At 36.6% G+C, this 219,632-nt stretch overlaps 9 protein-coding genes and 1 long non-coding RNA gene across 32 annotated transcripts; 6 read left to right on the forward strand and 4 right to left on the reverse strand.

Moving 5' to 3' along the window:
- The first annotated feature begins 261 nt into the window (after positions 1-261).
- Positions 262-72,249, forward strand: LOC127968924 (calcium/calmodulin-dependent protein kinase type II subunit gamma). Of its 17 annotated transcripts, none has more exons than XM_052570374.1 (23): positions 262-512; positions 1,648-1,742; positions 32,849-32,908; positions 37,227-37,281; positions 40,402-40,467; positions 42,643-42,715; positions 47,021-47,123; positions 47,988-48,071; positions 49,503-49,597; positions 52,846-52,968; positions 54,008-54,091; positions 54,210-54,252; positions 54,696-54,758; positions 59,233-59,273; positions 59,739-59,825; positions 62,305-62,349; positions 62,720-62,774; positions 64,099-64,203; positions 66,057-66,200; positions 67,519-67,594; positions 67,906-68,000; positions 68,129-68,375; positions 69,595-72,249. In XM_052570374.1, the coding sequence occupies exons 1-22, from the start codon at positions 448-450 to the stop codon at positions 68,359-68,361; spliced, it is 1,890 nt and encodes a 629-aa protein (XP_052426334.1). In that variant the 5' UTR covers positions 262-447; the 3' UTR covers positions 68,362-68,375; positions 69,595-72,249. The 17 variants fall into 17 exon arrangements, with proteins under 17 accessions (XP_052426334.1, XP_052426338.1, XP_052426339.1 ...); XM_052570375.1 differs by having other exon boundaries at positions 263-512; positions 62,720-62,765; XM_052570378.1 differs by lacking the exon at positions 59,739-59,825.
- Positions 72,250-78,158: 5,909 nt separating this feature from the next.
- ndst2b (N-deacetylase/N-sulfotransferase (heparan glucosaminyl) 2b) lies at positions 78,159-141,240 on the reverse strand. Of its 2 annotated transcripts, none has more exons than XM_052570372.1 (14): positions 141,099-141,240; positions 92,461-93,856; positions 88,104-88,191; positions 87,861-88,015; positions 87,573-87,758; positions 86,216-86,344; positions 85,914-86,096; positions 85,343-85,439; positions 84,942-85,065; positions 83,844-84,018; positions 82,928-83,098; positions 81,508-81,617; positions 81,148-81,250; positions 78,159-80,033 (listed from the first exon to the last, which is right to left on the reverse strand). In XM_052570372.1, exons 2-14 carry the CDS (start codon positions 93,493-93,495, stop codon positions 79,908-79,910), a joined length of 2,682 nt encoding a protein of 893 aa, XP_052426332.1. In that variant the 5' UTR covers positions 93,496-93,856; positions 141,099-141,240; the 3' UTR covers positions 78,159-79,907. The 2 variants fall into 2 exon arrangements, with proteins under 2 accessions (XP_052426332.1, XP_052426333.1); XM_052570373.1 differs by lacking the exon at positions 141,099-141,240 and adding an exon at positions 140,873-141,002.
- A 938-nt stretch (positions 141,241-142,178) lies between these two features.
- On the reverse strand, positions 142,179-175,790 carry si:ch73-127m5.1 (neurotrypsin). The gene is made up of 14 exons (XM_052570417.1): positions 175,439-175,790; positions 171,968-172,010; positions 165,205-165,447; positions 163,249-163,387; positions 162,647-162,825; positions 160,244-160,391; positions 156,953-157,131; positions 155,023-155,164; positions 154,337-154,548; positions 148,553-148,694; positions 148,116-148,397; positions 147,007-147,121; positions 145,909-146,197; positions 142,179-144,884 (listed from the first exon to the last, which is right to left on the reverse strand). Exons 1-14 carry the CDS (start codon positions 175,496-175,498, stop codon positions 144,550-144,552), a joined length of 2,508 nt encoding a protein of 835 aa, XP_052426377.1. The 5' UTR covers positions 175,499-175,790; the 3' UTR covers positions 142,179-144,549.
- LOC127968931 (cannabinoid receptor 2-like) lies at positions 151,465-152,816 on the forward strand. Its single transcript, XM_052570412.1, has one exon. It carries the CDS (start codon positions 151,555-151,557, stop codon positions 152,497-152,499), a length of 945 nt encoding a protein of 314 aa, XP_052426372.1. The 5' UTR covers positions 151,465-151,554; the 3' UTR covers positions 152,500-152,816.
- Positions 175,791-180,932: 5,142 nt separating the features above from the next.
- si:ch73-127m5.2 (uncharacterized protein LOC561202 homolog) lies at positions 180,933-184,557 on the forward strand. The gene is made up of 4 exons (XM_052570092.1): positions 180,933-181,090; positions 182,239-182,947; positions 183,282-183,411; positions 183,502-184,557. The coding sequence occupies exons 2-4, from the start codon at positions 182,308-182,310 to the stop codon at positions 183,911-183,913; spliced, it is 1,182 nt and encodes a 393-aa protein (XP_052426052.1). The 5' UTR covers positions 180,933-181,090; positions 182,239-182,307; the 3' UTR covers positions 183,914-184,557.
- Positions 184,558-185,318: 761 nt separating this feature from the next.
- si:dkey-21e13.3 (uncharacterized protein LOC100150043 homolog) lies at positions 185,319-190,979 on the forward strand. The gene is made up of 5 exons (XM_052571384.1): positions 185,319-185,625; positions 185,698-185,802; positions 187,599-187,721; positions 187,992-188,117; positions 189,527-190,979. Exons 1-5 carry the CDS (start codon positions 185,580-185,582, stop codon positions 190,000-190,002), a joined length of 876 nt encoding a protein of 291 aa, XP_052427344.1. The 5' UTR covers positions 185,319-185,579; the 3' UTR covers positions 190,003-190,979.
- A 1,514-nt stretch (positions 190,980-192,493) lies between these two features.
- LOC127968695 (uncharacterized) lies at positions 192,494-197,109 on the reverse strand. Its single transcript, XR_008156055.1, has 4 exons — positions 196,962-197,109; positions 195,643-195,830; positions 194,496-194,918; positions 192,494-194,426 (listed from the first exon to the last, which is right to left on the reverse strand). It is a non-coding gene; the product is annotated as an uncharacterized LOC127968695 (long non-coding RNA).
- LOC127968693 (GRIN2-like protein) lies at positions 197,065-204,441 on the forward strand. Of its 6 annotated transcripts, none has more exons than XM_052570032.1 (3): positions 197,065-197,213; positions 199,676-199,772; positions 201,279-204,441. In XM_052570032.1, exon 3 carries the CDS (start codon positions 201,292-201,294, stop codon positions 202,678-202,680), a length of 1,389 nt encoding a protein of 462 aa, XP_052425992.1. In that variant the 5' UTR covers positions 197,065-197,213; positions 199,676-199,772; positions 201,279-201,291; the 3' UTR covers positions 202,681-204,441. The 6 variants fall into 6 exon arrangements, with proteins under 6 accessions (XP_052425992.1, XP_052425993.1, XP_052425988.1 ...); XM_052570033.1 differs by having other exon boundaries at positions 201,282-204,441; XM_052570028.1 differs by having other exon boundaries at positions 197,170-199,772.
- Positions 204,442-206,317: 1,876 nt separating this feature from the next.
- Positions 206,318-209,236, forward strand: zgc:112285 (uncharacterized protein LOC561476 homolog). The gene is made up of 6 exons (XM_052571471.1): positions 206,318-206,508; positions 206,750-206,859; positions 206,942-207,036; positions 207,174-207,454; positions 207,729-207,892; positions 207,991-209,236. The coding sequence occupies exons 1-6, from the start codon at positions 206,388-206,390 to the stop codon at positions 208,168-208,170; spliced, it is 951 nt and encodes a 316-aa protein (XP_052427431.1). The 5' UTR covers positions 206,318-206,387; the 3' UTR covers positions 208,171-209,236.
- A 1,924-nt stretch (positions 209,237-211,160) lies between these two features.
- Positions 211,161-214,317, reverse strand: timm23a (translocase of inner mitochondrial membrane 23 homolog a (yeast)). Its single transcript, XM_052571473.1, has 7 exons — positions 213,938-214,317; positions 213,747-213,805; positions 212,748-212,841; positions 212,581-212,665; positions 211,966-212,024; positions 211,743-211,853; positions 211,161-211,643 (listed from the first exon to the last, which is right to left on the reverse strand). Exons 1-7 carry the CDS (start codon positions 214,041-214,043, stop codon positions 211,531-211,533), a joined length of 627 nt encoding a protein of 208 aa, XP_052427433.1. The 5' UTR covers positions 214,044-214,317; the 3' UTR covers positions 211,161-211,530.
- Between the last annotated feature and the right edge of the window lie 5,315 nt (positions 214,318-219,632).

Below are 219,632 nucleotides of genomic sequence, written 5' to 3' on the forward strand. Positions count from 1 at the left end.
ACATATTACAGATAGATAAGTTAATTTATTTATTTTTTATTTTTATTTTTTTATTTAATTTTTTATGTTGTGTTGTGTTGCTTTATTCTACTCTAACGTGTATTATATTCTGACACCTTTTTATTTTTATATTTACATAATTTAACCAGTTAAATGTTTTTCGTTGCATTTTATGAATAAAAATGACTTTTGCCATTGTTAGAATGCATATATAAATGAAAAAGATCTGTCGGTCTGTCACTCTACCCGTGACTTTGCTGATTGCAGGGAAGTCTCGCGTTTGGAGTCTCGCGTGATTTTCTCTCCACCCCCACCATCCAGTCCCTCCCCTCTGCTCTTTCCGTCAGTATCTCCCTTCTTTCTCTCTCTGGAACATGAGATTCTCCTTCCGAAACCTGAACCGCAGCAGCAGAGGCATCGACCCCCCTCCCCACACGCACACACAACATGGCTACAATTGTAACCTCGACCAGGTTCACGGACGAGTATCAGCTTTACGAAGAGCTGGGAAAGTAAGTGCGCGCAACATTGTAGCGCTGTGACGTCAGCGGCGCAAGTTACTCTTGTTTGTTTCGTTGCATTCTTTTATTTGGAGGTTGACAGCGGGGGAAATGACTTGCAAAGAGACTCCTAAACCCCTCAGAGATCCACGCACAGGGAGCTTGATCGAAACAAGACCAGAACTGCACTCGCGAGACCTGGTCTGGATCCGATCAAGCCCCCCGCGCGGATCTAAGCTCTAAACGTTGTTAATGTCAGGTTTAAATGGCTGTATTGGTTCTGAGTAACGAATCTGCGGTGTAGAATGTTGAATACAGTAAACACTTGTGTTTTGTGTTCACGCCTTGTTTTATTTTAAGGGCTTGCTGATGGACGGGAAGGTTTTCTCGGTTACTTTGGGTATTTGGCTTGTCACTTTTCCTGACATTAACAACATGTAATGTGTTATGCTCGTAACCCAAGGTTAAATCGTATTGTTCTGCAGCTACTTAAAATTATAGCAGCGTAGTGTACTATGTAGTGCAGTAAAGAATGTGTAGCCGTGTACTTGATATCACAGTGAAATATTGAGTATGTCGCCCACACAGTTAATCACACTTTAATATCTTAGGAAGGGAGCGATAAAGAGGGATTATAAAATCAATAAATGAGCAGTGACGCCTTTCTGAGAATTCAATCTCACTTTTGGGAAGAGCATTACTATCATGCAGATGCGAAATGCTGTGCAATCCACCCATTTTTGGAGGCTAATGTCCAAAATGTAGCAGACAGTGTTGTGTTAAGTCTAATTGTGTGCAGACATGAGAGAATTTTCTTATTTAAACTTCTTTTTGTCATACTTAAATGTCTCGCGATGTTTTGTGGACGAATCCGTCTTTTGTGTCGAATCTTGTCAATGAATCGGAATGATTCGTTCTCAATCGGAATAATTCGGACTGAATCAATACAAGGATTCTTTTCTCGCTTTAACTTATATTTGAGTTGTACGCAATGAACATGTTAAATTTAATTAAATTAATTACATAAAATTACAATAAACATCTTGATTTACGTCTTCAAAGACTGACAGCTCTTCCAAGTTTGCGAGAGTCAGGTGCATCTTTTACTTTTGAGGGAAATAATTTTTTTTGTGTTCTTCATTCGCAGGGGTGCCTTCTCCGTGGTGCGGAGATGTGTGAAAAAATCCACTGGCCAGGAATATGCTGCTAAAATTATTAACACAAAGAAACTGTCAGCAAGAGGTAAGGCGTTCGATTCAGCACTCTTTCAGTGTGCGTAGTGCAGTGGGATGAAGTGCTTTGTGTTTTATTTCGCTCAGCGTTCACAGAAAAGGCATTGTCTCTTGAAGTTGTTATAATCCCAAAAAATGTATTTTTGTTGCTTTAAGTCCATGTCTGTTCATTTGAGGCCATCTGTATGTGAGTGATTACCTTGTAGCAGGTATATGCTTATTTAAGTCATTCGGGAAAACGGACCAAAATATTGGCGATTCAGTTTGCACTCACAGGCATTTATTTGTCCAATAAAATAATCTCCCCATAACACCTCACCTACTTGTGACTATCACTATAGACAAATATAGTGATCAGGCCAATATATCAGCTTGTATTTGTACATTTTTGCATTTATTACATCATGGTTGAGAGAAGTAGATGTTTGTCGGGTGCCAAATCTACTGAAAGCCTTGTCAATGGACAGTTTTTAATGAAATTTTAGAAAATATTTGAGTAAAGGTATATGTATATATTGGTTTTCAGGTATATGCATCATCTTTTAACCACAGATTCAACCACTACTTCTGACTTGCAGCACATTATATGTGTGTGTATGTATATATGTATATGTAATTCATTTTTTATACATTTATATTTAGCTTTAATTTTATTTTATTTCAGGTAGCATGTCTAATTGAATTTTCTTTTTAAGTTTTTTTTTTATTTTTTTTTTAGGTTTTTATTTAATATTTATATTTTGCTCTATTTCAGCTTTATTTCAGTTACCAAAAATGATTTTTAATAGTTTTGGTTTTAGTAACTACACAGTAGCATTAACAAGCAGTAAGCCAGAATTCATGGCTGTGACTTGGACTAAATGCTGTCGGCTTTTTAAAAATGGGACAAGTCCATTGATACGCACGTCTCCAGCTTCCTGTCTTAAATGGGAAACAGACCTGTTTAGCTCAGTAGCTGTGTATAGAAACCTTGCCTGCCGGTATGGTCGCAGTCCTTCAGATTGAGCCCAGTGTGTTCATGTTTAAAAGCATGCAGAAGTGTTTGCCTCTGTCCAGCCCTGTTTTTCCTCAGAACTTGAAGAGACGTATGAGAATACGTGCTGTTGTCTGCAGCACAAATCTGGCAAATAGTCCCACCTGCAGTTTGGCAATAATTTTGTGAACATTTTTGCACAAGCATGTGTTTATCAGTACCATGTGGTGTCGCAGAACTTACATGTTTTGTTGCGCAGCTCCTGAAGAAGAAAGCTGCTTTTGATTAGAGAAAAAAAAGATGGCGCTTAAAAATGGAAAAAATCTTTTTAAGTCATTTCAGTTGAAGAATGAAAAATGGATTTTTCCAGGAACAGACAGGTTTAAGGTGTGTTTAGAGGCTCTGCGGAACTTGTTAAAGGTTGGATATATTCATTGGAATGTGTTCATTTCTCTCATTTTAATATTTTGCCCTGAATAAATGGGTAAAGTTGCGGTATTATGGGAATGTCAGAAAGAGCGATAAGCTGAGTCATACACAGAGGAGGATTCTGGGTCAGTTCAGCTGATCGTAAACTTTTTTTTTTTTTTATTGCTGTGTGTAATTCTGACAGTGTTGGATCCTGGGTGAAGCTGCTCTGAGCCACTGATGATCGGTTGACTTGGAAGTGAATCGTGTTCAATGATTTGGATTTTTTTTTTTTTGCGCATTATTCCTTTTTAGCTTGTTGTAGTTTTGTTTTATTGTACCTGCCTCAGCAGGTCGGAGAAGCTTGTTTGTCATAACAGCAGAAGGTTAGTAAGTGAAGTGGCTGGTGCAGTACATCTTTCTGCCTTCCTCGAATTGCTGATTTGCAGTTTTCCATGCAGCTAATGTGAAATTAAGTGGGGCGCATGGACAGTGAGGGTCTTGTTTATGGCACAGCCATTTTCTTTGTTGAGTGCTCGTCTCCAGCAGGCCGGCCAATTAAGAGCCGGGACTGTGCTTCAGCCGTCCTGTTAGCAGAGCGAGAAGAGCATGACGGAATCCGCTAATACAGAGGTTCTGGAAGGAACGGTGTCATCCTGGTGTGTAACACTATATTCAATTCATCCCTGTCTTGTTTAAGATGGATGCTTGGTTTAATGTTCCCTCAACTTTCGCTGATGTGTGGGCATTTAATTCTAGTTCAGCTCAAATTGATTAATTCGCAGGGGATGGGAATCTAATGATTTGATTTAATGCAATGATTCAGATATCGCTAAATGAATTTTGTTCCTTCTGTTGATGATTCTTAGTGCTTCTAAGGAAATGGCAATAATTGATCCTAAATATAACATAACAGTTACTACATTTGTTTATATATTTATGGACAGAAATAAGTATGTAATCCTCTATTCTCTGTCATTTGAATATTTTCTGAAGGACTTTCTTAAGACTGGAAAAATAGCTGGTTAGCCTTCACAGGAATAAAAGACATTAAAAAAAAAAATGTAAACAGCAAATTTAGAATTTTGCTTTGTAATATTATTTTATGATATTACAGTTTTTACTGTATTTTTAGCCTTGGTCTATATAAGAGACTATTATACAATTTTTTATATATATTTTACGATATTAAATTAATATTAAAATATGAAAAACATTTTTTATTAAATTTTATTTAAAATATAATTTTCATGAAGTCATAAAACAATTTTAAAATAAAAAATTACCATATCCATAGGTAGGACTAATTACCAGATGATTATAAAGCAGTATTATATATTTACTTGCACCTAGCTTGTCTTTCTAAACACATTTCATTCAGACTAAGCTTACTACAGCGAAAGCTTCATTCACATTGATAGAAGAATGTAATGCATACGTTTAAAAAAAAAATTAATAGTACCAAACATCATTAAATTATCTGACTCAAGTATTAAAAAAGTGGAAACACATTTTTTGAGGCCATTTATTTATTAAAAAACATCTACATGGGTAGATTAAAGTGGTGTTTCTGAAATGCTTCACTCATTGGTGGTTTTGACTTAGAGCTTGATGCAGTAGCTAGGCAACCGTTCACTTGGGCTGTATTTGATTGGTTGCCACAAACGAGGAGACTTGAGTTGATAGACTGAGTTGTGGATGAGAACAGACAAAAATCTCCTATAATCCGTTACTGCCTGGTCCCCTTACGCGCACCACACGTCTGCAGAAAAGCAACACGTGAGCCTGACAGGGGCTTAGAGTAGATGAGTCTCACTGCGTCTGCACACCTACTGCCCAGATCTGTCAAACAAGCCCACTGCTTTTCAAACACTGAGTCCTGTTTATGACACAGACCCCGCGCCGTATGCAGGAATCTCCGATAAACATTTGTGTGATTAGTGCTCCGGGCCGGTCATATGACGGACTTATTAGCAGGTGGGGGAGGGGTTTTCTGAGCCAAGGAGATGTATGGCGTAATGACAGCAGCTGTGTGCATAACGCTTGCAGCTTGGCTTATTTTCTGTCGTTTGGAAACACGAAGGCTGAATAGCTGTAGAAATAGCCGCAGAGGTCTGGTAGACACGTGTCCCCCCGACTGGGGTGCAAACGCTTTCCAAAGGGTCTTTGCTGACTCATGTTCTATAAAGAGGCATCATGGGGCACAAATTAATTAGCCAAATTAAATCTGTTCATTTGAGAAATCACAAAAGAAAAGAATGCACTGGTTTTATTTATTTCAAAAGAAAATATTATTATTATTGGGAGAAAAAATAAAGAGACATCTTTATATATTTAATTAAAAACTTTATATATTATGATAAATACCATTTACAGGTTTATTTGATTTTTTCTTTTTTTCGTTTTTTTTTTTTTTTTCTTATTTTAAAATGTAATTCTTTAAAATTCAATAAACCTATAATAAAATGAAATGCTTTTTTTCTTTAATAATCCCTGGACTGATGGTAAATTTATCACCTATAAATCTAAAATAAATAATCTACAAGATACATATACAATGTGTGCTATTCTATCTCAATCAAAAAAACAACAAAAAAAAAAAATCAACATCCGCTTAAAAATGATGCTATACATAGAACCAACAGATCAATACCAGCTCACTCATACACACATAGTCCGACTGTCAGAAAAAATGACAAGCAATGTACCATATGATATCAATATAGAGGCAAGGATAGTGTAAGCATACAGCCTTTATCATCCAATCAGTACTAAACCAAACAACCTCATGTACATAGCATAAAAATCTCAAACCAGTAGAGCAGAAAAAGACAAGAAGAACTTAGCAGCCTATGTAAAATTAATTTACCGCTTATTTAAGTGAAACTTAAACTAATACATCTTTAAAAAAACATACCCCTAGCATTTATGAAATTATACAGTACAAAGATGACTGTATCCAATAAAATTCAGTGTTGTAGGGATTTTCAGTTTGTAGTGTGCTTTCTGTTGATGAATCTTATAAAAAAAAAAAAAAAAGTTTAGTCTACGAAAATTAGTCTCCCCCCCCCCCCCCCATGCAGTGTCTAGCTCTCACATGATCTATGTATCTGTCCTCTTCTCTCTTACCTTGCGAGGTGGATTACTTTTGTATTGAGGTTAATCCACTTATTTAATTGTATTTCACAGGCTCAGACCAGAGGGGGATGTCATAAAACCATCTCTTACACTCCACTTGTTTGTTTGTCTTTGGCCGTGTGGTCATCCTTTCTCTCTTTGCAGACATATGTTGTGTAAAGTTCACCTTAAATGGTTACGAAAGCTGCAGAGGAGATTCAAGCGGCTCCTCGGATCGAGTGGATTCAGTTTAAGCCACTATCGAGAGCACTTAACCTCCCCGAAGCTGACTTGAGCTCCAGTCTCCTTAATGCTTTTTTGTTTGACAAAACCGGCACAGAGTCTGAATTACCTCAGAATTTCTGTTGTGATACTCTGGGACTGTAACAGCACAGTTCAACTGGCAGATGTCCAAATAGCTTTCTACGAATTCTAGCCTTGTGTTTGCACACACAAACATACACCCACAATGCATATATGTTGTGTGTACACTTGCATTATTCCTCTGAAATGGCTTAAAAGGGTGTGACTCCTGCAGTAAAATGATCAAATAGTGCTGTCTGAAGACTTGTCCTCTACTATGTGAATTGCTTTGCCTGTCCTACAACTTCATGCTCTCCCTCTGACTGATCTGACCAGAAGCGTTATAACGCATTTTCATGTCGTGGGTCATTAAGATCACTGTCAGTTCTCCTGCATGCATCTTCCCGACTGCTCGCTTCCCAGCGCTTCGTCATTGGCGTAGTCATTTCCAGCTGCCCGGTTCACATTTTTGCCGTGCCGCTAGTTCCACTGGATGAGATTGCAAAAAAACACAAAGGAGGCTTGTGAAGTTGTGCATTGCAGATGAAGTCTCTTTCACAATGTTCCTGTATGTCTCAAGCGTTTTTGGTGTAAATTTCATTAGTGAAATGAGAGAAATAAATTGTTTAATATTTTTGAGATGTTAAGCCAGTTTAAAATATAATGTGAAAAATGTTTATTTCAGTAGTCATGTCATAGTATTGTTTATTGGATCAAGAATCAATAATCTACTCCTTTTCCATAAAAGACTGCAATACTGTTTAGAAATGAATCTGTGAATCAGAAACTTGAATGAGAGATTCTGAGTCAGTTCTTCTAAGTGAATCACTAGTTGTTCATTACATGTAGTTAAAGATGTACATTGTTTTTTGTCAGAAGTTTTTCATAAATCAGTATATTGTTTTTTTATGTTATGAATATATTTATTCAGCGTGAAATTGATCAAAAGTGACACTAAAAGCATTTATAGTTTTACTTTTTAAATAGAAATGCTGTTCTTTTCATGAAATAATCCTTAAAAAATATTTTTTCCACAACTGTTTTTAACATTGGTAAGAAGAAATGCTTCTTGAGCACCATTTTAAAATGTATTAAAATAGAAAGCAATTCTTTTAAACTTTAATAATATTTTCCAATATTACTGTTTTCACTTCTCCTTTCAGCAAATAAAAGCAGCCTTGGTGATTTAATTTTTTTATTTTTACATTTAAAAAAAATCTACCGACCACAGACTTTTTTTTTTTATTATTCGTTTATTATTAGAATTTAATAAGACATTTATAGGATTGCATATATGCTGTTTAAAAATCTGTGTAAATTGCAATTGTTTTAAATTTGTCACATTTGGAGTTGCATTTCATTTTTTTTTATTGTTATTATTATTATAATTTTTTTTTTTTTCAGATTGATTCCTTAATAGTTCTATAAGAATCATTCATGGAACTGGAGTTTGAACGAGATCCAGAAATAAATTCTTTACGATTCCCATCCCAAATTGTGTATACCTGCATTATATCAGCCATCTGCCTCTCTGTTCTCTAGATATCAGCATCAGCCATAGATGTTGGTCTTCCACTAGTGGAAACACACAAAGCATATTCAACAATTGGTTGTTATCAGGCAGTGTAGTACATGATAGGAATGAATCAGAGGAACACACACTGCGTGTTTGAATTCATTTTTCTAGTGTGTTGAGCATGTATAGGACCACTCAAATCTTAATCCCCCTTCCTCTGGGATCGGCCCCTTTGTTCTGCCTCATTCAGAACTCCATTGTGTGAAAGTAGAGGTGCTACAAGGACTGATAGAAAGAGGGAACGGAGCGGCATTGTTCTGCTCTTCTCTTCCATCCCTCTCTCTCTGTGACGGGAGCCGCGAGTGTTCCAGCTTCACTCGTTTGGCACTCTTTGTTCTGAGCTGCGTACTGTGCCTTTAGTAGAACTTCCATCGATTGCTCTCCTTCTCGTTCCTTCCTGCTTTATTTCCCATTTTGTTTCGCACTACGTCCCTTCTGTTCCTCATTTCTTCGGCTGTGATAGCCTTATTAAAATCAGGTTATTGTGCAATCGCTTTGCTGTTTTCCCAACAAAATGAGCTCTGCTCAATTTTCACACACTGCGTTTATGAAAAACAGGGGCAGTAAAATGATTCAGAATCGAGGCTTTAGGAGGTAGAGCTGGAGTAATGTGTTTACTCACCTGTTGGATGTAGGAGTAATTCTTTCTGGTTCCTACTAATGTCAGAAATGAACTTTATTAAGAAGCAAATTTCAATTCCTGGAATTGATTTCCAGAGTCTTTTTTTTTATTTTTTTTACTTTTTATGAGGGTACTTTTAATTTGATAACCATATTATGTTAAAATAATTAAATGTCCATCATTTTAAAACCTAATGGAACCCCTGGAACTGCTGTCTGAGAGCCACTCAGTTTAATCATAGTTTAGTTTCATTCAAATAATGAAATAAATATGAGTGAATGTGTGCTACTTGCTAATTATTTAAATATAATAAAAAAAAAATGTGTTCACAATATGTATCATTTTACTAAATGTATTTATTTCTATAATCAGTGTTAAATAATAGCTGTGATGATTAAGCAGAAGATATCCAAACCTAACCCTATATCCTATTATCTCGAATTACTGTACTGAGCTATATTCAACTGAAATATTTAATATAAATGGACCCCCAATTTAACTTTATTTTGGTTAACTATATTTTAATTAATTTATGCATTTAGCAGACGCTTTTATCCAAAGTGACTTACAGTGCATTCAGGCTAACATTTTTTTTTTACCTAACATGTGTTCCCTGGGAATCGAACACACAACCTTGCACTACAAATGCAATGCTCTACCACTTGAGCCACAGGAATGTTATATTAAAAATGTAGCGTATGTAACTGTTATTATAATTGTAAACTGCCTAGCTCTTTTTTTGTGCTGTGTTTGAGTCTAACAGACAATGGCGGTAAACTGCAGTGGAACTATGTTTTCAGTGTTTAGGAACTTTTTTGAACAGTCATTCTTTTTTGCGCATTGCACTTTTAAGCATTAAAAAATGTCAGGGTTGTTTTTCGCCTTTCCCAGTGTAAATATTTAGGACATTTTTGTCATTTTTGGTAGTGTTTGCGCCCCGGGCACTGGTTAATTTCTGACCCTCGTCTGGTACCTACTGCATAAATCCTTCTAGGGAGAGAGACAGGAAAGAGGGAATGAGACGGAAAGAGCAAGAGAGCGATTACAGGCAGAAACCTTTGCCAAGTTGTACTGAAAGTGAATGGAACCTGCTAGAATGACTCAGGAAACTTAAAGCGAGTCAATTTATCTTTTGAAATGTTGACTGCCATGCAAATGACCCTTTCTAATCAGCTGAAAACGTGGGCTGTAATAAAATGTTAATGGACGGTGTAGCTGCCAAGCTGAATGCATGCGATTGTTGCTAAGTGTGATATGATTCCTCTCTAATGAGAAGTGTTCAATCCACAATTAACGGATGACGTGCTCTGTCCCACAGCCATGAGGAACCAAAACCGAGAAGGTAACTTCCTGTCTAGATAGTGGTCGGAATAGTTAAATTACCTAAAGATGACCACGTACACATTAACGTATTATGTGTTATTATGTTTCTTACAGTTTTGGAAATGTGAGAAAGCCTTCGTTCAGAGGTGAGGCTGGGATAGGAGTGGGCGCTATGACAAAATATTACATCACTGGATGAGTAATTTTATATTCCAGTGATGGTATTTATCATGAAATAGTTGTTTTTGTTGAAAATTCAACCCCCAGATGTTTTGTTACATAACTATGTCTATTTTTCAGTAATTTAATGAAAAATACTTCAACGTAAGGTCAAAGTACAATTCTTAATAGCAAATGAACATGTTTCTAAAACATTGCAAATATGACAGGATATGTAAAATAGCCACTGTATGTACAGTGATGCTTTATAATACTTAAAATACTTAAACAATTTTTTGGGTTTTGTAACATTTGGAAGCAAAATGTAAGATTATTTATAAGTTATGAACAATATGTTTGTAAAATATTACAAATGTGACTAGATATGTAAAATAGCCGCTGTATGTGCAATGACCACATATCATTTGAATTATCATAACAGTAATTTTATATTACGTAATTTATCAAGCTGTAACTTCAACACTAAGGTGTTTTATATGCAACATAAATATATTATTCAATGATTCAATGATTCATTGAAAAATATCTTTAAAATATATTAGTTTTTTGTATCTTTTGAAACCAAAATGTAAGATTGTTTAATGAAAAATATGTTTGTTAACATTACAACTATGACTAGATGTGTGTGCAGTGACCACATATACGTTTATTTCATATCCCAAACATGTAGTTATTTTTGCTGAAAATCCAACAATAAAATATATTATCTTATAAGCAGGATTTTTTATTTATTGTTTTGTTGACGGTTGTGTTATCTGGCTAAAACTGTAGCTAGTGAGTTGGCACTCTGGGTGGCATTGAGTCATCGATCTTTTCTTACAGCGCGGTTGAGTTAAGCCAGGGTCCTCGGAGATCTGCACAGGCCCTGGCACGCCGCATCGGAGAGCTCTGCCTACCCACACACTCAGACGCAATGGAAATGCTAAATTAGTCAGCTTGCTAGTTCAGCAGAGAGCGAGGGACCCAGTAGAGAATGACTCGTGACACTTTTTAGCTCTTTGAAACCAACTTGGAATAAAAGAAATGACAGCGCCGCTGAGGGAATATGAGAATCCATCTTGTAAAGTTGAATCTGGAGTGTGATCCAGTGCCTCAAAGTCTTTTGGGACTGTGAAGACTGCTGTTACACTTCTCCAGATTAATGTTAGGTTTATTTCTTTCTCAAGTGTTTGTAAAGGAATCCTTACATACTCCTCTGACACTTCAACCTCCTGTGGATAAATATTTGCTCTGTTGTATTTACTTGTAATGGGCCCTTACGTTTCACTGTGTGTGTACTGAAGTGTATGTCATGTGAGCTGAGTTACTGTTCATCACGTGTAACTCGCTTGTTGTTTTAATCACTGTTTTGCCTTTTTCTCTCTTCGTCTTTCTCTCTTTGTATTGCAGATTTATAAAACCGTTGGTCTGGGTGCTGTTATGATGTATATCATGTGATGGTAGAATCTGTACCATTTGTTTTTCTCTTTTCTCTTTTTTGTCTTTACTGTCACTTTTGGTCAATTAAATGCATCCTTACTGAATAACAGTTATAAAATAAAATAAAAATAATAATAATTTTGGGGGGGAAAGTATATATACGTTTTAAAGTATTTAAATTTCAGAAATGCTTATTTTTGGATAATGTAAATTAAGATTTTTATACATTGATAAATATATTTTACATCAAAGTATTAAAAAAATATAATTTTATATGTTTGCATCAAACAATATCTACTTTTACCATGATATCAAATTATCAAATTTTGACATGCTGCCCACGTATTTCTTTCTTGATTTAATGTTATTTGTGCTTTTAAACATTTTTTTTACCGTTACACCTATTTTACCAAAATCTGAAACTCTCTAATTGTGTTTTTACACATCTGTATATCTTTTTTAGTGTGTTGGTTGTGTTGTTGATCAGTTTAAGACAGTTTTGTTTCTGTACACACACCGTTCTGAAACATGCAATGTCATTGGGTGCTCCTCTTTCTCTGGATCGAACTGCTGACTAGGGCTGTACTAGAATAATCGAATATTCGAATATTCGTTCGGTGGGGTGGCATTCGAATTTTCAGTTTTGAGATTCGAATATTCTTTTTTTTTTTCAACACGTGACTTCCATCGCGGATTCATTCTCACTCATGCTTGAACCGCCCGTTGGCGAACGTAGTGATTTATTTAATCTCATACTGAATAGGTACAAAATGCCCAAGACCTCAGCTGTTTGGGAGCACTTTAAATTAAGTGAGGATGACAAGACAAAGGCAGTGTGTCAAATATGCGATTTGAAACTGGCCTACCACAACAGCACCACAAGTTTGAAAAATAACCTGAGTTCTGTAAGTAGCACGCGGCAAAAAACAAACAAACTGCTTTTATGCGCTTAATTTGCTATGATAAATAGGGTAATTGCAACATGCTTTCAATAAAAGCATCGCGCATTTTAAAGATTTAAATTAACAAAAAGTCAGAATAAGACAAAATAAATCCCTTATATAGAATAAAACTAATTGTAATAGATATTACATTTTGTGTCATTTTAAAAACAATTCATTTATTCTTATTCAACTGTTTATAAGCATGCTACCGTGTTCTTTATTCATTACAGTTCATTGAAATCACTGTGTGTTACTAATTTAATTTCTGTTTTGGGATTCGTTTTAAAGAAATGTTCGTTATTAATACCTTATTAAAGTTCTTGCTCTCAACAGACTTTGTGTTTTGTATCACTTGTGCACTGTCCGTGTTCGGAGCATAAACCTGCCCGTGTAATGCGTACCGGAAACTGTTCTAATTAAAAGATTATTAAATGTTTATTAATATTTAAAGAATGTGTGCCACTTGATCATATTGCACCAAATGCAACAATGAACTCCACTGGGTCTGCCGCAACACATTTACAATGCCGAAGAGTGAAACGTGAAGTCGTGAAAGATGATACAAATGCAAACCGACACTATTATTATATATTTAGCCCCACCAACCGAAGCTTCGAATATTTGATATTGATTGCCACCTAAGCTTCGAAGCTCAAAAAATGGCATTCGAAACAGCCCTACTGCTGACCCAAAACACACACATTTCTCTCACTCTATTTTTTTGTATCCTGTGAAGCTGTCCTCTATCTGTCCCTTAATCACTCTGTCTGAGTCCTTCACAGTTCACACAGCACAAAGCTCGAGATCCATCCTGCCTCTAGAGACAGAACTGCCTCAGAACAGAACACAGAGTCCCATTTCTAGCCAGCGGTGATACCATTCAGAACTGAAATAAGGTTTCCAAAAAAAAAACCTCTAGTTCACTTCCTGAATTGGATTGATGTTTGAATCAAACAATATGCAGAAATGCAATACAAACATATTAGGAAGTGTAATTAAAAATGACTGAAATGCCAAGAAAGTTTATTGAGACTGAAGTTCGAAGATATTATCAGTCCTAAACAGATTTTTAAAAAGCACACTGTCATAAAAAGTAATATATTTTAAAATGTCATTTATTCCTGTGATGACTCCAGTCTTCAGTGTCACATGATCCTTCAGAAAGCATTCGTATCTGCGGATTTGCTGCTCAAAACATTCCTTATAATTATAAATGTTGAAAATAGTTGAGCTGCACACAGAAACCATTTTTGCTGAATTTTCTTTGATCAATAAAACGAAAACAAAATGGCCTTTATTTGAAATAGAAATCATTATAACATTATAAATGTCTATACGGTTACCTTTGATTAATTCAATATGTCCTTGCAGAATAAAAGTATTATTGCTATTTGCTAATACTTAAAAATTGTTTAATTGGACCAAAGTGGAGGAAGGGCAAGAATGCCATTACTATTAAAACGTATTCCTGAATTTAGCTGAATTCAGCTCCCAGTGATAACCACCTCACAGTCAGAAACAATACTGCATTATACTCTGATACAGTGGATTACTGCAAGACTTAAGGGCATTGGATACTTAATAACAGTGAGTCTTAGACTGATTGATAAGCTGAAATCTGTATTGATCTCTTTCAGCAAAGCGGTTTTAATGGCTTCATTTGTGTAGTGTTGTGCCGAGAGTTACTCCAAACGTCTTCCTGCTGAACTGTGAAAGTCTTCCTGTGCTGTTTTGTGCTATGCAAGGAAAGAGGGTTGTTCTGAGTAATTGAACGAGCAGCCGTTTCTCACCCCTTTGCTTCTGAAAGTGGAGTATCTGGAAGCATATATTATATTATGTAACTTATTTTTTCCCAGCTAATGAAAGCTTGTTTGCAGCAGTAAAGGCAGTTTCAGAGGAACTTTAATGAAACCATCTTTTTTTCACTCGTACAGTAATGAGCATTAATGGATTCCCAGGAATAAAACATTGAATGCAATGTAAAGCATTTTTTATAAAATCTTCTGCCCAATGCATAAATGTGAATGTAATGTAAATGAATCGTGCACAGTAAATCCAGGAACATTAATTGAAATAAATGAGGTTCGTTTAATTGAACTGATATGTTGGACAGGGAATCCATCAAGAACAAGTCGCTGTCTTGTATTGAAAGGGTTAGTTAAACTAGTGCTTGTAGAAGCAAGGCGGTGTGAGTCCTTGTTTGGCTCTTATTGCTCCCCCACACCGTCTCTGAGGGTTTGAGAGGAGAAAACCCGCTGTCGGCTGTTTTAATGAGATGTATCTGTGGACATCTCGGCTTCTGCCTTCAGAGGAATGTCAGAGGAGAGGAGCAGAGTGAATTGTTTCTTGTTGAGTGTCATTTGTAGTATCCATCTCAGTCATTCTTGTGAATTCCTTTTACAGCATTATCTTGATGAAGAACCAGGAGCTGAAGTTTCTGTGAAATGGGGTATGTTGGCTTGATTAGATGAGCTTGTTGTGCTTGTGTGTTCTTCTGAGCGACTGCAGAAGCAGCTCTGCAGAGAATGGACCCGCAGGATTGTGGGATTGAAATGTTTGGAAGGGGCCCTCGCATAATCAGTAGGTCATCATACCATAATTTTGGTATATATTTATTTATTTTTACATATTTTTTAAATACATTTTAATATTATTATATTACAATTAATAAAAAAATTATATATATAAAATATTATTATTATTATATTAAAATTAATAAAAAAAATATATATAATTATATAAAAAAAATTTTTTTTTTGAGTACAGATTTTGGTTAAATATAGGAATAAATAAGTGTGCGTTGACCTAATGCTATGATATGCGCTAGTGGTTTAGTTTTTTTTTGCCTTTTAAATATTCATAAATTAAGAAAAATTTGAATCTAAGTCACAAGATGAAATAAAACAATAGCCTACTTGGAAAAATTGTTTTTCTTGCGCATTACGCACAGGATTATTAGGGCTGGGGTGGATTATTATTTTTATTATTATCAGAGCTGGATTATTCAAAATCAATTTAGTAAGAGTCAGGAGTAAAACAAAGGACTTCATCTTTAACAAACAAGATAAGGTGCGCTCTCATGGATATTTTCACATTTTTGCTGTCACACCTAATAGGACTTGGTACGTGTTTGGGTTCTGCCTGTCGTATTAGCGGTGATCTTATCTCATATGTAGTTATTTATCAGAAGAAAGTGTGTATGAAGTATGGCAGAGAAGCTCTCAGCAGGGGAGAGTGTACACAGACTCTCTGAAATGTGTTTTGAAATGAACATTCTGCCTTGAGAGATGAAAAACTGCGAAACGTGTTGCAGATCTCTTTAGGATTAAGTAAAGGAAAATCGACAGCATTCATATATACAGAGCAAAATGTGCAGCTCTACCAGGTTACATCACTTTTTTTTTTTTATGTGTATAGCAAAAGGCAAAACTGTTGATGCACTATTTAGTAAAAAGTCTTTGTAGTTTCCTAAATTGCCCGAGACAAAACACCATGAGATTCAAATATGACTCTTTTTGTAGTGAACAATGGGTGTTTTCCTCTGGTGTTTACATTATATAATCCCTCTGCTGTAATGAACGCTTCTTGCAGCATCACACGAGGCTTGCTCTTCTTGCATCCGCCTTGCTTTTGTTGTGCTGCCTCATTAAACACGGAGTGAGCTTTTCCTCTATGGTTCTCCTGCACAGTCATGATTCTTCAAATATGGCTCTGCTGGTTACTGAGAACAGCTGTTCACCGGTTCCTGATGGAACATCTAATTTGCTGAAGATCGGAAAGCCCATATGCTGCACTCCAACGGACTTGTGTTGTTGCCCTGTCTGGATTTATTAAAAAAGCAATTTCTCCCCCCATAGGAAAGCCTGCTGCAGGTATGAATGGCCGCGTAGGAGGGAAAAACGGTGGACTAAACAGTTTGTGTGCGTGTGCGTGTGCTTGTCTGTGTTTGTGCTTTAGTTCACTCCCAGAGGGCCTCATCTCTCCAAATATATCTATGCTCACCTCTGAGGGGACACACACCTTCTCCCTGGGCTATTCTTAGGCCCTCTTTCTCTCTCTCTCTTTCTCAGGTCCTGTCGTTGGTTCATCCCATCACGGAAATGTCAGGCACACACACAAGGCTCCATAAATTCTGATGCAGGCTACTGCTAAATGACACAATAATTTCTCAAAAATGTATAAAATATAATAAAAATGCAACTATTTTTGAATTAATTAAATAATGAGTGTAGTTTGCTAACAATAGATTTTAGAACAGTTGGAAGACACACACACACACACACACACACAACATATACATAATTTTTCTTTAATTTAAATAATTAACTTTTTTATATAATACAAAAATGAGTGTAGTGTGCTAACAATAGATTTTAGAACAGTCAGCAGACACAAAAAATAGAAGTGTGTGTGTTCTCATTTAGTCTGAGCAAATATAAATACATGTATATATTTTGAATGAATGAATAATGCATTTATATAGCTTTTTTGTGAATTGCTGTACCCAAAGCGCTTTTACAATCATGTTGGGGTTCTCTGTTTATATTTTAAATATATTAAAATAAAATAAATTATTATTATTTATTATATTTTATTTTATTGTAAAAAATACAATAATTACAATTTAGTAATTATTATTTTTTTATTTAGACACACACATATTACATTTGTATTTTTTTTTAATCCGAGCAAATATGTATAATATACATATATATTTTAAATATAAAAATACAATTATATATTTTTATATATTTTTTTATATATTCATTATTTTATTAATTATATTTTATATTATTGTATATAAATAATACTTCAGTAATTTCATTATTATTTTTTTTTATTATTATTAAATAGCAGCAGTGTGTTTAGGGTCTTGTTCTCTTCCTTTTCACTCACCCTTGCTTCTTTAAAATATTGGTTCCAAAAGGTTGTTTTTGCACCAGTGCCATAGAAGAATTATTTTGGGTTCTTAGAAGAACCTTGAACCTTGAATAGTTCCTAAAAGAAGCATTTTTTTTTGTCATAGTATAAAAACATAACCAACCGCTGGGGCTAAACAACCCAATTGCTGGGTTTGTCCATATTTTACCCAGCACTGGGTTGTATTGAACCCAGCATTTCTTAGTGAACTGTTCCAGAGGTTTTACTGTTTGTCTCACCTTGAGAGTTCCTCACAGCCCTGACGGCACCTCTTCCTGTTCTTCGAGCTTGACACTCCCACTCTTCTTCCTGCGTGTCCCACATTCTCTCTGTCCTGCGTCTCTCTCTCCTTTCTTCTCTTTCTTCCTCCAGAGGGCTGCATGTGAATAATTCAGTCTTGTTACATTACAGAACGGGTCGGCGTTTTCTCAGGAAGGGAAAGTGACTCGCTCCGTCTCTTTTATTACAGCGTGAGCAAACAAACGCTGTGCCTCCTTCACAACTGCTGGAGCCAGTCGTTTAGGTGTAATCAGATGCTATACGGGATGCGTCTCCGCACGCCTCTCTGATGCACTTAAAATGCAGATGAAATGAGCTGAATTGGATTAAGCGCATTTGAAACATGATACAAGTTATGTCTGGCGGTGTGTTCAACAGCTCGGTGCGCCTTACAGATTGTTTGAGGAAAGATGATGCACTCGGGTTATAAAAAGATGATAAATCACACAGATTTGCATGTGTCTCTGTGAAGACATTAAAGTTGTCGGCTCAAGTCATTAGATTGCTTGCTAGCCAGTTTTGTACTGAATCACCCTCAGTATTACACTTCTCCAATTAATATTTATTTGCTTCAATCTTGTTTTTTAGATATATAAAAAATTTGAATGTTTGCCGTGGTCTTGTCTACATTTCTCAGAATAAAAAATGTTGAATATGTTCTACAAAAGAACAAGTCATACAGGTTAAAATTTGATGTTCAGTAAGTAAACACTGACAGAATTTTCATTTTTAGGTGAATTTTAATTCTCCATTGACTGACATTGATAGACTGCTCAGTAATCAAATTGTAACTGTCAGTGTTGGTGTCATATATGTGTGATATATTTTCATGCCGAATTGGTATTCTATTTGCATATCGAATATGATTGGTATTCTTTGCATATGTTTGACCTCTTTAACCATTTATAACCAGCTTTACCTCACCTGACTTGACTATACCATGCATCAGAAAATGAGCACGTTTTTTACTATATAGTTAGTGTGTAAGAAGCACTAAAGCAAGTGAGTTGGATGTCCAAATATTCAGTATTCAGATTAAAAATAGGCAAATATCCAGAGAAAGTATGCTGAGAATCTGAAGTGGACACTGTACTATCCCATGAGGCTACAGGAGGTGAGGAACAGTCAGGTTTAAAGATGAGAATAGCAAAGTATTGTGCACTGGTAGTTCTTTATGTATCAAAAAGTGTTGAATTATACGTTTGGCAGTACTTATAATTTTGAGGTTGTTGCAGTTAGTAGGTCAAAGAACTTATGGGTCAAGCATTGCAACAATGGCAGATGTAGTATATATGTATTTATAATATTTAAGAAACATGCTTTATTAATGGTTGAAAAGTAAGTTGAGATTTATTACTGAGCACTATTCTTCTGCTGCCATACTGGTATTTCCTTTAGGAACTGCAGATCTAGTTATCAGTGTGGTTTCTTCTTTATGACTGCTGGGTGTTCCTGAGGACAAATGAGTTTTCTTAAATCTAATTGTCATAGATAATATAATGAAATGTTCAAATTAATTTCATTATAGGTCAGGGGCTAGGTTGACTCCATTAACTGTAGCTTCGCCAAGTTTGTTGTCGAAGCTTGTATTTCCTCTCTCTCTCTCTCTCTCTCTCTTGTGTCGTTGTGAGTTAGCATGATGTTCTTTGGATCCCTCTCTCCTTGACCCATTTCACAGCCGTGGTCTCCGAGCCTCTGGGCTCTGGTCTTTCCTCTGGTTCCCTCTCTCTATCACTCACTCCTGCGTGTGGACATGAGTGCTGTTTTGTCTTTCATCTGACACTGTGCATTCATCCATTCTTACAGCTGGGACGTGTGTGTGACGTGTGTCCCTCATTTTCACAGTCACAAGATTATCTCTATGCCTAAATGTATTTTTTTTTCTTCTAGAACGCCATGTGGTGACACATGCAGATAATTTTTTTCAAATTAAGCCACCAAAAATGCAATATGATAAGCAGAATTGCAGTGTTTTTTCTTGTCTGTATTTGTGACATCTGTAGTTTCTCTGAGTGTTGGAGAGTGGCACACCTCAGCTCATTTTCACTGTGTATGATACTTCAGGGTAGCATTATTCATTCATAAACAAGAGATTTACTACAAATTGTATGATATGTTATACTTTATGACACTGATGGTTTAAAGAAACTAGATGTCTGTTCTGCATCCTACTATGGGTGAAATCAAACTTCTAAAAAGGTGTGTATTTTTAGGTTAGTTTTTAATGTGAAATATTTTTTTAAATATTTTTTTGTTATTCATTCTTTTTTGTTTCAGTTGTTGCATTGTTTTATTGCATTGCATTTGAATTATTTTCATCAGTTGCTTGTATTATATATTTGAAAATCGCTTTTTTTATGTACCATTTAATACTGAAAGGTACTGTACAAGTGAATTAATATTATTATTTTTATTAGATTTTTTCTTTCTAAATTAGATTTTTATTTATTATTTTAATTAATACTTCTGTTCAACAGTGTTAAACTGATCAAAAATGACAGTAAAGAAATTTCTAATAAATTCTGTTCTTTTGAATTTTCTATTCATCCAAAAATCCCCAAAAATATTTCCCACACAAGTATTAAGTGTCAATTATTTATTTTAAAATGTATAAAAATAGAAAGTTATTTTACAGTGTTATAAAATCTCACAGAATTACAGTTTTTATGATATTTTGATAAAAGTAATGCTGTATCCACCTCTGTTCCCCAGGTTAAAGTCATCAGTATGTACTATGTAGTGATACTCATCTGTAATAGTGCACTACTTGTGCTGCACGCACAAATGAACATTTAGATGCATCCAAATATGTTTTTCTAATGAAGTGGATGCACATTTACTGTAACTCTGAAATTGAAAGGGCTAAGTGGTTTTGTTGCATCGATGGCCTTTATCACATTAAAAGAGCTCGACCAGATACATCCTTTCATTCAGTCATTGGTTTGTTAATCAGAGCTGTGGTTTGAGACTTGTGTGAAAGGCTGTCCTGCATGGCCTGCCCTGTTTACTGAGACTCTAATAACAGCAGCATTTGGAAAAAAGAAGATCTGTCATAAACGTCAGAGAGAAAGGCTTAAATGGCCTGTGAGAGATGGCCGGGGTTATAGAACGTCACGCAGAGGGGAGGGAGATGCGCAGCTAAAAGCTATTACATGATGCACACCACCTTTACCCACAGCCTGAAATATTCGTCGAGAGGCTCTTTCTGATGAGCCGTAGCTTTCAGTATCTATCTGAAACGAATAATGTGCTCTAATTTGCCCCCTCAGGCCATTGCGGGGGATGAGGTGTATATTGGGAATGTATTGTTTGCATCCATACCTCCTGGGGCTTGGTTACCGTTGTTTTGCACCACAGGTGCACTGAGGATTGGGCCCAGTTCTGCATTACCCAGAATCCCTTTCTCTGATGATTTCGCTAGCCCCTGTGGAAAGTATGAATGCAGTGCTGCTGTCTGGAGATTCGGATTCCTGTTGCGGATTGCGTAATGGTCCAAATGCTGTTTCTAGGGAAACACTTCCAAACCATGTCCACTAACTGCTGAATCACTTAGACTGGTGATGTAATGTGTTCAGTGTTGAAATACTTTTTCTTATTTCAGCTTAATGTGCAAAAACAACCATGTTTGGAGTAACACATAAAAATAGCATATATATATGTATGTATGGATGGATGTATGGATGTATGGTCTTGTGAAAGCAATTAACCCCACTAGCAGTGTTGAGTAGTATTAGTATTTTAGCCAGTATTTATGTGCTATAGAAGCATTTTTTTTTTATATTAGCTTTTATTAAATAATATTTTTTAATATTAGCATGTATTTAAGGGTTTCAGTTTTAATTAAAAAAAAATGTTTTACTCATTTTTATTATGTTCCTTTTCATTTGTATTAGTTTTTACAGAAGTGGGCTTTGAGTGATAGAAGTACATTGTGTTTAATGAACTGCAATGTAGTTTAACACCATGACAGTTGCTCAGCTGATGAAACGTATATAAAAAAAACTATCATGCAAAAAACTCCTTAAATATTGAAATTATGTGATCTAGGACATTTATACAGTATATGCCATTTACTCTAGTCCATTTCACACAGCCTCGTTTTCATCTTTCATCTTTGTTTTCATCAAATTTAAAATGACGTCTGCCCTAAGGTCTATAACAACACTGACGATGAATAAAGGTGGATTCAATGTTCTTTCTATTTATACTCGTCCAGTGTGCATCTTTGTCTGTCCCTTGAGGAGGCATCTGTTGCTTCTCATGCATATTTGGCTGAATCAAGCATATTTACAAGCTTTGCTGTGACTCCAACTGTAACATATTTCAGGCCCACAGACCTGAACCAGATCAGAACATTGTCAGTTGTCTTGGCCTAGCGTATCAGGGCTAATTCAACACAACCGCAGCAAATCATATTCCTACAGCAATTACGCCAGGAGTCTAATACAGTTTGAGTAGTGGGAAGAGATCAGGAAAGTCTTTGTAACCACTAACCAGCCATTTTTGTTATTGTGGTGCCAGCACTAGATTTCTAGGTTGTAGCAATGTTGAGCTTGAATCGCAGTTTCCAGTCAATGGCCTTGCTTGAAGACATATTTTGTCCTCTAGCTTGTCTTAATTTTGTCTTTAATACTCAAGGGTCAGATAATTAGTTTAAAGTGTTTAATTGCAGATTCATTTTAAGTTAAACTAATAAATGTTAGCGTAATTTCTTGATCCTTGAGCTTTTCAAAGTTCAATATTATTTTCCATGGTTGTCAGATATTAATCTAAAAGTGTGTCAGTCTTTGATTTGAATGTTTTCTGTGTGCATTCATGCTGCATGTTTATTGACATTCTCCTACTGAAGACTTTTTTATTTTTGTATGAAATACCATTTTAACTTTTATATTTCCCTCAGGACAGCAGCATTGTGGTGTTGTTATCATGGGCAGAACAGAGAAACTGCGCCGTAGGGGCATCTGTTGATAATATCAGTTCAGAATAGTCAAAGAGGGGCATTTTGAAACCAAAAAGGGCAGAATAGAAGCGGCGGAGGACATAGCAGTGGAGATTTGAGATGCAGACACTGTGGCCTTGCTGGCCAGTGCCTAGGGACAGCTCTGTCTGGGTCAAATACATTCTGATAGTCTGCTGCTCAGGGCTTATGATGTATTTTGTGATGTCACATTGCAAAAAACATGGCTTTTCTCATGAATATTAATAAGGGAATGCTGATGTTGCTAGCTGTCATTCAGCTTATGGGCGAGGTTTTCTTTCAAAGATGCACTCAACCGAGTCTTTTTTATTAAATTAAATTGAATCCATTATATGGATATACAGTCTGTAGTACCAGATGATGCTAGAAGAAAAGCACAGAAAAAAAAGAAAGCTTGCTTGAGGTTTCTGCCAGATGCATTGTTACTAAATATTAACCAGCCTTTTCCATAGTTTAGTCTTTGACTTTGTATATTCTTCTTTGCTCATGTTATTTATACATGAATATAATCTGATAAACACATACATCATACCCTTTTGTGTGGCACTTATTCACTCTTTCACTCAGTCTGGGGACTTGGCATATGTGTCTGTGTGGTTCTGGTTGGTATGGTGAGTGTTGTGAAGACTGGCAGTTTGCCCAGCATGGATTGGGCCAGTGTTTTTTTTTTTTCTTTAAAGTAAACCCGTCTGACCTTAGCCTCACCCTCTACCAGTGAAGAAAGTCTTTCTCAGAGCACAAAGTAGTAAATGACTAGAGTTTTATATATATCTCTCTACCGGTCAAAAGTTTGGGATCATTGAGACTTGTAATATTTTTTAAAGAAGTCGCTTATGCTCATCATGGCTGCATTTATTTGATCAAAGATACAGAAAGAAAAAACCCTGAAACCTTGCAAAATGTTATTACAATATTAAATAATGGTTTCTATTTTAATATCCTTTGAAATATAACTTATTTCTGTGATGCAAAGCTGAATTTCCACCAGCCACTACTCTAGTCTTTAGTGTCTTTAAAAAAATAAAAAGTGATGAAATACGTCAGCTAACTTGTCTGCCTCCAATATTAAATTTTAAGTGAATGAAATAGGAGTGTAAGAAAATATAGATACACGTATTGATTCTCAATAATGTAAATATATATTAGGGCTCGGCAAGTAAACGTGTTATCGCGTTGATGCATGAAATGTTTTACGCCGACATTTAAGTCCGTTTCTCACTGACTCTGAATACACATACAGACAAATCATGGGTCACACTCACTGATATTTATATAATTGAACCGTGCTCTTGCCTGCCTCTTCCAACCAAGCCAGGGACTGCTGAACGGAGTTCTCACACTTGTCAAACGAACCAGGCTTTGGGAGTCAAACGCCTCCTCCTTCCTGACTTACATACTGCGTTACAACACTAATTTTGAACACATTATTAGTTTTGTGCATAACAATTAATTGTGATTAATCGCAGATAATAATGTGATTAATCGCAATAAAACATTTAGATTGTTGCCCAGCACTATATATATATATATATATATATATATATATATATATATATATATATATATATATATATATATATATATATATATATATATATATATATATATATATATATATATAGTGCTGGGCAACAATCTAAATTTTTTATTATATGTATATATTTATATTATAGGTGGGCATAGATTAATTTTTTTAATCTAGATTAATCTCACTGTGATCTTGAAATTAATCTAGATTAAAAGGCATTCAGAATATTGTTTCCCAAATAAAATTGACAAACAGTAAGTCTTTGAGAAGGGGTTTTTCAAGCTAGGTGGTGCATTAGAAAAGGGGCTCATCTCTTGTTTCCAAAATGCATCACAAAGTGTTTGAAAAAGCTGTAAACTAATTCCACATTTCACAAGGTGCAAACAACCTTACGCCTGTTTCACACATAATCCGTCTGCAGTGCGTATGCGTTGCATATTTTTTTACGCACCCATGTTAACGGATTCCAGTAGCGTTCCAGGAGCGTTGTTGTATGCAGCAGTGCAGCGATCGTTTACGTACGGAGTAGCGGACTGCAAACGCGTCCTGTGTTAAAGCACATCGAGTCCATATTGACCACATACGTAATGCACACGGACTGCATACACACTACAAGTTTTTTTCAAGTTTGTAGGTGTCAAGGTACAGAAACCAAATAATTAAATGTAAAATAGCACTGGTTAGTCTTCAATGTAAAAATGAAATATACAATCAAACCTACATTTATTCAGACACCTTCAACATTTCTCATATTATTACAGTTTTGCTATATATATATTGATATACTGAATAATATTTGGTTTGACTGTTAAAACTACAAAGTAATTCAATCAAGAGCAGTGAGTGATTTTCATTTTCATTTTCTTGGATTAACATTACAGCAGCCAGTAGCTAAATTAGGCGCCGCCACTTTAAGAGACGACGAATGCATCCAATATAATACACATCCCATTTTTTTCCTCAACTGTTTACTTTCACTTAAGAAATAACTGACAGTTTTTTCTAGCATAATTTCCAAGGTGGATATTTTGACACATTTTGTATGTATTTGTCGGCACAAGAGCAAAAATAAGCAAATTTGGTGTTCAAGTGTTTTGAGACGCCTTTCTCTGCATGAGCCCTGAACACCATAACACCGCGAGTACAATTGGAATTGGGCTCTTTCACATCTTTTTGTTTGTTCAAACTGCGATTTGTATTTGTTCGTTCAGGTGCAGGAGGGACTTCGAGGAGAACAGTTCGGTTCAGTGTCGCTGTCCATGATACGCGGCTCTCCCTCTCGTGCTCACCGAACACAGCGCGCGAGTTACCAGCTACTATGTTCAGCTTTTCCGCATCTTGTGTTTGGATGCTTTAATGTTTAAATCAACAAGCGGTAAGTCTTAAAAACACGTGAAAAATATAAGCTTTCGTGACGATGCGCAGCAGTGGCCCGTCAACTGACCTGAGCATCTTTTTAGGCTGTCCTCAGCGAGTCGGTTATATAAAATATCAAGGTGAAAGTCACCATAGCTTGCTAAGTATAGACCCCGCTCCCAACACAACTTTGAGAATAGATTAACGGCGACATTTTTTTTTATCGGCCGATAAGAGTCTCGCGTTAACGCAGCATGATAACGCCGATAACGGCCCACCACTAATATATATATATATATATATATATATATATATATATATATATATATATATTATTCTCTTTTAGCTCAAATGTAACTCCAAATATCCTAAGTTTAATATTATAATTCAGTGTTTCCTGTAATTCTAAACTCTAAGTCTGCATAATTTTATTTGCTTGGAGCTGCTCCTTCAACATAATAGTCTCTTGTCATATTTAACATTAGTCTTTGGAAAAATTGTGTCATTTCATCATTTGAAAATGGAAGCGCCTCAGTGACCAGCTGCTTCTAGCAGATATTGACAGGCTATTAATTGTCCAGGCTCTTACTGATTTGTGCTCGGGGTCCAGACCCGTGTCCCTGTGGGTCTGTGCTCCTCTGCGCTTGCTCTTTTCTGTTGGCCACTGCAGTTTTGTTGATTGCGACAAACACACAAGTGCCTGTGGGCCAGTAATTGAGCCCACGGATCTCTGAGCTTCAGCACAATAAAGCAAAACACTGACACCGACACTAAAACACACACATAAGCACACCCACTGTCTCTAAATGGCACGGGTGATGAAGCAATTAAACACTGCACCATCTGTATCCATATTAGGAATGAGCATTTTCTTTTAGGGATGGGTTACCTGTGTGTGTGTGTGTGTGTGTGTGTGTGTGTGTGTGTGTGTGTGTGTGTGTGTGTTGCAGTCGCTCCAGTCGACTGCCTCTCCTCCTCCTTCCCTCTGGCATCCTAATGAAGGCATTATCTCGACAAGTCACGGAACATGAAACTGCTGTAATTTAGCTTTTATCAGTGTGTTTGCTGGTTGGGAAACATCCTTGCCAGCTTAAATCAAACCAAAACGCTTTTTGATGCTTTTTTTAGATTATTATTTTTCTGAGATTAATTGGAAAGGGCATTATGACATTAGGGCTTGATTTGTCTCACATAATCAGACCTTTGACTAGACCTCATAAGATGTAGTTCACTAAAATTCTATCATCATTTACTCTTCCTCATGTTGTTCCGAATCTGTATGAGTTTCTTTTTTCTGTTAAACACAAAAGAAAGTATTTTAAAGAAAGTTGAGAACCAAACAGTTGGTGGTAACCATTGACTTCCATAGCATGGAAAAAAATACTGTGGATGTCAATGGCTACCATAATTTGTGTTTGCAGTTAATAATTTGATAAAAGTTAAAACAGTTTTTTATGTATCTTTTAATACTATTGTTTTTTTGTCTTTTAATACTGTCAACACAAAATCGTTATAAAGAATTTAAATATTGTAATATATAAATATGTAAATTGTACTTAATAATATATAAATATGTTTACATACGTGTATGTACTGTATATGTATTGCATTTTTATTTTTCTGAAATATGTGTGCATCTGTGTGTATTTATATAAAACAGTACACACATTATGTAAACAAAACATTTTCTTTTTGATGTGATTAATCGTGATTAATCGTTTGACAGCACTAATATATATATATATATAGCATTGGATTAATGTGTAAGATCCAAAGTCACGACAGTGGCTCATTTATTTCTCCGAGGATGAGAGGACCCGGAGATTGTTGCTATCCACACAGAGTCCTCAGCACAGGATGTGCAAATAATGTATTTTTACAGGATAGCACTTCATTGTAATGGAGCAGGTGTGCACGTCTTTACTTGGACACTGATCGTGCATGTGCATAAGTGATTCTCAGATGAACAGGTGAGGATATGGATAAAATAATTCAGCAAGTTTTACTTTTTGAATTTCCTGTTTATTTAAATACATCACAATGTGGAAGTACAATGGGTTTTTATGTTGACTAAGTCAGTGGATGATGTCAACAGGAAGTGGCATTAGTAAGAGGAGATTTCTGCTCTACCCAGGATTATTCATATTCATAGAGTAAATGAATAAGTGAAGGAACAAAGGAAGAAAGGCATCCTACCATCTGAGCTGATGAGGTGACACACACGCACATGCACAGGCTTACAGTGCAGAGGCTCACGCAAGGGAGCTGGGATTTTGCTTCGAGTACATGTCTCATGTAATCCTTTCTCTTACACACACACACACACACACACACACACACACACACACTTCCTCTAGTGATTAGTGGTGCTTTTGCATCAGTGTACTAATTCATATTCTTTCTATCCCATTCCTTCCAATTCATTTTCAAATCCAGTTAATTCACTTTCAGTTCAGTTTCAACTATTTGCTTTATTAATGCCTTCTCTTTCAGTTACAATGTAATTTTATTCATATTCAAATCTAGTTCCAGTTAATTCACTTTCAGTCGTGTTTCAATGTCTAATTCCAATTTCACCTGTTTTGCACTTCTCTTTTTCTAAACTTTATTTTCAAATGACTCTTTATGTACTGTCTGTTCAGTTCATATTCGATTCCAGTTGATTCATATTTGATTCAGATTAATTTTCAAACTATAGGCCTAATCAATTTTTCCTACACCTTTTCTTATTCAGTATTCATTCAAATTATATTTTCAATTCTAGTTTAAATTTTCTTTCCCCATTATTAATGGAAACAATTAATTTGGTAATGAATTAAGTTCTGATTCCAGTAAAATCATTACAATTTTGGGTCATTTACATTTTTGATTCCGATTTGGATCTTAATGAACTTACATTTCCATTTCACACATAATTTAAATCTATTTTGAAAGTTAGAGCTGATTTAAATGCATATATGTGCACATTATCTATAAACATTATAACAGAAGAGTTGTTTCTCATTCAGTGCAGGTTCAGTGTCTGGCCGTCTCTCTGTAACCTTTCAGTGGCTCCCTTTCCCCCCCGTTGTCTTCCTGTCTGTCCTGCTCTTACTCACCGTTTACACAGAATGTCAGGACAGAGGGCCCATCCTATCTCTACCCTGCGTTTAATTATGCATCAGATTAGAGAGCTGTGTGTGTCTGTAATACAATTACTGCAGCATGAGAGTGTGTTATCTTCCGTAGTTTTGATAGCACCACATTGATGTTTGTCTGTGTAATATAGAAGGGAGTTTCCTTTCCAGTTACTTTTGGGACCGTGAAACTTCCGAGATATTTGCCACTGACATATTCAGCTTCGTGTCTTTGACATATTTTCTTTAGTGGAGCTTAATCAGTCGCATGTAAATGAGGCTGTGAGGAATAGTAGAACAGTCCATTCGGTGGATCGCACTTTTAGTCAGTGTGAAACGTTTTACAGTTTCTAAATTAATGTATTTAGAAGATACTTATGTCGAAAGGTATAATTTGTGCATTAGCTGGGAGTCAAACCCATGACACTGGTGTATGTGAATTCACAACTTATTTTACTTTACAAGACTGGTTTTCTTTTACTCTGAAAGCAAAATGATTGCAATTGAATTGATGCTGTATAAGCTCTTGGAATACCTGGTGCAAATGTTTTTTTTTTCAATGCAGTGCATTATCTTGTATATTTTATGTATGGAGCTGTGAACGTAAACATAAATATCACGAGGAAGGATCTAGAGTTTAAAGCTTTCATTTTGATGCTAAACCAGCTCATACAGACAGTAGTCATACATTTTGTAAGTGTGGGGGTGATGTAGATATTCTGAAGCCCTGAAATATCCTCACGTTATGGCTGTTTTTCGAGATAAGCAGAAATGGAGAACTGAAAAGAGGAACATCATCATGTATATTATGTTTTTTGCTTAATATAAAATCTAACATACATTTAGCTATACTGTCCTGCCATACTCTCTACCATGTGCTCTTCCCATATACATGTTTGTTTTCCTAGTTTTTTTTTTTTTTTTTTGCTGCTACATTGTAGGATCACATGGGTTCATTGTGTCTCTTTGCTGATCCAGTAAAAGGGATTTGGTGCCATCTTGGCACTCTTCTGCTTCTGCGGTTGGAGTGTGTGTGGTCAGTGTTGGCCAGCAGTGAAAGGGCTGTGGAGGAAAACAGTATTTGTGCCAGCAGCATGCTAAGGGTTAATCTTCCACTGGGTCACAGGGCAAGATGGAAGAGGATGTAATCCTGTTAGTTTGGAGCATGTCTGCTGTTTGTGTGTGTGTGTGTGTGTGTGAGTATTTGCATGTGTGAAAGGCTAACACATAATCTAGCTCAGAGAGAAAGTAAGTCAACAAGACAGAACTGGCTAGTGATAAAGATATAAAAAAAGAAAAAAAGCAGGAGTTCTGGACCATGGACAGCACAATACGTGGGAAATTATAATGGATGCATGCGTGCGCAATCAAATAACACATTCAATCAAACCAACGACCGAATCAAAAAAGGGCACTTAGCTTCCAGGAGATGTGCTTAAGTTGATTAGACGGGGTGTTTTGTATTACAGGTCCTTTCAAAAGTGCCATTTTATAAACGTAATAATCAGACAGAATCGTGGTTTCATAGTGTTTTTACAAAAGCACAACATTTACATAAAAAAATAAAATTATGTATTTGTTTCTATAATTCTATTCCCAAAACCTTATTTACCTTCTAAGGTAGCATTTTGACTGAAATTAAACCTCATAAGCGAACGATTTGAAACACATTACATAGACAATTTTTGTATTATTATTATTAATTTCAACAGACCTGGATGTTATCATTCTTCTATCATAATAAACATACACTAATATTTGTTAATTTTTGATCGGTACTTTTTTTGTATTTATACATTTTCTCCATCCACCCTCTTGGATGATTTTTTTATTAACTTTCTTATCTTGCGATTGTTTTAACTATGCACTGCATGATATTCTGTGAATGATACATGTGATTAGCCTTTAGAGTTTGACAGAAAGGTGGTTTTATACTGCCTACATTTTGGAGCAGTCTTGATGTCAAGAGCACACCTTAAAATGATACCTTCGTAGGCAACCCACTAGCTTTTGGACCAGAGGCATTTAGTAGGTTAGCTAGACTCTTGCTTAAGCACGTCAGATTAGACCGTATTAATATTTGTAGGCTGACTCAAGCTGATGTGTTTGTGGAGATCTGGGCGGATGAAAGCTGTCAGTATTACACGGTCCATGCCGATTGCACAACATGCAAGTAGAGATGTGGTAATATTCGTCTCACTCTTCTCTTCATATTGGCAGTTGTCAGTCCACTTCTGATTGCTCAAGTAATGACACAGATTCTAGGGACAAAGTTCAGAAGTGGCAGGTTTGGATGTGATGATGTTTCATGTACGAGGTTGGTAATGCAAACCAAGATAACACAATAGTTTCAGCCGATGCAAGTTAACTTAAGGAAATGACTTGTCTGAGACCTTTGAGACAGCCCTGATATATACTTGATATTTAACTGATTACATTTTCCAACTTGGCAAAGGTATGTTTATCTTGTTGTTAAGATCAGTTTAAAGCAGATTAGTGTACACTAATAATTAATAAAAAATTTGTGTAACACTTTTCACAATACATATTGTTTGAAAGCAGCTTTAGCACATTTCTACATTAAAACAAAGGCAAAATGTCTTGAATCAACTGCATTTTTTTACTTGTATTTATTAAAAGTTTGATACATTTTATTCAAGAAACAAGCAAAAGCTGTTTGCCAATAAGGTAATTTGTAAATGTAAAAGTAAATTGATCAAGTTTTAAGGATGTTTAGATCTTGCAAAGCTGGAAACCCTGATACAATTACTGATTAAAAATGAATATTATTTTATGCAGTTATGTTTAAAGCAGGTTTAATATTTGATCTGCAAGGATCTAGTAAGCTGGCATTGCCTGTCTGAGTATAATCTGTCAAAAAAATTTAGATTTACATTAAAGCCTATTATTTTATTCTAAAATATGAATCACATCCAGTTTCACTGGCCTCCAGCAGTGCATAGTGGGTAATTTTTACATTGAGAAGATGAATAAACCCCAGTCAAGACATCGAGCTGCTATTTAGACTCCTGCGCTTGTGGTGTGTGTGTGTTGCAAGTGTGAAGAAATGAGGCCTCTGGGTTTTTTTTTTTTTTTTTTTTTTACACAACATTCATCCTTCAAGCTCACACAACCGTATTACATGTTTCAGTAATAAGCCCTAGATTAGCTTGAACCTCACCCCCACACATGATTTACCGGATCTTACCATGACGCGACCATAGTCACAGACCGTGAATAACTTGGGATATATTTCTGCAGTCTTTTTAGGAATTTGCCGATACAATCCTATATTGATATTAGGATTACGCTTCTGCATGTAGATTGCATTTTTACTTTATTTTAGTGTTACTTTATTTTAGTGTTGCATTATTATGCATTAATTGATTAACACCATTAATTATTTTATCTCGCATTTATGCAGGTTTTTTATTTATTATTATGAAGTCTGTTGCTCACTGACTCTGAATATACACACAGACAAATCATGGGTCACAGGAGGGGATGCTCCCGATCAAATTATTTAGGCTAAGCATCAGTGTTCACAAACCACTGTCCACTGTTATTTTTAACAGAAAAGAATGCAACGAGCTCGTAATCACGACTTCATAAATAGGGAAATAGGAAGTTTCGGATACCACATGATGACAGCTTTGCAAACCAAATGTTATTCAACTTTTGTTCAAATAGCAGTACTTTTAAATGAAAAAAGTGCACAATACACATCTTTTGAATACATTATTAGTTTTGTGCATAACAATGCAATTAATTGTGATTAATCGCAGAAAATCATGTGATTGATTGCGATTTAAAAAAATGTCATCATTGCCCAGCACTACTTTATTTAATTTAATTTTATTTACAGGTATATCATCTCTCTGAATTGTTTATTCCCTCTTAACTCCCCAGCATTGTGGTTCACATTTATGACACCTATAGAAACATGTTCTCTCTTCTCGGAGGAGAGGACAGAGCTGCTCGCACCTCAGCTGAGGTGTCCTTTTTATTTTATAGCTGAGAACAAGCCATCAGCCACCTCAAATATCTAACCTGTTTTCTCCTTCTCCCCTACAGATCATCAGAAACTGGAACGTGAGGCCCGAATCTGTCGTCTACTCAAACACCCCAATATTGGTGAGTTTCATCTTCTTTATGATTCTTTTGATTTAAGTGTAACAATTAAGCCATTAAAACTATAAATGACAATATTTAAAGTATGGGATCATTTATGAGTTCTAAAAAATTTGAACAATTTAAAAGCTGTATTTTATCTTTGAGCTTCAATATCATGAGCCTTTGTCTAGTTTGAGGCTATTTTTATTTTTTTATATTTATACAGTGTTTGTTTACAAACCTTTATTCATTTTCATATCATCATACAAACTCCTTATATCATTTTGCAACATATACAGTATGATTCAAAAGTCTGGGGTAAGGTTGAAAGAAATGAATTCTTTTATTTGTCAACGATGAATTGAACTGATCAACAGTAAAGTATGCGATGACTCCTAAAAATAGAAAACAGCTACTTGAAATTGTAATAATCTTTCACAATATTACTGTTTTTACTGCATTTTTAGTGAAGTAAATGCAGCGTTGGAGACTTTAAATTTAGTCCAAACTTTCAAATGGCAGTGTACATGTGAGTTTGTCGCAGTGAGCATCTGCAGCTTTGTGAGAATGTGCGTGTGTGTGTGTGTGTGTGTGTGTGTGTAAGCTGGTGCCAGTGATGACTGGGACTGAATTAGGTTGAAGTATTTTTGCAGCAAAACATACCATGTCCTGCAGAACAGCCTCGCTTAAAGCTCTTTGTCTTACAGAACAAAATGAGGACTGTGAGGGGAAAAATGAGCTAATAGAGAGTAGAATTTAGTAGGCGGCAATAGAAGAATGAATAAGAAAGCTAAGAGGGAATCAGAAGGAGGTGTGGAGACAGAAAGTGGGAGAGATTGATCGATAGAATGAGGAGAAGATCTAAGTGGGCAGAACAACTGAGAAAAAAACAAAAAAACTGAGCCGAGCCATCGAGATGGGGGCGATGGCGACAAAGAAAGAGGTGAAGGTAGAGGGATGGAGAGAGCAGCAGAGAGAGATGGAGAGGAATAGAAGAGGAGTGGAGCTCTATAAATAACTGTGCTGAGGTGGGAGATGCTGGTGGGCAGCAGTTCAGCCCGAATACCGTCATTATCTCCAGCGAGAGAGTGCAGGAAAACCACAAAAAGATGAAGGAAGAGATCAGGGTGTATTAGATGTTCAGTAATTATTAGTAATCTTATCTTTCGGTTTGTGTTCATCAAGTATCAAATGATAAGAGAGAAGGATTAAATGGAAGGGTCTCACTGGAATATTTACTTGGATCATGGGTAGTAAAATATAAGCCATTTTTCTTTGACATTTTCAATAAAAAGGACTCCATTGTGGTATATTCTGTTATGTTACTGTGATAATTACTCCGAGTACCGTGTTATATATTTACACCCCTGGGGCTGTATTACAGAAACATCCAACACTAGTCTGGTCTGTTTGGTAACCATGGCGATTTCAGTAAGACTCTCATTTAGGATAGAAGACTTGAGACAGGGAGTTTCTGGAACGTAAGCCCTAATTTAGATTTTGAGATTATTGCTTTTGCATGCTGATTACATTTTAAAATGCACATTTCACAATTTATACCATTTATTGTTTATTTTGCAGTATTTTTTTTTTTAAGTGTTGAAATAGTGTTAAATTATTTCAGACAATATTTGGCAGCATTAGTTGAATGCAGATTTGCTGAAGATAAATATTAAACAACACTTACTCGAACTCTTGAAAATTGATATTGTATGTCTCATGCTATCAATTTATAGGCAATAATCTTAAAATAAACCTTAAAGATCTTTTAATGATTTTGAAAGGATCTCCTACGTTCATCAACACTGCGTTTATTTGATTTATTGTCAGAAAGTATAATTGAAAACAACTTTTGTATTTTTATATATATTACTCCAGTTTCTTCTTCTTGTTGAAAAATAGTTGTGCTGCATAATACTTTTGTGGAAAACAGGACCAAATGCTTTCAGGATTCTTTGATGAATAGAAAGTTCAAAAGAGTAGTATTGGAACTTTTTATTGTGTTGATTGAATATTCTATAACTCTCAACCTCTGCTGTTGTTTACTCATCTGTAATTCTGCTGTCTGGCATCTTCCACACCACTTTGAGTCGTATCGCACCCTTGACCTCAGCTTCACACTCTATCCAGAGTCTTCCTCCATTCTCTGTGTCTCACTCCTTCCTCTCTTTTTCCCACTATCTCACCATCTTTCCATCGGATGTGTTTTCTTATTCACATCTCTGTTCCCCCTCAGGCGATGCCTTCCCTTTCTCCTGCTCCATCACTTGTATCGCTGTCTCTCTCCTTCACTTTCTCTTCTGTCGTCTCTCCTCAAGTGGACAGCTTGTCATGTTTTCTGCTTGGGCTGCACATAAGTGCTGAACAATAGAGCCAGCGAAGGAAGAGAGAGAGAGCGAGAGAGAGAGACTCTGTCTGAAAGGTTAAAGAGGAGAGAGGACTGAGTGCTCATTGCTACTGGCGCAGTTGACACTAATGTGTGTCTCTTTCACTCAGCTAGTTATGTTTATACAAGTTTGTGTGTTTGTGTGTGTGTGTGTGTGTGTGTATGTATGTATGTATGTATGTGTATATGTGTATATGTGTATATATATATATATATATATATATATATATATATATATATATATATATATATATATATATATATATATATATATATATATAATATGTGTGTGTGTATATATATATATATATATATATATATATATATATATATATATATATATATATATATATATATATATATATATATATATATATGTGTATATATATGTATATATGTGTATATGTATATGTGTGTATGTGTGTATGTTGTGTGTGTTAGGCACAGTAATTGAACACTAATAATAATAGTAATTGTTGTTATTGAACTCAAAGTATATTAACAAAGTTACATATGTAATGATAATGTTGATAAATACCATAATTGTTTATTATCAATGCTATAATAATAATAATAATAATAATAATAATTATTATTATTATTATTGTTATAATTATTATTATTATTGTTATTAGTATTATTATATAAATTGGAGAAAAAAATTAGAGGTGAAATTAGCCGTTTCTACACAAACAAAAATGCAAAAATAATGACTATTTTCAAACAGGTTTCCTGAACACTTCTCCTTTCTTGGTTGCAAGAATTTATATATTGTTACTATATTCATTATTTAATTAAATTCAATTATTTTGATGCAGAAGTTCCAGACTTCAAATTATTATTATTATTATTATTATTATTATTATTATTATTATTATTACTAACAAGAAGGTGTTGTTTAATATTGTAAAAGTAAAGGCAATAATTTTAAACCGATCCCTCTTTTCCTTTGGATGAAAGAAACTGATAGTCCCGCCTCAAACTAATGCCATTGGTCAAACCCATGTTGCTGGTTGTGATGCTCAGACAAACAGAGCAGTGTTTTGAAAGCACTACAGTGTTTACACTTTCTGAGAAACCTGAAGTGGACCGGTGTAGTATTTTAACAGAAAAATCGCTTAAAATGACCTTGAGCCAGGTCATATGGCCAATAATATTAAATGGCTTCCATTCTGGTCATTCATTGTTTCTTGCTAAATATCAATATACCTCACTTTACAGAGTACACTCTGAATGTTTAGGACTTTATTAAACCCGAGCTTCTGTAATTACTGGCGTGATGGCAGCTCGTGTTTGCAGTCCCAGTGTCAACATACTCGGGCCTTGCTTGTCAAACAGTCATTCTGAGGACTATTGACTTGCTGCATTAATCTAATAATGTAGATGTAATTTATCTAATATATGTACTTTCCAGCATCAGATTTGCTTCAATCCCTTTGTTATTTACCCTCTGTCTCTTTCTCTCCCTCCTTCAACTAGTTGCTATGTTGCTCTTTCTCTCTGCGCTCTCATAAGGCTCATGCTATTCTGGGCAGTGTTTACTCAACTCTCTCTCTCCTTCTTTCTTTCACTCTCTTTTTCTTCATCCAACCCTCAACCCAATCCACTCGGTGTGTGTCACTGTCTACGTGACACACTGCTTGTGTACATAAGTGAGCTTGTCATCCATCCTCTCTCTCTCTCTTTTTGATGGATCCTCTTTTTGTTATTCCATTTGGCAATGTGCTCATTATGGTTAAGCCCATAAACGTTCTTCGTAATTGTAAGCGCCACTATAATAGTGTGTAATTGGCCGTATGCCGCATGTTCTCATCAGATGTTGTTGTGAATGCTGTGTGATAGAGCAAAGAATGCTCAAGATTTCCCTCTCATTAAAAACATTTACTTTCATAATGCATTATCTCTATGTCGATGTTTAATGCTGATTCTCCTGTTGTGTCCTTTCAACCCCAGTTCGGCTCCATGACAGTATCTCAGAAGAAGGTTTCCATTACCTGGTCTTTGACCTGTGAGTATGACGAAACAAACACACACATACACGTAATAAATAAAGAAATAAGAAAATGTCAGAATCATAGAAGTACTAAAATGATTAAACATTAATAATAATGAATTAAAGCTATATGTATATATGTATATATGTATGTATGTATATATATATATATATATATATATATATATATATATATATATATATATATATATATATATATATATATATACACACACATATATGTATATATACATGTATACATATATACATATATATATATATATATATATATATATATATATATATATATATATATATATATATATATATATATATATATACATATATATATTAGGGGTGTAACGATACGCGTATTCGTATTGAACCGTTCGGTACGACGCTTTCGGTTCGGTACGCGGTACGCATTATGTATACCGAACGGTTCGTTGGACTAATTAATTATATTTGGAAAAAAAAAAGAGAAATATAATGATATGCGTTCAACAAGGTAGCCCAATAACCCAAACGACGTAACAGGCAACGCCCCTGACACTCCCGAAGAAGAAAAAAACACCAACTTATGTTTATGTTATGTTATGACTCAGTCAGGCGCTCGCTCACTCAGTACGCGCTGAAGGCTCGTTGCAAAATGGCCAATGCGTTTAACAGACTAGAAAAAGAAGATGACTCTCAAACATATTGTTTGAGATGCATGATTCCATCTATGAGCTGCTCGATCAGAGTGACATGAGAGCCCCTCCTTAGAACATTATTTGTAAATCCATGTTATGGTAAGTGTGCACGTGAAGTCTTTGCACACTTTCTGAAATCCACACTGTGGTAAGTTTGCACACTACACTAGTGCTCTGCATTCTTTCTAAAATCCTATATAGTGAGGGCTTCGCGCGGTTGCTTCATTGCTTTAAAAAAAAAAAAAACACCAGCGTGAATACTTGAAACATGTCAACTCATTTACGCCGACATCACCTTATTGTGTCAGTATCTGGGAAAAGACGAAAAAAAGGAGAAACATGCACGCAACAAACTATGCCTGCAGCATTAGACACCAGTATTATAGCTTACAGGGAATCCAAAGTGCACCCAAAACACCAGACCTGTTGGTTATTTTAGGATCTTATATTTCTGGTCTGTTAAATGCATTAGACATTTTGCAATGAGCCTTCAGCGCGTGCTGAGTGAGCGAGCGCCTTAGGGTCCGTTCACATATCGCTCCTAAAAACGCGTGGAAAACGCTAAGCGCGTCTTTCTCCTCCTTTCCAAAGCGCTCGGGCAGAAGCGCTCATGAGGCGTCTGTCTTTGCTAAGCAACTTTGTGACGTGCTCTCTCCATGAGACGCGGAAATTTCAGCAAAGGATAAATGGATTTGCAGCTCTAAAAATCGCTTGCAGTAGCTCTGCTACTAAATTTATTTCAAAATTGCAATCCATATACAACTATGATCAGCTGTTCCTTCATCTTGGCTGAGTTTTCAACGTTGTTATGGGAAAGGATGAAGCTGATTGGTTAGTTCTTGTCACATGACCCGCGGTGCGCTTGCGGCATTCTGAAAAGTTGAGATGTTTTTGCATTTTGCTGTATCTAAAACGTACCGAACCGAACCGAACCGAACCGTGACATCAGTGTATCGTATCGAACCGAACCGTGAATTTTGTGAACCGTTACACCCCTAATATATATACATATATATATATATACATATATATACATTTCAATATAAAATTGCCGAAGAAATTACAGCTAATTAAAATTATTAATAAATACTATAATAGTATATCAAATTAAAATAACATTGTTTGAAATGGAGCTAGTTTCTGTATTCAGATCAATGACTGGCTTTTTGCATCAGGATGGGGAAGTTATCAAACTCAAGATATTTTGTTTCTGGTAAATCATGTCAAAAGCCGCATTCCTGCAGGCAGATAAATGCATGCTGAAATTTGTTCGACAAAACACCTTGTACGCACATTCCCGGTTGTCAAAAATATATCCTTCAATTTGATGGGATCTGCCAGCAAATCTGATGGGTAGACATTTCTGGGTGGCCCTATAAATGCGATATAGTGCTGTCAAGATTGTTGTTTCTTTGATTGTGTCCTGGTTTTAACCAGTCCAGTGCACTTTGATTTTTCCAGGCGTCATTGTGGAACTCAATTTATGTGGAACAAAGGCTGAGCTACTAATGTTCCTGTTGTGTGTCTCATGCACACCTCAGTGCAAACTGCACTCCACCCTCACAATATATTGTGCAATATCATTACTGTTTAAAAGAACTGTTTGCTGTTTTAATAAATTAGAAAATTATACTTATACCTGTAATGCAAAGGAAACATTTTAGCAGTTATTACTTCTGTCCTCGGTGTCAAATGATCCTTCAGAAATCATTCTTATATGCTGATTTGATGTCCATTAAACTTTTTTTATTATCAGTTTTAGAAACCGTTGTGCTGCTTAAAACACACACACACACACACACACACACACACACATATATATATATATATATATTAGTGAAATAATTTTTTATTATCTAACATTTAATTTCTTACTTTTAATGTAAAATCTAAATCAAATTGTAATATTATAAATTAATTTAAAGTATGTTTTATTATTTTTTAATTATTATTATTATTATTATTCATATTTGTTGTACAATTATTGCAAATATTATTGCTGTAATTTTTTTAGTAATTTATATTTATTTCTTAATGTAGTCGTTGACATGATTTTCTTTATTTCCTTCTGCGTTTTGCACAACCAAAAGCCAGTTTTTGGCTAAAATACCACAGGTTACTACAGTAAAACTCTGGTAATAATAAGAGCCACCACTGTCTTGTATTACCACTTGAATTTAGTTTCAAACTATGGTTACTGTAGTTAGATTAAAGCTGCAACCCTGCATCTGATTATATACACAGTGTGTGTATATATATATATATATAGTATAATCAGGCCACACTGTTTTACTGCAGCATCACATATATTTGCAATCATGTTTATGTAATTGTAAAATGTCGGCTCTACCTCTTGCTTCTGGCCAAATTAGCCCAAACCCCAGCACTCTCCCCACTCTCTCATCCCTTGTTTCACTGCCCCCCCCCCCCTCTCTTTCCGCAGTGTGACTGGGGGGGAGTTGTTTGAGGACATCGTCGCCAGAGAGTATTACAGTGAAGCTGATGCAAGGTGGGCTCTCCAATTTACTGTTGCTGTGGTTACTGTGCTGCAGCCTGCAGTGAGCAGGTCACACTTACACATGCACACACACACTTACATCTGATTCAAAAGCACAGGGAGAGGACGATCCCTTTTGTGAGAAAAACTGAAAGCCTTTAATGATGATGGAGTTGGCAATCAACAGGTGCCACACAAAAGCGCATCCATTTGGCCTCCGTTGGCCCCTCCTCTCGAGTGCATCACTTCTGCAGCACTAACAGCACAGTCACTAAACAGCAAACATGAAGATTCTTCCTAAACCGCTTTCTCAAAGTGGAAAATCTGGTTACACAGAAGTCACACACAGCGTCTTTGGGAACCAGCAGCGAGTGTGTAAGTCTCTCAGGGACTCTGATTCTAAGTTAAAGCCCCAGGCATCCAACACAAACACCCTTCAGCAGTTAGCTGTGTTTTAATGCGCTCATACGGAAGTTTGTGGTAAATTTGGTTTACAAGAGTTGCATGATGCCAGTTTAGAGCTTTGATATCACATCAGTAAAGACCGATAAAAAGAGAGTGAGTGGGAAGAGAGGTGTTTTATAAAGAGATCAGCTGTCTTATTTGTGTGTGTATGTACATCTATGAGAGAGAGAGAGACAGGTCTTTTGTGTCCAGTGGGATTTGTGCTGTCCTGGAAATGGAATGCTGGGCTTGAAATGTAACCAAATTTGGGCAAATAGCTTCTGTGTTTTTTTGTAATATACTCTACAGTCTCTGTCAGTCTACTTTCTTATCTCATATACTTCATTTTCACTCACTTGTTCCTTGTGGCATGTCCTAACAAGGCATTGTAAAATGACAAGTTGCTTGTCACTGGAATTAATATAATTCTCATTATAATAATAATATAATATAATATAATATTAAATTCAAGTTTTTGTATTGTGCTTTTTACAATACAGATCATTACAAAGCAACTTTACAGAATATTTAGTAGTAGCTTATAAGTGGTGACTGTCAGTTTGTGCGCGTATGACAGGATTTTTCAGAAAAAAAGAATACAAGACGCAGTCAGCCAGACAATGAACATTATTAACAGCAATTATTATGATTTAGTCACACTTGTAGCAATATTTGTTAGTTCTGTTTGTTGATTCAGGATTCAACTGATGTACGCATTCATGTCCCAACTGTCATCTGTGCCATTTCCTCAGAATAAATCCAATAAGGATCTAAAGGAAGTCATGCATAATTTCACATTATCTATAAAGTAGCATGACACCCCAGCAACACTCATTCACAGACACAAACACACACTCATTCTGGTTCATCTGTCCTGGTTAGGCCTCTATAACATTCTGTTATAGGATTACAGCTTTAAGAGGGATGAGCTGATGCGTGTGCATCTGTGTCTACCTGTCTGAGGGTGAGAGTAACGCCCACCCCATCTATCCCACAATCCCCTGCTCAGCTCACCTTATGTGCCTCAGTCACATTACACTTGACCCCTGTCTGTCTGATAAAGTAGCAGTGGTACATTTCGAATGTAGCGTCAATTATCCAGTCATGGTGTTTAATTTAATTGCTTAATTGAATTGTCCAGCCGATGCTGTTGATTAACTTTACAGTAATCAATTCATTTTAATCAATCCTTTATTTTAATTAAAGAATTAGAATTACAGACTTTATAAAATTACTGCATAATATAAGACTGTATAACTGATTTTCGGTAATATACTTTAATATGATTTTCTCATTTGGCATTTTTACTTAATGGCTGTTTTATTATGCACTGTATTATATCTGGTATCTACTGCAGAATACTGCAGAATTAAATATAGTGTATTTTCAGAGGTGTTGTTCACCCAAAAATATATGGCTTTTTTCCCTGGCATAAAGGAGAGGGGTAATTTATTTATTTATTTATTTATTTATTTTTTTTTTTTTATACATATGAAGAGAGCATAAACAAGGGGCTGTCAGGTTCTCAGAAGAACACACACACAAACTATTAAATTACTCCATGTAACTTGTGGAAAACAGCACCTTTCAGAAATGGCAAAATTAAGTATAAAGAGGGTAAATATAAGGAAACTGACTTTTGTGTACAGTACAAATAAATGGTTAAAATCAATATTTAGCCTGATCTCATTTATCCTTACGATCTTTCTCTGCCACTGATTGATTTATTATTCTGTTTTTCAGCCAGTGCATCAATCAGATCCTGGAGAGTGTCAATCATATTCACCAGCATGACATCGTGCACAGAGACCTGAAGGTGAGAGCCTGTCACAACCACTACACACATGGCAGCCGGCCTGCCATCATGGGTGTAATTTGTGGGTGGGATGGGTGGGACATGTCCCCACCACTTTTTGCCAGGGTCGATATTGTCCCTACCACATCATTGAAAAATGTCTTGCGGGTATGTTTTAAAGGAAAAATAAGATCAACAAATCATTCTTCATAATCTAATTAGGGTGATGACTGCTATCCCATTTGACTCCTTACGCATGCATAACTCGTGCAGTGCATTAACGGCGTGATTTGCAGCTGTCGCACTTTTCGTAATATCATTAGGCCTATAGCATTTTATTTAAAAAATGGATCGCTTACTTGTGCTAAGTAGGCCAGGTCTCAACTTAAGATTTTTCTAGTCAATTAAATTTTTTTCTAGCAAGTTATATTAGATTGATTTATATAATAATATATTAACCATACTTTAAGCACTTTTAGGCATTCTGCACTTCCGCATAAAGCAATTGCCTCAAAGCACTGGCAAAGTGATTATGAACATGTTGGGGGGAAAAGAAGACACTTTCATTATTTATTAATAAACTAGTGCTTTCGCCATCTCCACTTGGACGTGTCTTTAAACCAGAGAACCAGAGAAGGTGAACATTGGTATTCCTGTGGGGAAAAAACAACAACAGCATGGAAGCACAGACACTGGCATAGATAAAGCTTATAATTTATCAAAAGTGGAACTCCCATTCACAAAATTGTAATCATAAATAATACTACTGATGAAAAAGAATGGGGTGAATGTTAACCACTTTTGTTTCCATACAACTATAAACTATGATAAAAGTTAATCAACATCCATTGATTAACAGCATGTTGTAGCAAAAAAAAAACCTTGGTCATGCGACCAACTGAGAAAGTTAGTCACAAAAGAGCGACCGGTGGGAAGAATTACCCAGCAGCACCCCTGTCAATGATCTAGCACCCCCCCAGCACCTGCGGTCAAAATTCTGTGGCACCATCCCTGGTACGGTACAACAATGGTTTTTTTGAAAAGCAAAAATTAAGTTTTTCCAACTCTAAACCCAGTTCCCTAGTAAATTAGGTTATTAAATAAAAAAAACTAGCAAAACAAGTCTGTGTCCCCATCACTTTTCAAAGCAGTTACGCCACTGTAGTACATACTTCTCAATTTCATTTCCGTTTAATTTCATACTTGCTACAAAGGCTTTTGGGTCACTACATGTCAAATCAACCCAATTTGAGATACTTCCCCAGCTCAATTTCTTTCTTTTTTTCAAGAAAGGAAAAATATTAAATGTCATGGATCTATATTTATTAAGTAATCATTTTTTTTTGTATACACTCACAGAAATAAAGGTACAAAAGCTGTCATTGGGGCAGTACCTTTTCAAAAGATGCATTGATTGTACCTAAAGGGTCACTTTTGATAGGTTCATAGTAGCACTTAAAATTTACATATTTAAACCTAATCGGTACAAAAGTGTAGCTTATGAAAAAGTACCGCCTTGGTGACCGCAACTATACTTTTATTTCTGAACATGTAGGGTGTCAAAAATAAAAATTTTTCAACATTATTTTTACTTTTCTATAAAAAAAAAAAAAAAAAAAAAAAAAAAAATATATATATATATATATATATATATATATATATAAGCTGAATGCAAAGTGACTCAAATTTGGTTTTTGATCACTGAAAATGTGAACGGTTTACTAAAAGGAGCCATACTGAAAACCCTCTGTCTCTGGAAATGAACAGTGTAGGGCCTTAAAAATAAAGATGCCAAAAGATAACTTAAAGAACCACAAAATTTAAATGGATATTAAAAAATCTCAATGAGTTATAGGCATATAAACACATGATGTGCTTTTTCCCGTTTTTGAATGGTCTCCGTTGGCATATAATGCAATTAAGACTGCAGAAGCTTCTGTAATCCCTGTAATTTTACTCCTAATCTCAGGTGAAAGTTGTCATTTTGACCCCCCTCTACAAAATAGTGGATTACTCCGTAAATATACATCCATGACTTTAAATTTTTTGGCCATCATCTTCATTTATACCTCTTATTTATGTGTTTCACCAGAAAAAATAACAGGGACCTCAGTAATTCATTATATTACCATATGAATTAAGTACATGCATAAACATCAAACACTTTGTCTTTGTGTCTTAGTGCATGTGAATGTATGAAATGAATGTAGTTGTTGTCTTGACTGTGGCATGTCTTTGATAATGCATAGACACAGTTTTATCATGTCCTCTTATTGTGCGTTAGTCACATCCACTGCCCTCCCCCATGTGTATGTGAGCCCAATGCTGAGCAGCAGAGATGTGCCCGGGCTGGTTGCCATAGCAAGGAACGTGATACGACAACTGTTGCTGGTATAGCCTGAGAGACGGAGAGATGTGGGAGGGGTCACGGCCAGTCTCACCATTCCTCATTTGTAGTCTGTGCATTTAACGAGGGAGAGTGAGAGATGAACACCTATGGGCAGAAATTTCCCAGCATCCTCATATAGGATTGCATTTTAATTCTGTGCTTGAATGTAGAATGATGAACAATGAACTCTGTGCATTGAGAAGATATATGTGCGACAGCTAATAAATCAAGCTTATTGAGTTGTGTATTCGAGAAAGGAGGGGAAATCGACTTTTCCAGCCCATATTTTAGTGTGAAAGTCCTCCATTGTGCCTAATATATCTTTCTGTTTCTCTATATCTTGGTTTCGTACTTGAAGCTCTTGGATATTAATGCATGTTTGTGTTTGATTTAAAATTTGGAGCACTGATAAAACCGCAGGAAATCCACCCTAATATTTGCTCAGCGTAAATGTGGTAGTAAAGCAAACACAATTCAGTTGTGCTTAACCTTTAAGCCATGTATGAACTCAATTACCTCTGGAGCGATCTTTGACTCTCAAAATCTGTCATAACCTACTGAGCAGGTCTGGCCAGTTTAGAGAAATCACATGTTCATCTGCTTTTTAAAAAGAGGGTTCACACTGACAGTGTTGCTAAGTGTCTGTATTGTTGATTTTGTAGGTGTTACTTCTTCTGTCTTAATGTCTCAGTCATATTCCAAATAAATAAATAAAAAATAAGAAGAAAAATGAAAATAAAATTAGAATGTATCATGGTTTCTACAAAATGAAGCAGCACAACTGTTTTTAAATTAATTACATTTCTTGAGCACCAAAGCAGCATATTTCAGTGATTTCTGAAGGATCATGTGACACTGAGTGATGATGCTGAAAATTCTTTACATTTTTAACTGTAATAATATTTAAACAATATCACAGTATTACTGTTTTACTGATCAAATAAATGCAGTCTTGGTAAGCATAAGAGACTTCTTTCAAAAACATAAACTGTACCAATGCCAGTGTTCTATGAACATTTGTGTGTATTATTTCTAGGGATGTCCCGATCCGATCCACGATATCGGTATCGTGCAGATACAGGCTAATGCGAGATCGGAGAGAAGAAAAATATATGATCCAATACCTATCCAACACAAACCATGGGAAACCCCTGCCACTTTGTAGTCTGACGCTAAAGTGCCCTTGCCCTTCGGTCTGCCCTCGGTCTGTGTTTTCTTCCGTGTGCGACATTAATATTTTTCATTGTGGATGATAAAAATGTCTCCATGATCTGCTTTTGATGAAATATCTTAATTAATATATTTATAAATTAATATACTTAATATACTTGCAACAGCCGACATATCCAGTACCATAGACATAGGTATTTATGTGTATGTCCAGTAGCGCCGCTCCCACATAGAGTACGCAGTAGGGCACCAACTCCCAGGGGGCACCATCCCAGTTGCTCAAAAAAAAAAAAAAAAAAAAAAATTGTTTTATATGTACATCAATGTATACATAAATAAACATTTAAACGATTATAAAAAAGCGTTTCACTTAATATCCCCTCTAAGAGGATATTAACAACTTTTTTTTAATGAACACAAATTAGTATTCGTTTTTTTTATGATAATGAAAACCTTTATTAGACAAGTAAATTGGTAGTCGCCATACCATGTAGCTACACACTGCATAAACCTAAATTTATCAACTTTTTTGGGGATATTGCTAGATTTTATTTGTTAATAGCTTAAAAAGTGGTGTTTAGTTGCTTTGATGCTACAAATTGCTGTCAATGTAAACGTTTCATTGGAGTTAACATTCACTGCCAGTAAAATATCCAGCTTTGCACCACACGCTGGGCAATGTCATTCTAAAGGATCTTTTAACCTCTGTTTTCAGTCCATTTGAAATGTTTGTGATTGTTAAAGGCTTCCTCTGTTTTCCTCCTCAGCCCGAGAACTTGCTGTTGGCCAGTAAGATGAAAGGAGCGGCAGTGAAACTGGCTGATTTTGGGCTGGCCATCGAGGTGCAGGGAGATCAGCAGGCCTGGTTTGGTAAAGAACAACAAGTTTTAAATGTGGTGCTTGTCCCCATTATGCTAGGATGTTGTGGGTGGTTTTGACCATTTGCGAATACTTTTTCAACTTTCCACACATTTCTGCATTTTTACTACTGTTGCTTTAGAATTGACAGGATTTTCCCCCTCACAACTGTACTGATTCCCTCTTGTAATGTGCTTTAAGTTTATCTTAAAAGGATGTTGCTGCATTTCCCACTCCATTACCTCTGGTCTGAAATGCATTGGGATGGCCGTAAAGGCTTATTTTCAGGCTCTGCCAAATACCAATCTTAGCCCATTTCATGTTTAGCTTTAACAGTCATTCCTGTCCGTGTGTGAAAGACAGTTGAGCTGTCTCTACTGGATAAAACCGTCAGGCAGGGTTTTCTCGGGCCTTGTGACCCCCTACTGGCGGCTGCTTATTTCTGCTGCCATGAGATAACTGTTGCTTTAGTGCTAATCAAGTATCCGTACAGCTTTCTTTAGTTTTAAATAGGTAATTTTGTTTTGACAGAAGTATGCTGAGTTTTGTGAAGAGCAAAGACTTGAGAGTAGGAATAATTTTTGTATACAAGCTACAGTATGTTACCACAGCTTTTTAAAATCCATGTTTCCAGCCCGCTTCAGTCTTGCCAGTGCTGGAGGGAGGCAGCCATCTTGGCACGTCACCATTTTGGCTCTAAATGGTTCTGGCCTATGGAAAAATCCATTTATCATACTATCCACCTGCTTGGAATTATTAGCATTGCAGTGAATATTAATTGGCTGAGCTACTTTGCCTACAGGCGCCTGCGGTTTGAATCCACTTAATCTTATTCTCAGAGTACAGAATGGTCACTTCAACCTGTTTTTGTTACAGGTTTTGCTGGCACACCTGGCTACCTGTCTCCAGAGGTGTTGAGGAAGGATCCCTACGGCAAACCTGTGGACATCTGGGCCTGTGGTGAGTTTTCAACAGGGTCTTTAATCATTAGACCTCTTGCATATTCATTCTGCTTGCTGTATTAACAGGTTGCAGTATTCATACTGCTGAAGTTGGCAGTGCAGTGCTGAGTAGAGTTTCGGCACCAAGCCTGTCTTTACTGCTGAACTGGGTAGAAAATAGGGTTTAAATGTACAGCAGACCTGTTTGTCAACACAGTCTTTTGGAAAACATGCTTTTTGAAGCAAATATTGAGTGAAGCACTTAACTATCGCTTGAAACAAGGACGTCAGTCAGGTTAAGGCTGCAAGTTTGACATGAACAAGAAGATGATTAGGTATGGTACTAGTTAACAGGGTTGGGGTTTTATGTAAAACATTATTACAAAACAAATTAATATTTGGACCTAAATATATGCTTCTTTATGAAGCATAATTTATTTTAATTACACACACACACAACTAGACTAGTGTTGGTATTCAGTAATTGGAGAAATCACGATAATGAATATGCACGTTATGGTGGGTACTTCAAAATACCATGAATAATTATTTACAAATTATTCAGATTATAAAAATAATTTTCCCATCACCTGGTCACAATGCACAACACTCCGTCAATGCTCCTTCAAAAAATGATGTAAAGCACAGGAGAAGCGCACGGCGGAACGCGTGAAGGAGAGCCACTGAATGAAAGCGAATATTTACTCTCTGACAGCAGATGGCGCTCAACAGCAGAAATGCAGACTTTCCCCAGAAACCCCTGAAACAAAGCAGCTGCACTTTTGTATTCGCTACAGTGTTCTTCACAGACACTTAATAGGCTATTTATTTTCAGACTTTTTGTAAATTTTATTCTGGACAACAACATGCCCTTGTCTAATTGATACTAATTGAAAAGGTTTTGATTCTTTGTTGGGTCCCACTTTACATTAAGGCTCCATTGGTTAATTCATTAGTTAAACTGGCAATGAAAAATTCTTCCAAACATTAGAATATTTAATAACATGCTGTGAAAATCAAAAGTTATTTAATGAACCCGAGATGACATCAACTTGAGATTGCATTATAAAGTGTAACCTATTTGTCTGTATAATTATTTTGCACTCCAATATGTGCGAAATGTTTTACTTTATTTTTTGTGTATTGTTTCATTGTATTTAAATCTTCAGTTCTTTTTGTTTTAAGAAAAATGTTATTAAACCGGTTATACTTTTACAACATTTTTGCAACTAAATCTCAATATCGTGATAATACCGTATACCGAGATAAAAGCATTCAAAATGAATCGCAACATGAAAATGTAATAACGTCACAATATTTTACTGTAATGCTATCAACATGGAACTTTGTACATGTGGAAAAAAATAACAAATAATAAACACTTTCTATCAGTCAAGTATATTCTTTTTGTCAGCCAATCAGAATACTTTTCTCATTCTTTCCTTCACAGGTGTAATCTTGTACATTCTATTAGTGGGCTATCCTCCATTTTGGGATGAAGATCAACACAAGTTATACCAGCAGATCAAGGCTGGAGCTTATGATGTAAGTACAGCTGTCCTCTGATGGAGCTACTCTCTCTAACGAGTTCTGTCCAGCTACTCTAAAACCACCTTCATCTGATTGGTCTTTGAATGCATCAAGTCTTTCAGCTGAGGAATTCACTAGGAGTGGAAAAATGATTTGCTCCCTACATTTCCTCTGGTCACATTTGCATAGATTTCTGAAGCGAAGTTTTACTTTTAAATCATAATTTTCGGTGTTTCTAATTAGTCCAGTCCATGTGATTTCATCAAGCCATTTCGTAAATGATACCATGGAACACAAAACCAGTCATAAGTGTCAGTTTTTCCAATTTTAGATTTGTACATCATCTGAAAGCTAAATAATGAAGTTTTCTCTTGATCCATAATGTTAGGATAGGAAAATATTTGGCTGAGGCCGATTGGATCTGAGGGTGCAAAAATATCTAAATACTGAGTAAATCACCTTTAAAGTTGTCCAAATGAAGTTCTTAGCAATGGATATTACCGTATTTTCCGGACTATAAGTCACACTTTTTTTCATAGTTTGGCTGGTCCTGCGACTTTCGGACTATATCGGACTATAGTCAGGTGCGACTTATTTATCAAAATTAATTTGACATGAACCGAGAGAAATGAACTATGTTCTTGGTTCTAAATGAATGCGACTTATAGTCCAGTGCGACTTATAGTCCAGTTTTTTTCCTCATCATGATGTATTTTTGGACTGATGCGACTTATACTCGGGTGCGACTTATAGTCCGAAAAATACGGTACTTATCAAAACTTAAGTTTTAATATATTTTTGGTAGGAAATTTACAAAATATCTTAATGGAACATGAGCTTTACTTAATATCCTGATGATTTTTGGCATAAAAGATACATTTATTATTTTTACCCATACAATGTATTTTTGGCTATTGTAAATTTGATATGATTTCGTAAAGTATAATTATTTATTTATTTTTTCAGTTAAAATTCCAGCTTATTGCTCAATTTTTCCTGCAGGATTTGATTACAACAGACGTCGCAAGGTCTCTTCAACACACACTGTGATCCAACTGCCTGTTTAATTTCTGATTGGGTGCGATTTATAGCTACTGGTACTTTTATTGATTATGTCAGGCCCTCCCTGACGCATTGCAGAGAGATGAGCTTTGCTTAGAAACAACTTCCTCTTGTCCCGGAGTGTAAGTGCTTGTTTGCTTGCGTACGTGGGTGCGTATTTAGGAATTGTCCATCTCTTGCATCACAGTATCACACCCGATGTATGTGGCAGGACATGGAGTGAGTGACTGACCCGGAGAGACACTCATTCCATTCAAATTAATGGACAGATAAAAGGGACGAGATGATGTAACTGTGAGTGCATGCATGTTACACTGTTAGATGGATTTGGTGGTCACAGGGTTGGGTAGGCCAGCTCAGTTCACTTCAGATGGAGAATATGATCAATCCTTTATCACAATGTAGTTGGTTTTGCTGAAAATTCAACCACAAAATGGTTCACAGGTCAAGGACCCTTCTGTGGAAGGAGTGTCGTAACGGGGACCACTCAAAACGTTTATAGGTCCATATTAATGTATTTTCATACTTTCTTATGATGCAAAGGCATTAAAAGGATTAATATTCATGCTCAGAATCATAAAGTTGGACAGTGTATGTTTATTATACTTAATATGGTTTAATTTAGGAAAGAAATGGTTAACTGAACCAGGAACTGTTTAAGATCCCCGGTTTAGACCGTATATTAAATGTAATGGGGAATAATAATGATGAAAAATGGGGTTTTTCATCTCATTTGATTATTTTCTCTTAATATTTGGAAATTAAAGAAAAATGAAATATGATGAATCATGAATAATAAGCAGCACAAAAAACATTAAATACACTACCATTCAAATGTTTGGGCTCAGTACGATTTTATTTTTTCTGTAGTTGTAGTTTTTAGCTAATCGAAAACAGTAAGTAATATTATTAAAATTTAAAATAGCTGCCTTCCATTTTAATACATTTAAAATATAATTTATTCTTGGTATGGCAAAGCTGAATTTTTTTTGCAGTCATAATATTAGAGTTGTCAATTTCAAATGTGTTATAAACAGTTGTTCTGCTTATTATTTGGTAAAAAAAACAAAACAAAAAAAAACACTAACATCTTTTCAAATTTCTTTGATGAATACAAAGTTCAGAAGAACAACATTTATTTGAAATAGAAGTCTTTGGTAACATAAAAAATGTTTTAACCGTCCCTTAGGGAGGTAAAATTGATTAATTGCAATTAAGCACTTCCAAAATAAAAGTCTGTGTGGATATTGTGTGTACTAATTACTAAGTATTAATTACTTAATTACTAATTTTTAATTGGATGAATCCTTCTTGTTGACTTTTTTTCCTAATTTTTTTTTTTTATATTTCTACCAAAGCATAAATCTTATTCCAAATCTCGACAGGCTGGCACATTGCTATTGACGCACAATATATACTTTAAGAATCAACTTGGGAAACCTCGCGGTGAACTCGCTTCTTTGTTTTGTACCCTAGTAACCTTCCGTCATGTGACAGCAATCAATGAGGTGTAGAGTTGTGTTTCATCATCCGTTACCAGCGTCTGTCACTGCGCCTTCTGGTCATGTTCACGTTTGGATGTGCCATCCGCAATCCTGAGTGGCCTTTCTTGCTGAAGAATCCCACAGCGGTGCAAATGCTTCACCCATGGCATGTATTAACAGTGCCCTGAGCCAAAAGCGCTGCTGAATCAGTGTGTGTAAGGACTTACGAGCACATGCGGTGTTTCTAAGTACAATCCACACGCTCGTTTTAGCTGATGCAACACAGCTTGATGCGCAAAACAAATTATACTTCCTGGAACCTGCCCAAGGTTTTCTTGGAACAGACAGAGAATTTGTAACGGCCACATAAAGATCTGGTACAATGAGGAGGTGTGACACACATTCAACACGGATACAGACACAGCTTTTTATTGGCTAATTACAACTGCAATTTTCTCTAGTTATGGGCTACAATGAAGCTATGAGGTGTGAAATGCGCAAGCAACATGTTTCAAGCACCAGCCGTGCCGAATAGGCCGACAATAGGAGGACTGACTGCCGTGACTCATTGGATCCTGTACGCTGCCTTGTGATGTGTTTAATTTCATTAGGCCCCGGTGCTGACCGCTCTGTATGTGTGGTGTGAAAAGCTCTCTAGGCTTGCTCCTGCATTTAGATTGCATATCTAACGCTCGCTCATGATTCTTGCCCTCACAGTTTCCTTCTCCGGAGTGGGACACGGTCACCCCTGAGGCCAAGAACCTCATCAACCAAATGCTGACCATCAACCCAGCTAAGAGGATCACCGCAGAGCAGGCCCTCAAGCACCCATGGGTCTGCGTAAGTTATCTCTGCCGAGTTATCTCTACATTTTCCACAAGCTCCAAGCAAGAAAAATCTACTGGGGGAATCTGAGCGCTCTTAGAGTTTAATATAAAATGAAGCTTTCACATAATTTGTGCCCTCAGAATCGGTTCTAAATAAGGAATAGTGCATTCAGTATGAAAATTGTTGTTATTTACTTAGACTTCTGAGTAAAGTGCCGGATGCTCCTTATTTTACAACTGCAGTGAATTGGGACCGGAGATTTCAAGTTTCAAAAATAGTGCAGAAGCACTGGGGCTACACGATTGATGACATTTTATGCATTATTATTTCTGCTTTTCTTGGTTAATTAAGCATCATCATCTGCAAGATGTGCCAAATAGTTATTTATCCTAAAAACATTTTAATTTTTTTCATTTGACATTTCCAGTAACTTGCATTGATAACTAGACTCCAGGGGTTGCCAGATTACAAGAGTTGAAATCCCCCACTCGGGGTGAAATGTAAAACAAAAAATTTCTAAAATGAAAACAATTGTCACGGTTAGAATATTTGATCAAAGTAATCATAATTATCAGTTTAACTATTATTGTGCAGCCATAATAATACACCATAAATATGGTCCATACATCTTGTGTTCTGTTGTCTGAATTTTAAAGAATTAGTGAAGTATGATTTATTCATTAAAAAAAATAATATTTTGAATGCACTGGTTGAATGATTTGTTCATGAATCAATGGATAGATTATGAATGAATAACTTAAATACCTATTTTAGCTTGCATAAGACTATTGTATGACATCAGAAAATTGGACTAACTTGTGTAGACTACTTTTATGATATTATTGCATCCTTCTTAAAAACGGCAAACTCACAATTCATTTAATGGTGTACAAGTACATTATTAAGTGTTATTTAGTGTTCCATACAAGAAAGAAAGTTATACAGGACCAGTTGAGGATGGATAAATAATGAAAGACCCCTTTAATTGGATCAAATATTAAATAATGCTGATGTGCAATATTTTTCTCTGTCTTGCATTTGCTCATTTCAGCAACGGTCCACAGTGGCATCCATGATGCATCGCCAAGAGACCGTGGAGTGCTTGCGCAAGTTCAACGCTCGCAGGAAACTCAAGGTACAGCAAGGGTTTGAAGGGTCCTTAAACTAACTCCAGTCTCCTTCCCTTGGGTAATTAGTGCTGAAAGTCCTGTTGCCATGGACTAAACCCTCTATTTTACTCTGTCTTTGTTCAGGGAGCCATTCTCACTACTATGCTGGTTTCTAGAAACTTCTCAGGTGAGTTCCCTCATTCTCCTGGGATCAGGTAGGAAAATGCAAAGTCATGGATGAACTTTGCCAACCTCTTGCTCCAGTTTTCACTATATAAAAAGATCTCGAATGGCTGGCTTAGTAATTAAATGGAAAGAGATTTCACTTGGGATCTAGAGCTCTGGATTACAGGAGTATACATTTCTGGATTTTTCTGCTTCAAATCTCGATTTCTTTGTGCTGTTTTGGCAGTAAAGGAATATGTGTAACTATCTTTACAGTTTAATATCAGTTTACTTTCTGAACAGAAGATGTTTAGGGTTTGTGCAGGTGATACAGCAGGTTTGAAAGCTTTAGTTTGTCGTTTTTTTTTTTCTGATTCCTTATAATAAACCAAGGTAATTTGTTCAGTAGAGGGTTTGAATACAGTTCCATAGCTTCTCCCAACTCAACGCCTCTCTGTCCAATAGTGGGCCGGCAGCATACCAGCCCTGCTGCTCCCACCACAAGCACTGCCGCCCTTGCACAGGAAGGTATGTGAGAGTGCATCTCCTCACCTCGCCACCCGGGGGACCAGCGAGCCCCCTCCACTATGCCTCCAAATCCCCGCCCTCCCTCCGCTCTACCCAATCAGCATGCAGCCAATGAGAAACCTGCCTTTCTTGCCATCACTTGCATAAATTATTTGGACGTATGCTATATAGTCTTGGAGAAGTTCTCACTTTTAAACGGATAACGGCCTGCTGAATTTCCATCTCTCACATGCACGTCATGCATTTGAGCGATGTTTTAGACTAGAGTACATGTTATTTTTTTCAGCCATGTTTTTATACTGCTTTGCTTTTACATGACCATGTAACTTTAACAATCATCTAGCTAGCTTTTAACCCTGGTTCAGTACTCTAACATGGGTCGAATCAATGAAAGAAATGTTAATGGTACAGGACAGATATTGGTCATTCTCAAAAATGTTGTATTTTCATATTATATTATATTACGTTGTTTAAATAATTTCTCTCAGCTCACGTATTATTAAAATAATATATGTAATCCAATGTAAATTATACTTAGGAAATCTTTAATAAAAAATTACTGTAATTTTTAAATTTTATAGAAGTGGTGTACTAGGCATCTGCTTTTTCAGCTTTAAGAAAAATACTCAAAAGTGATACTATTTTACATTATTTCATAAAGTCTTCAGTTATCTAGAATTATATGAGTGGGATTTCCCAATTATTTAAAAAAATAATAATAATCTTGACTGATCAGTGTTCATGACCATGTTTTTTTGAGAGTGACTCTTAAAGTGACATTTGAAGTATTCTAGCTTTTGTTCAGCTTTCAAATGGTCTATTTATTAATCCGTCGTTATGATATGCTATGCAAACAGTGTCCCCAGTTCAATTTACTCACAGCAGCTCTTGGTGAAACAGTCCAATCAAATCGCAGCACTGCATTCATGTTAACGATTGCCACCATTAGACCCACCATCGGCCGGCATGCATTATCGTCTGCATGGAGTAAAAAATTCACATTTTGCTGCTCCTTCTTTGATTAGACTTTCTCTTTTTTTCTCTCTTTCTCTCTCTCGCTCTGTCCCTCTCGGTTGAATTGCTTCAGCCCTCTTTGGCTCCCTCCTTCCCTGCTGATCAGCTTACTGGTGTTTTGTGCTATTGGGTTAAATGGCATTTAAGTGAAGTCTGCTTTAGCTGCAGATATAGGACCCCGGTCACATGTCTGTGCTCTCCGCCTCAGACAGAATAAAGGGGTTCGGAGGGGATAGAGGTTTTTTGATCGGTGTGCTGTGTCGTCAACTAAAGCAGACCCTTGCAGCCTAGCCAAGCCACCATTGCCCTACCACTCTCCTTTCAATCTTCCTTCTCCCCTCGCCAAGAGCGCAGGGGCTTAACCACATGGACGGGCAGGAGCGGGGTTGGCTTGCTGCCAGTCGTAGACCCCATGTAGCCGGTGCAAGGGTCCACTGAGCGCCAGGTGGTCTGCGGGGAAGGAGGCCCTCTGGAGGGCAGATGGACAACACTGTTGACAGTGTCTCTGAGTCAGGAGAAAGTGGAGAGGAGATCTCTGGTTAAAGTTATGCTGTCTGATCAAATCGAATTGTCTGACTCATTCCAAAGTGTTAGACATGTGTCTGTCAGTTTTAGTAAATGTCAGCCAGCTGCCATTTTCAACAAGCTGCGTCTGAGCAGCTGTCAGTGTTGGGAGAATACTTCATATGTAATGGTCAAAGGAGAACAATTAAGAAAAATTGCAGCATCTGTTCAGTCCCTCCAGGATTATGGAAACCTAACAAGAGTCCTCCGCTGTATTACTGATACTGTGAAAATGTACCGTTTCAGTTGTTGTGGTTATTAGTTAGTATAGAGTCTTCTCTTTCTATTTCTGCAGTATGTATAAATACATGATTGAGGAGCACTAAAATAACTTTCCGTTTGCATTCCTATTAAAGTATGAATCCTTGATGCTGCTGGGAAAATGCACTCTTGACTTACTGTTTGAACAAAATTGAAAGTTTTGAGGTTCTGACATTAAGATTTTGCTAAAAATTCAAACATTTCTGGATTCTAAACTGGTGGCCTCATTTATTACAGAAAATCCCATTGGAAGCGCATTACTGTAGACATTTGTATTCTTTTTTTACTAATTGAAGGACAAGTCATAGAGTTGAAAGTTGTATTTAACCTGGAATATTCCTTTAATGTTCTTTTGAGCCGTCCAATCAATGCTCTCCATCGGTTCTTGGCTTCAACTAGTACTGTAAGTGTTTATAACTCTTTATATTCTGCTATTGTTAAAACCAGTCCTCCAGTAGATGTATGATGTTAACCAATAACCAGTAATGACATTTCATCAATCTTTCTTCATTCTTTAAGAGCTTTTCATTGAATTACCAAGATAAGATTTACTGTCCAATCGGTTATGGAGATAAGGCATGTTATTATGTTTGTAAATCTCTAATATATCATTTGTTGCTTGCACACGTCTGATTTAAAGGTGTATTGAATCTTTTAATGGCTGTCGTAATGGATTTTACTAGTTCAATATGTGGTCTCAAAGACCTTTTCACCTTCTGAAGCCTAGAGCATTATTTAATAGGGGTGTGAATATTTGATCTGGCTTTGAGTCCATTATTATTCTTTACATATTCATTCAGCACATCATAACATTTGAGATTTGAAAATCAAGATTGAATTATTTGACGAAAAAAACATGATAAAGTGTTTAGATTTCTGATTTGGATTAAGTGGATATTTATAATGGAAAATAGCTCAAGAATTGTCCATTTAATGCATTATGCAGTTATTAATTTACATAATCATAGCATTGAATTTGATTTATCTGTTCACCCCTGTTATTTAAACTGCAATAGGATGCCACATGATCTTTTTGAATATTATTGTGTAATCTTTAAATCGCTGAAGGCTACTGTAACTGTTTTGCACTTTGTTTGAAAATGAATTCTTCCTCCCTCTATAATTTATTTCCTCTCAGCATCAGTATGACTGCAGTGTCCTGGGGTCCCAAATCCATCTGATTATTACGCTGTATAACGGAAGACTGCTGACTAAGCTTTCCCAGTCCCAGTCTGTGAATCCTATGAGACATAGTTAGATATGTGAGAGACAGTGAAATGGTAATGAGTCGAGGTCTAGCTTCATCAGTGCATTGCATTATGGGACTCGTGGTTTAATCCCGTTGGCACTGCATGGCTGACTGTAAGGTGAATTGCATCCACCACCAGCACCTCTCACCTCATCATTAGTGAAGCATGAAAGCAGGCCTGCAATGCAAACAATGCCTGCTATCGTCCAGCTTGTCCTCTCTGCTACTTAACGGTTTTTGTTTTCTTCTTAACCTTGCCATCTTTTTTCCCATTTGTTTATGGAAGGTAAGGCGCTAAATGGGAATATCGAATGTGAAAGCTGAGTTTTTAGGGGGTTTTTTTTCGGTTTTACAGGCTTTACACAAGTCATTTCATTGTTCTCTGAGGGATTCTGAAGTGTATCGGGGGCCATTTCCCATACACTGACTCAAGACCTCTCCAATATGCCCTCTGGGAAATAACAGTTGCAGTTAAATGAAAAATCAATTGCATACATTAGGGATGATTTTCCCTCATTACACCTGTAGCTGCATATTGAGAATTAATGTGTTCTCTTTATCTGCTCTCCGATTGGTGAAAAATGGAATAAAATGGGCAATTTATTCCAAGTTTTGCAATTTGTTAATTTTAAAGGGGTTATATTATGCATTATCTTCTTCCGCACTGGGGTTATCTTATGTTAGTAAAATTCTAGTAAACCTTTTTTCCCCTTTTTTGTCATAATTTAGGCGATATCTATAATTTCATAATTTTCCACACTTTCTGAGCATTACAATTAAGCAGGAATTGATTTGTGCTGCTGTTGCTTTAATAAAAGCAGTTGTGCTCCTCAGTTTTTTTGTAGAGATCTTTTTTTTTCTTTGAATAGAAAGAACAGCAATTACTTAAAATAGGAATCTTGTTTAAAATCTCACTTTTTGTGACTTTTGCCACTTTTGACATCTGAAGCTTCTTGTTTCTACTTGTTTGTTTCTTGAGTTTGAAATTACAATGTTTTTACACTGTACGCTATTCTATATCTCTCTTAAAGATCAAGGAAAATTTGATTTAAGATATGACCCCTTTAAAGTATATTTCCTTATTTTTTTATTTCCAGTAAATTATTTATTTATACAATACTATTACCTTCATCACACAAAGCTTTATATGTCTTTGGATTAAACTGATATATATTGATCTGTGAGAAATATCTCCTGTGGTGAAAAATGATGCTAGTCAGCATTACCTCCCAAACCCCATATGCTAATGAATGATGGAATGCAAGCCAGCATTTAGTTAATTGTTTTTTATTGGGATTTATTTGAAATATGTGCAGGTGTGAGAATTCTGTCAGTTTTGCCACTCACGCTGTATGTAGTAATTTAGTCTTTCTCTGTTCCCTACAGCATGCAAAAGTTTACTCAACAAAAAGGCAGATGGAGTCAAGGTAAGACCACAGATGTTCCTTATATACCTCATTTCTCCTGGAGATTGAGACGTTTTAATCTTTCCAGCAGCCTTTTGAGGTTCCCATCTCTATCAGAGCTTTTCATTAATGGGTTTTAAACTAAACACTTTTTTAATAAAACCATATTGCTGCATTAAGGCAGTACTTTGTGTCTTGCACTCTGAAGTTATTAAAAAAAATGTGTAGTAGTACAACCCATGTGTTCCCTGAGTGGATCTAGTTATCAGACTATTCTAATAATTTTGACACTATTTTATGAAATGTTCATTAGTAATCGTCGCTTTCTCTCTGAATGATGGATGACTTTGTAGAGTCATCTTCCTGGCGTATGCTATTCATCTGTTTTCTAATTACCATGACTGACATAAGAGGATCGGCTCCGATCTTGTCCCTAGTAATGTCTTCTCTCTGAAAAGGAAGTTGTATCTGTCCTCTCTATTTCAGCCCCAGACAAACAACACTAAAAACAGTGTAGTGAGCGCTGTAGTGAATGCCATGAAAGAAAGCAACACGACCGCTTCTACACCGATGGTACCTATTCTACATTTAACTCTTTTTGTAACCCATCTGCTCATTTGAACATATCCCATAGTACATGATCAAGTGTTTGCAATAGTGTTTGGCGCATGTCAGATGTTTTTGAAACCATTTTGCATGTACTAAAAATAGCTCAGACCTATAGTTTGCTGTGCACTACGTTTTTTTTTTTTTTTTTTTTTTTTTGAGGGCTCTTCTCCTCTTGAAGCATGACTGATACACTTTGTGGTATTTTATAAATGTTATTAGAAGTGATTTGTTCTTGCTCGTAAGCTACTGGTTTATGTCCTTCCTCACTCTTTTTTTCTTTAGTTTGCCTTTGTAGGTGTATTCAAACCTCTATTTCAAGTAAAAACTAAATATAGTCATCGAATGAGACTGTCTATGAGACTAAACAGTTAACTGTACATACATCGTGCTTAAAAATAACCAGGAAGACAAGAATTTGAGCCAAGTCAACACACAGAATAGAATGAATATATGGATTTCGGAAAATAACATGGTAATTTGTGTCGTAGTGCATAAACCAGTCATAGTAAAGATGCAGTATCCCACACAGAAAGCTGTCAGCTGTTTGGCTGTGTTAGAAACTAGCAGTGTCCCCTGGAGGTTTATAAAAAAGGAAAGTGGATTGACACTTCACATGGGCCTTGTTTGCTTGACTGCCCAAATAGCTGAGCAAAGAGCATCCTGGGACCTCCAAAATGATCCATTAAGAGCAGAAGTTAACCCTCGACCCCTCCTGAGGCCTCAAAATGCCCCCACAGTGCTGATGGACAGCTAACAACCACTGACACATACAAGGCAACATAAGCGGCAATTGGAATAATATGTGCAATGTACACTTTTTTGCAGTGTTAATTTTGGCAGGCATTTTTTATTTAGTCTTAGTCTTGAGACGAAAATGCTTAATAGTCTTAGTCACATTTTAGTCATTTGAGTCTTTCATAGTTTTAGTCGATGAAAAGTCATTGCATTTTTGTCAATTTTTATTCACTACTTTAAGTCAATAGTTTTAGCCAAACTGTTGTTACTTAAATTTATTTTGGTAGTTATTTTATATGTAGTTTTCAAATTCTTCTCTCTTTAGACCAAATCAATTAAGCTAATGAGAAATTTGAATCAAGGACTGAATTTGGAGAATCTTGAATAAATTATGACAATTTTCATTTTTGGGTGAACTATCCCTTTAACAGAAGTGAAAAAGGAGCAACTTTTGGACTGTTGTCTGCGTATCTGAGCGCTGAGAACTGTATATGAGAACTGGCGCGCACAAGAGAGAACACTTCTATCAGCATGATTCTTCCTATCTATCTATCACTAACTTTGTTAATTGACAACGAATTGTGACTCCCGGGAAAACGGGACGTCTGGTTGCCTTATGTTTCAGATCGCTAGTTCACATTTTATTGGCCTATCCATCCACTGCGGCTGCCATACTGACTAGGGTTGCTGTGATTTTGCCAAGTAAGACATGTTCCTGGATCAACATCTTTTGATGATCCTGGATCAACATTATTGTCCGAAAATATAGACTTAACCCAATCCCTACCCCTAAACCTATCCTTACCAATACTTTATTATTTAAATCAGTGGGAAATGATAGCTGATTAACAAGAGTGTACAGTAGAAGCACCTAACCCTGATTGTAAGCCTAAAATAGATATTTTCCAGAAAAGTTATACCTGTTCTGATTGTTTGATTGGAATGTTGATCCAGGAACATGTTGCACTTGGTGAAATCACGCTCACCTACTGACTAGATATTGGCCCTTATCCGATTGCAATCCAATGACAGGGACGGACATTTTGAAGGACAATAGCCTATAGGATGCATTTTGAATGTCCGGTAGTTCTCAAATAACATCATAGTCCACTCTTGTCTAGTTAACAAAGACGCGGCATAAATTTTGTCATAATTTCGTCATCAGATATTATTTTTAGCTTGTCAACGTCTCGTCTTTTTTTTTTTCGTTAACAAATATTTTTCGTCTTCGTTAACGAAATTAACACTGCTTTTTTGAGGGTTCAGTTGGGTCACAACATTCGTGAGAATAACTGGAAGTTAATCTGAGGAAAAATATAGTGCATATAATCCAGAGATTGCTTGACTTCAAGGTGGTCCTCCGTTCCTGTGGTTTCATCAGAATTTCAGTTGAATTTGAGAAACTGCATCTTTAAATCATCATGACGCATGCCATTTATTATTTTTATAAATGTATGTGTGTGGTCGGTTTGTTCTTCAAGCTCATCATGAACCCCCTATCTTGTGTGCATTTTCTTTTTAAGTAATTTAGATCATTATTTCTTTATTTGATCTCAGAATCCTCCATTTGTGTCTTACCCAAGACAGTTACAGCAGCTTTAAAAGTGTGTGTATGTGTGTATTACTGCAGGATGTTGTGTTTAACCTGATTGTTGTGGACGAGTCTTGCTGCTTTAATCATGATGTAAAATCTTGTTACGTTTTACAGGAGCCACAAACTACAGTTGTGCACAACCCTGTCGATGGACCCAAGGTACATTTTTCAAGAGCATCTGGAAGTCGGATGGAGAATCGATTCACACACTGCACTTTTGCAAGATATTAAAAATGAAGATGTATCAATCATTATTCTCTTTGAATGAAAAACAAGTTGAATTGTGGGTGGTGGCGTTATAATTATTATAATAACTCCATTTATATTAATGTAACACATTATGAAAAATGAATGTTTAAATTAAGAGTATCAAGAATCATTCTTAGAATCCAAAACATGTTGAATCATGAGGGTCCTAACTCTAGAAATATTATTGATACCATAACCTAATGCTGCTATTACTTTTCTTTCACGTCTCATGTTTCGTTTGTCTTGTATGTTCTTTGTCTGTCTCTATTTCTGTCCCCAGGGCTCCACAGAGAGCTGTAACACCAACGAGGAAGAGGATATGAAAGGTAGGAAAGGTACACAGATCTTCTCTCCTCTTCTCTGCATGCCTCCAGCACTGTGGTGTTGCAGCTCCCAGTGCTCGTGTCAGAAGAGTAATCCCTCTCCTGTCCGATCACAGTACCGAAACACACCAAAAAGCCTTTGATTAAACAAAATACATGTCACGTCAGTCAGTATCTGTTTGAAATATAAAACCCTGAGGCTGCAGTGACACCCGAGGCTTTGTGATTTGAAGAAAGGGCCATATATGCACATTGGCAGACGGATAGGAGGGGAATTATGGTAGAGGGCATTGAGACGGGGTTAGATGGATTGTGATTTACATGTTTAACATGCATGATGGCACAACCCTTTGTTTCCAGCTAAATTGCTAGCTAAGAGATAGCGAAGGTGCACCAGAGAGATTTAGAGTTTACAGTATTCAACAAAGTATATGAGGGCAAACTCTCAAAGAAATAAGTGTATTCTCAAACATTCCTGTTGGGATGGGATTAGATTTCTTTAAATATCAAGAAAGACAAACAGAGACATGATCAATTCAAACCGAAATAAATTAAGTATAAAATCATATTCAATGTCCTCAGGGAAAACTAGTCCCATCTGAATAGCATCTCACTCACAGTTTGTCCATTTCACACAAATAAGCCAAGTTCAGATGAATTGATACTGTATATACATGCACACATCTGTGTTAAAACCGTCGGTGTCTCAGTAGGTTTCCTTGTAGATTTTGTGCGTGTTTGTGTGTGTGTCCTGTGTTTTTCACCGCACTTATTTTGATATTTGTTGATGTGTTGTGTCTTGTAAATGTATTAGCATGTTGTAAACAGGCGTGTTCTTCCCGAAGGACTCTCGCTGAGACCGTTTTCTGTCACGAAAAGGGCCAGGCTCGAATTCATTTCCTCTCCTTATTCACTCTGGGCCTGGACGGACAATAGCAGCTTAAAGAGCCTTATCATTAGCTCCTTCACGTCTGAGGTTAGGTGATGAGGACAGGAAATTGGCACAGAGCCTGGAGGAAAAAAAATCTCTGAGCGCGCTGTTGTCCGCTTCACCACACCCATAGATACAGACCAGAGTCACGCCATCTCTCATAACACCACTGGAAAATCCAGGATCATCACCTGTAGTCCTGCTCCCATAAACACAGTGCTTCTTTTATTGAGAACAGCTCATCTAAACACATCCCATCCAGCATCTTCGTGCCCGTTAAGTTATTTAGTCATGATGAAGTGCCAGCATTGGTGTGGTGTTTGTTAGTGTGTTTCGGCTGGTGAAGGACATGAGAGATGTGTGTGTTTTTCCTTCTGGTGGCGTGTGGTTTTGGGGCTGTGCCAGCTGAGAGTGCGCAGGGAACGAGCAGTGACAGTGCCGTGATGAGTCAGTGCAGTGCCGGGGAAGAGCTGCCCGCTCTGCTGGCTTCGCCACAGGGCTCTCCTGCCAGTAAGTCAAGATCCTCTCGTACCCCCTGCCCTGGGCACCTCCCTCCTCAAACCTTCAAGTTGAGACCTTTTTGTCCCCCCACAACTCCAGCCTTTCTGCCCTTTAGCGTACTATCATAAGGGTCACTTGCTTTCCGTGTAGAATCCAGTACTGTTTTCTTCTCACAGATGTATTCATCCCCTTAAGCATGCTGCTCAACTATACCATTTCCAGGTCTATTTTGTTGTAAAATGGCCCTTTAGTAACTAGATTGAACTTTAAGATGTTCTGCTGCAGATTTTTCCTACATCCTCCTTCCCAACTTGTGACTGAAGTCTCGAACCTTTCCCTTTCAGAAGTTGAAATATGCTTTTTTTTTTCACATGCACACATTTTAATATCCCAAATCAAAGCTACATACCTTGCGGGTTAACAGTACTCCATATAGTTTCTGATGTATTGTTTGTAATTCTGTTTAATTATAATGCTTGTTTTAATTGTAATGAATTGCATTCTATTTCTTTAACTGGGTTTTTAATATGACCAAAACCATTTACATATACTACCATTCAAAAGTTTGGGGTCAGCAAGATAATATAATTTCTTCGAATTAATTTATTACCATAATACATAAATACTCAATCAGCAAGGAGCATTAAACTTTTACATTGTTACAAAAGATTTCAATTTCAATTAAATGCTTTTCTTTTGAACTTCATATTCATAAATCCAGAAACAATATTACCACAAAAATATCAAGTTGCACAACTAATGTCAGCATGAAGAAATCTTTGCTGAGCATCAAATCAGAATATTAGAAGGATATAAAATTTATGAAGGATCATGCGACACTGAAGACTGGAGTAATGATCAGTAATTGCCACTACAAGAATAAATTTGATACATTGAAAATAGAACACTTTGCAATAGAGACTTAAATAACCCCCCCCCCCCCCCCCCCATTTTTATGGTGCTTTTGAAATAATGGTTTTAGTGATTTTAAAAACCCAAATAAAATAGATATAACACAAATACAGCATATGCATAATACAAATTCATGTCAGCAAATGGGATGTTTATAAAATAGCTGAAAAGCACACTTATTGTAACTTAACACTTCTTTTTAGCTTACAGTTGGAACTGACGCAAATTAGGCTTTTGTTAATTGGCTGACCATAGCCATGAGTAATGGAGAAAATAACATAGCGATGGTATAAGAAAATGATTCTGTGTCCAAGCCAGAAAACGCTCATATAGGACCTCATCCACACCTGCTCTCTTTTCATTTAACATCTGTCAGCATCTGTCTTTCACGATTTCCTCCTGTTCCCTACTTCATACATTGATAAATTCATTGTCTTTAGGACTTTAGATTCTTGCTAATCTTTTCTTTATCTTTTCCATTCTTTTTCATTTAGTCTCTTTGTGTACATGGTTACACTGTTTATGAAGTACAACAAAAGGACTATATTGTTGAATCTTTTATCCAAAAATGTCAGTTCTATCATGTTGTTCTAAACCCATTTGAACACTTAAGGAGAAATTTAGCCGAATGTTCACGCTGCTCATTTTCATTAAAAAAGTGACTGTAAGGCTGCAAAACATTTTTAGAAGGCTGTTAAATATATGCGTTTTAAGTCATATAAACCACTTCTATGATACATTTTGGAGCTCTAACATCCATCATGTAATTTCATAGTATGAAAAAGAGCTGCATAAATATTCTCCTTCTGTCTTCTGTGGAGGTTTGGAACATGAGGTTGAGTTTTCATTTCGGGTTCTGATGTTGTTCTTCATACTCTGTGTTCATGGGTTCCTCTGTCTTTCTGCATGCATCATCACCTGTGTTGCTTGTGCTGCGTTGTGTGTTGCAGCCGTCCCCGTGCATGACGTTAAACGCTTGGCATGGAACAGTTCAGAGCATGCCTCATGTCCAGAGTTAGAGCCCACTCATTCTGGCCCCTGTGCCTCAGCCCACGGGGTTGGCGGTCTCACGGCGAGTGTGTCCGCAGCTCAGTGTAAGTGTGTGGGGTAGACCAGGACACACACACAGAGGATGTCAACAGGAAATCAAATTCTTCATACTAACAGAACGTCACAGTGGGCAGTTGATATTGTGTTAGTCAAGGTTGTGACTTTAGCCCCTTTCACACTGCCATTCCGGCAAATACAGGGGTAAAGTGTTCCTGTAATTGTTCCCTGGTCGCTAGATTTGGCACTTTCACACTGCCAGTGATGACCCGGTATATGTGCGTGCTTTCACACACAACCCTTGAAGATCCCGTAACGACACGTGACATCAGCGCGTGACGTGTAATGTACGAGTCGACAAAGCTTGGCACGTTATACTTTAACTGAAGCAAGCAAACGATCTCTGCGTCAGCGCGGAAAGTGAGGAACTAACTGATCTCTGCTTCATTACAGTTTGCACATATGTTTTCGTCGCGAATGTTGATCTTCCTTCAAAACAACCGGTAAAAAAGTCGCGCGATAACGCGCGTCATCACTTCGATACCGAATTAGATCTGGCTTTTGTTCACACAGCGCTCGTTCCGGATCGATTACCGCAATGTTACTATGTCCCCGACCCGGGTTCGATTCGGTAATCAATTCCGGGACGTGGTTGCTTTCACACAGAAGGCGACCAGGCAATGTTACGGGAATATTGCGGGTCCGACGTGCAGTGTGAAAGGGGCTTATGATTGTCGGGTTGATTTTTAGTTGATTTGTAATGGAGGACGTTAATCCAAATGCATATTTACACACACGCTTACAAAGGCCTATTCATATAAACATTTTAGCATCTCACCACTGTAATGTCAATGCAGAAAATGGCAGCAGATTTAGCAGTAAAATATAGTCAAGTAGTTCTTTCCCTAAAATTTCTGTTCAATGACTAATGTCCTGCTAAATAACTTTAAAGTTGATTAATAATGATTTTTTATTTTTTTATAATTACACACATTCCTCTTGGCATTATTAGTGTCATAGAAATGCATAATAAATGCCTCAGAGTAGAAAGTAATACCTGTAAGCTAGTAATTGAAGTAAATACGGAATGCTTTGAATGCATCAAAACTCACCAGCTAATAAGGGTCATGTGCCAAGAACTGGCATCATCAGCACTTTTTATTTTTATTTTTTTCTGGTTTATGGTCTGTTACATTTTTTTGGCACTTTTCCTCTTGGTATCAGAAGGCCTTGATATGACATTCTCACAGGTATCTGCTCTGTAAGCAGTGCATGTCATGCTTATTAACTTTGCTTTTCTTTTTTTATCATTTCATTTCCTCTCCCTCCATCATCCCTCATCTTTCCCACCTCTTGTTCGAGTAGCTCGTAAGCAGGAGATAATAAAGATCACGGAGCAGTTGATCGAGGCTGTCAACAATGGAGACTTTGAAGCATACACGTAAGTACAGCGCACCTGCACTTGCTTCAGCTTGTTTGTAATAAAGACACGAAGAAAGCTGTAGGTCATTCTGTGAATATTTAAGGCTTTGAGTGTAGTTTGTATTCAAATGAACAAACAGTCCTGATCAAACTGAAGTCCCAAAATGACCCATAGTCTGTGAAACGATAGAGATAATATTGTATAAAGCCATGAAATGATGGCGATATCCGCTCATATATGTTCACTCTTATATATCACTTTTATTTTTTTATGCTGTATGATTATCTTTTGTTATGTGAAAACTGTTTTCATATTTTTGTGTACCACAGAAGAATCTGTGATCCTTGTCTGACCTCTTTTGAGCCCGAAGCTCTGGGAAACCTGGTCGAGGGCATGGACTTCCACAAGTTCTACTTTGAGCACTGTGAGTCATGTTTAACTATGCGTATAGTTGTTTTACCTTACAGATATTATAAATATTCATAGAAGTTACACACTTTGACCATATGTATATCTGGATTCAGATGCAGTCCATGTGTTTGACTTTTTCAGTGTTGAGTAAGAACAACAAGCCTGTGCACACCACTATCCTCAATCCTCATGTTCATCTCATCGGGGAGGATGCTGCCTGCATTGCGTATATCCGGCTGACACAGTACATCGACAGCCAGGGCCGCCCACGTAGCTGCCAGTCGGAGGAGACGCGTGTGTGGCACCGCCGTGATGCCAAGTGGCTTAACGTCCACTTCCACTGCTCAGGGGCTCCAGCCGCCCCCTTACAGTGAACCGCACAGGATGGGTAAAAACTCCATTTGCACGCCTACGTTTTTCTGTCATTTAATATCTTTACTTAACCCTCTCAGGTTTAAATTAAGTTTTAGTAACTTAGTAACTTTAGTAACCTTTAGTAAAGTTTTTAGTACTCCAGATACATTGAATATGTATCTGGAGTAATAAGGTTTTTAGTTACTATACTGTTGCAAATCTGCAACGCCTGCCTTGAGAGGGGTTATTGTATGTATGACTTTATTTACCTCAGAGTTAAAAAAAAAAACTTCTGTTGCGTTATATCCTAAACTGGCATTTTATGCGTTTTAATCACGACTTAATTTTGTGACTTAAAACTGCAGTAGGGAACTTTTGTAAAAAAATATTTTTTACATATTTATTAAACCTGTCATTATGTCCTGACAGTAGAATATGAGACAGATAATCTGTGAAAAAAATCAAGCTCCTCCCAGTGGTCCTATTGCCATTTGCAGAAACTCCCTATCAGAGCTGCGGTCCGTAACTTTGTTTGTGTTCAAAATGTAGAAAAATGTACATAATAAGCGAGTACATCATGAATCCATTTTCCAAACCTTGTTTTTAGCTTGTCCTGAATCACTAGGGTACACCTATAATAACGGTTTATATTCGGACTATTTTAGATTTCTTCGGGGGTACCGCGGCGGAGTAACTTCATTGACAGAGCGAAGTAGTTCCGGCTATGATGTTCTTCCGCAACACGCAAGCAGTTCTGTTTATTAACCGCTAGAGCGTCAAAAGTTCCCTACTGCAGCTTTAATATATAGTTATATCAATTGCAACTTTATTTTTAAACTTTTTTTGTGTACTTTGTTTTTTGTTTTTGTTTTTTCTAAAGGAACAATCTCTAGAATTTCATGTATGGGTTGCGTGACAATTACGTAATGATTTCCCCTTGTAGATTTCGTAATGTAATCCGTTTGATCACATATATTTGCTGCGTTGACAAACAGAAAGCTGATTGGTTTGAAAGTGACTTTTATGTGAGCTGGGCTTCCTACATCACTCCACTATTTAGATAAATCACTTTTTTGCCAGCAAAATTTTGCAGAAATTTCGGTGGTGTTACTAAACATTAAACCGTAAAAAGTCATCATAGAAATGTGCCCAGCTAAGGGAGGAAAAGCAATTTGTGATGACTGTATGCAGTAAGACTGACGTTGCACATTTCCATTCACAGAAATGTTATTTTTTTGCGCAATTTTTTCCAGCTTACCAGGATTCTCAAGATTATGGGAATGTTTCTTCTTTGTGGCTGGACGGGCACGTGAAGGCCAGCTGGATGAAAGCTCTTAAAGTTACAGACACACCAGTGAGGAACTCTGACAACATCCAGTTCAACTGTCAACACCACTTATCCTGTCCAATCTTTGACCAACGGGAGCTGGCCGCGGCTGTGGCCCCGCCCAAGGGACGGTGCATGTATCTGACGCCCACATTGGGGTGCTGTTTTGTCCTTTTCCCACAGAACCATCTTCTTTTGCCCGTTAAAGATGTTCAGAAGGTGTTGTAAATACTGATCTATGAATTCATAAATATGCTGTATATTGTAAAAATCACTTAGCTGAACCAGAAAACTACAATCAAGTTTGAAAAGCATTTATGTAAGGTAAACCAAGGCGGGAGTTGTGAGGGTGGGGGGCTTCAACTTAAAAAAAACAACAACAAAAAAATCACAAAATTGACTTGTGCCCAAAGAATGCTAAAGTTTACAGGTTTGTCATCAGTCATTCTTGTATACTTTGCAAATTTTGGGACACAAAATTGAATTATGGGAAGGGGTTGACTAATCCAAAAGCAAGGCAGTGAAATGTTCACAAGTTCTTCATATCAAAAAAAGAACCAAAGTGTAGTTTTTAGTCTTTTTAAGGAGTGTTGCTGTTTGGTGTTGGCTTTTTATGTAACCTGGGTCTAAGAGAAGGTTTGTGCAACCCAGGTTTTAGTAATCTCTTGTGTTAATGTGGAACTCTTCCTTTTTCATTTATTTTTCTTGTACTGACATGACACGAGTATTTTGTGTTCAGTTGGAATTTTTAAGGCTATTTTATTTTTTTAAGTTAATCTGAATAAACACGTTAAGATATACAGAGATATTTAAAGGAGACATAAACTCTCACCATCCAGATTTAAAGGAAGTTGTCGTACCTGACCATGCTCGACTGTATAAACTGTATCCCTCATTTAGATTTAGCCTAATATAAGGAAAGCATAAAGTGAACAGCACACAACTGAACACCGACCAGTAGGTTAGCTCTTACTGTTTTGTTAGGACAAGTTAGCGACATAGACAAACCACTGCAGGACGTACTGTGATAGACATGAACTTCACTCAGTTTTCAAACTCAGTGACTAAATCTAGTCATTTTTACAAACTACATCTTAGTGAAAATAGCTTCAGTAGTCTGGTATGTTGTGATGAACTCTCTTTCTTACACCCACGCAGCTGCATTGTTAAAGTACTCCGTTGTTTTAGTAACGTTGGACGTGTCTAACTCACCCTGTCCTCAGTGTTGTCGTAGTCGTGGTTCATGTCGGTGACGGGGGTGAACTTGCTCTGTAAATACATGTCGTTTAGTTAGTCCGATCACAAGGAGCGCTTGGGGGAAATCCAAACACATCCAGTTGCCGTAGTTCTGTTGTTAAAAATCACGGTTTTAATGTTTGTACGATTACAAGTCACAGTGGTTTGTTAGATTCACCACCAACTATATTACGCAGGTTTTATGGCACTATTTAGATTCAAGTTTTAATGTTACTTAGAAGTGAGGGTTTGATTGTCACGAGTGAATAATCTCTTGAATTCATCTGTAGGCTAGTTGCACGAATGCTTTTGGTCACTGCTATGGTTTTGTCTTCAGATAGATTTAAGTATAGTTTCATTTGAGGCAATATATTATGTGTGGGAAAATACACCCAGTCTCCTTGAAACACATCAGTCTTTTGTATGGGTCTGTTAATACATGTAGTGTCGGCACATCCTCACCATGGACATATCAGGACTAAACCTCCGCACGTGTGTTTATCTCCTTTACAACAATGGTAGTGATGCTGTCAGGTTATATGTGACGATGCTGTTTTCATGTCCGTTTTGCGTCTCGTGCTTGTGGCGTTTTTTTTTTATCGCCGTTTTCTTTTTCCTTTGTGCTATGGGGAACTGCTGCCTTGCCTGGCCAAACTAGATTACACTTTTTATTATTTTTATTTTTACTTAAATGCATCCTTTTACATGATTGACATCTTCAGCTCCATGAAAACGAAAAGATGGCAATGAGGAGTCACTAGCTGGTAGATTTAGATTTAGCGAAATAAATATCCAACCCCTGAAAGCTGGGTCTGAATCCTGGGCCAGACGGCGAGTATGAGTCTTCTGGCCCACCCGTCCAATGACAGGAGAAATCAAACGCGCAGTTTAAATAAACTGGCGAATATGCATGTATACTTTTCTTGGTAAATATTTTTTTTTTCCACTGTCTGTGTTTACTTAATAAAAAAGGGGGAGAAAAAAAATCTCAAAGTATTTGCATCTCGACATGAAAATCACTCCATTTGGAATTATAAGTGATGTACCATATAAAAATAAAAAAAATAAAATAGAAAAAAATATATATATTTAAAACAAAAGCCTCTGCTTGGTATGCTCCCCTCATTCTAAGTAAATCTATTGCATTGTAATGGTATACTATTGGGCTTCGTATATACTTGGAGTTTAAACATGGATGCTGGATTTTTGCATGATCATACATTTAATAAAACCATGAAATGACAACTATCAAGTGTTTGTCTGAATGTTAGTAGGTCTTCATCCTAGCTTTGTTATTATTGAAACTTGATCTGGAAAGTATTTAATAAAAAGAGCATTTCTGCAACTGATTCTGGGTTTTCTTTGTGCAAATGTAAAATGATCACTGATCTTATTGTGAAAGATTAATCTGTGCACATTTTTACAGTGGAAAATGTAATTTCATTCACATCTCATATCTCGTAAATTGAGATGCTGATTTAAAATGTTGTATGTATTAAGGTCAAATTGTCCTGATTTAAAAAAAACAATCATATTTGTACTCCTGGTAATTTGTACTCCTAAAATATGACTGCAGTGGAAACAAATAGTAAATTAATTTCACCTAATTGGAAATATATGGTTGGTACTGCGCCCAAACAAAATCTAAGATCATAAAATCTAATTTTTTGAGATTGGAAAATAAGATGTTTAGATTTATAAAGTATGAATAAGAGTAAAGCATGCTGTAGAAAACAGAATAGTTATTTTAATACTTTGTTTTAACAATATGAAAAGTTTTCAATTGCAATGCTGCTTTGTCCACGGAGGTTACAGTGAACAGCTGTAATTCTGCTGTTCCATAAGTGCCACCTAGTGTAAGAGAGTGGATTTAGAGACCGCTACATTTACATTTAGAGTGTGTACAGTGTTCCATTTTGTCTGGCTAAAAAATTTAATTAATTTGAATGCCCTGCTGTAAATTTTGACCAGCTGATGAAAAACAAGCTTAGTCTGGAAGTTTTATATTTAGATTCTAGTAGGCTATCTAGAATTATTTATGGAGCAGATAAATACATATGATCATTTATAAATCAATTATAATTTAAAGGCTAAAATATGTTAACCATGTTATGAAACTTTTTTTTTTTTTTTTTAAATAACTTTATTTGAAAATTCCGCAGATGTTATTAGATAAATGGTTGTCAGTCATGATATCATTTAAAAAAAAAATTATTTCTAGCCTTTTACCGCATGCAGTGTGAACGCTCCGATCCGTTAACATGGGTTCGGAAAAAAGGCGCATCACAAACAGTGTGTGAACCTGGAGTTAGGTATATGCCCAGTCTGTTCTTAAACCAATCAGCGAGCTCGAATAGTGGAAGCATAGTAACAGTTTAATAATTTTTTTTGTTATTTAATTATATGAAATTTATGTTATGACTTAGACATTTTTACATATATTAACAATATTATTATTTATTTTAATAGTAACTGGAGGCCCACTTTCAATACCACCGCCACCCACTAGGGGGCCGCGGACCACATGTTGAAAACCAATGTACTAGGAAACGGCCCCAAAGTAATAGTTTAAAGGGGGGGTGAAATGCTATTTCATGCATACTGAGTTTTTTACACTGTTAAAGAGTTGGATTCCCATGCTAAACATGGACAAAGTTTAAAAAATTAAGTTGTACGTTTGAAGGAGCATTTCTGTTCCAAAAATACTCCTTCCGGTTTGTCACAAGTTTCGAAAGTTTTTTTCGAGTATGGCTCTGTGTGACGTTAGATGAAGTGGAATTTAAATATACATTATATATATTATACTTATATGGGTCCTAAGGGCACGTCTGCCGGAAGAGCGCGCGCTCCCGTATAGCAGAGCACTGAGAGCACAACAGACGTTCACTGTTCAGAGCGAGAGCGTTGCGAAATGTCACAAAAGGAGTGTGTTTTTGGTTGCCAGGGCAAGACAACCCTGCACAGATTACCAAAAGAGAAACAGCATTAAGGGACCAGTGGATGGAGTTTATTTTTACAGAGCATCAACAGAGTTGTGCAAGTGTTTTTGTTTGTTCCCTGCATTTCGAAGATGCTTGTTTTACAAACAAGGCCCAGTTTGACGCCGGATTTGCACATAGTTTATTTCTTAAGGATAATGCAGTCCCAACGAAAAAGGGTCACGATCGTGTGTTGGAACCGCATGCGGTGAGTAAAACTGCTTCAAATATCTCTGTTATTAACTTAGCTATCTGGGCATAAGCACATCAAGTAAACAACATGCGATGTTGTCATCAAACTGCACTTTCCACATGTACAGTTTAAAAAAAAAAAAAAAAAAAAAGATGACAAAGTTTAACTTAGTCATTTTCCAAAACCGCTAAGCAAATATATACAGTTTCAGTACATACCACATAGAGACGTTGTTGCTGATGTTGCTCTTGTTAAATTTCAGCCACTGGATCTGATTCTGGATCATAAATATACGCTGAATCTGACTGTTAGCCATGGTTTGTTTGGGATGATGGTTTTTTCCTCAAGGTAATGTCACAGCTTTCAAATGCTCTCAATGCAAAAGCCTACTGGCACTGTGATTCTTTAGCTCCGCCCACACATCATGCCTCCAGCCGGTCGTGTTTTTCCGGGAAAAATCGGTACAGACTATCAGCATTTGCTGCATCAATAGCGTGAGTCTGCATTTATATACATAGGCACTTTATAGCAGTGCACAGTAGAGGCTCCAGACAATTATGATTGGGGGGACAATGGGGGGTCCTGGTCATTTCAAGGGGGTATCATGAAAACCAACAAAAAATACAGTGGACACGGCTAAGAACTGCATATTACTGCTAAACAACAAAAACAACACAGTCTATCAACTAACTGTTACTTTGTTTTTAATTAATTTATAATTAATTTATCAATTGCAGTTTGCAAACAATATGCTCAAACTTTAAAGGAAAATTAATAACTCACCCTCATGTCGTTCCAAACCCGTGAGACCTCCGTTTATCTTTGGAACACAGTTTAAGATATTTTAGATTTAGTCGAGAGCTCTCAGCCCCTCCATTGAAGCTGTGTGAACCATGTGTCCATGTCCAGAAAGGTAAGAAAAAATCATCAAAGTAGTCCATGTGGCATCAGAGGGTCAGTTAGAATTTGTTGAAGCATCGAAAATACATTTTGTTCCAAAAAACTACGACTTTATTCAGAATTGTCTTCTCTTGCGGGCAGTGGCGTAGCCAGGGGAGGGGCCATGGGGGCACTGGCCCCTCCTGAAAACTGATTGGCCCCCCAGTGTGCCCCCACATTTCTACTTGTCTGTCACTCACAAATTCAAATTATAATCTTTCAGTTTAGTAAATAACTCATCTGTACTTTTACTTCGTTACTGTGGGCGACGCCCCTCTCGTTACTTTATCTTCATGCAATAAATGTTATAAATGCTTCAGTTTATTCCAAACGCGCCGTCTACTTTTCTCTGGGCAATGAGCGATGCCCATTCGCCAATGATTCATTCTTTTGAGTCAATTCTGTTCAAAGGCTTGATCAAACCAATTGGCAAACGAGTGAATTGGTTCATGAATCAGTTTGAATGATTCGTTCAGTTCCCTGCCTCACGCACTGAGCGTCTGAAGCGGTTCACTCAGAGTTGTAACGTTTAGCATCAACAGCGTTGAAAACGGGACTATGGAACTGCACTGAATTGAAAGCAAATCTGCAAAGGCTATTATTTGCTTGCGGTGGAGATCCTTATTAGATGAACACCGCGTGTGCTGTCTACTGTTTAACAGGTAATAACTTGGGCTACATTCGATTACAGTACACGATACCACTATGACAGTAGTTTGTTGTACGTGTGTGGCTTATAACAGAGGGGAGTCAAGTTGAATGCAGCTTCCAAAAGACAAAAAATAGCCGATTAAGATTGTATTAATTTTAATTCAATCACACCGGTGCGAGTACGTTCAGCAAGTCATATCATCAGCTGTTAAATTCAGATCTGTGATCGCTTGCTGGCGCTGAGCCAGAGATAGATGCGTTTTACAGCGTTGCGCATTATAACCAATCACACACGGTTCGTTTGAATGCATTGGCCAATCAGAGGTGTTCCGATGAGTCATCGCTGAAATGCCGGTGCTTCCTTCACTCGCTCACTGACTGACTACCTCTTTCTGGCGAATTCTCTCGTCAGAAACAACAAAGTGCAGATGTGTGTACGAATCTATAATTAAGATATTGATTTCACAGTGTTAACAGTTTCAGTGATTTTAATGGGAGTTTCTGAGAGTGATTGAAATCTAGACTGTCAGTGAAAATGATCTTTAATAATGTTAATGTTATTTGCTCTCTTTCTGAATCTGAACAATGAAAGATTAGTAGCAATATTTATATCACATTAACTTTCAATGTTAAATTCACATTTAATATAAAGTCAGTCGTATTAAAAATATGTTATGGCATGAAACCTATATCTGTTACTTAAGTAAACAGACAGGGTTTTATAATAAATTGCAGTAAAGGCTGATGAAATATATACATTTACACACGCACACACACATTACATACATTTATCTATATATCTAAATAAAAATAGGCTCCGTATATATGACCCAAAGTAACTAACTACTTGAGTAGATTTTTTATCCGATACTCTTTTACTCTTACTCAAGTAACTATTCAAGACTAGTACTTTTACTTTTACTTGAGTAAATATTTCTAGAATTACTTTTACTTGAGTAAAGTTTTTGGGTACTCTACCCACCTCTGGACACATGCAAAAACATCGTTTTTTTTACTGGTCAATTTTGAGATTTGGGCCTGTTTGTCTTCAGTAACATATCTTCTTTCAGACTTGTGGTGAAAAAAAAGTCCAAAATACACATATAGGTCTTTATTTTTCTACACCTTTAGTCTATTTGCGTCTGTAGATTCCTAATAAATTCAGTTGGCGTTCTAAATCACCATGGTGCTCCGCGATTGCTGTTTTATAGGATCCACATATTTTACATGTTAAACTAAAGCTACCTTTTTGAACAAGTAGCTTTCTAACAAAGTATGGATATATGATATTTTTAAATCAATATGCTCAAGATTAATTAGCCTTGACATAAGTAGATTTTGTTTATTCGTCAATGCAAATTTACTGCAACTGCTGCTATGCAAATTGAATGGGACGTGGATAATAAACAAAAACATATTATGAAATTATATTAAATTTATAGTAGTTATATTAATTAATTAATTGTGTATTTATTTCTATGAATTATTAATGTTATTCTGATTATTATTATTTGTGAGTTGTACACTATTCATACATTGGATTATTTTATTTATTACAGTTTTTCTTTCACTTTTGTAAAGTGAAAAGTTAATACAATTTGTATTTGATTTTTTTTTTTTTTAAGAGCAGTGAATAACTGCTATTAAAATATAATAGGGTATCACTGTTTATTACTGATTTAAAAGGTTACTGAACTCTTGAAATGATTTGGATATACAGTTCAAACAACACAAGATTGGCCCCTCTGTATTAATCGTGGCCCCTCTTGTGCCCCCCAGTTGAAAAAATCCTAGAATCGCCCCTGCTTGCGGGTCTGTTGTGAGAGCGTTCATTGTTGTAGTGATGGGAAGTTCGGTTCTTTTCGGCGAACCGGTTCTTTCGGATAGTTCGATTCAATAAACCAGTTGCCCTCGATGTAATGGACGTCATTGGCGATGCTTGCCCGTCATTTAAGCCTTCTGTTTACCCGCGTTCATAACATTAGCACAGAATCAGTTCAGAATCATTAAAAGAATCAGTTTGGTTCAGACGCGCTGTGTCTGCTTCACGCTGAATCACACATGCGCAGTATCATCAGCTCCTCGGTTCTTGAATCGGACGCGTCCGACAGAAACTGTTCTCGGTTCAGTGTACGAATAAATGTCAAATATTAATTATTATTGCTCTGCGTAGTTTGAAGAGACATTTTTTAAATCTTCATCCCGGATATATATATATATATATATATAGTGGCAGTGCACACCATTTATTTTTCCTTCTCTCACGTCCTGCACACAGCGTACTGTCTGTGGTGTCTCCCAGTGGAACTGAGCGAGTCTTATTTAAGGGCTTTGTTTCCTGCATTCGAGCGGCTGGGCCCCAAAGCTCTCAAATGGAGGGCGGTTCTCTTGTTTCTGTGTGGAGATTAATCAAACTCTCTCTCTACGCTTCCTCTCAGCTGATAAAGTAGACTGCAGGAGCACAGATAAGATACTCACCCCTCTAGTTCACTACACTTTGAAGAAGAGACAAATTAGATGCCTGTCTCCATTCTGTGCCTTTATTTCCCAATATATGCGTGTACTTAAACTGAACACCAGACATGACTAGAGATCACATTAACTGTTGATTCATTTTTATGTACCTGTATCCAACTGTTGCTACACATACACAATGCACATTCACTCAATACAGTATAATGTAGTTGTCATTTTGGACATAAAAAAACAAAACAAAAAGAAAGGTTTTCCAGGTGCAATTTAGTTTGGCACGTATAAAAACATTTTTGCTTTGGTTCTGCACTGATATTAGACTGTTCCAAAACCTAGTTCTAGTTTCTTCTGGTATATTGCCTACAAAAGTATTATCGTGGAACACAGTGAATGATGCAAGTGATTTGGATTGATTAACATAAGTGTCAATTCCACACTAAAGATTCCAAAGGTATTGGAATCCACTATGATTCTTGAAGTTGCCTTTTCCATAAATGATGAATTTCAGTGCTGCTTTGGTGTTACAGTAAAACACAGTTCAATTAAAACCAGAATAATTATGATTCCTGCTTAAATGGCTATGATACCTTGAAATGTGTGCTAGGATTTGGAACAGTGCCATTGTCTGCAGAACACATACATTAGTGTTCAAAAGTCTGGAGTCAGTAAGCTTTAAGTTTTAGGAAATTAATACTTTTATTTAGCAAGAATTCATTAAATTAATCAAAAGTGATTTGTATTTCACATAAATGCTGTTCTTTTGGACATTTTTTAATCATTAAAGAATCCAGGAAAAAGTCATCAAGATTGGATGCATTGAAAATAAATGCTTCTTGAAAAACAAATGAGCATATTTGATCAAGTGACATTGTAGACTGGAGTAATGGCTGCTTGATTTCACAGAAATAACATAAAATATTTAATATACATTAATAAAAATAATAAATAGAAAAGAGTTGCAATTATATATCACAATATAATTTTTTTAAACTGTATTTTTTCTCAAATAAATGCAGCCTTGGTGAGCATATGAGGCTTCTTTCAAAAACATAAAAAATATACAAAAAAAATCTTACCTACCCCAAATTTTTGAACAATAATGTAAAAAAGTATAATTTTAATAAAGAAACATTTGCCCAGTTCATTAAATTAAATAAAAAAAATATTGTTAAAAGTAGCTACATATGAACCTCAAATCTTCTTGATAGCTTCTTGGGCTGTTTTTTGACGTCAAACAGAAATCACCTCAACAGCAACTTTTTGAGAAAGGCATCAAGATGGCATAAATTTATGAGACACATATTTAAATACTTCTCTGCTTAGCAGAGTTAAAGACTTTTGAGAATAAAATTTAAATAATCCTCTCATAGTCCCGTTCCTTTCATGGGTATTTCCACAGAATGCTCCTAGAGGTTCTGTGTGATTCCCTCTCTTCCCAGAAGACTGTATTTGCTTTTCAAAACAACCAGTTCACAGCTGATATCCAACCACTCTAGAAGTCTTTTTAAAGCTGTCCAATCAGGTCGCTTCCATTTCCACATCTCCATGAATGTCTACTACAAGTTTTCAAAATAAGGTTGAGGGCTTCTCCTGTGACTCTGAGGGCTTCATGCAGACTGACAGCGTGATCGGCCCGCTGTTTCATCAGAGCCTGTGCGGAGTTTGGTGGGCGAGGGGGGTCAGTCCTCTTTTGGCTCCTGCCGCACACGGGCCCTGAGGTCTCCTGTGTGGAGCAGGGTTCTGCCGTGGTTCTCCTTACACAGGTTCTGATCAGCTCCAGCTGGCGTTGTGCAGTTCATCTCTGAGCCAAATGGGCAGAGGCTGACCCAGACGTTTCAACATCCTGAGTAACTCCACGTTCTGCTCGCGGTAATACTCCGACAGGAACACCCTCGACTGGAGAGAGGAACAATTCAGTGGGAGTTACACATACATTCATGGAGGAAAAACTATGACATTCAAAATGATGAGAAAAATCAATAATGACATAAGTCAAAATTAGAAAAAAAAATTTTTGACAAAAAGTTATAATTATGTATAATTAGTCAAAATTATTACTTCTTTCTTTTGTCATCTCATAATTCTACAAAAGGTTGCAATTGTAAGATTTGAGACAAGTCAATTATTAAAGACAAAATTATAAAAATGACAGTTATTGTGAGACTAGTACAAAAAAATTATGATAAATTTGCCTTTTTATATCAAAATTATACATTTGTCAATTTTTTACTTTATAATTTTGATTTGTCAATCAACTAAAATCAAATCTCAATTTCAACTTTTTCTTAGAAGTTTGAAAATGTAATTTGTTCAAAATATGAGATTTTTTGTTTTGTTTACTTTTATATAATTTTATATCTCATGAACAAATGACATTGTAAAAATTCTGAGCAAAAGTTGAAATAGTGAGAAATTAAAAAAAAATTAAAATAAAACACTTGTCAGTTATACTTTTTATCTCAGAATTTTTAGTAATAATTGAAATCAAGTCAAATCCTGAGATAAAGTCAAAAAGAAGATTTTCATGTCATAATTGACTTTTGTCACAATTTACAAATATTGACTTTTTATTTAAGATTTACATTTACTCATGTGGCAGATATGGGCTTCTATACATACACAATGTACACAATGCACAACATACATTAAAATAACAAATGTAAATGGATTTTTTTTAGCATCTACACACTAGGCTGGACATAAAAGAAATCACAAGGGGGGAAAGGATGTGACCAAATACTGCAACACACTGATCAGCACTCGGTGACTGAAATTAAGTTGTATTTGAAATCTAATTTGCTCTATTCCCACTTGAATTCAACCGGACTCTCAAAAATAGATCTTATACATTCCGTTCCATCAGCTTTCTTGCAGCCAGTTATAGAGAGGAAAACAGAACTAAATAAACTCGACTGGCTAGAACTGAAACGCCATGTCTATTTTTGTTCAGTTACATTATATCCATCTTATCTTCATATCTGGAGCTCTGATGTAGAGAAGTGATCAGTACCTCCAGGCTCATTTCTGGATACTTCCTTCCTTTGCTCTTTCCCAGACAGCGAGTACGTCCTGCCTCCAGTTTCTGACACCAGAAACCTTTACTCTCGTCAAACCTTTAAATAGAGAGCAGGAACTAGTTCAATCTCTTATAATAAGACTTAAAAAAAAAAAAATTCAGAACATTTTGTATCTAATCTGATTAAATGCTTTAGTTTTTTAGAAAATCACATACAATTTTAAGGTCATATATTTGTAATTCAAATGTGATTAAATAGAATCCAGGATTAAAACTATCAGTCCTGTAGCAAATCTAGCTGTAGAAACTAAGTGCTCTGGAATCTGGGTGTGCAGTAAGAATCAAAGCTCATACGTCAGCGCTTGTGTGTAGTTATAGTACGGTGTGACTCCGAGGTACTTCTGAATGCCATCCATCAGCTGAGCAGGACTGGAGCGCAGCTGCACACCATCCACGATCAGCAGCTGTTCGCAGGATAAAACACACGTCACACACACTGATGCAGCTCAACACACCTGCTCAAGACTGTTATGGGTTGATTTTGAATGAGTGCAGGTTCACTTCCAGCACTCTGAAGACTTTAAGAAGCTCAAACTTTTGTGTGTGAATATTCTAGATTATCTCTCAAAATAATGCAAAGTTGTATAAACACATAGTTTACAGTAATAAAAAAAAACCCCAAAAAAAAAAACGGGGTCCTGGGGTCCACTAGGGGGCCTCAGCAAATTAACAAGGGGGCTTCAAGATTACTTAACTTGAAATATGACAAAACAAGCATCAAAACAAGCTAAAACTGATTAAAAAGCTAGACCTCGAAAAAGACCTGTAAAGAAATAGCAGCTCATTAATCTATATGCATTTATTTGTGCGTTTTGTAAATTTACACTACTTTTCAAAAGTTTGGGGTCACTATGTTTTTTTTAATACCTTTATTCAGCAAGTATACATTTAATTTATCTAAAGTGACAGCAAAGACATTTATAATCTTACAAAATATGTATATTTAAAAAAATGCTATTGTTTTTTTTTTTATAATAATAAATTATTTTTCTTTTCTTTTTGTCTTTAAGTATTACGTGTTTCCAAAAATATTAAGCAGCTCCACTGTTTCAAAATGTAGGATCAAATGACACTGATGAGTGAAATAATGGCTGCGTAAAAAAATGAGCTTTGCAATCACAGGTATAAATGTAATTTTTAAAACCATTATTTTAAATAGCAAAAGCATTGCAAAATAAAAAATTTTTACTGTATTTTTTATCAAACAAATGCATCCTCAATGAGCATCAGACTTATTGCAAAAACATAAAATAAATAAATAAATAAAAAACTCTTACCAAACCTGCTTTTGAACATAGCATGTATTCTTCAAGTTCTGCCAAATATTTTATCGGTAGAAACTGTGTAATAATTTTTTATATTGTAAAATTTTTTCATTAAAACATTACTTATTAATTTCACTAAGAGATAAACTAAGTGAAAAAAATAACAGCTTATGTGGGTGACATGCAGTGATAAAACCAGTATCCAGCAGAACCAGTCTTGTGTGTCATAGCTGATATTATATTGTCTATTTATTCATGTTTTGAACACTGATGACCAATCAGCATCCAGGACTGAAAGGAAGTTACATCATAGCCAGTAAAAGCTGCTGACAAAGATGAAGAGTTCTTTTAAGAGACAGATCTTTTGTGTGCACACCTATCTAGGTTAATAGTAGTGAAACAAGTTCCAGAAGTCGGCTGTAGGTGTGTGTGTGTGTGTGTTTCCACACCTGACTGGGCTGATAGTGGTGTAACCAGCGCTCCAGGTGGCTGCTGTAGGCTCCAGGCTGCAGGCAGCGGCGGTGCAGAGACTGCAGAGCTGCGGGGGATGATGGTCCTGCAGAGATCACCTCGTGAAACGTGTGGTTTAACGCCACAGGGTCCTGATGAGCCCTCTGATGCTGCAGAGAGTGACAGAAGCCAAATTAAACAGTTGTAGTTTTCATTGTATGCATTGCTATAGAGGAAGTCAATAATCCATGATCATGAGACAATCTCTTTGTCTCAACGGCAGTTGATTGGCTCATTCAGAATCCATGATGGTTTGAAATCTATTGTGTTTCCTAAGGCCCTGTTAACACTAGTGAACACTAGTACACTTTGTTTTAAAATGGCATTTTAAAATGAAAACAATCCTTGTCTACACTGGCATTTTCAATCTGTTTCAACTACACAACTGAAAACGATTGTCACATGACCATTCATGCAGGTACAACCATAGATATGTATAGGTAGATGGCCAGTTATTTAGATGGAGGATGCTTCTACGTGCTTTGGGCGGTCGAATGGGTAATCTACCAATACATATTTATGGGTATGAGCATGATGTTATTGTTTACATGGTTGTCAAGGATACGCAGAGCAAATGTGGGCAGCAATGCCATGTTTTCAAAAGTCTCCGTTTACACTGAAATGCAGAGTTTTCAAAAATCTCAAAGGTTTCAAGTAGTGTAAACAACAGGCGTTAGTGTAGCAAAAGTTATGTGTTTTAAAACGAAAATGCACTAAAGAGGGCCTAAGTTATTTTTTATTTTTTATTTCCAATAGAAATTAAAGTCAATTTGGCATCAGATGGTGTAGTTGCAACATCTACCAGCAGGGGTTAACAGATTCATGTGAACTAAGCAGCTAATAACACAAACGCACCTGGTACCAGGAATACGCGCGGTCAGCAGGGTTGATGAGTATAGAGATGATTTTGGCTCTTGGTAACAGGGCGGCTGCTCTCTTCGGGGCAACTTCAGTGTCAAAGTAGTTTGCGCTCTTCTCAAACAGGAAGTCTGTGCTTATGTTTGAGGGTACGGGGAAAAAATCCATGTACCTGATATAAAACAGACAGAATTAACTTAACACTTCTCATGCAAAAGGCAAATCCAATATCAATAAAAGATTAAGAGAGGAATTCACTAAGAATTATTTTGTTTATTTTAATGCATTGCATAAAACTTGCTGAATGAAATCCAATACTTGCTCAAGCATGTCACACTCACTCATAAAATCTTTCAATAAACATTGTAAGGTGAAGATTTTCACAGGTACACTATGAATCATTCTAAAAGACATTATTTTATGCCTAATACTGATTTCAAGGTTAGAATTATACCACTGACAGAGGAACATGCAAATATGACCCAGATGTTTTCTGCTAAATCTGTGGTTGTTTTACTATGCCCAAATAGCAACACAAAATTAACAATTTCGCAAAAAAAAAAATAGAAAGAAAGAAACCCCTTTTATTTATACACTTGTATTTATGTAAAGTTTTTTGACAGAATATTTGAACATATTACCACTCTTTTACACACTGCAAGTTTTTATTTTAATATTAAATCCACGTTTGACTGCTTGTATTACTTTGGTTTAATATACTACTTTCACGTGACTTTAAAAATCTTCATTCTTGCTTTGTGTGTGTGTGTGGAGGGGGGGGTCCATTAATGGCTCCTTCTGTCCTTCAATTAAAATGTACAGAAATTATTCAACTATTGTTCTGTCAATCATGCAGAACCGAAAATGAAATTACTTTTATCTCTTCTCATCCAGTGACATAAATTTAAGCATTAATAATTATCATGCAACAGACACAATATACTCAATAAAATAAAAAATGTATTCATTTAGCATGATCCAAAAATGTTGAAAAAATAAAACCTGTTTCAGTGTGATGTGAGCAAGGCTTTACAAAAATTGGTATTTGATTGGGAAACAAAGGAAATGAGATCTAGATGGGGTTTCCATGGTTACCAGTCAATGCCACGCTGGTAGTTTGGTCCGCTGAAGAACTGCACCTCCTCAAAGGTGACGGGGCTGGGGAAGCTGCTCGTAATGGCAGGATGAAGGGCAAGAAACGAGTGAAGCGCAGTGGTTCCTGCAAAAAGAGCATGACACCACTGCATCAAGCTGTTTTGATCAAATATTAATCACATTTCTAGGAAATATTCTGTGTTCTGTGACTTGCATGTGGAATGAAGTGTTCTAGATCATTAAACCTGGCTTATTATTAAACTGTATCCGTCTCTAATGGATTTAATGACTAACAAACAACACGGGCACACTCTTCTGTTACTGCAAACAGCCTCACATAAATACAGTATATAGTATGATCAAAACAGAAAGCATATAAACATATTCAGAGGTTTTGTTACCGGTCTTCTGAGGGCCAATCACTAGAAACTTGGGCAGTCTGTCACAGGTCTTCTCTTTGGACCAGATGTCTTTGTGTCTCTTGTCATGACACGGGTTCTGTTTATCAGACAGAGTATTTTAAGTATAATGCGAGCATAAATTAACACGAGACTAATATAAATCACTTGTCACAAGTTTTCCTGTGCATTACCTAAACTTGAAAACATGCATTTTAATTTTAACAGGGGATCCACAGATACTGTAAAAGAGTTTTTTTGGTAACCAATGAATGTGGGGATAAATATTTGTCAGTAAAATTCAAAATTAATTTAATACAAAACAAAGAAACCTTAGCTAAATGAAAGTTATTTTTTCAAAACATTTGTTGAGAATATTATTGAATATACATTTTTTTAATAAAAATACCTATTTTTAGAACAATTATAGTTGTAATGACATGCTAAATAATTCAGAATTACATTTTATTATAATATTTAATATGTTTTATTATTGGGGTAAATACGTATTATGTTTTTGGCAGTCTCTATGGGATTCACCCAGCCATAAGCATGTAAATGTAATTGCACGGACCTGCCACAAGGGGTCTCTCTCATCAGGGAAGATCTGGAAGTATTTGTGAGCGAGGCGGACGGGAGGCAGTGTCTGCAGGCGCAGGTGAGTCCAGCACTGCACAAACCTCACCAGTGACTCAAAGGTGTACAGGCCCAGCCGGTCGTTGCCATAGTTTGACAGGTGAGTCATGAATATACTAACCTACCCATGAGAGAGGACAGGGACAAGTAGGTAAAAAAAAAAACGTTTGTCATATTACACCATTATTTTAGGTGTTGGCTGTATCTGGGCTAGTGCGTCATTACAGGTGGGACACTAACCGGATTGAGCAGCACTGTAAGAAACAGCTCTCCTCCACGAATGCTCTTGTCCAGCTCCTGAGGGCCTCCTGGATAATCTTTGTAGAAGATGGTATGTGTGAAAAGCCCACAGGTTTGCCGGGGGAGAACCTGATACACAAAGCCAAACACAACTTAATATAACAGATATGAGAGCAAAACAGACATGAGAGCATAATCTTATATTCAGAATATTTCATGGAAAATTTAAAAGCCATTTTAGTTACTTTTCACTAAGACTTGATTTGTTCAAATTAGTTAATTCATTGGTATTGTGCACTAAAAATAAACAATTTTTACAATTTTACAATTTTTACAAAACTATTAATCTAGGTTGATTAATAAATGTATAAATATTACTCATTGTTACTTAATGTTCATTCATATTATTTGTTATCTTAAAATGCATCAGCAAAAAGTTTGGAATAATTAAGATATGTTTTTGAAATAATAGTTTTTTTTTAAAGAGAGATTAATACTTTTTTTCATGCAAGGATAAATTATTGAACTTTCTGTACGCCATAGAAATCCTGAAAAACAATAGCATGGTTTCCACAAAAATATTATCCAGCAAAAACTGTTCAATGAGGATAATAATAAAACCATTGTTAATAATTGAGCACCAATAATAATTAAGAAGCAAATCATCATATTAGAATGATTTCATCATGTGACAAAGCAGAAGTAATTCAGCTTTGCCATTATATGAATATATTTTAAGCACATAAAAAAATACATTAAAATAGAAAAGTTACTTTTAATTAAAATTATTCAAAATATTACAGTTTTTTTTAAACAAATAAATTCAGTCTTAGTGAACATTACTGTAGATGTCTTAAGAAAATCTGAATTTTTCCAAAATGTTAACCATTAACCTTTTTCAAGAAATCCTGTAAAAATGTATGATACTTAATGAATTAACTAATTTGGATGTAATAAAACCTTAATGTAAAGTGATACCGTTATTTTTAAAAAGATATTCCATGCAGGGAAAGATACCAAACATATTTGCTCTGAATTAAGGTGTGTCAGCATAGCCAAAAGGCAGATCTGTTACAGTTTATAACTGACACATTAATACCACCCATTGTTGACAGCGTGCTGCATGCATTAGCTGTTAGACAGCAATCATTACACGTCTTAAAATGAATCTCCTTTAAAAGCACCTCTGCTGAGCCACATGAAGTCACATGGATGTCTTTAGCATTTTGCACCATAAACACAGCATGAAGTTAAAATAGCATGCATCCAGTGTTCTGCTAGACACTAGAATGCACCCAAACATCTTATGTAAATGCCCCATGAGACACATGGTTTATTGGAGGTACTGTAGTTGCACCTGTATGCCGTTGTGTATGAAGCCTCTGCGGTAGCGAGCAGGCCTGAGATGAGGATACTCTTCTGTGCTGGTCACCTTGATGCCCCAAACGCTCTTCCAGGCCTCGTAAAGCTGACTGTGCACAGGGTACACACCTGAGTGATGGGGGGCTACAGCGTAACCCATGTCTGTGGGGATCCCATGCTCCTGAAAGAGACATTACAGCCATGGAAAACCCATTCAAAATCATGTTTCAGGATCGAGAATTGAACAGCATATTATTTGGCATGTATCAGGGCAGAGTCTGACCTGTGCAAACTGTCTATTAAGTCTCATCTGTTCTGCGAGTACGCTGACGTTGTGGAAGAGATGAGGCTGCATGTGACTCCACATATGCGGGAACCACCAGAACTCCTGGCGGTGTCGAAGCAGGGTGTCATCACCCTCATCTTCCTCATCTGTACCTGAAGAACAAGACCAGAAGGAGATGATAAAGGAGCGTGTGGAGGCGGAGATGGTTTTATCTCTATATCGCACACAACTTCATCATACCTGTATGAAAGAACTTGCCAGAGAATCCCAGGTTGAAGGTGAAATTAGGTACCAGAGAACGGAGTTTATTTTGTGTGTGAAGCAGCGCCTAGAGAGGACGGAGATAAAACATACAGAATCTAAATAACATGGATGCTGACTGATGAGCATCTTTATTCCAGGGTATATGAAGCCACTGTAGGTTACAGCTAAATGTGGGTGGAATTAATGTTATATCACAATATGAGTCACATTGATATCTTGCAGAACAGTTAGCCTTTTTGATGCAAGTTAACAGAAAATTGTAGATAAAGTGAGTAGCCATGTGTTAAAACCTATTTTGGATAAACATTAATCTCTGACTAGATAAGTCCCTTTCAAAGCTGTGCCTGCACGTCACTTCATTTCTGTATTAATATGGCAGATGCAACTTAAACAACAGTACACAGCAAAACTTTATATTCAGGTTCTTCCTCATCCAGACGTGGACACATTTTGCCCTCTATTTATGCATTATTCAGTGTTTTGTTTTCCCAGGTGTAAAAAATAAAGTGGTTCTCATAGCCACACAAATATATCTAGTATTGTATAAAAGTTTCAGGTTGACATTTCTTCCATCACAATGGTTTGGGCTTATATCAAGTATATTATACAGATGCAGGTTGGAGAAGAGGTAGATAAAAGAGGTCAGATCTTGCAGAGACAAGATAGGCAAGGAAGATAAAAGGTGAAAAGAAATAATAAGGATAGAACAAAAGATGAAAAATCATAGCTCTTACCAGGGGCAAAGGAAAAAGCAAGGGAAAGAGAGAGAAATTTGAAACCCAAAACCTCAGGCATGACATTGCTTTTGGTGTGGTGGGCCACACAGGACCCCCATGAGAACTTATCTGCTCAAATTAATAAAGTAAGTCAGTCTAATTAGCCCCATGCTAGCCTTCAGCGAGAGCCTTCTTCCACTCTCAGGAGATGGGAGAGAGGGATGGTGAAAGAAGAACACCATGATCCACTGCATTAAAAAAACAAGCTCTCCCTCTCGCACAATAATCACGGCTCTCTACAAACAACGGCAGAGAGAGAATACATCTCCCCGATCCATATTAAGTGTGCTAATTCATTAGCTTCAGTTCAGTCATGGAGGAGCTCTGGGAGTGTGACCGCAGTCAGACTGAACCTCTGAGAATAAAGAGCTCGGATTATTCAAACAGAAGATACCTTTGATGAAAGACAAACTGGGTCAGGTCTGACTGATATCTGATTCGCTAGCAAACCCACAAACTGATGATTTCATATCAAACAAACAAGATTTGTTTTTGGACATTTTCTCATAAAAATGTAAATGGTTGCTGCGGAGACATTTAATGTGGTTTTGCCTGTTGCTAGGGTGATCTAGGCAGTTGCTAGGTGGTTGCACACATTAACTCAAGTCATAACAGCCACCCACAAGTCTCCATGATATTCCAGTCACTTGAAATGACTGAACTCTTTGGTTCAATGTAAGTCATAGGTTTTTCATCAGCTAATATGAGGGAACAAATCAAAATCTTAAAGGGATAGTTCACCCAGAAATGAAAATTCTGTCATCATTTACTCACCCTCAAGTTATTCCAAACCTGTATGAGTTTTTTTTTTTTCTGTTGAACACAAAAGAAGATATTTTGAAGAATATGGGTAACCAAACAGTTGATGGTCCTCATTGACTTGCATCATATGGAAGGAAATACTGTGAAAGTCAATGGGGACCATCAACTTAAAAAATATATAGATATCTTTTGTGTTTAACAGAAGAAATAAACTTGTGTTCAAACAATTCGAGGTGACAGGATTTTCATTTTTGGGTGAACTGTCCCTTCAAGTCTGCTTTAGTGATCGACCGATGTATCTGTTTACCGATATTTTTCCCGATATTTAAGCATTTTTCCATAATCGGGTATCGGTTTTGTAAAATCGGATTCGCCGATTTACGGCGCCATCTTGTGGCCGTTTTGAGATTTCCGCCATTGCAGCCCGGGTGTCTGAGGAGATCAGTCAACAACAACTCAGTGCACAGGTAAAGTATATGTTCTACTTGGTTTGCTTTAATCAACTTCGTTTAACATAACAGACATGCACAAATGAAATCTGAGACATAAATTCCTGATATAGTTAATTTATGCAGCTTGTTTCTAAACAATTGAGACGAACTCATTGAGTCACATAGTGTAATTCGTCATGTCCTGCCCAAATAAAGACGTATCTTTACATGAATTAAATAAAACAGACATGAATGAGTGCATGTTGAAAATAAAAGCGCTGAATTTAATTCTCTATCGGTTGTATTTGCTCACCATAGAAGAGAAAGTTTGTTCATTTTGCTTAGCTGACGGATGATCTGGAGGCTTAAGTACGGCCACTGAAAGAAACTTTTGACAAGATTATCTTGTTTAAACACCCTAGATTATATTATAATTTACTACATAACAATTATTTCGCTAATACACATATAATAGCCTACCGCTTTGTGGAATGTAATTATTTATTATCTCCATGCGCGATCGCGGTTGATTAAGTTATAGTCAAACAGCACTTTGTCAGTTGGCATTTCATGATTTAACGTTAGATTAAATTTAGATCATAAAATGCCAACTGACAAGTGCTGTTTAACTTTATATAGTCTCGGGAAAAAAAGTTCGTTCATATTGCTCAGCACCTGGGTTGATGATCAGGAAGCCTCAAGCAATGCCACTGAATGAAACTTCTGACAAGATTATCTTGTTTAAACACCCTAGATTATATTATCATTTACTACATAACAATTATTTCGCTAATACACATAAATATTCCGCTTTGTGGAAATTAATTATTTATTATTTCCATGCGCGATCGCAGTTGATTAAATCATAGTCAAACAGCACTTCGTCAGTTGGCATTTCATGATCTAACGCTAGATTGAATCTAGATCATAAAATGCCAACTGACAAGTGCTGTTTAACTTTATATAGTCTCAGGAAAAAAAGTTCGTTCATATTGCTCAGCACCTGACTGGGTTGATGATCAGGAAGCCTCAAGCACGGCCACTGCATGACATTTTTTGACAAGATTATCTTGTTTATACCCCCTAAATTATAGAATCATTTGATTTACTACATAACCATTATTTAGTTAATACAAATCTAAATAAATGCAGCTCTGTGGAAATTATGTATTATCTCCACACGCGATCGCGGTTGAGTAGCCCAATTTATAGTTTTGTGTAAATGCATAGATAAGTTACAGCACTTTGTCAGAAAGCATTTCATGATCTAGACCGACAAAACATAATAATTAATAACACTAGTTGGAATCAGTGATTGATAGGAGGATGGGCAAGCCACTTGAATGGTGGAAACAAAATGAGAAAAGGTTCCCCTTTCTTGCTCGTCTGTCAAGAAAGTTCCTTTGCCCCCCACCGTCTTCGGTGCCCAGTGAACAAGCTTTCAGTGAAGTGGGAGCCATTTATGAAAACAAAGGAAGCAGGCTTACAGGGCAGAATGCTGAAAGACTCTGTTTTCTACACTAAAACCTAGTTCTGCTTAACTGGGAGTATTAAGTTACACTACTAAATAGCTATGCACTCCTAAATAGCCCTCCCGCCCCCACCAATATGTTATAAATCATTTTTGTGCTTTATTTGTTTACCTGTTTTTATTTTTTTTTACCTAATCAAAGCTTTTATTTTAAAACAAAGACACTTAGTAACAGTGCACTTTAATATTTGGGACTCAGACCCCTCTATTTATTTGTGTATAAATATTTTTTTTTGTATGCAAGGAGGGAGTGATTGTTACAAAAAAAATGGTTTGTTCAGCTGTGTTGTAATAATTGTCAGAAGCAGAAGTATAACAGTAAATAAATATTGGTTCTGCATATCGGTTATCGGGTACATAAAAATGCAAATAATCGGTATCGGTATCGGTTATAATAAATCAATATCGGTCGATCACTAGTCTGCTTGTTTAAAAGTAACAGCACACCTCAACAAGGTGTTTTGAACATTATAGTTTAACGTTTATATTTATGTCATAAATATTAGTACTGTAATTTTATCTTAAGATAAAATTTTATTTTACAGTAAAATATTAGTAAATTTTCATACTGTATTTTTTTATAGTCGTGTTCAGTATATAAAATCAGAAACATTTGGGCCAAAAACCTGAAGCTTAAAAAAAATAGCATTTCACCAAACAAATGTTATTTTTTTTATAATCAAAAATCAAATCATACAGCCTTGTCACTTAATATGACTAACATTTTCAGCGATTGTACTTTTGGCAAGCATTCAATGTCTTACACCTGGAAATGTCAGAATAAATTGAATCACACTTGGCGAGCATATCCAATAACATTAAAAGGCTCATACCTCAACATCTGCCACTTTCATCCGTGTCCCCTCCTTCCCAACAAAGATGTCATCCACATCCACAAGCAAAAATCTGTCCAACGAGAGGCTGAGCCTTCTGCCAGTTAAATAGCCCACAGCATCCACGAACAGCAGCTTGTGCAGCCAAAAAGACAAGCTACCTCCAAAGAACACTCGCTGGATCCCATCGTGAAGACCTAGGTCCTGCATAACCGTAGCCAGCAGTGCTCTCTGTTGGTTTGCGTGTGCTGGGAGCTGTTTGGGTTCTGCTGGTCTAGGGCTAGCTAACAGCACAGGCTCATAAGTACTGTGGTTGGACAGGAAAGTGGTCCAGTTGTCTGCAGGTAAAGGGCCAGGTTCCAGCTCATTAGGTTTGGTGATGTAGAGCAGGGGTGCAGCAGGGTTGACTTTGTAATCCCAAAGTGGCAGGTTTGAACGCAAGAAGAGAGGGAAGCCTCTAAGCTGAGCGCTGGATGGGGAGTTTTCATTTGCCCGATAGAAGCCAATGATTCCCACTCCATAGTCTTGGCAGTATTTATCCAGTAACTGGCGGTTCCATGAGTCTAAGTTGACGTACTTGAGCAGATTCTCATAGACGATGAGGGTGTATCGGCCACGACCTCGCCAAGCCAAAGGAGGCATGTCCCCCTTCCCCGGTGCAATTTCAGTGCGGTAATGAAAGCGGCTTGATTCTAAAATGGCTACAATCTCTTGTCCAAGTTGGGAGTAGATGCTTTCCACAAAGAGTAACACCACAGGCTCCATCCGAGAGGTGTCTGCTGTCCTCGCCGAGTGTCGCCGTCGGCTTACCTGTGATGGCAGGAACAGTGGAGTCCTTTGTCCGCCACCTACTACAGATGTAGCTACACAGTCCCCCAGTGGTAATGGCACAGGGGCCTCCTTGATCTTGGGTCCAGCACTGACATGATAAGCCAAGTAGGCCATGGAGAGTAGACAGAAGAGGATGAGTGCAAAGATCAGGCGGTGGAGACCCTGGTGCCTGACCACTCTTGCCAACTTCCTCACTCCAGCCATAGCTGTCTTGGCCAAGTGGGTGGCAGGAACAGAGAGAGGGTGGCACCTCACTCTGGTAGGGAGGTAGAAGACAGAAGCAAGCAGGGATTAAACTGAAATCAAGTTTTCCTGCCAGGAAACGACTATTGACTCTAGGTCACCATGGCCCGCATAGCCTGCGACGGAATCGCCGCTCCGGTGTCTCTCTTTTTGTATGGTACTGCTCTCGTCCATATATCAACCCTATGCGTAAGTAGCTGAAGGCATCATGTTTGTTCTATAGGTTGTTGATGCTTTGTCTTAAATCCTTATGTCGCTTCATGTATCTGCTTGAACAATCAAGGCATGAAAGAAACTTTTCTAGCAGAACCTCCTGTCCATCCTGAAAGAGAAATGAGGATTGGGAAAAAAATAAAAATTACTAAGTTAGAATGATCAGAACTAGATTTTGAGCCAGATTTTGGGTAGTCCACATTTCACAATAACCATGTAGTGTATGATGAGTACAGATTCAGAGTTATATCTTCAGATTATGATTCTATGGTTTTCAAATATGTTTGTAACTTTAAGATGATTGTGTTTAGATTAGAACACATTTTCATTTGCCATGCATCTTCTAGTAACAAGGAACATGTATCTTTGTGATCACTACCTGCATTTTCACAGCCATTTAGAATATGATACCCTTAGAATTTGACAGCCGATGCCGATATCTTGAAAAGCAGAGGGGCTGATAGTCAATATAAAGCCGATAATAACAAAAATGACGACTTTATTCAGCATTGTTTTTCTCATCTGGTTTTGTTGTGAGTGCGTTCACGACGCTGCTGACGTAAGACATTGCCGTCGTGTATTTTGGTGCACCCAATATCAAAGATAACACGTCAGCAGCGTCGTATTTCAACAGTCACTGCAGTCGCACTCAAAACAGACCCGGAAGAGAAGACAACGCTGAATAAAGTCTTAATTTTTGTTATTTTTGGACCAAAATGTATTTTCAATGCTTCAACAAATTCTAACTGAGAGCTCTCGGACTAAATCTAAAATATCTTAAACTGTGTTCCGAAGATGAACGGAGGTCTTACAGGTTTGGAACGATATGAGGGTGAGTCATCAATGACATAATTTTCATTTTTTGATGAACTAACCCTTTAATGATATTAAGATGACAAATTTTTACAACATCTAGACTCGTTGACAGACATGAGGACAGCATATAAAGATAATCCACCCAGTACATAAACACTTACATAAAGAGTCACAAAATAAATGTGGGAACTTCAAATTTCAGAGTCTTGTTGCTATCTGAGCTGTACCATGCACTCTCCTAACCTCTGAAACTCCAGGTCGAAATTCCAGCCTCTCCCCATCCCAGGGGCCAACATAGAAAAGAAGGGACCACACAGTATCTCCACAGAGAGAGTAATGTAGACAAGCCATCTGTTGATTTTTCCATTAGACGACACGCACACTCATACTCACAAAAACACACCCCTGCCCCATTAATACTCAATGTATCCATCAACAAATCTCCCTTACCGTCTACATGAGACCTTTTCCCAGGGATCCCAAAATAACTCCACCCCATGCCATCCCTTAGTCATGCACCCTTGATATAGGCTTTCAGGTGTAACTGGAAATGTGTGAGTTCTAGTGTATACTGTATGTATTCAAAGGAAGAGGGCATCACGTATGAAATTTTATTAGGGAACATAGTCTGTTTACCATAAGTTAAGTCGTGTCCTCAATATCATTTGGTCAATCCAAATTGCACCTGTAGAGAAACCTGATACCATGAGAAATGGGAGTTATAGCTAAGTAGGCCAAGCGATAACCCAAACAAGTCGCTCTGCCAGTGGCATTATCACCTTTAATGCTGCATGATTAACCTTTGCTAGAATTACCTACATTCAAATGAGCAAAAAACACATGAAATGTGAATTTAGGGCGCCTGTATTCAAGAGGCACAAAGGTCATTAAGTTTGAGACTGCATTGAGCTTCCATTAAGTAATAGCTTAACATTTTCTCAATGCCTTTATCAGTTAAAAAGTGCAGAACAAGCTTTCAATGTGAAGCTGTTTCTGCACCAGAGATCCAGTTTCAATGATTAATCTCAGAATGGCTGAGCATGAAGAATTTCAGAGATAAAACATAAGCTGACTTAGCAGTTTTATATTGCATTATAGCATGTAAATGGATCTTTCCAGTTGCCAAGAACAACTTTGATACAGAGCATGACGGCAATAAAATGCACCACAATGCTGATGCCTTATCTGAGGATGTTTCTTTACTACATAAGTAAGCTTTTGTTGCACACAGTCTAGTCAAAGAGGCTTTTGGAGATGATCTGAATGGAAGCAGTGCAGCCTGTGACCACAGCGTGGAGCGAGAGCTTTGTAGTACAGCTCTATAGAGTCTAACGCATAAGGGCAGAATCAGTTCAGCCCGAGGGGTGCCTGAGGGCCGCCAGCGTCACAAAACGTATAAGGAGATGACATTCTGCAAGAATCCTTAGCGCACTCTCTTCCCACAGCACTCGGAAACACTTTGAATGATTCGGCACACATATTCCATTTGACTTGAGTGTTGACTTACGGTTTCTTTCTTTCCTCTATGAAATCACTACCCTGGCCAACAGGGTTTCTGCTCTGCCAGTGTGTCTGGCCAACAGGAGAACAGCTCTATGGGACAGTTCTTTATGACTGCTGGAAACCAATGACTCTGCGGAATGTCTTACTGGCTTTATATAAAGACAAAGTGTCACATGCCCGCTGGCTGATACTCGATCCCCAGGTAACATAAGGACAATGAATTCAGCAGGAGCCACTAGAGCTGTGATTCATACAATTGCAGCGGACTCTGAATTTGTTTTTAATAAAATTACACACAAAATACTCTTATGTAATAAAATTTAGCTAATCGAAATTTGCTATATATACATATATACACATATATATACACATATATATATATACACACATATACATACATATACATATACATACATACATATATATATATATATAAACACACACATACATATATACATATATATATACATATACATATATATATATATATATATATATATATATATATATATATATATATATATATAAACAATTAAATATTACTTTTAATCTACAATGTTTATTCTTTGTTCATTTTTATTTCACATCTATCTTTTATTTATATATTTATTCAATTAACTAGTGCTATGCCTCCCCTAAAACCATTGTAAATATATTATGCATAATCTTTTAAAATAAAAAAATATCGATAGTTATGTAAAAAAAAGAAAGAAAAAAAAAGTATATTGTGACTATTTTTTATTATTATCAATGTACACTATTACAACTACATGCAGGATTTTTTATTCTGTGTTTTCCATTGTTTTTCATACCACAGTGATTTAGAAAAATGGGTCTCACATTTCATTTGAGAAAAAAAAAAAATGGGTATGACGGACAAGAGCAGGGGAAAAAAAAAAGAGCAGATGGCAAATGTAACAGAACAAGGATGAAGTTTAATCTTCCATCTCTCTATCTTCTAAAAAGCAGAGATAACTGCTCTCATTAACTACTGATAAATATTTAACAGTGGAATATTAGAGTTAAATAAGTCTCCATTAGTTAGGTTATTCATCACACGACTTCCAAAAGTGTGAGAAAGGAAATGATTTAGTAAGAGATAATGTGTTATTGTTAAAGTGAGGAAGTAAAATTCGGTAATCTACAGTAAGATAACTGTTGTGAGGTGTTTATGAGAAACAGCTGTATGCATTCACAGATAAGGTCACAGTAGATAAATGTGCTCACCAGATGAAATGAGAGTGTAACAGTGCATGAAAGAAACAGACGTGGGTAAATAGAGTAAAATGTTACTGAAGTACATTTTTTTTTCTTTTTGAATATCCGGTTTCAAGCAGAAGTATAGGTTGCGAATGCCGTTTGATGTTGACATTAACCTGGCTTTGCAGGAGTCGACCAGGCTCAGTCAGATTTTCTTCACTCACACAGTAATCTGACCACCATGTAAAAAATCATCTGCCAGCACCTCAAGAGCCGATATTTACCAATCCCCTGTCAAGAGAGGCTTTTCATCTGGGCCCAAGCTAATGCTGCCTCATACCGGCAATTCATACACACTCTCAACATGATGAAGGGCTTCTTTTGGAAATGATGAGCTGCAGAGAGCTGAGAGAAGGTGAAAATAATTGATAGTGAAAGAGTGGAAGTAAGAGGAGGGATGTAGAAGAGACTGTTCATGTTTAGGTTTTTCAGGAAAGGGCATGTGTCAGCATGTCCACAGAGGGAATATCAAAGCTGATAAGTACATCCTGTATTTGCAGTTGTACCACTTTTAACACAACATCTGAATGGAGCTCTGTTGCCCTGAGGTTATTTATCAGGCTCTTAAAGACATCCTGAAATAAAACCTAACTCTGACATCTGAAAAATACAAGCATAACGACCTCAGTTACTTGATTTAACAATGGCAGTTTTGAGATGTGAATTTTTAATAAGAAGTTAGGGGATACCAATACTGAAATTTCTCAGTTTCTGATACCAATTTTAATACCACAGCAAAAACTTTTATTTTTTTATTTTTTTTATTTTTTTTTTTATGAATGCTATAAATAAAAGTATATGAAATTATGTTTTTAATGGGTTATGAAAAGGAGCCTAGTCCTGCTCTGTGAATTAATAAATAAAGAATTATCTTGAATTATTATTTTTTTCTCTATTTAGAAAGAATGCATTACATTGAATGAAATAGACATTAAAAGACATTTATAAAGATTTACATATAGATATCTATGGTATCGTCTGAAGAATCTTTTGAAGCACCTTTAACATTTTCCCAATAATAATAAGAAATGTTTCTTAAGCAGCAAATCAGCATGTTGACACTGAAGACTGGATTTTGGAGCTTTGCATCACAGGAATAAATTGCATTTTAACATAAAAGAAATGTCAAATAGAAAACAGTTCATAATATTTCACAATATTAAATTTTACTGTATTTTTAAACAAATAAACACAGCATTGTTGAGCAAAGAAAAACAACTTGGCTACATACTTTAGACATTAACGCATGCATTTATTAGACCATCTTTCTTCCTGGAAATTACCAAACAGCTATATGTGTCACATCTGGTTTGACTGCATATTCAAAACCGGACTGACTTGACTGCTGTACTTGAGTGCCAAATGCACCTTGTTTATCATACCATGGTATCCTTATTTAATATAAACCAAAGTGAGTATATCTAGACATCCTTAATGGACCCAATCACATGGCACACCACGCTCAGGAAGACTTCAGTTTCCACATGGCCAGATACCCGTATACGACTCAACCTGTCTAACTGTGCAGGCAACAGAACACCATTTCATATTTGTGCGAGACATTGCATCCAAATCGATACTAGCTCAGGCATGATGGAGGGCATCTTCCCCAGGGTCTTTCAGTAGCTGCCTGTGCCAGAACAAGCCTGCGGTGGAGACGTAGCCACAAGGTCACAAATATTTCAGTGGAACCTACAGGAGTCAATGCCCGCAACCATTCACCCCACCCACGTCTACCTCCCCGTCCCAATACAGCTGTCAGTCAAATAAAAGATGACCAGAGTAGCATACACACCCTTAACGGCTGTCAAATCCATTTTGGAGAACACTCCCTCAAACAGACAGAAAAACACAAACAGCTATTAGAGCTGTCAGCCCCCATTCACAGACTGAGCAACTGACAGCATCTCTCCCCTCCTCTCAACAGTCCCTCATAAACACATTACTGCAGACAAACAAAAGACAAGAGTAGCAGGTAATCATTCTATCAGAAGAATATAAATCAAGCTCAGTGCAGCATTAAGAACTAAAATCAATTTCAATCTTCTTGCTTTTAGCTTCCCTTCCTCCTTTACAAAATCTCCATGGTGATGGATCAATCACTCCGCCCCTCCTCTGCGCCCTTCATCTCTGGCATATTGTATTAAGAGTTGGATTTCTCTGAGGTTGAACGAACGCTAAAGGGCCTCTCAGCGGTTCGGATCGGGACAGATGAAGAACTATAATCCTTTTATAGTCTGAGTTGGGATATTCTATTAGTTAGAATAGCTTGACTTTTCTGATTTATAGCGCAACATGGCCAGCTCACAGCCAGGGGGAGTTGATAGAAATCAGCAGTCATTCAATTCAAGCCATTGACCCTGTATAATCAGGTTTAATGATTTAGAGAAAGTGAGAGGGGGGGGGAGAAAGAAGAGGGAAAAATAATGTGAAAAAAATGAAAAGTTCCAATGCTCCAAAAATGATACCCAAGTATACATTTTAGTAGGTGGCCATTTAATAATGAATTTTAGAATTATTTAAATATTTTTTATAAATATTCTGATTTCTAATTTAAATAATTTCTTCTATTTATTTATTTGCACAAAAAATATATTTTGTTGTTACTATTGTTTTTTCTAATTGTATTATTTTACAAAATTGTAAAAAAGAAATAATTACTATTGGTTTTGATTATTTTTAAATACTTTTAATTATTTCAGTTTAAACGTTTAAGTTCACATTTTACATTTAATTACAAATTAAACTATAAATTATTATATTTCATGTTATATTAATTTCTTATTTAAATTAACAAAATTAACAAAAATTATTGTAATAGTTTTAGTTTTAAGTATATCAACACTGGTAGACAGCATAATTATGATATTTTCTAAGATACCTTCTTCTGGCAAAAATACAGTATGGCATAAATCCATCACAAAAAAAGCCAATCCAGATTCCATTATAATTGTAAAATATCTTATTCAGCATCACTAACAGTAGTTTAAAATTATTAAATTGCTATTTCAGACAAAAAAAAGTCTATGTATTATATGTATTTTGTGCTTATAGAATCACTAGACAGCATAAGCAGAATATGCATGCTACATTGAAAAAATGGCTGATTGTGATTGCTAACTTAAAAACAAACTTTAAGGGTTGGATAAATCTTGCATGCTCTTCACTAAAGTGGCGTTATTTGAGATGTGAGAGACTTGAGAGAGTCGAGAGAGTTTTAAATCAGCCAGTTATATCAGGTTGCATGATGCTGCCGATGTACAGCAGGGACCAGGAGACAGCTCAAGATTCTGGAACGGAGAAAAGACAGATAACAAGGGGAAAATAAATCACATTTAACATGATTCTGGAGTAGAACAAGATTAGCAGCTCTGTATGTGCATGTACTGTATGTCTGAGATTAGATGACATCTCTAACTGCGTGAAAAAGTCCCATGCTGATTACCAGTGTGATGATCAAATATGTAATATTAAACTTGCGATGCATGACGTTTGTCATAAATAACAACCTTAATGAAGGTTTCAAATAGGATATTTTTACATTTAAAGGGAGAAAATGAATTGATAAAAAAAATGGGGGAAAAAAGGATTCTCAACAGAGATCGACATAATGTTTTGTTTTTTTGTCTTAAATGATGCCAGGCCAAGTATTTTTGGATGAATTTTTGAATGACGAATTTATGAATGTCACATAACAAGAGCAAATGCTAATACAAAAATTATTTTCTGTGGTCAAATGCCACGAACACTGTGCTGAAGGACAAAAGAAGCTGGCCAAACTTGCTGAAAAAAAAAAAGGAAATTAAAGTACACAGTTCATAAATCCTCTATGGCAACAGTCATATTAAAAAAGATAAAGCACAGATGGGCCGCTTGTAAATTTGAATTGTAAATCAAAGATTTACAGCTACTTGTAAATCTCTTCAGAGAAGGGTACGAATTATGAGGGGGATTAATGTTTGATCCCCTTAATTAAGGCTTTAACACCCTCCCCCAAAAAGGGAGTCAAAACAGAAGGTATGAAGGAACCTTAAACATAAATATTCTTTTATTTTGTATGTGATCATGGAAACAGAAAGAGTTAGTGTTTTAGTCCTCGTATAGCTATGCATATTCTGACTCTTTTGAGACAATCGACCAAAAATGTTGATGGCTCATTCCACACTACACTAATTTTTCGGCCAATTTTTCACAAAAGTTAGTAGAAGGATTAAATGAGACACTTTTCTTACATTTAATATGCCAGCTGTGTATATAGCAATTCACTTTTGGCAATTTAATTTATTGCAGTCACCAAAATAGAATGACTCTTTTTTGGGGGTTTTTTGTACTAGAGCTGCTAAAAGACAGCTTGGGTAGGCTCTTAAAAACAGTCAACATCCCTTAAAGTCCGTTTAATTCATAGTTCATACACTACTTCAGTTGTATTCATCACAACAATGGAAACATCTTCAATATACATATTCAATATACATATTCAATATATGAACAAATGCATTAACACGAACATGACAGTCTATGGCTAAATTTGTATATATGACATTGTGTAAATCTCCGCACACACACTTGGGTGAGCTGATCATTATTTTATTTTTTTTGTCGGATCTGAAGTGTTTTCACAGGAACTGTTTAACATTCAAAATGTCAAGTGTTAGTGGCGATGTGAGCAGCCTTGAGCACAAAGGCATAAAATGCGCTCAAAGTGCAATTGTTCAGAGACTCTCTTTCGACAAAATCCCTGAACCACCTCTAAGAGCCCAAAGCTAAGAGCTGAACCTCTGAGAAGGGGAAATGATATCCTCTCACCAGCCATTCAAATTCAAATGTTATCTGTGATTAAACCTTTAGAGGTGGTAGGCGCTATCTCCTCATCCCTTTGAATGCACTAAAAATAAAAGCGCAACAGACTGCAAAAAAAAAAAAAAAAAAAAACACACCAACAACAGCAAGACATCTCCTACAAAGGCATTTAAACGCATCCATTTTAAACCTCATCCTGAGAATTTTAATCAACCGCCATTGGCACATCAAAACAAACTGACTCTGGAGTTTCACAAAGTTCACTTTCTTTCCAAAAAAAGCCAGGATTATATAGGAAGATCATGCAGCCATGGGGTGATTTTTCCCTGCCGCTCTAGAAATCAAGGCCTCTTCTAAGGGGAATTGATTTCCTTTAAAGACGAAGTGACAGAGGAAAGGCCAGAGCGGCTTTTCTTGCATGCTACAAGTGAATTGGGTAGACCAGACAGGTACTGGAGCTTATCTAAGGGTCAGACAGTCTATCATGGGTTACACAGCTCGGAATCGCAGATAATTCAGGACAGTAATTGACTAAAATGGGCTTTTCACACTTGAAACTTTTACACTGTTATATGTGGTTTAGAAGTAGTTTTTGAAGGATAATGCGACTCTAAAGACTGGCGTAATGAGGCTGTAATGAGTAAAGAAAAAACAGCTTTGCCATCACAGGACTAAAATACATTTTAAAACATTTAAACAAGCCTCAGTGAGCAAAACAGACTTTTTTTCATCCTAAAATAAAAAAAACAATCGTACTGACCCCAATCTTTTGAATAATATAGTCATATATACTGAAAGGAGTTATTGGCCAAGACTCACAGGTTCAAACTCACATCCCTCTCTCTAACCCACTTTCCTGTCTGCCTGTAAATAAATGCTAAAAATGTAATGCATAAGCATAATCCTGAGTTATCTTGTTTCACACCGTTCACATTTTCCCTTGGGTTAGTAATTAATCCTAGATACAGGTTTCAAGATTTTACGCTGTGCATTTGCAAACCTCAGTTTAAAATTCTTATTTGCATATTTATGAGGTCAATAACACTGATTGGAGGAATACATTTTGAAGAAGAGTGCACGTGTCCTTTTAATAACCGCTTGTGGCTGTTTTTAAGTCACTTAACAATTTACAAAAACGAATTCCCGTTACAGTATTTGGTGCCAAATTTGGAAGACGGTATCCCAGGGTTAAGTTCAGGAAAAGTCTCAAAATCCATACCTTCATGATAAACTGCATCAATTTTCCAAGGAAATATGTTTGCATACAAAATATAAGCATTGCTACTGAAATAAGCAGCTCCATTATACAGTGTTGCTTACCCGGTGACACTCATCTGTAATTTGACTGGCTAGTATATAAACAATTGGCAAATTCACCAAAGAACTAATGGGTATTTTTAAACATCCAACCTTGCAGGGAGATCTGCTCGATATCATCAGCCTGAGGAGTCCAGCCATTCTGAACACATTTATGACATCTTGCCTTGATGTCTACTGGAATTTGCAGAAATTTCTCGCATTTTAAAAAACTCTTTGGGGTATAAGAGACAGTTGAGATGAAATAAGAGGTTCTTTGCTATCATTGCAAAGGAGAAACTTTAATTACATCCCTGTGATACAATGTGGCAGTGTGAGGATGGGGAGGAAGACTCATACCGAGGTGGAACAGCCAGACGCTGTCAATTAAAATGCCTGGACTAGGAAAAGCCAGGATCCTGGACAGAGCTGGAGAAGGATACGTTATCAACCAAAGGTGCTTTTCAACTGGCAGAAAACCACACATCCCATGATTAAACCAAATAGTTTTTTTTAACAAGCTCAAGCTAACATTTAATTCAATTTCTTCAGATACTTAGGAAAAATATCTGACCACAGGGTAAAGAGGAGCAATAACTGTGATTAATGGAATCAAAGAGCAGATAATGCTATGTTCATATTTGTTTATAAATTGTTTACATTATAAACTGCTCTGGCTCTAAATTCTCATTGGTGAGTTCAGTTCATACTGACTGCACTTCAACTGAATTTATATCAATGCATACTGCATTCTACAGTACACATCCTATTATTAGTATCGTAGTCATATTGCTTGTTCAGTCATTTTATGAAAGAAAAAATCAACTAGACGAGTTTACTACATAAGCAACATCCCTTTACCTTGGTAAAGTCACTGTAATCAATGCCTCGAGTGGCTTACTGCTGAAATATATACATGCTTGTATGCATTCATGCATGCTCTGGGAACAAATTGTTTTACTGCTCGTGGACACTGCCACGTGAATAGAAATAACTAGATTTGCATTTACTCAAGCAAATAGCAGTGCTTGCAAGACAGCAAAAAATATAATTAAAGTTTTAGGTAAGCTTAGGTTTTAAAACATCAAAAGAAAATGCTGTTTTGAATATTACAATTGTTTTCTGTGCTTTTTCTGCCAGCTATTTTTGAATGCATTCCATTAAATGTAAGTTGAAGTTGAAAGACAAATCTACACAGGGCAAAAAAAATGAAACAGTAGAAGATAAAAATATTTAAGGAAATTTCAGTGTTGCTTGCAAGCACTGCAACAATCTGATGCCAGACCTGTTTGCACCGACACATTCACTCCCTCAGAGACCTTGTGTGACCTCTTTCATTTTCACATAAATCCTCTGACAAATGTCATCCTCAACACCTCTGTATACCCACATCAGAGCGCAGGATGACAAAAAGACACAGGCAACTTCCTGAAGCAAACATGAGAGATGACAGAACAAAGAGTTGACTCTTCCCACCGCTGTCATCTTGAATCTGTGAGCAGACAGCACTGAGATTAGGACAATCTCAACGGCGTCCTCTAAAGAAGGTGGACAAGGGCCGCTTTTTAAACTGTTATTTTAACTGTGAACAACACTCATCCCAACACTCCTCCAGACCTTTCTTAACAACCTGGAGCTCAACACCCTCAAAACAGTAGAGATGATCATGGACTTCAGGAAAAATACCCCTGCACCCCCCCACCCCCCCACCCCCCCACCCCACTCAGCGCCATCTTTGAGGACCGGAAGTGGGACACTCACATCGACTCCATTGTAAAAAAGGCCCAACAAAGGTTGTTCTTCCATCTCCAGCTGAGAAAATTCAACCTGCCACCGCCATCATTGAGTCTGTTCTGTCCACATCAGTAACTGTCTGGTTTGGTTCAGCTAGAAAATCAGACACCAGAAGACTACAGAGAATGATTCGGACTGCTGAGAGGATTATTGGTGCTCCCCTGCCCACTCTCCAAGAACTGTATACATCCAGAGAGAGGAAAAGGGCTCAGAAAATCAGTCTGGATGCCTCACATCCAAGCCATCCTCTTTTTGAACTTTTGCCATCTGGCCGGTGCTACAAAGCCACAAAAAGCATGACAGCCAGGCACAAGAACAGTTTCTTCCCCCAGGCAATCTATCTTATGAACAGTTAAATGTTCCCCCCATTTTGCAATAAAGATGTGTGCAATAACCTTATATTTATTTGTTAGCAGCTACATCCTAGTACATCCCTGAATCTCACTCTACTCTATTTCTGTTCTATCAAGTATAGCACTACTATACATACACTTTATTTTATTTAAAAAATTTTTTTTTTTACATATTTACATATGTGTGTATTATCATTCTCATCTTATTTTTATTGTCTGTGTGTTGTTGTCTCTGTGTACTGGAAGCTTGTGGCACAAACAAATTGCTTGGCAATAAAGCTCTTTCTGATTCGGATTCTAATAAGTGGATGTTACAATACAATGCTGTTCTTTTGAACTTTCAATTTCTAGAATATTCAACAAAAATATTGAGCAGATCATGAAACTGTGACCCTGAAGAATATGTGACCCTGGACCATAAAACCAGTCTTAAGTCGCCGGGGTATATTTTAGCAATATATATAAAAAAACATTCAAAATTTTATATTTTTCTTTTATGCCAAAAATCATTAGGGTATTAAGTAAAGACCATGTTCCATGAAGATATTTTGTAAATTTCCTACTGTAAATATATCAAAACCAATTTTTTGAAGAGCAAAATGCATAGCTAAGAACTTCATTTGGACAACTTTAAAGGCGATTTTCTCCGTATTTCGAATTTATTTTTTTACACCTTCAGATTCCAGAGAAAACACTTATTTTAAATTATTTTAACTTTATTATACTAAAGAGCACATATTTGTGCAGTTACCAATTATACCAGCAGGGGCTAATGGGCCCATGCTAACACACCAACCTTGACCTCTTGAGTCAAACAAACCCATGTCAGTTCAGGAACAGTCAGTCTGTTTCTGTTTCTCAGCTACAGCGGTAATGAATGTTGCTGGCCTTGTTTTGTAAATAAAATTTGCATGTACTGTCCAACCACAAAAGGAATGTATTAATAATACTCTTCCATTCTAAATGAACATACTAGTGAAGTCCGTTGACAAACTGCATCTTCCCCACTGGAACAAAACAACACAATACTCCCCACCTCTGTCCTCCTTTCTGACAATCACTAGTGTTCTAAGGGTTTTTATTAACACAAGCACATAGAGCACTGTGTAAAAGGCCACATAAATCTGTCCTCCCACAACCGTCCAGTTCCTGTCCAAACACAGCATGAATGTACGGTGGATCTCTTGCTTTGCTTTTAGTCCACTTCTACAGGAGGGGCTTTCCAAGAGAGGGTGTTTCACTATTATGGATAATATCATAATGTGACATTTTTGGTATAAAAGACTCTTATTATTACTCATACTTAAGCTCAGTGATTTGTGCAATGTTAAATTTTTTTACACACTCAGACTTTTTGTCCCAACCCAAGCCACATCGTGATCAAAGCATCACAAAAATCTGAGAATGGGCTCTTTAAGACCAAGAAACTACCTACAGAAGCAACACCCTAGCAACTACCCAGAAGACAGAACACCTTAGCAACAGCATAGAAATGTGCTAAAACACAAAGAACAACCAAGCAAATGCACATAATTTCTTCCTTTAAGCGTATTAACATGACAAATAATATTAGATTATATTATGTATATGTTTGTGTGTGTGTGTGTGTGTATATATAACGTGTCTGTGTATACACACACACACACACACACACACACACACACACACACACACACTAATTACAAAGTGACAAAAACACAAAATTATTAAAATTCTCACTCAAATTTAAATGGAAAAAAATAATTAGATCAAGAAATTAAGATTGAAATTATACATTATTTACATTTATGTATTTTGCAAAAGCTTTTATCCAAATTGTCTGATGCTGCATTCAAGCTATTTATTTATTTTTTTTCAATGTACGCATTTCCTCACACCCATGACATTGGCACTGCACCATTCTCTAATGTTTGAGCTACAGGAAGGCTTCACATCCTTGGACCAGTAGCGTGCATTAAAAAATGTAAATGTTAGGAATATTATAAAATGAATTCAGATACTCCAGCCAGTATGACACCACCCAGCCGCCAAATACTTGAATACTTCTTGAAAATGGAAATGATGGATTTCCTAAATTTTAACCAGTTGGAGTCAATCTCTATTTTTCTGTGGTGGGGGATGGGCGCTAGGTTACTAACACATTACTGGAGTCATGGGAACAAGTGTTAAGTCTGTCGCCATGACAACCCAGAAGAGCACTTCAGCATCACGGCTGAATGAATTCAGTGTCTTTAAGGCAAAATCTGACATTTTGCTTCATGGAAAGTGATACTGTATCAGCTTGACCCATCTGGAATGCACTCATTAATTACTCTCTCAGAATTTATCGTTCTCTTCATTAGGGTTAGTAATTTGTCAGATAAATTTGTGCGTAAGATCAGATCTGACAAGACAAATGACCCGCTATCCTGGGACAAATGTTCAAAAATATTATTATTACAAAAGATCGATGACACGAATGAACTGTATAGAACAGATTGAAACCAATGACACACAATAACACTGTTTGAGAGACATTTTAACTGAGAACGTTCACAGAAACCGTCAAAGAAACTTAAGTGTGAACGTCTGTTTTAAAGCTTTGCTCCAGGAATAGCTCTCTCCAAAATGGTTTCCATTCCTTGAAAAAGTCCCCCAATGACTTCTTTGACTTTTACACCTCACTTTCACCCAAAAAAACATCTTCCATATCCATCACTTACGATATCCATAGACTTCATAATTCGGATGCTGAGCAGCGGACAACTGCTCCCCTGAAGGCTATCAGGCCATGCTAGAATTGGATGAAACACTGAAATATTCATGAAAGGCTGATAGACTCAAAGCATTCTGTAGTTCAGCTGGCTTTCTCCCACTGACAGAACATTAGTGGCTGATATGGAGAGAGGAAATGGACTTGAAAATGACCAGTTTCTTGTTTAAGAGGCATCAGTAAATATTTAAAAGTCTGCTGTAAATTTTACGTTTCAGAGAATAGCCATATGAAAGTGTCTGTGACCAAGAGACTGAAAGATTTAATGAATAAGGTAAAGAGTGAACAGTATATTAACTTTTTAACTTAAATAATATTTTTAGCCATACAATATAAAGTAAATATGCATTAATTTATATTAAAATTATTATTAGTAGTAGTAGTAGAATGATAAAAATGGTAGCAAACATCTACAGTTGCATACATTTATTTTTATTATTATCTTTATTTTTATGAATCATTGTCTTTATGATTACAATAACAGTTACGTAATGTTTATGATTAATATGATTAATAATATATATAATTAATATTATGAAATTAAAATACATTTTCTAATAAAACTGCTTTATTATTTTTATGAACCATTATCTTATTATAATAATAAAAAGTAAAATAATAAATTTGATCATTCATTAAATGTATATATTTTCTTCTTCTTCTTATTATTATTATTATTATGAGTGTAGTAATAGCAGTAATAATAATAATAATAATAATAATAATAATAATAATTATTATTATTATTATTATTATTATTTTATAATAACAATAATAATAAATATATTATTATTATTTAAAAATAATCCAACACACCTGCAACACATAAAATGCCACACACTTCTCATTTAAGAATAAATGGCTGTTAAAAGTTGAGTATGAAAACCTGGATCAAAGAAATCCTCATTCAACAAACACAACATTTAATTTAGCTAATGGAGACATTTTTAGCTTCCTGAAATAACATGACTATTAAGGCATCATTCAGCGTAACATCACTCGGTGGTTTGTGATGCATCTCCAGCGCCAAATCTTGATAAAAAAAACAGAAATCGCTAGAAGTCTGCCACAAGCACCCTATCCATCACTATGCACTGACAAAAGAAAAGGGATGAAAGGAGGATGAGAGGGAGAGGTGGGAAATGGAGGGATAGCCGAGCTGGCTGATTATACCCCCTGCCTGCTGTGCCTTGTTGGATGGGATCAAACAGGCCCCGGCTCTCCCATGAGATTATCTAACGGGGTGTGTGTGTGTAAATGAGGGGTGCCCAAGGCTGCCTGCCATCTCCACATTCACAGCAGGAGAACCTACAGTGAGCTGGTGCAGCTGGCATAGCATTATCCTTTGGTCTGAGGTGCGAGCTTCCTTCTGTACAGAACATGCATGAAGACTGCAACCATCTGTTACGACACCTATAGCATAATTCATCATGTTTGAGTGCTGTTGCTTTACACAATAAAATGCAGTTTATTTTACAAATGCATTAATACCAACTAATTGTACTTTTTTTTTAAATAGCTTTTAAAGAAAATTCTGCCAGTTTTACTCAATTATTGCTTTGTGACTTACTTTCATGGAACACAAAAGGTCATTCAATTCTTGTGTGTATGCACATATTTAATATTTCCTTAGTTAACATCTTCAGAAGCCTTGGAATATAGCACACAAATTATATGGATTAGTTTTATGTAGATCTGATGATTTTATATTGTGAGCGATCTTAAAAAAGTCCACAATCTGCTATTCAAACTAATTGTACATTGTGACCAAATATGTTTTTATGTGTATGGAAATATATATAGGCATCTTTCAGTTGGCAGGACATGGATATTAGATCCATGCATTAGTTCTTAAAGTGACAGCATCCTAATAAACCTGCAGCTCTCTGTTGTATATTTCACGAATAACCATTGTAGTTTTATTAAAATCAATTGATATTTCATTCATACAGTGGTATATTTTACATTAGATTACTGTATTCAGTTTCTCCAGTTCTTACCAAAATACAATTAGACAAATTTAAATCACTGTATCTTTGTTCTATTGTTTTTACTTGTTCTATTGCTTGTCGTGTTATTTTTATTCTGACTGTTCACTTGTCTTAATAAGCTAGAGAACTTTATTTATATTACATTTTGATTTTACCAGTTTTTACTGCTCTGTAACTTGTAAAATAGTCTTAAAGACCAACATGAAAATTAATGATTGCGATCCTACCTGAAAAACTTTGATATTATATATATATATATATATATATATATATATATATATATATTTTATTATTTATTTATTATTATTATTATTATTATTATTTTTAATTATTATTATTATTTATTTATTTATTTTTATATTTTTGCTAATATCACCCACTCTTCTTTTACATTTACTAATTTAACTTTATTCATTTTTCAGATGCTTTTATCCAAAGCGACTTACAATTGGGGAATACATAAAGTGATTTTTCTTAGAGGCAAACAGAAACAGAAAATGCTTGTAATACCAAGTTTTAGGCATTTGTTCAAATAAGTAAAAGCTAGAAAAGGAAGGAATAAATAAAGAGTTTTTTTTTGGGGGGGGGGGGGGGGGATTCAGCATACCAGATAGGGTTGGGAAGATCATTCCACCTGCCAGGAATGATCCAGGAATTTTATTGTGCGCTTTTTTTTTTTTTAAGCTTGGAATTACCACTATATGCTTTCATTGCATGGAAAACCAGAAGTTTCGATATTCTTCATTCTGTGTAAGCAGAGAATTTCACAAGGGTTTTAAGCAATATAAAGATGAGTAAACAACGACAGATTTTTCATTTCTGACTGAACTACTGCTTTAAGCATTTCAGTGAATCCAGAACAAACTGAAAATGTTTACTGAGGAATCCAGTTTGAAGGTAAACCGCAAAATCACTTCCTGTCTGTTGACGTCTCGGAGCCAATGCATGCACATTAGTCTTTCATAAAGTCTGCTGCTGTTCTTTGAAGTGGATCCTCTTGAGACAAATCCACTTCATCTGAGGCTTTTGAAAAATCTAGCTCACCTGTTGGGCTCTGCCTAAAATACACTCTCACCCTACTTCACTCAGCCCCGAAAACCTGATAATCATTAGTACCAGTAACCCAGAGATCATCTACCACAACACATTTATCTAGCCAGGTTTGTATATAAATTCACTATATTGCTGATGAATCACCCAAGCAAACAGGGGTTTATGTGTTAGAGTGTCTCTTGCAAGTCAAACACTATATCTGTATTGTGTGTGAGAAAAGTTCTGTAAATGAATATACATAAACTACAATAATATAATAACACATAAGAACAAACATTAAAAAAATTAACGTAAATGTATGTTTTATATATAATAGAATATAATAATTCTATGAAAATACTATGTATAAAAATAAAAAGGAAATTATCTAAAATATAAATGTATAATAAACAGAAAATACTGTATAAACATTTAAAAAATCTATAAAATATAAATATTTCACATATTATTTTCTGTATTTGTTATACATCTATATATGTAAAATTAGTTCTTATAAAATGTATATAAATATATTAAATAAAACACATTAAAAAAGGTTCAAATACATTAAATGATGACCCATTTGGATTTCGATCAGCAAGTGAACCAAGTCGAGATGGTTGCTGTATGTGTGGTCTATTAAAGATCAAAGCACTTACTTCAAGAAAAAATACACTAAGAAACAAACAGCCTTTTATGTCCCTCGAGACCTTAAAATTTGGATAACTTAGTAATTATAACTCAATATGGCATTTAGTACTGACCTGTTTGTGTGATGTGTGAATCAACTAACTTCCACAAAACACATCAGTACCACCAAAGGAACCTACATGTGGCTAATAAACCCCACCAGAAGGAAAGATGAAACAGGTCAAGGTTCCCAAAGTGATCAAACATTTGCGACCAGAAGATACTGAAAAAAATTGTCAGTCACAGATTTTTTATACATAGCTATATGCACATCTTGCTCTGCCTTCGCTCTACTTAGCAACTGCAAAACGCCGGTGATAGTTCTACAAATATTTGGAAAGCTTTTAGGGGTGAAATCAATGGATTGTGGAGGCTAAGTTTAGCTTCTAGACCACAAAGAGTTGTAAGCCATAGGTTAACCTCGGGCTGTATGTAAGCAGGGCAGTGATGTTAGTTGAGGTCATGGTTTTACCTTACACTAACAACTCTAGACATCTAATGGCCCTCAGAAATCTGTAAACATGGAACAAAAAACAAACTGGCACAAGAGCCTTATATTCAGCTGAGAATGTGTGAAAAAGGCCAGTGAGGAGGACTAAAACTTATAATATTTCAAAGTGGTGTTGTTGTGTGAGAGACTCAGATTAAGTGATAAAAACAGAATACAGAGAATTCTGTGTGATATTTTTAGCTATTTTTATAGACAAAGGCAGTAGAGGAGAGATGGAAATTTATTGAACGTAGAGAAAACTGAAGCAGGACACGTCGCAATTCCCAGATCCAAACCTATGCTTCTCACAAGAGCACCACATATAGAAACTGCTAAGCCACAGCTCTGACAAATAGAGAACATAAACTATTTAACATTTTGAGTTTAAAAGTTAAGATACACCAAATGTTTGTCATCCATAAAGTTTTTTAAAATGTATTAATATTTGTTAATTTATTAAATTAAAATTAAATTAAATTCAAATTAATATTTTTTATTCAAGGATGAATTAAATGAATCAAAAGTGACGGTAAAAAAATTTAGAATGTTCAAAGGAAATAAATGCTATATATATATATATATATATATATATATATATATATATATATATATATATATATATATATATATATATATATATATATATATATATATATATATATATTCATCTAAGAATCCTGAAATTGTGTCAGCTTCCAGAAATATATACAGTATTAAGCATTACAACTATTTTCAACATTAATAATAAGAAATGTTTCTTAAGCAGCAAATATTAGAATGATTTCTGAAAGATCATGTGACACTGAAGACTGGAGTAATGATACTGAACATTCAGCTTTGCCGTCACAGAAATAAACTACATTTTTTACATATATTCAAATATAAGACCAGTACTGAAAATCAGTTGCACATCTGGGTTTAAAACAACATTTGATCCCATTGACTCGCATAGTTTGGACAAGACGAGACAAAAAAATAAATAAAACTAAAAATCTTTAAAGTGTTTTAAAGAAGAAAGAAATTCACACATTTGGAATATTATGATTGTGAGTAATTGTTGACAGCATTTACATTTTTGGGTGAACTTTCCCTTTAATTATCAGGGCAGAGGGGAGGACTGCAAAGTGTTGGGTTGTCTGTTTCAACTGAAGGAGAACATATGGTTTTCCAGAGACCTCAGAGGAAGAAGAAGCTCAATCTCGACAGCACCTTCATTTGCACCAACAGCACTTCTTATAAATAAGACAGAAATAAACACTGACAAGTGATGTAAAACTGTAACGCAAACCCGATATTCACTCCCAGCTTGTCTTTTAAATGCAGAGTACATGTTTCTATTTTTGACTAAAGAGCTATTGTATAGAGTTAAACTGAAAGAAAGAGGAAGCCATCGTTTGGTCTTATCCAGCTTTAATCCTGAGACATAGCAGAAGAACACCAAACATGTATAATTCATCCTGAATAAAAATCACATACTCTGCATTTTAGGGGAAAAAATGAATTATAGAAACATTACAAATCACCACTAGCGCTCCAAGAGGAATAGATTACAGTTTCCCCGTCCTGCCACAGGAAATACTGTCAGAGCTGAAGACTGACAGATGTGACAGTCCTTCTAGAAGCTTCCCAGGTGGCCATTTCAACTCCAGTCCAGCGTATATAAAGTGTTGAAACCAAGCACGCAACCTGAGGGACATCCAGTGCTGAGAAATGCTGAACATTTTATGGAATCTAATTGGCCATTATGTATTTACCCATAATCCCTCACTGCGTGACCTCAGCTGGACTCACAATAACAAAATCTGGGAAATGTTCTGGCTGGATCTGGTTATGAAGTCCATAACAGCAAAGTGTAGTTGCAGAGGGACAAATTACTATAGGTCAGACCATAAACTGGTTATATCAGTACAAAAAGCTGCTCAGTGGAAAAATGTATATTCTATTTCACTTTCTATATGTGTTTCTCTGTTTCTGTCTGGTTTTCTCTTCGCCTCATTTTAAAGACACATAATATTACACATTAGACCTCTTATATAAAGCAAAAGCAAACAAAACCCATAAATAACGTTACAGACGGTTTGTATGTTCTTTGTGTGTGTGTGTGTGTGTGTGTGTGTGTGTGCAACAGACACAGTGAAAGGAAAAGATTAGATAAAAATAGCATGTACTGGCTTGTCAGTCTGAATGAGCAGTAGCATGCAGTAAAACCAGAATACATCCTCGAAACTTTTCTTACCTCTGTCTCTGCCATCTATCCTTATTCAAAGCATCCCTCGTAATCAGGCCAGACTAGAGCTTCAGACAGACTCATAAAATACAAACTAATTATTCCATAAAAGTACTGTAAAAGTTTAGTTTTAAAGGGAAAAAAACGTTTTTTTTCCCAGCATGTGTGTTTCCTGGGAACTGAACCCACAACCTTTTGCACTGCTAATGCAATGCTCAACCACTGAGTCAGAGGAACACAGTTTCTTTCTTCTATTGAAGAGTTATTTTCAAGAATGTTGGTTGCCAAACAGATAACGGCACCCACTGACTTCCACAGTATTTTTTCCCATATTATAGACGTCAATGGCTACCATCAACTGGTTACCAACGTTCTTGGAAAATTCATACAGGTTTGAAACAACTTGAGGGTAACTTACGATAATTTTCATTTTTAAACTTAAGCTTTAAACTTACTGAAACTGAAGGCATTGTTTAGCTACTAAGAATCTTAGTTCTCAAAAGAAAAAAGAAAAAAATGACTGATGCATTGCAACTGACCATGTCACATGGAACAATATGAACATTATTATTTTTTATTTTATTTAATGAGATTTGTTTTTTTTATGAATTCAATTAAAGCACAAAAGTCAAATGGTGCTTCTTTGTTGCTTTTGTCCATTTTTGACCTTTTGTCTGCTCCATGGAAGAAAGAAAATAATATGAAGTTGGAACTGCATGAGTGTGAGTAAATGGTGACAAAATGGGAGAACTATTCCTTCTAAGAGCACTGGAAGTGAATCTTATGAAGCAATTATAAAAAACAGCCAACAGCTTGACATGCTGTCTCTCAGAAAGCACTGAGCCATATCGCTTTCACTGTCAAAAACTGGAATATAAGCTTACTGAATACTGTGCAGTACAGTACTACATACTGCACACTAATTCTTAAAATGAGTATGTGAAAGTTGTTATGCAACAACACACATTTCAACGTTTCTGACATGTTACACTATTGCACTGCATTTCAGTATGTGGTGTCCTGTAATGATGGTTAATTAGCATTTTTAATTAAAAAAAAAAAAACTTTTAGCATGCTGATAAAATAATGAATCAATTAGCAAATGTTAAACATGTCTGATTTCATCTGGTGCATTTGACAGGAATGAAACAATCTCATTATTGTCTGATTTTGTATCTAGGTGTCTTATTTTGTCATCTATTTCAGCATGATCTTCCAAAAATAAACTCCTCAAATGATCTCATCCCCTCAGCAACCAAACGTCAGCAAATGAAAATGGTAGAATTTATCATAAGAGTTAGACAAACTGTTCTTTGCAACGTTGAATAATGTATAAATATCTAATGGCCGCAAATCTGACTAACAAATATGGAGACAGCACTATTTTGCAGTGAATGGAATACTGTGTAATGAACATAATGAGTCCATTCAAAAGCAAAACAATACACAGGAACAATCACATGTACACAACCATGCAAACGTTTGGTATTTCAATATTCAAATCTGATTAAATATACTTCGAAAAGACAAAAAACACAGGTAAAAGAAGAGTGCATGATGTTCTATTAAATATTATTGAAATTGTAGTTGCAGCTGGATGAAGCTAGACCAAGAGTGTGCACAGGTGGTGTGTAATGATTTGTTGAAGGCTAAATCTCTGAATGTCATGAGAGATTGCAGGATCCTCAAACAAAGGAGACCGGAAACACACAGAGAGTCCATTAGCGCCACTATGCCAACATGATGGCTTTAGCATGTGTTCCATTAGCCGCATCCCCCTGATGGTGGAGGATATGTTCTTACAGCAAACCACTTTTACACCAAGCTATTTTTAACCTGCTGACGCTCTAATCTCTACCATTGTTTCTGCAGGGTGGAGGAAAAAGGAGCCATTGATGTTAGAAATTATGGTTTAAGTATCTACTAGTACAATATAGTGGTTCTGCTTGTGCTTTGTGAACAGAGCCAGAAATGTCTTCATGATTACAAATATATATATATATTTTAAAAAAATATACTGTGATGATGTACATAAAAAATAAAATAAAAAAAGCAATAGGATTTTCAAATAATAGCTCTTTTTTCCTTCTAAAGAACACAAAAGTCCACTTGGAACAAAAAAAAAGGAAAACTGATATGGATCATTATTATCATTTATTTTATCCAATTTCCCCTTCTTTTCAACAGAAGAAAGTAAGCCATTAGGGTGAGATGATAGCAGAAGTATAATTTTGGGGTTAGCTGTCCCATTAAAGGAAAGGTTTAAGTTGTTAACTTAAAATTGCAGTTCTTCACAAGTGAATTACTTGTGGGTTACTGTAATGTTTTCATCAGCTGTTTGGACTCTCATTCTGATGGCACCCATTCATCAGAGAGGATGTAATGCTACATTTCTCCAAATTTGTTCAGATGAAGAAATTCTCTGCATCTTGGATGGTGTGACCATGGATATGTTGTCAGGAAATAATCATTTAACTACTGTATTCCTTCAAGAAACCATACATCATGTCAATATGAAAAAAAAAAACCACAAAACAAAAACAGCATTTTAATTTGACCACTAACTTCAGTTCCCTTATCCAAGAGAGTGATGGCATTGTGAGTTCATAGTATTCACTCCATATTATCTGTACCCTAAGCATGAACATCTAGTTAGCAAAACTGTTTGCAGACACTCAAGTTAAGCAGCTCTTAATACTGAGCTTACTGATGCAGGGAAAAAAATCATGAGGGAATAATTACATTTCTATCAGATGATGACTCTATCTTCACTAAGGACACATTCGAGGATGTGTTCATTATCAGAAAGGTATCCAGTGTGTAATATATATATATATTAACACTTAGAACTAGAAAACACCTCAAATACAAAAACACAATTAGTGCAAACCATTATAAACCTGTCTGGTTTTTATTATTTATTATTTTGTGCAGATGGGATCCATAGGGTTTACACTGACTGCAAAAAGTATGCAGCGTTGTGTCCTGGGCTCATTGTCATTACATCAAGTGCCTGCACTATGCACACTTCATAAATCACTTGAGTTAAATCCCTCCACCAATTCCAAATGAGTAGATGTACATCCAGCAGATAAACAGAAATTCACCTTGAGTGTGACCTAGAGAATCTATTAGCTTCAAGTATGAGAGAAAAAAAAACACTGATTTATACACTGCAGCAGAGCAACTGAATTCAAAGGCACTGAACAAGACATCTCAGCGAAAAACTACTTTTTACAAAAGTTGAGATGTCAATCACAAGGTAGGTCTAGTACAGAGAGGTATTGATACACTGAAAATGAAAAAAAAGCCAAGAAACCACTTTAGCTCAAATTAAATGAAATGTAAGTGAAGAGGATTGTCCTTTTCTGGCTTTACTAACAAAGGAAAAATGACTAACAGATCTCAACTATCTAAAACAAAATCATTATCCATCATAAACTCAGGTCATTATCCTCATAATTGTCTCAATTATGAGTATTTTTGGCCCTGCATGTAAACTTGATAAAATAAGCATAATTTTATAAAATAACAGCAAATTTTGTATCATATTTGTGTTGCTTTATGGTTTTATTTTGTGTGTTTTTTAGTTCCTCAAGCATACTTTGTGCTCTAGTTTATGATAATACCTAATTAGTAGCAAAATTTTGGGCCATGGTGGAAATTACACCATAATTTAAACTAATATAGACTACCTAATATACACTAAAACGGTCACTTGTTGTTGTTTTTTTTTTTAAGAATTCTTACTTTTATTGAGTAAGAACTAGGGGTGTAAGAAAATATTGATACACGTGAGTATTGCGATATTTAGTTTGCCGACACTGTATGGATTCTCAAAAATGTAATATCGATATAAACAAAAATAAATAAAATCATACAAGATTCATGGCGGTTGTTTCGTTTGGAGTTTATTTCCAGACCGCTAGATGGCAGTCATCTCTGAACAAATCCTGAGTGACAGGAAATACTAGCATTAGAGCACGCCACTAATGTTAGCTTTAAAGGGGGGATGAAATGCTCGTTTTCACTCAATATCCTGTTAATCTTGAGTACCTATAGAGTAGTACTGCATCCTTCATAACTCCAAAAATCTTTCGTTTTATTATATTTATAAGAGAAAGATAGTCTGTACCGTTTTTTCCCGGAAAAACACTAGCAGCTGGAGGCGTGACGTGTGGGCGGAGCTAAAGAATCACGAGCGCGAGTAGGCTTTTGCGTTGAGAGCATGTGGAAACTGTGACATTACCGTGAGAAAAAAAACATCATCCAAAACAAACCATGGCTATATTTATGATCCAGAATCAGATCCCGAGGCTGAAATTGAACAAGAGCAGCAACAGCAACGACTACAGCAGGACGTCTCTATGTAGTATGTATTGAAACTGTATATATTTGCTTAGCGGTTTTGGAAAATGACTAAGTTCCACTTTATGTCGTTTGTTTTTTTTTTTTTATTTTTTTTTTTAAGGTGTACATGTGGGAAGTGCAGTTTGATGCAAACATCGCATGTTGTTTACTTGACGTGCTTACGCGCTGATAGTTAAGTTAACAACACAGAGATATTTGAAGCAGTTTTACTCACCGCATGCGGTTCCAACACACAATCGTGACCCTTTTTCGTCGGGACTGCATTATCCTTAAGAAATAAACGATGTGCAAATCCGGCGTCAAACTGGGCCTTGTTTGTAAAACAAGCATCTTCGAAATGCAGGGAACAAACACTTGCACAACTCCGTTGATGCTCTGTAAAAAATAAACTCCATCCACTGGTCCCTTAATGCTGTTTTTTTTTTTTTTTTGTAATCTGTGCAGGGTTTTCTTGCCCTGGCAACCAAAAACACACTTCTTTTGTGACAATTCGCTCTCGCTCTGATCAGTGAATGACTCTGCTCTGCTCTACGGGCGCGCGTGCGCTCTTGCGGCAGAAGTGCCCTTAGGACCCATATAAGGAATTACGCTCCATCTAACGTCACACAGAGCCATACTCGAAAAAAACTTTCCGAAACTTGTGACAAACCGGAAGGAGTATTTTTGGAACAAAAATACTCCTTCAAACGTACAACTTAATTTTTGAAACTTTGTCCATGTTTAGCATGGGAATCCAACTCTTTAACAGTGTAAAAAACTCAGTATGCATGAAATAGCATTTCACCCCCCCCCCCCCCCACAACACAAATACGAACAAAAGAGACTTCTTTCAAAAACCTTAAACATTTAAACAGTTGTGTAAATCATTATAAATATTGAAATAAAATAACTACTGAAATGGTATTTTTACGGTTTGTGAAAATGAATAGTTCATAACTAAAAGCACGGGTCTAAAACAAGAGTGAAACACAAGATACAAAGGCATATTTTTATTTAAATATGATCTTCACAATGAATAAAAATGTTACTAATAAACATCAACTCCTGGGAGAAAGAAAGGTGGTTGTACGTGAACAAACACCCACACACATTAGTCACTTCATTACAGACAGAAATCACGGCACTCAAAACACAAGCGTCCTTCATCGCCTGTCCCACTCTGTCAAATGAAAATGCAAATGCAGGTCAAGGGCGGCATCTCAAGACACCAGCCTCGCCTGTCAGTCAGACGAGCACACACTGCAACCATTTCTCCAATTTGATCCATATTCATGCCCTCATATTCATGCGACCTCAGGTAATGGGGCCAGGGGAGGTTCAATTACCTGCCGCCAAAGAAGCATAAGATTTATTAGAGAGGGCCACCCCTTTTAAACATTATAATTCAAAGACGTTTGCGATTCATTAATTCTGCTTCCCACTTCATGATGCTGAGTATCGTTCCAGCCAGTGATATGAGGGGCGAGCGAGAGATCCCACGCCGACGTGGAGTTCCAGCGGTGCTGTGACTGACAGGTCGCTTAATGAGAGCAGAGAGGCACGACGGCAAAGCTGGCGTCTGAATGGGCCCCTTATAACAGAGCACTGCTCCAATCTGTGTGTAACCACACGCGCTTTTTTCCTTTCGCCAAGCAGTGGGTGCCATGAGAATGGACAAAGTCTTTAAAATGGTATCAAAGGTCTGTTGTAACAGTGAGAAGTATGTGTGGTTAATAGATTCTTCATTGTTTTCCATGCCATTTATTTAAGCTACTTGTCAAATGCCACATATGCACTGACTTCATGATTCTGCCTGTTTTAGTATTATTTAAAATATATAAAATTTTAATTTTATTGTAATATATTTTAGCGAATTAAAAACATTTTGAAATGTATTTTGTAAAAAAAAATAAAAAAGAAAAATCCAACACGCCAAACTATTTTGCTCCAATAAAGTTAACGGTTACATTATTATGCAATATATAAATAATTATAAACAATAATAATTATTTATGAATACAAAAGTCTCATTTCCTAATTTCGTCAAATTATGCAAAAAGTTATCAACTTAATTGTTGACTTACAATTTTTTTTTAAATAAAATTAGCCTTACTACTGTAAGTCAAACATTTACATTTTATTCCATTTTTTTTTTCAAATATCATTTCCACCACATAATTCACAATCGATAGGTTAAAAATGTGAGGAATGACACTTTCACAACCCACCAGCTGAGAAACAAAGCTACTGACGGGCTTGCATTTCTGTCTTCTTAATTGAGTTGAGTTAGATATGTTCCTCAAGGAGCATTAAAGGACATTAAACTCAGACTGAAGCTGTGAAAGAAAATGTGATAAAAAAAAGAAAAGAAACTTATTATGTTCTGCGACGGTTGCCATGACGACTGCTAAAGTTGGCGTAAACACAAGATGGCTTGATGGCGCTCAAGGCTAAAGTGACTCCAAAATGGTGCCTCCATATGTCAGCAATTCAGAACATCAGCGGATCTCGTCCTCGCACCAAACCTAGCTGATTTGGCTTCATCTATCTTACCGTTTGATTTCAAATTCCTTCGACCACAACCTTAGGCAAGAAGAATAACACACACCTATAAAATCCATCCAATTACACTGACCTGCACTAGACTTTCATGCTTATTGATGAGGTGTATTCTTTCAACGAACTATCAAGATTGGTTCTGTTTTCCCAGAGATACATTTCCCAAATACATTTTCAGAGACCTTTAAATAATTGAATGTGCAATTATTATCACAGAGCCAGAGCTAAGCATGCGTTTGAATACTGCATGAATAAGAGGTTTATATTCTCTACACATACAGGTTTTGTGAATGCAGTAGAAATGAGTATTACCAATAACTAAAAAAAATTGAATAAAAAGAGTAAATTAATAAAACATGAGCACATGATAGGTAAAAATTGATAGCCTGAATGCACTGTAAGTCGCTTTGGATAAAAGCATCTGCTAAATGCATACATTTAATTTAATTTAATTTAAAATAAAAAACTCGAGCTAACACATGCATATAGTGCATATTTACATACTAGACCAACAACAACAACCCTCCCTCCCCCCCAAAAAAAAAACCTTCATGCAAGAAAATTATTAATACTAAAAATAAAAAGTAACCATTCGAAAAAGTGCATATGCGCATATATGTGTGTGTGTGTATATATATATATATTATATATATACACACACATATATATGCGCATGAATAAAACTGACATTCCATCAATATATTACTGAAGATATTTTCTATTTCACAGACCCTACAACAGGCTGATCTTCTCTATTCATCTTTTCTAGACAGTTATGGCTGATGCTGTGATAGGCCTCAGGGCACAAGCGCTCTGCAGTGCACACTACGTTTAGATTCAAGGTTTAGTGCTTTTGATAAATGCGCTGTCCCGCCAGTTTCACACTTTCTTGCCTCCCCATTTCAGACCACTGTCCTTCACAGGCCATTAGACTATTCACATCACTGAAGGTCGTACTGGCAGATCCTAGTGAGATCCATAAAGCCCTGCCTAAACAGAACAGACTGCAATCAGCTCCTGAAACAGGTATGAGGAGTCATTTGGCATCATTTCATCTCTATTCTGTTCCACGTTTGAGTAAACATTTCATCCTTTCTTGTGTAATTTTCTCTCAACAGAAATTGCTTCAGTCATTTCCGTCTGGTTGGAGCACTTTTGATGTGTGAGTTGAGACTGCCCCGCAGAGCGCTGTCAGGGCTCTGGAGGAAGACTAAAGGGTTCTGGATTCCCATTTGATTTTCACATTGGCGCACACTCTCCCACGAACTCTCTCACGCACAACCTTGGACGAAATGGTGCGAAAATGAAGCGCTGCCAGAGACAGTACCCTCCCAGACTTGGCCTGAAACTCAGCACAAGAACCTCAATGTGTCTTCTTTTTTCTCCCACACCATGACTGTAAGTTGAAGTGCTCAGAAACAAGCTCATCTGCGCCTCCTCCGTAAGCGCTGGACACCAGACTCCTTTTATCTCCTCCGCCGAAGGTATTTCACTTGTCAGCCTGTCAAAACAGTGCCAAAGTCTCTCACTTTTTTAACGCATTAAGCCAACGGGGGAAAAAAGAAAGGAGGAATGGAAGGAAAGAAAGAGATGCTCAACAGCACTTGCATGCAATTTCCCAGCCTTGCTACAGTATGCAGGCCAAAGGAAATGAGAGGTTTCCTGGTCTGGTGAGGTTTAGACGGTATTGCATTGTGACATCAAGTGAGACCACATTACGTTACATGCATATACATATACATACATACATATACATATACATATACATACATACATATACATATATATATATATATATATATATATATATATACATATATATATATGTATACATATATACACATACATACAAGTATATATATTTTTATAACTGTTAACATCCAAAGTAATAACAAAATTATTTTTTAATTAACAAAATTAACACAAATTTAAAATTCTTCCATTTACTCACCGTCTTTCTGCAGATTACTAAAGCAGATATGACGAATATTTAATATTTTAATATTCATATTTGATTTAATTTTATAAACATTATATTTTCATAGATGCAATGAAAATCAATGGCATTTAAACCAAATTTGGACCCCACTGATGTTCACTGTATTAAAAAAAAAAAAAAACATTATTCATTTTCATTTTTAAAGTAACTTTTCATGTGTTCAACAGAACAAAGAAAGTCTCCAGGTTTTGATTTGACAAAAAAATTACAATATACATTTTGGGTGAAATATCCCTGTAATTTATCACTAATACAATACAGGGCTTTTTTTTATATTAAAAAATAAAATAAAAAATCTTTATGTGTGTGTCTATGTATATACTGTGTGCATGTAAAACAACAAAAATACTGCACATTACCATTCCTTACAATTATGATATATTCAATATATATTTGATTTAAATTTTATCATAGGAGTTCATGATGGGTACTTTCCAATGGCGTCAGCTAATAGACCCAAATTTTAGTTGGCCCAACCAGTTGGGGTCAAAACGAGGCCTTGCTTCATTGGAAACAATCGTTCACAGATGGCAACCTGGAACTTATTCAACTGTAAATAGCTAGCATTGCTTCACAGCACCATCTAAATGTCAGACTCCGTCTCTTTATTCCAAAACTAACACACTTTTTAGTTCAGCACCGACATCTAGACAAATTTCTCTGGTCGTCCTGGAAACTTTGAATACGCTCATCAACATGAACAAAGCAATTTACAGCGTCTTTCAGACACAATGTTAATTCAAGACAGACTGCTAAGTGGGTAAAACAATTGTGCGGGCATTACAATGATTTACGGCTCCAAAAATAGTTTATTCAAGGAAAGCCTACAATTTAAAGATCTAATTTGTCAGCTTGTCAACAGCTATTGTATCGAGTGCGAAAAGAGCATTTTTACAAGCGTAATTTGGTATGCCAGTCCTGTCAAAGGCTGAGCTCACCTTGAGCAAATCATACTCTTCAATGCCCATATTAATATTCTCATTTATCTCCAACTACACGGAGAACTGAAATGCTGAATATTTCGCTAATTACGACGAGACCTTGCGGCTTTGACCTTATCAGGCTGTAATTAGCGTTTCATTAGGAAACAGTTTACCGGTGATGCGAGACCTGTCGACAATGGCAGGCATGTAATCCTGTTCAGTTCCTAAGGAAGGACGTTCAGCTGTCAACACGCCCCGGTGCAGTCGGGCGAGGCCTCGAATTGAGTAAGAAGACCCTCAGGTGTTCTGCCGGGTTAAGAGGTGCTCGTCTAATTTCTCTTCCTTTTAACTTTGCACTTGGGGAAAAAAACAGCCTCCGGAACAGGGGGTGATAACATCTGTTGTAGGTGTCGGCAAGCAGCGTCTGAGCATCATTATTACAGCTCTTCGAACGGTTCTGTGCATGTCCCAGCAATCAAACACTGCGTACTTCTAATTAAAGCCTGGCTCTGATTGCTAACGGAAGCGACAAAAGGAAAAAAGTTGACGTGAAATGTGAAAATACACGTCGGGCGAAGAGGGGAGAGTAATGAGGTAGGGAGGGGACGGGAAACAGTGTGAATTGGCTTCATGATGGAATCGGTGAGCTGAGGAATGAGATGGAACAGCGCTGAAAAATTAAGTTTTTCCCCAGTAGATTGCTGCCGGAGGGTCCCGTCATACCAACCGCAGTCTCATTACTTTCTTTCATAGGCTGGAGGGAAAACCAATTAACTCAACAGCTGGATTGGGAAGAGACACTGGAGGAAGATGGACAGGGAAAGGCAGCCGGAGACTGGATTTCATATTAACATGACACAGTCAACAGCTACAGAGTCACTGTAGACTTGAAATATGGATAGCGGTAATGACACTAATGGTTTTGTGCGCTAAATAGTGCTACATTTCAAAAGCTTAAAGGGAGAGTTCGTTTACTTTTCCTCATATGGCTACAAACCTGTTGGACTCTTTATTCTGTGAAACAAAATATAAAATATAAAACTTCCCATCTGCGTTTAATTGCTAATTGTCTAATTGTTATTATACTATTTATTTGTATTGCTATTTATATATTTTTTTTTTCAGTTTTCATTTGTTTTAGTTTAGGCAGGTTTATGATGCGCCTTTTTATTTGTTTTTATGTTAAGGTTTTTACCATTTTACCATTTCAGTTTTAGCCAACTTCAGCTTATACATATTTAAATTACTTGAGACAACATTCCTTTTTGTATGTTTTTATATTAATATTTTTACTTTATTTCAATAATGGGGTTATTTCTATTTACATATAAAACTATTGTTTAATTTTAGTTTAAGTTGACAAAAAACACTATCCATAAAGTGAATGTGAATAGGGTCCAATATTGTTTGGACTCCAGTGATTTCCAAAAACTTTGATGGACCACCTTGAAGGTGGAGTATGACGACAATTTTCATTAGTGTGAAATGCCCCTTTAAAAATAAATTAGCATGTATTAGGAGATGCAAAACAAAAATGACAAAAATAAAAAGGAGCCATTTCATATGAATCAAAGGGTTTGACACACTGAACTGCGGGAAACCACAAACAAAAACCTAATGCTGGCAGGCAGACACCTACACGCTGTGTTCTCGCAAATGGTAGGCTATCATGTTACCTTTCTTTAAAGTTCTGTCAAAATGACTTCACTTTGAAATGATAGCAAAAATAAAAGAGTGGTGCGTTTTGCAATAAAGCATTGTGCAGTGATGCAATAATGTCTTCCTACACCACACTCACTCACAGACGTCTAGACTGAATTTAATATTCAACTAATATTCGAACACCCTTTCTGGGAAAAATAAAAAACAACAACCTTATTTAGAACTTTTCTTGCCAAATACAGTGCTATTTAGGTGGGAAAACTTGCCAAAACAAATTTATGGTCACTGACGGAAGTGAGACTGTTGCATCGCAAGATATCTGAATATTGCAACAGACTGTCAAAATACTGACAGGGATCACAGCAGGGAAGAGCTTCCATTGACAAGTTCCCTATCTCCCTGATGGCCTAAAGCCCGCTTTTCATCTATCATGGGAAACTTCGACAAAACAACCCTGCAGCTATCTAGTCTGCGATCGTACTGCATGACACTTCATTTTAATGTACAGAAATGCAGGGGGGACGTGACCTTTCAGGTTTCATTGAGATCCATGTAGGAAGGAGGTGGAGCGAAGGAACAATATCCTCTTTGAAACGCCATTTGACACACTATTTCTCTGCGTGATGTCTAGAAAACATGCTTTTGATGTCTGGAAATGAGAACATTAAATCTTGAGGTATTTTTTAAAATGGCTCAGCTAAATGCTAAGGGGATGCATTTAAAATTTCAGTACCAGCTCCACTTATAATATTTTCCAGGAAAGACATTTCAATTCAAAGGGACTAGAGCGGGTTGTCAACGCATGCAGTCATCAAATTTAATAATACTCTCCTCCACTGTGTTTGATGTTCAGGTTGGTGGTTCTGTCAGTCTGATGTGATATTATGGAGACAGATATCTATGCAGAGGAGAGGTTTTGAGGGCATCAGAGGAGTCAGTGGGTTAGAGGCAGCTGTCTGGAATGGAGGGCATTTAAGGGTTTGGCAGCTGGCACCACTGAATTCCTTCTTCACGTCAAGTTTCCAGCCATGCAGAAAGAAGTGGGAAACATGCAATGACAAAGAGAGAAACTGAGACTGATGTCAAAAGTGAGAATACTAACATCTACAGAAACTAAAAGGCCAAAAGTGACTAAAAATAATTAGGGAAAACATTAAAATTGATGGACAATATGATGATGTTTTTCCTAACATTTCTAGTTTACTGTCATTTTTTTTACTTCACGTTATACATATACACCGTTATACATAACTCAGAGGTTTGGGGTAAGCAAGATTTTAGAAATTTGAAAGAAATGAATACTTTTATAGCAAACAAGGAAGCATTATTTTTTTCTAAATTGACAGTAAAGACATTTCTATTTATTAAAGAATCCCGAAACAAAGCTTCGCGGTAATATGCTTTCATTGACAAGTGATAACAATAGAAAAACAATATAAACAAGTAGAAAAAAAATGCTTTTGAGCACAAAATGAGCATATGAAAATGATTTCTAAAGGAATTTGTAACACTGAAGACTGGGAAAATGATTGCTGAAAATTCAGCTTTGCATCATAGGAATAAAGTACATTTTAAAATATATTTCAAATATAAAATTGTCAGGCGTCAAATAAAACTTCCAAGGACACAAAAACCTTTGAGATCAACACAAAGGCACAAAAAATATGAAGTGTTCCACTATAGCAAGATACATAATTTCCCACAAGTGCATGGTGAATAGAGCAATTTGGCATTGACCGAACATACACCTGTAGTTCTGCACTCTGCAGACTGTTTAATGATCCACTTTCAGCATTCATGTTTAAATCTAGCAATGTGTTTTCACTTGTTATTAATGAGCTCGTGTCTCAGACAGGCTCCTCCAACCTTAAACGGCAATACAGAGCGAAAACATGTCTTCTGCTCTTCACTCACACACTCATTCCTCTAATAATATACAGCGCATGCATACACACTGTCTAGCATCAATCCGCAATTCAGTCTCTTTTTTCCTGCAGAGGCACTTTAAAGATGTCAAGTACTGAAAGAACTAGAAATTATAAGGAGAAAAAAAATGTATTATAATGGAAAAAGGAGAGCAATTAAGGATTAAAAATATTGCAATAGAGTGAAGTAATAAAGTGTCATACTAGTTTAAATGACATTCGGTGTTCGTTCACAAATTAGAAAGTGATAACAGTAAAAAAGAAAGTTAATGGGAGGAGCTGTAAATTGTGTCATCCTCTGTCAAATGAATTTGAATTGTAAAGCTTATCAAATGAACAAAAATGACAGAAGATAAGAATGGTGTCGGTTTTCAAAGTTGTTATATAAAAATTAACATATATGAGAATTATTATGCTTGAAGAACTGATTTTAGTTTAATAATGATTGGAAACAAGAATGCAACATTTCTCACTTTGAGACATTATCATATGTTTGTCACATCAGTTTTTTAGGGTTTAACACTAAAAATCTGGTAAGCTACTAATAATTTAAAAAACATACACTATGCCTTTTTGAAAATATATGATTTATAAACTTATGTCCCTATAAAACATTTTTTGCATGTCACTATGTCACTATGTATTAAAACAATACCCAGAATCACTAAATACACACATTAATGGCAAGTTATATTGGACTGACAGAGATAAATGGACATTTCTCAGAATAGCAGCTAACTGTATTAGTATCGATTCAATTGCTAAGCAACATGAGATGTGCAAACCTGGAATTTATGGCAGGCCTGTGATTTGGAATGCACTTATAGCCAAGGCCAATGCACAGAATATCATTACCTTGTGTTAAGAACATAATATCCAGACCTGTGAGCAACAGATGACAGTAATGCGGTCTAATAAGCTATTTTATGCCCTTTCCTATATCCAGACAGGTTTAAATTTAAAGAAAGCCAGTATCTTCCTCAAGAGCAGGGAGTAGATTTCTATTTTCTTCATCTTGCCGACAACTAGAGGCTTTTCGTCTTGATAAATGGTACAATATCCTGGACTAACATGATAGTAATACCAACACCATCTCAGTTCTTTAAGATAAACTACACATAACAAAGACAACAAAATCATTAGATTTTGGGGGCATTAGGATTCAAGGACAAAAACAATATTTGGCACTGGCTAAGCCATAAAAATGAAGCATTCAGCTATCAAGTCCACTAAACGTCCAGACGTATAACCCACATCACAGATCAGATGATCTCCAGACAACAGACTGCTATAATTTAATAATTCACTGCAGGGTCTGGAGAAATTTCACATTTAATAAATTAAATACACATTGTGGTCCTGCCCACTGCGGTTTTTATAGTGCTTCAGAAGAATCGCAAGAGCCCTGTGCAGATAAAACTGTGTAAAAGCCACAAAAAAAGACATTTAACCACAGACATAGTGAAGCCAACAATGGCTTCCAGTTTTCTCACGGTTCAGATAAGACCCCCTCCCCTCAGGCGTGTTGGCCTAGGTTAATCTCTGGAGTCTCAGAGACAATAAGTCAACGCACGGTGCATGTATCAATGTAGCTAGTGTTCCGCTGTGAGCTAAGGCACCAGAAACGAAACCTAATGGGGTCAGGCAGCCTGCCGGAAATCCTATACGAGACACCTTTGCTGAACTACAGGGTAAAGTGTTTAGCATTCCGATTCATGAAGGAAAAAGATCCATGCTCTGAGCAAGAAGTCCAAGCAAGAAAAGGGTGAATAGATTAATAGTGCCTGCGGCATGTGTAAAATTTGTTAGCATGTGTAAAGACACAGATTGTGGCAGATGAAGGGACAAGTTGATGGTTAATCATGGCTTTGCTGATTCAATCTCAAACAATGGAATGAAGTTAATTAAGTCTAAGGAGGGTTCAGCAGACAGCGTTTAATGAGTTTCAAAACATCTCAATCTAAAAATAACTGGTGTGGAATTCAATTGTTTTTCTTTAGGAATTGGGCTGAATGAAGGACAAAGGGCACATCTGTTAGGTTAAAGCTTATAATGCAATATCAAATGTCAACAATATTTCACAAAATTTCTGTTTTTATTGTGTATTTGATCAAATGCATGCAGCTTTGGTGCACATTAAAAAAATCTTCCTGAGTCCCGACTTCAAGAGTAATGTATATATACAGTATAATACTATATTATGTTTTACTATATAATACAATTAAATTAACCAACCAATGTTGAATTTAAAAAGTTAAGTTCATCTAAATATTTTATTGCCCCACCCAAATTAAAATGTATTATTCCAAATTAAAATATAAATGTTCAAATGTATGACTGTATAATTTTAAAAGCTTTTCACCATAAAGTAAATACCTTAATATGGTATCACTCATGCAAGTGTTATATATTATAATTATAATAGTATATACAGTGGTCAACCAATATCAGCCGAAAATTCTATTATTATATCATAATAATCAGCCGATATTTTGCATTTTTTAAATATTGGCATTGGCCAATAAGTTTTTCTGCTTGGTCAATGTGTTTCGAGGCGGGACTTTTATTTTGATAGAGCTGAGAGCAGGCATCCTCGCTCTTGTTCAGCATCGTCATTAACAGTTCTGTCTAACATGGATAGAAGTCTGTCTAATAATCAGATAGAATGGTTAAACAAAGAAATTTATGTATGCATAAAGTATTATAATGACTGCTTTTATTTTAGGCCTATTAGTAATAGAAAGGCAAACATTATAATACTTTCTCATTTGCCATCAGCATTAAGCAAATATGCATTTATATAATTTAAACAAATCTTTGAATGACTAATTAACTTTTAATTTCACAAACCTTGCAAACTTAGTCGAATCCCGCTGTGAGATCTTGTGAAGTGTGCGTTTTTATCCAGCATGATCACATGTTCTCTGATGGTCAGTTTGTGTGAATTGAATAGTTGAAACTATAAACTTGTGATTTCTAATTATACTACGCTTTTTGCATTTACCCACTGTCATATTCATGTCATTTTCTCTGTGTGCTGAATGTAAAATGAGAGTTACCCTGGCTTTATTTGAAAAATATGATTCCCAGTGCACACAAACTTCCCAGCATACCAAGTGCCCTGTTGGTTACAGTGTTTACTTTCTTTAATTATATTTGTATTAAATATTTATTTATTTGTGAAAAATACTGTCACCTAAACAAACAAGTTTCTTTAACAATTATTTTTTCAAATTTCTTAAATATGAATAATAATTTTTTATTAAATCATATCTATCGCCCCCTGCTTTCCAAGATATCGGCATCGGCTGTCAAAAAACATATACTATACATGTCGACCACTATACTATACAGTACATTACATCACAGAGGGCCCTGTTTCGTCCTTCTGGGGTCCTTGGCCTAAAGACCACTTCTGTTTATTTAAAGAACAACAGATGTTTCCTTATTATCAACTTCAAATATGCACAAAAAAAAACTATAAAAGAAAGTACAGAGAACATGGAAAGTTATCCAATGTGTCTTGAAGAAATTCATTAACCCAGCTGACAACAGCTGTCGGGTTCTAGCTCATGTCCTGTCGCTCGTTTCTCAAAGCGCAGCAGAACACCTTTAATCAGTTTCTTTGTGGAGGCCCTATGGAAATATGCCATAGAAAACCGGCTGTTGGACGACCTCCCATAACCCAGGCCTGAGGTTGAATCTGGCAAGCTTTCCATCCTGTCACCAACAGCAACTACTGCTCGTGGAAGAGTTATTACTACTTCGGGGCGCAGGAGGACAAGGCTAAAGATGGCAAACCTGAGCAGATGCGGTAAAGTCAGAGCACAGCTCCACAGGACCAAGACAGCATCTTTAATGTTTAAGAGTACACGATCAAGACATCTCCTTCCAAAGTACAACTCGTCTCTCAGAGGATGTTCATAACTCATACATAATTTATCTAGTGAACTCTATGTTCTCACAGCGCCGAAAGCACTGAATGACAAGGTGTAGCCACTGTTATGACACGTGCACAGCGTGGCTGCAAGACTCCATGCCAAAAGCAGGTGAAGATTTTCATAATACGACGCTGAGTTTGAAGCACTCTCTCTCTCTCACTCTTTATGAGATTACGGGCTAGTTGCAGTTGATTGCTCCCCAGGAGACAGGCACAGCATTAGGGATATTCTGAGAGATGCTCAGCTCAGTCTAAGTACAGGCAGGGGGATTTAGCGGCCCTGTGGGATGCCCCGCAGCTGCAAACCTCCACATTTAACCATTATGATAGGGGAACCATTGTGACCGGAGAATTCAAAACAAGCAATCACTCCAACTGTTACTCGACAGCCACAACCTTTAACCTAACTGTTGACCACAATGCATTTATCCTCCTCCGACCTTTTATCAAAATCTAAAGCACCTGCTTCGAATTCAAAGCATATAATTTCCCACAAACCCGCAGTGACAAAGCCCTCAGCTAATGCCGGTACTCAAAAGGCAGTATGAGAGAGGGAATCTCATTGTGGATTCAGAAAGACTAAAGAAAAGTGGAGTATCCTATTACACAGCCAAATGCTGCTGAATGAGAAAATGTAGTGAGTCTTTTTTGTGTTGCTTTTTTTTTTCATCAGATAACTAAAAAAAAACAAAAAAACAGCTCAAATGTTGTGTGAGGACATTTAAAACATGATGATGTGTTAGGAGACCCTCGTGGCTTCCTGTGAACAACAGAATTGGCTCCTTGCTAAACGTATAAATATTTTTCGCCATTTTTGAATGAACTTCCCTTTAACTAAGGGCTGCATGTACGGCTAACAATCTATCAAAATCACATGTATTAAAAGAAGTAAGCCATGGTATTAAAGATGCAAATATATGCAAATATATGCACCTCATACACTCCATCTTTATAATTAATGGCTAGTGCTGCTTCACAACAAGTCGAAGCGGTATTGTGCAGCAAAATAATCACTGTTTGCTCTCTGTGTAGAGGTCAGTCCCATAGGCAAGTGTTCAAGATTTAAGGCAAAACAAAATATCATCTGTTTGCATGAAAAAGATCCATTAGAGAACTGTGAAAATGACAATTATGTCAGATATAAGCTAAGATTCAGACCCTAATACTTAGTGGGATAGTTTACCCCAAAATTTAAATTTGTAATGCAATTCAAACCTGTGATTTCTGTGGATCACAGAAGGAAATATTTTGAAGAACTTGGACCTCTTTTTTTTGGTTTGTGCATACAGTACAATGAAAGTCACTGTCTGACATAATTCTTCAAAATATATTATTTTGCTTTCCACATAAGAAAAAAGACAAACTGGTTATGAGGGTGGGTAATGATGACAGAAATGGCATATATACTACAGTATGAAGACATTACAGCTTACGACAGGGGTACAGGGAAACAGGATTTTCTACCATGGGAGAACTGACTGACCCTAATATGTTTTTGGAGCTCCAGAACTAAGATTCTTAGAGTGTTATTTCAAGAACATGTTTCGAAAGATCAATTTATGGTTATATCAGGCAAATTGAAGAAGGTGCTTTCACAACATTCTCAAAAAAAAAAAAAAATCCTGAAAAGTTCTCCATCTGTGCGGTGATGTAGAAACAACATCAAAGATCAAGCTCTCTTGTTGCAGAAATACAGAGCTAATTATAATTCTTGTGCTGGCTAACAGAAAATAAATGAACAACGTGACCAGCACTGACCATAAGGGAGGATGCATCTATCTTAGTTTAGAAAAGCGATTTAGATTAACTGTGGAAAAATGGAAATCAACAACAAACGCTACATGCTTTGCAATATATTCTGCATTGATGTTTTGATTTATACAGATTTCTCTGACAGAAAACAGAGTGTGATAAACGATGGCCAAGAAATATGAAAGGCCATAATGAGGGATTCCCATTTATGGTATGAATATGACAGTCTTTGAAGTGCCTCCAGTCCAAAGAACATAAGTAAATGATGCAAGACTGAAAGCAATCCAGCATGAAGAAAACCTCCAGTCATTTTAAGGGAATGAAGATACATACAGACTTGCCAAGCAAATAAACTAATGGTTTTGCAGATGGTGGAGTGTCGCGTAGTGATGAATGCAGAAAGGCTCTGCGGTTAATGAAAGGCAGATCTAAATGGGTTGTTCTAATGGGCACTTTAAACAAAGGATGGCACACCCATTGTTAATGAAATAATAGATATAGAAAGCATGTGAATAAGTCTGTTTTGAGGGTGTTCACAATGACAGCGATTGCCCCCGCAAAGCAACTGAAGTCATTTGGTTAAATGAGAGCTGGCGAGTTGACCACAAGTCGTAAAATAAAGTTGAGCAGTGATGTGGTGTGGTGACTACCAATGGGAGTGCAAATAGTGATTCACTAACTGATATAGTTACAGTCAACTATGAACGCCTACTAGCAATCGATAGCACAAGACCATCGATAGTACATCTAGCTATTTACTGGACCAAAATATTGGGTCAAATTCTATTGTTCACTATTTTGAATTATGTTACTTAAGTTATGTGTTTTCTAGTTTTATTAAACTTAAATGTATTCATTCAAATTGAATGGAATTGCTGAATACAGTAGATAAATGCTGCTCTGATTACAAAAATAAATTCTATCATCCACTAAATGAAATTATATCATCCAATTGTTACACATTTTAAAAGATATCGCTCTCTAAAAAGCTTCTATGTATAGCAGTTGGAGAGTTTTGTTCAACACCTCATGACAATTCGTAATGATTTTACATTTTATCAGACTGGTGGGTAAATTGTATACATTTATTTGATCTTATTTGTGTTTTGATCGCCATCTAGTGGCTGGCTGCAGTATGTGTCATAATTCCTGCCTTCTCTACGTAATCGAATGGGACGTGAGCCAAAAATAATAAATAATCAAATTTCACTTCAAATTTATTTTTCACAAACATGGTTTCTGTCGTTTTAAGTAGTTTGCGATTGTTTTTTTTTAGGTTTCGAGGGGACCTTAAAAAAAATTAGGGGTGCTCCGATCACGATCGGCCGATCGTTAATGCGCATCTCGTCAGTAAAGCCGGTTCTCTAATCAGCGGTTAATTCCATCAGGTGCGTGATTTCACATAGAGCAGCTGTTACTACACAGAGCCATTGTTCACTGAGAAGATGCGCCAATAAACCCTGAAAATTAAGTGGATTGGCGCATCTTCTCAGTTAACAATGGCTCTGTGTAGTAACAGCTGCTCTATGTGAAATCACGCACCTGATGGAATTAACCGCTGATTAGAGAACCGGCTTTACTGACGACATGCTCATAAAGATCGGCCGATCGTGATCGGAGCACCCCTAAAAAAAATCTAAACAAAAAATCTAAACATTGTGTACAACTTGGCAGCGTACCTTTAGCTTGTAGCATAGCTGATTTTTTCTTTTTTTAAGTGGTAGCTTTACAGTAGTCATTTAAATTATTTGAAGCTTGGAATTTGTTTCAAATTATCTTCACCAACAGTTAAAAAGAGTGTCTACTAAACGTAAAGAGAGACAGTTTTCCTCCTTGTGTTCCGGGAGCATTGGAAGCCGAATGTTCACGGGTAACCTGGAGTGACAGATCAATCCACTTAGCGGAAAAGTGAAATCTGTTCTACAGCAGATCTATTGACTGATTATTTCAGCTGGCCAATAAGGAGATGTTCATCCTGAATTCGTTATACTGTGAGTCTATGAGGAAAACATTGAGTAAATAACATACGATCAATTAGCAATCACAACAAAGTCTGATCTCTGATTATGAGGCACTGCTGGGGTGCTACTGACAGAAACAGTGGTCTTACATTCTGTGTGCTGACCTTATTATGACAATACGAGCAGACGGCCATGTGAGCTTTTGCAGCTGGTCAAACAAGCCCGAATGGGTAATCGATTGGATAAAAAACAGGAAAGACCGATTTCTTCCCCAACATAAAACCACTGAACTGAATGAAATGGATTTTTATCCGAGTTAACTGATTTTAGAGAGAAAAATACATTCCCTGCTGTGCTCAGTGCAGCTTGTATCTCACAAGGTGGAGGATTCTAGGACACAGAAGATCTCATTTTGTGGGAACGCAAACATCTTTATTACATAAGGTCCCTTCAAAAAAAGATAAGCGAAGCAGAGAAGGCCCTTGCTTTCATGTGACCCTGTGTATAAGGGTCACGATGATTAAGTTAATTAGTTAGGTTGACTAGTTTCTCTAGATTTTTTCCCCCCTGCTAACACGTGGTCTTTCTGTTTTAATACAAAGCAGATGCAAAATTGTTATATCTTGTAGAAATTTACTATTTTAGTGAATGTGTGTTAGTTTTAATGCTCCGAGTATAAGGTTGTTAGCTTAGCAACATAATGCTACATTCACACAATTACTTAATTACTGAACAACAACCAAGGGATGCTACTCACAGCTGTTCACATTGTCCATAGAATTATGTATTTCTATGGCAAAGCTAATAACAGCAAAATTTATCTTTTCATTTGAGTAGACAAAACAACAATATCAGTAAATATCTAATTTTACAAATGCAATGCCTTATTAATATACTTATTAAATAGTATATTTACTGGGACATTAAATATTATTTAAATTATTTACTAGCAGAATTAAGCTGCATTTTGTTATTTTATTTTTTTTTTTTTATTATTTCAACATTATTAACAAGTCAATTATACAAATTATTAAACGGATACATGATGAAATAATTGCTTAACAACATTATTTGTATTTTAATTACAAAATTTACAAGTTTTAATCTTATAATTGCAGTAAGACGTGAAGTGAACACACCTAAACTTCCAGGTGCTTTGGGTACAAATAGATACTTGAGGAAACATGTGCGATTAAGGACAGATGACTATTCAACTAGTCATCCACACAACTCACAGGCCAACCCATTTTGACTGTACATAGTTTTGCACATCCCTAACCTATATGAAAGCAATGAGAAGAAAAACAAGACAAAGAGCCACAGGAATGAGTACAGGCGGAAAAATGAAAATCCAACAAACCCAAAAAATCTATGGATTTCCCAGCAAATAAGGCCTGCTTTCAAGCGGACTCTTTCATGTCAGAGAGAATAGTTGGACCGGGTTGATGAAATGAAAGGACAAAAGCAAATACAAGAGCGAGAGAGAGCGGGAGAGAGTTGGAGGAAAAAGCACAGCACATTTTCCATTTTCCTCTGCAAGTAAAAAAGCACATGAATTATGGATGCGAGCAAGCCAACAGTGCGAGAATTTGATCCCTGACCAGACAGCTCTTGGCTCCCCGTGGAGCAGTCTGTCACCCTCCCCCCCACCGGCTTCTTCAACGTTACTACCATCCATTCCTAACTTCCTTCTCGGAGGGAGAGCGGCAACTCTCGGCTTGCAGACTTAGAGACTTCTGCCTGGGGACAGGACATGCTCAACTGGGAGACTTGAAGACACTACCTTTACCTTCCTTCATGCACTCTATTGTTAGCATCCTGATCCTAGTTTAAACGGAGCTGACATTTTCACCTGTTGGTTTAAATGTGAATGTTCCCACATAGATGCTCATGATGTCTCTATCATGAGGGGTTTACAGCTCTGATAAAGAGACAAAAGGATTATTTGAGAGCAAAAGAAGTACCTTCAGCCATTTACAGAGCACAAATGTCATGGCTATAACTACAAGTTAAGAAATCCATGGTCAGATTTATAATGAAATGTCATATCTTACAGAAAACAACAGGCAACTAAAATCCAGACCGGACCTTATGGGTGATTTCCCTATTGTTTGTCATTTTCTAAACAGATCATACTGTAACTCAAACTATCAGTGTGTTTATTCATATTTTAAGCGTTATACTGATAGCCCTAAGATACAGATAGAGGCTCTGCTCAAAACCTAGCTGCCTTGCTGTCTATAGCCTAAGGCAGCATCCTAACTGAAATGGATCAGTTAGGATCCGATTGAACCAAAAGTATTATATTTTGAACAGAATGCATTATAATTTAAAATTAAAGTTCTGAATTCCATAGCGCTTATACATTCAATAGTACTACTAATACATGGCACTGTATCAAAAAATAAATGTGTTACATTAAGCAAACCGTGAATGCATTCACAGATTCTAAATATTTTACTATCAATATTACAGATCAATGTTTCCTCCACGTTTTAAACAGACATGACCTTTCCAACGCCACGACTCAGCAACTCATTTATCATTCTAGAATTTATCTACTTTCTCACTTGAAATAAGATTTTGCTTGATCATTCATGTGCTCGGAACCCATAATTATGTTTTAACTCCACTTGAAAGGCACAAATGCAACAAAACATGTTGCTAAGCTAACAACACGAAAGCACAAATACATAGCAACAATTATTGGGTAAAAGAGACTATTTTGTATCCAAAATTACATATAACTATATTTACGATCAGAATTTCTCTTGCTTTGTCCACAATCACAGATTTGTGTGCTGAGCATGTGCATTGTAAAAAAAGCCTTATCTGTACATTATGGAAATTCAGTGAATTCAACTGCCTTTTAGGCCTTTAAGAACAGAGAAGCAGAACCCAACAAAACGTCTTACAGTTAATAAATTCAAAACAAAATCAGTACTCTGTGACTCATAGAGCAACTCATTCGTTGGGAACTGAAGGAACGTTTTATAGGTATTGGTTGGGACTGCAACCAGCCATTGCAGCATTCTAAACCACAAACAGAACGCCAACACGCCAGCCCCCTTATAAAACCAACTCTGAAACAGTAATGAAAAAGCATTGCATAAATTCTAAACTATGGAACAACCAAATGACAATAGAACACTAAAAACTATTAGCAGACAATTGGTCCATTGTGGGTGCTACACTACTGCATATTAATTAATTTGACAAAACACAAACAAACGAACCACATTTTGTTTAGTTCCATTAAATATAGCAATAATTTATTAAGCATTCAGTATTATGTGTGCATGAAAGTGCATTACAAATAAGGTCATTTACTAATTTATAAGAGTGCGTGCATGTGTAACTGTGTGTAACGTGCATCCAGGGTATGACAGATTGAAGGAGGTGGTTGTCGTGAGCAGATAAGGTAGGTCTATTTACACAGTAAGCACGTAAACAGGTTTGGCTCCACTTTTATTGAGCACTGATTGAGCTCCTCATGAAGCAAAATGAAGCCTACTAGCAACAATGTTTAATCATATCTGACTCATCAAGGACATCAATGAGGCACTCAATGACTTGTATTCATCTTCAGCTGTCTGACCAGCACTCATTGGGTTCCACAGTCGAGTGAGAGGCATTAATAGGTTCATTTCAAAGGAGGCGGAAGATCTTTTATTATTCTCTTCTCCTACTTCAATAGCTGCCGAATGTAATTACTGAGTCGAAGCTAAAACGTCAAAAAAAAAAAAAACGACTTTCATAATTTCATTTCAAATGTGCCATCACTCCACCAGCAACAGTAGTCATTTCTTTCAAAACGTAGGTCTTTTGTGTCTTTCCTCTCTAGATTCACCCAACATTTCATTTTTATATGGAACCACGAATATCTTATCAACAGTACATTATATGAGACTTCATTTTCATTTGACTCATAATTTATAGCGCAGAATCACAGAAATCAATGTGCTTGGATGCACAGCCAGTGAACCTATCTAGCCGAAAACAGATGCTTTCCTAATCATACAGTCCAGCTATTCCCTCAAAACATAGAACTTTAAGAAGCATCTCAAAAGCAAACAGGCCTTGTACTCTGAAATATATCATTTAACTGATATTCTTATGTCAGAATGACAGTAAATATCAACTTCATCTGCACACCTCCCTATTTTTGCTCTAAAACATATCTGATGTGCATAACAAAAACAAAAACACATCAAGAAAAAACTTCCCACACACCTTGGCAGAATGTCACAGATTGCACGCAGACAATAACTCAAAAACAAAACAATTCCAGCCTGTACAAGTCATGCTTTAGAACAAAGAAACATCAACAGGTTTGTTTGTAATTTGAATTAGATGGAAATGACTGCAAACAAAGGGCTGTTGATTGACCGATAATTGGTTTGAACTATATATTGTAACCGATATCGAACCAATAGCAGTTCTTTTACTTTGGGCATTATATGCTCATTCTCTAAATAAGACCACCAACAATGGCATTTACAGGCAAAAATAACTTAATACATTATTTGTGGATAAATAAGCTGCAATTTTAACAACATTCATTCTCAAACAAAAATCTTTAGCTTAATAACTGGCATTAGAGCGAAACAATAATGAAAATTTGCTAACATTTAGATCACAAAACAGTAATTATTATATCATTTATCAAATTAATATATATTTATTTAGTATTCTACTCATCATTACTGTCAAAAAGTAAAAATCAGTTTATTGGACACTTAACTAAATATAAAAATAATTGTTAAACGGTCAAATAAATCTGTCAATCTGTGCTACAAACAATAATAAAAAACCTTCCCCTACATAAATGTGCTACAGCCTCTTCGTTTCCATTTTTAATTTATAAAAGCTCAACACAAACTATACAAATAGAAAACAACCCCATTTAAATGGGCATTTAAACATTTTGACAGGTCTCTCCTCTATCTTGTTCTGACAAGAATGTGGTCTCAAGGAAACAGAGGTGGAAACATTACAACTTTGCAAATAATAGCACCGCTTTTTCTTTAATCTACAAACAATTACATACCCAGTTGTTATTCGAACATGTCACGCAACACTCTAGTCCTCATGCATTGCTTCAGGCTGAAAGCGAGTTGTTCCTGCATCTGTCGGACTGCCACATTGCAACTGAAGTCAACGCCAAACCAGTGTGTTTGTGTATGTGTGTGTATGTGTGTGTGTGTGTTTCGAGAGAGAGGAAACAGATCTACACTTCGCACATGCAATACAGCACTCATCACGCATCCGCTTACCTTTTTTTTAAATGGCCACTACGAGAGCGGTCGTGAAAATCCGAATCAACTGAACGCCACAGAAAGAACTTTGATGTCTCGTGAGCGCATCCTGCGCCGCTCGCGCTGCTCCGCCATCTTCAGCCCGCGCCGAATGCGCGAGAGCAGCTGACGGGCGCGCGGGGAGGTTCTTCAAAACAGCCCAAAGTTCTGAGCTCCTCCATCCATGCACTACACCCCGTGATGGTGTACTGCCTACCAGCTGTTTTTACAGAATGACCAGGTGATTTTTTTTAAATGAAACATTCTATCTGATGAATAATGTGTTTAGGTAATACATTAAAACAATTAAATAAATCGATTATTATTAACTTATCGATATATATTAATAAAACGATTACATATAAGTATAGATGTTTAATGTTATATATTATATAATGATCAGCCCACATATTAAATTTAGGTATGCTACTCTTAAAAAATATTTTTGTCGAGTCAGATGCTGTCAGTAATGCGCAATACCACCTGCAAACCAATCACCAAGTACAAAATCATGATTCATAGCTGTGATAACTAAATCCAAAAGTGCAAAATTACTGAATAAATACATTAAAAAATGTAAGTATTATTATTATTATTATTATTAGAAAAATGACCATATTAGGCTGAGCTAGCATCAGCTATTCATTGTTAGAGTCTTTTTACATTTTTTCCGAGTGACATAGGCACAGCTCATTAAAAAAAAAAAAATAGGCTAGGTAAATTTGGATTACAGTATAAACCAGACAAAGGTTAAAACTAACAGACTCATATTGCTTTATGGCAAAGATTATTTAATTTTTTTTTATCAATATATTTATTATGTGCCAAACAGCCAAAAAGAAAAGAAAAAAAGGCATTTTTGCAGCACAAACCAGTGGTAGCCTATAATATCTTATTATTATAATCAAATTCTAATTGTAATCCATTTCAAATTGAGCAAATAATTTTCAAAGATGTATTTCTAATAAATATAAATAATAAAACCATGTGAAGCAATAGAATGCCACAAGAAGAGGTCACTTTATTTTGGCACTTGTCACAGATGAAAATATTCAAAGCTTTGTTTTTTTTACAGAAAATCAAAGACTTGGTAATGATTGAGAACATCAACATACAAACAGATGCTTGCATGACATGCAACATACATCAGCCCTCTCCAGTGTGTCAGGAAGATGAGCTCCTTATCACGGCCCTTGATGAAGAATCCCAAAGCTCTGATGCAGGGATTGGCCATTTTAAGTAGTCTTCTGAGAGGCCAGTGTAATTTGCTTTTAAAATGGCTTTTGAAGATCTAAGCAGGCACCATCCAAAACACAGAAAGAAGTCAGTCTTTAGAGAGGAGGAGCACTCAGTTCAGTCCAGTTTGCATTTAATACATCTCCGCAATGTACCTATAAATAAATAAATAAAAAAGTGCTTTGAGATCTAAACCAAACCATTTTTTTTTCTTGAGAATCCACTTTGAATGTGTAGGCCTAATGGTTTTATAGCAATATAATGCTGTAGAAGTATGCAGGCCCATCGGAAGGCATGGTTCCTCTAACATTAAGAACATATTAATAATATATGCCTGTTAACTAATTTAGCAGGCAATACCAGGTTATTAGAAGAATTTGTAAGACAATATGCATTAATACTGAAGTAGGCTGAATATATTTTTTTAATGTTAAGAACTGGCTTTTATTTTAAATCTTGCAGTAAACTGAGTCGGTGTTTTAGGGAGCGATTCTTATTTTTGGCATCAATAGAGCAAAGTTTTAGCCAATGAGATATACCCAAGTCATGATTTTTTTTTTTTTAATGTCATAATACTTTTGCCCCAGCCATTTATATTTTACACAACTAGAAATAGTTTGAGTCCAAATGTGCAATTATTTTTTTTTTAAAAAACTTGATTTACAAATTTGAATGTATTTGAAGCACTTGCCTTTTACATTTTCTGCCATGCATCATCATCATCTGTTATGTCACTTCCTATTTACATTTGCATATTGCCTTTCCTAATGACCAGTTTTAAAGAGCCCTTTTTACTAACATTTTTCTCTGCAGGGGAAATACTAAAATCTACCATTATTTGCATGAATATCACTGAAATTCTGTTCTGAAATTTTGATGAAGAAACAGTCAGAAGGGGTTTAAAATATGAAACGGACTGAATAATCTATTCTAGATTCCTTCTGCACAGAACAGATCTGAGAAAAAGAAAAGAAAACACAATATCGCCACCCACTGGATGAAAACACACAATTCACAGGACAAAGTACAGGAACAGTAAGAGATGCGACAAAATAAAATCTCATTAAGCTGACTGTCAAACAAAATATAGTCACTGTCCCAAACTTGTTATTTCTATGCATTAGAAATGAAAAACTTCTCGATTTTATCATTTGCACAGACAAAACCCATTATCAATTGTTATACTGCATTTACATAAAGACACACATTGTATTGTAAATCACCATGACAAATAAGAGAAAAGTCACATTAAATGATTCACTATTATGAATATAAAATGCCATTTATGCCCTAAAACTTCTACTAAGTCTTAGACAAAACAAAATAACATATTGAGTCATTTATCTTAAGAACTGTGTGCATCAGCACTGATACAGAGCGTACTTGGTAAACCAATGCATCAAATAACATGATTTACTGTATATGATTAAAAATCAAAACTTCTAACTGCATTAGATGTATGACACACATAGAAGACACACGGCTTTAAAGATCACTTCGACTGTTGCTATCTAAAAAACCTAAGCGATTCATTTTATTTGGCTAATCCACAACACTAATAATGTTTCCTCGAAGATTAGAGGTGCAGTTCAAGCCTTCTGTTAAATAAGGATAGTAGAGGAATCCATTCCATTTCTTCCACCACCACAGAATAAGGAATAAACCTGCTTTCGCAGAGCTTATGCTACCATTCTCTACCCTGCAGAAGGCCTGGGCAGCTGCATCGAATGGCTTTTAAATACAATACATACATTGACATGCACTGAAGCCTCTGGACGGCACTACAAACATTTTAAATGCACATTAAAATCACACTCTTTTAAAGAGCCAGTTCACCTGAAAATGAAAATCCTATCATTGTTTAATCATCCTCACACGAGTTTGGAACTAAAAGATGACAGAAATGTAATTTTGAGGTGAACTGTCCATTTACCATCACACTGGTCGTTGTATATTGTCCTACATGAATGAGACCTTCACGGATTCAGTCTGCGAGTATGGAAAGATCCTAATCTCTAAATGTTAAAGACATTAAATTGAATTGTACGGATAGAATACAGAGGAATTAAGATCCAGGGTGTTGAAAGCTTATAGCAGGTGTCAAACGCTCTCAGGATCTTGTTTTTCTGTCATTGAGTCTTGGTTCTCTGAAGCATGATGGGGAGGGTGGTTTTCAGAGAAAGTGGTTGGAGCTTCAGTGCTGGAGAGGGGCGGTGCTGTGCGTCACCTGTTCGATCCAGGGCAGGTAACGGCTGACGCGTGAATACACACCTGGGTAAGAGGGGTCACCGCAGCCGTGACCCCAGGAAATGACCCCTGTCAGTACCCAGCGCCCTCCCTCACCCTGACACACTAGCGGACCCCCGCTGTCGCCCTGGCAGCTGTCAGCATGCTTTCTGAGGTCAGATGTCATACTGCCGGCACACAGCATGTCGTGGCTAGTGAAACGCTCGCCGTAACGCTTCTTACATTGCCATGAGGGCAGAAGAGGAACCCAGGCCTGAAGAAGAGTGCTGGGATGCTCAGTGTCTGAAAAATAAGTGAAAAACAAAAAGGTGAAACAACATTTGCAATCCATATAAAGGGACAGCTGCTCAAAAATTATATTTCTGTCCCAGTGTTGTTCCAAACCTATATGATTTTATGTGGAACCTATATGATTTTTCTGGAACACAGAAAAACTATCTCTATTATAACTTCAAAATGTAACTAATAAAATGTTAAAATAAAATAAAAATCTTTAGATTAATATGGAATGAAATTTTCATATGTTTTTGAATGAAGTCTTTTATGCTTACCAAGGCTGCAAAGATTTGGTCATAAATACAGTAAAAACAGTAATGTTGTTAAATAATACTATAATAATAAATAAATAAAAACTGTTATTATATATAATATTTTGTAAAAAAAAAAAAAAAGAAAAAATGGCAAAGATGTATTTTCAGCAGCCATTTATTCCAGTCTTTAGTCTTCCAGTCTTGGATTTGGTACTTAAGAAACATTTTGTTGATTCAGGATTCATATTTTCCAGGTTTCTTTGTTGAATAGAAATTTAAATGTACAGCTTAAATTTGAAATAAAAATCTTTTGTAACATTTGATCAGTTTAATGTGTCTTCAAAAAAAATCTTATTGGCCTAAACCATCGTACATTAGTTTATCACAGTTTCCATAAAAATATTATGCAGCAAAAACTATTTTTAAAATGGCAAATAATAAGACATTTTTCTTAAGCTCCAAATCAACATATTAGAATGATTTCTGAAGGATCATGTAACACTGAAGACTGAGAATTCAGCTTTGCCATCACAAAAACAAATTAAATGTAAAAATTTATTTAAACAGAACACGGGTCTTTTCAATTGTAATAATATTTCAAAACATTGCTGTTTTTACTGTATTCAAATAAATGCAGCCTTGGAGAACATAAGAGACTTCTTTTAAAAAAACATTAAAACACCTTAAAGATTTGAAAAGTCTGAATGATATTTTATATAAATTAACGTATATATATAGAATTAAAAAAATTTATGCAAAATTGTGGCCAACATTACCTGTCATTCCCCAGCCAGTGATGACACATGACGCCGGTCTCTTGCCCCACTTACTACCAGGTGCAGGCAGACAGGCGGCATTAGTGTGAGGGTTAAAGGACACGCACTTCCCCTCAGAGCCCTTCAGTCGGATCAGAGCCACATCATGCTCCCAGCTCTCCGTTCGGTACTTCCTGTGCACTTCTATACGCTCTGGAGAGAGCACACGTTCAAAATCATCCTGCTCCTTCGTGTGATAGTCCCCGAGCTTCACCACATACCGTGAAGCATCACTTCCAAACCTGTAGAATCAAGACATTCATTCATATTGCAGAAGATGCACCACTATTTCATTCAACCCACTGCTAATTTAATTAAGTGTTACTTTAGTGTTGATTTACAGGAGCTGTCTCATGCTAATTATTCCAAAACTGAGCACGACTGCTGCATCATTACAGAGCAATGATTTGTACACATAAATACATCATTAACATTCAAAATTGTGAAGTCTCTTACACCCACTAAGGCTTTTTTTATAATATTTGATTAAAAATACAGAATACAGAAATTAGTAATATTGTGAAACATTAAAGCGATTTCTATTTTAATATATTTTAAAATGTAATTCATCCCTATGATGAAATATTCAGCATCACTCCAGTCTTTTTTGTCAACTGATCTTTCATAAATCAGTCTAATATATTGATTTTCTTAACATTTCTTATTATAAAACATTTCTTATACGACTTTTTAGAAATACCAGAATTTTTTAAACATTAAACATGTCTATACTGACAATTTTGATCAATTGAATTTGTCTTAGATGAATAAAAGTATTCATTTATTTCGAATATAAAAACACAGTAATTATTAGATAATTAAAGCTTCAATAAGTTTTCTAATTTAAATTAAAAGTAAATGTATTTGTGCCAGATGGCATCTGGAAGACATGTACACAGTTCACAGTGCTTCTAAATTGGCCTCTTATTTTTGTGCTGTCTGTAATTTCAGTTCAATGTCAGTAAAAAATGATTATGAAGTCGGAGGTAGTTGAGGAGCCTATAGGTGTAGCAGCCAACAGCACTGGTGTCCAGCAGGTGTCTCTCTTACCGTTTGAACGCAGTGCGCTGCAGTGAGCAGCCAGCAGGAGTTGATGAGAGTGGCTCCACACAGAGGCTGATTCCCTTTAGATTGAGATCTGAGCCACAGGGACGCCTGCCAGGGCCACTCACCCCTGTGGGGTATACATATGCACATAAACATACACATAGAGACACACACACAATGGATGAGGTGGAGAAAGAGAAAATAAGTTTATAATTGATCTGAAGTAAAAGAACAGTTTTATACAACTGAGGGAAAAATACAGTGTTAACACTGAATTTTAGCAATCAAAGAACTTATGAATAATTTGAAAGTAAATCATGTACATTTTAAGAAACTTATAAAATTTTTGCTTAATATTTAGAAATAACAGTCAAAGTAGGCTATTTCTAGATCTAAAGAAGTCTGTGGCACAATTTCAAAAGCTATTTAAACACTATCATAGAATTTATGGATCTGGCGTTTATATGGAGTTAACTTCTATTTTATTAGGTTTTCGTAATTTTGTTGTTTTTATTAGTGCTTTATTTAAGTTGAAGTTTCTGTTAAATATTTCTATTTAGTGTTATATTTGGTACTTCAACTTATTCCAGTTTGTTGCCAAATCAACAATTTTAGTTTTTCTTATTTTAATATTTATATTTCAACTTTATTTCAATTACCAAAATCTATTTTTTAATAGTTTTAGATTTGGTTTATCATAATAACACTGCTATGGCATGAGTTTGATGTGCGATCTGTTTAATTGACCAATGTGCGCTGTGATTTTTATTTTCTTGTAAATTAACGATATTTGTTTTACAAGACAATACTATTTAAAAAAAACTTGAAAAATGTAAAAATGTTTAATGTGTAACTTTATGTTTATTTGTTATTATTTGTGAAATTTACTAGCGATTTCTGAGTGAAAGTATTTTCTTCAGAGTGGGGGTCTATGGAAAGCTTTTCAAATTATTTATATTCTAATTATAATTACAGTCATTTTAATAAATTCACTGGGTTGAACTAGTATACCTCTTAAATTAAGCATGACCTTTACATTATATGCAATGCAATAAAATAAATGTCCACAACATGTGTTCAAGAACTGATTGAACCGCAGTAACATTTAGATGACTGCTAACCTGAGAGATTTATATCCTCCCACAATCCTCTTGCTGCGTCTCTCAGCGCCAGCTCTCAAACCGCAGGTGTGTGTGCCCACCACTGCTATGTCAGCCTCTGGCTCCGGCAAATAATCACACACTACACCTGCATCCTGTCCATGCTTACAAGCGTGGCTGTCTTGTCCTTTAGAAGGGCACTCTCCGAGAAACGACTCCTTCCCAGTGCACCTCACATTGGTCAGATGAATGGTCCCCTTCCCTGCTCCGAAATAACCCATCGGTCGTGCTTTTGACACCCCACTGCCACAAAGAGTAAAAAAAAACACATTCAAAGAATTTTCTTCTATTCATCTATCTGCATTCAATGTGCTAGAGAAATAATAAATCATATTCCACAGTACTAATGAGATGCTTCTGAGCTATTTTGAGTTAAAATGGCACAAACGGATCAGTACGTGAATCCGAGCTGTCTGCAGACGACGGCAGCATTGACATCATTCCAGCCATGATCACAGACGCTGCCCCACTCTCCGTTAAGAAACACCTCCACTCTGCCTTCTTTTCTATTGTCTCCACCTGCCAGTCGCACCAGAGGCCCTGAAACCACAGAAACGCAAGCAAAATAGAGAACAGAGCTTGGAATGTGTCACGTGGAGTACTGTGCATGTTCAGAAATAAATGTAAACCTAAAAATAAACAATAAGAACGTTTTTCAGTAGTAATTTTCCTTATGAGCTAATTATAATACAGGCAGTTACACAGAATGAACTGGAAGACATGAATGATTTAAGAAATTTGGTGTGATTGCAGACAATGAAATGTATTTTGTTTCAGACAAAAGAAGCACATCCTCCTCAGTCTTGTATAATGTATTAGGAGTAAAAGAAACAGGCACAGTTACTAGCAGTGTAGCTTAAACCACAACATGACATGTGGGCACATGCTTTTAACAGTCAGTGAAAAGGCTGAACCTCAAAATAACGTTTCTATTTTTAGAACGAACAGTAAGCATTTCATAGCATCAAATGAACATGAAATCAGAATATTCTTAACACACATTTATGATCTTATTGTACATAACTCATCAGCGCACGTTACAGAAATTTCATTTTCAGTTATTGCCTTGAATATCTGTTATTTTATAACCCCTCCCTCTGTTCAATCTCTAATATGTAACATCCCATCTGTTACAATTCAAGCAACTCCTAATGGATAAAAGGCCTGCACTACAATACTTTCATTAAATACTGCATCCTAATTCACTCAGAAATGTTGCATGATGAAAGTATATTGGGTTGTGCATGTCTTTTCATGTAATGTTAAAATCAAATAAAAGACACACATAAGTAACATAGCCTAACGTGGTTGTCAGCAGCAAAGAGTAAGGCATCATGTCAACAACCACACTAACCACAGATCTGCCACTTGTAAAAAAAACTAAAAAAAAAACATCAACCTACTTTAAAGCTTCTATCAGAGAGGAAATGAATTAGTCAACAGCTAAGAATGTATATGTCATGGAACAAGATACTAACTAATACTAACATGAAAAAGATTGTTGAAAAAACAAACTGAAATAAAATAAAAAATGTCAAAATAACGGAAAAACTCCAATTAAACAAACAGTTACTGAAACCAACCTGTCACTGGGGTCTAGACAAATTGTACAAAATCATATGAGTGAGGTCGTATGAATTCATACAATTTTGTACAAATTAGCAACCTTGTAATATAACAATTTTGCCATTATTGGTATCAATGTGCTCGGCATGACCCAAAAAATATATTGAGACCAGTTCTATTACAATAGCCCAATTTATTCAAACGTTATTAGCATTTTGGTCAATTTTTTTTTAAATTTTATAAATTTTCCTTCTGTGCCTTACGGATCAAAAGTTATGAGCATAAACATGAGTGAAAGTTTGGACTTTATGTAGTGAAAGTAGTGGCGCTAGACAGTATGAGTTAGAGTCTCCAAATTTGCTATTCTTAAAGGGGTCATATGATGCACATGTCTATGTCATTAAGTGAAAATATTTACGTAATGCCGGCCAGATGTTCACGCAAAAAAAGAAGGCATGGTTTCAGTAGCCGCAGTTAGTGTTGAAGCAGCCATGTCTGGGAGACGCTGTGTGTATCTAGGCAAAAGCAAAAACACTTTATTTGGCCTTCCGATAGTAGATCCGTAATAATCTTTAGGATTACTTAACACATTATATGGACGACTGTTTCGTGAACCTTGGAGAGGAGATAATTCTGATTTCGCGATGACAATCTGCCGCTTCTGAATCAGCTACTGTATATTTCGTTATTAGTTTAAGTATTTGCTATTAAATGTTAAAATGCAGAGTTTTGCGCGTTGTGTGTGTGTGTGTGTGAGAGAGAGAGAGTCAGCTGTCTTAACCGTCCGTGGCTTGTGTACTGCAAACACCACGAGCTGAGCTTCATCACTGTGTCTGTCACGCGACTCTGTTCCTCGTCAGAAGAAAGGACTTTAAAGAAAACTACACGTTTGAGAGAGGTGTTGAGAGAGGTTAGTGCATTCCATTCCATTGACATATAATAATACATAATATATTTTATTCTTAGCTGACTAATTAATTTATTTTCTGATGAAAGTACAATCTTCATATTACTATTATAATTATTATTATTACATCTATCACATGTATTATTATTATTCATTGCTGTCACTGTTGTTCAGGCAGTTAGTTAGACTTTAAACTTTGTAGATATTTGCCCTCTAAAGGAAATGGAAAACCATAAAGGAAATGGAAAAAGATCTGATCTGCACAAATCTGCAATTTGTAAAAAAAAAAAAAAAAAGAAGAAAAAACACTCAACCTGTTTTTGTAGCCGATGGGTTTGTACAGCTTCTGTGTATTAGGTTCAGTTTTGTTTTTCTTTTTAACGTGCTGGGTTAAATGTGACAACAGACCACACAAGGAAGAAGCACAATTCATAACAGATTCATACGGGTGAGTAAAACATAAAAAAAAGAAAAGAAAAAACTACAAGACCCTGGACCACAAAACCAGTCTTTAGTCAATGGGGTATATTTGTAGCAATACAAAAAATACATTGCATGGGTCAAAATTATAGACTTTTCTTTTATACCAATATCAAGTAAATTAAGTAAATGAAGGATATTAAGTAAAGATTAAGTAAAGATGTTCCATTAAGATATTTTTTACATTTCATACTATAAATATATTAAAACTTCATTTTGATTAGTAATACGCATTGCTAGGAACCTCATTTGGACAACTTTAAAAGCGATTTTCTCTTTTTTTTTTGGCACCCTCAGATTGTTTCTCGCCAAATACTGTCCTTATTTATCCAGCTTTCAGATGATGTATAAAAAGACTCTTATGATTGGTTTTGTGGGCCATGGTTACAATTGTGAAAATCTATAATGATATAATATACTGTATTTTCACAGACTTCCATCATTAAAATGATGAATATTTCCTGCAAAAATGTCTACACTGTGCTGAACAGCACAGAGAAGGTGGCCATTGGCACCATCTGTCTGGTGATCGCACCTCTCAGTCTCCTGGTCAATGTGCTCGTTCTGGTTGTCATAGTATGCTCTAGGAACCTGCGGCGACATCCGTCGTACCTGTTTATGGGCAGCTTGGCATTGGCTGACACAATTGCTTGTTGCTGTTACACCATCAGCTTCCTGGATTTCCACCTTTTTAAACCGGAAGACTCCTTTCACAAAACAGCTTATCTGTTTAAGCTGGGTGGCGTGACCATGGCGTTTACAGGATCTGTTGGAAGCCTGCTAGTGATGGCAGCTGACCGCTATCATGCCATTTACAAGGTTTCCACCTACAAGGTGCTGCTGACATGTAAAAGAGCCTTGGTGTGTATTGGGACATTATGGGTCGTGGCTGCCCTCATTTCCTTCCTTCCTCTGATGGGCTGGAGTTGTCAGACTTGTCAATCATGCTCCAAACTCTTTCCTTATGTGGATCGTTACTATCTAGCATTCTTTGCTAGTCTTGTGTTGGTGGTGATCATCCTCATACTGCTAGCTTATGCTCTGATTGTGTGGTTGGCCCACAAACATGAAGCCAACATGTCCGCTGAACATCCAGAGGGAGCACGCATGCGTTTGGACATCCATTTGGCAAAGACTTTTGGATGCGTTATGTTGATTCTGTTAGTGTGTTGGCTGCCTGTCCTTTCCTTCATGATGACAGATGTAGTTCTGACAGAGCTTTCAAAACCACAAAAAAGGGCATTTGCTTTCTGCAGTACTCTATGTCTGCTGAACTCGGGAATCAACCCATTGCTGTACACCCTGCGCTGTCGTGAGCTACGTGTAGCGCTTATATCATTGTTAGAGGGTTTGAGGAGATGCAAGGGTTGTAGTTCACCAGCTAGTAACTAAGGCCATGTCCACACAAACGTGGGTATTTTCAAAACGCAGCTTTTTCAATGCCGTTTGCCTGTTTGTCCACATGCAGATGCATCACATTTTTTTAAAACTGCCAGGGTGGATGGAGATTTTATTTATTTTTAAACGGAAGGAAAAACTCTGTTTATAAAATAACCCGTGTTGGATTGGACATGGCCTAATACTAATCTGTTTAATTTAACAACATCTGGCTAACGAACATAAGTGTTAGCTCCTCCTAGTGTTGCTTTCTGAACAACAACAGAGTTGTCAACACATTCTCTGTTTTCAGTTATCATTTCTTACTTACATTTTGATTAAATATTGAGAAAAATTTAATATAATGACCACTGTGTATTCTGCTTTCTGTGCATTTCATTTCTATCTGTAAAAAAGATGTAACAAGGAAGCGGTCTGGGGATTGACAAATTCTGCATGATTTTATCATTTAATTTTTTTTTTTTTAATGAGTAAATGTTTACTTTGAAGCCTGTTTCTGCCTTCTGAAAAAAAAAATTATTCTTATTAGTTAATTCATTAATGAGTTAATTGAGAGTCTAGAATAAGAAAGAGTTTTTGAGGTATACATTTACATTTTGAGACAAATAGAGGTGATTATTGTGAGATATAAAATCTCAATTGCGATGTTTGCATTTATGATGTATTATAATGATGTTAAATAAAGATGTTTTTATGACAAATAAAGATTTTTCAAGTTTGTTTTTTCTATACCATTCACAAGTTTGGAGGTGGTAAGATTTTAAAAGTTATAAAAAATACAGTAAAAACAGTAATATTATAAAATATTACAATTTAAAATAAAATGTGTTTTGGTAATATATTTTCAAATGTAATTTATTTCTGTGATTAAAAAAAATCTAATAATTAAGCAGCTATTGTGTCACATGATCAAGAAACATTTATTATTTTTATCAGTGTTGAAAAAAGTTCTGCAGCTTAATATTTTTTGTGGAAATGGTGACAAATTGTTTTCAGGATTCTTGATGAGTGTAAAGTTCAAAACAATGGCATTTATCTGAAATCTTTTGTAACATTCTAAATATCTCAAATATCATTTTTGACCAATTTAATGTTACCCTGCTGAATGAACCCTTTGATAGAAGGGTACTAGTGTAAAAAGTTGCATTTACAAGAAATACTCATAATTGTGATATGTAAAGTCTATTAAAGCAAAGTGACAATTAAAGTACCTTTTTATTCTTTCCCATCAATGGCAGTAATGCTCTTTATCATATAAAAAGTCATTTAAACAAAAAGCTAACTTTTTTAGATTTAATAAAATCATGAATTTTGACATGGTTTATCTTTCAATGCTTAGATGAACATTATAAGCAACTATAACTACACAGCCACACACATCTTGATGAATCTTGCCATTTGAACTTAAGATTTCAAACATACCTATTCAAACATACTCAAAATGTCACAGACTGGGAGCAAAAAGAGTAGTGATGTTATATGATAATGGAGTTTAGATTGAAATTGTGTTTGTATAGTGGGGTAAAAATCATGTTTCTCTAATGTTACACCGTCAAATGTCAAAGGTAGCATTGTGGATGCCAAGGGCTACACAATTCTTTATTGAAATTCAAATGGAAGTTTTTATCAATAAAGGCAAGCGCTTGAGAAACAACAATGGCTGCGTTTATTCCTGGCCTCTGTCAACAAGTGACATTTAGATCCCCTCTGAATTTCAGAAAGGGTAAAATCGGTGCACACAGAGTCTATCAGCACAATGAATCTGCGCCTCACACTAAGCCTTACTCACACACACTGACGCATGTGTTGGTGTGTGTTGAAAATATCTTACCAGTACTTTCTGGAGCCAGTGGGACCTCATTGTTTTCTACCCTGTGGCAGCGTATTCCAACATCTTCGCTATGAGAGCAATCGTGTCGACCCCACACACTATGTTTACACTCAAGCAAAGAGCTCTCGCTCCCCTCACAATCCACATCGTCCAGCAGAATCAGCCCTGCTCCTTCTCCAAACGCGCCAGCGGAGGCGACCTCCGCACCGCCCCTACATGGACACACACACACTCATGATAAATTCCCAATAACATAAAGCCACTTTAAATTCTTCCGCAAAATACTTAATGTATACATATAGATCCCATAGAGACACTTATACGCCCCCACATTGGGCACTACTATTGTGTAGGACACTTCTATGTGAATTTGATTACTAAATCCCTGCAGCCAGTTGCAAAACAAACCCCTTTAAGTTCCTAATTCAAGGCATTAATGTACCTAAGGTTTGCATGTATAAAAACATGTAGGCTAAAGTTGATCTATTCTCTGTGGAGAACTGTAACTGTCACATGCACAAATCTTGTCAATTTTAGCAGACTGTTTTCTGAACTTTCTATTCATCAAAGAATCTTGAAAAAAAAGTATCACCAAAAATTCTATTTTTTCTGACATATCATTCTTCAGTTTTAAGTAATATATCTAATGTATATACACAACTACCGACAGGATGAAAGAATAGCACCTGAATCCCAGCTGTCTGCAGACCACCTGTGCATGCTGCTCCGTCCAGCTGTCATCACACACCGTGCCCCAGTCCCCGGAGTGATATACTTCCAGACGACCTTCCCATGGGTTATCACCATCTACCAGTCTCACCACGCCATCTGAATGCATATGCAAACACAAACGATATACACACATTTTCTCTCACAGTTTCTCTATTGCCAATGGAAGTAGTAACTGAAACAAAGTTTTATGTTATCCTGAAGGGCTTTATTTTTCCATAAAACCTGCTTGCTGTAAATCATAAACAAAATTATAAACACTTTTGTTTTGCCCTCATTTTTCATGAGCTGAACTCAAATATATAATACTTTTTCTATGTTCACAAAAGGCCTATTTCTCTCAAATATTGTTCACAAATCTGTCTAAATCTGTGTCAGTGAGCAATTCTCCTTTGCCGAGATAATCCATCCACCTCACAGGTGTGGCATATCAAGATGCTGATTAGACAGCATGATTATTGCACAGGTGTGCCTTAGGCTGGTCACAATAAAAGGCCACTCTAAAATGTGCAGTTTTACTGTTTTGGGGGTTCTGGGAGGGGGTCCAAAAAACAGTCAGTATCTGGTGTGACCAACATTTGCCTCACACAGTGCAACGCATCTTCTTCGCAAAGAGTTGATCAGGTTGTTGATTGTGGCCTGTGGAATGTTGGTCCACTCCTCTTCAATGGCTGTGCGAAGTTGCTGGATATTGGCAGGAACTGGAACAGTCCAGAGCTTCCCAAACATGCTCAATGGGTAACATGTCCGGTGAGTATGCTGGCCATGCAAGAACTGGGATGTTTTCAGCTTCCAGGAATTGAGTACAGATCATTGCAACATGGGGCGATGCATTAACAAGCTGCAACATGAGGTGATAGTCGTGGATGAATGGCACAACATGGGGCCTTAGGATCTCATCACGGCATCTCTGTGCATTCGAAATGCAATCAACAAAATGCACCTGCATTCGTTGTCCATAACATACGCCTGCCCATACCATAACCTGACCGCCAATGAGACCCCGATGATGAGCATGCAGATGAGCTTCCCTGAGACAGTTTCTGACCGTTTGTGCAGAAAGTATTTGGTTATGCAAACCGATTGTTGCAGCAGCTGTCCGGGTGGCTAGTCTCGGACGATCTTGGAGGTAAAGATGCTGGATGAGGAGATCCTGCACTGGTGTGGTTACATGGGGTCTGCGGTTGTGAGGCCGGTTGGATGTACTGCAATATTCTCTGAAACGCCTTTGGAGACGGCTTATGGTAGAGAAATGAATATTCAGTTCACAGGCAACAGCTCTGGTGGACATTCCTGCAGTTGGCATGCCAACTGCACACTCCCTCAAAACTTGCAACATCTGTGGCATTGTGCTGTGTGATGCACATTTTAGAGTGGCCTTTTACAGTGGCCAGCCTAAGGTACACCTGTGCAATAATCATGCTGTCTAATCAGCATCTTGATATGTAACACCTGTGAGGTGGATGTATTATCTCGGCAAAGGAGAAGTGCTCATTAACACAGATTTAGACAGATTTGTGGACAATATTTGAGAGAAATAGGCCTTTTGTGAACATAGAAAAAGTCTTAGATCTTTTAGTTCAGCTCATGAAAAATGGGGACAAAAACAAAAGTGTTGCATTTATAATTCTGTTCAGTGTACATGTCTACTTACCAGATAAATAATAAGTGGACATGAAATATTGATTAGAGTCAATATAATTATTTTTTAATGTGAGAACACAGAGAACAAGGAGTGATACATAATGCAGAAAACTGTTTGCTAGGGAAAACTAACTTTATTAGGGTAAATGTCACAGAATATTGTGAAAGACCAATCAGATTCAGGTATTCCAAAGAACTGAGGCTGTCATGTTTGTATGTGTGTGTCTGTGTATAGAATGAGACCTGTATAGGGATTGCATGACACCCCAGCATCTTCCATATGGTCACAGTTGTGTTGTTCCCATCCACTGTGACGGCACTCATCCAGAGATAGCTCATTGCCTGTGCACTGTACTGCATCCAACTGGATCGCCCCACTGCCCTGCCCGAAATGAGCCCATGACCAGGCTTTAGGGATGCCCCTGGACACACGCAAAGACATACAGTATATACAGTCAGAGGAGATATAAGTGCCCTGTAAAGTGGACCTTTGTCATCTTAAGTACGATTCAAATCCAAAGAGAGCAAACATGTTCAGTCCGAAGGGTACTGCAACAACATAGGGGATAAGGGAACATCAATAATTCATAGGAAATGGAGAAATGTACCCACCAGTTATTGCACATCACCCTGAAACCACAAAAAAGCTTTACCAAAATAAATGCAGTGAAATCCCAACTCATTTCTCAATTAGTTTAATTAGTCAAGATTATTGAGCCAGAGCCGGATTATCCATAAGGGCACTTGGGCCAGTGCCCAGGGGCACCAACCATTCACAACAACTAAGGGGGCACCACATGACTCAAGCTTTAAAAATATTTTTCGTAAATTGTTTTATTATTAACTTGAAATTCTTAAAAGACCATATATAACTTGTTTATGAACACTAACTTAGCAACAATAATAATAATAATAAATTATAAATAAATAAATATTACATGACCACTATCAGTCAGTCCCCCCCTTCCGTCCCTGTCTGAGTTGAGTTGGTCCACAACAAGTACGCGCAAATGTGTCATTTTTTTAACGGCTACAGAAAATGAATCAAAATGGACAGACGTCAATGGAGTGGTTTTGCAAAAAGAAGGTTAAAGAAAGACAAGGATGCTAGACGTTTAGCTACAATTAAAAATGTTGCTGGGAGCGAAAGTTTTTTTTTAAAACGAGTGAAGAATGAGCTCAGAACGACAATAAGACAGAAGCGATTGACTGCACTGTCGCTTGCTCTCCCTGTTTACCATTGAAGTTAAAGTTAAAACATTACCGTCTACAGCCGCGAGAGGGCGAAGAGCAAAGAAGCAATCTGCATATATGCAAAAAGTCTCTGAGAAACACTGCTTCTGTTATGAATATTATTCAATATTTTTATTTGAAGGTCATATTGAAATTAATGCAGTTATTAAAGTAGTTAGCATAAGCGCAACTAACACTAATATAATGAGCATTAGAATTAAGTTTAACATATATGTAAATAGATTAACTATTTAATGCTCCTATAATTTTTATTAGGGTAAAAAAAAAACAGGAGGACATGATATTTACTATTTTTACACACCAGAGGCTTTTAAATTAATTGTGAATCTAAAATGCGTGTGTTAGAAAATTTACAAATGGTTAACATTGTTTGTGTCATGTCAGTCCGAAAAGCAGTTCTGGGCTTTTTTATTTATTTTTTATCTAACTTAGATATTATTCTTTGTTGAATAGCTCTAGAAGGTTAACAAAAGCCCTTTACAATTAAATATGTACACAGTTTGGATTAAATGAAAGTATAGCATGTTTTTGTGTTGTGCTTTGGTACCGAAATTGGTACCAAGAACAGTGGATTTTCACTGGTATTGATACCGAATACTGAAATGCACGCTTAATAAACAAACTCCAGCTGATCCAAAATGCAGCAGCTAGAGTTCTTACTAGAACCAGGAAGTATGACCATATTAGCCCAATTCTGTCAACACAGTACTGGCACCATATTAAACATTGTATAGATTTCCAAATCTTGCTAATTACTTATAAAGCCCTGAATGTTTTAGCACCTCAGTACTTGAGCAAGCTCTTATCGTATTATAATCCTCCACGTCCGCTGCGCTTCCAAAACTCTGGCAATTTGATAATACCTATAATATCAAAATCAACTGCGGCGGGAGATCCTTTTCCTATTTAGTGCTTAAACTCTGGAATAATCCACCTAACTCTGTTCAGGAGGCAGACACACTCTGTCAGTTTAAATCTAGATTAAAGACCCATCTCTTTAACCTGTCTTACACATAACACACTTACACATTTCTATAATTCAAATCCATTAGTATTGTTAGGTTGCATTAATTAGCTCAACCGGATACGCAAACATTTCCCATAACACCGATGTACTTGTCACATCGTAAGAAGAATGTTGCCTCTGGTTTGCTAAGCTGGGGGAACCTTAATTTCCAACGATACTGTCGACTAGATAGCACAGATACTATTTAATCTTAACTGAGTTGGACAATAACATCACTGAATTCAATGATGAACTGCCTTTAACTGAAAATTGAGTGTTTACTGTTGTCCTTTTGCACTGACACGCTATTTTCCTATTTGGTACTATAAAGCTGCTTTGACATAATTTATATTGTTAAAAGCGCTATATAAATAAAGGTCACTTGACTTAAGGTACATATGTAAATTAATATAATAATCGAACAGAGTCCTAAATATTATTTTGTTGCACCTATCTCTGGTCAAGACACCAGTGTTACATCCCTACTCTTTTTTCAAGAAACGCAACTGGGATTTTTACAGGCCAGTCATAACACAGTCATAACCTCAATTTAACATCTTATCAGAAATACAGTGCCTTTTTGCTGAACTCTGTCCCCATCACTGTTGTAGGTCATTAGGACCAACAAAGAGCTCAGGGTGAGCAGCATCTGCTGGCCTCACTAACACCTCTTCAGCAGCAGCCTTAATCTTAAACTTCCCAGGTGATCTCCCATCCAGGTGCTGACCAGCCTTAACCCCCTTTTTATCATCGGAGGAAATTCAGGAGGCCCTGGGAATGACTGAGTACAGTATCACACAAAGAAATACACAGATAATGCTTACAACAGATTCGGTTTGAAAGCTAAGATGTTCTAACTATAACCGACAAACACATTATTCAGTTGTTTTAATGCTGCAGTAACTGAAGTCATGCATATCATCTCTGCAGCAGTGGCGCGAGGCTGCGCTCATGTGCCATCTCACAGTCTTTATTCTCTACAACTGTTACATTGACATGATAGAGATGGTGTATGAGAGCAAAAAATACAACAGCGCAAAATAAATAATTCAATCGTCCTCTCATCGAGATAAGAGCACTCAGGAACGAAAATACGTCACAAGAGACAAAATGTGCTACTGGTTCTTTAAAACCTTGCCAAGATATTTGCAAAAGGCATTTTAGAAAACATAGGAGTTAAAAGTATGATGTATTACTCTGAAACCATCCACTGTATATTTATGACAGGGTGTGTACAATGAGTATTTGATGTATTAGTTCTACATTGGACTCACCCCAGTCCGAGCTGCCTGCAGACCACCTCAGCATCCATGTCATCCCACTGATCATCGCAAATGGTCCCCCAGCGCCCATCATGGAAGACCTCAACTCGTCCCTCAAAGTCCTCCTCCCCACCGACCAACCGCAGCGGTGGTCCATTACCTGAGCAAGCAAACCAGGAATCATGACCCAAAGCCACAAACACATCAATAAATGTAGTGACAACCAAAATGTACTGCATGCAATACTCTCTCTCTCTCTCTCTCTCTCTCTCTGTGTGTATGAGATAATCCAACAATTTTTAACTAGAGGGTTGCAGGTCTTCTCTAATAGGGCCATAGATGGCAGTGGAAAAATGTATGCAAATACAACTAACCATATAATTATGAAAATAAAAGTATTATTATTACTGTATATTTTTGACTGTATTTTCAATCAAATATATTCACTCTTAATGAGCGCAAGGTACTCCTTTGAAAAACATTTCGAAATCTTACTCACCTCCAGACATTTTGAACAAAAGTGTAAGTGTATTTGCATATTGTTGGTTTCTATGCAATTATATAATTTTAATCATTATAATTATGTACAATGAACAATTGGTAATGTGTTGGCTCCTCAAAACCACGCACTACAATCAGATACATGCACAATTGCTGCTAATATTTCATATATGAAAATAATAATTCATATCAGGAACACATTATATGCAGCCATTTTTTCAGTTGAAAGACTATTATACATAATTTGCTGTCCTGGTAACCCAGCACAGTGCACATCTGTCCATGTGTCCTCAGATTGTGTCTTCAATATAGCTCTCAGCAGGCAATCATGAGTTCAGACGCCATTAATTTGCTTTTTAACCTCTTTTCTTGTTTTTTCCCCCCATTTGTTACTTTCTACAAAAGAAAGTATGGCTCCTTTGATTCCACCAAAGAAAGTATAAGCCCCACTGAAATGTTTCATTAAAATTTCTAATCTCAGTAAGCACCAATTTAATAAGTCAATATGAATTGACAATATAAGCAGCAATAACGGCAATTCAAAGATAACATAAAATCATCCTCATGATGTTCCATCACACACCCTGTGGTTTTCTGTCCTAGTATTCATGTAGATTAGACATACTCAAATGATGTCGCTCGAGGGCCACTTTTAGAAAATGCAGAGTGAGAAGGGAATAAATAATAACGGCTTTAGAGTAAAATGTGCAGAAATAGACAATTACAGCAAAATCATAGTGTCACAAGTCATGAGCAGATCCAGACACTTTTTTAGATCTTCAATGCTGTTTTAGGGCAAAATCTAAGGTGGCCCAGTAATGTTGCTGTGCTAATTTTTGTGTGTTGTTGTGTTGGTTCCTTTGTGTTGTGCTAATTTTGTTGTGTTGAGTCTTGTTTCCAGTGTTTTTTGCCTTATTTGTAGTGTTGCAGCTTATTTCTTTTGTGTTATGCTAATTTTGTTGTGTTCCGGTTTGTTTCCATAGTGTTGTTTTGTTTTGTGGCGGCTTGATCCTTTGTGTTGTGCTAATTTAGCTTTGTTGCAGCTTATTTCGGTTGTGTTGTGCTAATTTTGTTGTGCTCCGGCTTGTTTCCATTGTGTTGATTTGTTTTGTGGCGGCTTGATCCTTTGTGTTGTGCTAATTTAGCTTTGTTGCAGCTTTTTTCTGTTGTGTTGTGCTAATTTCGTTGTGGTGAGGCTCGTTTCCATTGTGCTGTGCTAATTTAGTTGTGCTGCAGCTTGTTTCCATTGTGTTATGTAGATTTTGTTGTGTTGCGGCTTGTTTCTATTGTGTTGTGGAGATTGCGTTGTGTTTTGCACTACTGGGCCACTGTAAAAATCTGTGGAATTGTTTTGAATAGTCCCCTTGAATCATCTTTTGTATAGAGCTGAGAATAGTCTACTCATATCAGCAGCTGAAAGCATAAGACAAAATTAAGGGGATTTGTTTATAGAATTTTATCAATCAATGATTGCATTATTTTGATACTGTAATGCTTTACGTCAAGATTATAAAAAAAAGAGTAATTGAACATCTAAAACTGCAAATGAATGTAATTTAATTAGCAGGTTTTAAACCCAGTCTGCACTGCAAGCAAGCAACGAGGTGCAGCGCGACACATCATGAAACAAGTCGCTCACATTATAAGCACTTGTAGACAGCTTTGTTGATTATAATGGGAGCAATCTTAGTTGCGTATTGCGGCATTCACTTAGGATGCAGACACAGAGGCGGAAACTGAATTCTAGAAACCAGACTTGAAATAACCCTGATGATCTCTGTAAGCTATTTAAAATAACTGTTTCTGTTCCACAGCAGCTCAATGGTTTTGCGAGGGCATCTAAATGCAGGAGTGTTTATTTCACGTGTCACTTAAAAGGTCATTATCTTCACTCTCACAGAAAAGCACACTGACCTTCAGGTGGTGCGCACACCACTCCGGCCTCGTTTCCATGGTTACAGTCACTCGTAACAAACTTCCTGCTCCTGCACTCCAGCAGGGATTTCTCATCACCGCGGCAGCCGAGGCGGGCGTAGTGAAAAAGCCCGGAGCCGGGGCCAAAATATGAGTGCTGGAGAGCCGTGCCAATCTCACTACAACAAACAGAAAGAAATATTAAGAAGTTATCTCCTTCACTATTCAGAGACGTGAGGCTTCCCACTCACTTTTAGATGATTTAACAAAGGCTAAATCAAAAATAGATATAGTAAAAATTAAGACACTGTGAATTTTAATGAATCGCTGAAATGTAACCCTGCTTTGACCACACTGAGAGCCACAGATCCATAAATATCAGAAATATCAAAAATCTGATCTGATACTCACAGACTGTCAAATAAAGTAAGGTTGAATTTGATCAAATTAATTACATTACTACCGGTAATTACTCAAATGAATTGCAAATAAAAACATAATTCAAACATCACCTTGTGTTTCAGTCGATGCATCATTATTCACATTCTCTTTATACTAAATTAATATTTTAAATTGACAGCCCTTATTAGAAATAACCGTACCTCAGTCCAAGCTGTCGGCAAACCACACTGGCATCCCGGTCTGTCCAGTGTGTGTCACAAACCGACCCCCACTGGCCATTCAGGTAGACCTCCAGTCGCCCACTCTTTGAGGATGAACCTCCCGCTAACCTTACTGCTCCTGAACAAGTGTGAGATAAATACATATGTCTTAAGTGTCAGTTTTTTTTACATTGAGATTTATACATCATCTGCATGCTGAATAAATAAGCTTTTCATTGATGTACGTATTATTAGGACTGGACAATATTTGGCTGAGATATCGGAGGGTGCAAAAAATATAAATATTGAGAAAATCCCCTTTGAAGTTGTCCAGACGAAGTTTTTAGCAATGAATATTCCTAATCAAAAATTAAGTTTTGATATTTGTACGACTGGAAATTTACAAAATATCTTCATGAAACATGATTATTACTCATGATTTTTAGCATAAAAGAAAATTTTTGACCCATACAATGTATTTTTGGCTATTGCTACAAATATACCCAGCGACTTAAGACTTATTATTAAGCTGTTGTTCTCAGTGATTCTTTTTAGCTTACTGATATCTGTATGAATGAGGTCAGGGTGGTTGCTTACAGCACTGGTCCAATAGACCACTTCCAAGAAAACCCCTAAATAAACTTATTTACAACCAGCATTCTTATCTCCTCACTATTTTCTAAATCTTACTAAGGGTTAACTGTAAATTATAAAATCTTACTGAAAAGACAAGGTCAGTTTTTATATTCTTTACAGGAAGGATAGCAAAAATTGTGAGATTTTGATATTTTTTTATTTATAAAACTAACCAAAATGCATGGTTCGTTCTGTATTTATATATCATTTTATCTTTCTGAGAACTGAATTTGAACATGGAAATTAACAGTACATCTTCTTTACAGAGATGAACCATACAGTTTTATTAGGGGTGCAATTAGTTTTTTCAGATCATTAGCATAAGCTCCTAAAATCAGAGGAAAATTATGATCCAAAACTTTGTTCTCATCAATTTATTCATGCCTCTAATCCCAGCCCTAAACCTAACAGTAATACGCGATTGGTTGATAACAGGAACAGAATGTTGATCCAGGAGCATGTCCTACTTAACAGTCACAGTCGCCCTTTGTCTCAACTGCAAACCAAGATGCTTTTTACACAAGCTTCTTCTTTCTTTACGAATAAACCTTTTCTAATTTTCCTGAGATATACAGTATACAGAATATTCTTTACAAGAATGTCAACCATTGATTTCTAAATATAAAGTTGATGCAAAACATTCTTCCAAGAGATGGAAAAGAAAGTAGGACAACAGTACACAAAGAGGTATTAGATCACATATTTATCATCTGTATATTCTAACATCTAAGGCTGTCGTCCCACTAGCTGATTTTCAGTCATAAGCGCCTGTGTTTCTCTCTCTGCGGGAAGCGTTAACAGCCCCAGAGATTCAACTCCCTGATGAGTTAATGGATCTGACCCAAACTTTTTTTCTCAGCAGACGCAAAGCCGCATATTGCAAACACTGAATGTGTTTTTCTAGAATTCTCAGACACTAAAATGAATAAAATAAAACAGTGAGGGTTGTTTATTGAATGTACTTTTTTTTTTCACAGACGCTGTACATGAATAATCTGCAGCGAAACCTGAAGGGATTCAAACGCTAGAATTGAAATGCTGTTACTTCTGTTGTTATTTTGGCGAGTTTCACATTGATTTGCCAAAACAATCTATGAAAGGAAACTGTAGATTGCTCTTCATACCAAAGATTATCAGTGATTGTGATAGATCTCACAGAGAAAATTTATAAAAATGAAATAAAATAAAAGCTGCTTTGACTTGGCAAGTGGGATGCTGCCTTAAGGAATATTATAAAACAATGATATGATACAAAATACTTTTTGAATTAACTCACTAGTTGAACATAGCAGACTTTTAATGAAACACCGTAGTACTCACCTTGGTGGCAGTCGCAGTAGGCCCAGCCAATGGCCCCTGAGCTCTGTCTGAAAAAGCACCATGGGTTGGACTCACGGTCAGGATTTCGACAAAAATTGTGCTCTCCAAGACCCCTGCCTGGATACTGCTGCATGTAATCTGGGAATTCGGTCCACTTTAGACAGGGTGAACCCGAGTCGGTCTGAGAAACGGTGCCATTGTAATAACCCAGCTCAGTGAAGCCCTCGGAGCAGGACAGAGGAACTGAGGGCGGGAGAAAAAAGATTTTATACTGTGCATAAATCCGATTTATATTTTTAATCCCATCTTTTAGGCTGACTGTTCACACTGGCATTTTTCAAGTGATGATGTCTGATTCATTTATTCAGACAGTGGTCAATATCTAGTGTATCTACATCTACAGTGTGAGTCAGCAGGATGCCAAGATAATTTCTCATTCAACAACCAAAAAGAAACAGTCAGTGTGGAAATAAAACAACAGAAAAAAGGGAAAATTTTGTTGTACAATTAAATGTATTCAAAACCACTGATTCCACTCATTCACTGCTCACAATAAAGTGAATGTTATATTATTATACACTTAATTATATATATATAAAAAAATTTTTACCCTATTTTAGGATGAATTAACTTCTTAATGAAAAAAGACTTGTATTGTATTTCATGTGTTTTTCCTGGTCAGACTGAAAAAAAAAAACAGACCCCTGTCTACCAAAGTAACAAAACATACTGCCAGTGAAAAAAAAAAAAAATGTCAATCTGAAAAGCTCTATGTCTGATTTATTTAGCAAATTTTGTGACATTTGAAGAAGTAACTGTTAGTCTGCATGCATGCATGCAAAAAAAAATGTAAGTTTAGTTCCAAGAGTGCTCACTATCTACCAAAACCCCTTTTGTCATTAAAGTCCAAAATAATAATCCCTGTTGTATAAATTGCCAATCAGCTGCAGATCCGGCCCTTTCAATATGGCTTTTCTGCCAGTATCTTGTATCTAACTGCGGCCCTTTTGTTTATCTCTCTGAAACACTCAACTAGGCCTCTACATCGCCTCCAAAGCCATGAGCACTGATTCCTCACAGCCCTGGGCCGGAGAGTTAAAAGAGAGAGAAAGTGGACATCTGGATCCCTCTTTCAACCTCCTTTTCCAGCATAAAGGACGAGGGATAAAACAAGGATAATGGTTCCCATAATGTTTGCAAAATGCTAAAATGGAAAATTCTCTTAACGTATTCTCTAACGTTTGCGTCACCAAGAAGAAATGCTTTTTTTTTAAACTGCAAAACTTTTGAATGTTCAGAAAACATTCTGAAATAATGAAATAAATAATCCATTCCACATTACTTTCTAAAAAATGCTGGGTTGTTTCAACCCAATGTTGTGTCAATGGACTAACCTAGCTGTTGGGTTACATTTTTACATTACATTTGTAACCCAAAGGCTAGGTTAGTCCATATTTGATACAAAGTTGGGTTGAAAAACCCAACATTTCTTTTAGAGTGTACAGCTGGTTAAGCCCATTTGCAAGACTATATACACCAATCACTATGTCACTGTGTTTCTGCATACGCACTGTCTCAAATTTGAGATTAAATTATTATTTTCTACAACACAATACAAATTTGATTGACAGTATGCAGTCCAAGCAGGAGGTTCTTTTAAGGGATGCATCAACACATGCATTTTGGACAACCTCTAAACGTGAAGAGGTATACCTCTGAATATAAAGAGAATAAGGAACCACAGTGAACAAAACTAAAATTATCACAAGGCTTTATACGCAGATAGACATCTACTATGGCTAGCAATTATACTGTCACTTACAACAAGTCCCAGCAGGTACAAACTGACAAGCTTCCAGTGACAAGTAATTTGTCTGTCCAATCTGAAAGAAAAATTTCTGTGTGGCATGGCACAATCACAGTCAAATTAGGTATATTTGATGTTTAATATAGACCAGGATTTTTTAAACAATGAGATTTCATTGTGGGCAGGGCTACTCAACAATGCAAAAAAATAAATAAATAAAATAAACTAATTTTTATATAGCTGTTATTTTCACAATGCATCGTGTTCAAAGAAGAGTTTATTACAACAACCCCCCCCCCCCCCCCCCAGTGAGCAGCTAAATGCAGCAGTGAAAAGAAAAATCACTAAGATGATATTTAAGCACATAAGGAAAAAAGAAGAATAAATGATTGTAAAAGTCCTCCCACGATTATGCCTGGATCGTACATACAGTAGCAGGATGGAAAATCAGAGCTGGTCTTCTTCCAGAATTCAAACTCGATTATGTTAACTCAATTTTGTGGTTGTAGCACAGTGAAAATCAGGATCAAATTGCATTTCTCCCATAACAACATCATACACGCTGTGAATGGCTAGATAATGTATCGGAAAGATAATTAGTGGAGCTCTTCTAAACTTTTGAACAGTGTGAACAACTTCACTTTGCTGAAGGGGGCCTTGAGCGTTTGAATTTAGCACTGTGCTGATGCATCTCTCGCCGGATGACTGAACACACAGTGGAGAAGAGAGCAAAACTATGGGAAGCACTCATAGAGAGTTTAGATGGTGAGTTCCATATGGACTGTGAAATGCTGCAGACATTGCACAAAAAAGCCTCTGAGAGATGTCAGCACATTTTCCATGTTTGTGTGCAATTTTTGAGGAACTTTGTTGTGAGTTGGACCCAAAGACAGTCAGGGAAGGATGGAGAGGCTGTGATCTTTTGCTTCTCGTAATCCCCACAATTCCTTAATCCCAGAATCCAGCACTATATGACTCAGCAGAATGTCATTCCCAGCCTGTCACCAGAAAGCCCTGTAGATATGAAGGGTCCTCAACCTTCCATTTGCCTTTGAAAACACTTCACTGACAGTAAAAAGAACAGGCTGTTAATCACAGTCACGGCTGGCACGTTTGCAGTCTTCGTTGTCTGCATACTCATACGACTGCACTTTCTGAGCCAGGCAGTCTGCATTCAAGCGATATCAGAAAAACATACATTACCAAGGAACAGTGCGTGTAAGAGCAGCAGTAGATTGATGTCTCCATCTGCAAGCTCAGACAGAGCCACTGCAATCAGGGCAGAGCTGAATTAGACATATTAAAACAGGATGACAGAGAGCGCTCTCAGAAAGAGTTGTGCCAACCTCAGGGAAATCGTTCTTTGCGTTTCTGCTTAATTGGATGCATAAAGATGTGTGGGCAGGAAAAGCCATAATGCTGTCGATAAAGTGTCTGGAACAAACTGAAAAATATTTCACCGGTAGAAAGAGAGTGCCACAGAATAAAAAAAATCCATTTGATGGCTCTTTACATTCATTTTCATTTTAATTATTTTGTCTTATTTTACAGTAAAGTATCTAAATGTCCTTTAAAACAAGTTTTATTTACTTGAAGCAAAATTGTGTCAGATAATCAGATTGGTTCTCAAAGAATATTTCTTTAATTAAGGTTATTTTCTTAACCCATCTTGTTTTAAGCATAATTTATATTTAAAAAAAACATGATTCTATCTTCAGAAATCATTGTAAATATGCAGAACTGGTGCTCAAGACACGTTTCTAAATATTATCAATGCTGAAAACAGCGGTTTAATATTGTAATTGTAATACATTTCTTCCAAGATCCTTTGATCTAATTTATCTTTATTTTTATCACGTAAATAGAAATTAGACCATAAATGTAATCTATTAAAGTTATTTCCTATTTTTTATAAACATTAAAATCATCTTCATTTATGTTGCTCCCTTTGTTGGTTATGATGCAGTTTTAATGTGATGACATTAAGAAACATTTGATGTTATTGACTTGCAGCCTGCACAATAGGTGCCATTTCTGACACTGTTTTTAGAACATGTGGTGCATTTTTATGCTTTTTGTTCTTTTTTACAACCCCCTGGTCATGATAAACTGACATTATATCAAAATCTCCATTATGATTCTTTAAAAACCATTCTTCAACAGAAAGAAACAACATTACGGGTTTGGAACGATATAAGGATGAGTAAATAATGATAGCATTAACTATCCCTTTAGGACTGATATATTCGTCTGACATTTAAATCCTTTCATAAAATGGAACAGAGGAGATAGACATCTTCTGCATGATGGAATAGTACATTTGGTGATAAAAAGAAGCAGAGAGAATTTTAACAGGAATGACAGAGAAGGTCAGGGTAATAAAAGAGTGTAAAACAGAAGAGTCAGAGCATCAGGACCAGCACCAGGAGCCAGCAATGCTTACTCAGCAAAGGCTCAGACATTTCGATCCCATTCCATTACGGTGCAAGAAAAAATGGCTGATCCCCACGTGTTAATGATTCCTACAACATGGAAAAAGTTGGGGGAAGGGAAACAATGGGGAATCAGAGAGAGAGATGCATGTAGGATGCATGCTCTACCATGGGTCTGATAATGCAACACATCCAGCTCACTCACAAACAGCCATTCCTTGAAAGATCAACACTTGTGAGATCATCTTATACCGACATTCATCTTCTTTCTAAACCAAAAACACACAGATCTGACATAAGGTGAGGGATGAAACATCAAAGCTGTTTGGGAAAGCAAAGACTGGCACAGATGCACGGAAGAGGAAGACGGGCTGAGAGAGTCTTTTCTGTGATGTTTTAATGCTTTTTTCTAAAAGAATTATTTAAAATAAGACCTTATGTGTCAACTATCAAAACTGAAGGACATAAGTGATTCAATCAAAGCTTGGACAACACCAAGATGTCTTCCATCCACAGAGAATTTCAATTCCACTGCACAACAAAAAACTATTTTAAAAGCAAACATCAAGCCTACAGGCAATCAAATCTAAATGATCAGATAAAAGCTTAGATATAATAGAACTTTTATACAATACGCAGTTAAGAGTGGGTGCAAAAATAAGCAAAGGAAATCACTTGAAATAAGAAGAAGAAAAATAAATAACGCAGGGCATTGTATTAAAAGCTGTCTGGCTGGGATTCATTCACCTTCAGCCACTGACAGCCTCTGTGCTGCTCCGAGCTAATGGAAGCACACTGGCAGAACGAATGGCAGCAGAAATCAAGCAATTTACGCAAAGCATCCGTACGGTGTACTTGGACACACACGCTCTCAACTCTGCACCATAGGAGAGCTCATTCTCCCTCCCCAAATAATCCATTTCCCCACCACAATGAATATTTGATACGGTTCACATAACGTGCTTTGGCATGTTAAGCGACTGTGAGAGCAGATGCATGGTGGGGCACCAATGGGTGACAGGAAGCGACATGAGTGCATCAGGGTATTCACATTAGCATTGGCAGGTGTTTTTTTGCAAAATAAAACAGAAATGTGGTCTCTTATGGCAACTGCATGTACAAAGCTTCAGACATTCTGTGTTGCATAACAAAGACCCTGCATGCAATCATTGCACATTGTGTCGTAGGATATCAAAATAACTTTCTTTATTTGGTCCAAGCATCTCCAACCACCACTGTGGCACGTTTCCTATAGATCTAGGTAGCAATCTAACCACGTAACTTTCAAGGGAACTATAAAATCATAAGCTGACCCATTTCTTTTGATGTATGAGGGATGCTTCTGGCACAGTTTATGTTTTCATTGAGAAGTGAAAACCAAATCGCTCAATCTAAGCCCTTTCCATTGCCGGCACCATAAAGCCGTCTGATTGGTTGGTCCAGGCCAGGCTGTTTATCTGTCTTGATGCAGAGACATCAAAGCGCTGACAGTCATTAGCACTCTGGGATTGGTACTAAGGAATTTCACACTGTCAAAGTATATGAGAATGAGATGAGGGAGAAATCTGACAGAGTTCAGAAAGATGGGACACCAACATAGGGCGAATGCCCTTATTAACCAGCCACACTGGTGATATCCAGCGACCAGCGCACAGTGATGTGGTATAAATGTCAAAATTTAGACCTCTAGGGGAATTTATGAATTATTTATATAAGACAACCCATCGCAAATCCATCTCATTGGCTTATTACGAACACAGGCAGAATTGATAAAATAAGATATACTAGAATGTAACCCTTAACAAGTATTTGTTTTTAATTTTTCATGCATCTCTGTAAATGCATGAAAGTCTATGTTATCTTTAAAGAGCATGAAATGAACATTTTGTTGCTTTTGGTACTTCAAAGCCATTTACAGTGCATGCTAGTGTACTCTTAGAAGAGGATGAAAGTGAACTTTAGATGATATTCGCTTTTAAATTCTTTAAAAGTCTTTCTTTTCTGGGAAATTCAACCAAAATATTGATGACTCATGTTTTTCAGACTGTTGAGATTTTTGTCAATAAATGTTCTCTAAAAAGAGAATGTCTCTCTTCCTAATAACACCTGAACCTGAACATAGCTTTGATAGCTGAAGCAAGCCCTTCAAGAAAAAAATATTCCTTTATAAAAATACATCAAATGTTAAAATGGCACACTATATTCTCAAATACATATCTATCACAAAAGGCGTTTAAGCAAAATGTGGAGTTATTTTTGTACTATGCTTGTACTAAATTAACTCACAATGCTTTATGATATACACTTAAACGTATTAATTTAGCATATAGATTTATGCAAAGCAAATGATCTTACACTGCATACACCAGACAATTTATTAATTTGTTTCCATTTTTTCCATGCATTTGTGACCACCTTTGAATGTGCTATGAGTGATGAAAAATGTTTTGGATCCTGTATAAGAAAATAATGTTAATCCAGGTGAAAATGGGATCTAAAACAGAGAGGACTCGTATTGACTCACCTGTATTCTGCACTGCATTCAGATAGCTGTCATCACCATTCACCTGCAGGGAGGGAAAAGGGGAAACGAGTTCAAATGCAGAAAGCTGACAGAATTATGAACTGATTTGTTCAGAACACTAAAGTGTCTTTCACTGGAAAAGTGAAGTTTTATCTTCTTAGACGCGACACATTTGAACAGCGGAGCGTTCTGTTTCTGCCTACCATTCTGCCTGCCTTCTGACAGGGGAGCATCTGTATCTGTTAATATTTTAACTGTACTATACTGTATATGAAGTGGCTTTAATGGGTGATTTGTTTTTAATTAAAAGAACCATGACAATCATGAAATTAATTTGTTGAAGTTTCTTTAGGAGACCTAATAAATTGCTCAAAATAAAATACATGATCTTCACAGTATTAATTTGATATCACACATGTAGCACTTATTAATATGTGATGAATACACAATTACTCACCCTTACATGCCACTAACAGTTCCACAAACACTTTCACTGCAAACAATGCTAAAACAATATGCTTGCATTGCAGAGGTTCTCAGTTCAGATTCTCAATTATTAATATTGAGCTGAAAAATCAAGCTACCAATACATTAATTAAATCTGGCACTGGTTTGCAAACCATTCAGCTAAAATTTGGGCGGCTGTCAAGGTTGAGTACACCCTAGAAATCTGAGGATTGCTGATAGAGTGTCATTGTGGCAGCAGTAAGGAACTAAAGCTGCTTCTGTGACTTGAAATGCATTGAGCGATTTCAGTGAGCCAGGAAAACGGCTGTAAAGAGTTTTCCAGAACCAATTGGACTCTGTTCTCCCAACTGATTTTTCGCTGAGCATCAGAAACCATAAAGCTTGTAATCCTGAATTTGTCCTAGCACTCATCACTGACCCATACGAATATTTAAACATATCTTTTATAGCGTTATAGTTCTCAAAAAAAAAAAAAAAAACAGGAAATAGTTCACCTAAAAATACTCATTTTGTTATCATTTACTCACACTCATATCTTTCAAGACTAGTATGATTTTCTTTCTTCTGTGGAACACAAAAGAAGTGATTTTTAGCAGAAAGCCCAAGCATTTTTTATATATATATAGAATGACAGTGAGTTTTGATGGTTGTCAAGCAATGCTTTCAATACAACATTTTCAGTGACTTAAATTCCAGTCCACTCACAGAGCTATGGCTTCAGAGGACTTCTACAAAATATACAGCATAAGTCGTATAGAGCACTTTTTGAGTTTGAAAGCCTTTTCTTTGCATGGACGAGAGCGATTTTGTTAACCTTCTTTTGTGTTCCAAAACAACAAAACACAATACAGGTTTGGAATAAAATTAATTTTTCATTTTTGAATGAACTATTGCTATGAAGAATCTGAGTTCAAACAGATAAAACTTCACAATAATGCACAAGTTATCAATTAACATCTTGCTAACAGCTGCATGCTTGTAAGAAAAAAAAAATCATTAAGATATTAACTTTAAATCATCACTTCTGGCCAAAATTCCCTAATCCATAATAATGCCTCCTCCAGTGAAAAAGTCCATTCACTGCAGTCCTCTCACATCAGATCTACCCACATACTGTAATTGTTTTAGAACTGTTTTCGCTTGTAAACGGTGATATGTTGCATATTCCATCTGATTTAGACAAGACTGCAGAAAGTAATATTATGGATAAAGGATTTGTGGATTATTGTTTTGTTTTAATCAGTCATTTGGACTCCCATTCTGACGGCACCCATTCACTGCAGAGGATCCATTGGTGAGCAACTGATGTAATGGTAAATGTCCCAAGATCTGTTTCCATGAAGAAACAAACTTATCTACATATTGAATGGCATGACGGGGAGTAAATACAAGCAAATTCCCATTTTTAGATGAACTATTCCTTTAAAAACCCCTTTGTTTCTATCCTGCACTGCACAGTCATTTTTCAAACATGTCGGTAGATGAAAACATGCTATTGATTTACTTCATTCATTTATGACCAACAAACTGATCTGGGGATTTAGCATCACCAGCAAAGCTAATTGCATTATAGATAACAAGCTCCAGTTATGCGCTCTGATATTTGTGCTCATATCATCACGCTCAGGTCAGTTACGGCCATAATTGCATCTGTCATTCTCATTCCACAGCAGCAACTGAGGCTAGACTGATGCTGCCCTTGCTTATGTTCCTGTCTCTAAAATAGCAAAATATACATTTAAAAAAAAATCCTAGATTTAAACAGAAAACTCCCAATTGGCTGTCCATTTCAAATGACACTTTTATAAGAAACAGTTTGTGGTAATGGAGCATCGCACAGATGAGTGAACATATGACCAGGTGTGTCTTACTGACAGCTGCAAACACAAGAAGGTACATAACAACCTTGATGTCTAGCATATAGCACACATCCGATGTACTGCTGTTTTGTCTCGCAGGAGTCTAATTGCGAATTGATATAAAATCAATCCGGTGTATGACACCATCTCATGAGCATAGCCCTTCAAAAGATTTGTTGGTGCTGTAAAATTTTCATAATCAAGAGGAGCATAAAGTCTCTAATGGAGCACGGCAGGCATATTACTCATTAATTCCTTCCCATAGTGCTGTTGTTTCACCGCCCAAACAGATGTGAAGGTACTCCAGCTCTGTAGTGGAAGTGAACTGAGATGAAGGTATAATTATCTAGCTGTTGAATAACGCTGATGCCTTTCTCTGTAAATGTCTTTATGATATGCTAAAAAATAAAATAAAAATAAAAAAAGGCATTTAGGAGTGGTTTATACCACAATAAAAATGAAACTCTTGTTCAAAGCATTTATGCTGAATCTTTCCCAACTGGTTGTTTCTTTGTCTTCTGTGCTGAACTGAGTTTGGAGACTCCTGAGTGTAAATGGACTATTACCCAAGAAATCAGCCATTCTTTTCAAACAATCCTAATACTGAATTATTCTACACATCCCCTGGAATACCATTATGTGTGTGGGTCAATCATTTTGTTCTAGCAAGCTCATCAAACTCATTAGTCTTACAGCAGAATATGGGTCAACGTGTTGTATTTTTGAACCCTTGTGGTTTGCGAGCTCTGACCCTTGTGCATTTACAATGGTAAAAGAAAACAAAAAGAAGGTTATTAAATAACCACATTTTAACATCTAATAATTTTCCATCTCCATGTTTAACCTGTATCATTTAAGCAACATTTCCTCGCTACAGCATGTCAGTTCTTCTGTTAGGGAGGTGGCTTTGCTTGAATCCATTAAACAGCATGTGAGTGTTTTATTGCACAATGACAGATATAAGATGCTGAACTAGATTTGGCCAAAAGGCGGACTTTGAAATCATGCTGCATTAATTTTAGTGGCTGAAAGCAACACAAATGAGTACACGCAAAAAGCAAACATGGTGTTAGCGATTTTAATAAAGCTGTTTAGGTATATTTATTCCGCGTTATTACTGAACAGCCCTAAAGGCGCATCTTACCTCCAGCAGAACTGAAAACACACCGAGCAGGGCGAACATCCTCCACACTCTTGGATCCATCCCTATCTCCGGCTATGGGTCAGAGTCATTGTCCGGTATTAAAAGCCACCTCCGGAGTAGGGTGTATTCGCGTATGAGCGCTGTTCAAACGGATTGAATGGCAGAATTGCCCGGTCGCCGTTTAAGAGCGTTGGTTTCCAGAGTGAGTGATGTGATTCTCCGTGACCCGCCGTAGGTTGATATATGATGCCTAATCGGTGTTGTGGAGTAGTGTCACGGACGCACACACCCCTCGTAGCGACCCACGCGCAGCGCTACGTCTCCAAGCGCTCACGCACCCCGCGCGCGCCGCACTGACGAACCAGCAGCCAACAAACTGGACGTCACTGCTACCTTAGTGCAGTGCAGCAATAATGATCAATTAAAAATAACATATAACAATTTTTGAAACGTGTCTAAATAAACAGTTATTTTTACGTGGAATAATAGAGAAATATTATTTTTGCCCAACTATATTTTTCGCGAATAGACCTACAGACCGAAATAAGTGAGATTTTCTATTTAAATGTGTTATTTATTTGCTGATTTTTTGTAAATATTCGAGACATTTATTTGCTTAGTGAAAAGGTTTTAAACACCATTTTTTATCATTGTAGTTTGTAAAAGTGTAAAAAGTCACAATGGTTATTACCTTATATACACTTGAGCCATACATTAGTGTGAAAGAAAAAGTGAAAGTGAAAGTGACGTGAAATTCAGGCAAGTATGGTGACCCATACTCAGAATTCTTGCTATGCATTTAACCCATCCGAAGTGCACACACACAGAGCAGTGAACACGAACACACACACACAAACACACACACACACACGGAGCAGTGGGCAGATGAGCAGTTGAGGGTTCGGTGCCTTGCTCAAGGGCACCTAAGTCGTGGTATTGCCGGCCCGAGATTCGAACCCACAACCCTAGGATTAGGAATCAAACTCTCTAGGTGAATGTTGTGAACTAAAATGAGTAACTATTCTCTGATTGTTGTTCAGTGTTGAGTCACGAGTTGTGAGATCATTCAGATCGATTTTGTGAGTCAAATCAATTTCATTGAAAATGTCCAGTTCAGACCATTTGTTTCATCTCTCAACTAAATGTTCCATGGAGGGAGAGCAAGGTTGGATGCTAAGATTTGAGAGAATAGCAACTTACAATATGGCATATATTGTTTGATGAGAAAAAAAGATGTCACAGGGACTGGTGTGTTTGCTCAGAACACCTTTTTTAGTCTTTTTTAGGCTTTTAGATATTCCAGGGTTTTATGCATTGAGTTTGTTTGTTCCACTCTTGTATTTTGGTTTCACACTGGGGGTTTCAATCCTAAAGCTTGTCTAATCACTTTGTTAAAGTTAAACGGAATAAAAACCATTATAATTAATAATCCGCTTTGTTGGGAGATTATTTTAAAAGCCCTTTTCCATTTTTGTATTATTCTATGTTTAACCTCTGAATGTGCATAAACATAAGAAAGTTATTTTTCCTCAACAAATGTTTGTTTTACACGCAACAGTAGAGAGGTGAATATGAGGTCTGGATCATCACAAAAGAAAAGACCCGGAGGGATTTTGAATAAAACCAGCGGAGGTAACACTGTAAACTGCAGAAAAGATCTAGAGGGGAGAAAAATAAGACAATGAATTCTTTGTGTGGGTGTTAGACGGGAAAAACAGAAAATCTTCTTCACAAATTTTTATAATTAACATACTCATGGATATTTCCAGAAAACTTAACATCTGAGCAATGTTTCACATGGAAACTATAAGAAAAACAATATTCTACCATATATATATATATATATATATATATATATATATATATATATATATATATATATATATATATATATATATATATATACATATATATATATATATATATATATAGATAGATAGATAGATAGATAGATAGATAGATAGATAGATAGATAGATATAGATAGATATATTTTACATCCACTCTACAGCCACAGCTAATCATTCTTAAGCATTTATGGGATGGCATGAGTTCAATTACTCAATAAAAACAAATAGAGCAGAGCATAATAGATTTAGCTGCTTCATGTTTGCTCATAATAATAAAGCTACAGCTGGGAAGCCCAGCATGAGTGACCTTCTGCTGGTGGCATGCAAAGTCACCCACAGTCTTCGCACCCACACAAGCATGCATACATTACCCTCTCAATCCTCCCTTTTTCCTTCTACACTCATGACCTTATCATTGGCACTGACGTGTTTTACAGTCATGTTATATCTCTGTGCCACAGAGACACCTGCTCCGTGATAATCTGTGTTTGTAATGGGGGAAACAAGCATTTTACTGGTGTACTGCTTTGATGGATGTGGTGTTGTCATGGCAACACAATGGTTAAACTGCCAGCAGTACCTCCAACTCTAACAGCACACTTAAGGATTTTTAAGAGACAATTGTCTTTGTGCTCTCTGTAAAATTGGGTCATGAAGGGGGGTGGAGGGTAGAGAAAGTCCCTAAAAGTGCTATTGTCTATAAATGACATTAAAAGGATGATTTTAAAAGAGATGTATGTTTTATCTTGGCAACAAATACATCAGTGAGTCATAGCGCTTTGCAAAGTCTTTCTTCTTTTATACAGCCACGCAAAAATCCATGCACACAGATTTAGACTATCATAACTGTCATTACCCAGAGGCATCAGCTCTCAGTTCCATTAACCCCCTCTAAAGCAGCCAATCCCCACCCAGTTGGTATGGAAACAGATAAGAAAAAAGAAAGGAATCAGACTCTCCTTTTTTCTTCTCCACATACTATTAACAGTTATTACAGTAATAGTTACAAACAAAAAAAAAAAAAAACATTTGTTGACCCGTATGTTGTGTATTATGAAGACAAAAGATAATATTTTGAAGAATATTTTTCCAACGATGAAAGTGAATGATGACCAGCGGATCTCATGCACCAAAAAAATGACAAGAATAAAATAAAAGTGCTATATTCCAGATCATGCACATATATGTACGTATTTCATTAAGTCTTATTTGTCATTTTTGAGGCAATTGACAATGACAATGACAGGTCTCCATTCACTTTCATTGTGAAGGTGAAGGGCAGCATTAATATATTTATTTTTAAGTTCCACAGAAAAAAATAAAGTAATATTAGTTTGGAATAAGGATGAATAGTAAACTTTAACAAGTTCTATTTGTTAACATAAACTATGAAAACACTCCTAAAGCATTTAATCTTAGTTTAGATCTTAGTTAATACTTATATCTTAGTTAATAAACTATCAAGATAAAAAATTGTATCTGTTAATGTTACTTAATGGACCTGAGCTAACATGAACTGACAATGGACAAGCTGTAATTTTATTAACGAATCTTAACAAAGATTAAATACTGTATCTCCTCATTGACAGTTAAAGTGTTACTGGTTGAATAAATCATGATAGCATTTTCATTTTTTTATGAACCATACCTTACAGACAACGAATACAAGTGACAAATCACACCAAAAAGTCAAGCATGAAGGTGAAATATTAGAGTCGGTTATTTATATCAGCTGTCTGGCTTATTTAGACAGGTCTGAACTAATACGCCAGTCCTATTGAATCACATTTTGGAGCTTTTTTATATACATTATTAAACTCTGTAATGTTTATTGTCAAATTTAGCATTCAGCACATAAAAAAGAAGACAAACCTTTTGTGTTCTACGTTTATAAATTTCATTTCAAATTCCCAGCATGACACAGACTTCCTTATTCATTTAAATATTTAGAGTTGAATACTTAAACATTCAGGCTTCCTGGCTTGCGCGATCCGTATCCCTCCCCGGAGTTTGGCAGTGGGACAACAGCAGAACGTTTAGCATTGGCTGCCGCAGGCACTCTGGATGCTGTTGTAAAATTGCATTTGAAGTGGCGCATGCTGTCGAAGATGCGAGCAGCCTTATTGAGGCTTCTGTTAATGGAGGATCTCAACAACATTTGCTAATGTACCAAACATCAATCTTGTTTCACATTAAAGAAGTTTAGAATGAGAATGAAACTGATTTGCTCCATTAAGGCTTTGAAATTACCAGTTAAATGTGCTTGAGATATATAGAAAAGGCAGACAGGCAGACAGACAGACAGGCAGACAGACAGACAGACAGACAGACAGACAGAAAGACAGACAGACCGACCGACCGACAGACAGACAGACAGACAGACAGACAGACAGACAGACAGACAGACAGACAGACAGACAGACAGATAGATAGACAGATAGATAGACAGATAGATAGACAGATAGATAGATAGATAGATAGATAGATAGATAGATAGATGGCAGAGCACATATATTACAAATGCCCATTCGACTGCATTCTTTTCTGCCGTTTATTCAAAATCTCTTAGCATTTACTCACAAGAGCACCACAGAGAGCCTTTGTATGCTGATCAAAGAAAAAGAATAAACCCCTCCTTTAAAATAACCCAAAACATCGGGTTCAAAATTGCATACCAAGTCTTTAATTTGATGCATGTTAAACATGCGAGATTTATGGCTTTGGCATATAAAAAGGCCATAAGTAATGAGTCCTGGCAGACCTTTGATTTATAAGTCAATCTGACCTGACACACTGATGTAGAGGTTGCTGAAGAAGGAGATATTTGTGCTTTTCCAGCACATATTCCATCCGTCTCTCCATCTCTGGTCCCTGTACGCCTCCTGTGCTGACACTTCAGTTGTGACCAATAGATAATGGGCAGATATATGAAATCTGTGTGTCAAGAGACAGCAATAAAAATGGTGAGACACCACCTCTCTTACCATGGAAGCATCTCTAAAGAGTTACTCTCATTAATAGCTCCCTTGTCTCCTCTTTCTGTCTGCCACTAGCAAGATTTTCAAGATAATGGGTTTGGCTTTAATAATAAGCACTTAAGACTAATTGTCCAACTAGCTGAAAACGCAAATAAACATTACAGCTTTGGGATGGGCAGCATATAATAAGATCATTAGAGAGGGTGAGCCAAAGCCATTTAAGAAGAAATACCGCCATCTAGTGCAGGAAATTAGTAGTGACCTACATCCTGTGTCCAATAATGGAGATTTTATAGTTAAATCAATCAAGAAAACAGTAAGTGTTGATAAATATACTGTACTGCAAAGAGGTCACCTATTATTTGAATATTAAAACTTTTTTTTACATGGCAAGGAAACAAATACTTAATCCACTGTATGTTTGACTTGATCTTATTTGATCGCATTAATATAATGTATCCAAAAAAGTACATTCCTTTGCTTGTTTTTTTTTTTTTTTTTTTTTTTTTTTTTGTCAATAATATTATGTGACACCTGGAAGCTCTTTGTGGAAGCTTTGTTCAAGTCCTACCATTTTAAGCTCCGGACATTCCGCCTTTTCTACGCTGACGTAGCATGACTGACACAGGCCTCAACGAATAAGCGTTTCCAGGGAACATGATTGGCAGCGGCATTGACCAATGAGCGGTCGAGCTGCGGCGGCTATGGCGTCTGCTGATTTGCAACCCGCCGAAACAGGATCGGTGAAGAAGGAGACCTTCGATCGGTTCGCCATGGACTGTTCTAGGATCAGTAAGGTTTAAATACGACTCTAACCATAGAGCGGTAAGTAAGAATACTGTCAGTAACTTGTGTCCGATTCTAGGTTAGTGTTCGTAACCAGAACGGTCCGAATGAATCAGAGGTCTGGAAGCTTTTGAGCACATATTTACGGTGTAATATCACGTTTCAAACATAATGGTGGCTTTGGCCTCTCCTGCTAATTCATCAAAACAACTAGATTATCTTTCCTCGCTAAGTCATCTCTGACTTCAGCACTCGGTTTTATGTATATACATTCTCTCTATGTGAAATAAACTAAACATTATATCACATACACATTCTTTGTCAAACTCAGGTGCTGCAGTACAGTTTTTAACGTTGCTGGATGGTTGTAATACACAAGAGTGTGTAAGAAACATGCACGCGCTCCAAACTACAGCCGCCTCGCGTCGCGTTGACGCTGTCAAAAGACGCGGTCTCCTTAAATACAGCGGGATTTGTTTGTCTTCTTTATTTGTAAAAAAAATTATGGTAATGCTAAGCAAATTTTGTATAAATAAGAAAATTTGTCAAGTTTAGAATGTTCGGAAACAAGCTGGGAAAAAATATAAACGTGAATTTTGTGGACTGGAAAAAAAGTTCTGCAAATTTAATCATTGTGTATAACGTTACTCAAGTTGTTGTTGTTTTTTTCTTGTTTGTTTGTTTTTTAGAAGTAAAACAAAATCTGGTGTGTATGATAGAAATTTGACTTTTATAGTGTATTTTTTATTTTCAAAAATGGTAAATGACATTAGGATATCAATACAGTATATTAAAGAAATTGGGTTTTTTATAAATTACTTTATACATTAATCGTGTGGACAAACTAAAAGCATGTAGTGTTTTAAAAACTTTTAAAAACTTTATTGTCTGGCAGCTAATATTGTAAAAATGTGATTGAAAATTTTAAAAAGTCTGTTTCATGTGGCACTGAATAAAAAAATCGTAACTTCGTATAAATTCTTAATACCACATAATTAAAAAAATTTAGCCAAGTGTGGATTTAAAATATATAAATAAAATTCAAATGATAAAATTAAATAATCTGAATTTACTATTTACTTTCCTAATAAATAGTTCCTCAAATGTTAGCATTTGTAAACTCATCATAAATTAGAAACATTGTATCACATGTTTGTTTAACTATACTTATTTAAATTTTTTTGTAGATACAGAATTGTGTTCAAAAGTGGTCATCATTGGTCATCAACAAGCTGGTGCTTGTGAGAGAGAAAAAGATGGATCCGTCTTCAGGCATGCACATGTCTGCTGTTTCCCAAAACAATGAAGTGGTCCACGTCTCTGTCGGTAACCCCATTATAACCATGTATCAGCCGCAACCACAACCTCCAAACATTGCACAAATCATCACACAGCACGTGATACCTCAAGAAGTCTCCTGTCAGGGTATACCGCACACGATCCCATCACACATCCAAATGCCAACTCACATCCAGACTCAGTCACACATCCAGCCTGCTCCACATCTGCAGACTCCACAGCAAGGCCACATGGAAGCACATGCTCATATTCCGACCCAAGACCACGTATCAACACAAGGTCCATCAGAAGGCCAGAGTGCCCCGCCGTCTCAAGATGGTGCAGTAAACTCACTGCAAGTCCCTTTTGCAGAGGTAGCCTCCCTGCTGGACCCTAACATGAAGAGCTCAAAGGCTCGCAAATACCAGATCCCTTACAATGAGGTGAAGAGGAGATTGGAACCACCTGAGAAGATGTCTCTCCGATCTCTGGCTGCCTATACGAGAGTGAGTCGCGGTCCGGCTAGTAAGAAAACACTCTTGGAGTCTCTAAATGTCTTTGGTCTGTCACCAAGCACCAATACAGCAGTATCCAGTTCCTTTTCCAAACTAACTGAAGGTACGTCTGGACAATATACTTGGAAAAAGTGTCAAATCAAACCTGTTTAAAAGAATAAAATAAAATAAAAAAGTATTTTTATAGTTTTAATGGCTTTTTGCACATAAAATGAAAGCCATCGGTGTTGTTTTTGACCCCATTTTATGGGGAAATCAGTTGATATATGCTTTAAAATATCTTGTTTTGAAGACAAATATATGTCAGACAGGTTTGAAAGAACAATAAATTGTGTAATTTTGGATAAACTATCCCTTTTAACACAACCAGAAATTAATTTAGACAAGGCTAGAGCGAATTCGTTCTACATGACTGCATGAATATTCATTATTTTCAGGTGACACAGCTGCCCTTTGCAAAGACATGAAGGATTTTGCACTGCAATATGTCGATTATGAGAATATGGCGAAACAGCTGCTACCTGAAACAAACCAAGTGCAGCACTGGTCAAAAATCATTGAAACAAGGTAAATTATTAGTAGGGCTCTACAAAGAACAGTAAATGTTCTGCTGTGATTCAAAAAGTAATTTTGATAACTTCTCCATTTTTTAAACAGGAATTATCTAGAGGAGATGAGGAAGATTTTTAATGACCCTCTGAATACACGTTTGTTCTCCAATGTTACGCATGGTCTTGGTAACGGCATGATGGAAGTGGCTCTCGATGTGATAGATAACGTCATCGACCGACAAATCCGAATCCTCTCAGGGAACACCGACCCCAAACCCGAACCTCCGGTGAGAAGGATAAGGAAACGCAACCGCAAGCCCAAAGCGGCCACAGAAGACGGCAAACCTAAAGAAAAGGGCAAAAGGGGACGGAAGAAAGGGAAACAGATGTGCATGGATTCTGTTGTTCCTGAGGTTCAACAGTCCTCAGAGATGGAGAGCAGCATGTTAACACTAGTCTCTGTAGGATACGAAACTATTTCTAGTGGACTTAACACCACCAATGCAGGTCTTGTGTAACATCACGTGCCTGAAAGGTGCAGAGAGTCACTGTGAATTCTGAGTGCAAAAAGTTTTTCATAGAAATATTTAGTTTTATATATGTTAGACTTCTCTTATTGTCTCAAGACTGGCTATATATATATATATATATATATATATATATATATATATATATATATATATATATATATATAAAATTTTCTCACAATCTGGTCAATCAAGAAAATAATGTTCTGAGAGGCTGTTGACAGAGATGTTCTGATTTAAACCAATCATGTATTGCCCTCAACCTTTTGTTTTTCTGTTTGTGGCAAAGAACACATGTACACAGACCATGTATGCTATTAATGTAGCATGCAACAATTTGTTTTTCAAGCACTATGTTGTATTCACAATATCAGTGTCTGTTAGTCTCATTTTAGAATTTGATCTCAGAAGGGTTCTTTGATTCTGTTGTACTTAATCTTACAAACTCTTTGGTTTGCAAGTTTGAGAATGAACATATCTTCTCTTGGACATTGTTTGATTTTTTTTTGGACTATTTATTTTCTTTTTCTGTTTTGTGTCCTATATTTAGTGTATGTGAATGACTGTAGCCTGTACTCTGTAAGTTTTGCAGATTGCTCATCATATGCTTGAATTAAAAGCATTACCTTTTTTAAGCAATTTGTATATTTATTACATTTATATTGCTTGCGGAGCGTCCAAACGATCCATTTTAATGCAAGACTGAAATGGATTTATTGCAATAACAATTTCATATAATTAGGGTTAAGGATTTAAGCAAACACTTAACCCTACGTATTCATTTTACGAGTTTTGTATATCTCACATTTTTTGCACTATGAGTCATAGATATCTGAAACTATGTAGTTTTATTATTATTATTATTATTTTTACGTGGGCTTCTTGCAGTTTTCATTCAATGACAAAATTTGGAATGAGGGACACAATCCAGAACCTAGAGACACTTTTTTTAATACGATCCAGTAAGTAACATGTAACTATATGTTTATAACCATTCAGAACAGCTTTGCAGCCACATAACATCATATTAGCATTGTAGTGACAGCATTTAGTTGCTGTTATAATTAATCTGTTTTATATGTCCTCTTAAATATGAATAATAGCTAAATGGTTTGTTTTCAATTATGCTCACTTCAACTGCTTTGTAATCTTTTGTATTTTCACAAAAGATTTCCCCACAAAGCAGCTTTTCTGAATCCCTGGAGAGCATGCAGAGAAAATCCTCGCCATGGAGTCAGATTTGTAGCTGAGCCAATGATATTGTTTGTCTGTTTGTTGTTCCTCTCTATGTTTGATGTGGGCGTTCTGCAGTTCACAGTGTCACCTACAGGAGTCCTGTCCACTGTGAGGCTTTCATCAGACTGAGGATTTGGAGTGCATTAGTGTAGGTCTGAATCAGAGCAGCCGGTGGAGAGACGGGGATTGAGAGCAAGAAAATAAATGTGTGATGAGGGAGGGAGGAGTTTGTTTCGCAAACATACATGTATATACAACCCGGATGAGAGCAGAAGGAAAGCACACATATATACTGATACAAAGCAAGACATGGAGTTGTGTGAGATTTTAAATCAGAAGCATAGTCTAGACTGCCGTGGTAATCCAGGACACAAGCAGTGCTGAGAACTAAAGAGGTCATCACAACCTCACACACAGACATATGGACAAGATGGGGGCCAGTCGTCCACTACCTAATGAGCCCAAGGGTAAGTAACAACGGCCACAATGGAAAGACTGTCTGAAGGATGTACATTTTGATGTACGTTTTCTATTCTCAGATTCACTAAGTGCTGCAATAGAGGCTATCAGTGTGAGCACAGAACTTGTTGAGGAAGAACTAAAGCCATATTTGGACACAGTACTCAATGTTGCTATAGAAAGAAGTGAGTATTTCATGTTTTTGTTATATTATTTAAGATTTAGATTATTTGTTTGGGACTGGAGAAGTCAAATTCATGGAGACATGCATAGTACTAGTTGAGTGCTTATGTAACAAAAACCAGGCCCTCTGAGCATTATACAGGATGTTGTATTTTGTGACATTTCTTAATATATTAGGCCTTTAAAGAAACTACTTTATAAAGAAACCTTAAACTGTTGTTAATTGTATGTTAGATGCAGAATGTGCCAGCACTTTGAGTGAGTTCTGAAAGCTGCTTAGTGCGTATTGCTATTACACTTTGGCTATACCTGACAGAGACTACTATCATAAGTTATTATGCGTCTCTCTGGAAAACTTGATTTTGAATGGTCAGTTGCTGTCAATATTTGTTGTCATCCTAAGCAAATGGTTTTCCTTGATCCACTTTGCATTAATTTTATTCTCACATGGTCAAATAATATAAAATGTTTTGATGTGTGAAAAGCAGGATAATGTATTATGTACTGAAATGATACAAGACCCTGTGAGGTTTATTTTGGAATAATAAACAAGTGACTGTGTCTTATCCCCTACATATCACAAATCATCCGAGCACAGGTGAGAAACCATAATTAATACATCAGCAAGGATAGTCGTGAGAAGGATACAAAACTTCTGTGGGTTTGAAAACAGAGACGCTCTAATCCGCATTTGTCTCTGTGAAAGCCATTGAGTGACAGGAACGATTAGCATTTGTACACAAGCAACCAGGTGGCCAGCTGTGAGCGACCTCTGTAGTTTGTGGAAACATCATTTGTTAATCTGTGCGTGTGTTCACTAAGGACAACTGGATAAGAATGATCCAGCTATCATGATGTACACAATTTGTCAAAATTAGAGGGATGGGATATATTCATAACTGTTTAAAAGTTTGGGGTCAGTACAATTAAAATGAAAAAGACATTTATCATTTTTACAAAAAAAGTATTTGAAATAAATACTGTTCTTTTGAAGTTTGTATTCATAAATGAATCCTAAAAAAATGTCACAGTTTCCACAAAAATATTTAGCAGCACAACTGTTTTCAACATAATAAGAAATTACTTTTTCTTAATAAGAAATTACCTTTTCTTTGTCATTACAGAAATAAGTCACATTAAAAAAAATTTAAGCTGCAGAAGGTAACTTTTGTAAAAAATATATTTTTTACATATTTGTTAAATCTGTCATGATGTCCTGACAGTAGAATATGAGACAGATAATCTGTGAAAAAAATCAAGCTCCTCTGGCTCCTCCCAGTGGTCCTATTGTCATTTGCAGTTACAGACCGCTTCCGGTAAGAAATCAACCAATCAGAGCTGCGGTCCGTAACTTTGTTTGTGTTCAAAATGTAGAAAAATGTATATAATAAGCGAGTGCACCATGAATCTATTTTCCAAACCGTGTTTTTAGCTTGTCCTGAATCACTAGGGTGCACCTATAATAAGTGTTTATATTCAGACTATTTTAGATTGCCTCGGGGGTACCGCGGCGGAGTAACCCAATACCTTTGTGATTCTTCATAGAAATAAACAGAGAGAAGTAGTTCCGGCTACGATGTTCTTCCGCAAGACGCAAGCAGTTCTGTTGATTAACCACTAGAGCGTCAGAAGTTACCTACCGCAGCTTTAGTGAATGATAATTAATGTAATCATATTTCACAATATTTTATATCAAATAATTGCAGACTAAAAGAGCATAAGACACTTCTTATAAAAATATGAATACTGTACATATTACTCACCCCAAGCTTTGTGTAATGTGTTTTTCCTGTCCTAGAGAAAGGCATATCAGAGCAGGTGGTAGAAAGTGGAATTCTTCCTGTTCTGGTTCAGATTTTAAGAAGAAAGAGCACACTCACTACTCACACTGCCAGACTGGTAGCTGAACTGGCCAGAGACGGTAAGAACAAATGTATATATAATGCACATGTTTGTTGGTGTAGCCCTGTGGTTAAAAATATGGACTGGGTTTTAACCAAAAGGTTGAACTCAAGAGATGATCCATGAACGAGACCTACACCATTACCTCAGGTTGCTTGTGGGTTTGTTTCTCTAATAAGTTGAACTGGATAAAATACAGATTTAGCAAATAATAGGAGCTTGCTAACTTAATACTCATAGTCAAAGAGTATTGATTGATTATTGATTCTATAATTCCATCTTTCTTCAGCCCCTGTGAGAGAGCAATGCTTTGAGACGGGCATTGTATCTGCCCTTGTGACCTTACTGCTAAGCCAAGACCAGGACCTTCTCCTTCACGTTAGCCAGGCAATCGCCAGGATTTGCTATGACAGCAGTGAGTGAACCTGTACTTTTACCCTAACCACATGTCTGAATGGTGGTACTGATGTGAGAGGAATTAGTCATACTTTTGGATGCTTTCTAAATAGTGATCACATCAAGAGAGATAACACAATCATAGATTTTTAAAGGGGTCTTATGACGCAATGTATTTTGTTCTGGAAGCGAAACTACTTGTTTGGCCTTCCAAAAGAGGACACAACTAGAAATCAGTGGTTAAGTTGGATTTCAACACTGTTCCAGAACAGTCCAACCCAAATATTCAGATGTGTGCTGCACATTTTATGGAGGATGAGGACTGTTTCCTTGACCAGTAGCCTGTGATGCATCTGTGGCATAACGCCTGTTTCTATAAAGTCTGGCAGTTGCAAGGCCACTCTGGCTTCTGACTCACAGCTTGTAAGTACGTTAATTATATTTAAATAACAATGATGATTCAAACGCCAGTTTTAAACAGTAGATTAGACGCAATGCATAGGACAGTATAAGTCATTATAATCAGTAATTATGTCCCCACTGGATGCAACAAATGCCTCTTTTATAATGGGTTTTATTGGTTTTGTCTCATCTAGTGATGTCCGGATCGTGAACGAATCTTTTTGTTTAACCGGATCTTCTTGGTGAACCGGACCGGTCGAACTAGTTCACCAAATTGAATTAATCGTTTTAAACAGTTCTAGTCTCCAGTATGCACTAATCCACAAATTACTTAGGTTATTCGGTTTATAAACGTGCCTTACACTCCTTCTGACGCAAAGTAAACCAATATCCTGAGTTATTAAGTTACTCCTAACAGAAAATTGACTGAACTGCCAAAAGGAAACGATGATGGGATGTGCACGAACAGAGCAGCTGGACTAAGTGCTGCTGGCCTGGGAGACGGCGTAGTATGTTAGGGGGTATAACATTTCCTTTACACGCTTGAGCCATTTGGCGAATCACAACGTACTGGATAGGTGGCCAATCAGAGCACATCTCGCTTTTTAAGACCGATGTGCCTTGTACAAATCGATTTCAGATTGCGGGGCATAGAGGAACACAATAATATGCATTATGTGAAAAATAATGTGTTTTTTGAACTTTAAACCACATAAACACATTGCATTACACCAAATACACCAAATAATGTTATTTTTAGCAGCATCATATGACCCCTTTAAAGGGATACTTTAACCAAAATTAAAAATTCTGTCATAAGTGTATTTCTTTTTTGTCCATCCAACAAAGCTAAAGGGGTTTCAATGTTATTCTACAAAATGAGGCATGAATTTAAATTTTTAGGTCCAGTATCCCTCTGATAAATCACAGATTTTCAGGAAGAATAGGAAGCTAAGTAGAGTCTAGCAATCTATATCTTGATGCCCACCCTGGACTTTGGGATTTAAGAGATTCTTTTCTTGCCAGACTTGCAGCAGGAGCGATTCCTGAGTCTCGGGGCTGTCCCACGACTGGTGTCGGTTCTTCTGCAGTACAACGAGAACGAGGCACTGCTGAGCTCTTGCCTCCTGGCCCTTTGTAACCTGGCCGACATGGGCGAAGAAGATGGCACCATGCTCTCCTGGGAGGAAGGGGCTTATTTCGGTGAGGGAGAGCGAGTTTTCCGTGGCACCTCACGGTTCTCTTTTGGTTTCTCTTCGGCTGTGATGGTGGTCAGGCTGAAACAGTGGACTAACGGCCAGTACTCCGTGGCAGTAGAAGTGCTTCAAAGGTTCTCCACAATGCTGTGGGGCGCAAAAAACGGCCACCAGACTGAACACCGCTTACCGAACTTTGCTCACCTAGGCAGCTGCCCCAAATTGTATAAAGTTATCAAATGCTCAGTGAAGAACATACCGAGAAAGAGGAATCTGAGGGCAGCAGTGCTTCATACCCTCTTGTGAGACTTCATCGTAGTGCTTTTGGACTGTATGTCTGAGGTGGCCTAGACTGGTGATCTGGTATAAACCACGTCCCAATATTTAAGGAGCTCATTTCAGCCATTCATAATAAAGAATGGATCTGAAAGTATTAACATAGAATATAATTGCTCTCAGAGGGTACCAATCGAGAGCCAAAATCACAAGCCAGGTCACAAGACATGTTGTGTCCAAGCAATTTAAGTCCTACAGATCTACGCTGGCTGTACATAGAACATGAGAACAGGTGGATGCCGAGCTGCAATCTGCTAGCCTTTCTGAACTCTGCGATTAGTCCATAAGAGGCCTTACAGTAGTGGATTATCCAGACCCAGTGTTCAGAGTGTTTACAGTCTTTGCTTCCAAAAACAGTCCAAGTGAAAGCACGCTTAACTAATGAACTACATTTAAGCAGTGTTACACATAATTGGGTTATAAAATTCATTCTGGATTTATAAATGCAAAAAGGTGACGTCTATGAATAATCATGTAAAAAAACCCTGCTAAACTGGCCTAAGCCCATAGTCCCAGAAGGGGTTTCACACTGTGTGCAGTGTTCCCACAGACATGCAAAATGTGGGACTATTAAGAGAATATTTATATTATGTGACTAGATCTTGCTTCTGTGTATAGTAAAACTTGCTTCATCACTCTTCAGAAGAGGGTCTGTAAGTGTTTTATTGTTGAATTTTCTCTTATACTCACCAAGGTCAAATATACAGTATTTGTTAAAAAAAATACAGTAAAACAGTAATATTATGAAATATTATTACAATTGAAAATAACTGTTTCTAATTTAATATATTTTCAAAAGTAATTTATTCTTTTGATGGCAATTTACATCCATCACTCCAGTCTTCAGAAATCATTCTAATATGCTGATTTGGTGCTCAAGAAACATTTCAGGATTATTTGATATACAGAATGTTTAAAAGATCAGCAATTATTTAAAATATACTTTTTGTAGCATTATGTAATATATGTATATATATATATATATATATATATATATATATATATATATATATATATATATATATATATATATATATATATATATATATACAGTACAGACCAAAAGTTTGGATGCATCATTCAAAGAGTTTTCTTTATTTTTATGACTATGAAAATTGTAGAGTCACGCTTTTTTGTTATATTATTTTTCAGTTTAATGCTTATTATTATTTTAAACTTTACTTATCCCAAACTTTTGGATGGTAGTGTGTCCAATTTGTGAGCGAATTATTCTTTTCAATAAATCAAACCAGTTCACAAATTAGTCTGAACGATTCTGTATCAATCTCTGTGACCCTATATAGGAAAAGAGGATTGAAGAATGGATGGATGGATGCAAATCAATCTGAATCCAAATGTAACAAAAAAACGTATCTATTATTAATAAACAAATGGAATGGAAATGGAAATTCATGAGTTAAAGTGTGTAAACCCTGTGGTATAACTGGACTGTATTTTTACCTCCTGCATCAAGTCACACAGTTGTTCTGATGGGCTTTGAGGAGCAAACTGTTATTTAAAATAATGGAATTAAACACAAAGTTCATTCACCAAATGTATGCTATCAATACACCTATGCTATCAATTACTTTGTTTAATTCCATTAGATTTTCTGACATCAGTCTTGTACTGAAAAAAAAATCACACTTTCACCTTAAAGATAAAGAAAAACCGGCTACGATTGTTTACAAAAAGAGGAGGGAGGTGGCATTGAGTTTGTAGCATGTTGTTTATTGAGGGCTCTGTACTGTGTCAGCGGATCCCAGCAGGTGCCTTTGCCTGACCAACTCCTGTGGTTTGCTGACCATGTTGTTCCAGTGTTCCAGCTCTCTGCCCCACGTATACATGAACTGCCCAATGACCACAATGCCCAACAACACTGCCAGTACAGATACATAGGTATATTATAATGGTGCCTGCAAAATAACTGTTATGTCTAAGGCCACTGGAGAATGGGGAATGATATATTTTGTCAAAGAATTTGTAATTACATATGTGACCCTGGACCACAAAACTAGTAGCACAGGTACTGTATATAGCAAAAGCCAACAATAAATTGTATGGGTCAAAAAATATGTTTTTATTGTAACCAGTCATCCAGTTTAGATCAAATAAATATGGGTATGGTATAATTATAATTATTATTAATCTATTTTTATATATATTCATTTTCATTTTAGTTTAATTTTGTTGTATGTGTTTGTAATTTTTCAAAATATTACTATTTACGTTTATTTCATTTTTATTCCAGTTTTAGTTATAGCTCAGTTTTTGTTTTTCAATTAGTAATTGTAGTGCAAATTAAAATTAAATCTCTTAGTTACACTAGGTAACATTTCTTAATGTAAGTTTTTCCATCTAATCATATTTAATTTCAAATAACAAAGGTGTTTTTAATAGTAATAATTCATGATAATAACCTTGTTATTTTAAACAATTTCATTTTGGTTCCCTCTAATATTTTTAATTTAACACAACAATACTTTGTCGTCTAAAATTATTTCTTGGAAATGACTGAATGACTCTCTGTGCTGAGCTGCTGGAGCTGTAGGGTCAGGCAGGGTGTGTCCAGGTGCAAGGGGAGGAGTCTGAAGGTAAGCCTCTCATTAAAGGATAGATTATTTCCTTTCGCTACAGTGGTCCACTTGTTCCTCACCACCTGAGTATGTATCTTCAGAGAGATGAGCGCACACACCTGTAACATCCATTTTACATTCATGTTAAAGGTGCACAAAGACTGCTTGTCACTGTACTGTATTCTTTATTGCTGGGTTTCTCACCTGCAACACTGTAAACCTCGCACTCGTAGAACAACCACAGTGAGGCAGTGTGGAGGCTGATTGTAGTTCAGAGACACCTGGATGTCACCTTTTTGAAAGAGAGGCTACAACAGCAGCCTCTGTGCAGCTGTGGCCTAATGGTTAGAGAATTGGACTTGTAACTCAAAGGTTGCAGGTTCGAGTCTTGATGCTGGCAGGAGATGTAGGTGGGAGGGAGTGAATGAACAGCGCTCTCTTCCACCCTCAATACCCATGGCTGAAGTACCCTTGAGCGAGGCACTGAACCCTCAATTGCTCCCCGAGTGCTGGATATATAGCTGCTCCGGGTGGGTGTTCACTTCTTACTGCTGTGTGTGTGCTCTTGGATGGGTTAAATGCAGAGCACCAGTTCCGAGTATGGGTTACCATACTTGGCAAATGTCATGCCTTTCTTCTTTTCTTTTCAGTAAAAAGAGCACATTAGTACAGCACTCTTTCCCCAAGTTTTGATTAAAGGTTTAGCCTAAAAATTAAAAAGTAGTTTTTTTTACCCTCATGTCATTTCTGAATGACATGAATGAATGATTTTCTTTCTTCTGTTGCATTATTTTTTTTACATTTTTTATGTTACACAGAATAAATTCACACAGGTTTGGAAAGACATGAAGGTGAGTAAATGATGACAGATTTTTAATGTACGTGTAAGCTATTCCTTTAATATTAGAGTGTCATACTTGATCACTTTCACTGTCCAGATCCCTCCACTGCACTTTGCCTGCTGTGTCCTTCAGTTCAGAATATATGAGTGGGATCAGGAATTGACCAACATATATAATCGACAAATATAAGGACACATAAGACATCTACAATGTTATAAAACATTTCAAATAAAAAAACTTTTTTTTTACTGAAATAAATGTATTGCCATTTCCTAAAAAATATTACGTTTAAAATTTCCTCATGATTGCAGATTGTTTTATTAATAGTTTGAATACATTTTTATTGCTATATTTTATTTATTTAAGTTTTTGTATTTTTGTGTGTATTTTAGTTCTAGTTAACTATAATAACCTTGTTGAGCACCAAATCAGCATATTAGAATGATTTCTGAAGGATCATGTGACACTGAACATTGGAGTAATGATGAATTCAGCTTTGCTATCACAGAAATAAATAACAATTTTTAAAATATATTTAAATAGACACCATGGAATTTAAATTAAAATAGTATTTCACAGTATTACTGTTTTACTGTATCTGGACAGATGAATGCAGTCTTGTTGAGAATAAGATTAAATATCTTATTAAATAACATTAAATAACATTTCATAAACATAAAAATCAGCAGCTTGTCGCGAACCTGTACTAACCCAGAATATGAGTCATCCCCAGGAATGACTCAGGAAACCTGCTTGCAATGGCCAGTAGATGGAGACATCAACTATGAAATGTCTTCTCTAATTTTAAAAATCAAAGTTTCTCCATTATTTAAAACAAAAATGTTTTTGGAAATAAATTCACATACAAATCAAGAAACAGTTAAATGCACTTGTATTTCCATATAAAGGGGAAGATGATGATGTACCCACATAGAGAGACGAAGGTTGCCCATGTTTATCAGGAGAGACTCTTTACCTGAAACACAAAGATGTCATTGAACTGTGCATGACTACCTTTGGTGTCATCGGTTATCAGTGACATTACCCTGGCAGTGAGCGGGCAGGTTAGCAGCACGGAGCAGAGACACCACCAGCTGCTCTCTCTCCTGCTGATACACAGAGCGAACCACAGACGAACAGCTGAGCCGTTGGGAAGGGCCCATTCACTGGGTTCCTCTGGAAGCTGGTACAGGTCTGGTAATATGCTGCCCAGGGGCAGCCAACCTCAAGAACCACAGAGAGCAGAATGAGAAACAGACAGTAAAAACATTCTCTTTATTCTTTCTTTGTGTCATTGTTTCTGATGCCTAATGCCTATAGAGTCTGACACACTCCCTAGTCCCTACTGTCAGAGAGCCTCGCTGGGTGTGCAGAACTGGAAGGACTTCCCATTCCTCAGCATGCACTGTTTCTTCTTTCCTCTTGTATAGTTGAGGCACAAAGAAAAGGAACACTATGTGGTTCTGAGCTGTGAAAATGCACAGATAAGAATGGGTATATGCACTTAAATCCATATTTCATAGTGAATGCTATAGGAGAGATCAGTGCCAGATGTCATACTTTTAATTAACTAAAATATGATTAAAAAAAAAGAAGAAGAAAAAAAATATATATATATATATATATATATATATTATAATTTTTATTTATTTTAAATATATTATTTATTTACCCATTTTTTACAAGTTAACGTGTATGTCTGCATATAATGTGTATTTTATATCTGCATATAATTTTATTTAGAAATAAAAATAAACAAGTAAATAATTCTATAATAAATACATTTTTATACTTTTCATTATATACTTTACTTATTACTTATTGTTTGTTTGTATGTTTATTTTCTTAATTACACTTTTATATCTGCATTTAATGTATATGTACTGTAGATTAAAATGCATAGGATAAACAAACAAACAAATATTTTAGTAAAGTAAAATGTGTGACATATAGCTAATCTCTCTAATACCACGAAGGATTGGCAAAAAAAAAAAAAAATTATACTTAAATGTCTTTGTGCTCACAAAATATTTTTAGTCCTTGTGACAACTAGTCCCAGGCTCCCTTTACTGCTAAAAAAGCCCAAGAGCTTGAAAAGGATGCATTTATTCAATTTAGTTCACCTTACATTGCAATGACTGTATACAGCTTGTATTCTTGCTATTTCTAGAAAAGCAACAACTGTTATTTACCCATAGCTGCTGCTCTGTGATGTCTGAAGCACTGGAGCGGTGCATCGTGGGATTGTGGGGGTGGTAGGTATCAGTCCCCTGTAGAGCGTTTGATTTCATCTCTTCCTCCAGTAGATACACTGATAGGCCAAACAGCAACAGGAACAGAAATGCTGCAGACAGTCCACAAGCCAGTGCTACAAGTGGATCTAATGGCACAGACACAAAACAAACTTAGCGGCCAGCCACCCTCCCCTCTCACTCAGTGTTTCATACAACAGAGAACATGGCTTTGCATTAACTAAACCTGCTGTGTGACACCATTGGACAGTCTCTTTCTCTCATGCCTTTTAAAAAGAAGTGTCAAGTGTCTTGTGTCAACACGCTTTAGTGGAGACCTGCATGCAAGAGGTGGAGCACATTGTGTTTTTGCTGCTCAAGAAACACAGTATTTCTATCTAGAGCAGCAACCTGTTTTATACTCTACTGTAATGGGATTTACTGCAGCCACCTGAAGGGTGAACCAGAACTTCCTAACAGGTATTGTAGTCATTAAATACAGCTCATAGTTTAGTAATTAAGTGTGAAATTTAAATAAATCTTGAATATGTTATATAATAATATACTAAATACTATATTATAGAATCTCTTTAAGACTTGCTGTGCTTAGACAAGGACTTTAAAAAGGATCTGTACACTAATTAAATGTAAGCAAGCAAGCTTAATGTTATAGTATTATTTTATGGGGAAAAAAGAAATATAAAGATTTGTGCTTTCATTTTAGGATAGATCCATTCTTTAAAAGATCTAAGTTTGTGCTAAAAGGATGAAAGAATTAAACATTTTGGGTGAACTGTCCCTTTAAATAAGCTTTTGACATTCACAGTTGTTTCTCAGATAGCTACTGGTATCCATAATCTAAAAGGGAGAGCTTGTAAATATGCATTTAAGCAGCATACTCTCAGAACTGCACATTTTAAGGGCACTTTGCCTCACTGGTCAATAATTGTTCAATTGCACATGAAGATTATTAGTGTACAGGGGTCAACCATCTGCTCAGCAGTGTCTATTAGCATATCACATTAGCACGCACAGAAATACATGTCGCTATGACAGCACTAGACCCTCGTGTCTGGTAAAGTAAAGTAAGCTTCGGTGCAACTAGCACGTAATAAGGTGTTTAGAGCAACTTACATTAAGTCGTATATGATCAAATATTTGCAGCCATGGTGAAACAATGTTATCTGTTTGTCTTAAAGATCCACTATCACATATTAATATATCTGTGTAAAATAGGTATCAAGTAGAGTTTGTACAACAGTTTCTTTTAATCTACTCACCAGCCATGGATAGCCACAGTCTGTCTAACTCCTAACTGAATAAAATCTCTCTTTCTCTCCAGTAGAGTCGGTGTGAATCTCCAATCCCCGGTTTCTCATTTTGCCCAGAGGCCTTCTCATGGGTCCTCTTCCTGATGTCCCATTGAGAGTAAGCTGTGTCTTCTGACAGCCTGGCCACCCAACAGCGGGGTACTACAGTCCCCCTGAGGCTTCCCAGGATAGTTAATCAACACCAAACACTGGCTCAAGCAGGTGAATGATATGAGCTCTTCCAATTGCAGTATTTATTTGCAAACAGACACAAAACCTTGATGCAGTCCAGTGTGCTTACAAACTGTGACTATTTACAGGCAATTAGCAAGCTAAAATGACTTCCAAATAAAAGTGCCAATTGCTGAAAGCTATTCTGAAAAGTTTAATTGAACAATGTTGGGGATGATGTGACTTCTGTAATATGATTTGATTTCTGTGAATCAGCCACCACCTGGCTCCTGTGGTTTAATAACTACAGATTGAATGTTATGGTGTCTGTACCAGCCTAGTTTGCATTCACTAAGTGTTAATGAATAACTTAATGGAGAACAGGGGATGTTTGTCAAGGCTGCAATCAGGCGACACGTCTGCTGTTCCCACAATACCTCTAAATGTGCTTAACTTGCATGGAGTTTCAAGACATTTGATTGCAATAAAAACAACTGTTATTTACTCTAAACTCATATCTGATACTGTAGTAGTAGAAACCTAACTGAATTGTGTAAAGTCCAATACAATTTGATGTGTCAAAGTAACTAATGTTGGATCTTGGCTAGCAAGAGCTAGCTAGCAAAAGTGCATTTTAGCACCTTAATATTTAGTTCTATGCAGAGAACACAAAAACGTAAATGTAGTCTCTAAACAAATTGATTTAGTAAGCTGTATTTTAGAAACAAACTGAGCAATGAAGTTGAAGTTAAAATATTTAAGAATTTTGTCCCAACTAATTTTCAGTAAACTGAAAAAGCATTAAAATAAAATAATATTAAAGACTATATATTAGACCTTATACAGTATGCATTATATTTCCAGTATTATATCTAATAATAAAACACATCTGTAAGAAGCAATCATCTTATATCATGCACTGAAAGTTAAAAATTTAAAGATATAGTTCAACACAAAATTTTGTCATAATTGACCCTTCACAATGACCCTCCTCCTTACTGTTACTATGTCTTACTACGAAGTGAAAAACTTATCGCATAGCAAATGGCAATGGACAATGTGGAGGACAATGACAAGACAGAGCATGTTACTTTCGGTATGAAACAAAGTATCAGCTTTCAAATGTTTTCATTTTTTTAAAAGAAATTCAAACAATAAATCTATTTTGTGGCTCTTTAATGTGTCGTGACAGATGGCGGTGGCGCCTCAGTTCAAGTGGCATGTGAACTGATCATCTCTTCCTCTTTACTAGTTATAGAATGAAATAAGCATGAATGAACATCAGAAGGCATCTTGTTTCAACCACAGAAAGACGTCAATGTACACCATTTTTCAAGTTCAAGTACACTGACGTCAACCTCGTTGATAATCTCCGTCTGGTTTCAACAACTGTCTTATGATTGGTCAGATCGCCTGTCAATCAAAATCCTTGCATAGTGTGAATTGACTTACTTTCATGACATTCCAGACCTGTGTGACTACTTTCTCGGTGGAAAACACACACATACACACACACAAAACAGATTTTTTTTTGTACATATACTTAAAGTCATTGGCAACCCCAGCATTCTTTAAAATATTTTCTTCTGTGTTCTGCAGGAAAAAAAAAAAGTCATGCAGATTTGGACCAACAAGATAAATGATAACAGATTTTTCATTTTTGGGTGAACCATCACTTCAAGTTGACTTCAAGGAGTCTATAATATAACATTAAATTAAGGCTTGGCATAAGGGTTTATAATTCCAGTGGAAATACACCTGACACAACTGATTTAATGGATCAACAAATAGACAGCATCTGTGTTATTATGCCAACAAAATGTCGTTACAGCAACTGGTCCCAAATGTCTCGGTAAATAGAGAAAAAAAAATGTTCTGGTTTGTTGAAGGGCGATCAAAAACACAAACATGTAACTTCAGCATCTTTTTGCGTAACCTCTGAACCGGAGTTATTATAGAACAGGTGACCTGCGAGTATATGGACAGGTGAATCAGAAAGATGAGTCACAGACATATATCATAATGATTTCCTGGCACCACAAGCCCTTCTTTCAAAGAGACTGTTTTCATTGTTCCCATGACAACTAAAAAAAAAAAAAAAAAAAAGATGATGAAAATTCATTGGGTTCCTATTGAGCATGGCTGTTTCTATAGCAACAGGAAGAGAGAGACTGGATGAGTAAGCGGCAGGAGCTATGAGTGTGTGAGAATGAACGTGTGTGTAATAAAGAATTTATTGTATTGATTTGGAAGGATATATGATTTCCTTTTGTGACATCTCAGTAGTACCTACCTGTACTTCCTCTAAATCCCACTTCTCATCTTTTCACACAATTGTGCCCCCCTCCATTGGGCATTGAGTGCTCCTTGCCTCCCACCATTTCTGTCTGTGTGTCTTTGCACCTCCTCCCCCTCCACGGTGGATTTCCTCTCAGAGAAGGAGCGTGTGGTGTGTAATCAGATGACAACGACTGATAATCCAGCAATACACCTACTCTGTCCTGTTCACTTAGAGCGGAGCGAGAGAGCAGGAGTGGAAGAGAGGAAAGAAGTGAAGGAGGCGGGATCCGTCTGGGCAGAGGGGAAGGAGACGAGAGGAGGAAGTGGGAGGTATGTACGTGTGCATGTGTGTGTTTATGTGGAGGGACGGAGGTTGTTGACTTACCTGTGGCCATGAGGGAAACCACAGCTGTGTCTTCGTGAAGCAAATGTTCCTCAGTTTGAAAGGAAAGGTCTTGACTGGATCATGTATGTTTGCTAATAGAACCAAAAGGTGAGATCTTTCTTGTTTGATTTTCTTGTAGGGGATGAGAGATTCACTGGAGTGTTTATATTTACGTGTGTGTGTGTGTGTGTGTGTGTGTCACAGTCTGGCGCCAGTACAGGTGTGTGGTTGTCTGCAAGGATGGAGGTTAGACTGTGGGGTGAGGTGGAAGAGGAGGGTTAACAGTGAACACCTTGCCTATTATTTTTAGAAGCAGTGGGAAGATAAGTATCATGTTTTCCCATGATAACTGTGGAGAGATAACATCTGTCTTTCTGTTAGAGTTCTGGTCATTTGTACGGGTAATTAATTCATTTGTATGGCTTTATTCTTGTTGTTGTTTTGTAACACTCGACAAATTATGTACTCATTAGTGTTAAATTACTAAAAAAAGTAGTGCAGTAGTGCTACCCTGTAGATACATTTTATGATAGTTTTAATTTTTGTAGCTTTATGTGATGGATGATGAACACTGGTTTTGACAGAACCAAACACCTTTTCTTGAAAACAATTCAACTTCTTTGGAGTTCTGCATATGCAGATTCTGTGTGGGCATCCTTGGAAGTTAGATTTATATGGTATGATTCAACAAGCAATCACGAGGACATAAACAGATGGTGATGTCCTAATGATTAAGAATCTGAGCAGACAACACAAAGTTTATTTCTGAGTTTACCCCTGACAATTCTGAAATGCCAGTATCTTTGGGGCACTTAACCTCTTAAAATGGCAACTCAATGGCAAGTAACCACTACATTGTAAAATACGTATAGTATTGAAGTGTGCCTTGAATAACTGTACAGATTAGTGTGTGAGTGTGTTGTAGTTTGGAGTCAGCAGTATGTGTGTGTTGACAGTAGGGAGTGACAGATCCGAAAGTGTCTCCCCAAAAATCTGCTGGAGTGGCTGAAGTGTGATGTAAACATGAACAGGCCAGACACATTCCCCCATTGCTCTCGAGTTCCTGGAAACAAGAAACACACTCTTACAGGAATGATTTGGAGTCCTTAAAGTATGGCATAGTTTGTAAATTTACAGTAAGCATACTGTCCTTATAGGACCATGTGGAGTGGAATCTGTCTGTAATCTGGTCAATCACTCATGGGAGAGATATCTAGGCATCCCCCTGTCCTTTTCACTTTAATCTATGTGCTGTAAGAACTAAATAAATCTCAGCTTTATCTATCGTAAAAGTAAAGGTTTAAGGGTCATTCAAATTAAATGGATAGCTTAGTAACTAAATAAAGAGGAAAATTTGGTGTGCTTATTTCATCTTAAGAAACTCATAACTGTTTAAAATATGTTCGGTAAATATGTGTAAATGTTTATAATTGTATGTCTTTCTTTACCAGTAGTTTATTCACTATGGAGGAAGGACAAAGACCTGCATCTGAGATCTACCTCCCAAGCATCAGTCTTGGATCTGCTGATGGTGAAACAGTGGAGAACCATGAGTTGCCAACAATTTCTTTAACCAAAAGCTCGACAGAAATGGTCAGTGGACCTCCTCAACGAACAGAGCTGGCATGGTACCGTCAGAACTTGCGTAAGTGCGTCAGCAGTGCAGAATGTACTCAAAGGCCTATCAGTATGGGTGGACCATCTTCAGGAGTCCCGGTGAATATTTGTGACCATGAACAGGGGAGCATGTGCAGTGGCAACAGCACCCATGAGACTGTAATCTGGCATGGAGGAGCAGCAAGATCCTGGAGTTTCATGGAGGACTCGCCCAGAAGGTTTCCAACGCACGATCCTCTCTTGGGGCAAAATCAGGTCCATAGTGGTGTGCCACACACACCTTACACAAATAGAGATTTAGGGATGAAGGGTCTGATGTGCAGGGAGGGATGTTGTTCATGTTGTGGACCTGCAGAGAATCTGAAAGAGTGCAGCTGTTGCAGAGTTCATTGTAGAATGAGTTCTTCGGGTCTGAGCAACAACTTCACACCACAGGGAGCGAATACAGAAGACCATGCTCAGAGCAACTGTGAAAGTCATCATTTCACTGCATGCCACAGATCTACCTGTTCTGGTCACATGCTGAACACTGCCTGTTTAAGAAATACTTGCAATGTTGTTCCATGCTCTGGACATTTGATATCACGGCCACCTTGTGCAGGAAGCCCTTGTGCAGGACAAAGATCACTGCTGCATTCAGGCTTGCTCGGTTTCCCACCTCTTGTGTCCTCAGTCAGTGAGACCAGACTTGACAGCCGCAGTACAGGCCAGTGCTGCGGATCTGAGTTTAGGGGGCAGAACTCTTCTTGCCTTCGACTAGACAGAACAGGCCTGACTGGTTTTAACAGGACAGTCAAAGATGCCACTACCATGACATCTGATCATGTGCTCAGAGATGTTGGTGTGCAAACCGTGTCTGATTCCCTTGCTTCCCCTCTTTCTCATGTATTTCCTGAAATTAGTTTAAGAGCGGATCCTATTTCAGACACACTTTCGGAGCACATGTGTCATAAGACCCCAGTGAAGGAGGTGGAATGGGATGCTGAGGGTATGACATGGGAGGTGTATGGTGCAGCTGTGGACCCTGAAGAGCTTGGCCTAGCAATTCAAAGGCATCTGGAACTTCAGATCAAAGAGACTGCAGCTGCGGCAGCTGCAGCTGCTCAAACACAAGACTCCACGGACAATGACAGCAGCCTAGCATTGCAGCCCAGGCGACGGAAGAAGAGTGAAGGCATTATAAGAACACTGCGCAGTTCAGCGTGTTGCTCTAACCCCAGTACTGTGGGAGACTAAGGTGTTCATCGAAGGGCTGGATATTGCCTTTTCAGTTTGTGGATGCCTAGGTTAGGTAAAGAAACGTTTAGGCTTTTCCTGGAAGTAGGAAATGGATAGAGAATGGCCCTTGGCATATATATTTATTTAGCTAAAGAAAATTGTCCTTAAATTAAATCTCTATATATTCCAAAGCTGTGTCTGCTTAGTTGATGCTATTAAAGCTCCACTATTGGTTAGGTAGAGCAGTGATTTTCAGAGATAAATTGCAAGCTAGCATTGCATAGAGCTACCATATAAAGTTTACACATAATGGGGAGTTTCTACCTTACTTCATACATGACCTTTTAGATTCCCCTTTTGGCCCAAAATACCAAAATAAAGATTTTGGTGAGCACTGAGTATTTTCATTTATTAAAATGCTATTTAAAGATTAAAATGTCTGGTTGTACTTGTTGGATTTTGTCAAGCAAACAGCAGATTACTGAACATTAGCTATGGGGTATACATTAAAAAAATACACCCTGAAGGGCTCCCTGGAGCATGATCTGAGGTGTACTTCTAATTATTCTACATGCTAACCCTCAAATCATGATGGATTTCGATTTCTTTGTATTCTGGTCTCACAGATTCATGGTGTTAAACCCTTTGTAGTCAATGATAATCAACCAGTAGTAAATGGCAGAATTTTCAGCTTAAATGGTTTAAAAAAAAAAAGATTCTTCATTTTTTTCACAGATTCTGTGGCTGCAGAAATATAATTTACAAAAACTATCAATTTACAACAGTGTATGTTGTTACTGAATTCACTGATCTTGATGCAAATGGTGATTGGTCCAGTGTCGGTTTGCCTGCTGGATTAGAGTGGGCTCAAGGCCAAAATCAATCCACAGAGCTAAAAATATGAATGCTCATGAGGTTTGTGGGTGTGTAAAGCTAGGTTCTTATCAAACCTACTGATGATTAGCAAATATAGACTCAAGGTCATTGTTCCTGCACTTATATACTGTAGTACATTAGGAGCTAAAACTAAGTCCCAGTCCTGGTTGTATGCTCAGGGACAATCTCAGTCAATTCAAAAAGTAAAACATGTACATTTTGATTTTGTTGCCAAAACTCGACATTGATTTTATTTTTTTATTTTTAATCTTTCCACTATTTTCATGTCATGATTTAGTAATGAAGAATATTTTGTGGTTGCGTTCTATTTAGAAAAGTGTAAAGACCCAGAAAAGTATGGCCATTTTCACATCATTTTACATATTCATAAATATTTTCTGTTATATAATATTGTTAATGTTTATAGTTTGTTCATTATAATGTTAAAATATTAAAGTTAAAATGGTTCAAATCACATTCAGTTTAATGTATGTCATGATCACGTGCTCTATCATTACTATCTTATTCAGAATCAGTCTCAGATTTTATGAAAGTTAGGGATTGTATTTAGAGTAATCTCTGTCAATAATGTTTAGATTATATTCATTTAAATAGCATGACACCTATTGTTGGTAAGTAAATGTGTATCCAGAATCTCTGACCAAACCGACAGTATGTGCTGCACAAACTGCTTTTGTTTTTCTTTGCCAAAGCAATCTTTTTTTGGACCAGAGCATTGTGATTTAACATAATATAGATATTACTGGATCAACACCTTACAGTATGACGAAAACAAGCTTTATATAGGCTTTCTACAGCAAAAACTACACTAACGTGTTTTAATATTGAAATACTGAATGTCTTGAAAAATGTACGAGCAACAATAAAACGTTTGGTAAACAATGTTCTGTGTCTGTTATTTTAAAACAGTACGGTTAGACTTGTTTGCCATAAGACAATGGGATTTCTCATTGGCTCACTGGCAGTGGCATTTCTCTTTGTTTTTGAAGGACATAGACAAAGAGAGGGGCATGAGAACATGTCAGAAGGTCCTGCTAAACTACTAAACTGTGTTCCAGTAGATCGCCCTGGACATTTCCATGGCTCTTTCATTGTAATTTTGACCAATTGGATGAGCAGGCACATTCCCTGGTATTGACTGCCCCTGAGCAGGTGCTCCCTTCTATTTTGTTTTGTTTTTCCTTGCTGTGCCATATTTCTGAGTTTGGAGTAAATACAACAGGTGAGCAAGGACACATCATAAACAATCATTTTAAAAATACATTCAGTCTGAATACTTTCACATGCATATAGTCATTAACATCTCAGCATCTCCTGTCTTCAAATCTTCTCCACTAAAAGAAAAAACCTTAGTAAGATTTCACAGGCACTGTTGCATCGTTGTATTCTGACTCTTATGCCCTCTGCTGGTAACATGAGAGACGAATTCACACAGCACTTAAAGGGGCCCTATTATGCTTTTTCACTTTTTCAACTTTAGTTAGTCTGTAATGTTGCTGTGTGAGAATTAAAAAGATATGCAGTGTTACAAAGTTCAAAGTCCACTTCAAAAGGAGATATTTTATCTAACAGAAATCACTTAAAAAACTACAACGAATGAGTCGTTTGGACTACAATGCATATTTTCCGGGATTTGTGATATCACAAATGCCAACCAATGGGAAAAAACCTTGTTGAGCTACACTAGAGAAGGCAATGAGTGTTATCACTATGTCAGAGACACGCTAGCTTTCCCAAGGCAGACGAACTTAGAGAGGTTGCAATCATCCGGGTTTAAATCGCGCTCAAATCGATTTGATTTTGATGCAATATTTAAACTGAAGTTCACAGGCAGCTATGGTAAAGGGTATGACATTTCCGGACCAGGCGCTAAGTGTTGACAATCACAACACACACTGGCCCAGCTAACCAATCACAGCACATTTAGTATTTCAGAAGGCAGGCCTTCATTTGATACAGTAACTATTCGAGCCGTTCATGCCAGACTGGAGAGGTGTTGCAATAACGTAAAATATATGAAAAATATAGTGTTTTTTGAGCAACCTAGAATGACAGCCTCTTCTAGTACACACCAAAAACAAAATAAACGAGCACAATAGGAGCCCTTTAAATCACTATAATGTATAAACCTTTGGTCCTTTCCTATCTTGTACTCAGAGAAGTATAAATAAGCTCTGAGTAAGAATAATTGTAAAACTTATTATGAAAATACAATGGTTTGTAGTGGTTTAATGTTGAGTTGAAAAGCTAAGTATATGTATAATCACCATTGTGCCCTTGATCAAGACTTTGAATGCCACGTTGCTCCAAAGGGGATTGTTGCTGTAAAGAGTGGACTGTACTGTAAGTCACTTTGGATAAATGAGTGCTTACTGAAAACAAGTTCTGGTAATCTTTAATGAAATTATTATTTAAATGACACAGATCAGTCATGATCTTTTTAATTATTTATCAGGGTTTTCCCTGGGGCCCTGCAAGGTTTCAGTAAGCAACAGAAGGTCACATGAAGGTCAGCACCTTTCCTCATCCAAACAGCATGGCGTGACTATAAGGAGTCTACTGGCAATCTATTCTGGGCGAGTTGTTTTGCAAAGTGGCAAGGGACGGTCTGTAGCTGAAAGTGCTGATGGGACTCCCATGATCCCATGGGGCCAGCTTGTTCCGAAAACCCTCGGCTACCCCACCAGAACAATCCAGGATTGGGAGGGGTATTGTCAACGTGCTTTGTCCCAAAGACAGGGGCGTGGAGTGCACAAAGGATGGGCCCTGCCCCAGGCATAGTATAAATGGGTAATCTCCGATGTGCAACACACAGTTTACTGTAGATCATGGCAGTAAGAAGCCTATTTTTTCCACTGTTGCTAATGCTGCTGGGTCTGGCGCTGGACAGAGCCTCCACCCATGCATTCAACCCCAGTCGCCTTCAACAGCACAAAGTCCTCCACCTCGGTGAGAAACTAAATGAAAGCTGACCACTGGCATCTTTCAAGTGGATTACAAGTGTTGAAAAACTGAATTTATACTTCTTTCTATGTCTTTCTCAAAGATCCAAATATGGATTTCCTTTCCTTCTTTCCTCTCCTGGTACAACACCTTTCATTTGCTAATCCCTTCATAAATCCTGTGCACCTTGTGTTTGCTTGTCTACATAATTGAACTGATATTAACGTAAGTGTTGTTCTGTCCTTAGACTGGCCGAAAGACTGTGGCCTGGCTCATTTCAAACCAAACACAGTGGAACGTATTGTGTCGGGCAACGAAGCGAGACCCCACTCCTGGCCTTGGCAAGTCTCACTGCAGGTAAACTGCACTTTACATTACACAGAACATCTCAAGGTGCAACATAAGAGGAAGTCACTTAAGCTGGTATCTGTTTTTATAGGTTCGTCCTAGAGGCAGTAAACATTATGTTCATGTGTGTGGAGGGACTCTGATCCATAAGAACTGGGTTCTTACTGCTGCTCACTGCTTCCAGAAGTAAGGCAAATCACCAGTAGAGGCAGAACTTGCTTAAATTTATACAAGACAATGCTCCTGGTTCTTTCCCCTTTAGCTGCTGAAAAACATAAACATCTGTGTGTTAAGTTCCTCTCTTTGTGCTTTTCACTGCCTAGGGGGAAAGCAGAGGATGCTAGTAGCTGGCGTATCGTTTTGGGTAAGCATCAACTGAAAAGAGCTGAGTCCGCCGAGCGTATTTTTCCAGTGAAGAGGATCTACAGGCATGAGCACTTTCGTTATCCAGCCCACAGTGAGCTGGACTATGACATCGCATTGGTTAAAGCTGCCACGGACATCCAAACCAGTAACTTCATCCGCTATGCCTGCCTGCCGCGCAAGCAGATCAACCTTAAACCAGGGCACTACTGTTGGGTGACTGGCTGGGGCGACACACGAGGTAAAATCTACATTATACGCCTTTGACCTTCATGTATTTCAATTTGAATCTTTTGTGAACGCTGGGTCTTGAAATATGATAGCTGGATTATTTATTAAAAACATTTGACTGAAGAGTGTACTGTAATAGCGTACCCAACTGAGCGTGCCTCCCTGAGGCAAAAACAGTAATATTTTAATGTTTTATTGATATCATTGAGTTTACTAAGGGACTTGATCCACTTATCCCACTTAGAATATAGGTTTGGCATCTCTTCTTCCTCTGTAAATCTTAGGTGGAAAAGAAAATGTGTCACTTGCTGAGGCTCTGAACCAAGCAAGGCTCCCAATCATTGACTATAAGACCTGCCGGCAGAAGAAGTTCTGGGGTGACCGCGTGAGGGACTCCATGATTTGTGCTGGCTTCAGAGATACAGAGGGGACCCCAGCCGCATGCCAAGTGAGAAGACAGTTTCATGGGAAAATTCATCAAGGTGCCCCTTCTTCAACTCAACTTCAACTATTCATCTACATTCTGTGTGGCTCTTCTTCTTGTAGGGTGACTCTGGTGGCCCTCTGCTGTGCCAGGAGGGGCGTGACCGCTGGGAGGTGCACGGCATCGTGAGCTTCGGTCCTATCGGATGCACAGTGGAGAACAAGCCCAGCGTCTTCACTCGCACCGCTGCCTACATCCCATGGATAGAGGCCACACGCATCAGGGACTTCTTCTTGCACTAAGTTCCAACCTCAAAGAATTCCTTGTCCACATTTGTAGGCACAGGAAGGGTCATAATTTCAAGATTTAATGCCATGTCCCAGATCTGGGTCCGGCCCATGGACCTGCTCATCCATTTGTGGTCCGTGCGCTGGTAGCTGGTGTGCAGCATCACAACCAGCAGCCACCAAGTTAGGGTAGTTTGCACCAGTTTGTGGGTCATTTCTCCGCTATGCATGTGAGATGGGCTTCGCTGTAGAACATGAACTGCAAAGTTTTAACTGCTTTCAGCTAAATCACACTGATCTCCACCTTGTGTTCGACAAGCCAAGAAACATCTGTAAAACAAGTCCTGGCTATTCAACTTTACACTCATCAGTCCAGTTGGCCTTGTTTTTTTTCTGTAGAGGACTGGCACATACATTTGCCCTTTCATGGGCAGTCCAACGTTCAGTTCCTAAGGTGCTTTGACGGTCAACGTCAAGTAGTGATAGGAAATTTCACCTGTTGTGGGAGACAGTCTCCCTTAAGAACACTCTAACTGCAGTGGTTTTCACTGAACAGTGCAGGTAATTTCCAAATTTAAACCGCTACAAGGAATTTATCCATTTAAATTCCATAAATTACTTCTCTTTAATCTATATGATCATTATTTTGAGAGGGAGCTTGAATTATTTTATCATTTAAACTATGCATCTATCACTCACAAGTATTCAAACTACAGGGAGAGTTTAGGTTATTGGTATAATTAATGCTTAAATGATAGGATGAGTATCCAATGGTTGTCCTGGTTGAGAAATATCACTGAAAGGATTTTTTTTTATGCTTTCATCTGAAAATATGACAATGTGTGCATATCGTAACATACAAGCACATGATCATTCATTCTGGAATATTAGAATTATGATTCATTTGTACTCATTGACTGTTGAAATAAAGGTTGACCTGCTTACAAATAAACCATACTGTGTATAAAAAAAAAAAACTTTTAAAATAATTATTTGTTTTTATATTATATTTAGAACTACGTGAATACAGAATAGTGTACCAATTCATGCACAACACACAGAAATTCTGTATCAACTACATTATTTTTTTTTTTACTATTTTATGTTTATTTTGATCTTTCATTTCAGTACAATCACAACACAATATATTTCAGTTTACATAATACTCATTACGATCACAAAGTGTTTTAACAAATACAGGTATGAACAATTACTTGCTGTGTTTTAAGTATGATTTGTACTTTGGGTTTGTTCGATTATTTCAAAATATAATTTCTTTTCCTTTTTTACAATTTTTTATAGTAAAACAAAAAATAAAAATAATAAAATAAAAAAAAAAAAACAACAAGGGCAAAAAAATAAAAATAAAAATAGAAACTATATATATCCAGGGAAAGAACATGTGTCTTAGTTAAACTCAATCCTTAACAACCTCAGATGACTTATTCTATTCTCAAATGACTTATGGAAATGATTATTACATACATACACAAACATATATTATTAACATATACATTATATATTAATCTTGATCTATTTAAGTATAGAAGCAAAATCTGATCTTCTTTCGGATACATATGCAACCCAATTCCTCCACTTTTCCAGAAAAACATCTCTCTTTAAGTTAACAAAAAAGGTAATGTTTTCCATCATATAAATCTCTATGGTCACATCTATCCAGTCATCTAATGTCGGTCTCTCTTGTTGCAACCATTTGCGAGTAATTGCCTTCTTACTGGCTGCTAAGAGGACGCCCATCAGATATTTGTTATCTGCTGCAGTAGTTTCTAAGCTAGCACAACCAAAATACAGTAGTTTGAATTCTAGAAGTATGTCTCTTCTAAAAATATGTTCAAGAGCATCCTGTAATTCTTTCCAATATTCCTGAATATGTAGGCATTCCCAAAATATATGATAATGGTTTGCTTCATTGCATCCACAGTTTCGCCAACATTTTGGAGTGTTATTACTGTATTTGGCTGTTTGTATTGGTGTTATAAAATATCTAATAATATTTTTCCAACAATACTCCTTCCAATTTAGTGACCTAGTTGATTTCCACTGAAATTTCCATACAATTGACCATTCTTCATCAGAAAAAAATATTCCACTTTCTGTCATCCATTTCTTTTTTATATAATTTGTAGAGTGTTTTTTCATATTTATTAAGCTCTTGTATATCTGAGAGACTATCTTATATCTAATACCTGATGTATATGCTTTTTTAAGCAATTCTATTAGTGGATTAAGATTATCTTTAAATTTCCCTTTTATTTTTTTATCATAATAACTTCGAGCCTGAAGATATCTGTAAAAATCCTGATTTTCTAATGAGATCTTTTCCTTCAATACTTGAAAGCTTAGAATTACACCTTTCTCAATGATTGTGCAAAAAGAAGTTATTCCCTTATTTGTCCACAACTTGAATCTATTATCCGACTGATTTGGAGTGAAGTCTGAATCATAAGCAATCCATTTAAGAATGGAAGTATATTCCAATAATTTAAATTCTTTTATCACAGATGCCCAAACATTTAAAGTAAGCTTTGTCCATGGGTCTTCTAGCGTATCTATATATTGTCTTAAATTATTATCTGCTAATATTGCTTGTACAGGGATATTCTTTGTAGTATAGTTTTCCATATCCTTCCAAGGAGCATTATAATGTGGGTCACACCAATTCACCACTGTCCTAATTTGCGCTGCTGTATAATAGTCTTTTAATGAGGGAAGAGCCCACCCTCCTTTATCCTTTGGGAGCTGCAATGTTTTAAAGCGTACTCTGGGCTTTTTCCCTTGCCAAATAAAACGTGAAAGCAATTTATCCCACTCTATGAATTGTTTTCCGGTTATTTCTACAGGTAGGCATTGGAATAGGTAAAGATATTTTGGTAATACATTCATTTTAATTGCTTCAATCCTTGAGCTAAAACTAAAAAAGGGAATTAGATTCCATCTAACTACATTATTTTAATATCCCTAAAATGCAAATGAAGAGTCTCAAACAGTGGAAACTTGTATTTAATTTTTTTACGGTTTTAGAGAGGAAGCAGCCAGTTTAGTCTGCACAGACAAAATACATCAGTCCAGAATGAGAACAGATAAAACCTCATGATTAAAGGATACAGAGTTCCTGCAACTTGCACCTAAAAAGACATGTACAGTACCAGCAAATGCACAGTCCACCAAGTAATCTAGTGGCACTCTGGCTCTTCCATTTAAATATTACACTTAATGTAACTGAAGAAGTCTGTACACGTGTGGTGGTCCACAGGTTTCATAAAGAAGAAAAGAATGCATCTCCAAAAGGGGGTCATAACATTAAGAATGGGCTCAGAGTCAAAATAAGTCCATGGTTTGAGCTCTCAGTTATCCTCAGTAACGTGAAGGTGATGTCCCCTTCAAGTGATCCCAGTTGCTGTAAAGAGCATACAGGCCTGACATGGCTAAACCAACGAGACCTCCTCTGGCAGCTCCTTTGAGTCCAGCTGTACAAAATAAATGTACATTTTTATCAATAAATACAATAAACATTCTGTTCATAACTTTAAATCAGTGATGGCAATGATATTGTCCCTTTTTCTCACCCGTGGATTTAAAAAGCATCCCTGTTAATGTTCCGGCTGCCACTGTGTTCAGGTCATCCTCTGCACCCCTGGCCTTCTCAATGGCCACACCGAAAACACTATACAAAAGAGCTGTTGAGAAAAGGAAAACAAAAAATTTATTATGAATAAGTTTCTACAATTAATTATGCAACAGATGTGATATTCTTTTGCAAAAGCTGTTTGGATTCAATGCAATTCTTACCCACAGATCCTAGAGTGTTGGCCCATGATGCACCTTGTCGTGTGACCATGTTCAAAATTCTGAACATATCAAAGGTCAGTGTTAAAGTCGAAGTGTGGGTAATAAACAATGGATAGACAGTTTCAGTTTGTCAAAACAAATATAACTTAACTTAATGATACACCAAATTTTATTTTTATTTTTATGGAAACACCGAAACTGAAATTCATTTTCAATTTTACCAAAAACAGAACAACAACAAAAAGAGGATTGAGTAATTAAATTCAAAAGAGTAGCCGCCTCTATAGGCAAACAAATCATACTTATTGATATTCCAGCAGCATTTCTGGTCAAAGTGAAGTTTATCTGTAGTAGCTTATCCAAAATATGTGTGAAAAGTAAATGCTGACAAACATATCACTGCAGAAGTGCTACCTAACGAAATGTGTCAATGATTTCGGACAAATATTTTCAGTTTCTGGATAAAATGCATAAAAATGCATTGCATCGAATTGGTCATAAGCTGCATCACATCAACATTATATTAGTGACTGAAATTCAAAAAAATCCTTTATGAGTTATCTATAGACTAACTTATCATTTCAAATCAAAGTTTATAAAGGAACAGACTCTTACTGGACATTTCTGGGTTTTGACCATGGCATGTCTCTAGTTTCTGTCAGGCCCATACGGAGACCATTAAGTGTCCCAAATGCTGCGCCTTCAAAGAAATAAACAACCGTTAAAATGGGCGATGATTAAAGACAAAGGCTGATCAAAGCTTGTAGAGTGACAGGCCTCACCTGTTATACAGCATCCCCCGATGGTGAAGAAGGCCAGCTCAAAGCGACCACGGGTTTTATTTGCCCCAGTGGGCAAGATAAACTCATCATTGTCCTAAGAAAAGACAAAGAAGAAAAACATCATAAAATAAGTTTTTGGTACGACAGCAATCTTGTATAAACAAGAAAACACAATATGTGACCCTGGACCACAAAACCAGTCATAAGTAGCACAGGTATGTTTGTAGCAATAGCCAACAACACAGTGTATGGGTGTAAATTATTTATTTTTATTTTATGGCAAAAATCATTAACACATTAAGTAAATGTTCCATGAAGGTATTTGTTAAATTTACTATTGTAAATATATCAAAACTTAATTTTGATTAGTACTATGCATTGCTAAGAAATTCATGTGGTCAACTTTAAAGGTGATTTTCTCAATAATTCAATTTTTCTTTCTTTTTGCACCCTCAGATTCCATTTTCAAATAGTTGTATGTATCTCGGACAAATATTGTCTGATCCTAACAAACCATACATCAATGGAAAGATATTTACTCAGCTTCCAATGATGTATAAATCTTAGGTTTTTTTTTTTTTTTTTAAAGACCCTTATGACGGGTTTAGTGGTCCCAGGGTCACATATAAATCACAATAGTACACATTAAAGAATGGCTAAACTAATAAATGCAGATCTGAATTAAAATGCAAAATCATATTCTCAGGAAAACAAGAATATTTTTCAAAAATGTCAGGTATTGTAAAAATTTGCAATTTATTTATTACAGTTAGTAGTCAAAACAATTCTTCTGATCTTTTTGTACAGTATGTTAACACCTTTTGTTTTGTTTGACCATTAATCAAGCTAATATTGTGACATCGTTCGTACCCATTATTTCAGTCAATGTATCCTCTAACATAAGTTTAACTTTGCCAATTCATACGACAGGCTCATTTCTATCACAGAAAAGCTTTAAATAGGCCTGAACTGTAACATTGTGGTATTACAGAAACTCACCTGCACAAGGTAACGAGGGTCAACATTGAGGTAAGGCGAGAGAGGACTCATACCAGTCACTTAAAATGACAGAAAACACCCATTATACATTATAAGAAATGAACAAATAACGTTACTCACAATATCTAATTTGACTGTATAATCTGAATCAGACTCTTAAAGTAAGTAAATATTAGCCACACAACACTTACATGGGACTCCTGCGAGCTCAGTATTTGAATACTCAGGGCTTCCTCCACCGAGAAGGCTCCCGAGCCCACCTTTAAACCCTCCTGATGCCGGTGTGTTATTATCCATGTCTTAAGAGATGATACAGATGAAGATGAGACTTCTTCCTAACCGACACGCGTTCAAATTGACGGAGGTTAGCGAATAATAACGATTTGCTTTATCGACGGCGTTGTGTTGTATATCGTCTGTTGAAAATTCCACAGAGATGTCACTGTGCTGAGTTGTCAATTGTTGAGGTTGATAATTAGAGAGTTTTCAGTCTCTGACCGAGAAATTCTGTATCTCTGACCTCCACATGCCGCTCTGCCGTAAAGTGACAGGACACAGCTGACGTAACACTGTCGTAAAATGACTCGAGTGATGGCTGAATATATAATAAAATCAGTAATATATATATATATATATATATATATATATATATATATATATATATATATATATATATATATATATATATATATATATATGTATTACATACAAAAATAAACAAATATTAGTTTACTGAAATAAGCTATCTGCTATCGATATGAAAAGTGTGTGATCTCGTTCTGAGGTTAATGGTCTTTGACAGACTTCAACGGACCTGACAGTTGATTACACTGCATTTTGCGACCGTCAGTGTTTCGTTGGGAAAGGGATTTTTTTTTTCATAACAAGAAAGATCTAACGTACAAACTAAAGTAACTTCCTGGGAGTAAAACGAAAGTAAACATGTTGCTGTCAGATACGCTGTCTGTATTTGGCATTTGCAGTAGCAGAAATAAACGTTAATGTTAATATTAATATTAAGTGAGTTTATAAGAAAAAAATAGCATTGAAAACATTAAAATCAACGGAAGATCAACAACTAAAAACATGAAATTGTAAGCTACAGTAAACTACAGAAACAGGACAGGGATCTGTAATCATTCGTAATAATAAAATAAAAACTAATTATAAAATAAGTAAATTAAAAATAAATAATGATTTATTTATTCATTTATTTAAATGCTGCTGTTATGATATCCTCTTCTTTATTTAAAGATACTTTGGTATGTGATTTTAATTCTATAGGTAAATGTAACATTTATTTCATTTTAAATTATTCAGTTTAAAGTAATTAGACTATGTTTGATTTAGTTGAAGAAAATGTTTTAAATGTAAAAATAATTCCCTGAACCTATGACACCAGTGATAATGCTTTCCCACTAGATGGCAGACGAGGACAATGTGTTTTAAGTTTCTGGTGGAGTATTATGAATCTATTATGAGTTGTTTTCTTTTTCTTTTTCTTTACTTTCTTTCTTTCTTTTCTTAAACGTTTTTTCTTTTTCTTTTCAACTGATTTGTTAGTTTGTGTGTGTATGGGGGGGGGCATGTCCCATGACGCATGCTTTAAAGCTCAAATTGTTGTTTACCACCATAAAGGTGTAAAGGTATGTTCTGATCTTCACATGAGATTTAAGAGGAATTCGCCGTGTGGGATGGTGCTGAAGCAGAATTCTATCACCACAGCTATTTATTTATTTTTTTATGTCTCTTTCTTTTCCACCCCTTGAGGTGGAGCAATAACGTTTGCCATTGTTGTCATTCTGTGAGCTCAGACTTCCTGGCATCCACACTAAATTACCCAGGGCTTTCTGTGGGAGCAGAAATGGCTCACTGTTCCCCAACAAAAAGACTATTCACAGTCAGTGGAAGAACTCCTATAGACAGCCCACAGTGCTGAAGAGAACCAGAGACAGCCGAATAGAGACAGGCACCCCAAGGACTGGGAAACGGCTGTGATGTCATAATGGATTCATCTCAAAGAATATCTTTTAATCACACTTATGTTTTATCTTCATGCTTTGTTATCGGCCTTAGATTCAGAGTTTTTGTGTCAAAACTCAAAAACAACAACATTTAGTACACACAAAAAAACTCCAGAAGGACCCCAAAGGGGGTGTGTTACCATGGAGATATGAAAGCTGCCAGAGGCTCTGTTTCTTAAACTAGTTTAAAAGAGATGAGAGGGGAGGACAAGAGGGGTCCTCTGAACCTTTCAGATGAAGACTTTAAAGCCATCATGCTTGTTTCATAAAGAGGGAAACAACAAGCATAGCACATTATTGTTACTTGCTGTTCAAAATTCAAACATATCTTATTTATTTGTGTGTGTGAGCACACATTTCATCAAATTAATTTTTTGATGTTTTTGAAAGAAGTCTTACTCATCAAGGCTGCATTAATTTGATCAAAACAGTTGAAGTAATAATATTGTGTAATATGTTTTTTTTTATACCTAAATTTTTCAGGAATCTGAATGGATGAATGCATTTATTTAAAATAGATTTTTTTTTTTAACTAAAAGACATTAAGAAATTGTATTCAGCAATCATTTACTCCCCCTCAGATAGTTTTAAAACTGTATGAGTTTCTTTCTTATATTGAACATTAAAGAAGATTTTTTGAAGAATGCTGATAATCAAATAGTTGATTGTCCCCATTGCTTTCCATATATTTATTTTCCTACTATGGAAGTCAATGGGGACCAACAACTGCTGGGTTCTTTAACATTCCTCAAAATATCTTCTTTTGTAAGAAACAAACTTACAGGTTTGGAACGACATGAGGGTAAAAAGTTTTAAAGCCATACAACAGATTCATACAACAGATGTAAAAATAAAATCACATGGATCAATGGCTTATGACCTAGTGGCATTTTGAAGTGAGGTCCTCTGCACGTTAATCTTCAATTTATTTAAGGCACAAACAGTACTAAATAGTGTTCTACTTTGTTATGCTTTGATGTTACGGTCAAATGTAACTTGACAGACTCCTGGAAGATTCACTGTGCTTCAAACAAGAGTTAAACAGAATCACCTGTTTTAAGTTTTGAGTCCACACAAACTCAACAGCTCCCCTTTAATGTGGATTTGCTTCGTTAAAGCCCGGCTGACACTCGCAACAGATTTACGTAAGCCTTATAATATCCCAGATACAAAGTAAAATCCAAGAGCCACAGTTGTCCCTTGGCTTAGCTCTTGTCATTTCAAGCTCCCCGTTATTCTCTGGCAGTGCTTTAGGACTTTGGCTTGGCTGTGAATGTTCTCCACTGCGGCCTGCCAAGTTCTGCTGTCCTCTCCCACCAGTCTGGGCAGCGTCCAGCCTTGTGGAGCCAGAGTGGGGGGCCAGGACTGAGCCAGACCCCAGGCCCCATCCTCTGAGAGCAGACAGGAAGGGCGGAGGGACCCCACAGAACGAGAGGAAGAGGAATGGGAACACCTATGGAAGACAGAGAAGCATCCTACAAGTTCAAACGCACCGTATGTGTCTAAAAATCGAGTAAACTCGGATCCTGTACATCTATACTTGGAAAATCTATTGAATGAAACCGAAGCGAAACAGCGCCCTGCTGTGCGACTCTGCTATAGCGTAACATCTGTCTGTGGCATCCTGTTTAATTTGCTCAGTCCTTTATATGCACCCCACCATCCCCACTTCTGACATTTCTCAGATCTTTAGCTATGAATAGAAACAATTACACAAGCTAGGTAAACAGCGATGACTTCCTCTCTTACATAAGCATTGATGGATGTGTCAGTGGAAACGGTTCTTTAATAGAGGAGAAGGAAGCGTTCCTTGAGATTTGTTCTGTTCGAGCCCTTTGGGAGGACATTCCCCACCCTCTCCATATCCTCATGCTGGACATGTCTTTGTGGTCATTGTTTAAGATCAAGTGTGGCTCGTTTCCTAGAAGACCTGCGCTTGTGCTGAAACTCCCCTTGCTTCAACAGAACTGATGAAACCAGCTTCCCTGATTTCAAATGTTCAAACATAAACCTGAATATTTATTGCAGTATATATATATATATATATATATATAGAGAGAGAGAGAGAGAGAGAGAGAGAGAGAGAGAGAAATAAACCTGAATATTTATTGCAATTTTTTCTCAATTCATTTTTCTACGAGGAGTCTGTCGCCTCTTCCTCAATCTCTCAGGGCTTAGCTTGCTATTGGCATCCAATAAGATCAGTAGTTGACAAGGAAGGAAGGAAGGAAGGAAAGAGGGAAGTAAAGGGTTCTATTTGCGTTTGGAAAGTTGGGACAGAGAGTTGTGAGTTTGTTGGGTATAGAGGTTTTAAAGGTCATTGCAGCCTCCGAGGGGGAAGTCAGAGTGCGAGTCAACAGAGGATACTGTGTCTCTCTCTTAACAGTAACTTACCCATTTCATCTTTCCTCTTTGGCCCTCAGCTGAAACCATTATCCATTTCACTCTTACTGCTGCATTACGCTCCATTACATTGGATAGTGTGTGCTGTGTGCTTGTGTTTTTGTGAATGTAAGCAGCACTGTGAATTAAGGATAGGCGGGACATCAGAAAAGGAACAAGACAGGAAATTGAGGTTTTAATTGCAGGTTAGAGATAGAGAGAGGACGGCGAAGGAATGATTACCTAACATAGCAGCTAATAATTTGGAGATGCAGGAACCATTAAATACAAAACGCGTGGTGTTTAATGAACAGTTTGCCTTCTGTGGGGAGCGAATTAATCACACTTTCTCCTTTTCCATCCATTTCACTTTCTCCCTCTCAGTGCCATTCCATTTTTTCATTTTGTATGTGTGTGTGTGTTTGTGTGTATGCTATAAAAGGAGCAGTCCACCCTTAAATGAAAATCTTGCCATTAGGACTAGGCTACTCACCTTACTGTCTTCCCCTTTTTCTGGTGCCATTTTTCAGAGACCATGCACATTTTTAAGCTCCAAAAATGAAAAATGGTTACATTGTGCTTTGTAGCCTACATCAAGTCTTCTTTATCTATGATCGCTTATGTTTAATGAACAGACTTACATGCAATTTTTTTTTTCTTCAGTGGGATTTGTGTAGTCACTTTTATCAATGGTGCAGCATGCATGTGAAACATCGTTTATAGAGGTTACTTTTCTCCATGTGGTTAAATTTGAGCAAAATCTGCATAGGGTGTGTCAGGGTGATGAATGATTTAAAATACTTAAAAAAACAATTAAAAATTATGAGCCGTGCTTTATACATCGCTACATATTGTTCACTAAATTTCACTGAGATAAATCTGAAAATCAGTTAAAAAAATTATTATTTGGAGCTGTTTTGAATAGTTGAATCAATTCACTCAGTTCACTGACTTACAAGTAAATACATTTTATTCTGTTCCTCACAAAAAGATTTATGAAATATATTGCACTAGTTATAAACCACTTTTATGAATTTGAGTCTATTTATTAGTTTTTGGAGTTCAATAGCCATGGGCTCTGTGAATTGTAGTTGGGTGGAAAGTAGCAGCATTAACATTCTTAATACGAATAATTTTAAATGGAACAAGATAAAGAGCATATGAATTCAGAATAAAATGGGGTTGAATTCATGATATTATATTGTTAATTTTGCATGAAATATTCCTATTCCAACACTATCTTCAGTTTTCACCAACTGTGACGGTCACAGATTCACTTCTGTTGCTGTTCTAGTTGGATATGACCAGATTTGTTTAATGCAGGCTATGGTTGGTGACTTTGCTATAAACTGAAAAGGAAACAAAAGCTAGTAACTAGGACTCTTGGGTGCAGTGATGAGGTCTTATGGGAACTAAAAGAGCCTGATTAGCTTTATCAGCTAAACACAGACCATTACACACAACAGCAACTCATTAAAAC

This window comes from Carassius gibelio, chromosome B12 (assembly GCF_023724105.1).
Source record: "Carassius gibelio isolate Cgi1373 ecotype wild population from Czech Republic chromosome B12, carGib1.2-hapl.c, whole genome shotgun sequence".
Taxonomy (NCBI): domain Eukaryota; kingdom Metazoa; phylum Chordata; class Actinopteri; order Cypriniformes; family Cyprinidae; genus Carassius; species Carassius gibelio.

What these genes read in the sequence shown, in the direction of transcription:
- si:ch73-127m5.2 (XM_052570092.1), top strand. Translation starts at nt 182,308, where the DNA reads ATGGATCCGTCTTCAGGCATGCACATGTCTGCTGTTTCCCAAAACAAT. An exon ending in CTTTTCCAAACTAACTGAAG is followed by an intron (nt 182,948 to 183,281) that starts GTACGTCTGGAC and finishes CATTATTTTCAG; the next exon opens with GTGACACAGCTGCCCTTTGC. An exon ending in TCAAAAATCATTGAAACAAG is followed by an intron (nt 183,412 to 183,501) that starts GTAAATTATTAG and finishes TTTTTTAAACAG; the next exon opens with GAATTATCTAGAGGAGATGA.
- si:dkey-21e13.3 (XM_052571384.1), top strand. Translation starts at nt 185,580, where the DNA reads ATGGACAAGATGGGGGCCAGTCGTCCACTACCTAATGAGCCCAAGG. An exon ending in AGCTGAACTGGCCAGAGACG is followed by an intron (nt 187,722 to 187,991) that starts GTAAGAACAAAT and finishes ATCTTTCTTCAG; the next exon opens with CCCCTGTGAGAGAGCAATGC. An exon ending in CAGGATTTGCTATGACAGCA is followed by an intron (nt 188,118 to 189,526) that starts GTGAGTGAACCT and finishes TTTTCTTGCCAG; the next exon opens with ACTTGCAGCAGGAGCGATTC.
- LOC127968693 (XM_052570028.1), top strand. Translation starts at nt 199,624, where the DNA reads ATGACAACGACTGATAATCCAGCAATACACCTACTCTGTCCTGTTCAC. An exon ending in ACGAGAGGAGGAAGTGGGAG is followed by an intron (nt 199,773 to 201,278) that starts GTATGTACGTGT and finishes TTTCTTTACCAG; the next exon opens with TAGTTTATTCACTATGGAGG.
- LOC127968931 (XM_052570412.1), top strand. Translation starts at nt 151,555, where the DNA reads ATGATGAATATTTCCTGCAAAAATGTCTACACTGTGCTGAACAGCACA.
- zgc:112285 (XM_052571471.1), top strand. Translation starts at nt 206,388, where the DNA reads ATGGCAGTAAGAAGCCTATTTTTTCCACTGTTGCTAATGCTGCTGGGT. An exon ending in CTTGGCAAGTCTCACTGCAG is followed by an intron (nt 206,860 to 206,941) that starts GTAAACTGCACT and finishes CTGTTTTTATAG; the next exon opens with GTTCGTCCTAGAGGCAGTAA. An exon ending in GGACCCCAGCCGCATGCCAA is followed by an intron (nt 207,893 to 207,990) that starts GTGAGAAGACAG and finishes TTCTTCTTGTAG; the next exon opens with GGTGACTCTGGTGGCCCTCT.
- LOC127968924 (XM_052570374.1), top strand. Translation starts at nt 448, where the DNA reads ATGGCTACAATTGTAACCTCGACCAGGTTCACGGACGAGTATCAGCTT. An exon ending in AAAGAAACTGTCAGCAAGAG is followed by an intron (nt 1,743 to 32,848) that starts GTAAGGCGTTCG and finishes TCTCCCCTACAG; the next exon opens with ATCATCAGAAACTGGAACGT. An exon ending in TGCCGCCCTTGCACAGGAAG is followed by an intron (nt 54,759 to 59,232) that starts GTATGTGAGAGT and finishes TGTTCCCTACAG; the next exon opens with CATGCAAAAGTTTACTCAAC.
- si:ch73-127m5.1 (XM_052570417.1), bottom strand. Translation starts at nt 175,498, where the DNA reads ATGGATCCAAGAGTGTGGAGGATGTTCGCCCTGCTCGGTGTGTTTTCA. An exon ending in GTCATGCAATCCCTATACAG is followed by an intron (nt 155,165 to 156,952) that starts GTCTCATTCTAT and finishes ATATGCATTCAG; the next exon opens with ATGGCGTGGTGAGACTGGTA. An exon ending in ACTGGCTCCAGAAAGTACTG is followed by an intron (nt 148,695 to 154,336) that starts GTAAGATATTTT and finishes CTGTGGTTTCAG; the next exon opens with GGCCTCTGGTGCGACTGGCA.
- timm23a (XM_052571473.1), bottom strand. Translation starts at nt 214,043, where the DNA reads ATGGATAATAACACACCGGCATCAGGAGGGTTTAAAGGTGGGCTCGGG. An exon ending in CGGGGGATGCTGTATAACAG is followed by an intron (nt 212,666 to 212,747) that starts GTGAGGCCTGTC and finishes ATTTCTTTGAAG; the next exon opens with GCGCAGCATTTGGGACACTT. An exon ending in TCAAAACCCAGAAATGTCCA is followed by an intron (nt 212,025 to 212,580) that starts GTAAGAGTCTGT and finishes TGATATGTTCAG; the next exon opens with AATTTTGAACATGGTCACAC.
- ndst2b (XM_052570372.1), bottom strand. Translation starts at nt 93,495, where the DNA reads ATGGCTGGAGTGAGGAAGTTGGCAAGAGTGGTCAGGCACCAGGGTCTC. An exon ending in TGGCAAGTTCTTTCATACAG is followed by an intron (nt 88,016 to 88,103) that starts GTATGATGAAGT and finishes CTTGTTCTTCAG; the next exon opens with GTACAGATGAGGAAGATGAG. An exon ending in TTACAGTGCTGCTCAATCCG is followed by an intron (nt 86,097 to 86,215) that starts GTTAGTGTCCCA and finishes TCTCATGGGTAG; the next exon opens with GTTAGTATATTCATGACTCA.